This window comes from Dermacentor andersoni, chromosome 3 (assembly GCF_023375885.2).
Source record: "Dermacentor andersoni chromosome 3, qqDerAnde1_hic_scaffold, whole genome shotgun sequence".
Lineage (NCBI taxonomy): Eukaryota > Metazoa > Arthropoda > Arachnida > Ixodida > Ixodidae > Dermacentor > Dermacentor andersoni.
The window spans coordinates 13,301,880-13,590,237 of NC_092816.1; the positions used below are offsets into that span (position 1 = coordinate 13,301,880).

Sequence of the window (288,358 nt, forward strand, 5' to 3'; positions counted from 1 at the left end):
GTTTGTGGTGGTCCGTGTTCCTGTCGGATCTATCATACTGCGCAGAATAGCCCATGTTCGCTTTGTGCTAAGCGTTCCTTTGAGTGCATCACAAAACTGAAGGAAATTGGTGTCTTGCAGCTGCTGCGCGTACTCACTGGCTTCCTGCGCAAGTCTGGCTATCCTGATCCTGAGTTTTCTGTTGTGTCTCTGTCTCTTCCAACGTTTGGTCAGACTTCTCCGCGCTTCCCACAGGTGTAGTAGATGCCTGTCTACTGCCGATGTTTCGACTGTTGTCGATATTTCCCGTGTAGTGCTTCTGTGTATTCTCCTGATGAATTCCGTCCATTCTGTAGCACTATCGCACGGTGTGGCCTGCCTTTGCTTCTGTCTATAAGCTGTCCAATCGGTTATGGTGGCTTTTCCTCATTTATGGCGAACCCGCGTCGTGTTAACTGAGACACTAATAATGCAGTGATCACTGCCAAGGTCTTCGCCTAGGTTGGTCCAGGTAACACCTCTGTCATTGTTGCTGAAAGTTAGGTCCGGCGTGGTATCTTTGACTACACTGTTTCCCGTTCTGGTTGGTTCATCCGGTCGCGTCAGCAGGACCAGCTTATGCTCCTCCGCGAGGTCGGCTAGCCTTTGGCCCTTAGGAGTGCCTCGATCATAGCCCCAATCAGAGTGCGGAACGTTAAAGTCCCCTAGGATAATTGCCCGGTCGTTGCTTTTCACTTTGCGCAATGCGGCCGTCACTAGCACGTCGAACTTTGCCTTCCTATCTCTAAGTGGGCTGTAGACGTTGGCAATAACTGTTTTTGGCTTGCAGCGTCTACATGGCCAGACCGTGAGAACCTGATGTTGGACACCGCAGTTAGGGACGTAGTCCACGCTCACCGCTATGTCCGCCCGTGTCAGTGCTGCTATCTGAGGATGGTCAGGGTGCGTGTGCATCTTGTATCCTCTGAGGTTCGGTATGTTCTTGCCTGGTTCTTGTATGCATATTATATCCGGGGGAACAGGCGTCGCATCTATAAAACTCAAAAGGGCTGCGTGTTTAGTTCTAAGAGTCCTGCAGTTCCACTGCCAGACCTCGAGGTTTTCGGCTACTCTCGTGTGGCGATTAGCCATCTATAGTACTTTCGCTGTCGGTCAGCTCTCTCTCTTTAGGTCTGCGTGCAGGAGCTCCCGGGCTGGCACATTTTCGTTTGTTCGGTCCCTCTTTCGTGGCATGAGAAGAGGAGTCCTCTATCTGTCGTTTGAGCTTGTACAGCTCTGCGAAAAGAAGTTGGATTTGTCGGGATATGGTATCCAGTTTATCGTCTTTTCCGGTCACCTGTGTGTTCGCGTTCTTGGTTTCTCCTGGCTTGGCTTTGGTCGTGTGGGGCTCATTCCTTTGTTTCAAATCATCTAGCTCCCTTCGAATTTCTGCAAGGCTGTCCTTTAAAATTCTGTTCTCCTCTAAGATTTTTTGATAGGCTGGACTCTGAGTTACTGGATCGGCAGTGCGAGACACTATTCGCGCCCAGCTTACCTGTTGTGAGGCGATGGCCGCCGTCTGATGTTTAGCCTGCGGAGCCCTCTCCTGTTTGGGGGCTAGAGGCTTGACATTGCGTGCCAAGGATGTTGACCTAGATCTCTGACGACTCCGCCGCCTGGTACGCGATCTCGATCTGGATCTCGATGTTCCTTCTTGTCAGAATTTGGAGGGGCTCCCCTCTTGACGTTGAGGGAGCTTCGGAAAGTCACTGAGCTCCAATTCTTCGTCTTCTGTTGCAAACCACCGGGGTCGGTGTTGTTGAGCAGCTTTGTGCGCTCCGCTTCTCGGTCGGTCTTGTGGTCGTGTTTGCTTCAGGCGTTTCTTGCAGCTTCGGTCGCCCGTGAGGTGCTGCCCCCCGCAAGCGGCACATCGCGGTGAGCACTCGTGTCCGTCTTCGGGCTCGAGCGCCCCACAGATTCCACACACTTTTGTGTCCGGTTGCGGGCAAACGTCCGTGCGGTGGCCGACGCTGTGACAAATCTTGCAAACCTGCACCGAGTTGCGGTTTGGATGACACGCCATTTCCCCACCGCAATAGTAGACGAACCACGGTAGGACCGTGCCGAGGAATGTGATGACTGCGCTCTTCGAGTCCCCTAGCATTCTTGCCTGGATTATCTCGATGCCCTGGGTACGGACTCGGAGGTTTGCCTTGATTGTCTCTCCGGGCGTGTGCGGCGGCAGTCCATGAATGACACCTCTGACGGCGCCTTCTCCTGTGGCAGCGTACGCATTGAACGCGTGCGTCTTGCCATTGACTGTGAGAGCTGTGATCTTGCGTAGGAGATTAGCTGTCTCTTCCTCAGACGTTGAGACTATTGCGATGTTTGAGCCCTGTTTTATGCGCAGTATAAAATGCTCACCCTTTACTTTGTTGTGGCAGGCCGCGATCACTGCTTCTGCGAGCATCGGACTGGTTAGAGTTTTCAACGGGAGTCCTTGGTGCGGGCGGAGCATGATCTTAAAGTCATCCCGCGGCAGTGGTGGTAACTTGTTCCGTCGCACCTTGCGTCGGCGGATGCATATGGGGGCGAGTTCTGTTCCTTCTGCGAAGGGTCGTTCCGTTTTGCCTGCAGGCGTTCCTTCGCTTGTTGCCGTTTTTGGCGGAGCGTTAGCACCGTCTGCCATCCCTCTTCGTCGGGTTCTCTCGTAAACCGCCGCAGGTCCTCAGCGTCCGTGAGAAGCGTTGTATTAGTTTCATCTTTACGAGGAGTTAAAGCTTCGGAAAAATCCATGCCGTCTTCCTCCGTACCGGGTTTCGGTTGGGACGGCACGCCATTTGAGGCGCCCGCCGCAACAGAAGCGATTTCTTGAGACGCCATATGCGTCGGTGTCTTGTGCCAGACGCTGCACCGACGCGACGCGGCGGCCGCCGCCGCTCTGATGCATGCTAGCTCCGACGCCGCGTACCTGGTAGCTTCTTGAAATTGTGGAGCCGCCGGAAACGGGCCTAGGTCCAAGAGGATGGTGTCACTGGGTTCCAACCATGGAAGGCCCATATCGTTTATACAGCCGTATCTAAAAAATTTGGTGGATGCTTAAGCGCCCGATAGCGTTCAAAGATCCCTGACTGCTTCTCACGCTTCCCGGCAACTGCAGCCTTATGTAACCGAAATGTTTACGGCGAAGCGCTGGCGACCAACGCTATGCACGAAGGCGAGCTTTCTGGCACGGGCAGAACCCGGGGGCAATGCGCAGCACCCCCCCCCCCCCCCCAAAAAAAAAAAAAAATAAAGAAAGAAACATCTTGTTCAGGTTTCTGTTATTGTTTCGCACTTTTAATAATTAAGTCTGAGAAGATTTCACATAAAAGCCATGCGCTGTCGGTGTTTTGTTTCATGACATTTGTTTGCGGACTGTCATTCTCAAAATTCCGAGGAATAACTTTGTCAAAAATGTAAAGCAAGATATGAACAACTTTAGTAATAGAATGGTGTGGCAAAATTACCCGCATATACCGCATGTCATATAACAAGGCGTGGCATATACATATACCTAAATATATACGGAAATTTTCGCTCACAGACAACTCCGCCGACAGCGGATTTTCTGCGGCACGGGGCCCTTAACGCTGTTGCGTTAAAGCCCTCTGCTCGTCGCTAAAGAGGGAAGAGCCGCGAACAAGTTGCCCGAGAGTTAATTGGGGTTTTCCATATAAAGGAAAAGGGAGCCCAATGCGTCAACGTTCCGTCATTCTCCCTCTTTAGTTATGAGCAGAAGTGCTTAGATGAGCCTGTACAAAAGATGTGGATCATGCACATGGTTGATGTTTGTATGTGTGCGAATACGCATGCGCCTGAAGTTCACTTCGACGTACGCTTTCTGAAATTGATTGATTGAACAAATCTTTATTTAAGAGATGGCCTGTGTCCTATTGGGGAAAAGAGGGAAGGAATCTTTTTGGAATAAATCAACTGGAAGTTGGCGCCTGTCCTGTGCATGCTTCAAGGGGTACTGACATGATATCTTCCACTATTTCAACCTTAATTTAACAAAAAAATATGATTGGTCGAAAGTATCACGTCAATATCCATTTCATGTCCATGTTATATATTTCCCGCGCCATTATTAAGCTCGAATGATATACCAGCTAGCCCAGCAGCAAGTTTTAGTTAATAAATCTGTTTGTAGTTTCTTCCTTCACTGTGTAATTAATGACGAGGACGGGAACAAAGACGACGACCACGGATTACGTACACAGCACTTGTCATTCACAAGAAGAAACTATGAACAGTCACCAGCTAGCTCGATTCATTGCTCTTTTAATAAATCTGTGCTTTTTTCTAAAGGCCTAACCTTTATGCAAACCAACTATACGCGCTACCGTGTGCTGCTCAGGAAGCACCTCGCTACTGCTGCTGACAGCTCTTCATTTGTCGAGGAATTTATACTTATAGTAGGTTGAGGACTGCAAAATTTGGACCTGAACTCACTCATACACACGGAAATACCCTTACGCTTTCAAATTCGCGCACTTTTTCTATTCAAGCGTCGGCGGTTAGAGAAGGCGCTGACAAACGCGGAAAATATAACGCGCCTGGAAAAGAAAGTCACGGCGACCGTTCGGCTAATACAGAGGGTCTCCAACAACAGAAGGGGAATTAAAGAAAGAAAGTCGTACGGCTCGTCCAGGCCTTCGCGATCCGCCACGTCGCGTACGTGACGGCGTTCGTCCACTGCAACAAGGCTGAGCAAGACAAGATCGACGCGCTCATCGCTCATTAGAAAAGCGTACAGAACGACACTGGGTCTCCCCCAATACACAAGAAACGAAAGGTTACTATAAATCGGGGCACATAACACGCTGGAGGAAATCACGAAAGCACAGAAAATAGCGCAACTCGAAAGACTCTCCGTAACCAGGGCAGGCAGAGAAATCATGGAAAAGATCGGCATAAACTACCACGGAATAAACGGGCCCAAGAGGCAGATTCACCCAGACGTCCGAGCCGCAATAAACACGGAAAATATCCCGAAGAAGATGCACCTCGTCCACAATGTCGAGATAGGAAAATGCCGCACGAAAGCGATTCTCAAGAACCACGGCGCGCGGAAGGGAGTGCTCTTCGTAGACGCCGCCCGGCACCCCCGAGGGTACCTCCCTCTTCGCAATGGCAGTCGTAGGCACGAAAGGAAAGACCGTCACTGCGGGCTCCGTAAGGTCGAGATCGTCGGAAGTAGCGGAAGAAACGGCAATCGCATTGGCTGTAATCAACGGTTGGAAACAAGACAGTACAATAACCAGCGACTCCAAGACGGCCATTAGGAACTTCACAAAGGGCTGGGTCTCCACCGAGGCGGCCAAAATCCGGAACCGCAGAACAGAAGACTTCAAGAACGGCAAAATCACACCCAAACACCTCAAATGGATCCCGGCACATATGGGAGAAGTAACCACGAATGCCCCTCACAACCTCAACGAGAAGGCCCACCGAGCCGCGCGAGAACTAACCAACCCACCGCGGCTCGGACAGTGACGGCCCAACATCACGCAACCCCCGGGAAAGCGGGGAGGACTGCGGCGTAGGCGATGGAGAACACGGAGGAGGCGACGACGACGAAGTAGCGATACAAGACGACAGGGACAGACTGGTCACGTACCACGACATACTGACACACTATACGAAACAAAGAGAAGCATGCCCACAACCCCGCGAACAACTCGACAGATCTCAAGAAACAGATTGGAGAATGTCGCAAACCAGAACGTTCCGAAGCCCAGCACATTTAAACAGAGTAAATTGAAGACAATTCCCAGATGCGAGCTGCAAACTCTGCAAGCACGAACACGCAGACATGGCACACATATTATGGTAATGCACATAGATCAGATCAATATATGTAGAGGACAACGTAAAACTGGACCTTCTCGGTGAGCGATGGCTAAGCGCTCGGACGAGCTCGGAACTACACGACAAACTATGGGCAATCCAGGGGACCCGGGCAGCGGTGTAAAGGCTATGCATCACCGCACATAATGCTTGGGTGGCCTGAGCCCGGGCTGGGAACCTCGCAGGTCCTTTTCTCATTAAAGCTTTTCCGTGCGTCCGTCCGTGTCTCAAGCCATTTGCGATGCATCAAATTTGGCGCGTAAAAAGCAACAACTGAATTTGGTTTCGGTTTCGTTTTTTTTGCGCTTGAGAATTATAACATAGCATCCATAACATTGGTGTAAAATTACCTCAGTGCGTTTATTTTATATACAAAATGCGATTATGAAACTTTAAGTTAACAATTGTTTCACTTGAAATTTCACTCTCACGGTCTGTTGCATGTTCTGTGTTGTGCGCCGCTGCCATACCGCTGCTATGTAGTTGCTCCGCTGTTCAGCGTTGGCTGTCGCACTCGTGTACATGTGCATCGCTGTCGTGTTTGTTTCAAGTGTCACGTTTCGTGCTATTGTGTTCCCGTAGCACTTCGGAGATGACTGAGAATATTTTCCTCTTCGTTCCGAACATCATCGGTACGTAAAAAACCCGAAGGCTTCTAACGACGCTTGTAATCGTTGAGCGGATTTTTAGTGAGCATACCGTAAGAACATGCGATTTTAGAGTGCGTAAACCACCCGCACACAGTTCACGCTTTATCTCGCGTTTCAATAGCTGACCTACTTTCAAGACGGTAAAGCGAATTTGAGAAGAACATCTTAAAAGTAGTGAGGCTACTTGTGGTCAGAGCTCGCAGTTCACTTTTGTTTGAATGGACCTGCACGAATTAAACTGTAAAAAAACGTAAAAAATAGTAAATAATTTCGAGTTCCCTGCCACTGATATCGTTTCAAGTAGTGTTTCAAGTAGTGGGATGCTCTTGTGGGGACGGCGTCGGTATATATTTGTTGCAACGATAGTTTAATCTCATTATACCTTGAGGTCGTGACCTATGCCTGTGCAATGGAACTGCAGGGTTCTGAACGTTTAAGTAAATAGTTTTATAAAGCATGTAGAGTGCTGTCTGAACCTGTGCCCTTCATGTGCAAAAATATCCGTTTTTTAACAGAATACTTGTTGCGAACTTGTGGTTAATGATGGCGCCTTCTGCTTGATAAAAAAATATAAAAAGAAATATTGGCTTACACTGTTGCAGTAAATATAAAAAACTGCGCCACCGTGGCCTCTATGTGTGAGCGGTACTACGCCTGTCATTTGTCAGTGAGTGGACAGCGTTTAATTAGTATGATTTATTGCCTTGCAGGATATGGCCGCATCATATTGGCTCTCCTGTCATTTTACTTCATGCCAACAAACTGTCTTGTTGCATCAATTTGCTATGGAGTCAGTGCGTTTCTGGACTGCATCGATGGCCACGCAGCAAGAATGTTCAATCAAAGTAAGAAAATGTGCTGGACAACATGTCATGATGCTGATATGTGTTCTGGAAATGGCTCTGTTACATTTTCTGGTAATTTCTCCTTCTGCCTTTTCACTTATGTTCCTATCTGGTCACCACCATAGTGAGCATTAACCCCCGCAGGGGCGTCTGCGTCAGCAAGGCGCTTGGTTTGTTGTGACACCATGTACCCGAGCAAACGAGGGTTGGACCCTCCTTGCGTTTAACCGTGCATGGCTTAGCCATGTCTGGCGAAAAGGGGATCCTGGGGGTTGAGCCGATGCTGAGCGTTTAGACCTTTAAGGCCCCTTGGCAGAGGCAACACACTTCTTTGGCCTCCGCTTCACATAGATGGCAACCCCAGATTGACCCACTCGGGGGAAATCGGTAGTTGCGTTTTCCTATCCATCCTGCTTTCTAATCTTCATCTTTCTCTTACTTTCTGTCTTTTCCTGGCTTCTTTTTACTTCCAATTTTTCCAGACGGCAAGGGTTAGCCTATTGTGGGATAGCCAACCTTGGTTATAGCAGAAACGTGCAGTTGGTGTTTGCAGGTTTGTTTCTTACAAGTCCTGAGGCATCCCCTTGATGGGCTCTACGGTGGGTGGCTGGCATTACTGCCGAAATCTGAATTACACTTATGAAGATTTCTTTTCCAAAATTTCCTGATCACCCTCAGAAACGAGGGTACACCAGAGAAGTCCTTTAGTTTTTTGGCAACTAGAAACAGAACTTCCCGTGGTTTCACATGATACAGGATGATCAACCAGAAAAGATGAGGAGTATGATCCAACCATTCCTTGTGTTGAAATGTTTGACTGCAGCTCTTGGTTGAGGCTGTAAAGTAATGAAGATGGCAAGTGGTGATTTCCTCTTGGAACTCAGAGATAAAACAACTTGACAAACTCCCTAACCTATTGTCATTCGGGGACTTTCCATTGACAGTATCGCCACACTGTACCGTGAACGCCATCCATGATGTCTCCGCTGAGAACCTAATGGAACTGACTGAAGCTGAATTATTAGAAGGCTGGAGTGAACAGAATGTCATTAAAGTTAAAGGAATTAAGATGAGGCGTGAGGGCTACGAGATCAAAACCAAGCACCTAATCCTTACTTTTGGTTCGAGTATACTGCCCAGGAGTATTGAGGCAGGTTACGTCAAGATCCATGTCAGGCCATATGTTCCACATCCTCTGTGATGCTTCTAATGCCAACGATTCGACCATAGTCCACAGAACTGCTGAGGCCAACAGACATGTGCTTAATGTAGTTCCCGTGAACATTCATCCGAAACATGTGAAAACACCCTGTACTGTGTCAATCGTGATGGTGAACATGCCACATACTGCGGTCCTACCTGTCTTCGAAAAGAGAAAGAGATTGTAACAATCAAAGTGAAACTTGGCGGATGCGGCCAGCGCTGCTCCGCCATCCAAGGACAAGCCATCAACCTCCGGGCTGGTGAGATCCAAGGTCACATTGTTTGAGCTGAAGAATACCACATCCAGCCCCTACCCAGAAACATGCACCCCGAACTTCACGTCAAACGCCGCAAACTTCGAGCCAAGGAGCTACAATGCAGCTATGGACAGGCTGAAGGAGTGTACTATGTGGACGCTGCAGCCTACACCCCTAAACATCGTTTTGCTATAGCGGTCGTAGACAACCAGGGCAACACTGTTTGTTCAGCAACAGTCAAGACCACCTCGGCGGGTGACGCGGAAGAGGCCGCCATTGCACTTGCATCAGGGCTACCCGATTGCGACGTCATTATTAGTGACTTTAAGACTGCTATCCGGAACTTCAGTAACGGCTACATTAACAACCTCGCGTACTCTCTACTTGTAGCTCACCCACCAGAAAAAGACATCGCTCTCGTATGGACTCCAGCACATCAAGGACTCCATGGCGACGAAATGGCTCATGCCGCTGCTCGAGGATTCACGGACTGAGTGGCTGCAAATATGGGCCTAACTCTAGAACCCAATGACTCCCAACAACACACCAATAAAGACACACTAGTCACATTCCATGAAATTTGCACACATTACAGAAACCAACGCCTATTGTATCCACCTCTCTCTGTGTCTAGAACGCGCCAGAGAGAAATACTTTGGCGACAACTACAAACTCGCACTTTTCTTACCCCGCGCACTTTGCACTTATTCTTTCCCGCCACATACCCGACACCCAAGTGTCGCTTTTGCCCTGTCCCCATAGCAGATCTCTCCCATATCATGTGGCAATGCCCCATCAAAACTCCCCCCCGCACGCTCAAACCATTAATTAGTAGCGAGGAGCTGTGGGAGACTGCCATGCGCAGCTCCGATCCCACCCTACAGGACCGAGTCCTGAGGTGGGCTGAGGAGGTAGCGGAGGCCTACCACGACTGGTAGACGTACTTCTAGCCACATAATGTGGTGATGGACGCCTGCTGGGACTGGAGTACTTAGACCTCCCTCTCTCCCCCCCCGGCCCCTCCCCTTTCTTAAAAGGGGAATAAAGTTCATTCATTCATTCATTTTGAAGCAAACAAACCGCTCACATGAGCACAAGACCAGTGCCTCTAAAGAAGTGATGGAAACAACACCGAGGGTGACTGCGCAATCAGCGCTCAAGGAGCGGCGTGATTCTATCGGGCACTCGAAAAAAGACAAACCTCCCGTCAGGGTGCATGGAAAGGGCCCCATGAGCAAATGTTCGTTTCCTAAACACACAGCGCAAACACTACTCTTACTATGGAGACGCATATACTACAATGGAATGTAAGAGGACTCCTCTGTCACCTCAACAATATCAGAGAATTGCTCAATAAATATAATCCAAAGGTGCTGTGTGTTCAGCAAACACATCTGAAACCAACACACACAAATTTTCTCCAACAATATGCCATCTTTCGCAAAGTTTGTGATGCGGCTACCGCCTCATCTGGTGGTGTAGCGATAATCGTGGACAAGTCTGTTGCTTATAAGCATTTGCCACTAAGGACACTACTCAAGGCAGCTCGGGCAATCATGTTTAATAGATTGGTCGCTGTCTGCTTGTTATAAATTCCTCTGAATTTCAAGCTCACTAAGATGATTTTTATGGCCTCATTGACCAGCTGCCAGAGTTCTACGTGCTTGTCGGGATCTGAATGCTCACAATACTTTTTTGGGACACTCCCAGTGCAACGCTAGAGGTCGTCTCATAGAAAGCTTCATTATAAGTTCCGGTGCATGCCTCTAATAAGAAGGAGGCCACCTATTACGGCCTACAACATAATCCATACTCATCCATCGATTTAGCGCTTGGATCACCCACTCTTTTTCCCGACCTAGAACCGTACAACCGTCCTTCTAATATGGCCGAGCTGAGAGCTGTCTTGAGGGTATGCAGCAGCTCTGCACCAGGGGCTGACAGAATCATGTATGACATGGTTAAAAACCTCGACATTGACACACTGATGGCACTTCTTGCACTTTTTAACTCTACCTGGGCTGCTGGATACCTGCCATGCACATGGAAGGAAGCTGTTGTTATTCCAATTTTGAAACAAAGTTAAGATCCATCCGAAGTATCAAGTTATCGCCCGATAGCTCTCACAAGCTGCGTTTGTAAGGTTTTTGAAGAAAAATGCTAAATCGTCGCCTTCTACATTTCTTTGAATTTAACAAATTACTTGAGCCTTTCCAATGCAGTTTCAGAGAGGGTCGGTCCACAAATGATAATCTCGTGCGCATTGAGGGAAATATCCAGGATGCGTTTGTTCATAAACAGTTCTTCTTATCGATGTTTATCGATATGGGGAGGGCATACGACGCAGCGTGGGGGGCGTTACAGAATCTTGCGAGACCTGTTGGGAATAGTCATCTGAGGAAACATTCTGAACATGGTAGCAGGCTATTTGTCAAATTGCACCTTTCATGTCAAAAACTGCAATGTATTGTCGAGTCCATTTATACAAGAAACTGGTGTACCTCAGGGAGGCGTGTTTAGCTGCCCATTCTTAAGATGAAGATACTCGGTGCTTCATTTATATCTTATTGTGTCTATGTATACTCAAATAGGTTTCAAATCCTGTAACCTTGCAGTGTGCGAGAAATAAGCACAACAGGGCTTGAACAAGATCTCTAAGTGGGCAGACGAAAACAGGTTTACAGTTAACCTCCACAAAAGTTTGTGTGTTCGTTTCACAAAAATAGAGGCCTGGTTCCAGATCCAAGTGTAGAACTGTGTGGAGAAGAAATGGCTGTGCACAAAGAACACAAGTTTTTAGGCATAATACTCGATGCTTAGCTGACTTTCATAGCACACATAAAACATCTTGAGGCAAAATGCTTAAAAGCAATGAACCTACTGAAAATTTTACCACATACGACATTGGGCAGTGACAAAAAGTGTTTGATGAACCTCCACAGGAGCCTCATCTAATCATGACTGGATTATGGTGCCATGGCATATCACTTTGGCGCGCCAAGTGCATTAATAATGCTAGATCCAGCCCATCATCTGGGGCCACTGGCACCATCAGAACAAGACCTATTGAAAGTCTATATGTAGAATCAAGTGAGTGGTCACTCAGTCTGCAAACAACATACATTAGCTTCAGATACCTTCTAACTGCTTACTGCAACCGTGAACACCCTTGTTATACTACAGTTATTATGACGTATGCTACATTTTTTCATAATTGACCCTCTGTGAGACAGCCTTTCTCACTGCGTGTGAGGGAACTGAGCGAAGAAATGGATGTCCCACTTCTCGAGCATTGCCTAATGCCTCCAGCCAAGTTGTTACCGCCTTGGGAGTGGCAGGTGGTACAATGTGACATATCTTTTCTAGAAGTCTTAAAGCGCTCCCCCGAGATCAAATTACGACTGTATTTCTTGGAGCTTCAGTCGAAGTATTCCTGGTCCGAATACTGCACCAACACATCAAAGTCACATGCAGGTGTATGTTACGCAGCAGTTGGAATCATAGTCTAATGTTTTAATAATAATAATAATAATCAAAGTAAAATATTTTACATCCATAAATGTGTATCTTCACAGCTGAGACGTATGCAGTATTTTCCGCTGTTAAACACATCATCTTCACAGCTGAGACGTATGCAGTATTGTCCGCTGTTAAACACATCAAGAAAACAAAGATACAAAATGCTGTTATATTCACTGACTCACTAAGTGTTGTAAGATCCATAATGTCATTCACTAAATACAAAAATCCCATGCTTAATGATGTTTATTTGCTTCTGTGCACAGTGTATATATCTAACCAGCAAATCACAATATGCTGGGTACCTGGCCATAGAGGTATTGAGGGCAGTATGCTTGCAGCCGAAACTGCTACATCAATGGCCATTGAAGCCACCAACATCTGTGTAGCTATCCCTGCCATAGACTTGAAACCTCTCTTGCAGAAAAGGCTTAGGAGCTATTGGCAACGCTTATGGGACACTGAAACATCCAATGAGCTACACGTCACTAAACCACAGTTGGGGACTGAGGTTATAATCTGTCAACTGAGAATTGGCCACATATATGGTACACACTTGTAGTTGCTGAGTGGTGATGAGCCACCTGCCTGTAGTAAATGTGGCGAGATGCTGACAATCCTGCACATGTTGCTGGAATGTGGTGAATTAGATGCTCTCAGAAAAAAACACTCCCGTTTACTACACCATCAACAAGTTCCATCACAGCCAGCAATGTTCCTTAGCAACGACCCGCCCTTTAATGTTAAATCAACCTTAGCTTTTTTAAAGGATGCAAGTATACTGTAAGTTGGACACCCAAGTGATCCGTAGCGCAGCCTGTTATCGGACGTTTCTGCTGCAAGAATAGTCTTGAAGCATGTGCTTGCTGGTTCTTGTGCTCAAGGACCTGGGAAAGGCTTTAGTGCTATTTCCATACCTCCACATTTTTATCATTTGATCACTTTGCAATGTATATTCTATGGTCATAAAATGTCTCGCTTGTCATTGTCATCTTTCTTGCACATATATATTTTACGAAATTACACACTGACTGTTTTTAGGCCCCCTTACAGCCATGGTACTTCCTAGACTTCATATACTATTGTTAGCTCATTGTATCGTGTTTGGCGCTCTTTGGCCAGATCTAGCCCTTGTGCGATTAAAACAATATCATCAGTCAATCAATCAGCAAGTATTAATCACACGTAGTTTAATGTGTGACAGATAGATCCTCATTTAACCCTTTCAGTCAGGCGCGTAGCCATGATAGTCTCTTGGAAGGGGGGGGGGGGGGGGCTAAGGTTGCATTTCGGGGAGCTAAGGTTCCATTATTCACGGTTAAGTTTCCCATACTTGGTGCATTACTTTGAGCAAATTCTAGGTCTGCCTGAAGGCGTGTACCATTATGTACTTGTCTAGGACGTGCGTTTGAAGGATATGTGCCTTTGTCCATAGGCGACGTGCCAGGCATAAAAGAGAACAGGGCGCCAGCCGAAAAAATTTAGGGGGGGGGGGGTGGCTGCCCCCCCTCCCCTGGCTTCGCCACTGCTTTTTGTGTTTGTGTTTCTTTCTTTTTTTTTTTTCAGAGTTGACACACCCCCCATGTCATTTTCTTTATTTCTCGGATATTATAAAACAAGCACAACAGTTTTTTTTTGGGTGTGCAGAAATTTAAAAATGACACTGATAATGGCAAATGCTCTCTTGGTGTGATCCTAACCTTCCTATCTGATAAAAGGAATCTAGTGAGGCAGGAATGTGGAAACATACCTGTACGTTAGTGACGCTGAAATGATTAACGCTTGACATGTCAAGCCACCAAAATCACGTCACCTAAATGATTTATTTTAATGTAGGTACTGATGCACTCCAGAACATTAAAAGCTATGCAGTAAGGCCAGATTTGCCTCATCTTTCTTTTTGCATGCAAATGTGGGATGGCTAGTATTCACTGGTAACTTGCAGTGTGCTTGTTGTGTGGCAGTTAATCCTGATTTCCAAAAAACAATATTTGCTTAACAGTACATGCCGTACATCTTGTAATACATTCATGCACTTGTGTTCTTCAGATTGTGTTGAGCATTGTATACACTATCATGTTCAGTATGAGTTGCAATACGTATGCCATGGCCAGAGTACTCTCTGGCTTGACCTGGTGGCACTAACATGCAGCGTGCATAAAAAAATTTAAATAAAAGAAAATAAGAAATAAAACTGAAAATTGTAAAGATAATTCCAAGAGCCTGGAGTATCTCTGACATTATGTGCTTATGCTTAGGAGCAGGATATCTCTTTCTGTATATTTATTGCAGGAATTGCTACCTAAGCTGTCTCTCATTGTGTATAAAACAAAATGTATGGCACTGTGCAATGGTGCTTTCTGTGTGACCCATTCTCACAGGTACCAAGTTTGGTGCCATGCTTGACCAGCTCACAGACCGTTGCGGCACCATGTGCCTGCTTGTAATTCTGGCACAGTTCTACCCGAGCTACACCTTCTGGTTTCAACTCAGCATGGCCATTGACGTCGCCAGCCACTGGCTGCATCTGCACACGTGAGCTTTTCCAGTATACCGTCCCTGTTGCCAAGAAGTGTGTACATTGTGCTGAACTTTATGTTGAAGACATGCATAGGTGCTGTTGTTTTCTTCAAGCATTGTGTGCTTCCTCTGTAAAACTACAAACATTTTGTACTTAACTGTTCCAAGAGAAAGGTTTGGTTTTTCTCACAGAAGTATTAATTAATGAAAGAAAGTAACGAAGAAATTCAATTATACCTTCAAGTGAAATAAAAAGCAGAGATGTTGTCAGGTGTAACGGTGATTTTGGCTGAAACTGAAAGAAACCCACAAAAATATATGTTATTCATTTTCAAAGCTACAGCTTTGACACAAAGAAGAAAGGCCTGATTGTATCAAAGGGCAGTGTGGCTTAAGCTGCAAACTTATGTCTACTCATTGGTTGTTGTGACATCATACTGCACATTGTAATCGCCCATTGTAGTAATTGTTCTACCCCGCAAGGTAGCAGGCACAGTGGGACTTGTTGCTTTCTACATACCTACTGAGCACGTTTAGCGTTCGCTGAGCAGCTTATGCCAACAGAGCTGCCAGCTTTGAGCACTCTTATAGTGCGGAAATGGTGTGCAAATAGTAGTTTTTGAGGCTGAATTGAATATAAATGTTTAATTGAATGGCACTAGTAGAAAATCAAATCGAATAGGAATTGAATATGCCAAAAGTGAATAGAATCGAATAGTTTGAGAATAATGTACAGCCTTCTTCCCATTTATGTCAAACGATTTTAACATCCCGGTATTCGCAAGATTTGTAAGTTTCTGTCAATATACTGAACATTATAATGCATGCCTTATTTAAAGCACATATGGAGCATTAGGAACAATTCAGTAAGCAGCTTGTCTACAAACTTGGGGCTCTTCAGAGCATATACAGTCATGTATGTCATGTAATGTTTAGAAAGGCAGCCTTGTTAGCCAATTAGTATCTGTCTGTACTTTCCTGGCCAAATTATAAATGCCTGCTGCCTGTGGCAATGGTAGAGCAAAAAAGAAATCGCTCTTTCTTTACATTGAATGGTCGTGGCAGTTGGTACCACGATTGTAGCAATACTATGGTGCAATGAAACGTATGCATATTTAATGCCATGAGAGGTCACAGGTCTATCTATATATAGATAGATAGTAACAGACAATGCCCACTGCTGAATGTGATGTCTATATAACGTATTATTTTGAGTGATCATGCTTAGCCGGAAAAGTCTGGCTCCCAGAGCGATGCACCGTGCTATAGTACATTATGTCCACTGTGAATGGGATGAAAGTTACCTTGTTTTTGCTTCAATTTCCTCTCTTATTCTGTACAGTCGATGGCATGAAGTATTTGAGAACTAATAAAAGATATTCAGATTCGAGGACCGAATCGAATCAAACAATATGTGATTTGTTTTTCAAAATTTTTCATTAGTCGTACCCCTACTCCTCTCTTTCTGTCTGTGTCATCTTTCTGCCCCTTCTTCTCCCCCATGCTGCTGACCGATGCACATGTGTCAGCTGTGCACTAGACAGTTACAGTGAGGTCGGCCGGGCTTCCTCCTCTCTGTCAATCAATCTCTGTTTCGTGCTGTGTTGTGAAGCTTCCAGTTAGGAGGGTAGAAATGAAGGGGAAAAAAAATTACCATGATGACTATCAGCTCTCGGATTTGTTTGGCTGGCCAGCTGTAGCTCTTGCTGGGATTTATCACAGCTGACTTCATATTTCAAAATTTGAAATAAGGCATATAGTCTTGATAGTTCTTTCACTTGCCTTCATATCACAGTTTAGCTTGGTCGTCAAGTTTTAAATGGCCCTTACAAATGGCTCCCTGTTGCAGCTGTCCCAGTGCAGCTGTCAGTCTCGTGAATTCTGTCACCTTATCCTCAGCAGCACTGTGCATTGGCTGATGTGTTAACATGATCAGATGATTTGAAAGTGGTGCTACACTGAAGAGCGACCTCAGTGCAGCAAATGAGAGGCGGCAGTAACTTGCACGAAACATGAATGTTTACAGAAGAGGTAAGTTTGAGTTACTACACTAAATGCAGAGTGTGGATAAAGAGGAAAATGCAGGTACTGACAAAAACATGAACATAATACAAAAATGCACTTAAAAAGAACGTCACACAGTCTCACAATATAACTTCAGAGGAGCTAAAAAGTCAGGTGTTGGAAACACAGTGACTAGTTTTAAATTATGAAGTAGTAGGTGTACTGAAGAGGATGCTGCATGTTCGAGACATTTATAGTGTAAAGTCTAAGAAGTAAGTACAAGCTGGGATTTCATCCATGATGCTAGCATGATTTTAGTCCGTAATGTATAGCCAACAGCCGAGACAGAACAAGACAGAAGGTGACATATGTTGTTTGTGGCCAGAGCAGACAATGCTGGTGGCCCATAGATCAGTACTGTGCCAGTGGACACTGCTGTAGGACTGCAGGCCAGGTGGGTGCTTGTTCTGGTGTTCAGTGTTCTACATCATCTCTGGCAAGTGGTAATGGCAGTGCTTTTTTTTTCTTCTCATTCCTGCATCTAAAGCATCTACTATTTACAAGCTTCTTGTGATATATTCGCTCACATTTCAAACATCAAATTTTGCATGGAGGCTGCTTTGCATCTATGCTATAAAAATGGTGTTCTTTACCTGGTCCAACATTTTGTCACACTTGGCCTTTAAAGGCAGAGCCATCATGATTTTGCTGGTTGTTGGCTGAATTTGGCTGAATCATTGTGCCAGAAATTGTAGTTGACTAGTATGTCATTGATTGAGTAGTGTTGGATTTGTTTTCCTAGATGAGATGTATTCTAATAACTTTGCTTTCGAACAGTTCCACTGGCACTTGTATACTGTATTTATTGACTAGTATTTACTAAGACAGCATCCCTTGAATACGCAATCTTTGTATCAGAGACTGGTAGTTGATATGGCTATATCACTTGGATTGAATGGCCTTAATCTTTTTCAAGGTCCCTTCTGTCTGGCAAGGACAATCACAAGAACCTGGATGCTAATGACAACCCCATCATGAAACTGTACTACACCAACAAGGTGAGTTGTAAATAACATTGCTTTTTCACATTGTTTAGGACACGGAGATTATTATGCAGCCATCACTGCATGGAATGATTGATCAATCAATGAATGCAGCAACAAACATTAAACCTCAAATTTGTTTTTTAGATGGCCTTGTACTAGTGCCCATGTATAGTGTAACTTGGTATAGTTTTGTGTGCTACAGAGATGCCAAATAATTTGTTATATGTAGTCAAACCCGGTTATCACGAACACCTATCAAGCTCAAGGTTATCAAGCTCACCTTTAACAAAATTAAACTATTGTGATCTATTAGTTATACAGTTCAATCTTGATAATTCGAACTCAATGAAAATTTGTTCGAATTAAACCAAGTTCAAATTAAAGGAAGCTCATTGAAATGGGGGTCTTATGTGCAGCGCTGTGTTAAATAGCGCGTATGCATTGAGCTAGTGTGGGTGACGATTTCCGGACTTCTAGGCAAAATTTTTGCTGCTGTAAGCCACACCTCACAGCAAACTTCACATATAATTTGAAGCCCGATATTACTGATATGTTTATTTATTTTTTAATTTTTGGTACCCCAAAATACGGCACTTGCAACAAGAGACAGGAGCAGCAGCCGGTGTGCAGCTGCACTGCTGAGTCTAAGTGAGCTTGCACTGCTGATGAGAGCACGGTTGGCAGCCCAGTATGTTCAAATTAACTGTTGCAAACGCTTATGTGTTTGGATTACAGGGTGTTGAAATACTGATAATTGAAATACCACATTGAAATACCGATAATTTTGTCAGGGCCACAGCAGTCAGTTCAAGTAAACTGGAAGTTCGAATGAAGCGGGTTTGTATTAAGAAGATTCCACTGTATATGAGATTGTCATCTCCATTGGAGAAAAAAAGCAAGGAAGGAATAAATTTTTTAAAACAGAACTACGTGTGATAAAGAGTAATTTTTCCTCCAGTTTGAACAGCTTTGCAGCATCACTCAATTGGATCTCGCTTTGATGCACTTACAAAAATTTCTGTATGCATGCCTCCAAAAAGGCAGGTCGAGAAAATATAAAAAAAAGCTCCCTTGAACACTGTGTTTGTAGTATGCAAGCAAATTTATGGTAGTGGGAGTGGTTGTCTTGCCTTTAATGTATTGAATGTCCAGTTCGTTATGAGGGAGCTACATTATATAAATATTATTTGGTAAGTTTCACATGTGGGATATAGAGGATAATTTATATTATCCACATTCACAAAAGGATAAGATTCCATTCACCAAGACAGACATCAACATTGCTCTTGATTGAATCATTCATAATGTGAGTTTTAACATTCCAAAGCATCACATGAGCTATGAGACACACTGTAGTAAAGGCTGTGGAAGTCTTGGGTCAATTTTAACTCCATGACATTCTTTAACGTGCACAAAGAGCAAGGGCCTATGAGTGTTCTTGCATTCCAACCGACTCAGAATGCAGCTGCCCAGAACATTGTATTTAGCAGCAGAACACCTTAGCCACTGGGCCATTGCGGCCTGTCAACATTTGCCTTTCAGATTGTGAACAGTTGTGAACAGATGCTTCTGCAAATTACTTTTGCTGATTGCATACCTATTTCTTTCTTGCTTCATTTGAGCAAACTTGAATTGTATTTTCCTGAATGTTCAGCTGATGAAAATAATCATAATTTTATCTCTCTTCCAGCCAATCTTATTCACAATGTGTGTGGGAAACGAGGCATTCTATGGTGGCCTCTATTTGCTCCACTTCACTGAAGGTCCATTGGGTGAGCACAGTTTGGTTTAACATACTCCTCTAGTCAGTGTTTACATGATTTTGGGGCTTCTCGAAAACAGTGATGGTGCTGCTGCAGCTTTGTGAGCCAAAATAATTAAGCCTTGAAATTCAGTGAACTTATGTAAAATCTTTCAGAATGTAGCAGCCTTGCAACACCATCAGGACTTGTTGCAAGAGTGAGCATGACACAAGAGCTAGATGTTTTTCGGTTTTATTTCATCATCGTCATCATCATCATCAGCCCATTTTATGTTCACTGCAGGACGAAGGCCTCTCCCTGCAATCTACAATTACCCCTGTCCTGCACCAACTGATTCCAACTAGTGCCCGTGAATTTCCTAATTTCATCGCCCCACGTAGTCTTCTGCCGTCCTCGACTGTGCTTCCCTTCTCTTGGTACCCATTCCGTAACCCTAATGGTCCAAAGATTATCTAACCTGCGCATTACATGACCTGCCCAACTCCATTTTTTTTCTCTTAATGCCAATTAGGATATCAGCTATAGCCGTTCGCTCTCTGATCCAAACCGCTCTCTTTATGTCTCAACGTTATGCCTAGCATTCTTCATTCCATCGCTCTTTGTTTGGTCCTTAACTTGTTCTCAAGCTTCTTTGTCAGTGTCCAAGTCTCTGCCCCATATGTCAGTACCGCTAATATGCACTGATTGTACACCTTCCTTTTCAGTGATAATAGTAAGCTTCCAGTCAGGAGCTGACAATGTCTGCTGTTTATTTCATCATGAGTGCTAAATCACCGTTGTGAGTGTACAAGGCTAGCATGGAAAAAACTTTTAACATTTACATGTTATTGCGCTATGTCCTCTTTTGTCAGAAGATCATTATAGTTCACCAAGAATATAATATTTTACAGTTTTTTGTTTTCTTAAGGATTTTGCTATCTTTTGACATGTGCTTTTATGGAGCTAGTAAGTGTGAATTGGAATGATTGACTGGGTAAGTTTGTAGGATCATGAACCAGAGTTTACAACTTGATGCATCTGCTTTTCAGTTCTTGGATTGGGCCTCTTCAGAGCCATGACCCTCATCAGTGCCCCAATAGCCATCGCCAAGTCACTTGTAAGCCTTCTCCAGATGCAGATTGCTGCTGTAAACCTCGGTACCATTGATGTCACTGACCGCAGCAAACGCACAGAGTGAGCTGTTTATGCACTGGTGCCACCACTGTGAAATTAGTTCCACCAGCCACATTGCCAAAAGAAGCGCACAGATCACCTGTATGGGCTCTGTCTTGCCATGTTTCAGTTTCAACTTGATGTTCGGAATTCGTGTGACATTTTGGGAAGAGGAGGCGAACATGGGCATATTGTTCCTGTCGATGCACCTGCAATCCCCAGTACTGGTTTTGACAGGAACTCATTGTATCCATTATTTAGCTCACTGGCTGAGTCTGTTAGACTGTTGTGTATATTCAGTATTGTTAATTAGGGCTACCAGTGTAAAGCCTCCTTATTGTCAAACAATTAGTCAATGTGGGGGTTGTATCATGTAGCAAAAAAAAAAAAAAATCATAGGTCATATCTGTTACCGCTGCAAGATTAGCTGTGGTGCGCTCACTAATGTGGAGTGATGAAAATCATCAGCCTGGTAGGCAATCCCTTTAATTTTTCATGTATGAGGTCACACATCACGTATTGATATAACCATTTAAATTGAATATTGCATTTTCTTCTACCAGGTGATCATATTTAAGTTCTAATAATTCTTTTACAATTGCCCATGGCATATAGCATAATTATACTCCTTGATCTGGATTATTCAGAGGTGGACATTACTTGCATAAGAACTAAAAACATATATTCACCTAATTAAAAAAAATTATGAATGAACTTAATTACATTACAGGACATATTGTAGTTTATGAATTGTAACAGGTGACTTTGCAAGGCGTATCACTTATAATTAATTTTCTGTATGACACCAGTTTCAAGATGTTCATTGCCAAACTGTGTGATGAAATACATGGGTGTTCCACTTACTTTCGTGCTTCAATGCATGAAGTAGCGTTTTGTTAAACAAGTAAGTAGAAAAACAGTGCATTTTTACTGCTAGGTTGATGGCACCTATCTCTGAACCTATGCCATCCTCAAAATTTGTTCCAAGTAGATTTGCCTAGCAAGCTCACCGGCTACAATTAATAAATTGCAGTATGTGCCATAAGGTAATTAGTTCAGAAGTTAATTAGTGAACGTTTGCTATTTAGTTGATTATGTGTTTCAATTTCTCGTTCAAGTAATGTCGACATTGACCTCTTTGAATAATCCAGCTTATGGACTATAATTATGCTATCTGCAATGGGCAATATTTTTAAAATTCTGTAAAACTTAAAAAATGGTCACCCTGTATAACCTCTGCAGGTGCCAATTAATTATTTTCATTGAAAACATTGTTTCACCACATTTCTTACATCTTCAGATTCATGAAAAACGTACAGCTTCAGAAAACAGATAAGGAATTTTCAATTTTCCAGTGAGTTTTCTCAAGTTTACAGAATGTGGACTTAGTTGTGGACTCCGTTGCAAGAATGAGGCAAGAGAAGGCAGGAGTTTTATCATCCATCCATCCAGCTTTTTTGGTTCAGCCTCCTGTGACCATCCTGTCTTCCTACTCACACATTGAGGATGAAAGGTCACCTTTTTATTCTTCTTTTTTTTTGGTACTATTAGCGAACACCAATAGATAAGCAGCTTTAACATGTGGTGCACCACATAGAAATAAACATAAAGTGAGGACTAGTGAATACAAAAGTAAGCACAGAACACGGAGAAACAAAATGTGTGGTACCAATCCATTGACTAAATGAGAAGCTACCTTTGGTCATCACAGTGATTAAATGAAGAGCATATATTGGAAGGCTTAAATGGAATACTATTAGAAAATTTAAGACTGCAGTGAGGGCCTTTGGGGGGGGGGGGGGGAGTAGCAAAACATTGTGGCAGAACAAATATCTCCGCATTACAAATTACGGGGTGTCTAGTGCCTTTGCAAAATTACCTGAGTGACACAGAGCTTTGTTTTATGTCAAGATGGGCTGACACCGTGCCACCCTATGCTGTTAAAGATAAAAAATGACTTAAGCCAGTTTCAATAGTACCGAGTATTGTTTATTTTTATTTTATTCAAAAAGAAAACAGAAGGGAGGGGTTAGTAAAATGCATAGCAAATAATATGTGAAAAAAATGGTAAAGCCCATTGTAAATCGATTCGGACATTCTCAAATACGAACAGAAAGTAGATGCATACAGAAGCAAATATTTTCGAATATGAGCTATTTCTATCAACTGATAGCAAGCTCATTGGTAAGAGGCCCAAACTTTGTCGCAAGTGAGATTATCTCTCAACAGCTGGTATGTCAACCTCAACTGTCCTGACATGCTCTCAGCCCGCGCACAATGCCTCAGTGTTGCGTTTCACTGCTTTAAAGAGTTTATTATGATTCGAATGAGGGGCACCTGCGTCTCGGCGTCAGCCAACAATTTGTTTTTTGAGCTCAAGCTCCTTCAAAGAAGAGGCAGCACGCTTCCTTTCCCTTTCATTCCTCAGTGTGTAGGACCTTGGTGTTCTCGTCCTCCTTCGCCCCACGGACCATTTGAAGCAACCTTTTGGTCAGTTGTACAGTCAACGTCCGATTTTTCGGACGCCCTAGGGGCCGCGAGAACGTCAGAAAAATCTGGCAGTTCGAAAAAATGAATCCATGTCTTTTACTGCCCTTAAGGGCTCAAATCGTCACAGGCATATCTGGAAAAGCTCTGAAGGCCTGCCAGTACACTTATTAGGCATATCGGTGCTGTACTGCGATGGGAAATGGCAGCTGCACGCATGTATAATTAACGAATACGTACTGTGTCCCGTCATAATTGCCCCTTCCCACGCGTGTTATGCTTCACTGCAATACTTGCGCGTATGCTTCACAGTGTAACATTGCTGTAACGAGGCGAAGCTATCTTTCGGGAACTGGCATATGCAACGCACCGTGCTTTCTGAGCTTCGAAGCCAATCGTGAAGATTACAAAGGTGGAGTCAGTGCCATTGCTGACAGCGGCGAATTCTCTCAATGAGAAACACGGCACCGAACGGCAAGAAGCTTAATAGTGAACTTCGAAGCAGCTAGGCCTAGCGTTTCCGCAGTAGTGGCTACAGCTGCCAGCGAATATGTGTGCGAGAGCACCGGTTCGAGGCGGCGAGGTAATAAAAATGGTGGCGGTGGTGGCTTTAATTGATGCCGTGTCGGACCTGCGGTCATGGCAAAAAGTCCAGAAAGTCGAACGGTGAAGGGTTCTTGCGTGCGAAATTTCAGACGTTCACATAGATTGACTCTATGGGAGACGTGGTGGTGCCGCAAGACCGTCCAAATTACCGGGTGTCCGGAAGGTCGATCATTGACTGTGCACTGGCAACTCCTCCAGCCGACGACATGGCATCAAAGACAATTTGTTACGATTCCTCTTTGTTATTCGAGCCAGCATTACTGCGACTTTCGTTCCCTTTAATTAAAATTACAGCTAATTTTCCCTGATAGAAGCACAGATTCTCTGAGTTTTCCCTGAGTATTTCCAGACTATTCAAAATCCCTGAGAATTCCTGGTTTTCATGGTTGGTAGATGCCCTGAATTAAAGGGCTTTTCAACTTACACCAATAATGTACTGAATGCTTATGAAGCGATATAAGTGAGTAAAACAAGGTTACTTTGACAAAGAGTTCACGCGAGCTTGCTTTAGCATATAGTATTTGTGGAGAGCCACAGTTGCAATTGACATAGTGTAGGCAATCCAATAGAAAACTTTAGCATTGCTGTACACCTCCACCACGCAATATTTTGTGGATACATTTCAAATTATGCAAATCTACATATTAGGTAATGTGGCGAATTGGGCTTGTTGGTACATATCTGAAACGGTGGCGGCACGAAAGAAGGCACAGATGGAGATGAGACAAGGATGAGTGCTGAACATCCAACAACGTAATTGTGAATGATTCATGAATATACACGTGCTGTCCGAGCCAGGGGGAATCATCTGCACATACATAAACATGCCAGCTCTCTGTCTGAAAGCGTGATGGAGGCCACGCTGACACATCCCGTCCCAAGTCTAGAAAGCCATTCAGATTCAGGTTCACTTCCGTTATCAAGAAGAGTAAAATGCGTGTGACACAGGAAATCGCAGAATCTGAACAGATTCCTAGACTTCCAACAACAATAATGTTGTCGGAAGTTCAGCGCTCGCCCTTGTCATCTCGCTTATGTCCCTGTATATTTTTGGACTGCCACCTTTTCAACTAGGTAGAGTGATAGAATATCTCGGCTTATGCATGACATGTGATGCTCAATTCAATTTAATTCTGGGGTTTTACGTGCTTAAACCACGCTATGATTATGGGGCAAGCTGTAGCAGGGGATTCCAGATAACTTTTGCCCGTCAGGGGTGCTCGATGCACAGTACACGAGCTTTTTTGCAATTCATCAGTATGCGGCCCTCTAGGCCAAGACTGTACCCCCGACCTTGTGTGCAGCTGTGGAACGCCATAGTCGCTGAACTACCGTGCTGGGTACATCTTATGCGCTTGCCCACAGCCTACCTACGGTACGTCCAGATTTTGTAAGCATAGTCCCTTCATCTCATGGGCACTGTGTAGTGTCTAAACTGCGCCCCTCCAGCCAGCACTAAACTTGCATTTAACTTGCTGCTGGCAGGACAGGCTTTCGACAGCAGTAAATACAGGCACTGGCAGTGAACAGTGCACAGACACCAAAAGGCATAGGCAGCAACATGATGCAAAAACAACAGTAAAAGTACTGAAAGGTAGGCTTGGAGTTTCTGCAGATTCATTGTTAAAATAAGCAGTATAATATGAGGACACAACCAAAAGCAGAAAACAGACAGCAACTCGCCTCGGCAATTCAGGGGCTATTGTGTTCTGCTCTTGAGCACAAAGTTAGATTCTATTTCTAGATGCAGCTGCTGCATTTTGGTGGGAGTGAAATGCAAAAATGCTCATGGCCTTAGATATAGGGTCACATTAAAGATCCCCAGGGGCCAAATTAATCCGGAGCCGTTCACTACGGTGTGCCTCATTACCCATGGTGTACTTAAGGACATTTAAGCCCTATAATATTCAGAAAATAGCACATGCATTGTACTCTCAACTTAAAGGGACACTAAAGTGAAAAATGATTTCTTCTGCATCAGCAAATTACAGTTCTACAACACCAAAAACACCATTCTTACAATGATAAGACGTTTGGTAAGCCAGAAAAAGCGTAAGAATGAAATACTGGTGGCGGCGCCTACTTAAGTTCCTGCACCTGGGGGCTGTGACGTCTTGGATTTTGATGGCATCTTCTAGGGCCTACTAATTATATATAGCTGTACAGATTGACTACATTGTGTTCTAAAGGAACCAAATATTAAACATGGCAAGTTTCGGGAACCTTTATTCAGCCAACGCGGCCCAAATGCAAAAACATACTTTGGAATCCCTGACGTCACGCTGATGTACTGGCGCTGGGGTTTCGGCACGAAATTCAAATACTGATACTTAGACCTTCACTTCCTCATCTAATAATCAAACAATTCTTTTTAAATGACTGCCTGCAGGGTTCTCAAACAATGCTTCATTAGTCTAAGCTGATTTATTGTTTCGCTTTAGTGTCCCTTTAAGTCACACACATTAACACACATCCACACAAAATAAAATTTAATGCTAGCAAGATTGCACTATCTAAATGGGGAAACATTTTTTAAGTACTTACTGAGATTCCATGGATGAAAGAATCGCAGGAGGTGGACTAATGCATCATAAGAATAGTGTTATGAGGGAGATTACTAAGGCATTTCATCGAAAAAATTAAATGTGAGTTTCGTGGTTCTTTTGCATAAGAGTCAGCCGGTCTGGGCACTGTCACATTGCAGAAGATAGGAAGAGGACATAGTAAACATATACATACATTGATGGCATTCAAATGACTGAACATTTCTTTCTTGCAACTTTCTCATTTGGGATAGATGGACATTGACTGTGTTGTGAGTTTTGCACCTATAATGCTTATAAAGCCTATATGCATTAGGTACTGCAGGAGTCAGTCATATCTTTCTGCTCACATTCATTGTGTAGTTATATCCCAAGTCGTAGAATGAATATCCCAAGCAGTATTGATTTTTAATTTTTTTCTGACAACTTAAGACTGGGAGTTTAGAAGAACTTCTTGCTGGGCAAGTTGGTGCATGGCTATCATAGGAAGAATTGTGCTTACAAAAGGACGAATGCAGAAAAAATTAAACAAAGTAGATGGAAAAAAAAAAATTAAATTATGGGGTTTTACGTGCCAAAACCACTTTTTGATTATGAGGCATGCCGTAGTGGAGGACTCCGGAAATTTCGACCACCTGGGGTTCTTTAACGTGCACCTAAATCTAAGCACACGGGTGTTTTCGCATTTCGCCTTCGTTGAAATGCGGCCGCCGTGGCCGGGATTCGATCCCGCGACCTCGTGCTCAGCAGCCCAACACCATAGCCACTGAGCAACCACGGCGGGTCAAAGTAGACGGAAAGAGCGCAAACTATCAGCTGGTTTTATTCGTTTCGAAGCTGCATATATAGGCAGTGTTCACATGTGCCAAAACGGAAGTCAGGAGGACGGGGAGATGGCAAATGAAGCCTGCCTCAACTCAACAAAAGCTGCGAAGAAATCGTTCCCAACCTGCAACATGTAGCTTTTTCATCCACTTTAATTGCCATTAATTTATCATTTCTTTAATTCAATTAGTAAGTACAAGTAATTTCCCCTATGTAGTCCTTGACGTCTTTGTTTGTTGGCTTCTCATGATATGATTAATAAATATCGGGCCCCTCGTTTAGCCCCCTTTCTTCTCATTCAAGGTAACAGAAGTGTCACTTTCACAGTCATTGCCCTTTTCCTTGATCTAAAAAGCTTTTAAAAGCTCAAGGGCATGTTTGTTCTTGCTCCTGTCTGGGAAATGAAAGAAATGTGCAATGTACCATCTTTCGTGGTGTTTGTTGGGTTGCTCTTCAAAAGAAAGTGTGTTGGGACCGTGGACACAAAGGGATTTCTGATGAGGCCTCTAGGGGTACTCATGAAAATATTTGAACACAGCTGACTCCCCCCCCCCCCAGTCAGCTGATGTAGAAAAGCATTTGGATCTCCTCCTTGTATATTGTATTTATTTTCATCCATTTGAGATGGCAGTGCTGCGAATCAGTGTTGAAAGGCAAATATACAGTAGTGATTGTTTTGTCTCTGTTTTGTCTTGCTACATCTGAAGCTCTTTGCAGTTGTTGCCTTCCCTACTCAATTAGGCCAACGCAGTCTTTGTGGGTGAAAAGTTTTGATATGTACACAAGGCTTAACCAGACTAAATGTACCCACTGTCACAGGAGACCATGCATTACTTTGATGGGAAACTTGTCATCTACACAAGTTGCAAGGGGTTCCTGAAAAAGAAAGCTTTACATTTGGAGAAAAAAAAAATTCTCTTCAGGATAGAGCCTGGCACCATGACCCTTCCTTGGTGGTTGCTGTACCATCAGGGCTAAATAGGAGGCTTTGTGATGGTAAGGTGAGAGTGAATTAAAGGGACTGACAACCGACTTTTAAGGACCCAATTTTCTATGGTGAAATGAAATGCTTATCCTCAGAAGTGTTTATACTGCAGCAGTTGCTCCCAAAAGCACATAGATATTTTGTAAGCAGAATTTTTTGATCTGACAAATCTCTTTAAAAAGAAGGGGCCCCGACACCAGCAATGCCTATAGCTTGCCTCGCTAATTGAAGAAGCAAAACAATGGGTGGCTTTTGCAGGAGTGAGTGCAACTTTGATTATGCATCTTCATTTTCCATATTTTGACCCCTTCGTAAATAAAATGCTGCTGCAAGTCTGTGGCTGCTGCAAATCCTAGTGCCAGCCAGTGGCAGTGTTTGGATGTGGATGCCCAATCTTGGAGGCCATGGCAACCACTTTGCTACTCATAAATATTGGAAGATTTACCTGCACATTGTAAGTAACAAAAAAAGCTTATAATAGAAAAAAAATGTGTTGCATTTCAATATTTAAAAAAAGAGAAAGAAGCCATCTACACTAATAGAACATCACATGTCAGGGCACCCTATTTTTTATCATGCTTTTGCCACGTGAAGGTGCCAAAGATCATTTTTGCAATTTTTTGTGAAGAATCAAAAGTATAAATTCTCGTTTAATGAGCAAAAGTGCTTCATTCAGTCAATACCAGACACAATCTTTCAATCAGTGGGGGCTATCTTGATTCATGCTCTGAATGGTTGTCTGTCCCTTTAACTTAAGCTTGAAGAACAGGAACATTGAATAAATTAGTATGTCTGTGGACATTTGCAAGGCGGAGGAATTTTCCTTAAAGGAAAAACTAATTCACCTGAAACATTTCAGCGGGATGACATTTTAAAATTTTCTATTTCATGAAGCTTTCCCCCAGTGCATTTCAGGTGTCGTGGAGTCATTTTGAATTTTCAGCCAGGTGCCATTTCCAAATTTGCAGTTTTGTACAGCTGGCAGCGTAGCATTCAGTGCCAATACACAAATGAAGTAATTTAAACCATATTGCTTGGATTCGTGTAGGCGAAAGTGTTCCTAAATAGAAATATAATTCTTGGCTTGATTCTGGTACGCCAGAACCACCTGTATGGCAGCTGAAAATTGCAGGCTTGCTCAGGTTTATTTCGATGCATTTCACTATTTTGTGGCAGAACTGTAGTCATACTAAACTTTGCCATTCAGCCTGCGCAAGTTATTACAGGGGCAGAAGACATGTTCAAGCAGTACCTTTAATAACAGCATTACATTGTTTTATAGAGCCAAGCTTTTGAGTGTCTGCATTCAGGCAGCCTCAATTCAATATCCTGTGCCAGCAGGACAACTTTTCATCTTATACCTTCAGGTTACTATACTTACCCGTGCAGGCATTCCGAAGCATTTCATGAATTTGTTGGCTGATGCAGAAAGTTCTCCCAGATGGCAGTGCTGAGCTTAACTTAGACAAAGGTGTGGATTGAATGGCCAGATTTTTCTTTCCACAGCTGCTTTGTGGGCTATGAGGGATGCTGCAATGGGGAGCTGTAAATTAATATATTGACTGTGTGTGGTTCTTTAACTTGTTCATAAATTTAGGTTCATCTGGTTGTTTTCTTTTCCACTTCCATCAGAAAAAATCTCTTCATGTTAAGTGACAAAATGCCATAGCCACCACAAGTAACAAGTTTTGACTAAAAGAGATTCTCTTTTACTGTGGACAGCAGTTATAAGTTATGCTATGGGCTGAATGTGCTTTTGTTCATCATGCATTGGTTCACGTATGGCACAATGTAACATTTAAAGTAAGGTAATAAATTCAAGCTAGTATATCTGGTTCAAAGAAATTATCGTGTGTTTTCGAACAAGAAATTTGACCACTAAAACACTGCTATTTCGTGTAAGTTAACAGACAGACACTTGCATGAGGTGTTAACAAATGGTGGCAGCTTCTTGTTAGGCTTGTTTGGACCTGGACAGAGATCATCAATACAGTTTGAACTGTATTTAACTCGGAGGGTGCAAGACCCTGTGCTATCCTCTTCCAACTTGCTAGGCAGGTTGAAATGGTGTCCACCAGCTTAGTCATCTTTGAAACGCCAGTTGCAATAGGCTCATTAACTGAGGTGTTAACTGAAGCCCGGTGCCTGCAGTGTTGGTACACACTGCACTGCGGTGTTTTCTTCCTTCATTCCGTTACTGTTCATTGCCACGCTGTTGGTAAGATTTGCAGGTTTCCAAAGAAAATGCACAAAAAGATGCACTAGAAGTAAAGGCAAACTCGACGAAGGCCACCTTGCGTAAGACTTGCTTATTGCAGATCTTGTATGTCTTGCATGCCAGTGGATGATGCTGCGAACAGCGTGTCTGCAGCATGAGAACCAAATATTGTATCTTAATTTTATTAACCTTTCCTATGACAGTATGATTCACATGCTACCATCTTGGATGCTAATGTCTTGTGAGCCTGTACCTGCATGTAATGTTCTGTCACTCTTGACTGTGCTGTGCAAACAGTGCCGCCTGTGTTCTGTTCTCTTTGCACCCACATGCCTCTATTGGCGTGCTTACTCAATTCTTTAGAGCCACAAGAGCTTTTAGTGACCTAGAAAAGCTTAGAGGTTACAAGAATTCATTATGTCTTGGCAGGTGTTGTAAGATGTGTATTGTATAACCTTGCCATGGTTTAAGCTTTCTGTTCATGTGATGCAGAATTAGTGGTTCTGATTGTGGGGCACAGTCGACCTCGCATTACTGGCTTGTTTTGGATGTGCACCTTTTGCACAGTTAATACCTTTAAGCAGCCACCTGACCATACAGTAGACTTTAGTTTAATTTAGATTCTGGTTCGATTTTTTTATTCAATTCGATGTCACCGGAGGGCACAAGCTGGCAGAAATGCAGATCTATGGGATGTGGCTTCTGTTATCTTGATAAAAAGAAAATCTGTGAGGCACTTCACTTTTGAGAGCAAAAGTGTAATCATGACAACTGAGGGGAACACACACTTTCTCTGATGAATGTGTTTACACAAGTACTCTACAATGCATTCGTCATATACATAGTGTAGACACTATGCGTAGAGACTGCTCGTTCATTGACATTCCCTCTGAAAAGTGTTTCAAGTTGATTATTCACTGTGTTAGGAATTCGGATGCACGCACAAAGAGATCCACCTTCTTACTATTGAACAGACCATTCTAATGCTTGCAACAACAGACTCCAGTTCTCTATGAAGCTTGTGCAAAGTGACAGCTCATTGCATCGGCATTTTTGCTGCTGCTCATAGCATTCCAATATATTTACAATGCTCAGCTGTATTCCTTGCTTTTTTTTCACCATCACACGTAGTGTTCCAGTGCTTAAATCTAGTTCTTTGAAGAGCATGTGCAAGGTGGTGTGTCTCATTGCACCAACTCTATCTTCACTCTCCTGCAAAGTGGTGCCTCCTCACATAAGCACCAAGCTGCATAACATGCTTCTATCATTCTATTACTTCAATGAAATTGCCAAGGTGCAGTGGTTATAACATATGGCTCGCAACTGAAAAGTTGCAACAGTTGGAACCATGCCAGGAACAAAGGTCTTGTTATCGAATGAAGGGTTTCTTTATAAGAAAAAGGGTTTCTTCATAACAGACCAAAAGAAGGCATTATGCGTAGACCCGTTTGTTATACATTGAATGGTTATTGATATTAAAATGGCACATGTTGGATAATTTGACCTTGGATGATGTCCATGCATGCAGGTGCACAGACATTGGAAGCTTTAAAGCTGCACCAGAGTGGTTCCCGAGGGCATGTGCAGTCAGGTACAATAGTGGCGAAATAAATTAATGCCAAGCAAGAACAGGGCCTTATACAGTACTCTGATGGCAAAACGTGGAAAAATAGAAGGAGAAAGAACTGTTCATTCCCACAAGGGCAGCATGACCAAAGGCTGTGTGCTGCAGTAGGAGCTATAGATATTGTTTCACTTTCTGCGGCAGGCAGGGTGAGAGAAATGTAGTAGAAGGAGGAGGAAAAACATTAAAAAAAAAAAGAAAGGACAAGCAGGTGTCCTTCTACTTGTGCGTAGTAGTAGAATGTAGTAGAAGTTCCCTCAAGAGATGGAATGGTACAAGGGGGGAGGAATAGCAGTGGGAGAGTCTCCTGTCACCTGCAGCGGCTCATCAGATTTTGTAAACTGATGGTAAACAACCAGAATCCTAATGAGCCACAAGGATTCTGTCAGGTACCTTGAGGATATGTCTGCTGGAAGCTGTATTCAATGCCAACGTGACAGATGTACATTTAAATACATCACTGTGCAATGTGACATGCAATTTAAAAGGTATTTTAACTTGCACAGATGGCCATTGATAAGTGGATTGAGTTGGCAGACGATGTGACGAGATATTTGGATGTCATCTCGCCTTTTCTTCTAATTTAGTTCACAAAATAATTTGACTGGTTCTTGCATTTCATTCAGGGTCATAATAATGAAAGTCAACTATACTTGCTTAATGTAGTTTTTAAACTGAGTTTTGTGTGTTTGCAATGGGGACATGCACTCCTCTGCTGGCTGTTTGTTCTTTTGCTGTCATCTCAAACTTCAGGAAATATAGCAGATTGATTGCACAACTCCTTGAGCTACTGGAAATCTGCATACTTGCACCAGTAGAAGGAATACTAACCAAAGCTGTCAGCTGGTCTTTCAAGAGATTTGATAAGACATCCTTGTGTTTTGAAAACATCCCATGCACTATGAATGTGCACACCAAAGGTCATATTTATCAAACACTTGTGTTTACAATGCACCTTTAAATGTGTTAATTTTTTTTTTCACATGGTGAATCTTTTTTTTTTATTTTGGTCCTTATTGACTTAGAATGCTGTCAACTGTGTTCAATGCTGACTTTCACTGCACTATTGTATTTATTGCTGGCAAACTTAGCTCACACGTAATGGTTGTGCACATCTTTGTACGTAATCAGTTTTTGTCAAGTGCAATACTGTAGTGATGCTATCAGTGCGTTTTTTTTTTTGCTCCTCATATCATGTTTGTGTGGCTTCAAGTTTCCTAATTTTGGTCAGAGCTGCTGCTGGTGTGACTAGTGTAGTTCACATACATCTTCACTCTAGTCGAGTGCCCTATAGTAAAATGCCTGTACATTGGCTTTCTCCCTTTTCAGAACTGTTACTTGATTCTGTGCAGCTGTGTATGTTAAAAGTGAAAATCAAGATCGAATATTGGCATTGAAAGAAAAAAAAAATTAAAAACTTTATTATGCAGTTTACACATCATGGCATCTTGACTTTTGCAAGCATATGTTGTCATTGCAGCTTCACAACTGCTTTGCATGTGATGCAGAGCCTTTACATGGAAAGTTACGTGACAAAGGTACCATTTTCATTTTCTCAAGCAGACAAGTGGTGCAAGGTGCCAAAAAATGGTGTATTGTCTGGTTTGCAAGTTTATTAACAAAGCTGCCAAATGCACAGAAATTCCTTCTTTTAATATTTTAGACCTGTATTTCGGAGAACATACTGCATTAGGATGTGAGGGGATTGTGATGCTTCTATGGAAGAATGAACGGTCTAGTAACATTCCTGTAATTATCATGTTGATGCTTGTTTGTGGTGTTGTTTGTGCCCTGTATTAGACATTCAGAGTTAAATAAACAGTTTAACTATGTTGCACATATCTTTATTTCTTTTATTTCTCCTCAGAGGTAAAACTTAACAACTTTGAAGGTAGCTTAAAAAAAAACTTTCCGAGATCGGGAAGAAACGAGACACTGAAAAAGTAAAAAAAGACCACTGGATTCAGTTATATTATTTGCTTGAATATAACACGACCACAATGGTAACATGGGGGCTAATTGTTATGTTTATTTAAAAATGAAGGTATGGCACTCTATGCTGTGCACATCAGCCACAGAAGAGGACCAAAAGACTGGTGAAACAGCTGCCACCAAGGGCAAGCACTTTTCCAAGTGTACCTCGAAGGGCCCTTTAACAGCTTTGGCCATTTAAAACAAGCCTAGCGTATACGTGATACGCCAGCGATTGTGTCTGCAAAGTATTATGGCGCTGTACACCACAAGAACAGCTGAAATTGCAAACCAAATGTTGCGTGCCTTCACTTTCAAAGAAGCCTGCTCCTGGCCAGATAGCCACGGTCATATGTACAAATGCCTCTTCGCAGTGCATGTTTTGTCACTCACCATGACTAGTGATCCAAAATGTGGAAGGTGCAATGCCGCAAGAAAGGAAAAGAAGGGGAAATAGAGACAGGCGGGGTTCGATGCTGCAATATGTTTCCTGGCTCTGGTGTGAGATGAAGCAGGGAAGGAACACCGCTTGGAACACTGCTAGAGAATGCCTTTACGCTTCCTATGTTGGGTCTATAGGGTTTTTGCAAATTCAAAAGGTAACAGATTGGCAGGTACATAGAACATTAATGCAAAGTGTATTACAGAAGAACCAAGACATGATGATTTCATTTTGAGCATGGTGATCACCATTCTCTGCTGTTCCAATTGGAGGAGATCTCCTTTGTGGAGAGGGAATGCCAGAGGGGGGGCCAAGAGTGATTAGCTTTTTTGGCCTTGTTTGCAGCTGAGGCATGGGAAATGGAGGAAATCACACTATGTGCGACAGGAGTTCACCACATGGCATTGCTAGCTAGGCCGCGCTGCTCAAGAACGGGCAGAAACCAGCTCTGCTGTGCTGCTACGCCTATTCACGAATGAGGCACGTGGGGTCCACTAGGTTCCTCTAAGGTCTGCTTTGGAATCGCTTATACATCTTGTGCCTAACAGTAACAAGCATTTATACAACTTGTTTACTAAGCTTTATTACATATTTTTATACATGCAATTGCAAGAACACCTAGCCAAAAATAAAAAAAAATATAAAGGCACAGTCATGAATTGGGAGAATACACAAACTTGCACATAATGAACACTATGCCTGTGCACTCTCTTGTTACTGTTACATGCCCAATTTGCAAGCGATTAACAAGTACAACAAATGCAGTCATCTGAATTGTTTTTATCGATCTGTCGGCAGTTAAAAACCATTACTGCAGACTTCTCAGCATCAACTTACCAGAGTCTTAGCACAGCAGCAAGAAAAATGGCACCACAAGCATGATAGTTCACAAACTGGATGACATATCTGTACTAAATGTTGACCACAATCTGCTAATGCATATCGTAAAACAAAGCTGCTAACTTAAGCATGGTACTGGGAGCGAGTTGTTTCAATACTGCAATGTTGAGTATTCACAACACATTTTGGTAGGTGTCCATGTGAACAGTCCAGGGCTACTGATTAAAGAGGGGAACACAGCACCAGACACAATAGTAATTCAAAATCATGTTTGAAAAGCCAGAAACATCTTTCTTTCATGGCTCACAATTAACAAAATTTAATCTGGCATTCAGCACATTTTCATGCAATTTCGGTCCTGCTGACTCCCTTGAACTACATATGTAAGGTGGCCCTTAGCAGACTGTTTATTCACTTTAACCACAATGTTGCTATAACCAGCTCTGAAAGATTAACTTGCACAGAAAATAAACTTCTTCCTTAATACCAAAGCTCTAAGCTGTGAATCCTACACCATGTACCATTATAACCTGGCCAAGCACGTAGAAAAAAAAAATGTGCACGCATGTACGAAAAGCCCCTTCTCATACCAGTCATTTGCAGCAGGCCTTCAATAATGCACAAGAAACACAATGTGAATTCAGCTCATATAACATTACACAGCAGTTACCTACCATTCCTTGCCACCTAAGCATACCTGAGACATTTCAAGTGTCAGTCACAAATGCAAAATTTAAGCATCGGGGGCAATACACTATGTACACGAGTAGAAAGGAATACATCTACTTTATACAGCAATGCCTGCACCAGTCGATCCTAGGTGTGTTAAGAAGCATGGTACTTTCAAGACATCAGCTTTGCCTCACATGTAACAGCACATAATTCCACTAAATTCTATATCACACTCACAATTGTTGATGCACACCAAGAAGCAAAGTGACGGTTTTAACTACATTAACCTTACCTGAAGGGTACTTATTTAGTGCAACACAGATGTGAATAGTATAGACAAGGTTGGCCACAGTCACAAGCATAACATTATGTCAAAAACCAAGAGACCTTTCACAGATGGTGTACCAGCAGCCAATCCTTAGAGAAGGGAATTAATAACTGCAGTCCACAATGCAAGCCATCTTCAGTTCCAACAAAATATGCCTTTTCTACATGTTCCTTATGGCATCCAGTTTCATCACTGTCACCTCAGCCTCATATCCTTGATATAGTTACTTCTGTTTGTTTCCACATTTTCATTATTGTTACTGTTTCAACCCCCCTACAATAATGCTAAACTGGGCAATGTAGGTTCCCAAATAAATAAAACAGATATGGTTTTTATCTAGGACATTACCTGTATGCGAGCACGTGAGCAAGTCAAAACACTGCAGTGTGAAATATGTGAACGTAAATCAAGCTCAATGATGCTTTGCTAAATGTATTGATGCTCAAAGACACACAAGTGCAGATGAGCTTAAACTGTCCACACTTAAGCAGAATATGAAGCTGAACTATGTTATGAGATGAACTCTTGTGCAATGTTGCGAGTTCTGGTCATTAAAAGCTATTGCTGAGCCAACTGGTAAAATGTAAGGATGATTACAGTCAAACTGATTCAATAAACATCAGCCTAGCATAGTTTTTCTAAGAAATCTAGTGAAAAAAAGAATGGTCAGTGAAAAAAAAAAGTGCCACTCTTTTTCATAGAGAAATACAAATTTCCTGCTAAACTCATTGCAACAGCAGCAGGCTTTTTTTAGAAGAGTTCTTTTAACAGTAATTTTTAACTATAGGTTCTGTTTTACGGTGTGTGTCCAGTGAACAGGCAATTCTGGAGCCTGTGCAAAAGTGAATGTATGGAGAACTCAGAAAAACAGATTGCCAAGTCCTGCTTGACACTGTGCTGTTTGGCTTGGTAGTACACTGTTAGTGCCTGCACTGGGCATGTTCTTTCTGTGCCCAAGGGATGTGCAGAAAACTATAAGTGGGAACACTCGTGAAGCTTGGTAAGCCGAGGGCGACAACTTAGTCTGGTAGTGTTTGGATGACTTTCATGGTCTGCATAATGGTGATCAGGGATGCAGGACGGCACATTAAACAGTAATTGGGACATGCATGCAATTCACAAAAGCTGATGTTAGCATGGCAGTGTGTGTCCTTTCTTCTTTTTCACAGTGGTCTTCTTTGCACATTGACTCATTTATACAAGCACCATTGCCAGCAGACTATTTCAGAATAACGCAGCCAAGGGGCGTATGAAGTCCACCCTCGCAGTGAGAGCATACAGTGAGTGCTTCATCATCAGGTGTCAGAAGGGGATGATGGGAACACAGTGAGCACTGACCTATTTCTGGATTGGTAGTTTCATTATGATATGCACATGCCTATAAGACCGGCACTACACGAAGTTGGCAAATGTTGGTATTTGAATGACATTTGCATCGAGGACAGCAGTGGATGAGAGAGTCACTAGTTGAGATATTTTAACAGTACTATGGAGATTCTGCTGACAACTCAGGGAAGTCTGTAAATTGTGTTGCAATGCTACATTTAGCAACTCTTCGGTAGGTTGTACACTCACTTCCGAGAAGCTAAACGCTATTTGCGCCATCACGGCCTCTCAATTACCATAGCTGCATTACTTCTGCACCATGCATCATTACATCTGTGCCTGGTGCCTAAAAAAACCTAACTGCTCTTGTCTTTCCATAGTATTCACATTTATAGGGCACTAATAATAAAGGAAGCACACATCATTCAAATATCATTGTTTTGATGGATGACAAGCCTCTGCAAACCATGTACCTTGGAGGAAGCAAAGCAACACTAACACTATTTCCTTGAAATTGGCTGCTTACATAGATAAACTGTGCTGCGAAGCTTACAAACAGACTCGTATTATTTTTTTTTGCAAAGAAAGCATTAACAATAAAATAATGCCAAAGTCCTACTAACACGGGTTTCCCTCAAAATCATGTTGCCTTGTCCCACTCCATTATATAGAATTGGAAGCCGCGAGCTGGTAGTATGAACGAAAGCCTTGGATTGCAACCTGAATTGTCAGTACAATTGTTGATAATAAAATGTCACTTTCTGCTACTAATCAACAAGGCAACTAAATGCTATGACATGATAAGGAAAGTGCCAGTACTAATGACAACCTCTGCCACTGCAAGCTGCCATTATGAAGGCTGGCAGGTTACAAGTCTGTTTTTGTACATCACGTCTCGCTCGTTCATAGAATTGCACACAATCTCCCAGCAGCTAATTTACAGCATCGCAGGGCAAACTCTGCTAGCATCAATGCACAGATGGATCTCTTGCTGCAAGTAAATTCAAAGGCATTGTTTTAAAATTTTACCAGTCATTGCACAGCACAAGCTAACAAGCAGTGTAAAACACCAGTGATGTTGCTGGGGGCGTCACAACTCCCGTTCAGCTTGTAATTGATAACCCTTTTGTGCATTTGCCCCACCATCTTTTCAAAACCAGGCAGAGTGAGTGCAGGCAGATAAGGAAGGTATGATTGCGGCTGCTCACTGCTATGAATGATTTAAACAGCTACAGCCATTTTACAGACATCTGTGCCCACGGACACTTTCAGTATGCAGTGCACTTTTAATTTCATTTGAGTTCTACAGCTGAATCACAGTAGGTGCACAGGGCTGAAGGAAATGCATCTGCAGTTTTCATGCAAAATGGCCACACTGGCTTCGATATCTCAGCCCAACTACTACATCCCTCCGCATTTAGGGTAAAAAGGAGAGGACACAGTTTTTGGAAGTTTCCAAGACGTTGCACACCAGGCAAAGCGGGATCCGTATGCCCCTGCAACTGAAGTGTGATGCTGATGGACAAACCAGGGGGCAGGGAACTGACACTAAGGAAAGCCAGGTGGCCAACTCTGAGATTGGCAGAACACACACTTCAGGCATTGCTGAGGGCTTGATTACTTCTATGAACAGGAACTGGCCTTGGTGGGCAACTCTACCGCAGGCTGGTGACATATGTGTAGATGTCCTCGGGGGGCACCTTGCAGACGCAAAAGGTGAATGGGGAAGCATCATGGCCTTCGCGCAGGCTGCGTTGCCGCAGCTGCCGCCACTCCTCTAGCACCCGAGTGTAGCGCAGCACTTGGTTGGTCTTGTTCATCTCCATAGAAACCCTCAGCAGGCCCCGGTAGTCATACTCCAGACCACTGTATGCCTCTCCGAACAGTTTTGTTCCTGCCAGCCACAGAAAACATGAAGTGAAATTCAGATTCTAAGAAAGTGCACTTTTTCCTGGTGGCATGGGCTGTTCAACAGAACTTTTGTGTAAACCTGCCACAATGGCATGGCACTTACAGCAGAATGCTGCTTATAGCAAGAGCAGGCACATAACAAAGGTGGTGAAATGCACGACTGCCAACTTTTAAGTTTTTATTGTAAAATGCTAGTTTTTTTAAACATGTTTACAAGTATCATATCGACAACAATTTTTTATTTTCTATTTGTGTACAGTTAACTGCAAATTAAGAAATACAAATACGACTAGCAGCCAAATTTTTATAGCCCAACATTTTGGAGCCACTCGATTCTATGGATCTGCCTGCAGCAGTGTCACCCTTTCACAGAAGCAGCCACTGAAGCCAACGATGCTGTTACGTGAATATTTCATGAATAAAGTGTATTAATATTTCTGAGAGTGCCTGTTCCTGCGTCCCTCCAGAACAAGCCTGCAATTTGAACAGTCAACATCCTGAGTAATAAAACAATTCTTAGTATTTTTCACCAATTTTACTATTTTTGGGCTTCGACAGTAGCATACATTTCATAATTTAGGGTTGGCAGGTCAGGAATGCAAAAATGCATGTGTGGCCAGTTTTAAGCGCACCACAAGGCTCACTACTAATGGGTGTAAATAACCTGGAGTCACTGGAGTGCACCTCTGAAATTTCAGACGCTCTCTGCATATACTGGACCTGCTGCTGCATGCACTCATCTCCCTTCTACCACACCTCCTACACCACTGCTTAGTAAAGTTGGATGAAGGACCCACAAGACACTCAGCCAGTGCTCTGGCCTTGCCTAGTTTCACACATTTATACTCGAGGGGCTACGCTATACATCTCACAACCGACATCTTCATGATCAACTGGCGATGCACACCAGGCGTCACAACAAATATATGTTTTCTCACCCAGACTACGATGCACCTTTTGAACATAGAGCCCAACAAGTCCGCTAAAAAAATGTCAGATTTACTGTGCATTCAGGACAACAGTCACACTTGCTGCCTCAGGCACAGGGTAAACATGTAAAATAAAGGAAGTCACAGGACTGCTAGAGTCCAGAAAGGAGAAAGAACTGACTTTCTCATTTTCAGCACCAAAATTGAACCCTGAGAAATTTATTGACTCGAAGAGCAACAAGCCACTGCTGCCTCACCCTACAGCAAGAAAACTAATCTTTAAGTCTGCTGCACATGCCTGTTTATGGCACATTTGATTACATAGTTCCTACTGCACTTCAACTTAGATTGTAGTGATGCAGAGCCTACTCATAATTGGAGCCGGAGGAAGCCTGCCCAAGCCGAACGTCCCGTCATTTGCCAGAACTATCGGAGGTCACAAGCAGAAACATGTCGGCGTTACTTTTATCATAAACGAACATGATGGACAGAAAACTTAGCGCGTGAATGCATAGCTCCCATCATGGCTCATACTGCATAAACAGTGGAAGCTGCAGCAGCCATGTACAGTAAAAGCTCGTTAACTTGCAACTCATTTTTGAAATTTCAGATAATTCGAAGTAGCCACCGCGGTCCATCCAACTATTGAAAGCAATATGTAACGCATCCCGCTAATTCACACTGAAATCCGCACCACCACCGATAATTCGAACTCCGCGCCATCATGGGTGGGGAGAATGCTAGTCCGTGGGAGCACATTGTTGGCGCTGGCGTCGCTGCGCCAGCCACGCAGCCTTGCTCTTTCCATCTGCGGCCCTTCGTTTAGGCCCGACTGGAGAGAGAGACGAGAGAGACGTGTCTGCGCCTGGCCAGGCATGGCCAACGCCTCTGTTGCAGGTTGATTCTCTCCCTCTCTCAAGATCTTCAAGATAAAAACGCAGATGCTGCGCTGCGTGTTTTTATTATTAATTTAAAAAATTTTTTTTCCTTTCTTTCATGTTACATCATGCAGGCTATGCTCTTTCTCTACGAGGTGTTCTGCCGAGAAGCGACAGCAGGTAATGTTTAAAACATAGCGGCCGTGACGTGTATCGGCACTTGCAGTACCAAAAAGCATACCCTTTGACATTCGTGGCTCTTACTCTAAGGAAAGCATCGCTGGGATGCATGTTTGGACGGTGCAGCTATGAAAGTACAATGGAGACCAACGTCGCAGCAGGTTGTGGTGCATTTAGCGAGTGCATTTTAGAGCGCAGCTCTTGTTCCTGCAGCGAGCGTTGGTGGCGCAAAAGTGCGTTGAATAGTCCGACGTTCTTGGCGCTCGGCATTTGCGGCCAGTCGTGCTACGCTGCTTACGCTGCGCCAGCGGAAATTCCATCCCCTCTAGGCTGCAACGCATGCACTGTCGGCTGCTCTCTTCAGAGCATTCGCAGAGTGATCCCCAACCTGCGTGCCGCTTTGAACGGCTGTCTTCGACCGTCGGCGAAGTGGCGCGGGCCATAGAGTTTCCTACAATATACTGGAGGGAACTCTGGCGCTGCAGTCATTGGCCCACCATGGGAATGATAGGAAGTTCATGGATTTGTTTGATCTTCGTGTTTGTGGGTTCAAGTGTTCTTGTGGCTTTGTTTATCACGCTTTTTGTGCCTTTATTGTCGTAAATTTCAGAGCAAACTATACTCTTCGAAGTGCAAAAGACGCTGCGAACATGCACAATTGCCATTAATTGAAATGATTGAGCTTGTCTAGGTAGGCAAATCGAAACGCACCAAGTGTCTCAAGGCACTGGCATGCCGGCAATAAATTCATAGGGGTGTTTCACATCGCTCATCAATGCATGCCTCCATAGCGTAATGGTTTCAATATCAGGCTTCTGTGCTAGAGGTCCTGCATTCGAATCCTGCTGCAGGACAATTTTAATAATGTTTAATTACTTATTACGCAGTACATTGTTGAATATGATGAATTTACAAAGTTAAAAGGCCGTTTGAAGCCAGATGGACTAAGTTTAGGCAAATCCATGTACTTCCCATAATTCCCATGCTGGTACAACCGCTCTCATTGCTGCTCCTGTAGACACTAGCGCAAGAGTGCCCTCTAGTAATTATTGCACGAAACTCTATGGTGCGGGCACCTTTTTTCTCCACGCTATGCATTGTGGGTGGGTGCAGTCAGCGCAACGAACGTGCGGATGAAGCAAGAGCCATCTTGACGTTGGGCACGTCAGACCACGTTGACTGTGTCTGGTTGCGTTGGCTGCGCCAGTGCTTCGAACTATAGACGTTGTTCTCGCCAACGTGGCATAGCATGTGTGCACGCGCGCTCGCACTTCGTCGGACTACATACGCGCCTTAACCGAGCGACTTTTTTCCCTGCGACTTTTTTCCCTGCGACTTTTTTCCCTCCGATTTTTATTAGTTCGAATTAACGAGCTTTTACTGTAACCAAGCTTTTCAACTCGGGTGGCTCTGAAGTGGAGCATGGCACCATGAATGAACCAAACGAATGTGTCTCTAGTGCCGAATTTAGGTAAAGCACACCACGAGAGCACTCAAAGGCGACAACTCGAATGTGCCGTTTGGTACCAATGTAGCAAATCTCCTCGTACTTGCAATTTATAAGCAATAAGGCTTGATGACCTCTGGCAAACTCACCAATGGCAATAGAACGGAGGTAGAGGTGTTCAGCCTGCTCGTAGAGCTTCATGTCATAATTGTAGAGTGAAGCTAGGTGACCGACTGACAAGGCCACCTCGTAATCCTCAGGCCCAAGTAGTCTCTCCTTGATGTCAATGGCCTTCAGATGCATTTCTTCCGCCTCCTGAACAGCATTGAGATATTCCACCTTATATTTACTTGTCAGAACAACTAGACCAACAAGAAACAATACATGAATGTAAGCTTTGGTGTATGGGGCAACAGAAAGTTGTATATTACTATACTGTCGAACCTCGACATAACAGTGTCATACTGCTGAAGTAAATCCGGGTGGATGGCATCTAGTTAACTAAACATTTATCGACAATTCTGCGAGAAACTTAACCAATAGCTGTGGGATGAAGAGCACTAGCATGCATGGCAGAGATCGCAGTGAAAGCAAGCCTAGACCGCACTTGCTGCTGGCCGCTGCCATCACGTGGTATCACACATGCGTGTGCACCATCGTCATAAGCCACCAACAATAGGCTGTCATTTTGTTTGTTTACAATGGCACAGTGAGGTCACGGTCAAGATTACCGTAACATTGTTCACAATGACGACACTGTCTAGAGACACTGAGACAATGCAGGTTTCTTTTGTCACCACTGAGGCACTTATAAGCTCGTTTCTGATGGGTGTTCCGACTGGCCACTGGTGTATTTAGGAACATATCTGTGAGTGCAAGCAAGAACAGGGCACAACCAGCGTGGTTTCTGTACCTTCAGGACAGATGGCAAAGCAAGGCTTTCCATACTCACCGGCAGCATTTGCACACACAACAGTGGGTGCAAATGATGAATTCACTGTCAAGCAATGTTTTCTTTTTCATTTAGTCCTTGGTACAGACACTCCAGCTATGTATAAAGTTTTTTTGCTATACTGCAGAGAGAAATACACTGTGTTCAAGGAATTAAGACTGGAAAACGAAAAAGTTTGTTTTATCATTGACTTGGCTAAACTGGAGTTCCTTACATTGAGGGTCGACTCTAGCAATAAGCTGGGAAAAAAGCTAAGCTGTTCGGCTTAATCCACACTACACACGAGCCAAGACATGGCCAATAACATACATAGCCACTATATGGTGGAACTGCAGCATGGATGACATTTGTAAACAAATGCAAGACCTTCATTTTTGCATCATGATCAGTATAATAAAGTCTACTGCATGTCAAAGGCTTCTCCCAAAACTCTCTTATTTTTCCTGTCCCATACGAACCATGCCCAAACCGTACCAGCTAATTTACAATCTGCTATAGTTCTCTGCAATCTTAAGTACATTTCCCTTTGCTTGTCATCAACTCTGTTTTACGCAAACGAACAAGTGGTTATCAGCACTCCATTTAATCAGCTGGATGTCATAAAGTGATGTGTTTAAAGTGAAGCTTATCTCTCCTACAACCTTGGGTTTCACATCTTTCCATGCTGTCTCACCAAGTAGGGCACATCAAACTGGCTTATATGTATTGTAGCAGGAAATTAACCTACAAAATAGTGCCAGTGAACACACGTTCTGCATATTAATGTTAAATCACAACATCAAACCTGTACCTATAATGTAGGTATATGGCTATCTGATGCAGAAACTTTGGATGGAATAGTGCATCAGCACCACTGAAGTATGGGCCTATTCTTGGCCAATCCTCCAGAGTGGTGTGTAAAAAAAATTGCCACTGAATATTGTTTGAATATAATACTAAGTATTTTATAATTTCTATACAAAGTAATAGAAAGGTTGCATGGAGTACACTGGGAGGGTAAACAGGTAGAAAAAAAGCTTATTTTATTTACATTATTTGATAGTTGTAATGTCACTCACAACATGTCTTGCCAACCGGGCAGTTTGTAAATGAGCAACAACTAATGCAATCATATATAGTGCACCATGACAATGACAGTAATGAAACAAAAGAACAGCACGCCATCAGATTCATGTCGAGTGTCGTTTTCATTGAAACTGCCTGCAGATCAGTTTAAAGGGACACAAACATGTTGAAATTGAGCAAATAAGAAAATTGATCTGCTTAAGTCAAAAATTTCACTGACGATTACGATACTCCCTAATGAAAAATTTCAGTGCAGCTCTATACGTGTTTTCATTTGACGATACGTATATTGAGGCGTCGCACCGATGAGCTATGTGCGGCGCTACGTATAGACCGGCCACACAGTTGCTGCTTCCCGGCAACTGCAGCTTATGCAACTGTAATCTTTAATGGGAAGTGCTTGCAGCGAACGCTTTGTGGGGAGTGCGAGCTTCCTGGTTCCTTTTTATGTCTTTCTCCTGCACAGCCGATGCCGTAGATGCCACAGATGCGTGCGGACGTGAGCGCCATCTGGTGGTGCTTCAAGGTAGCTTTCTACATTTTTCTCCTCATGCTTCCACTGCACCATCTTACTCCTCTTTCCTCATCTCGCTATCTTCACTCTCGCCATCTTTCATACATGGCTGTGCTCCACATTTGCTGTTTCATCCTTCGCTGTGCCTGTTTGCTCACTTACGCCAAGGTACGATGCCAAGGCACGCCGACACTCAACACAGGAATGGGCACCTAAGAGCTGCACTGTAAAAGACTAATTTGTTGGCCGTGTAAAGGTGAGGCATCCTGACTGAATTACTAGAAATTACAGAAGTTAACTCCTCCATGAATTCGCTTAAAAACTGGCACCTCTAAGCAGCAACTGCAGCTCTTCTGCCAGCAGGTCACTTGGAACGTTCACAACTTACATACCTAGCTCTTCTTCTCTGTAGACTCTGATAAGTGTTTTTATACAGCTTAACCTTGTTATACTGAAGTCGAATCCGACAAGAAAATATCTTTATTATATCCAATACTGCATTTGTTATATGCATATATTAGTTGGATACTAATAGTGGCAAAAAACGTTTCAGATTTACTTTGTTAGTATACCCAATAATTTGCTATATCCATGTCATTATATCGAGGTTTGATTGTACTCGTAGTTTACATTCGAGTAGAAATAAATACTGTACTTGAAAATTTCACATTCTCAAATACAGCCGAATCTCGATAATTTGAACTCAAAGAAGACCGAAAATTAGTTCGACTTAAAAAAAGGACTTCTTTTCGAAGTGTTGGTACACTGCAGCATGATACGCAAACAGTGCGAGTAGTGAAATATTGCGGCGCGCAAGCACACAGCGAGCAAGAACCACGAAACTGCCCACGCTGGCCAATGCTCCCTTCTGAATAATGGCAGAAAATGAAACTTCAAGGAGCAGGCTGAGCTTGCGCCAGGCTGGTGCGGAGGCGCGCGCGCATGGAAACCGTTGAAGATGAGGGTGTTAAGAGGGGAGCGTAGTTGCAAGGAAGGGTGGGAGGGAAACGGATTTGCTTTCTCGCCAGCTTGCTGGATGGCGCTAATTACCTGTGCCACCGAAGCAGCCGAGTTGCCGAGGCCAGGACTGGGCCTCCACTGCTGCTTTCCTCTGCGTGCTCGCACCCTTCCAATCAAGCCAACCAAAACAAATGTGAGTGAAAGCTGATGCGAGTACGAACAGAGCGATCAAACGGGTCCGCATGATACCAGTTTCCCGTGCGTGCGTCACTGTAGGGGCAACTCTTATTGGTCTGCTCCGCTCGCGGCTTGCTTGCCGCCGTGGCGAGCCACAAAAAATCGGCCCAGAACTGATCCCTCCTGCAGCGCATGTTTTGCCGCTAGTGTGGCTGGGGCATTATAGGCATAATGGTCATTCTGTGTCGCGATGCAGAAACAGCAACCTTGCCATTTGAGAGAAGATTAAGTTTCCGCCACAGTTTCCTATTTTTTTTTTTTTCACGCGTGGCGTTGAGCGATTTCTCCTAAGCCTTTTCTCTATGACGGGCTCAGAGCAATGCTGGTCGGAGGTGCCGCCGCGCGATTTGGTGCACTGCAGAGAGCACTGTCAGAGCGCTGTATGTTCGAATTTTGCAAATGCTTGTGCATTCGAATTACCGGACGTTTTTGCCCATTGGAATACACATAACTATTACGGGACCACGGCGTCAGTTCGAATAAACCGGTTGTTCAAATTAAGCATGTTCGAATTAACAAGATACGACTGTAGTAATGCACCTGAATTGAAAAGCAAGGACTGTTCAATTCGCATTCAGTTTTCAATATTTATACATCTCTACAAACTGTCAAATTCTAAGCTGCCTTAAACAATAATATACATGCAATGCAATGGAAGAAAAAGCTATTGAATTATGTCTCAAAGAACTTGAGATGAAACGAAACATTTTTGAAACTCGCAATGCACATATTGTGCTTCTCCAAGACTATCACTCCCCAAACAATGCACATGGCTGTGCTTTATATAAGCCAAAGGGGAAGCTTTTAAATGTGGTGCTTATCTCACAGTGCTTATGCATCACGAAGTCGATGTTTGTAGTGGGTCATGACAACACAACAAATGGGCATATTTATACATGCCTTGAAGCGTCGCATGGACTGGTAGAGACGACCAAGGTTCCCATAGTGCTTGGCTGTCTGAACATTCATCTCCCCAAAGGCCTGGCATGAGAGGCGCAGTGCCGACACGTGTAGATCCAACGCTTCCTGCAGCAGCCGCATCTCTTGTTCCTTGTCGGTGTTGTCAATGGCTATCTCCTCCAGGATCAGTGCTGCATGCAAGACATTTCCTTCTGAAAAACACTAAGCATTGTGTGCTTCTGGCTAGACTGCGCATTGCAAGAACTACAGTGCTGCAGGATCAAAAATGACGAACTATGCTAAACAGATGTGAAAAAGATGCCGTTTCTTTTTAAAGATAATATGACAGTGTAACAGAAGTTGGGTTTTACTGTACACATTTACCTTTTCTAACTTACTACACTATCAGCAACAAAAAACAAGATGATATGCATTCACCTTTCACTCTTTTTGAAGAAGCCAGGAGTAAGTGGTCTTCAGGAAGCAGGCGGGTCATGATCTGCATGGCTTTTTCAGCATGGTCTCTGCAGGAAGCAGATGGTGTGACATTGCTTAAAAAGTGAGCAAAGATGCAAAAGCACAAATAAGCAATGCAGGAGCTAAGTATACAAGAACAGCCACCACTGAATACCTTGCATTCTGAAACCTTCCAGATCGGTATTCAAGAACATAGGATGAGTAAGCAAGGTCTTCATGAGCAAGGGCAACATGGAGGTTGTTGCCACCATGGACACTTTGCCGTATGTCCAAGACTTTCTGCAATGTGCACATAAAACATATCGCCAAAATTAGGTGGAACCCCACATGCCAGACAACTGAGCTTTGAAGAACCCTTTACGGGCTCTACAAGAACCCCATGTGCTCTTAGCCACTTTTTCTTCACCGTTTGAGCATTATGAATTCTCATACTGCGAGGTCATATGGGTGAACCTGGTAATTTCTTTTGATACAAAGTACATTTTTGTGTCAGGCACTCCTGGCTAACACCCATGCAAAACGTGAGCATAGGAACCAGTTGCAAGTATAGCAGTGAACTACTTTCCTTTAAGGTTGCTAAGTCTGGAAACGCCAGCCATGTACTAGTGCTTGGTTGATCTCATAACGGTTACCCATAAGCAAATCTGGTACGGCAAGTGTCATGGCATTGACACATGCAACACACCATAAAAATGCGTCGAAGCAGCAAAAGATGCTAATATGTTCACTTTACTCACCCTATAGACTCGTACAGATTGACTCACAGAGTCTGTGTTCAGCAGGTAGAAGCCATAGTCAAGAAGGGTGTCTGCTGTTTTTGGGTGTTCCCGACCAAAATGCTCCCTGTGGAAAAAAAAAGAAACAAATGCAGTTGTTACAACCACTTGCAGCTAACAGAGCAGACCAGTAAACATAGTTTGAGCAGACAGTGGTAACAGCAAGAAGCAGATCAGAACTATTCTGAGAAACAATGAATTGAATTGAATGCTGGGTTTTACCTGCCAAAACCACAACTTGATTATAAGGCATGCCATAGTGGGGAACTGCGGATTAATTCTGACCACCAGGGGATCTTTAACATGGCCCCAATGCATGGGACACGGGCGTTTTTGCATTTCGCCCCCATCGAAATGCGGCCACTGCGGCTGGGATTTGATCCCATGACCTCGTGTTTAGCAGTGCAACACCATAGCTGCTAAGCCGCTGCGGTGGGTAGAGGGAAATAACAAAGCCATATCACATGACAATGAATGTTCTTGCTTATCAAGTAGACAGGCCATCCACTATTTTGGGCATGTTACAGTAGAATATCTAACAAAAATACAGCGGAATTTCGATAAACAGAAATTGCTTAAACGGAACTGCCTCTTAAACAGAACACCATCCTCGGGGTTGGTTGGTTTTGTGTTCATGCAATTTTATTCAGCTTTGCCTCACAGTAAATGGAGCTCCTGATAAATGGAACCAGTTTCCCTGGTCCCTAGACATTCCATTTAAAGAGAGTCTACTGTATTAATGTAAAAGAAACAATATTCAAAACAAGTTCCCAACAAATCACATCTGGTGCCACTTTGCCTTGTGTGAGCGATACTAAACAGCGACAGTCTGCACTTTCCTGTTTGTACATCTCAGTGTTTGTCTCATGTCTATCCTTAAGTGGTTCACAAAGGTACAAATTGGTAATAGCTCTGTTGTTTCTACTGTTGAAGGCACAGACAATTCACAAATGAAAGCTGCCTCTGTTGTTTCTACTGGCAAAGCACAGATAAGGAGTCTTGGTTTTGTTGCCACCAGTAGTCACTGTGGCACATATACATGTTACTGCTAGATGTGCACTAGAGCACTACATTTCACTACATTGTCATAAAGTTTGACTGCAAGGACTGCAGGTGACTAACAGCATGCTACATGCTACAGTAGAATCTCTAATACAATCCTGTTTCATACAATTTCCTGGGGCCAATGTTCGCAATCGAGAATGCAAAAAATACTTCTTTTTTGCCGGTTAATACATTCCCGGAAAACGAGATCTTTTTTTGGCACCGATGTTCAGTATATGTATCGCCAAACTGAGATCGTATGCACCTCCTGGCCACTAGATTGCATGTAAACAAGAAAAGGTGTGAGGCACAAGCAACCGAGAGCATCAGGCACCCATAACAACAGTTTCCCCACAGTACACGCCAGGCAAAACGCCACCACATTCTCAGTTTTCTGTTCCAGTACCAGTAAATCTCCTTGCGGGTTGTCGTACATCACCACCTACCCTGTTGCGATAAGCATCTTCACCCATCTGTTTCACAGCATGTGTAGAACAAGAAGCGCACTGCCATTCCCTGCTGCAAGTGGCATGAAATGAGTGCCATGTCTTGCTCTGGCGGCATCGTACTCTGGCGTTGCCCACCAGCTCGATTTGGTTTCGGTTTCCCATCACTGTCTTAAAATGACAATGTGCATCTTCGGTCACTTGGGCTTCATGAGCTTGACGCGCTTCAGCGACTCGTGCCACAATTCTCGCAGAGTAGGCACGTCAAAACTTCCAACCAAACGGTTAGAAGCTTTGCGGTTGGAATAATGCGGGACTTGGTCCGCTCGGGCACCACCAGATCAGCATGCATCGACATCTCGTGCCGCAACGATTTGCTCAACACTTCTCATTACGCAGATATCAACAACAGTTGAGTCTGCCAAATTTTTAGTTACCTTGGATCATATGTTTTCCAGGTTCCACAAGGTTCTACATGATCCAATCAGCCTGGGAGAGTTCAGTAGACTTTCTGTGTTATGTGCAAAAATAATATGGGTCCTTGAATGGACAATTTCATACTGGACACCCTGTGCTTGCTATCCAGAAGTTGGCATGAGAGCAGCAGTGCTGGTGCTGACACCTTGCAAAGTTGTCTTTAAGCATAGTATGGCCAAAAGTATTGCCAACATTTTCAGTGAGTTGTGTGATGCATAATGATGGGAAAAGCGCCACTAAAGCAGAGACTTAGCAAGAACACAGGACATTGTTTGTTTTAGTAGGGCTTTTTCCATCATGAACGCTTACCGACACACCCAACTGACAGCTATTCTAAATTCATATTACAATTTGGGAACAAATGTACTTGCCAGGCCATGTGAAGTGCCTGCTTAATCAGGAGCTCCGCCTGCTTGAATTCCCTTTTTACAACACATGCCTGAAAAAAGGAAAAGAAAAAAAAAGGAAGGAATTAGGTGCACTCATAAGACATGCTCCACTGAGCAGTGTAAGTGGTGAAGTGTCACTCACTTTTGAAGCTTGCCGGAGGACATCAATAATTGACTGAAAGATGGGACACAACAGTCAGTCACAATATACTTCCACAGTGACCAACACAAAAGCATACGTGCAATGTTTCGCCACAACAGGAGCTTGGTGAAACAAATAATTGCTCCACTCATCCTACAGAAACATCAAAGGCTCTGCATGTCAGGACACTTCCCCAAAGACATTGCTTTGCAAACAAGCTTCTACAATATATACAAAACATCACTGCATCAAACTAGACTGACGAAATATACATGTTAACAAGTAAAACAAACTATTTCAACACTATAGGCCCGTTTATAGTCCGATGTTATCGGCGCGCGGGCGAGCGTCGTTCACGGTCAGTCACGCTACGTCGGTTGCGCTGCGCCAGCCGAGATGCCATCCCCTCTATACTTCAACGCGCGCGCCGTCGGCTGCTATCTTCGGAGCATGCGCAGAGCGTTCGCCAAGTCGTGCGCCGTCCGCAAAAGCCGTCTGCTGAGTTGTGTTGGCACCTTTTTCTTCGCACGCAATGCATTGTGGGTCGACGCGGGTGGCGGCGCCGGCGCGCAAATGGAGCAGGAGCCAAATTTGCGCCGAGCTCATCGGGGCACGCTGGCAGCTGCCGGTTACGTCGGCGCTGCAGTGCGTCGGACTATAGAAGGAGTTGTTTTCGCCAACGTAACGTAGCGTGCGCGAGCGCGCGCGCGCGCGTTACGTCGGACTATAAACGGCCCTTATCAGAATAAAGCATGCATTTATCAGTGAATAGTACTATATTAAAAATATAAGTACACCTAAGCCTTACACCTTAATGAGTTGTGAACGTGAAAGCATTAATGTTCAATTGAATGCTGCTGAGCCGTCCTTCGAGTTTTGCACTGCGAGTAACGTTTTTGAGTTTTGCTATTAAATTGGTGCGGGTTAATTTTTTTGTACAGTTTCTACGTTAGCATGTTGGCTGTAGACTGGAATAGTTTGGGTGATATTGCTGAGAAGTCAAGGACGTCGCATGTCACCAACGTCCTGTGCGACAAGAGACTATGCAAGCAGCAGCAGCCACCAACAAGGCATCGTGTGGTGTTGCGGTGCCATATCTGCTCCGTCGAGGCACACTGGTGACGTAGCATTGCGGCGATGCCCTTTCCCCTCGGGCAACGCCTGGCGTGCTAACACAGCAGCAGGTGTTCTGTTTCGCCCACTCTGCTACAATAAGGCCCGAGCCAGTGTCACGAGCGCACCTCGCGTACTCAAGGCATGTTGTCGAAGCCAATGGGAATTCAGGCACCATTTCTCTGCTACAGACACTGCCGGCTTTTTCACTTAATGGGCCATTTGACACAAAAAAGAAAAAGGAAAGAAGACTGATGGTGTTCTTCAATTTATAAATGCTGTGCTAACACTTAAGAACTGACACACAGCTTGCCACTTACCTTAGGGTGTGCATTGGAATTTAGGTGCATTAGAGCCTGCATTGCCCATTCATATGCCTGCGCATAAAAGACAGAACCAAACATTATGTGAAACAGAGAAGTCCTCAGTCTTTTCACAGTTTCCATCACAAGAAAAACAAGGCAAACACTGTGCCCTGCTAGTGTGTTGAAAGACAAAAGACATCGTGCCTCTTTATACTGGCTACGGCTGGAGTAGAGTGATGAGAACTCAGAGTAGAGGCCCGCCAGGTTGAGCGAGTGGCCCACGTTGGTGAGCTTGACAATGTACTGCTTGGTCTCCTCCAAGGTATCCATGGCCTCTGTGAACTTGCAGTATGACTGCTGCACGTGCAGTAGCCTGTAAACATAGTGTGACCGCAAAAGAACAGTTGGCAAAACAGGTGCAACTGCTGGACTGAATGCTGAAAACACGACCTACTAGGTGCCTCATCAGTCCCACCAAACAAAATAAAGAGGACAATGTTGAGCTTCAGTCCTATACATAGACATCTCCAATACTTCTAAAGGAGTGTAATTGTTCTCTCATTGAAAGTGGAAAAATGATTATATAATTGGGGGACTTAATGATAACTCATAGTTCTAAAAGATAAATGTACCACTGTTACCAAGGGCACAGCATCAGTAGATCACAAAATGAGCAACATGAGAGGACCGAATGGCACCAGCACTTCAGAAATATGGAGTATAGAAATGTGGAATTGATGTATATCCACTAGGGCAACAATTTATCAAGAGTAGCCAACCACTAATAAAAGCAAATTACACTGTTTTTGATTACAAAAAACAAAAACAAAAAGAGGCTTGGTCACTTTTTACTGAGCCTAATTGTCTTCAATGGCAAAAGGTCATCTCTTAGCACGGAACAAATTCTTAGAGGATGACAAGCAGAGATACATGATGTCAAACGATGCATGTAGCTACTTTGAAGAACTGCATCCGACTTTTTTCTTTTTCTGACATTATGAAAAAGTGAAAGTATTGCCAAAAGTGACCAGTAGGGAACACAGCATCCGAACAGGTAGTACCAAGACCCACCTTAGGCAACATTCCAGCGCAGACACCCAGTGCTTGTAGTCATCTATCTTACGACACAATGAAAGACAGCTAAGCAGAACCTTCTCACTCTCACGGAACCAGCCAGCATCACTGAGGAAATTTCCTGCACACACAAAGCCAGAGCATCCTCAGAGCAAGCAGCCATTAATGTGCTGACAAATTAACGACAAAAAAACTAGAGATATGCCCGTGCAGTGTGCCCAATATATTTGAAAGCCTATTTGGCACAGACCTGTGTGGAAAGAGCTCGGCATCAGAGTTCAGCTTTCCATGCACTTAGACACAGGATATAACTATTCTTGATTAAATGCTCATTGCATATCACTCGCAGTGTGCTAGTAGCAGTTGCTTGTCACAAAGCCACACAATCAAATATTTCCACCTCACTGTCAACACTGATAAAATCAACAACAAAAAAGGCACTGCCATGAAAAATTTTACAAATAGCTTTTAAAGGGAAATGCGCATCTCAACAAAGGCAATGACATCTGTGCCATTTAGGTAAAAGTCCCAAAAGCCATTTCCGCCCTTTGCTTTCTTTTTTGGCTGCGCATGCATTTTGTGTGCATAAGTGTGTGCCAGAAAGGAATCAGGGGAACCAAGGAGTAAAATGTTTTGTGCTGACCATATGAAGCTAAGAAGCCAATAAAGTGTTGGCTTTATGTGATCATAGCCATGAAACACATGTGCACATGCACAAAAAAAGGCAAAAAGGAGGAAGAGAGGACAGAAAAAATTGCTGCTGACACTTAATTGACACAGCCATGAAACTTACTGGTCTGTGCATGGTGATGTTTTTCACACATTAGAAATTAAGGTAGGTGTACATTCACTTGCTGCTACAGTTACTGACTGGTAGCTGTAGCCTACTTTTGTCAGTCAAACTCCTGAAATGTCAGTAGACCAATAAGAAAAAAATAATGAATGCTTTCAAGACAATGTTTGAAGAACACATGGTACTTCAGAAGTTGACCTGCAGTTCAATAGTCTTTGTCCTAGCCGATATTTCAATAATGTGGATTTTGATTAATGGTAATCTACAACACCCAATTTTTGGGCTCTGAAAGTTTGATTAGCGGGACGTGCCCAGTATTCAGTCCATACCAATACTTGTGCTCACGCTCATAGAGTTATCGTTAACAAAGTACCATATGCACAAGGTATTCCAGACTACATTCGTGATATATTCACTTCAAACTTTTTGCATTGTTTCTTTTACTGCTGTTTTCTAAGACTTGAATAAAACCGTACCTAGCCTCAATTACTGACTAAATTCGACTCTGATAGTGACTGCATGCTTTAATCAGATAATGAATGTTGATTTTGGGCAGTGGTTTTGCAATATAGCAGCTTTTAGCGAGTTTTTAGCATTGTGTAGCTGTTTGTTAGTATTGCTATTAGTGACGCCTTTAACACATAGCAGCATAGCAGGTTTATAGTGAAAAAATTTACCGCCCTTCCACTACTGTGAAGAGGGGTGCAAGCGAAGCTCGGGATCCGCGCCTCTTCATTGTCGTCACGCCTTGGCTTTGCGCTCCCTCACAGTGAAGTCGGCATGTCGACGACAAGCCCTTTCTCGAGTGAGTTCCCAACGGCGTTCATAAAACACTGCATGTTCTTCAGCCAAACGCACAATGTGTGGCCCGCTCCCGCTGCCGTTTCTTCAACGCAGCTTGCTCTTCGACAAAACGAACCAAACGCAGCCTCTTCATCTGACTGCCGGGTCTTAACTGGTGGGAAACGGCAGGCGCGAGGCGAGCGAACATGCGGTCGCGCCCTTTCCCTTCTCCGAAAGGAAGGGACGCCTGTGATCGGCTCACGCCTTGCGCTGTGTCTACTTCCTCATGCATATGAAGAAATAGATGAATGATGAACCGACAGTGGCTGAATCGGTTAGAATGGTGGTCTCGCAACCCAGAGGTCAGTGGTTCAATTCCACAGCCCGACAAGCAATCTTTATTTTCGCACAGCTTGAGCTTTTTGATACAGCAACATCAACACCAACCCCAACACGAGAAGGCAATACAAGCTCTGCATGAAAACTAGAATGCTACATTGAGGGCTACGTGGCAGCAGAAGCTCATAGCATGTCACTCTCGGGTTGCCCTGGACCCGTGGGAGCAAGGAAATTCATTACTAGGAGTGGTGCCTAGTGACATTGTGCATCGAAAGTTTAGCTGCTGACTCTGCCACTTGATGCTATTCCGCGATGGCCATAATTGTCCTTTAAGGGCTCTCACTCATCGTGGCCTCCACCTGTTTAAGAAACTCAACTACCTGAATGGCGTTTGACCACTGGCAACGATTTTCTCTTTGTCACAAATGATAATTGGCAATAAGTCTCACCGCGAAAAGAAAGGATTTAGTGACATTGAAAATATAGCAGTTTCCAAATTACTCTGGTTGGCATATAAGACAACTAGGATAGCATATGGCTTCATCTCCTGTGTCAGACTGGAAGCTGATACACTGGAATGAACGTGCTAGATAGGTGACAGAAGCATTGGTGCAAAAGAAGTTAAGTCCCTAGGCAGACAGAGTGAGAATGTTAGTGCATATGGCAATTCAAACCTGTGTCCTCAAATACCTTGGGCACCTGATAGATGAACCCACTGCAACAAGTCTATAGCGGAGCTTATTAACCATACAAGTATATGTGTGCAGTTATTAGGTGGTTGGGGCAGCAGAAGAAAATTCTTGAGGTGGCAGCTGGCCAATTCAACCTTCAGTAAGCCAGGCACCAAGTCAGTGCATATAGGACACACAATGTGCCCCAATACACAGTTCACCTTTAAAGGCCTACGAAATATTTAGGGAAGGAATACACTAGGAACCGCTTTTGAAAAAATGTACCGCATTTGTCTATAGATAGCGTAAGCATCCGTCTATCTGTTCCGGAAGACAACAGCCTGATATTCCAATCACAGGCTTGCTTTCTAGCCTGGCATGGCAACAACAGTTTGCAAAAGAATAGAAAGTTGGGCAAGTTTGTTATTCACAATTTAGTTGTCGCCTTTTCACTTATGCCCTATTTTCTTTACCTCTCTTTTATTGTAACACTCTTCTCACCCTATCTTTGCTCTTAGCCTGTATCTCTCCCATGACTGTGGGATAGTTCAGGGGCGCTATTTTGCAGCGGTGCTTTTTCAGGTGCAAATGCCTCATACTATAGCACATCGTCAGCGATTGGAGCGACTCTCCGCCGTATTATCAACGAGATCAGATGGCCGTGAGCTGTGGATGACGAGACTGGCTTAGAATCGAGCAAAAGGCATCATTATAAAATAGCAGCCTAGGTGTCCACTGGAAAGTGAGACAGCTGCAATGCCAGCAGGCCTTTAATTCCTACTTCGTTTTGTCATTAAAGGGACCCTGAAATGATTTTGACGATTTTCTACAAATGTACTGAGTCGTTAGAGTAGGTCCTTCTGATCATTAATTGACACATCTAAGTGCTCCGCGTAAAGCGTGTAATTTATTATAAGGTTTTAAAGATGCACATCGCTGCCGATCGCAGCACACTGCTCGGCGGTATTTTAAGCCGCCCCTACCCATATGACGGAAATCACCCATATGACGTCAATGGGGTGACCTATCCAATTGGCTGACCAGGGCAAGTGATCAATAATTTTTCCAACTTTATGGTAAATAAATGACGTTCGTAATAGTTGGAATGTTAGTTAATTTGCTTTTATAAGAAGAAAGTAACATAAAGAGAATGCACAAGAACAATTTTTCAGTACACTTAAGCACTTCCGGCACACAGCAAGTGTCGTCTGCTTGTGTTACAACGTGCTCAGTCTTTGACGAGAGCTCCGCCGTCAGTGTCGGTCTGTCTTCTTGCGACCGTTATGATTTGTTTGTTGCGTTGTGGACTGCAAACGTAGTGACTGGCAATATGTCCAGTTGCGACATCGCGTCCCTCTGCAAGTCAGTAGACGAGCGGACTGGCTGCAGCGCATCGGACTGCAGCTATCCGATCGGCGCCAGGATTTGTGCAATTGCAGCCGTCACTTTATACCGGAAGATTACTAACGCAATAGCATTTCGCGAGTCCGGTATTAGGGTAAACGCAAGCGCAAGGGCACAGGGCCTGGCCGTGTCCCCTTGCGTGTCGTTTCAGGGGATGAACAGAAGTGCAAATGTGAATGGTCTGCACAGTGCAGCCATCTGGTGGCATAGAGCTCAACCACACACAGTAGCAGTAACAAAATGTATTCTTCTTTGCTGCTGGTGTAAATTTTTCGCAGGAGTGTAATCATTAACACATTGTTTTTGTAAATGTTTAAAATGTCTTACACTTGGTTAGAGCAATATTAGCTCCTTCTTTGGCTCGTTAAGTTCTGCGCCAACGGGTGGATGGACCGTGAAGACCGATCAGGCAGCTCACATACGTCTACGCTAAAGTTCTTTTATCAGCTTGAGTTTATGCCTCCACCGTTCCGTCGAAACGTTCAGCTAGTGTGTGATTACCCGAATACCAGACACGTTCGGCGCTACGACAGAATGCTCGCAATGCGCGCTGCTTTGATAGCTCTTGCTTGGAGTCGATGGCCAAGCGGCTAGTGGAAAGGTTTCGCGCGGGTGGGGGCGGGCTTCAAAACAACCGGAAGTGGACGATGTGACGTCGCATCGTGACGCAGAACCAGTGAAGATGGAGCTTACCCCTGATTGCTCGGCGAACAAGTTGAGGAGGAAAAGCATGACTAGGGAGGAGGGTAACTTGTAATCGCTTGTAGCTCCATTAATACGTAACGCTTCACTTAAATTGTGGTGCGAATGTTCTACTTAAGCTGTACCCTACGCATCTACAAAATTTGTTCGAACCATTTCAGGGGCCCTTTAATACAATAAACTACTACTATTCTTGGAACTGCACAGGTGTACATTTATTTAGGCAAAGTAGTCACTGTGGTGTAATTTGTTAATACGAAAAGTAAGATTCTGGTCCAACACACCATACAGCAACACTAATTCTTAGGTGTTTGTTTTCCTGCTGTCTAAGATGAAGGAAGAGCTGCGACATCGACTCCCAAATACCAGGTTCATGTAACTCATATGCTCAACCCTTGTACAACAGAAATGAAACTCACCAATAGATATTCCTACAGATATGAGGTACTCAAATGAGTAGTGGTGTGGCGAAGCATTCGGTGATGCAGATGCACACCGTCGGTGATAAGACTCGGCTAACAAATGTGCTGTCTGGGTGCCATGGTCCATGACTGCTTGGAAGCAGTGGTGCAGGAGGTGCCTGAAAGTTAATAAACGCTGAGGAAACCAACTTTCACTTTATTTGTAAAAGAAAGGAGATAGTGCTATATAGAAAGTCTCTAGTATAAAGTATTTGCATGAATTTCAATTTGCAGAATAAAAAGGTGTATGCTAGATTTGAAGTTCATAATGGATGAGAAATTGCGTACAAACAAATAATTGCACAAAGCCGTAATGTTGCTGATAGACCCTAGGTCACAAATGTCTGTCATTTGCACAGTTCAGAGTAGAATATAGCAAAACAAAAACAAATTTGTTTGACCTTGAACACATTTCTTCGTTTATTGAAAAACAGTTCCTTACATGCATGACTGTAATTGGTGCAAAAATATGTGTGTTCATCGGAAACACGTGATGTTTCCAGATTAATTTTGTTAAGAAAATACTTCTTAAACACCATACACCTGAATGCCTGATGGTGTGGGTTCCTAACAGCTGGTGAGCAGCTATGTGCAACAGTCATGATTTGACAAACCAGCAGGACCTTGTCAGGATGGCAAACGTGCGTTTGTGGCCATGAGGTAACTAGAGCTATAGCCTTACTTAAAGGCACGTGAGAGTTAAACAAGATTCTCGGGTTTGTTCCTAATTCTGTGGTAGCCAGAGGCAAATTTCATGAAAATAGGTGCAGTGTTTTATAAGAGAACTTGAGCCAGCTTAAAAGCTTATTTCTCTCACAAAACGAAAGTAACCACTTGAAAACAAAATGATGTGCCAGAGACTGCACAGTGCCAGTACCAATTGTGCATTTCAGACCAAAATGTGCTTTGACGTAGGTCTATTAAGCTTAGCGGAAAATACTTAAACTTTGAAAATTAATAAAGTTGAAGTGAATTATATCAAAATATCATGAAATATACTAGAATTGTTTGATTACTTAGAATGCTGACTGTTAATTAAAAAAATTTGCTGGCTTTGTCCTGTAGTGATGCTGTGAAGAGGAATGATTTGTGGTACAGGCAAACAGGAATATTTATAATATTCATGAAATAGGTGGTTGAAATTTGGGTTGTTATTATACATTGGTTCTATGGAGAACAGGTGGTGGTGCAGGCAAGTTCAAATAATCAAGCAGGCCAGGAAAATCAGGCTCCTCAAATTCAGTCGGTGATTGTACTTGTAGTCTGTCATAAACTGGATACAAATAAATAATTAAATTGTTGGTGTCATTCTGACAATTGTAATCAAGCTACAAAAATCAGGCACTTACAATGAAACCATAAAAGTTGGCAGGCATAGAAATTATCTCTAAACCCAGCAGGACAGACACCAAGAACATGTGGCTGGATAGATATGCCAAGATGGTCAGATTATTTAAATGTGTAGGAGGGCAAGGCTTTATGATAAGCACACACCAGCCAGTTCACAATGAAATCCCGATAAAGACAACACATTTGTGCATGCTGAGCCAAAAGTTGGAGCACAGAGGGCAATGATTAAACAAAGGTGGCAAAGGATAGTAAATCATACTATTTTCAGAGAATCCGCGGAGATACAAAGGGAGGGGGAATGCTGATTGCATGAGCCACAAACAAAAAGAAATATCGATCAACCCCACAATTCACGTACGCAGTCACAATTCGCGTGCTACAAAGAAACGGCCGTCATAAAGGTGCACATGTGGGTCAAAAAGAAGAAAAAAAATCACAGATGTATTGCAAGTTGGGCGAGTCAGTTTATATTTAAAACCGCGCGAAAGGACTGTGCGATCAGAAAGACAACGCAGCAGTGTCTTGTGGAGTCTTTATGTTTATACAGTTCTCTAGCGCGGTTTTAAATATGCTGGAAAAAACCATAAATAGCGAAAATACGCACCTCTTGTCTTTCACTTTTGTAATCTTTGCGAAGATATCCAAATCGTAAAATTCGAAGCCAAGAAAACATAGTTTGTTCTGCTTGTACAGCTGCAAAACAAACAAGCAAAACACATCTACGTTATCCACGGTGTAGCAATAAGGTCGCCTCAATGCTGCCCACCGAGACTTATTACCGCCGTAACCAATTTGAGTGTGAAGAAATGCTCGATTGTCCATTTAACCAGTTATTTACGAATGAGCAATGCCCAACATCAGTTGATGTGCAACACTGCGTTCCTGATGCACCGCCGACAAGGTGAGGAGTTGTATAGAACACCGTACACGCTAATCCCTTCTAAAATTTTTTTCAAGTGCGAAACGTATCAAGATATAACGACAGAATAACACCTTGACGTGGATTATCCAGCCCACATTTTAGCAGACGGGTCATACAGTCATGAAAGAACATTAGTTTAGCGTGTGGTTTCGTGGCTTGAGAAGGTGCACACTTCGCCGGGCCTCACCTGATATAATATGTCGAAGGCGATGCTTTCCGGAAGATATCGCAAGTCCTTCTGAAAGATCGGGTAGTTATTGACCAGCGTAGTAACAGCCGAGTTGTACAGGGAATCTGGGATCCACTCTAAGCGGGAAGCCATGTTACTCCTAAATTGACATGAGAACGAATCGCAACTGCTCGCGAGGCAGCCTAGTGTCTGATAGGGGAAAAAAAATTGCCTGAGAAACAAGTTATTTGTTATCAAGGAACATCCAGATAAAAAACTATGGTTATATATTAGAGCGCTGAAATTAATTCGACAAGTAAAGCGATGCTGCACAAATTGACCTAGGACAATGCCAGGCATTGCCTAGGAGAAAAGTTCTGCTGTGGTACTTGTAAATTAGTTGCGCTTATCTCTTCTAATGCGTTGCAACATAAACCTGTTCGAAACTAATTTTTTTTTATATGCAGCGTTCTGTACACAGAACTACAAAGCATGGCAGAAAATTTTAGATTTGTCCTTATTGTGTTCATTACGATACAGCGGAGTTAGTTTCGGTATCGAACTGTGTATGTTTGTGTCGCCGAGTTCGTGTTTGTATGTGTAACGGCAGCCTTTCGAAGCCTTGGGGCCTTTGTGACAGGGAACTTGCTTCACTGTAACTTGACTGGCTCGCTGCACGATGGACAACGCAATCGGAGAAGTAAGTCTCCCTGTGCATATCTACAATCGCTAACGCGCCTGTAGATTCCAGCGCGCACTTTCGCGCGCTGCTGTCTGCGTTGTCGCGAGCGCCGAGTTCCTCTTTTCGAATGCGCGTGCAGCGCGAAACAGATGCCCAAACGCACGTGCGTGCATTCTTTGTTATGACATCGACGGCACTAAAGCTGTTTTGCGCGGCACAACAGAGCGTGCGTAGTGTATGCATTTAGCACTGAACAATTAGTGGGATGTCATCATTCGCATGAAAGTGCGCGCTTTTTACTGTTACTAGCTTTTACGCGACCGATTGCATCACATGCCGGCAATTCGCCTGTGTTGCGTAGGCTTAGCCCCGCTCTGGGCTTTAACACTGCGGTTTTAAACTCTGCCGGTGTCTGCAAGCTCTTGCATCTGGGGCTACGGAAAATGCATTAAAATAAACAAAATAAAGCAGGGACAGTGCACGACATCATGTTTTTCCATTTCTACTTGTAGTTGCGAGGTATAACGTACTTTTTATGTCCTGTATCGCATTGTGCTACGCAGCTTGAGTGTCAAGACGGCGATTCTGCATGGTGGTTGTGCGTGCTCTTGTTGTTGTTGCCTCAAAACAACAACGCTTCTTGGGAGCACCTACGAGGGATGCCTTTTGTTTTCTTTCTTTTTCACCATGTGCATGTTCTCGCTAAGAGCGACGAAGAATCGCTCGTTGCAGCTTTCGCAAATCAAATGTAGTGCTGCCTTGGTTTACGATCGCTTCGGTTCGTGAAAAGCTTCGCATACAATAATTTGTGAGCACAATTAGCATTCACAAAATTTTGGTTCGGCTCATGAATCCCGCCTCGGTTCACGATCGACCTTCGTATCGGGCTCGCGGAGGTAGCTCGAGGAACAGTCAGATGAGGTCATATTATGTTAAATAAAAAATAATTCTCATAGTAATTTTACATCGAAACTGGTTTTTAAGCTTAAAATACAAGTTGTGTATTTGATGCACCAGTTCCAGAAGAAAGGTTCAATAGTACTACAATGTTCAGGGGGGAAAAAAAGAAAAGACGTAGCCAGAATGTGTCATGAAACGAAAGGATCATATGTGGTTAAAATGAAGTGACGGGGTTTTACATGCCAAAATCCCGACCTGATTATGAGGCACGCCGTAGTAGGGGACTCCAGAAAGTTGGACCATCTGGGGTTCTTAAAAGTGCACTTAAACCTAAGTACATGGGTATTTTCGCATTTCGCCCCCATCGAAATGCGGCCGCCGTGGCCGGGATTCGATCCCGTGACACATGTGGTTAAGAAGAGCTTACATGTAAGCGGGGAAGTCTTGTTTCTTTTCTTTTTTTTCTGAGGAACCACTGCACCGAAATTGATGAAGTTTGCTACGTTTAAAAGAAAAAGTTAAAGTCTAGTGACTGTAGGGAGGAGATTTGTTATATAGGTTATCGATTTTTTTATTAAAGATATTCTTGAAAATTGCAGTTCAAGAATGAAACTCAAGTTCACAACTGTATAACTCGCCAACAAAATAATATATCAATTCTTCAAGCAGCATCTAACCATAGGACCTAGACAATGCATTTAATGTGGACAAAGATGTACACGGATTTTAATTATAGTACTAATATGTGAGTTGGACTTTTGCAAAATCCTTGTAAACATTGTAATAAATCTACTTCAGGTGCTCAAACTGATGCAGTTTGCTGAATTTAATGATTTTCGACAGTTGTAAAGAATTCTAGGCCCTAAATAAAAATTTTTGCTTCCTACAGTCAGTGGAATTCAACATTCTCTATTTTCCATTCAAATCAGTTCAGGTGTTCTCATAAAAGCATTTCCAAGTTTTACGTGTATTTGAATAGCCGGCATCTGAGCGGCTCGAGCTAAAGCTTTCTTTAAGGGAGATTGTCCATTGGGTAGCAGCATGGGTGTGGACGTCGATCATACAGTTTGTTAAAGGCCATTAGGGGGAAGGGATCTCAGGACTTGAACTGTATGGTGAGCAACAGAAAGATCTCGTCGTGGCATTTTCTTATGTGGAAGAGAATGGCAGGGATGAGGCTAGCAGTGGTGCCATCAAGTCTGTTCCAGAAAAACAGAATGACTTCTTTGAGAGGCACCACCCCAACATAACTGTAACCAACAAGTTGCAGCTTGGGGGACAATGCAGTTTCTGATTTCTTGAGAGTTGTGCAGTGCAAGAAACCGACGAGCCACATTGAACAGATTTTTCTTTGCCAAAACTGAGTCTGCAGTTAAGAAACAAAGCACAGAGGAGGAAACTCCTGAAGGAGAACCCCACAATGTTTTTATTGGAAGTGGCTTCAGCCGCCTGCCACTCATCCACCAGATGTTTTGTATGTTTTCTCTGTTCATACAGGCACCTCACTGTACATTAAAGAACTGAGCAGTAAATTTGTTTTCATAAATTTGTGTTAAATAAACTATGTTTCAATCACTAGAGTCTGGATGATTTAATTAAATTTACATTGTTTCCTTTGGAGGAAGAAAAATTTGATTTTGCTAACGAACCACTAACTGGAGTTACGGAGCAGATCGAGCTCGTGAACCGAGGCGCCATTGTGTATATAAAAAAATAATAATAAATAACTTCCAGCTTTCTTAAATCGTTGATCGAAGCCCTAGGAAATTCCTGTTTGTTATATCTGTAATCTTTGAGCTCTACATTGGCACGCTTGCTGGCTAAAAAATATTTTTGTTTATTTTATCTTACAGGTATTAAATATTACATCATTGAAAAGTGGAATAACAACAGTGGAGTAAATATGCATAAGGCAGGTAACAAGTGTTCTACTAACTAGTGTTACATACAGGATGTGTGCGAAGGGAAGGAAAGTGCAGTTGAGGATGGCAGAAAATTAGGTGGTTTGATGAGGAGGAATTTGATGGAGGAACTTGAACTTCATGATACATTGCTTGTGTTGGCGCATTTCAGGCTGTCGTTAAGGTGTACCAACTTGCCCAGCGACAAGCTCCATTGAACTTGAAGCTGCTCTTGTTGCTTATAGGTTCTGTCATCATTTGGCCCTGATGGAATAACAGGCGGAAAGAAATAATAGTTCATAAAAACATAACTAAGTTCATTGCCACTTTTTAGATAAGTACAGCATTCACAATACTTAAAAAATATGCCATGACCTCAAAGGTCATGGCATATTTTTATTTGTTGTCTGTCATTTCATAAATGACAGACAACGTTTCTTTAGATCTTTCTTTGAATGTTTCTTTGAAAATTATCTTTGGAGCAGGCAGCTACTTCTTCTGCCACTCCCTGCATGCGGGTACCTCCTCTGCGTACTATGCATATCTGAATTTTCACAGGGATCTTCCTAGCTTGGCATGGCATCACCATTTCTCTAGAAGTGGTGGAATAAATAGATGTGGGAAGAGTAATTTTTTCGGTGGTGGCGCCCATATAGGTCGACATGTGGGGGATGAAGCAGCAGTCTGTGCTTCTCGTTCGCTGCGCAAGTAGCTGTTTTTCTTCTTTTTCACTGTGGGCATGCGTGCTTGTAGTTTGGCATTGTGCTCCATCGGTCAGAAATCATTCCAGACCTAGAACCAAGACATCGCCCTTCTGGTCAAATGCCTTGAGAGGAAAAGGGGATGAGATGATATAGTTGAAAGCCCACCATACCTGGTGTTCAAGTGGTTTGCATCTGTGTGGCCCAGGCGGCGCATAAGATGCCTCACGGCATTGAGAACGAGAGCTGCCTACAGACCTGTTTCACACAAAATTTCAATAGCACTATCCTCTCTGGCTGCAGTACTAGAGGTCTGTTGTTGGAGGAGGCTTTGCAACATTAACTGACACCGAAGTAAGCATGAATCCTCACAGTGTATTTTTGCACACACACAAAAAAAGTGAGGAACTAACGTCGCTTTTGGGGAATGACAAAACCTCCTCCTTGCACATGCTGAAACAAGGACCCGCCGTGGTTGCTCAGTGGCGAAAGTGGTTTTGGCACGTTAAACCCCATAATTTCAATGGTGAAACAAGGATAATTGAAGCTCCAGTGCCAATTTTGGGAACCGCACAAACCCATTTCTCACAGATACACTCTGCAAATGACACTCATCGCTAGCGGCATGCGTCACGTGAAGAGGATGCATGTGAAACGAAGCCACGTCTGCACTTGGTGGTTCTGCTCAGTTGCTGCAGCTGCCATCATGCATTTGCTCACTTGCATGTTAAACAGGCGTAGGAGCAGCAATTAAACTTCAAGTTTGGCATTAGCTTTTGTGTATAAACATGATCTGAAGCAGGCATACCCTAGTTTTGATATAACTGCACATACAAGGGCCGTTCCAAAAGTAAGTTTCATCATTTATTTTCACATGGAAACCTTATGGCCAAAAAAAAAATAATACACTATGGCATCATGAACCATACACGTTGCACTATTTTTCCTCTATTTTTCCTCGTAGTCACCAACGACATTGATTTGTCGTGGCATGCGATCAGTTTGAAGAAACTACTCTGGTAAAACTCGGTGCACTGCAATACAAGGCCTCAGACATGACTTCTTCACCATACACAATTCGTAGGCATTCATGGATGACAGATAGTATGTCCCAAGTGCCCATTCATACCGAATAACAGCATGCGCTTCCATTGGCGACCACATTGTCAGCACATGTCAGTCTGCCACCATGATTTACACTCGAATAACTTCCAGCATGCCGTTCTGCTGCTACTCTTTTTTTCTTTGACGCTCAGTGCATGCGTAATTTTTTCTCCACTAACACTCCTTCTGTCATTGAACCTGCAACGGGCGTAGATTCTTATGGCGATTGTTTGTTTCACTTGGTGTACCATGTTCTTTTTAAAAAAAAACAAATGACGAAACTTACGTTGGGAATGTCCCTCATATATCAGGGTGTCTACCAACTGGGAAAACCGGGAATTTTCAGGGATTTAAAATAGTCTGGAAATACTCAGAGAAAACTGAGGGAATTTGTGTTTCTATCAGGAAAATTAGCTGCAATTTTATTGAAAGGGAATGCAAGTCGCACTAATGCTGGCTCGAGTAACAGAGAGGAATCGCAACGAATCGTCTTTGATGCCCTGTCGTCGGCTGGAGGAGTTGCCAGTGTACAGTCAACAACTGATTTCCCGGATGCCCAATTTTACAGACATGCCCGATAATTCACACGGCTTCGCAACACCACCACATACCCCATAGTCAATATATAAGAACGTCTGAAATGTCGGGCTCAAGAACCCTTTGCCGTCTGACTTTTCGGACTTTTTGCCGGGATCGCAGGTCCGAAATGTCATTAATCAAAGCCAGCACCGCCGCCATTTTGATTATCTCGCCGCTGACAGCCATAGCCACGACCACGGCAACGCTAGGCATAGCTGCTTCGACGTTCGGGGCTGTATTTTTCATTGAAAGAATTCGCCGCTGTCAGCAATGACATCGACTCCACCTTTGTAATCCTTGCGAGTAGCTTCGGAGCTCTGAATGCACATCGCGTTGCATGACACCAGTTTCCGAAAGTCAGCTTCGCCTCGATACGGCAATATTACGCGGTGAAGCATATGCAAAGTATTGCGATGAAGCTTAACAAGCGGAGGAAGGGGCAATTGTCACAGGACACAGTATGTATTCCTTAATTATGCGCGCATGCACGCACCATCTCCTGTCATAGTATGAGCACTGATATACCTAATAAGTGTACTGGCAGGCCTTCAGAGCTTTTTCGGACGTGCCTGTGGTGATTAGAGCCCCTAAGAGCTCTAAAAGACTTGCATTCATTTTTTTTAGTCGATGAAGACTAAGTGATCTTAGCAAGCGTAGCTTCTTGCCTTGGTGCAATAGTTTTGTCATAGTGGAGGCTTATACCCCTGTCACACTGGGAGTTTTAATGTCATTCGAACCGAATGGCATTAGCATCGAATGACATTATTTGGTTGCTACACAGCAATATTTAATGCCATTAGCACCGAATGACTTTTGCAATCGAATGAGTTCGAAAAACTTATTCGGCTTCACACTCGGAGCGAATGTGTACTCTCAACCCCAGAAACAAAGCAAAACAGGACAGAGCGTTTGCAAATTGAAAGCCGTACTCATAAAGAAATAATAACTTTTTGCAAGTTTTAATTGACTTGTTATTTTAAAGAGACAAAATGTGTGCAACAGGCTGTCGAAAAATGTTGTTACTCTCCAGCTCAGCAGCGTCTGGTCGCCGCCCATGCCGCCGCCACTCTGCTCGTCGGCCATAGAACATCTAATCATTTCCTCTGATTATTATGCCTTGCTCGTAATGCAAAGTACGCAGCAACAAATCACTTCACCTGCTGCAACTTAGCGTCGTCGTCCAGCGTCGCCATGTCAGCCATTTTGTTTGTTTTCAATTTATCGGCTACTCATGTGGCTAAGCCTTGTTTTGGCTTATAGTGGCCACATAGTCTGAAATTGAACTTTTTTTTTACACGCATTACTAAAATAATTTTTTTTTTCAGTGAAGCGACGCCCCAAAACTATTTTTAAATATATGGATTGCTTATGCAAGCACTTGATACCTATCTTGTTTCATTTTAGTCGCCACGTTTTTTTAGGGATGATCGCCATTGATATCGCCACCAAATGACATTAATTTTTCTAGTGTAGCACCTCCGCGGGCGAATGACATTCGTTGCGCCGAATGCCATTCGATTCGAATGACATTAAAGCTTCCAGTGTGACAGGGGTTTTAGTTGTGCTTCTTGTAGGAGAAGTCGTCCGAGGTGATGACAGACAGCGCGCCATCACTTGTGTAAAGCACGCCTCTTCGCACTGCGTCCCACAGGGATATAATATAGTGTAAGGCTTGCCACGTGGACACGGAGATGCCCGGTTTCTGTTTTTACATCAGCAAGCCAGTGGACTCCCATGACGACTACTCTGTCATGGAGGGCAAGGGACTGAAGAGGAAATACCGCAAGACAACCAAAGACGTGAGGGAGCAGGGCCCCAATGGACCACCTGCTCCGACTTACAGGATTGCTTTTGTGCCTCTGGACATCTCTAAGAATTTAAATTCTGTACACAGACAGATTCTTAACACCTACCTTGGTAATGTGGCTCCCAAAGGAATTATTGAAATGCGTTTCAACACCAATAAAAACGTAGTCACAGTGGAAGTAGTGACGCAGGTCGTCTTAGAAAAATTGAAAACCATGCGCCTACTAGGACACATAGAAGTCCGGTCGTTCATTGTGCGCAGTGGTTAGACTAGGGCACATGTTATTTCCGATGTCATGATTGACATCAGCGACGAAGAGCTAGAAAGGCTTCTGTCTTTAATAGTGAAGGTCATCGATTTTCACTGCTTCGGTCGCTAGATGAGCATCAAGCTTCTTTTCAAGGGAGACACGCTACCTGATCATGTCAAGGCGGGCTACGTGAGACACCCGGTGCATCCTTATGTGCCCCGACCACTGCAATGCCACAAGTGCCTAAAGCTAGGCCATGTCAGCGCTGTCCGCACAGGCCAGATGGCATGCCTCTGCTGTGCCGGCAGCCATGACGTATCTTCATGCACAGTAAAAGAAATGTAGTGCTCGAATTGTCACGGACCCCACAAAGCCAAATCCAAGGATTGTCCTAAACAGAAAAAGGAGACAGAAATACTGAGCCAAATGAGCAAGACAAGTACGTTCCACAAGGAGGCAGCAGCGTCAGGGCAGCACCGGAGGAGACGAACGTCTCCTCCGGTCATCATTTGGTCATCATCCGGTTATCATCGTCAGTGTGGACAAGCTGTAGGGCCAAACAAGAGCTAACTGGCTACAATTCCACAGGCCCAGCAGAAGGTAGTTGAATTGGCATCAGTAGATCTCTTCAAGCCAGTGCTTCAAAGAAGCCGCGCAAACCTGAAATCGAATGTATGGCCACGCTTGCCGACACACACACGGTACTTAGTCTGTCAGTGCGAGCAAGGACTGTGCACTCGGATATCATCATTGGACTCTGTCATCAAAACTATGCTGCGACAAATAATCGACACCCTGCAGCTGCTACTGTCTGGTTTAAAAATGCCAGTGGCACTAACAGCGACAAAAATTATGAAAGCTATAGACAATCTCCTAGCTACACTGCAGTAATTTCCACCTCTGCCCGCGAAGATGACTGTGCCGTGCTGTGAAGCATACATGTACGCGTTTCAGAGAAACTATGTTGTGCTGGCCTCATCATATTCACCATACCGCCACCCTCCTTCCTCTTCACATCCTATCTCTGTTATTCCCCCAAACCCCTTCCCCAGTGTGGAGTAGCAGGCTAGAGGCACTTCACTCAGGCTGACCTCTCCACCTTTCTGCCATTAAATATTCTCTCTTGCATTCATGTTTTCGGACTGCCTGATTTTTTGGACGTTTTCGTGGCTCCTAAGGAGTCCGAAAAACCGGGACGTTGACTGTACAACTGACTAAGAGGATGCTTCAAGTGGCCCGTGGGGCGAACGGGCGGCAGAAGGAGAACGAGAACAAAGGACTGACACATTGAGGAATGAATGGAAAAGGGAGCATGCCACCACTTCTTTGAAGGAGCTTGAGCTCAAAAAACATTGTTGGCTGATGAGGAGATGCAGGTGTCCCTCTTTCAAACCAAAATAAACTCTTTAATGTAGTGAAACGCAACACTTAGGCGTTGCGCGCAGGCTGAGAATATATCGGGACACTTTAGGTTGACTTTCCAGCTGCTGACAGAGAATCTCACTTGTGACAAAGTTCAGGCCTCATACCAGTGAGCTTGCTGTGAGTTGATAGAAATAGTTTATACTCGAAAAGATTTGCTTATGTATCCACCTCCTTATTAATCGTATTTCAAAGTGTTCGACTCTATTTGCAATTTTTCGAAGATATTTTATTTGCTGTGCATTTTACTAACCCCTCTCGTCCGTTTTCTCTTTGAATAAAATATACACTACTCCTTACTATTCAAACTGGATTAAGTAGTTTATATTTAAATTTTTTTAGCATGCTTATTAGTATTTGGAAAGATTGGATGTGCTTTGTAGACAATCACAAGGAAGAAGACGGGACAGGTGCAAACTAACAACTGAGGTTTGTTCAAGGGAAACACTTAAATATCAGTTCATGCCAGCGCAGGCACATCAGGGTATCAGCAGCAGATAAGAGGAGAAAAAAAAACACAAAATCAGAAAAAACCCAATGGCGTGGCTCAGCTAATCATATTTTCTAGGAAACGTGCCTCCCCATTGTAAAGCATGACCGATGTGTCACTGATGCATGCTTGTCCCTCCTTTTTTATATAATATGCCTCTATAAGTTCCCGTGCTTTTTCGTTACTGCACTTGCGCAGGATCTTAACCTGGTTGAGCAGAGGCCTGCATTTATGATCTAGGCAATGCATGGGTAAATGACGTTGCTCCCGGTTTTTAATAGACCTTTCGTGTTCACGGATTCGCATGTAGGTTTTGCCACATGTCGGGGGAATCTGATAAATACTGCCAACTTGGCAATCTGCATGGGGGTTCTTGTGTTTCGTGCCACAGCCACCTTGCTTCTTTCTGGCGTGAGGTCTCCCAGTGCGGGTGCAAAGGTGACTCAGCTTGCAGGTAGCCGAGAAAATGAGTGGGACACCATGCTTGGTTGCTATCTTTTTCAGATTGTGTGCAGTTCTATGAACATAAGGGATTACGACTGGCTTGGAAGCTTTGTTGGCTACATGAGTGTTTACTTTTTGAGGCGCTTTTAGCCTCTTTTCAAGCGTTTTAACAACTGCCAGCACAACCACATCAGGTCCCGTCTTCGTCCTTGTGATTGTCTATAAAGCGCATCCAATCTTTCCAAATACAATGAACCAACTTGCCCAACAACACATCATGCTTATTAGTGAGTGACAGCATCGGGCGTTATGGTGGCCAGCCTGCTTTGACATTAAAGTTCTGTGTCGCTCGGGGAATTTCATGAAGGCACTCGGGAATAACCTGGAAAACCCTGGGAATTTGGAAATGTCAACTTGGTAGACACCCTGATATGTGGATGCTTGCAGACTTAAGTAACATGTAAGTGGGTGCAATGAGCTGGGCTCCCAGCAACATTAATTTCTGCACTTATTTACAGAACTTTCAAGAAAAGTTTGAGGGATCCACTAGCTTTCTGCTGCTGTTGCATCACCTACTGAGTAGTTACCTGCCCCTTCTCTTGTTATACCTTCAGCGTGAAACCACCTCACATCTTCATAGGGTGCCTATCCATTGCGACTTTTGCCAAATTTAGCAGTCTCCCTTAATTTTGTTTTTGTGCCCTTCGATTGGGGTGGGGGGGGGGGGTGCCTGCACTCTAATCACCATGTTTATTTGGTTGTTTGGTGCTTGCGCATGTTATTTTTGCACCATGACAAGAAAAGCTGTACCTTCAATCACTTTTATCAGCTGCTGGAGATATGTGTGAATACTTATCTTGCACATGTGGGTGTTGTGTGTTCAAATATACTTCCAGCTTGCATGTGCTCCCAGTAAATGTGTTTCCTTAATACAACACATCTGCTGGCTGCACTCTTGTGTGTGGAACATATCATACCACCTTATGTATGATAAGCCATGCAATTGTGCAGGTTTTAGCACGTAAAACCTCAGAATTCAATGTTAATTAGCACTAGTGCAGCTAGATCATGACACTCTGTTGTCTTCTAGGATTTGTTCATCATCATCATCATCAGCCTATTTCTATGTCCACTGCAGAACGAAGGACTCTCCCTGCGATCTCCAATTACCCCTGTCCTCTCCCAACTGATTCCAACTTGTGCTTGCAAATTTCCAAATTTCATCACCCCACCTTGTTTCCTGCCGTCCTTGACTGCACTTCCCTTCTCTTGGCATTCATTCTGTAACTATAATGTCCACTGGTTATCTATCCTGTGCATTATATGGCCTGCACAGCTTGCATTTTTTTCACTTAATGTCATTTAGAATATTGGCTGTCCCTGTTTGCTCTCTGATCCACACTGCTCTCTTCCTGTCTCTTATTGTTGTGCCTAACATTTTCTATCGCTCTTTGCCCAGTCCTGAACTTGTTCTCAAGCTTCTTTGTCAACCTCCAAGTTTCTGCCCCATATGTTAGCACCGGTAGAATGCCGTGATTGTACACCTTTCTTTTCAATGGTAGTGGTAATCTTCCAGTCAGGGTCTGGCAATGCCTGTCGTATGTACTCCAACCCATTTTTATTCTTCTGTAAATTTTCTTCTCATGATCAGGGTCCTGTGTAAGTAATTTACCTAGATGAACATACTCCTTTACAGACTGTAGAGGTACTGGCGATTCTGAACTCTTGTTCCCTTGTCAGGCTATTGAACATTATCTTTGTCTTCCACATATTAATCTTCAACCCCACTGTTACGCTTTTCCTGTTAAGGTCCTCAATAATTTGTTGTAATTCGTCCTCACTTTTGCTGAACAGGACAATTTCATCTGCAAACTGAAGGTTGCTGAGATATTCGCCATTGATCCTCACTCCTAAGCCTTCCCAGTTTAATAGCCTGAATACTTGCAAGAATGCAGTGAATAGCATTCGAGAGATTGTGTCTCCTTGCCTGACCCCTTTCTGCTTTTCTTGTGGAGAATCATGATAGCTGTGGAATCTTTGTAGATATTTCCCAAGGTATCCATGTATGACTGCTGGTATTTCTACTGAATCAAATTCCTTTCCATAATCTACGAAAGCCATATAGAGAGGTTGATTGTACTCTGCAGATTTCTTGACTACCTGGTTGATGACATACATTTTGGCTTGTCCTATGCCAATTCTTCTCACTTATTTCATGCTGCGTCTATTTTTTACTGCTTCCTCGGTCTTTCTCACATTATAATTTCGAATATCCCTTACTTTTTTCTTGTTGATCAGTTTTGACAGTTTCGCAAATTCTGTCTGATCACTTGAGTTCGATGCTTTTATGCTTTGTCATTTCTATATTAGGTCCTTTGTTACTTGGGAGAGCTTACCTACTGGTTGCCTTGGTGCCTTACCTCCCACTTCAATTGCTGCTCCTGAAATTAGCCTAGCTACGGTTTCATTTATTACCTCTATGTCATCATACCTCTACCTCTGTTCTAAAGCTGCATAATTGCTTGCAAGAACCAGCCTGAACTCGTCTGCTTTTACCCTTGCTGCATCTAGGGTGGCATGTTCTTTTCTTTACCAAATTTTGCTTTCTCTCTTCAAATTAAGGTGAATCCTGAACCTCACTAACATATGATCACTGCACTTTATCCTGCCTAACACTTCTACATACGGCACTATGCTGGGATCGGCAGAAAGTATGAAATCAATTTCATTTCTTATTTCACCATGAGGGCTTTTCCAGGTCCACTTTCTGTGCTGCGCTTCCGGAAGAAGGTGTTCATTATTCGCAGCTTATTCTATTCCGCGAGTTCTACCAATGCCTCTTCTCTAGCGTTTCTAGGATCGATGCCGTAGTTGCCAATTACTTGTTCACCAGCCTGCTTTTCCCCCGCTTTTGCATTGCAGTCACCCGTGACTACAATATACCAAGTTTGCACTTTTCTCATCGCTAATTCAACACCTTCATAAAACTTCTATTCATCATCGTGACTGGAGGTTCAAGCATAGGCTTGTACTGCCCTTATTCTATACCTCCTATTCAGCTTTATTACAATACTGCTACCTTCTCATTAATGCTGTAGAATTCATCAATGTTGCTTGCTATTTCCTTGTGGATTAGGAGTCCTCCCCCATATTGTCTCTTACCTGGAAGTCTGTAGCAGAGGATGTGGCCATTAGTCAACACTGTATAAACCTCACCAGTTCTTCTAGCCTCACTAAGGCCAATAATATCCCACGCAATGTCTGGTAATTCCTCAAAAAGTCCTGCTAAGCTAGCTTCACTCAAGAGGGCTTTTATATTGAGCGATGCCAGGTTCAGTTTCCAGTGGCAGCCTGTCCGGATCCACAGATTCTTAGCACCCTCTGCCGTGTCACAGGTCTGACCACTGCCTTGGTCAGGTGCTCCGCAGCTGCTGGGGAATGAGGGCCATGGGTTAATTGTAGGGGTCATGCGGGAGGTAGTGGCCAAACACTGCACCAGGGAGGCCAAGTCATGTTGTGGCGAGGGGGTGTCTTTGTTTAAGCTTAGTGGGCCTTCCTAATTTGGTTGTACCTGGACTAGTATAGCCCCACTGGCTCTTGGCTTTTTATTTATTTTTCCTTTCTGACATCAGGCACCACTCCAAGCCTGAAAATGTTGTCTACTGTAGGAGGGTTCAAGCTCACGACCTGCAGATTTAGAGGCCCAGCATTCTACCTCTGCTCCATGCCACCGCCTGACTCACAGCTACAAATGGAACACTTCTAATGGATCTGTAGGCATTGTAAACAAGAAATGGAGAAAGCACAGAGTTTTGTTAAAACTACAACATAAGAAATTTTAAGTGTTTCAAATACTGTGCTACTGTGTGTTCTTGCTCTTTGCTTGTTAAATTTTACCAGTTGGGAACAACGTGCAGGATACATGATTGTTGTCATGCTTACAGGGAATAGGTGAGCTCGAGTGCACGCCACCAATGGCGGCATTAAGCCCAAGCTCTGTTGCTACCCTGGTTCAAGAATTGAAAGGCACCCTTGGAAATTCGTGGCCAGCATTTAACACCGGGTAAGCTTTAGCATAACATAATCACATATAAACATGAGGTACTGCATGCTTCCAATGTGGGGGTGCTTACAGTGAGACTGAGGGAAGACAGTCAACTTTAGTGTTAAATACCCAGTAGCTGTACTTAAGTGTTTATTAACCCTAACATTCAGCACGCATACCTGCTGTTGGAATAAATATATAATTTTCTTCCGACAGTGCAATTCAGATAATACTTTTGTTTAAGCATGCATTACTGTGACAGTGGACATCAGTAGATGTATCGTAGTCACTGGTTAATTATTTCAGTTTCACTATATGGTTGGAACACTTGTGAATGCTTTTGAGTGAGCGGATTATGATGGTCTGGCTCTGGTTCCAAATGACAGGGGCATATTCTGGCATTGACCAAGCCCCAAGTTATAGAATGTGTCATGCAAGTTTGAAGAAAGTGAATGCAGAGCTGAAGTTGTGAAATAAGCAGCCAAACATGCAGTTGGGCATTTTTAGTTTTGTAGCTAACGTACACATGCCACAGGAGATTACTTCTAATTTGTACACTTGGGTGCTGTAGCACTTTACTCATTATAGAATATGTCAGTACCATTACTTGAGAAATATACTCTGATAGCTTTACATTTTTTCTGTATTGAGCTATCTATATTACTTTAGCACCATTCAGAGACGGCCTATGGTCAAGGTCATGCTGGAGGTTGGTGGGCGGAATCAGCGAAATCAGTTATTTTGTGGCAGAGTATGAAGTCATATGCTGTCTGTTGGTGAGAAAGGGATTCACTTAGGCAAGCCATATTAAAAATGTGGTAGAAAGATTTTGACTTGAAAGAATGATTCTTGGTCATTGTTAAGTTTATTACCATGAAAAAATTAATTGATAGAGACGTAATCATAGGCTTTTGCAAGATTTGAGAATATGGAACCAGTTTCAATCTGCAAATCAGCATTTGTAAAGAGTTCAAATGTCAAAAGCTGCATTTTTTTACGATGGTTTTTCTAGAAACCATGCTGACGTTTAAAAACGAATCATTCTACAGGAACTCTGCGAAATGTAATACATGCTTCCAAGATTTTGCTGGGAAGGCTTGTTAATGAGATAAGTGGTAGTTGGTGGGTGACAGAGTCAGCTTGTTTGTGGAATGGAAATACCTTGCCCAGTTTCCATTTCTTGCGAAAAGGGAAGCAGTTCGATGACTGAAAAAAATAGACAAAATAACAGCAGAGTACATTTTGTCACCTCTGAATTCAGACAAGCTGCTGCCCAGGAGATGTAGAAATTAAGTTTGGCTTTCACTGAACATAGTCTGGTTGTTATGTGGTCAGGTGATGCTAACAAATGGCAGCAATTATAGAGGAATTAGCAGTAAAGGAGAAATATGCACAACATTTAAATGTTACAACTTTAATGAAAATAGCATTTAGAGTTTAAAAATGAGTAGCGAATGGAGTTTAAAGAAAATGTACCCGTCATGCTTTAAAGCCACAATCAAGTGGGAATGCCAAAAAATTTCCTGTGCACTTAATGTGTCACTGAGACTATATGTGTTTGATGCCCTTGTACAGTTCTGGTGACGCTGGCCGTCTTGAGGTTGACCACTACCAGATCACTCCTCTTGACATTGATGATATGGACATAATGGTAAGTGCCTTTGGTTCACATTGCCAACAGTTTATTAGGTTGTCTGTTTGGGTCAAGACATCACTTTCACGGACCAAAGATTTGCAGTACTACAATGGACATAAACGAAGAATAGAGTAATGATGAGGCTGACACTTGCATTCTAGCCAAGTTGTCATAAAACTGAGCATATGCACCATCGCCAGTGTGTGATAAATCAGAAGCGATGCATTATCCTTTTATTTTGCACATATTGCAGGCCCTAGCCAGGCCCAGGTAGGAGCAAGGAAGTAAACAAAAAATACCAGGGTGTCTACCAACCGGGAATTCTCAGGGAATTTGAATTGTCTGGATGTACTCAGGGAAAACTCAGTGAAATTGTGCTTCTATCAGGGAAAATTAGCTGGAACTTTATTGAAAGGGAATGAAAGTCGTGTTAATGCTGGCTCCAGTAACAGGAATCGCAACGAATCGTCATTGACGCCGCGTCATCGGCACGAGGTATTAGAGAGTTTTAGCAGTGCCGTATTACGGTACGGTAAGTGCTGTATACTGTACGGTATTACCGTTTCGTACTAACATACGGCGATGACCGAAGATGTTTTAGCTGCGTGTGCCGCTCGATGCATACGGTAATGTGATAATGATGACAGCGGCTAACATTGGGGCTTTGCAAAATACAATAACTACGGTATGTGCTGAGCGCGAAATATTAATTTTGGCGAATATCAGAAAGCTTTAGCTTGTCCATACACGAATTATTCGTTACAGAAGTGCCCGGCTAGGGCAAACCTAGACGCCACTCACATAAAGCCCCTTAATTACACTCACAAGGCCGGTAGCGACATCTTGTGACACTGTCTTGCAACATGTGAAACCTTCTTTTGTTACATAGGTAGGTGTTCTTATCTAATCAATAGATAAAAAAGGGTTTGTTTGCTGTAAATTGTGACACCGCTGCCGACACTTTACAACAGCAAATAAGTAGAATATAGTTAGTCACTACAATAAAAACTCTGCGTCCCCTCTAAGTAAACTCCGCATCACTAGATAGTGCCACCTACCTGAAGTGTTCTTTTGTTTTATGCCACTTTTTATTATCTGTTTTGTTTTCGGATGATTTTCTCTTCTTTTAATATTTCTTTCTCATAAACCAGAGTACATTAATCGCCTGTTAAGAAGCGTACGTACGGCCACAGGTTCAGTTAAGCCAAAATTTACCTTCCGGTTAGATGGGCTGTCATATTTGCTGCCACTTCGTCTCGCCGTAGAAGGTGAATTGAAGTGAACGCTTGCCTTGGTTCTATCATGGTGAAAAAATGCACACGAGACGTGGCCATGCACAACGTGGACTCTGCGGCCGACACCAGTTTCTCACTGTTTTGGCTAGCTGCGACTCGGCTCGCAAAAGTGTGCGAGCCGAGCCTTACCGACTCCTTACCGTCCAGTATACCGTACGGAAAGTCTTTCCGTACGGTTAAGTGCGCGCATGCGCAGTCCTCGACCGGTACGGTATTGCCGCACTTACCGTATGGTAACTTGGCACTGCCAAAACTCTCTATTGCCACAGTAGTTAACGGCCGATTTTCCATTGCCCGATTTTTCGGACATGCCCGATAATTCGCACGGCTTTGTGGCACCACCACGTGCTCCATATAGTCAATGTAGATTCCCCTGACTGCAGGTCTGAAATGGCATTAATCAAAGCCACCACCGCCGCCATTTTGATTATCTCGCCACCTCAAACCAGCACTCTCGCACGCAGATCCGCTGGCAGCCGTAGCCACCACCGCGGCAACGTTAGGCTTAGCTGCTTCTACGTTCGCTATTAAGCTTCTTGCCATGTGGTACCGTGTTTTTCATTGAAATAATTCGCCGCTATCAGCACTGGCACTGACTCCGCCTTTGTAATCCTCGCGATTGGCTTCGAAGCTCGCAGAGCGCAGCGCGTTGCGTAATGCCAGTTTTCAAAAGTTAGCTTCGCCTTATTACAGCAGTGTTACGCGGTGAAGCATAACAAGCGTGGGAAGGGGCAATTGTCACGGGACACAGTATGTATTCTATAAAGGGACACTAAAGTGAAAAATGATTTCTTCTGCATCAGTAAATTACTGTTCTACAACACCGAAAACACCATTCTTACAACGATATAAGACGTTTGGTAAGCTAGAAAAAGCGCAAGAACGAAATATGGGTGGCAACGCCTACTTAAGTTCCCGCACCTGGGGGCTGTGACGTCTTGGATTTTGATGGCATCTTCTAGGGCCTACTAATTATATATAGCGGTACAGATTGACTACATTGTGTTCTAAAGGAACCAAATATTAAACATGGCAAGTTTCGGGAACCTTTGTTCAGCCAACGCGGCCCAAATGCGAAAACATACTTTGGAATCCCTGACGTCACACTGACGTACAGGCGCTGGGTTTTCAGCGCGAAATTCAAATACTGATACTTGAACCTTCATTTTCTCATCTAATAATCAAACTATTTTTTTGAAATGACTCCCTGCAGGGTTCTCAAGCAATGCTTCATTAGTCTAAACTGATTTATTGTTTTGCTTTAGTGTCACTTTAATTAAACACGCGTGCACCCCTGTCTCCTGTCACAGTATGAGCACTGATATGCCTAATAAGTGTACTGGCAGGCCTGAAGAGCTTTTTCGGACGTGCCTGTGGCAATTTTAGCCCTTAAGGGCAGTGAAAGAGATGCATTCATTTTTTTCGGACTGCCCGAGTTTTCTGATGTTCTTGCGGCCCCTAGGGAGTCTGAAAAATAGGATGTTGACTGTACAACTGACCAAGGGGATGCTTCAAATGATCCATGGTGTGAATGCGTGGCAGATGGAGGATGAGAACAGAAAGGACCGGCGCACTGAGGAATTAACGGGAAAGGAAGCGTGCCGCCGCCTCTTTGAAGAAGCTTGAGCTCAAAAAACAAAGTGTTGGCTGACTCCAAGATGCAGGTGTCCCTCATCCATACCAAAATAAACTCTTCTCTTTAAAGCAGTGAACCCAACACTGAGATGTTGTGTACGGGCTGAGAGTATGTCAGGACAGTTGAGGTTGACTTCCCAGCTGCTGAGAATCTTGGTTGTGACAACGTTCAGGCCTCATACCGATGAGCTTGCTATCAGTTGATAGAAATAGCTCATATTCAAAAATATTTACTTATTTATGCATCTCCTTTTCATTTGTATTTGAATATATCCGACTCAATTTAGAATGGGTTTTACCATTTTTTTCACTGTGCATTTTGCTAACACCTCCCTTCTGTTTTTTTTTTTTGATAATATAGGTATTACTCCTTACTATTCAAACTGGATTAAGTCATTTTTTTGTTTCAACATGCTTACGAGAGAGTGACAACATCGGGCAACATGGTGTCAGCCTGTCTTGACATAAAACAATGTTCTGGCTCATTCAGGGAATTTTGCAAAGGTGCTCAGGGAAAACCTGGAAAACTCAGGGAATTTGGAAATGTCAACTTGGTAGATGCACTGAATACACTCAGTTGCATGTTAAGCATATAATTAGCAGTGTATATGTAATATAATCTCTATAATATAGCAGTATAGCAACACAAAACTGGTTTTAATAGACCTCTCCTTGGGTACGTCACACAGCGCCAGCGAGTATGACGTCACTGGTGCACTTGCAGTAGCTCTGGTTGGCAAAACAATGCCGCCGCCAGCTCTCGGCAGGGTGCAGTTGCACAGTTGCACCCTTGCAGTTGCACCCTCTCCCCACCGCTGGGTGTTAAAGCTCCTTCCTTTCCTACATCATGGTCGCCGATTCTCCTTTTCTTTAAGGTGAATCTCCATTTAGCATTTAGTAGTTGGTGAATAGTGCACATGACGCCGGCAAACTTGCTCATCACTTGTTCCCGCAGTGCTGCTTTGGTCCATGCGAAGCGCTTTGTGATACGGTGGAGAATGAAATCACCGTTCGGATTTTCGTTTGGTCATGTTTGCTCCATCACCATTCACTGACCATGCGAAGGCTGTTCCATCTGCGCTGTCATGCTCTGTCATGTGGAAGCCAGCTGCGAAGTGGTCCAATTCATGTTACATGTCACGTGACTGATTCGTCTGCGATCATATCTGTTCTGTGAATCCAGCTTTATCAGCATCGCTGAAGAGGTGGGGAACAGAGCCGCTGGCCAAAGATACGATGTGGACAAGTTGTGCATCCGCGAATGGAGACTGCTTTTGCAATGTAAGCGTTGTTGTATGCAGTTATTTCCACAGGTTACATGTGCAGACTTCTTGTTTCCCCGGTTGTTGTAATTGGGGGTGCGGGTTATACTAAAAAATGCGGAACTTTTAAGCATTAGTGTCACTTGTGTTTGACCATTTCACTGTGACCCATGCAGAGTGGATGCCTCGTGAGGTCCAGCAGGTACAGAGCTACCATAAAAACCGGACTATAGGTCGGACCGGAATATAGGTCGATCCCCCAACTAACGAATTCTAAAAATGAAAAAAATCTTTTTCAATGGCAAAAGTACCGAAAGACACCCTTACCTTGAAACAAATGCGACTCATGCACAACAGCGACAGTATTTATTTAAATGCTGCTCGCATGTGCGCCTGGCCAATTCTTTAACAGTATTACGCGACTATCGACCCGCGTTCTTGTCAGCACCTTATTAACGGCACTGAGCGGCAAAACAAACGAGATAAGCGCACATGTACACGTGCGCTTACTTTCGCTATTTCGCCGCTCCGTGCCGTGATGATAAGGTGCTGACAAACACGCGGTTTGATGGTCGTGCGATACAGTTAAAAATTGGCCGGCTGTACAGTACACAGAAGGGCACGAAGTGCGCAAGCGATACTCCGAATCAAAGCAATGCGTTTGATTAGAGTGGTCCGAACTAGAGTCGTATGACGAGTGCTTCTCGCTGCCCAGTCCAGAGGCACGTGCGATCTCTACCGCTTTCGAACGGATGCATTCGGCTGTCACAGGCAGCGATCTTACACACAGCTCCCGGACGAACTCCGCAACCTTGTCTTCCAGTTTTGCGGTCCGCTGTGGTCTGCCCACGAAATTACGTTTTCTGTTGGTTTGCTGCTTCTGTCTCCGTCAGTACCGAATGCTCTTTTCAGATACTCCAAATTCGCGCTGTGCCACAAGGTTGCCGTGGGCTTCCGCGCACTCAATCGCCTTTTTCTTGAAGGCGACGGTGACTTGTCGTCGGCTTCCGCTCATTTTGAAACAAAATGTGAAGAAGCAGCCTTTAACCAATATAACTTTATGACAATGTAAACGCAAATTGGTGGTGCCACAATGTCGCCACGATGCGCTGCTGCTGATGGCGATGGCAAAGGCGCTTCTTTACTTCATCCGTCCATTGTTGCAAGACTTCCGTAGTTTTTCCGCCAATGTCCGGTATATAAGACGAGGGTCGACTTTTCGCAACAGCTTTTTAAAAAAAAGTTCGACCTATATTCCGGTTTTTACGGTATTTATTTTCAGGTGACCATGATAGAACTCATATATAAATTTCAAACTGGATTGAACTCTATGATGAGCTAGTGATTGAAGCTCAGCATTCATAATTAAAGGGACACTAAAGGCAAATATTAAGTTAGGTCAAAGTCAAAGATTAAAACTCGACTAATGTCGAAGGTGTCAATATTATAGACAACAGAGCTTTAGTAAGTGAGAAATGAGATAAATGTAGGGCACGATCTGAGTCTCTACCAGGCAGTGTATTGGAAAGGAACAAAAGAGAAAAGGGGGGAAAAAAAAAAAGAAATGATATTTTTGTGTATCATATCATAACACACACACACATACTCTCTAACGCACCCTTGATTGTAACACGCACCCGTTTTCTGGCACCGAATAAAAGAGAAGAAAAAAATAAGCGCCTTCATTGTAACGCGCACCCGTTTGCCGTGACCTAAAAAAAGAAAAGTCCTTTACAGTACCGCGCATCTCATTTTTTCATACAGTAATACAACTTTCTCTCATTTAGAAAAACAAAGATTTACTCCCAGTGCACTAACGTTGCGATAAATAAAGTCGTAGTTTTCTCCAAAAGCCGAAACATTGATTGCAATAGCAAATTAGTAGACAGCTGCAGTCGCCGGCTGATTTTTCAGACTCCAAAAATTAGAACACGCTCGATTATTTGGACTGCATTGCGACATCGCCATTCTCCCCATAGACCATAATGTATAACGACTCCCGAAAGTTCGGACACCTTGCAACCTCTCATTTGATTTTTCGGACACTCCTTGAGCCAGCTCGATCGATGGCACTTGCCCCCACCGACTCTGACCGGTGCATGGTTCGACTTGCTGAACACCATTTTTGTTTTGTAGAGAGCCTCCTCACTGCCCCATGAGGTGGCGCTACTGCAAATTCCCACTCATCATCATCCTTTCTGCCTGGTTCGGTAGAGTGGCTACGAGTGGCTACAGCAGTTCCGGTCTCAGCGTAGTAAGCCATGTCAAGGCAATCCAGCAGCTGATTTGTTTCTTTCTTCATGCACGATGCTGCGAGTAGGCCACGTTTTTAGTTTGTGTGACTGGTGTCGGCATGATGGCGCGGTAGTGTTTGCTTTGTGTGCTGGGTCGAGGTTGCAGTGATCGGACGCGGCATACGGAAACATTGCATCAAGTGTCTAATTGCACCGACAGTGCCTGCACAGACTGTGCTGGGGAATGCCGGCTAGCAGGTACTGTGGAGACCCAGGATCTGTCGCCTTCTGATGTGCTCCCTACTGACGCTGAAAATGTTCTTCGAGACCTGTGCAGTGGTGGAATTGCGATTCTGGACACTGTCTCGTTTGGCAGTTTCACAGATGCTGACAGTGCTGTACTGACATACGCAGAACTCAACGACGATTAGATAATTGTCAGTTTTTGCTGGCCCACCGTACGATAACTCCAAGTCGGAAGATGACGCACCATGTGCGTCGCTGCCTTCGCGTGCGGAGCTTGTACAAGCAGTGACTGTGCTTTCAGCCTTTAGTGACCACACGACCCTCTCCGAGATTCAGGCTGATCTGCAACGGTGCATTCACGTTTTCTTAAGCCCACTGCCGAGCCCGAATATAAATGCGTGGAAATGAAGGATTTCATTCTTTTCTTTTTCTGAATCTGTTTTTTCGGACACCTCTTTATTCAGACGTTACCGCGGTTCCCGCGAGGTCCGAATAAACGGTCGGCAACTGTATACGAAGTCAAGATAGTAGTTTTATCAGCCATATAAGCTCTTAAACATTTGCTTACTAATTAAATTAACAAGCATGGTGTCACGCATGCACAAGCAAACATGACTCTCAAAACGCTGGAGCAAGGAAGTGCAGTAGCCAGAGCGAGCAAATTTACCTTTGTCTGGCCTCTCGCTTCAACGTAAACTAAGCGACTAGAACAAAGTGCAATGCGCCTAGATGCATAGACTTTGTCTCCATTGTAGATCGTGTTCAAGATAGGGGCGCATGGCCGCGCCATATGCAGCAGCCGCCGGAGTAGAACACCTCTCCTGTTTACGCCAGTCCTGCACGCAAGTTTCAGGAACTCTGAATGCCCATGATGCGACCCGATTTCTGTCCGTCTCCGCACACGTGATCACTTTTCTTTTAATTGCAGCTTCGTGATGAAATCAGCATGTCTTCGCAGTCAGCACTTCCATGCTGATAGAACAAATGCAGAAAACGGGAAGACTGGGAAGACGGGACAGTGCACTAACCTAAGCACACATACTACAACACATGGAGGAAGCTACGGCAGCTAGTCTCGAAGTGCATATGAGGCAGCCGTGTTGAAATGCCGATGGCAATATGGTAACGCAGATTTAGGGTCGTACTCGATTATAATGCACATGGAATTTTTGGACCCGTTTTATCGGAACAGCAGTGTCACATTTCAGTGAGTACACTCGAGGACGTGTTGCTTCTGAGATCATGCTCAGTGCCTTGACTCAAGGCAATGAGCATGATCTCAAAATTCATAATTCGCTTATTGAGAAAACTACATACTATGTTTTTATCATTACCTTGCTTCGAAAATTTTTGCATGCGAACCAAAATGTTATGGATCATTACAAATCTCTCTCTCTCTTTTTTTTTTTTCATTCCGAAGCAGAACTGGAACAGAATGTTTTTAGTGGAATAAAACTACAACCAGAACGAAAAAACATTTCGTTCCGACACCCTGCTACCGGGACATTCTAGTACCTCCTCGATATGTTTGTGTCACTAGTAATAAACCACTGATATTTTTTTTAAATGCTGTATTTATTTGAATATAGGTCAACTTCTTCCTTTTCTTTTCTTCGAAAATGGTACCCGAAAATTGAGCGATCGACCTGTATTCGTGACTAAAGAATCTCTATCTGTATTCATGAACAAACGTAGTAAAAATACGGAGCTAGTGGAGTTCCCTTATCGCACCTGCGGTAAAGCCAGTCTGAAAATTATCCATACTAGCTTTAAGAAATGGTGCAAATCCCTTGCACTCGATGAAATCAAGGCTGATATCATTTATAGTGCTAAGGGCACCTGCGAGGCATTCTATGACAGTGCAGCTTGTGGCACTGGCTAGCCAGATTTTGTAGCATAGCTTGCGATAAATAATGGTGTGTCGTGTTTAAAGTTCTTTTTCTAAAAAGATACGAGTCGACCTATATTTGAATTATTTTTGTATCTAGGTCAGTCCAGCTTGTAGGGGTCTTCCTAAATTCGAGTAAATATGGCAATTGCATTGCATGTAAAACAAACAAAAATGGTACCTGTCCATTTCTATTCGATCTTTAGAAAAAGGTATTCATTGATGTCACCCCTAACAATGATGCGACAGGTGGTCAAATGTTTTAGTTATTGCTCAGTCTCGTGCTGCCCACACTCTCATATTTTAGTGGTTTCGGTATCACGTGCTGCTGTGCTTGTTTTCCTGACTCACAATGTTCATTCTAAATAGTCAATCAAGCACAGGCACACAATATTCAAGCGACGTGACAGACAGCCTTTGTCACGACATCTTGAAAAAATGTAGCGACAATCTTTTTTGTTGTCTGATTACTTAAAATCGTACGACCATAAAGAAAATATCAAATGTGCCGCGAGGTCACCGATTTCACTGAAGAGTATTAAATCTAGTTTTGATATGCAATCATTGCCAGTAAAAACGCATTTCATGCTGCCAGCAGTAAATGCTGTGGCGCCATCTGATAGCTAGAAACCAAAGCGTTTTCATGACTCCAGTGCCTCTGCAATTGTGCGCATGCAATCTCGGATACTTTGTACTCTATGATATGAGATGAAGCTAAGGCTCATTTTACTATTTATTTCTTGCTGTCACGTGGGGTGGCAAGGAGCAAGAGCAAATTCAGATGAAAGCAGGCACACTAGTTACTGTCATATTGTTATGCAATCACGTGGTAACGGGGCTGCCGCGTCGACTTCCGGGGGACAAGCAAAATTTCTGCAAGCAGCAGAAAATGCCACATCTGTGTGATGGCTTGGGATACTTTGATTCACTTGATTTCTGACCATGCTGTCGCGTTTTACATAATAAACTGCAGCGCCGGTTGTCGCGCACCCTTTTCCTCACTAACAGCTGAAAAGGGTGGTGATGGCAAATGCAACGCTACACCTCCTTGCTTGTGGCGTGTCATATGAATTGGGCCGGAGGAATGTAGACCCTTCTGACGTTACTGTATTTTTTAAGCTAAGCGTTTTCTTGGCACGAAACATGCACTGCAGAATTTCTGGAATGATAACTTAACAGTCCACGTTAACATAATATTTGCCTTTAGTATCTCTTTAACTGGTTGCGCTGTCCACTTTGAGTATTTCTGAAAGTATTTGTCAGTTAAATACTTTCGATACAGGCTACAAATTTTACCAGTATGTTCCAAGGTGGTTCTTACTTGTATAAACTTTCTATTTAATAGTCTGTGTTTCTGAGGCAGAGTTACTCTATATCTACTGCATATTCCATTTAATTTCGCAATTACACTTTGCACAGTATGAAAAGTGACTCGTGTCGCGAATCTCCTCAGTCAAGCATTTTTCCATCAGTTTTTTGGAAGTGAAGTTGAGAAAGCTTGCCCATTGTTCATCGCTGTCTTTTGTATTGTCTTTCCTACTAGCATAGTGTAAAGGGGCATTCACATCAGGGAGCCACCAGCAATGTTATCCCTGATGATTTGCTTCTGATGAACCCCTTCAGATCCCTCTGTGACCAGTGAGGTTGTACGTTGCCACACAGCAGATGTGCCTGTGAAGGTTGGGCATTCATACCTTCTCTATTTTACCCGCCGCGGTTGCTCAGTGGCTATGGTGTTAGGCTGCTGAGCACGAGGTCGCGGGATCGAATCCCGGCCACGGCGGCCGCATTTCGATGGGGGCGAAATGCGAAAACACCCGTGTACTTAGATTTAGGTGCACGTTAAAGAACCCCAGGTGGTCGAAATTTCCGGAGTCCTCCACTACGGCGTGCCTCATAATCAGAAAGTGATTTTGGCACGTAAAACCCCATAACTTTAACCTTCTCTATTTTCAGACACCTTATCACTTTTTAAAAACAGCCCTTATCATTATGAGGAATTTGAGGCCATGTCAAGGGGTAAAGGTGCAATGTTTTCGCGTGTTCAGCATTCTGAAAGCGCACAGTCCTCCCCTTAAATATTATCACAGTGCACTATTACTGAAAACGCTGTGACAGTTTAGCTGTGCAACTAATTTCGTACATTTTCTCTGTGGCTATGCTCAATATTTCCATTTTGAAAACATCTAGCTGCACTGTGGCTTTATTCCACAATGCACCAAGCACTCCATTGTTGCGTTTATATGCCATCTCTTAAGAGAAGAAAGGATGAAGATGTTGAAGTTGCAGAGAGGGGATATTTAAATTTTAACTGATTTGTGTATGCTTGTGATTGCCTGTGCCCTTAGCCATGCAAAGCAAGTAGCGATGATGCATTTATGAGCGAAATTAACTATGGGAAAGTGACAAGCGTTTTTGCACAATGCTGATGCATCTTCAGAAAAGCTCCATGAAATTTGCATTACCAGAATCTGCATGCTGATAATGTGTCTTTGGTTGTAGGATACATCGCATAAAGTCGTCCCTTTCAATCAGCTGGAGCAGTATTCAGGACTGATGGACAATGTGGAGCTGGTAGAACAGCCACAGCAGCAAGCAGAGCCACCAAAGTATACTATACCATCAGAAGCATCAAGCTGCGGACAACTGCCTGCAACGTAGGCACTTCAATTTTATCGGCTTTCTTTAACTGTAATGGCTGGGTAGATTGTCATAAAATGTTGGTCACCTCTAGAAGTGACTCTTATGGATCTACTGCACTCGCATAACTATACTGTTGCAGCAGTATATAGCTGCATAGTGCTTTCGTAACTGTGAATTGTGTAAGACCAAACCAGAGATTATATGTAATATTTGCATTGAGTTTCATTGTAGCTCGTGTTGTAGCAGTAACAGGGGTATCACTCCAAGCTAAGTACCACAAGAGCAAGAACTGTGCTTGCTTGGTATGGTATGGTATGGTATGGTATGGTATGGTATGGTATGGTATGGTTATAAATTTGTGGATTTTAGTGTGTTGGGACTAGATGATGTAAAACTTATGAGAAATGGAGCTTGTGGGACTAGCCTCATTTGCACAAACCTCACATGTAGGCCATCGGGTCTGGGGAAGTTGTTTGGGATTTTCCCTTCCTGCACGTATATCAACCTGATTGTACCGAGTCATTCAGCAATGCCGTTGCATGATATCACATGGGATATCAGGTTTTATAGCATTTCTTGATGTTTGCCATCATTGTCATTGGGTGACCCAAGCTTCATGCTTGCAGCATTAAGTTAGTATCGGGTCTGGTGGTGTGGTTATTGAGTAGGAAAGAATACTGATGTTCAGTTACGAATGGTAGGGGGGTGGTAAAGTCATTTTATGAGCGAATATGGTACTGAGGTGATGTGTTTTTGTCTGAATACAAGGTTGGTTAAGTGGACCAAAGTTAATTTTATTCCTATTCAAATTTGTTTTAAGGAAGGGATTCTGTTGCCTTGTTGCAGGAGTGTCTTCGAGGGCCATTATGGATTTGATGTGACTTGTTCATCACAAACCAAATCCACTAAAAGCGTCAGTTGGACGGTGAGAACCCCTTTTTTGAGCTCTGTTAAACTTTTTGATGTCTTGTGTAGGCTATGCTTTAATTGCACACTCTATTCTTTTTAGTATAATATTATGACAGTTAATAAAACCTTTGAAAGTCCTGATCCTAAAAAATTATGGTGTTTTACATGTCAAAACTACTTCCTAATTATGAGGCACGCCGTAGTGGAGGGCTCCAGAAATTTCGACCACTTGGGGATCTTCAACGTGCACCTAAATCTAAGTAGACGGGTGTTTTCACATTTCGCCTCCATCGAAATGCGGCCGCCATGGCCGGGATTCAATCCCGCGACCTCGTACTCAGCAGCCCAACACCATAGCCACTGAGGAACCACGGCGGGTACCTGATACTTGATTCAACCTGGACAGTTCGGTTAAGAGCTTTCATGACACTGCCTTAGTAGATTAAAGTTGCAGTTAGATGCTTGCATCTGAATGTGCATGGGCATGTGTGACGCACATGGGACCTTTGGTGACGTGAAATAATTGTTATGATCACATGCTAGTTTCAGCGAAATGAACTTTTGTGTGCTTCGTGTGCCAATGTGCTTTCTGTCAGTGTTCACTGTTGTAAACGTCGATACTTGCTGGTGAAAATGAAAAGAAAATGGCAATAACTTTAAAGTAATCTGAATGCAGCTGAATCGCATCAAATTGAATAGCACACCATAACACCGCACTTTTGGTTGTCATTACCGTATTTACTCGCATAATGATAGCACTTTTTTGTCAGAAAAGATTGACGCAACTTCAGGGGTGCGATCATTACCCGGGTTAAATTTCCCGCGAAAAAAAATATTTGCTGCGGGATGCGGGTGCGGGACACCAAAACAAAAATGGCGGCCGGCTGAGCAAGCCGAAAGCGCCGAACGCGATTTTTCTTTTTCTTCTCGTGAGTACATTACATGCATTCAAACAGTTTTTTCCGTATCAGTAATGAATAATATCGCTAATATCGGTAAGTTTGCGGCAATAACGTAGCCATGTCCACTTTGAGGGGGCAGAAACAGATGGGCGCGCTTAGCTGCCAGTGACATAGAAACACATGGTGGGCATGCTGCGGAAACTACGGCATCTGTCTTCACTACTATCCTAATACCGCACGTTTGCGCTAAGCGTGGGTGAATATCTTAGCTGTGTTACAAGTGTTGGCGTATGAATAAGGTACACTTTTAACGTATCAGTGTAAACGTGGCTACTATCGTTGCCGCTTGCGATTTGTTGCTTGCCGACGAGTGCAGATGAGAAGAATTGAAAGGCGCCTTTTTTGTTGTTGACCACAACCATTATAAAGCCTACACATAATAAAGGAAAGTATGGTTGTACCTCTTTTTGTCATGGAAGTGCGGAAAGGGATGAAAGTAATGAAATGAGGCATCTACTTAAGAGTGTTTGGTGCGTGCAGGCCACCTGGTTCGTCTTGAATAGTCGTTCGCGTAGCATTCAACAGATGGTAAGCGCAATCATTATTAGCTAGACTTGGCACAGGACATATCGCTGCGGCAAGTTCGGGGTGCGGTCATTACGCGGGAAATAAAAAAAATCGAATTTTGACGACAAAATTCAGGGGTGTGATCATTACGCGAGTGCGATCATTATGTGAGTAAATACGGTATATGTTCACATTTGAAGTGCACTGTCTCAAACGCAATGGATTTGTCCCACCACTTTATCCATTGTTCAAAACTGTTCAGCAACCCTTGCAAACTGATGACCCCCAGTACTTTCGTTGTTTTCTTCATCTCCTCCAAATCAGGAAAATGTATTCTTTGAAGCTCTCATTTGTCTTGGAAATAAGACAAGGGGCTAGGTATGGGAAATGGAGCGTGTGATGTAAGGTAGGGTTGTCATCCTGTTTTAGTCTGGAAGTGCACCATGCACAACCCAGTGTAGGCGGGAATGTTGCTGTGGTGCACAAGGCATTCATCGCAGTCGGGATGTTTTTTTAAACTGCATCAAGGAACCAACATTCTGTGTAAAAATACATGGTGACTCACCTTGTCGTACAAATTTGAAATGAACAAGCTCTTCAGTAAAAGAGGACAGAACTTAATACAGACATTCTGACATCTGCCATTGCAAAATGGATACACAGGGAGAAAGAGGCTCAAAAGAAATCAATGCAGTGAGCAGGCAAAATTATATATAAGATTGTTGCTTGGCCAACAGATGGGGATGGTATTGCAGTATGAGTGCCACTATATTAGCTACTTTCCTGCCTGGTAAAAAAATCCTTGTTACTTTTCAGTCAGCCGTTGTATGTGGGATCAGTGGCAGTGCTGTTGAGGATTCTAATTAGAAAAATTGGTCATTTGCTTCACTGACTTGAAATGTTTCGTTCACCTCAAACCTAACAAAAAGAAATACCTTTAAAGAAAGTGTATCCTAATAAAAAATTTTTCAAACTGATATTGATCTATTGTCTCAAATGACTCCCTAATTCTCTATATGCTTGTCATTTCGTTTACAGTATGATGAGGGTCGCCGGAAACTCTTTGCGAACATGGGTGTGGTATGCCCGTTTCGCATCTCTGTCACCAGGACTCCACCTTCAGGCACAGTGGTGCGGGTGATGGCAGTCTACTCGCAGCCAAATGATGCCATGAATGTGGTGAAGCGCTGCCTTGTACACATGGCTGAAACTGACAAAGATAACCACGGTGAGGTGACTTGTTATTCTGGCTATCGAGGCTAGTAGGTCATTATGCAGTCCAGAATAGAGAAGCAGCACTGATAGTGACAGCACTTCATGTACAGCGCTTCATGTGTGAAAGCTTTTGTACCCTACCCCCATTGCATAGATACATCAGGATGTGAAACCTCGTTAAACCGTAGTTGGCTGTATCTCAGAAAAAGTATGTACTAAACAGTAATAGTGCTTAACCGAAATAGCATGAGATCGCCCACTTACCTGTCAGAAACAGAACTCAGAGAGAGTGCGATGAAAGGGCAAGAACATGCACTATTTATTCACTTCGTGCGCCAAAGTCTTATTTTTGTTTCATGCCGTGGCGACTTAGCAGCGATGACAGCGGCCTCAAACGCAAAGCAGCGAGCCAGCTTTTCAGCCAGCTCCCTCTTTTCGGCAAACACTTGCATGGCAGATTCCTTGTTTTGCATTGCATATTCTCCATGCACGGGCGCAGTAGCGCTGTAGAAGTCTCAAGGCGCCTTTTTCATTGCGGGGTGCTATTCTTGTTGTGACGGTAGCATTCATGAGGCTGACATAATGCATAGCTTCTGCCACTGTCGGGCCTGAATCGCCCGTGCCGTCGCTTTCCGTGTCGTCCTCATCGCTGTCGTTAGGCGACACTTCGGCAACAACAGAGGCAACGATGGCATAAAGTCGAAGCTCGTAGGCGACATCTGACTGTCGCAGCAGCGCTGCCAAGCAACTTCATCGCATTACAAATGCCACACACCGTAGTCAACGGTAGATCCCTATCACGTGCCAGCGCCAACTTCTTCGGGCCACATTCGATAGTAGAACGATGACCAATTTTTCTTCTATGCTAAGCACCTGGTGTTTTTATCCGAGCTTTAGCATAACATGGGTCCTAGCTTGCATGATGCCACAACCATGGCCACAACGCTCTTTGGCATGGCGCTGAAATGATATTGATGTGGCTTCACGCGGAAACACATAGGGCACTTGGAGGCCATCGTCCCAATTTCTGAGGCTTGTTCTGCCAGGCCGCCCAATGGGGACGGCACACTGCCATGATTGCACAATGAAAAGTGGAAGCACTACGTGCTAACTGATACGTACGCAATAAGCTGGTGCAGTTCATATGGATACAAAACGCATTATGTTCAATGGCTGCTGAGTCGGAGATTTGACTTTGTTACTTTTAAAACGAAAGTGTTGTTAAGCGGGTACGGTTTAACGAGGTTTTACTGTATATCATTAAAATTCCAAAAGGACACTAAAGAAAGGACACCATACTTTTGAAAGTTTAATCTAGGAGGCTAAGTTAGCTATTAGTCTGCTTGTGTCATTTGTGCATTTTGAGGGTCATTAAACTGCAGTTAAACATTTCTTGTGCTATTTTGACAGCATTGGGCTGCTCAGCCTGTGCCTAGAAGTGACTGTGAAGTATGCAGTGCATGCCTGCATGTCTTATTTCTGCCCTATCCTGCCCATTGGATAGCAGTTTTGATAAGTGGGGATGATAGAATGCAAGTGTCTTGGGTCTAAATCAAATACAGTCGCCAATTTTTTGGACAATGAGGGGGCTATATGTTTGAATATAATCACTCAGTTAAAAAAGGATACGAATGATAAAATGATTCAGTTGTGTTTTGTGATATCATTATTACAGAAAATTCGTTTGCAGATTTGCTCAGTTTTGTGCTTCAGTGAAAGAATACGATACAGTAAAACTATTAACTTGAAGCCATTATAATAGGAAAAAATTGTGAGACACCTGAAGTTTCAAGGCAAGCGAAATCAGGAAAATGAATCAGGTGGGGAATAGCCTAGATAAAAAGCTAGAAATGTGTATCTTGAAAAAATCTGTTGCCCTCTGGCTGTGCACAGACCACATGGATTCTTTTCAAAATGGGGCCATTAATATTCTCCATCAAGCACTTTAGCGTGACTCGGCACTGGACACGTCGGCAACTATGGGAAGTTATGTTACTGCTACTGTGCAAAGACGGTGTGCGAGGCACGGAGTCAGGTCAACGATTGATCCTAACACAAGGTTTGAGCCCCGTCGTTGGAGTAGTTCATAATCGGTCCCGGGCATGAAAAAAGGTGACGCTGCGAAATGAGTTCTGGACAACTTCACTTAGCTGAAATTGAACTGAGAAAAAGTGCAACTTTCACGCCTTTAGCAGACGCCCGTGAGTGATGTGCTGTTTACACCTCACTGTTGCGCGAGCACGAAGCGAGCATCCTTATCAAGCAGCAATCTCACTAAAGCTATGCTTCTGGCACACATGCCCGCATGGTCTGATCATTCCTGTTCAATAGCAGCAATCTGTAATTTGCCCTTTAGGTGCACAGATTTCTTGCCTGGGCAAATGGAGTTCAGTCAGGGAAGGAGGTAACACACAAACACCATGGCCTTGAATAAGCACATTTTATTGTATTGCACATGTAATTAGCTGTTTGACTTTTTATTGTTAGAATGGTGCTCTTACTGTCAAAGACATTGTTTCTTTGCAGACCAAAATGCACCACCTGCACATCTTATCAGGTGTGTGAACCCAAGCACACAATACCATGAGGATAAGACAACTGGCCGTCACAGCATCACGGTCTTGTATGAGAGACCTGAAGGTGTGTGTTAAGTCACTTCTAAAAGTATCATTAGTTGCCAAATGCTGCGATCATGCTGCAGGTCTTATTTACAGGAGCCGAGGGGCTGCAAGAGGCTTACTTGCAGCTACCTAAAGCATTCTGCCTGTTCTATTCTTTCTCTGAAGTTATTCTCGTTTCCCTCATACTGTCAACACAGTCAAAATAAAAATGAAGTAAAATATGGGTGCAAAGTGCCCTTTAATTGCATATTGTCGAAGTTATTAGATTGTACTGACAAGATCTGTTCTGTACATATCCAAGACCGATCTTGCAGTGCTGCTTTATGTGGCCCACTTCGCAACTATGCACAGTGTTTTCCTTGCATTCTTCATGGGTCTCCCCATGTCGTCTTTCTTGACAGTGCTGTTGTGATGTTTGTGTGCCCAGCTGAAATGGCCTACACGGTCTACCATCTACGCTTCATGTGCCTGAGTTCGTGCAATACAGGCATGAACCGGCGTGCTGTCAAGCTTGTCTGGACCCTTGAGCAAAAGTGAGTCAATATTGGCGATGCATGGGGCAGGGTTGTGATGTTTAGGTTAGCTGCCAGTCACTCTTGTCCTTAAAGAGAATGAAAAATCAAATTGTTATAACTCAACATCATCTGCAGTGGCAGCCTATCTTATGTACAGTGCAGAACGAAGACCTCCCCCTGCAATCTCCAATTACCCTTGTCCTGCGCCAACCGATTCTAACTTGCACCCGCGAATTTGTTAATTTCATCGCCCCACGTAGTCTTGTACCGTCCTCGACTGCATTTCCCTTCTCTTGGCACCCATTCTGTAACCCTAATCGTCCACCAGTTATCTAACACGCACATTAAATGACCTGCCCAGCTCCCATTTTTTTCTCTTAATGTCAACTAGAATATTGGCTGTACCCATTTGCTCTCTGATCCAAACCGCTCTCTTTCTCTTAACATTATGCATAGCATTCTTCGTTCCATCGCTCTTTACGCGCTCCTTGACTTGTTCTCAAGCTTGTGTGTCGGTCTCCGAGTTTCTGCCCCATATGTCAGCATCGGTAATACAGTCAAACCCGGCTATATCGAACTCGCAAAAAAACTCCTATCAGTTCGATATAGAGCATAATTCGATATAAGCCTGCTAAATAATTGGATGTCATAAAAGCACATACCATTTATAAAATCACTTGATTGACGAAACTAGCTTAGTTTCGCATAAATTAGTCTTGCATTTTCTTCTGCTTGGGCAATTTCGCTGCCTGCGACGCACGCACTTCCCCACATTGTTTAAGGAGTCGGAGGAGCTGAGGCTGCAACCTTCCGCATTCGCGCAGAAGCACCGGACTAATGTGAGTGCACCAATAACTTCGGAAGATGTGGGCAAAGGACCGTAGTTGCTTTCCTCAACATGCCTACTTTCATTTGTGCTCGGTATGATGTCGGCGATGTAGTCTTCGTTTCCGGGCTCTACCGTGGTCACACTCATCTCTGCACTCACAAACTCGTCCACCGTTGATTCGAATGTCCCGGAAATTTTGACAGCTCGCTCCAAACTTCGGCAACACCGGCAACGGCTTCGTCGCATTCATCAGAATTTACAGTCATCATCGAGCACGCGGAAACCGGCACGTATGAAGAACGCCTCGTACACGGCCGTGCGTACGCGTCGGGCGCCATGGGCACCGGGTTGCGAGTCTGGCCACTTTAGCCCTAATCGTGCCGAGAGTGCTCCTCGGAATCTTGCACGCGGCGGGGACATCGCGTTCGACGCGATTTATGATTTCTATCTTCACGACAAAAGGCGAATTCTGCCACTTCATCATGGCAACACTGCGGGAGAAGGCCCACAAGGCGCAAACACGATAAACCAGAGAAGCAGGCAGACAACTCGCACTTTCGCCATCTTGCACGAAGAGTGCACAAGAGCCTCTGATTGGCTGTCTGAGCAAGCGCTGTAGGCGGGCCAGGATCATTTTTTGCTGGGGAGTGTCGGTAGATAGTGATCTAAAGAAAGGAAGGACACTTTGATTCTGCAGCCCGTGAGGGAGCACGGCGAAGCGTTGTCAGGGGAGAGGGAGTGGGAAGTGAAAGATGATAGAGAAAGAGGGAGGATAATAGACTTCACTATGCGTGACACGGGGAGTGTCGACGGCTCGCCCGAACAGCCCGAGGCAGCGCGGTCGCAGTAGGGAGAGCGGTTGGATGGAGCCGCGCCGCCGGGTTTCCCCGCTACCGCGAGGGAAAGCCAACTTCCGGGGCACTTTTCCGCCGCTTGACGTTCGATATATCAGGAGTCACTGCAATATTTGTTCGATGTAAGTGTAATTTTTGCTATATATACTCATTGTAACTATACCGTGACCAGAAATTGTTCGATATATAGAATAATTCGATGTAAACGGGTTCAATATAGTCGGGTTCGACTGTATGCACTAATTGTACACCTTCCTTTTCAATGATAATGGTAAGCTTTCAGTCAGAAGCTGACAATGGTTGCCGTATGCGCTCCAACCCATTCTTATTCTTCTGTGAATTTCCTTCTCATGGTCAGGGTTCCCTGTGATTAATTGACCTAGGTAAACATATTCCTTCACTGACTCTAGAGGCTGACTGGCAATCCTGAACTCTTGTTCCCTTTCCTGACTATTCATGATTAGTGGTGCTTGACACCAGCAAAAGATGCAGCGGACGAGTGAGGCTGTACTAATCCCGGTACAAACAAATTAGGAAGGCCCACTAAGCTTTAACAAAGACACCCTCACCAGAACAGGAATTGGCCTCCCTGGTGCAGTATTCGGCCACTACCTCCCTCATGATTCCTACAATTACTGGCAGGTTTCAAGAAGGGATACTCTACAATGGATCACATTCACGTCATCAATCAGGTAAACGAGAAATCCGCAGAGTACAATCAGCCTCTCTATATGGCTTTCATAAATTACGAAAAGGCATTTGATTCAGTAGAGATACCAGCAGTCATAGAGGCACTACGTAATCAAGGAGTACAGGCCGCTTACATAAATATCTTGGAAAATATCAACAGTGATTCCACAGCTACCTTAATTCTCCACAGGAAAAGCAGGAAGATACCTTTAAAGAAAGGAGTCAGACAAGGAGACACAATCTCTCCAATGCTATTCACTGCGTGCTTGGAAGAAATATTCAAGCTATTAAACTAGGAAGGCTTAGGAGTAAGGATCGACGGCGAATATCTCGGCAACCTTTGGTTTGCAGATGACATTGTTCTTTTCAGCAACACTGGAAACGAGCTACAACAAATGATTGTGGACTTTAACAGAGAGAGTGTAAGAGTGTTATAAACTAGGGGTGTGTGAATGCTGAATAGTAGATTTCAAATCCACTATCAAATTGAATCAAGAAAGAAAAGCTGAATATTGAATCGAATATTATAAAATCTTTCACATAATTTAATGCTTCTAAATTTTGGGCAAAAATATACTGTGCTGCGCATGCTCAGAACTCTCATATCATTAGATAGCAAGAATCTGGCGAGTTATCAGTAACATAGTTCCATAGAAATTGTGGGGAGCACACGCGCCCATCTTCCCCCGCGTCGTCATGTCGAGAGCCGGCATAAACACGGGAGAGGCGCACTACGCCCACTCCTGATTCTCCCTCGCTCTCGCGATGCGCGCACCCTTTCTCCCCGACTCGCGGGCAGGTAGCTGACGACCGAGGAGGACATTCCCCTCGCCCAGGTAAAAATGTACAGAACAGTGTGACTGGGGGAGACCCGCTCTCTTGGGACGCCGGACACCTGCACCGCCTGGACGAAGCCACCTGCCGCGACCCGTGAGTGACTTCGTTCGCCTGACCCACCCAGGCAACGAGGCAAGCCTAGTTATTACTTTTACTGAGAGGACGTTCCTCTGCGAGTGTTTGTTATTGCTGGTAGCAATAAACGTTGTTGCAGTTGACGCTGCTGGTTGCCTTATTTGTTCGAACCCGACGTAGCTGCGATTCCCGCGCTACGAGTTGGGAGTACCACGAAGCGACTGCATGTGGCTAGTTCTGGAGCTCGCCTTCAGCCCTAGCCGCACGCAGAGTGGAACCCCCACAATATCAAGACATACAGTACGGCCTAGTGTTATAAAGGGAACACCAAACTAGTATGCCAACGCTCATTATAGCGCTTCTACTATATGAATGTCTGGAAAATATTTTTTTATCAATAGAATTTTTGTTCATTGAATCAGGCGCTTTCTTTTTTTACTCTGAAACTGATGAATTAGTGACGAGTTGTACTGAATACCTATAAGGTCCTCAGTTTAATAGTGTAACTGGGTTTTGCGGCAATATTTTATTTATTGCATAGAAAGTTTTGCTTTCCAGTTTAGTTTCCTTTTCCAAAATGCAGAAGGGCTATTCCAGCTTATTATGGCAGGTGGGTTATCTTAAGGCCAGTCTTTTTAACAGAAAAAGGACCTCGCATCATGTGACTCACGTTGCTGATGCCTACTGTAAAGAGCAGGCAACGTCTGCTCCATTTCATGGTGAGGTACGGTGTGATTTGCCACCTGTCAAATAGTCTACAATTTGCAGCGTCACGGCAAGTTCGCGCAACGCTTCCCCTTTTTTTGCGCCACTTCCTTCAACAGCCATTGCAGCGTTCACGTGTGGTGTGTTTGTGATACTTGCATCGGGCTTACGTTGGGGAGCACTCGCAGTGACAAAGTCTGCTAGCATGTCAACCAGGGCAGCGTGTCCGCAGCGTATTTGGCTGTCCTTTTGTGGCGAAAATGAAGTGAAGCACTCGCTTGGGAGGCATCGAGCAGGAGGGGCTCTGTGGCGCACGCGACATGTGGCACTGCATGGGTCTCTACACCGAATATATTGAATATTTGAGAAATTGAATAGTAGATATTCAATATGCAAATTGAAATATCTGAAATTCACTATTAGATTTGTGTTATTTGATATTCTCACACCCCTAGTCATAACCAATCATTGCTATAACTGGACTGCCGTAAAAAAAATCTGCCGAACATACCTTTGCAACTCCAAAGCCAAATTTGCCACTTGCACTTAAGACTGGACACAGAAATTAGGCTGTGAAAAATAAAATGTTTATTTATACCTCTAGACATGTGTCAAGCCTTAGGCATACTGAAGCAGCCTGTAATCTGCACTCGGGTTCACAACCATGGTGTGCATCGCGTCCAGCTGCTGCACAAACACTAGCGGAAATCTTTTAGCGTACGAGAAATCAACGATCGACGACAGCACACTTTGCGTGAACATCAGGGGTCAAAGATGGGACATTGTCAATCTCGTCATCACTGCCACCTCTGTCATTGCCGCCATTGCGCACGCCGTCGTCTGTTGTGACAGCGATCGCCTTGTCGGAAATCTCTTCGCACAACGAGGCAGCACTATATGCGCTCAGAAACTGCTTCATCGAAGCACCACCTGTTTCATTTGTCAGTAGCGACGTGCTCCCAGAGCTCGATAAACGGCAGCGGATCGCATCGTGTTGGTTTCACTATCATGGGGGTTCTCGCCCTGGCACACAAAGCCTGCCTTTCTGAAACAGTTGTTTATCATGGAAAAGGCTCCCTAACTCTTCTTCTGTTGATCGGCATGGCCACTAGTTCCAGCCTTCATGATTGTGGCGCACCCAGTTTTCAGAATAATCGACAGTGCGAGCTCTCTTTGAGTCTTGAAAATTTGCAGCTTTGTCTCAAGCAACATGGCTTGGTGCTTTGTAGGCGACATCTTCGACAAACTGCGCTGTCCACCCTGTCCACTGCTTTGTGTCGGCATAAACAAACGATGGAATTAAAAGCAGGAGACTACGGAGAGAAAAAAAAAAAAAAATCTTGTAACCACACAGAATGGTAGCACTTGCCTGGCAACAGAGAGTTGAAAAATTGGCTCATTCTTTAAACATACATACAGTGTCGTAAATATGCGGCGTCAACCATTTGGGACTTGTTCACAGCACCATATGTTCACGTCTTTGACCCTCAAAGGGGCTAAGTGATTATTGGGAAGCCGCAAGTAAATAATTTCTGGGGGTATTAGGCCAGTTTCAGAGGTTTCTGAAACGGCTTCACAGTTGCATGCTCGACGAAGCAGAAAAAAAAAAGGCATTTACTAAGCAATTCATGGTGTTGTTCACAAATTGGGTCTTTGGATTGTGCTTCTCATTGTTATTGACATGGTACTTACTTTTGCTGTTGTTTTACTGAGGAACTTTTTGCAATGCATAAGAGTGAGAGAGCACGTGTGGACTACCAGGCATATACTCAAGTTAATAAATTGCATGGATTGTTCAAAATGTATGCATTGGAGGAATAAAAGAGCAAGTACATTGTTCTTCAAGTTGTGCATACAAAGCGAGGAACCACGGCTTGCCGAGCACAGCATTGTCTGTGGTTAGCATGCATGTTAACCACGCACATTGCTGCTAACCACGCAGGTCACTTTTCATATTGATTATTCTAATGTAGAGTATATTGCAAGTTACTCTATTCCAATCTTTTATTTATGCTGAGTAGTGCCCACATGGTCTATTAAATGCTAGCGCTGAGGCAAAAATGAAGAAAACACATGTACACGACTGTATAGATAATTTCCAACAGGAAATATATTAATGTCTGCATGATGCATGTGATAGCTTGAATAATGCTAGAAAAATTTTTTGTGACCAACACAGTGTGTGAAAAAGAACTCTACTGACAAATTCGAAAATTCAAAGGTTCTTGTGTATCCAAACAAAAATGTGCGCATGGTGTCGACTGCTCTGTTAGTACATCTGTATCACTGCATGCATGCTACCACACAATTGAGGCTATGGTGTGGCAGTTTTAAAGTAAAGCACATTTGAAGCACATCTAGACAAGCACAGGCGAAAAACTTGCTGAAAAGCCCCAACTAAAATTTTGTATGATGAATAGATGACTGCACTGCAAATCAAGATCCAAGAGCGAATTTGGTAGGTGGTTTCTAGTTGCACACTCAATTTTTCTTCGCAAATGGCACAGGAAACAGTAATGCAGAATCAACAAGAGGTAGCAGTGCCACAGAAAAAGTGACATCGCATACTGTAAAGCCATTTTGCAGCAAAATATGTAAATGCAGCACCTCACACCGCTAATGGATGATACAAAATGATGGATGGATGCATGGTATGAGCGCCCCCTTTGAAATGGGGCTATGGGTTGTACCACCATGCTCGTTTTGTATTTATATATTGTTACATGAAGGACTAGTCCTTAAGACGAGCAACTATTTACAGGTTATATTTACAACAGTGGTTGCAGTGCTGACCGGTTAGATTCACAGCGCGAGCCTAGTTCGTTCCTCATCTTTTCTCGAGTGATGGCGCCCACGCGCCTCGTTCAAACAATCAAATACCACACGCGTGTAGCATAATCCCCCAGCGGTAGAAGCGACATCCCAGAGTGTCCAAATGTCATCACTGAGAGGGTGGTACTGCTTCAGTCGTGTAACGTGCATGATATCACTGGACTGGGAAGCAGATGGGGCATCAGGGGCGATCTCGTAGGTGACGGGAGTCACGGCACGAAGCACTTGGTATGGGCCTGTGTAACGACCCAGTATTTTTTCGGACAGGCCGACCTGACGCGACGGAGACCATAGAAGCACCAAAGAACCAGGCGGGAACTGCATGTCTCGGTGTCGCCGGTCGTACAAACGCCTTTGACTCTCTTGGGATTTCAGAAGGCGGTCACGGGCAATTTCCCTTGCGTGGGCACCACGGGCGATGGCGTCAAGTGCATATTCACTGGTTGGTTCCACGTGAACAGGGAAGGTTGTGTCGAGGGGCAGTGCTGGTTCTCGGGTGAACAGAAGGAAAAATGGGGAATAACCGGCTGTGTCGTTGCACGAGGAATTATTAGGGGCAAGCTCCACCACTGGAAAAGCAGATGCCACCGTCGGCGTGACGTGGCTTGAGGGATCACGTGGACATAGCAGCCGTGTCGGCTGCTTCGGAAGCACCGAAGCGAGCTGAAAACGAGTTTAAAGTCAGCCCTGACCTGCAGAAGACAGCTGCCATCCCGAAGTTCCAGCAGCCCATCCACAAGAAGGCAGTGCGTAGATTCCTTGGCATGTGTGCCTATTACAGGCGCTTTGTCAAGGACTTTTCACGCATTGCTGAGCCGCTGACACATCTACCGTAAATACTGGAATATAGGTCGAACTTCTTTTCAAAAAACCATTGCAAAAAGTCGACCCTCATCTTATATACCGGACATTTGCGGAAAAACTACGGAAATCTTGCAACAATGGACGGATAAAGTAAACAGCCGCCATCAGCAGCGGCGTGGCGTGGCGGCATTGTGGCTCCGTCACTTTGCGTTTCACAAAGTTATATTGGTTAAAGGCTGCTTTTTACATTTTGTTTAAAAATGAGCGGAAGCCGACGGCAATTCACCGTCGCCTTCAAGAAAAAGGCAGTTGAGTACGCGGAAGCCCACGGCAACCTGGCGGCACAGTGCGAATTTGGAATATCCGAAAAGAGCATTCGGTACTGGCGGAGACAGAAGCGGCTTTTAGTTGCTTACAGCAACCAAAAGAAAACGGCATTTCGTGGGTGGACTGCAGCGTATCCAGAACTGGAAAACGAGGTTGCGAAGTTTGTCCGGGAGCTGCGTGTAAGATGGCTGCCTGTGACTGCCGAACCCATCTGTTTGAAAGCGGTAGAGATCGCGCGCGCCTCTGGACTGACGAGGGCGCAATTCAAGGGCACGCCATCTTGGGTGCGACGATTCATGAAGAGGAAGGGCTTTGCACTACGGCGCCGTACTTCTGTGTGCCAGAAACTGCCCGAAGACTTCGAAGACAAGCTCATCGAGTTTCAGCGATATGTAATTTCTCTTCGGCAGCAACGCGAACTACATGATGGGACAGATTGGAAACGCTGACGAAACGCCAGTGTGGTTTGATATGCCCTCAAGCCGGACTGTTTCCGAGAAAGGAGCCAAGCAAATCGAGCTTCTAACAACGGGCAACGGGCACTCACGGTTCACTGTGATGCTCGCGTGCACAGCTGATGGGAAGAAGCTGCCCCCTTTCATCATTTTTAAAAGGAAAACATTGCCGAAAGAGGAACTCCCACGTGACGTCATCGTCCGGGTTAATAAAAAGGGTTTCATGAACGAATCGTTGATGCTGGAATGGGTCCGACTCGTCTGGAAGCGGCGACTTGGTGCTCTCTTTGAACGAGTGAGCATGCTCGTTCTTGACTCATTTCGAGGCCACCTCACAGCCAACGTAAAGCGGGTCCTGTGCGATGGCAAGACGGACCTCGTGGTTATCCCTGGTGGACTGACATCTGTGCTGCAGCTACTAGACGTGCTAAATAAGCCGTTTAGAGATAGAGTGCAGAGTGTCAGTGATGGCGTTGCGATAAGACTGCACCGATCCCATAACGACTGACATCGGTTCAGACCTCTGTAGGTGCGGACAGGTCAATGTGAGCCAAGACCGGTGGATTGGTGAGAATCGTGATAAGGCCTGAAAATGCGGCAGCCTGAGGGGAACCCCACGTAAAAGGCACATCTTTCTTCAGAAGTTCAGTGAGTGGTCGAGCGATTGCTGCGAAATCTTTCACGAACCGTCGGAAATAAGAACAGAGCCCCACAAAACTCCAGATGTCTTTGACAGACTGAAGTACAGGAAAAGCCGTTACTGCTCGAACCTTCTCCGGGTTTGGTTGTACTCCGGAAGCATCGACGAGATGGCCTAGCACTGTAATCTGTCGGTGCCTGAAGTGGCACTTGGATGAGTTTAATTGGAGCCCAGCCTTGCGGAAGACGTGAAGGATAGCTGCAACGCGCTCAAGGTGCATCTGAAATTTAGGAGAAAACACAAGGATGTCGTCGAGGTAACAAAGGCAAGTTGACCATTTGAAACCTTGAAGCAGAGAGTCGATCAATTGTTCGAACGTGGTGGGGGCATTGCATAAAACGAACGGCATGACCTTGAATTGGTAGAGGCCATTTAGAGTGACGAAAGCAGTCATTTCTTGGTCTTGCTTATCAACGGAAATCTGCCAATAATCAGATCGAAGGTCGATGGATGAAAAGTATTTGGCACCGTGAAGACAGTCAAGAGCGTCGTCGATTTGTGGTAAAGAGTAAGCATCCTATTTAGTCATTCGGTTTAGGTGGCAGTAATCAACGCAAAAACGCCACGTGCCATCTTTCTTTTTGACGAGCACGACCGGCGACGCCCAAGGACTTGACGAGGGCTCAACAAAGCCTCAGGCGAGCATCTTGTTTACTTCCTGCTGAATAACTTGCCGCTCTGCTGTGGACACGTGATACGGTTGGCGGTGAATGGGAACAGCATCACCAGTGTTTATCCAATGCTTAACATGGGACGTCTGACCAAGTGGTCGATTGTCAGTGTCAAATATACTGTGGTAGGAAAGCAAAAGGCGATATAGGGCGGCTGCTTGGTCAGGTGCGAGGTCCGCACTGACCATGGGACGTAATGGGTCGTCGAGGTTCAAGGCATCCTGCGGGTAATCAGGAGGATCTGGAGATGCTTCGGCTGCAAAAGCAATGACGAGGTCATCTGTCACTGACCGGAGCTCTATGTCTTCAGGTAACACTTGCTTCGTCAAGCCAAAATTGATAACAGGGAGACACATCCGATTAGCGGCAAGGGTTACAACGGAGTGTAGCACAGAAATGTCGCACCAGGAGGGCATCACGAATAGGTGCGACAACATAGTTGCCATCAGGCACGGTTGCCGTTAAGGCCAATTCGATGAAGGTTAGGGCTTTTGGAGGTAAGCGAACAAACGCTGTAGCGCAGTGGATGTTCGGTTGTTTGGGGCGAACGTCTGAAAGAAGAGGAAGTGTACAGGGTGGAACAGTCGATGAGGGCGGAATGCGTCGTCAGAAAGTCGAGCCCAAAGATTAGGTCATGAGGGCAATTGGTCAGCACGGTGTACTGGACTGGAACTTGGCGGCTAGCAATTCCTATGTGAGCAGTGCACATACCCCTGACGGCAACAGTGGCGCCATTGGTGACGCGTATGGCTTGAGTGATGGCAGGTGTAAGAACCTTTTTAAGGCGATGACATAGGTTAGCACTCATTGTGGATACTTCGGCTCCAGTATCAATTAATGCCGTCAATGGAACACCATCTACGTCTACTCCAATTAGGTTTGTGTTGGTGAGGAGCGTCAACAGAGGATTTGGACAAGACGAACGTGATGCAGCAATACCTCCAAGAGCTGCATGGCCTAGTTTTCCGTCCGTCAGTTTGGCGAGGAAAAGCAGCGTGGTTGGGGTGACGGGGAGTGACGGCGTTGAGGCAATGGCGACCGCACGGAGGGGTGGCTGTCAGGTGCAGTAGGGTACAGACGGTGAGGTGAATAATGGCGAGCGTCATCGCATGGGCGAGGAGCAGGGAATGAGCTCCAGTACGGTGGCATCCAGATGTTGCGGCAGTGGTGGGATACGTGACCAACACCGCGCGGTGGCAGCGGAAGCAGATCGGTTTGTCGTCCGGAATTCGCCATTCAGCAGGATTGCGTGGTCTGGGAGCGAAATACTGGTCATTACAGGTTGTGGACATGGGAATGGGTGCCGTATCAGGTCAGGCGACGGAGCATGCGGTCGGGATGCCAACGTTTCCAATGTCTTGCCGCACAACTGCTTCAATAAAGGAAATAGTGGGGGCCGCTTGGTCAAAGGTACTGTCAGGGGGTCATGGATGAAGGCGGGCCAGACTCGCCGCTTCAATCTCACGGCTAACGATACGCGCGATGTTCTCTTGAAATGGTGGCGGTAAGAGCGGAGCAAGAGGACGTGGCAGGGGTCTTTGGGAGCCGGGAAAACTGTGGGACGACCAGCGGCTTTTGGCTACTTCGAAGCGGCGGCATTCTTTGACGATGGCGTCGATGGTAGAAACGTCATTATATACGAGCAAATTGAAGGTGTCGTCTGCAATGCCTTTTAGGATATGGCCCACCTTGTCAACCTCGGTCATGTGCTCGTCGACTTTCCGGCAAAGCGCGAGCACTTCCTGTATGTAGGAGACATACGATTCGGTCGACGACTGGACACGGGTGGCAAGCTCTTTTCGTACAGCCTGTTGGCGACCGGACGGGTTGCCAAAGGTCGTGAAGCCGCTCTTTGAAAATGTCCCAGCTGGAGAGCTTGATCTCATGGGTGTGAAACCAGACATGTGGTGTCCCGTCCAGATAAAAGAACATATTGGCAAGCATGATGGTAGGGTCCCAGTGGTGGCTTTGGCTAACACACTCATACATGCTGAGCCAGTTGTCGACGTCAATGTCATTTTGGGAGGACAATGTCCCAGGATCACGAAGACTAGGAACCGTAATGTACGTTGTGGCTGGTGCCGCAGGTGTAGGTGGCGACGGGGTGGTTCCACCGGAAGCCATGGCTGAGAAGACGACGGTGCGGCCGCTTCGGAGCTCCATAGCCAGGTCGGAGAACGTTCCACCTCCACCGTAATGTTACGCGAAGGACGAGTCAGTAAGACGAGCAACTATTTACAGGTTATATTTACAACAGCGGTCGCAGCGCAAGCCCAGTTCGTTCTTCCTCCTCTTTTCTCGAGTGATGGCGCCTGCGCACCTCGTTCAAACAATCAAATACCACTTGCATGTAGCAATATATATATGAGCAGATCAAAAAAGTTTGTGGTCTCCATAATTTTCTGCCCCCAAATTTCCAATTGCCTTTTAATAATGTGTGTTGCAGACATGTTTAGTTTTTCCCTCCTATCCCTAAACCCAAGGGCTTCAAGGACCCATCACTGCTTCACTCTGGCGAAAAAAGGAAATGCAAACAGAGTCGTCGTTCGCTTGCTCTGTAGTCAAACAGTACCATTGAGACACCTGTGTATTCTTCCACTGTGATTGTGGGCGACATAGATGCGAAGCAGCTGGTGCTATCTTGTGGCATGCTGGACCAACTCTCGATGCTCTTCGTGGCTTTCGGAATTGGCGTGCAAGAAGGACATGCTATGTAGTAATGGCGGCAGATACGTACTCGCACGGGCAAACATTTTGCTCTGTCTTGGCCTCATTCGTTGAGATGAAACTTAGCAATGCTAATGTCAAGCTGTCTGCACTAAAAGCGGTGTCCTGAAGGCAAAATTTTTATTGTTGTATTCGATATGTGGTCATAACCTCTCGTTACAGTTGAACCTCGCAATAACGAAATCGGCGGGGAAGCGAAAAACTTCGCTTTCGCAAGAATTTCGTCGTTGCGAAAAGAGACAGCACAGATAGGCAACGCATCGCAGAACAAAACTTTACTGTCATGATTCCGTTAGCCTACCTTGGCAAGCTTTGCTCGAGGATATAGAACTGCATTGCCAACAGTACAAGGTGCGCCACGTGCGTCAACCAGCGGTGGCAGTACTGCCATGGCGTAGTATTCTCGGTCAATTTCTTTCGGAGATGCGATCCCTTTTGCGAGATTTTGCATAACTCGGCAACGGACGCAGAGCATCAGCGCATGCAGCAGCATTTCTCTACCGCACGCTGTTGCCCGCAGGCGCCGACACGTCCGGTGCCGAGTGCGAAAGTGATTGTATCTTGTGTACGCGAAGGCAAACGAATGAAATAATGGCCCTTTCGCGCAAATCTACGTCCGGCGCCGAATACGTACACGATGCTTGTCGGGTGGCACCAAACCAGTGTGCTTGAAGTAAGGAATACGTATACCCGGACGATCGCTCAATCATGGCCCGATGCGTGACACTCCATATGCCGCGACCGCCTTCTCAAGCGCCATAAACAATACCACGGTAGGTGGGATGTGGATTTCTTTTTTTTTGCTGTATTTTTCTCACCGAGGCGCACATTACGCAGTGCACTGCCGCGGTCGGGGATTGTTGACTGAAACGCCCATCCAGTTTGCGTTCAGTTTCACCTCACGCGATTGGCCTAGGCCTCGCCAAGTCATCAGCAGCAGGGAATGTAAACTGAACGCGCGTTTCTAACAAGGATCTATGATCTCGCCTAGTAGGCGTGCAAACACTGTCGTCACATGTCGGTAGCAACGTGCGTGCCGCTCATGGTGCCGCTTCAAACAAACGATCAACAAACAAGATGGCGGCCATGACGTGTTTCCCGCACACTGATTGCTTCTGGCTCCCACACGAGTGTAATGTGGTGGCATTTTACACAATTTTAGTGCAATACAATCACATTTTAGTACATTTTGGAGCCTGCTAGCCTTACGCAATATGCTGAGTTACGTTCCAACAAATTTCGTTGATGCGGGATTGCAGTACGGCGATATTTCTTTGCCGAGAGGTACGAAATGCATTGAATCCAATGGGCGTTCGCAGGGGATATGAAAATGTTTCATTGCCGCGAGAATTTCATTGTGGTATTTCGTTATCACGGATTCCGACTGTATATATGTGGTATTGCTATAAGTGGACTGCATTGTATAATGCAGTCTAGCAACATGGAAGCGTGATGAATTTTTGGGCGCAAGTTATGCATGTCTGTGTTGGTGGTGTGAAGCTTTAGGCGCTGCCTTTCATGTTGGAGTGGCTTACAGCCATGTCAGTAAAAGCAAGCATGTGAACAAGCATGTAGTAGAGCTCCCTCATAAATCAGTTCCATGTTGTCTGCATGCTGGTTGAATGCACCATTCAATACAGTGCATGCTGCAGCCAAGTGGCATGAATCGGTGACTACTTTCAAATGTGGGCTGGGTGACAACCATTAACAGCCTTTTTTGCAGAGGAAACAAATGATATGTTGCTATAGCTTATTGTAGTTAATTGCCCACTGTTTAAAAGGCTGGGACACAGCAAAAGGAAACACAGACATTCCTTTTGTCATGCCCCTTTTTGATGTTCATAACATGCATTCTTACTGACTTGCCCAAATGCACTTTTTGGTCATTGTAAATGAGTATAATATCAAATTTATTCAAAATGTGTTCCCCTGTAGACCGTTGTTGTGATGGCAGTTGAAAATTAACTTGCTATATGATGGTTTGTTAAGTTTTACATTCTTGGTGTCTGCAGTTCGCTGCTTTAGGTAGAAGAAAACGCATTAACAAAAGATCCAAGCCGACATTCCAACACTAAAGTGTGAGGCTGAGAAAAAAAGAAATGCTTGAATGTTTTTGAAACTGATTTAGTAATAGTTTTAGGTACAATCATTTTTATTTTCCCAGGTATTCTTTTACTGGGCTGCTTGATTTTTTGGGCAGGTGCAGTAATATGATTAAACGCGTGTTGGGGCCTCCGTTAAGCAGGATGAGAAAGGATGATGGGTGCACGTCACTGCGCTTGTTTCAGTTGGATCTCAAGCTTCCGTGGCTCTTTCCGTGCCTCATATCAAACCTTAGCCTTTCTCTCAGGTTTGTCGAAAAAGCAGTCCATGGTAGTGAGAAATTTTGTTTGAAAAATTGTAGCACGGCTTTTGAAGTTGCAATTTGTGGTAGCTTTTCTCTATTCAAGTACATAGGGCTTTGTCTGGACCAGCAGCAGTTCAATTTATCTGTCAAGTCGAATTAAGAGATTTCAGATTGTCGGGATTTCACTGTATTGACGCTTCAAATATATGAGGTTCTAGGGTAAAAAATTAGCAAAAAAGTTGAATACTTTTTTATATCAAGAATATTGTTACAGAACTTGTTGCTGGGCGAGTTGGTTGAGATCTAATGAATACGTTATTGCGCCAAAAGGAAATAAAGACTTAGGAGGGAGAGTAAGAAACAACAGGTAGAGCGCTGAACATCAACTGGTCTTATTCTTACAGCAGAGCAGGGAGAATCACCAAATGCGCATGCATACATCAGTGTTGTCTAGACTAATTACTGGAAGTTTTTAACCGCTGCATCTCGTCAGACAGAAAAACAGTCGTATCACTAATACAACTCGTGCCTCTCTCTTTTATGTGATATGCCTCCAAATGTTTTCTCGCTAACATATCATCACTCCCTCCAAGTATCTTAACCTCATGCAGTAGTGGCTGGCATCTGCCTCCCAAGGAAACGGGGCAGCACAAGATTGGAAAAAGTGTGTTTAAAGAAGTCGTTAAAGTATGTGTGTTGACCTCTTCTGGCAGCCCAAGCTGCTATAAACAAGTTTAGTCAGATTCCTGAAGCAGGAATGCCTGTGGGAATTTTACAGATTTTAATGTTCACAGGTTGGTAGGTATGTAAATGCTACCTGGTACTGCCTGTTATCTATTCCACATTCCCACCAGGTACATATTCCCGAGCTTCCACTGTAATCTTCTCCACTCCTGTTGCAGTGGCAGCATCATTGGCAGGCAGGTAATCGACCTCAAGGTGTGTGCCTGTCCTGGAAGGGATCGCAAGAATGAGGAAAAGATGGCTGCCAGAGAGATGAACAACAGCCTCTTGGGACTGGTGACGGGAGGTGCAGCACCCCATCCTGTAGCCAATCACCCTTCCCACCAACCTGTCAACACTGCGCTGAGCCAGACACGACCTCAGAAGAGAGGTGAGTGATGCTCCGGCTGTCACTACATTGTAGCAGATGTTCCAAAAGTGCATGCCCAATGAAATCTGTGTCAATACCTTGGCACAGTACAGTCATCACAGCTGCTGCACTATCAAAGACCTAATCCATTATTATACAGCAGAACCTCCATGGTACAATCCCGTTTCGAACCATTTCCTGGCACCAACATTTACGATCGAAAACACTAAAAATGATCTAATGCAGTTATGTTTATTTTTTACCATTTGATACATTCCCGGAGAACATTATCTTTCCTCACCAGAGCTCAGTACATTGCCAAACTGCGTTAATAGGATGCATTTTTTGGGCTCTAGATCCACTGTAAGCAAGAAGAGGCACAAGGCATGTGCATTTGACAACACTAGCCGCCCATTGCAGTATCTTCCCACAGTACTCACCCACCCGTGTCACGTGGAAACGCTGGCACTCGCTCAATTTCCTATTTCGGTACCAGCAAATCTCCTCGTGGGTCATGGCACGTCACATTCATCTCCAACTACTATCACCTGAAACATACCCTATTGTGGTAGTATTTTCATCCATATGTTCTACAGCGGGTGTGGCGTACTGCCATTGGAAGTGTATCTTGCACACTTTTAATAAGCAGTAACCCAAATTCGCCACCATTCCACCTTTCCCTGCTACAGGCAGTGCGAAGTGAGCACCGTGTTTCACTCTCGCGGCATCGTATGCCAGCGTACACCACCAGTTCGACTAGGTTTTGGTTTCCTGTCCCCGTGATTTTCGCGTTCACGATGACGAATGTTGGCGCCGGGAAAGCCTACAAAACGGGATTGTATCAGTGAGCTTCTGCTGTATTCACACGACCGCTTATCAGAAAAGGGAAAGTAACAGTGCAGCATTAATGTGCCTTGCGCATTTACTCGCTCTATTTCTGGCAACAGGGTTAATGTCTGTGGCCACTGTCATCACTGGAGGCATTGCGGGAGCCCCAGCAAAGATCAGGAAGACAGAGCCAGAGTCCGAGGGGGAGTACACACTAACGGTGAGTGACCAGCAGCTGTGCAAGTACATTTGAGCCCGTTTATAATGAACTCGAGTGTTATGCTGCAACCGTTCGTTAGATCCCAATGTACTTAATAAGTGGACTGCTCAGAAAGATAAAAAGGAAAACGCCAGTCACCAGCTGAAGGCACGATGAAAATTTCGAAAAATAAAGTCAGTTATAGCAGCTTTCCTAATAACTGATAACGGTGGTCTTAAATTTATCACATGGAGAAACGCTTAACACTATAGCTCTTGACAAAGACAAGCCACAAAGCTGGAACCAAGCTGGAACCCAATCTAATCCATGACGGCTAGGGGAAATTCATTTTTCCTCCGCCATTCTCAGGTGTTTTCTTTATCACATATGGAAACATTAGCAAAAAATATGAGGTAGAAGTGGAGAAAATAGCACTTCTTTAGTGTGCTCTCGACAAGAATTGGGTAGAAAATTGGGGCTTCAGGACATGCCATCACACTGCAGATGATGTGGCTTTTGTTCAACGCAATGGATGCAATCCTGGTAAGATCTTAAAGCCTTTACGACCTTGATATGGTCGTAAAGAGGAGCGATAAGGGAAGAGACTTAAGGTGGCCACAGCACCATATTTCACCATGCAAAAGTAAAAGTAACAGCTGCAAGTGAAAAAGGGGTAAAAATGGGGTAAAAAACTAGTATGTTCATTGCTGCGGCCACCATCGTGGATTTCCAATTTTATCCATATCTAGGCATCACTGCAATCACGCAGAAGATGCAATCATTCGAAGAACAGTCTCTGCACTTCCTGAAAAGGTGGAAGTTTGCAGCACAGCGTGGTGTACGTTATCGTGGCACATTTTCTTGCTATGTTGAGTGTGTTCTGCATTGTAAGAAAATTGCTCTGAAATCTACTACAGACATAACATTTACAAAATGTCCGACTTATTTTGTTCCAAAAAGCTACTGCATCATATGCAGTAAAAAAAACTAGAAAGTGAGCATAAAAGAAGTTTAAAACATGCAGTAACGTGAAGTGCACTTTTGTATTTCTTGCACTCTGAATGCCTCTTGGACTTTTGAACTTGGCCCTCGAAAACTAAGCATAACATCGGAGGTTTCCGCTTCAGAGTTTTCGATGCTGTGTGCTAAAAAAAAATGAGCCCACTCTGAAGCCTGTATGTTTTCTTGTTTTTGTTTTTTCCTCCCAAGTCTTGCATTCTGGTTGCAATGGCTACAACGACAGACTCTGGCGAGCAGGAAGCTTTCCATTGTTTTACAAAGAACTTCTGCTGAAAGTGTAGACAACTATGTCCATCTGGTGTGTGACACCCACAACAAATAGAAAATAGCCTGCGATGTGCTGGCACCTACCGTATTTACTTGCATAATGATCGCACCCCTGAATTTTGTCGTCAAAATTAAATTTTTGTTCTTTCCCATGTAATGATCGCACCCCGAACTTTGCCACAGCGATATGTCGTGTGCCAAGTCTAGCTATTGATGATCGCGCTTACCATCTTTCAAATGCTGTCGAATGCTACGTGAACGACTCTTCAAGACATACCAAGCGGTCTGCACGCACCAAACATTCTTAAGCAGATGCCCCATTTCATTCCTTTCATCGCTTTCCGCACTTCCATGAAAAAAAAAAAGCTACAACCAAACTTGCCTTGACTTTATTATTTGTAGACTTTATAATGGTTGTAGTCAACAACAAAAAAAGGTGCCTTTCGATTTTTCTCTTCTGCGCTCGTGGGCACGCAACAAATCGCAAGCGGCAACGACAGTAGCTACGTTTACACTGATACGTTAGAAGTGTACACTGTTCATACTCTGACGCCTGTAACACAGCTAAGATATTCGCCCACCCTAAGCGGAAACGTTCCGTATTAGGATAGTGAAGAGAAATGCCGCAGTTTCCGCAGCATGCCCGCCATGTGTTTCTATGTCACTGGCAGCTAAGTGCGCCCATCTCTGTTTCTGTCCCCTCAAAGTGGACATGGCTGTTATTGTCGCAAACTTGCCAATAGTATTCATTACTGATATGGAATAAACTGTTTCAATGCACGTAATGTGCTCATGAGAAGAAGAAAAACAAAATCGCGTTTGGCTTGCTCTGCTGGTTGCCATATTGGTTTTGGTGTCCCGCACTGGTACAGCGGCAGCCGCCTGTTTGTTGACCTGTTGTCATCCCACAGCAAATGCGGGATGAAAAATAACTTTTTTTTCTCTTTTTGTGGAAAATTTAACCCGGATAATGATTGCACCCCTGAATTTTTTTTTTTTTTTTTTTTACAATAAAGTGTGATCATTATGAAAGTAAATATGGTATCAAAAATAGCCAGAAACAGTCATTTATTTAGCGGCTGGTGGATCGCTGGCTGTGGAAGCAAATGGGTTAGGTTAGCAAGAACCACCGAGGATAGGTGCTTGGTTCCTCGAGGTGACGTTAGTAACAATATTGTACACGTAAGTTACAATACCTTATTATTTTATTTTTACATAGCACTACGCGATTGCCTTTACTTGTAGCTGTTTAGTCTGACAAAGCATCCACCTTCCACCCTCTTGTTTCTTTGTATGCAGTGCTCCAACAAGAAGATCTACAAAATTCTCAAATTTCTTCGTGACTCAACTATGCTGTACAGCACAATGAACCCAACCGCCTTGAGGTGAGTACTAGCATTGATGCTTTAATTTTTAGAAACATTTGTTGGTCTATATTTGGCTGAGCCGGTCATTTGCAAGCTATCATAGTTGTGCACACATGTTCTGTAAGACTTGCAGATTAGTCAAATGTACTAATTGCTGCTATAGCACTGATCTCGCCAGCAGTAATTTAAAGTGGTAGGTTACTGCTCCAAAATTCCCATAGCATTACAGTTACTGAAGATAGGCTTTCTGAGAATATGATGGAAAAATAGGATTGCACTGGCACCATTATTGCGGAAATACGGAACCAGCTTCTGACTGTACTATGACTCGTTCATACATTGTTCTTGAGCATGAAAGAAAAGGAAGCTGACCTGAAGCTACCCTTTTCTCTTTGCTTCTTTCACCCCATCCCCTTCTTAAATGAATATTTTGGTACATACTAAGACATCTTGGGTACTAGGCACGAACACACACAGAAACAAGAAAGGAGACGGGACAGAGCACCTCCCGTCTCCTTTCTTGTTTCTGCGTGTGTTCGCGCCTAGTACCCAAGATGAATTGTGGCCAACTCGCCCAACAATATGTCCTTTTAATACTAAGACATAATAATAAAAAAGCGTGTGGCATTTAATACTGAAAACACTTCAGCTACTTTGTGAAGTTGTTGCTACTGGTGCTAGCTGATCATACATACACCACTCTGCTGTTGATGCAATTTGTTGTGAGTGTGTGGCGCCTTGTCTGTGTTGTCCTCTTGACTCATCACGGGTGGTAGTCTGGCAAAGCATGACCTCTGATATCTTTGGCACTGCTTAGGACTGTTGCACTGTGCTGGCATGGGGACTATGTATAATTTCACTCGCCTTTCTCAGAAAATCTGGTCTTGTAATTTTGCAAGTGCCATAGTTGCCCCCTGTGCAGAATTGACATTAAAAAATCATCAAGACCATAAACTTATCAATTTACCCAAATTTCGTGTTTGCCTTTAATGCCCTTTTAACAGTGGTATTTCCTATGAAGTGGCGCTTACTCTGTGGCGGCACACAGGCATAGACAACAAGGTGTAATTCAGACGAGACATGCAATCAACGCAATCTCGACCCTTTGGAGTATGGTGGTGCCATGTGGATCGGGCACTTGCAAATACCGTATTTACTCGCATAATGATCGCACTTTTTTGTAAAAAAATTGACGCAAATTCAGGGGTGCGATCATTACGCGGGTTAAATTTCCCGCGAAAAGGAAACAATTTTTTTTCATCCCGCGTTTGCTGCGGGATGCGGGTGCGGGACATCAAAACAAAAATGTGCGCCGGCGGAGCAACCCAAATGCGCCGAATGCGTATTTTTTTTTTCTCGTGAGTACATTATGTGCATTGAAACAGTTTCTTCCGTATCAGTGATGAATAATATCATTAATATCGGCAAGTTTGCGACAATACCATAGCCATGTCCACTTTGAGGGGACAGAAACAGATGGGTGCGTTTAGCTGCCAGTGACATAGAAATCCAGGGCCGGCGTGCTGTGGAAACTGCGGCATCTGTCTTCAGTACTATCCTAATACGGCACGTTTCCACTAAGGGTGGGCAAATATCTTAGCTGTGTTAGAAGCGTCGGCGTATGAATATGGTACACTTTTAACGTATCAGTGTAAACGTGGCTACTTTCATTGCCGCTCGCGATTTGTTGCGTGCCCACGAGTGCAGATGAAAAGAATCGAAAGGCGCCTTTTTTGTTTTTGTTGACAGCAACCATTATAAAGCCTAACCATAATAAAGGCAAGTTTGGTTGTACCTATATTTGTCGTGAAAGTGTGGAAAGTGATGAAAGTAATAAAATGAGGCATCTACTTAAGAATGTTTGGTGCATGCAGACCGCTTGGCTTGTCTTGAAGAGTCGTTCGCATAGCATTCGACAGATGGTAAGCGCGATCATTATTAGCTAGACTTGGCACACGACATATCGCTGCGGCAAGTTTGGGGTGCGATCATTACACAGGAAATAAAAGAAATCAAATTTGGACGGCAAAATTCAGGGGTGCAATCATTACGCGAGTGCGATCATTAGTGCGAGTAAATACGGTACATCGTTTCATGCACTGTAAATTTTACATAAAAATTTTATAATTAGCTACTCGATTGTTCTGAAAAATATATGGAATAAACTCTACACCTATGTACGCGCTACATATAAATGCTTGCTTTTACATAATGTTTTGAGTATTTTTAAGGTTACAACAATGAGTCTTAGCAACGTAGCTGCACCTTTGCATTTGCCACTTTTATCGTCCAGCTTTTCTTCTAGATTTAGTATACTAACTCTATGCCTGTCGCCATCTTAAAAAACTACTCAATAGGAAAATGCCAACATGCGTCTCGGGTCGCTCAGGACCCACCAGCTCCTCTTCACCAGCCATCTGCATCGTCGCACACAAAATGGTGAATGATCTTTATTGCCCTCCACTTCCGGGCTCGCAGCCAACCAGGGTTGCCAGCCAAGAGCGGTGGATGCAGCTATGTCCAACTATATGCATACATCTTCCCTCCTTTTAACAGCAGTAAAAACTCATGATTGGCCAAGTCGCAGTCACACACCCCGCACACCTTTCACAGAAGAGATGTCACAAGGACCACTTATTCAGACATTGGTCTTCCCCGTTCACTGAACTACATCGCTGAGCACAGCAGCGTCAGTGTCAGGCAAGCTGCTGGAAGTTTCGTCGTAGGACAGCCTTGCTGGTGGCCTTGGCTGCCTGGCTGATCTACGTTCTACCACATCGGGTGACGGTGACTGCGCAGCGGGAGCTTGTTGTTGAGGCTGTGAAACTGTAGGTGATCCATCCGATGAGCAGTAGGATCTGGATTTCCTTTCTGGGTTTTTGAAACAATCCATTGTTTCACCACAATTGTCAGTAAATACGGGTTTGTGCTGTTCCTCGGTTGACAGCAGATGCTGCCTGTTCCTACGGAGCTTGGTTCCGTCTTCCGTGACCACAGTGTGCGACCGTGGTGCTACCTGCTGCTGTACTTCTGCCTTAATTTTCCATCCACGCTTATCACGAACTCATACGACGTCCCCTTTCTTCAAGACAGGGAGCAGACATCTTCGCTTTGATTGGTTTCGCTTCCATACTCCATACGTCTTGAGGACCATCCACTGCAAAGTCCGGTAACCGTGTTCTCATGCAGCGGCCCATGAGAAGCTCACTCAGGCACCTTCCATCTTCAAGAGGAGTGACTCTGTAGTTTAGCAGGCCCAACCAGAAGCATTCCTTTCCACTCAATGTCTTTTGTAGTAACCGCTTAGCAATTTGTACACCTTTCTCAGCCAAGCCATTTGACCGGGGAAGTCGCGGACTGGATGTTGTGTGATGGAATTCAAAGGCATTTTGCAAATTTTCCGAATTCATAGCAAGCGAATTGCAGACCATTGTCTATGACAACCTCCAATGGAATGCCATGTCTGCTAAACATGCTGCCCAACACATCAACAATTTCTGGGCATTAGTGCTTCGCTGACGCTTAACTTCTAGGAAGTTTGAGAATGCGTCATACACCACAAGGTAGTGCTGCCTGTTAAATTGGAAGAGGTCTATTCCCACACGATCCCACGGTCATGCTGATACTTCGCGGGGCAAAAGGGGTTCGCACGTCTGACGATGTATGAAGTTTTTGCAGACGCTGCATGACCTGATCAAAGCTTCTATATCACTGGCCATACCAGGCCAGAAGACCAGTGCCCTTGCTGTAGCTTTGCAGATGTAGTCTGCAAAGCTGATACTGATACACTGATACACCATTAGGCGTAAGAAAAATTTTGCAGCCTTGGTGGCATTTCTCCAATTTCTTTGGCAGGGATGGCAATGAGCGACTTATGGTTAGTCTCTGCAACAAACCGACGACCATATGTGAAATTTTTCACACCCGAACACAATTCCCAGTTCTTTCTTTTCAATTTGTGAGTAGTGTCCCTCAGCTTCTGACAGTGCTCTGGAAGCGTGCGCTACCGGGCGCCAGCCGTCATTATGCTTTTTAAGTAAAACTTCCCCCAGACTGTGCAATGATGCATCGGTTGACAACCTTGTATCTCTTGATTCGTCAAAAATGGCCAGGAGTGGTGCTTTAGTCAGAATTGCCTCGAGTTCTTGCTATTCTTGTTCAAAAGGATTTGACCACTCAGAGATACTGTCACTCTTGATCAGTGAGTGCAGTGATGCAGTTCTAGCTGACAAGTTTGGGATGTACTTGCCAAAATAATTTATCAAGCCTAGAAACCTGAGGACAGCTGTTTTGTCTTCTGGCGGGGGAAAATCTCTCGCCGCCGCCACAGGCTTGTCACATGGCCTTATCCCACTTTTACCAATAACGTCGCCCAGGAATACAATTTCTGAGAGCCCAAACTGACACTTTTCGAGATTCAATGCAACATTCCACGCTTCAGTCGAGCTAAGTCGGTACGCAGTCGCTGATCATGCTCTTGTCTCGTTCATCCCCAAACTCGGATGTCATTCATATATACTTTTGTTCCCACTAGGTCTTCGCACATCTCGCTCATGGTTTTCTGAAACACCTCAGGCGCAGAACTAATTCCGAAGGGTAGCCGCAAGTACTGGTACTGACCGAATGGCGTTGTGACCGTACTTATCTTTGACGTGGCCTCATGCAACAGAATTTGTTGGAACCCAGAATTTGCATTGAGTTTCAAAAAGTAAGATGCACCAGCTAGTTTCGCTTGGATTTCCTCGCATTTAGGCAGTTAGAAATGTTCATGTTTCAAGTTAGCGTTGTGTCGCGGTGCAATGACAAGACCACTCACTCAACCTTGAACACGTCACATAATCCCCACTGCAACTAGGCGGTCCAGTTCCTTTCATAATGCGTCTCTCAAGAACTGCTCAAACGGTTCACCTTCCTCCTGAACGCGTATGCGGAAAACATAGTGTTCGTAGGTTTCGTCCTTCTTTGGCATACAGTAATCTTCAAACCTTTTGAAGATTGCATCATACGTAGCTTTTGACGTGTCTTCAAATGTGTTATACACATCCTGAGCCTCCTCACCAGCAACATGGAGAAGCAGGGATCTTCTGAGCGTCTGTGTGTCCATCAGCACTTTCTGTCGCCTTGACGAACAACTCGGAATCATTGTCGAAACAGCCTCCAGGGTCAGGGGAGGTATTCTGTAAGAGTCCACCTAGTGGACATGTCCATTTCTTCAGCTGCTGAAGTGCTGATTGGTTGTGGTGCCTGGTTGATGCGGATGCGCAGCCTAGTCCAGCCAGTCACAACTGTTCTCTGTGACGTTGCCTCATAGTACAAGCTCTGTGGGTGGCTTCAAAAACTCCATTCCACGGGCTGGTACTGTGGCCCATCTGCCAAAAAAAAATTACCAAACCACTTCTGACACCATGTATCAACGCACACAAGATGGCGAATTATCTTTATTGCCCTCCAGATCCTAGCTCGCAGCCAATCTAGCCAGTGCAGTTATGTCCAGCTATATACATAGGATACAGCGCATCACTGTTTCATGCAGCAACAATTCATGCCAAGTGGTCACTCAAAACTTCCCATCAAAATGCCCTTCTCGAAGAAGCTGTTGACCCAGGCTGAATTTGAAGAGTGCAAATGTAAGCTTGGCGAAGCCGCAGAAACAGTGGAAGTCTCGGGTCATATGGGCCCCACCAGCTTGGCACTCGTCGATGTCTCATGCTGCAGATTTGTGCTGCATAAATATCAACTGCCATTGAGTCTATCAAGCTTTTTGTGACTTCGGATTGTATGTTTTCCCAGTTAGTATGTACATTCTTTCTCGTTTTTTTTTTTTTTTTCACAACCACGTATGTATGAGGTTCTACTGTAAAATCTGGAGTGCATTAAATTTGAGTAAACATTGCTTTCTACTGTGAATCCATAAAAAATATGTGTGCTTTAGAGTTATGTAAACAATACCATATTAAGCAAGTGTGTTTTTTTTTCTCCCGGAAGAAACAATGCTGGAAAAAATCGCCAGGCAGCATGTATGTTGCCACAAAAAATTGTATCAGTCGTTTTGAAATGCCCTTTACAACATAATGAAATGTACTTGGCCATAAAGGAAATATTTTAAAAAATTCTTAATTGATCTCAGTTAATTAACTTCTTAAGTGCAATATAAAAGATATTATAAGGAGTGCCACATGACTGCAAACCATATGTTGTTGGTATCATTTAGTTGCGACTAACCACTTTTTTAGATCATTGGTTCAAGTTACGTGAAACACCCTGCATAAGTGTAAAATGTTCTGAAGTTCAATGAAGCCATTATTTCACATGCAGGCATACCCGGAACCACAATAACACATTCTAGTCATTTTGAACATGTTCAAATGTATGCTAGTGTAACTTTAGCCACTGCCATTAATTAGCTTGGTGACACCATGCTCTAATGTCATAGCACTAGATGTGCGTTCTGCATATCTATACATAAACTTTCATTCCACGAGCATGACCTTCAAGGCCTGATAAAGAATTCTTGAAGTGAAGAGTCTGATGCAAGCAATAGTATATACCTTTTTGTTTTTAACAAAAAAGTAAAATGGAGACACTGGAGCTTAAAAGAGCACTAGTTACTGCAGGACTAGGCAAGCCACTTGAGGGGAAAAAGACCCCAGGTTTGCTTTTAACAAGTGAAGTCAACGTTTCTGGATTTAGATAAACATGCCAACTACACTAAAGCTAGTTCTAGAAGAAACTCTTAAAACTAGCACTTTTCTAAAGTGCCAGATATTTTTGCCCAGCTTTATGACTATATATATATATATATATATATATATATATATATATATATATATATATATATATATATATATATATGCATGGTCTATTCTTTACAACCTGTAATATCTAGAAAAAAGCCTGTTGTGACAAAGGGTTTGAGATCATGCAAGTTATCAAGTACAATTGCCTTGACAGATTACATTGCAAGAAATGGGAGCACCCGAACATACTAGCTGCAAGGATTGAAATAAGTTTAGGGGCATGGTTAACATTTAACTAAAAGAAACAAAAACATATATATATATATATATATATATAGTCATATCATAAGGAGCCAACACTGACACTTTACAACTTACCCCAGGTGGGAACCGAACCCACAGGTTCCCACCTGCGGCAAGTTGTTTTTTCATCCACTTTAATTTCCATTAATTTATCGTTTCTTTATTTAATTTATTAAGCACAAGTAATTTCCCCCATATTGTCCTTGGTGTCAGAGTTTGTTGGCTTCTTATGATATGACTAATAAAAATCAGGCCCCGCTGCTAAGCCCCTTTCTTCTCGTTCACACACACACACACACACACACACACACACACACACACACACACACACACACACACACACACACACAGAGAGAGAGAGAGAGAGAGAGAGAGAGAGAGAGAGAGAGAGATTGGGCACGTTGAGCCCATCCTTGTTGATATCAGTACAAGCAGGCAGGACAGACACAACTTTGTCTTGGGATTTAATAAAGCTATAATACCCGTGTCACATGGGCACAGAAAATGACATTATCTTGCTAATGCCTTAAATTCTAATGCCATTTGCGGGATGCCACACGGAGAAGCCTAATGCCATTTGCCTTAGTGTCACTTGTTATCTAATACATTCACCAGAACTCATTTGGCTGACAAATGCACACCCTCGACTCCGTAGCTTGTGCAGTGCAGTATAATTGAAGTACTTAAAACAGCCTCTATTTCATCAAAAATAATTTATATAAAGCTTTCAACGACAAAATTCCCGCATGGAGTTGTACTTGAACTTCCTCATGCTAGTTGGAACAGCTTCGACAGCCCATGCGCCATTTGGATTTTAGGCTTCAGATTTGATTTGGAATGGACGAAGTTGTTATGGTCGATTGCAACGTTAAAACAAGGCAAGAAACTCAAGCTAATGGCACCATAGCAGGCTTGCTATTGTTTCACTATTCATGACGGCACAAGTTAAACTTGTAAATGAATATTTATTTTTTATTTAGTACCTTAAAATTGCTCACTTCAGAAGATTCTGTCATTGACAGCACCACATTAAATTTGAACATGTGGCAGCTGTGCCGTAAAAAATGTAATTAGGGAACTTAAGACAGTTATAAACCAGTGTCATTTCTTCCGCTCGTGGGGCACAGGTATTACACTGGCTATCTGTTTTTCAACCAAGCAGCAGCTAATAGCAACAGATAGTTAATAGGTATTTTTTTCTGCACATCAACTGTGCTTTGAACTGGCAGGACTGGTGCCATGTTATGCTTTTATGCCCGTCATTGTGTGTGTGGGTCTTGCTTGTTCTTGATGTCTGTTGTGTGCTGCTTACGTTCATGGGCACAGGCTCTCTCTTGTGCACTCCTGTGTTTATTTGCTTATGTAGTGTCAGCTCCAGGGCCCCAGGACACAAAAAGATGAAAGCAGAGAAATATGAAGTATAACAATAAGACAAAATAAATTAGATGCATTTCTGGTTACACAATGTTAAGTAATACCTAACAAAAAGTATCAGTGGTAGCGAAAATGTTTCTGTGAAGTATGTTCTTGGACAAGGACCATGGAGTGAGGAGAGAGCGTCACATAATTTGGAAGCCTACTCATGGAAAAAGTTAAGGAAAGGCTTATGGAAAACTGGCCCTGACAATCTCATAAGCAAGCAGTAATTTGTAGCTGCCAAGCATGCAGAGAGCAGAGTTGAGAACATATGGTGAATGCCGATTGGGATCATAGCGTCATTAAGAGCCTCCGTAAACCGAACAGTTCCTCGAAAGGTCTGACAATTATCTCTTGCCTATGTCCCAAGAGTCAACGTGCTAGTGGGCCTCAAAGGAAAGGAGGTGGGGTGTTAAGAGTAGCTGTCCTTGCCGATGGTAGCTGCCTGATGTCATGTCATCTCCTAGTACACACAGTATTTCCTTCCTCTATGGCAGAGGCTCCCGCAGCTGGCCACATTGTTCATTCAAGAGCTGGGCCCTGGTATGAAGCACAAATACATCGTCAACATGAATTTTAGCAAGCAGAACAGGTTCTTCATTTTTTACTTCAACGAAAAAGAAAACACTGAAACACTAGAGATTGCTGCAAATTTCTGCATTATAAAAAGAAAATTTTGAGAATTTCCAAGACGCTTTTGCAATCTAATTGACACTGCTGGCATAATCTTAAGTAGCAACACATGGCACGTCTTAGAGAAACTAGAATGCACCTTTTGCTCTTACTCATTCAGTACAACCTGTGACATTGTCGCGATGCAAGGTTGGACTCGCATTTAGCGGTCATCTAGTACACAGCAAAGCTACGTTGAATTATAATACGGCGCATAAAAGGTATGCACTTCTTTTAAGGACTCTACCTTGACATTGGTAGCCTTGGACCATTTGGTGAGAAAACGAAACTTCCACCTGATATTTATGTATACTACCAAAATTGACTCGGCACAATGTTTCACAAAGCTGTCATAATATCTAGAAAGAAAGACAAACTAAGAAAAAAATATTGGAAACAGAAATGAGGAACATGCCACAGGCCACAATATTTTAATATGCCAACTGTCACACTATTAAAAAAATTGTGTTCCTGAAGTCCGACAAGTCAATATGTCAAAGTCATTGCACCTCTGGCATGCATACAAATCAGTAAAAATTGCTTATGTATGCTCAGTGCAGGTTCTCAAATAAAACTTTTTGAAAGCAGTCCTTGCATGCATCTCCTTCCTTGTGCTTATCTATTTAGTTATTCAGTTTCTTATTTCATCATGTAGCAACAAGTCCAAGCTATTTTTCCCGCAGTGGAATCCAATGTTTACTTGAGGAGTATTGGCTATACGTCAACCAAGTTGTATTATTTATTATGGTATAATTGTTTTAAATCTATTTGACTCAGTGCAATTGCACACAAGGCATGTCAAGATGCAGAAGTCTTTTTACACTCAAAAAGGTTGTACAAGGTTTTGTTATTTATCTACACTTTTGTAATGTGTTTTGAATTGCTCTGTTCTTCATGCCTTGCATGCTGCTGTGCACTGTCTATCGCTGCATGTATTTGTCACAATGCATGTGCTGCTTAAAATAAAGCTTTGACACTTGCTACATGCACTGCTGTTATGCTTATGCTTGCATGCTGACATGCATTGTAAAGCATTAATTGTAGCAATGAATTGAACTGGCAAATTGAGGGCACAGCAATTTGTGAGGGTGCTCAGTTTTGTCATTGACTGTGACTTGTATGTGCACACAAAGCTGAATGGTTGTCTTATGTTGTCTTTATATATGCTACGTAGGGACACTTCATGATATTATGCTGGAGAAAGAGCCACCAGAATAAATGTAAAAACTTAGTATAAACTGCATCTTGGTTACATTGTCCCTAATGAAAGGAAAAAGAGTATCTTTTTTGCTACATTCTACAAGGGGTGTACAAGGCATTGCCTCCAAGTGTCCTGCTTAGGGAACATTTAGTTCTGCTAGATGTTTTTAGAGGAGTATGGACACAAAACATTCATATTTTTCTTTATCTCTCCTTTCTCTCTCTCTTTCCCCCTCATGGCTATCCAGTAATTATGATATGCAGTCTCAATTACTCTAGAGTTCTAGGCGTAATTACATTGCCTTTTAATTGCCTTTTGTAAATGTGCACCAACTGCGGTGCTGCTTCGTACATGGGGCAAGAGGCCGGTACATTGCAGAAACTAGAGACGGTGCTCACATGGTAGTGCACAGCACTGGCGCATGCACGCGCACCTTGACTATGCTGCCTAAAGCATAGACTATATATCGCTTGACAGGATAGTAGGGTAGAAGTGAAAGGGGACCTCTAGAGTTTTCAAAGAAATGCAGAATGGAGATGTAAGGAAGGAAGGGCTGACTTATGTTGTGTACAACGCTGTCTTTGTGTGCTCTTCAACCACCTTACCGGGCTGACTGGTGTGCTCAAGAGGTTTATGATACCATACGTGACCACTACCATCACAGCTTCCATTATGTATGGAACCTCCAGCTTCATGTTTGGAGCTGTACTGCGCTTGGCACAGACTTTGAATTTTACCTATTAGGAGGCAGTGCAAAAATTTTTGTTGCACTTCTTGAGGAATTTAGGCTTCATACTGTAATTACAGAGCTCAATCAGAACCTAAAAAAGATTTTCGTTTGACCTCGTGAAACCTATAGGCTTCAGCAAACGTTAGAAAATAAGTTGTGCTCACTCATAAAATCGGAATTTACAGCATTTTTTTTTTACTTTGAAATTATTGTTATATGCCATGCTTGACACAAGATGCTTTTGTGCCAGAAAACTTGTTTTAAGAAAGTCTTCACATGGCAAAGAGTGAATAAAAGGCATCATGAAAGTATTTTTTAAAGGGATACTGATATCATAATTCTGACTATTCGTGTTAAATGAAAGTCCTAGAACTCTAAACCATAGAAAGAAATAGTGACAGGCCTCAGAGTGCCGTTAATAATTTAATATAACAGTTTTATACAGCCAGTCTCGCTTTCGTTTCCCAGGAGAATATTGTATCGGTAACGTCACGAGACAGCATGCGGGAGCAGGACATTGTAACATTTTGACACTTGCTCTGTCTCGCTCAGTCGCCGCTATGCTGCTACATCAGCTCTCACAATGAGCAGCAGCATACGTGTCACACTGATCTCGGGGCTGTGCGGATGTTGGGAGAGATGGAGTCTGGAGACGCAGGCAAGCTTAGCAAACAGACTTTACTAAGAGCAAACCCAAAATAAAACACTCAAAATGGAACTCAAAACTCAACTGACAAAGATAAAACTCCACACTTGCTTAGCCAAAACACTGTCCTTATCTACGCCTACGTGCGTCCTTAGCACGTTTTGCGCGAAAGTCCGGCAACCCTGGTCTATGGCTGCACGCTAACAAAAAACACCCATACAAGGTTCCGTTGGGCGCATGTCACTCCAAGTCCGATGTGCGTCGGCTCTTGGTCACCGTCAGTCCTCCCGCCGACTCCGCAAGTTTTGCTTCCTTGTTATCGGCCGGCGAGTTCCTTCGTCTCGGATGCCGGCGTCCCGATTTACATCGGTGACTTTTCACTCAGGCCTGCCTGGCTAAGCCCAACACCGGGCTCCGCCGCTACCTCTCCGTGTGCCGACGAGAAGCCCCGGTGACTATCGTCCGTGCTGGTCTGCCAAAGAAGGGGGATCCAATTCCTGGAGTGCCCGGCAGTGCCATGGGAGGCTGCAGCAGGTCCAGGGAGCCTTGCTCGAACGTCGCCGAGGTCGACGGCTACACCCTGGGTCGCCAGCGTCACAAGCCTGTCCAAACCTCCATGGGTCCCGTCGCCAGTACGAAGCTGGTGCTCCAACCTTTTTGGCCCAGAGTCACGTCGATAATGCCACCTTGGCGCCACTTCTCCTCCGATCACACCTCGGGTCACGTGCCTTGAGGGCTCATGCTGTTCGGACCGGTTGGCGCACATTGTCATCTTCTTTTCTTTTTGTGCCCCTGCCTCTTACATATGACACTCGCGCCATCTCTCGTACTGTGCTTCAACCAGACCGACTGCCGCGGGCATCAGGCCACGCGGCAAAGCCGTATTACAGGAGATGGGAGCTATGCGGGAAAACAACATATCAGAGGACGCGTGAGAGTTGCGCATCCCCACAGTTTATCGCACATGTTCTTCGTTGTAATCCTAGCGACTAGCGTTCAGTGGAGGTTTTGAGTTGTGTGGAGCAACGCGACGCACGATGTCCCTAAAGCGGACAGTTGTGTCGCTTGGCGATAAGCTGAATATTATCGAGGAAGCGGAAAAGTGGCATGGAGCCACAAAAGCCAGCATTGCCCAGGACCTTAAGATACCCGAATCTTCGCTTAAGACGATCCTGGCAGACAGAGCAGTGATATTGCTGTATGCAAACAAGTTCGGGCTCAAGCGGAAAGCGGCAAAGGAAGGGCAGCATGAGAAGTTAGAAAACGTTCTCGTCAAGTGACTGCATCGAGCGCGGAGCTCTGCGATCAACGTTGACGGCGCCATTCTAAAGGAAAAAGCGGACCTTGTGGCATTGCGTCTGGGCATCAATGGCTTTCAGGCATCGAACGGGTGGCTGTAGCGCTTTAAAAAATGAAACAGGATTGTGTACAGCCGCTCCTGCGAAGAAAGCATTTCCGAGGACGTTTCAACGGCGAACGAGTGGATGGAGTCGCTGCCGGAGATGGTTGCTGCATACAAGCCCTGCGACATTTTCAACGCCGATGAGAGCAGTATTTTTTACCGTTTGCTGCCCGAGCAAACCCTTGCGTTTAAGGGCGACAGCTGTCATGGTGGCAAGCGTAGTAAAGAGCGTGTGACAGAACTATTCTATGCTAACAAGGACAGTTCCGAGAGGCTGCCCGTGCTCGTTGTTGGAAAGTTTGCAAAGCCACAGTGCTTTAAGAGCTTGAAGACGCTGCTTTGCAGCTACAACTTCAACAAAAAGGCGGGGATGACGTCTTCGCTCTTCAGCAATTTTTTGCAGCAGCTGGATAACAAAATGGGTGCTAAGTTGAGGAAAATATTGCTTTTCGTGGACAATGCACCGTGCCACCCACCTGATACATTCAGCCTGAGGAACATAAAGGTTGCTTTTTTCCGCCCAGCTGCACAACCCGGCTGCAGCCGCTGGATGCCGGCATCATTAAGTGCGTCAAGCAAGGGTACCGGAAGCGGTTGGTGCAGCGTCGGCTGCCGGCTATGGCGCGCAGCGAGTCGGAAAAAAAGATCACTGAGCTCGACGCCATGCGTTTTATTGCCAGTTCGTGAAACGCAGTGTCGTGAAGCACAATCACTAACTCGTTCAAGCACTGTGGCTTTAAGCGAGAGACTGCCTCCTCTGCTGGGGACGCAACAACCTCGAGGCCGCTCGAGGCCGATGCAGGCTTCGCCGAGTACGTGGACGCCGACGACAGCGTTGCGATCTGTGGCGAGGTGTTGCTGGATGACGCCATCGATGAGGCTGTGCCTACCATGTTCACCGAGGTGCTACGGCACATAGACGGCATCTGGAGCTTCATCTGTTCACGCGATGCCGCAGAGGACCTCTTTTTGGACGTTGCCCAACTCGAGCGAAAGCTCTTGGTTCACGGATCAAACAAGGCCCAAAAGAAACTTAACCGCTTTTTTTAAAGTTCGTGCCGGCTGGCGGGAATCGTGGCAGTGGGCAGTGGAGTGCCGTAAAGGTTCGCTTGAATATAGCATGATCGGTACCTGTGCTGCAGCATAATTCTTACCGCATTTACTTTTTTGGTAATTTTGGTTTCCAAGCCCTGCAAAGTATGCTAGTAGTTTACATTGAAGTTTCTCATAAATCTGTCGCGCGAAATAAGTAGTATTTTAATAGGCATAATTTATGTTCGGATTTTACTACGCTTTTTCGCGGTCCCGAGAAAGTCGTATAATTGGGGTTCCACTGTATCTTCCTAGAACATTTTCAGTATTTAGTTGCAGAGAAATTTGCTACGGAAGCAGCTGGTTTAGTTCTTCCATAATTTGAAGTGGCCGCAGCAAGCATTCTTATATACGGCTGCGCTGGAGATCACTGAAGTCATGCTCTGCTGAGTGCTACTGCATAATCTGAGCCAAGGACCCACACAGGAGCGCCGCACTCCAATAGGAAAAGGCATTGACAGAGGAATGAGATGAGGTAGCACCAGCAAGCTCTGTCTTATGTTGCAGAATCCAACAAACTTAGCTGAACTATATCTTCAAAAGTTTTTTTTTTTCTTTTATGATGAAAGGCAATGTTATAAACTTTTTTTATATTACTGGTTTACTAGAATTTTCTCATATAAAGATCGATATGCTATGTAATGGAAGCTGGTACCATATTTTCCCAGTGTAAGTGCCAGTTTCATTGTCTTTGCCATTTTTTGCTTGCAAAGGCATTGCTTTCTGCAAGAGTGAGACTTCGCATACATTTGAGCTCTGATCTATCACTTAAAGCTTGACTTGATTCGTGAGCTTAAAATCACTTTCAAAAGACCACAGAACAGTAAAAAAAGATAGTTGCAGATTCCTACAAAGTGGACATGCCTTGAGTATTGACCAACATTGCATGACATCTAGAAGCAAAGTTTATAGTCTGTGACGACCTGAGATTGCAATAAGCAATTTATACGCATGTCAGCACACTCATTTCTGACATCGTCATGGAGGCAAATGTCTTTCAATATTGGCGCCTTTCGAGAACTATGTTTTGGAGCGCCAAGGTACAAAGGGTCGGTTCAGTGCATATTAGGGTGCAGAGGTTATGCTGAATTCCTGTCATTTTCTGAGTATATTTATGTTCATTTGTACACAAGCATCAATAAATTGTTGCTGAAAAATGCAGTAACATCTCTTAAGGAACTACAGAATAAAGGTGCTTGATCAGGGAAAACGTAACGTCCGATATTACTTGTGGCACAACTCTTGCACAAAACCTAATATGACAGAAAGTCAACACACTATTTAATACTCTAAATAAAGCCCACTAAGTCTGCCTGGTGGCTACATTAAATGTTAAACACTGTTTTGGTGCTGTTGTAGCTGTGAATCACACTAAATTATGCTTGTACTTTCAATCTGGCACTTGCATCAAATGTACAATGTTAACAGCCTCTATTGAGCACTTGCAGCCCTTTTTCAGTTTCCGCGCAGCCATTTATGTCAAAGTAACTGCATAGGGTATAGAAAGTCACAACAGCACCCATGAACATACATGTGCAGTGACTACTTAGGCTTTCATTTCGTCGACCTCCTCTTCACTTTCAACGTCATCAGCCATGTTGAGGTCAGCAGAAATATCTGAGACAGCCAGCACTCCTGATGTCCCACTGACATAATTGCAGGATGAGTATTGTAACAAATGACCTGGGATCCTATTTGTGGCATAGCATGCTTGATGTACGTGCAGCCGGCGGGGGCCGCCTCATTAGCGGTTCATGTTTCAGTTTTTGGATCTAACAAATGGGGAGCTAATGCATATGACCTTGTGGGAACTAAATGGGACTGGCATTTCAAAGTACAAGAGCCAGGAAAATGCGGCAAAGCAGAGGCTGTCAGTGAGGTTCTACTGTATACCCTCTTTATTTCTGCTACAATGTTTTCGAGAATTACTTGGGCTTCACCGAAACACCTGGTATGCCCTGTGTGTGAGAGAAGGTAGATGTTATGTCATGTTGTGCAGTACTTCAGATAAGCAGCTTGTGCAGCCCTAGTTGATCTTATCAGGGAAGCTAATGTTGCTTAAGTTTCTTTTTCTGCTTGTATACTTGAGCCTTTGTAGTGCAAGGGTGCTTCATGAAGCAATAAAACGAGGGACACCGACCAAAAGAAGTGCTAAAAATGAATAGATCATTGAGACGTTTTGGCTTCGCTACGGAAGCCTTGTTCACAATGGGTTGAAGGAAAGTTCATGGAAGCGTATGTATTATTCTTCAGCACGTGACTCAAGTAGCGCGTGTGCGACGGGGAGAGGGTTCCCTCTCTTCGATCGAGTGAGTGAGATGTTTTGCATATCTCCAGTGATTCCAAATACAGCCATGATTTCAGGTTTCTTTTTTGGCCGATAATTCTTGAGCTTTCCTAGTCAATCTTGTGGTCCATTGCATCTGTGTGCTAGCTCCAGGACGAAAGCCTCGGCAGGGTCGACACTGTGCACTGAAAGGTTGTACACCGTAGTTCTGCCCTGCGACCGGTATGCCCTGCTACCGGTATACCCTGCTACCGGTATACCCTGCTACCGGTGTACCCTGCTGAGGCTCCTTCCTGGAGCAAGGTCTGAATTTCAATGTTGCACCTGCCCCTGACGTCAGAACGGTTGTGTGTGCGGTGGAGTGCGTGGTTAACCAAGTTTATCCATCCCGCCATGACGAGGCTCGCACCCGCGCTATTAGTGTCCTTCCTGGGCAGCACCGGCGGAAGTTCGTTTCCCCTCTTTCTGCTGAGGAATGGAAGGCTGTCAAGCGACTTCAGGCGAACACTGGAATTGTGATTCTTCCCGTTGACAAGGGGAATGCAGCGGTACTAATTGACACGGCTGTCTACAAAATCAAGATAATGACCCTGCCTAATGACCAGGACACTTACGTCTGGCTCACTCTGGACCCGACCTTGAAGGTACAGAGGGACTTACAGGCTCTCCTGGCATACGTATTCCGCTTCGTAGCTTCCAAGCACAAGTCTCTGTATTATAAGCTTCTCTGTCATAGCAGTGCTGCACCTGCACTTTGTTTTGCTGAAAGTTCACAAGCCTAATGTCCCCCTGCATCCAATCGTTGACTGCACCTGTTCCCCTCTCTACAAATTGTCCATATACCTGCACCAGCTTCTGTCTCCACTCATCAGGAAGGGCTCCACGCATCTGTGCAACTCTTGCAAATTTATTGAAAAAGTTTGTGACGTGTCTTTAGACGACGACGTGATAGTTTCTTTCGACATGGTGTCGCTGTTTACCTCAATTTCGACTGACATGGCTGTGGAAGCATGCACTTCTGCTCTAGAATCTGACAGGACTTTGCCAGACAGGTCGCCCATTGACGTTCCAGACTTCAAGAGGCTCCTCTGCTTTCACCTTGGAAGCACGTACTTCTGCTTCGACAAGATCTTCTAAAGGCAAGTCCACGGTACAGCAATGGGTGCCTCTGTATCTGTTACTGCTGCCAGTCTTACGATGGAATGACTGAAAAGTTGTGCTCTTGCGTCCTGCAGTCCTAGGCCAAAAGTTTTTCTGCGTTATGTGGACAACTGTTTTTTTGCGTGACTTGGCGCAGCCCTTTGGCTTTGTTCCCTGCTCACCTGAACAGTCAAGAAAGGGCCATCCAATTCACAGTTGAAACGGAGGTCGACGGCAGACTCCCATTTTTGGACGTGCTTGCCAACAGACGAGATGGGTCGCTTTTGTTTAGCGTATACCATAACTACACTCACACTGGCCGCTACCTAAACTTTCAATCCGTTCATCCTGACGCTCACAAAAGGTTGGTTACTGCCTCCCTGTTCAACCGTGCGAACCACATTTGCACCACAGCAGAAGGTCATTTCACTGACTTGGACCACGTGCAAGGCAATCTTTCGGCAAGCAGCTATCCCACGTCTCTTTTGAGTGCTGTGGAACGCCACCTGGTCAATTTCGTCTGACCAGCTAATCCTCGGCCAAGAAAGCGTACTGCCATACCCTACGTTCCTGGGATAAGCGAAACCGTGTTTCATGTTCTGTGTAGTTATGACTGAGGTGGCACACAGGCCTGTGTGTATGCTGAGGCGCACACTCGTGGGCGGTAAGCACAGGCTTCCGAGGGAATCGTTTTCTGGCGTAGTCTACAACATACCCTGCGCAGATCGCAATTACGCATACATCGGTGAATCGGGCAACGTTAGACAGACTGAGGCAGCATCAGAATGATGTTGAAATGAAACGAACAGTTTCGAATGCCCTTGCCGAGCACACGAATGCAACGGGCCACAAGATTGATTGTGAAAGCTCGGGAATTATCAGCCAGAAAGAAACCTGAAATTGCGGTTGTATCTGGAATTGCTGGAGATGCAGAAAAGGTGTCGCATGCTCAATCGAAGTGAGGAAACCCTCCCCCGTCGTACACGCGCTGCTTACGTCACGTGCTGAAGAATACATAAGCTTCCAAGAACTTTCCTTCAACCCATTGTGAACAAGGCTTCCGTAGTGAAGCCGAAACATCTTAAGATTTATTCATTTTTAGCACTTCTTTTGTTGGTCACTCGGTGACCGTCGTTTTATTGCTTCATGTTTCATCCCGACCAGACTGGCTTCCGTCTAACCCTCGACTTCAAGGGGGCTTCATGTTAAACAGCATACAAAATTGCTGGTAGGACCTAATTGATAGATATCACCTTCTTACCTGGCCTTCCTTGTTCTGCCCCTTCTGTTTTTCAGGCGCATTCTCCGTGATGTGTACGGTGATAAGCACATGTCAATAAAATTGGAGCCGAAGGAGAGTATCAGCTCAGGCGAATCCCAGGAGTGATTTGGTTGCCCTCGCCGCTCGCTGCTTCCTTTACCTTGCCTCCTGGCAGTTTTTTTCTTTAACTTCTTTCCTTTATTAACCAAAGCTTCATATTGCGACATTCTTTGCCATGTTCATTGTCTCCTCCCTCCCTTGTTCCTTTTTTTTTTTTTTGGGTGTGTGCTTTGTTAGTCACTGCAGCAAGTGCATGCAATGTTGCTTTAGTTTTTCGATGTTACTGACTGGTTAACTGCCTCTTTGAGACGATTCACCTGTGTAGCTGCTGTTCATGCTTGGTCACAAATTGTCATGCCTCTGACCTTGGAAATTTTCACCATTGTACCTCCCCACACACACAGCTTTTGTTTCCCCATTTATTTCATGCATTCCTTATTTTCACCAAATGGGTTTGTTGTTGTCGTTGTTGTTAGTGTAAAAGATGCTGGGCTGTTGCCAGGTTGACGTGCCATGTGTGGGACATGAAGAGACTGCAGTTCTATTGCTTTTTTTTCCCTTTTATTTGTTTTCTGTGCACTGGTTGAAAAAAATGCCCATGAGAAAAGACTAGGGACTTGCAATGTACATCTGGCCATAGGGCACTCAGTATGCAATGGCACTGTGAGCATGACATTTTTTAGTCTTTGCAAAAAGGTTTATTAAAGCATGGATGGCTTTATGCAGAAACAGCCTGATCTCTTTAATATGTATACAGTATTTGCGGATGTTTCTACATATTTGTATGGCCTTTTTAGCAAAAAATTTCGCAAAGCATAGCTTTATAGTCTTTAGCTGTGGGTCTTTCGAACTCCTCCCGTTTTTTAACCCTTTCAGGGTCGATTTTCTTTTGCCATATGCGACAGCCCAGGGTCGATTTTTTTTTATTGCAGTTTCCAATTCTTCTGAAGGGCCTATTTCGAAAAAAATTTACCGTAATTTTTCTAGGGTATCGTAAAGTGAGAAAAAATATTTTGCGTTGGTATATATGTACTGTTTATTCATGAATAACAACAATAAGAAAAGGAAATAAATTAATGAGAATTAAAAATTTGATGCATTGTTATACATGTAGTTCAAGGCTTAAAAAATGCGCACACAAGAATATTTCGCAAGTGTCAAATGTTCCTGCTCTTACACTAATATTTACGTCCATAGCGTAATCTAACTGCGTAGATGAGCGCACTCAAGAAGACTGTGTGGTTGTATGCCTGTCAAAAAAGCAATACGTGTGACAAACTTCTGCTAATCTTCATCTTATCGCCAACCAGAGACAATTAACTTTCGTTTAACTTTCGTTTAATTAACTTTTTAAGTCTCAATTAAAAAAAAATAATAAGAAAAGAAAAGGAAAAGCATGCACGGCAGCTTCCTTCCTATGCGTACCCCTATGAGCACTAAACGAGTGAGAAACAGGCAGTCACCCTTTGAGCGATTAGTAACGAGATAGCCATCAGTTTTGCAAACGCAAGAAGCCAAAACCGCCTGCGGAACAAAACCCAAACCGCCACCTGCCCGCACACGCGCCAATGCGCGAGTGGTAGTATATAGATGCGCCGGAGCAAACTAGCTCTAAAACAAACCATGCAACGAAAACCGAGAGGCATAGTGGCAGCACATGCCAGGAAAGAAAAGTTTGGAAATTAGCGTGCTTTTTAAACATACAGATTCTGCCGTATATTTATGTCATTGACTCTGAAAGGGTTAAAAAGCCAGGTGTTAAAGAATGTGCAATTTATTCTAGGTTTTGTGACTGACTGTGCTGTATGCTTTTCTTATGCCTCACAGGTACAGACAAATGCTAAAAACAATAAAAAGTGATTTCGAGGCATTGACTGTGTGTGAAGCTGGGGTGCTTATCTCCCATGTTTTATTTGCTTTACTTTTGCTTCTAATGATGTATGCTCAATCCTTGAAGTGAACACTATTGACTCCAGTGCTTGAGCATTTATGACCTTCAGGTACATCGTCATAGGGAGCCTGACGTGTAAGGACTGATCAACTTCATTTGCATTTAGATCAGAAGTTCATTGAAGAATTTTGGAAATTTTTATTGCTGAGATTTCCTCAGGTATTTGAGGAAAATTAGTTGGTTTTGCTCACCTTTTGTCATTTGCCAACATTATTATAACGTTTTACTATATGGGCATAGTTAAACAGAAGCAAATCAAGTGAGTGGACACGCATAGTTTATATTATCAACACGTTATCTCGGTTGTGTACCTGTTTGCAAGAATCGACTGTTATTCTTAGTTGTTACCGCCGTAGTGCCTTATGAGTTCAAGAGGAATCAAAACAAAGATTCACTGTTTGTTCTGATGCACTGTTGCTTTCCTGCTGGTGAAAATTCTGTAATTAGCTAAGTTACAAATCTTCCTGTTTTCAATACCATTAGTGTCTCCATGAACCTGAAAAGCTGTTTTAGAGAAGACTACAATGAATAGAATTATGGAATGAACCTGGAAAGCATTGCTATTCATTGCATTAATATAAAGGAATGGCTGATGAAGTGGCAGTTGGTTTTTTTTTTTATTAAAATGTTGATAAAACGGTTTGGTATTGTAGTGACATGAGCTGACAAGAATTTGTGATGGGAAGTAGACTTTGCTAACATTGTCTGAGCCATAGTTGAGCTTTCACCTTGTTGGTATCAAATCTGTAAGGGGCTTATATAAACAGAATGCAGCACAAGCGTTAACTTCAAAAGATGAAACAAAATCATGTTCTTAATCTGGGGCCGTATTTTCTAACAGTCTATCTATTGGCTCAGCTCGCCATCACAAGGATCAGCTGCTCAGCGTTCTTCAGCGTTCAAGCCAATGACAAAGGTCAAAAGGAATGCAAATTGAAATGGATGACTAAAAAATGCAGCCCTTTTACTTGCGGCCCCCTCTCCGTCTTTCTTTTATTTTTAATAATTACTTTCTTTAAGGTAAAATAGACTATTTCAGAAATAACTTTGCTGCAAAGAAGTATTGCGTGCATTCAGCAGAAGCGGAGTTATGGCAATCAAAGGTCGCGTACGATCCCCTTCGTGGTGCTCCAGCCTGTTCTTCAATGCCTTCTTCAAAGAGAAAGGCGACTTCGCACTCCGCTTGCGAGCTCCATGTGCCACACATGACTGCAAAGTTTATCTGAAATCTTCACAAATGAGTGCGCTATCTGTGGACTGCATTTTTTCGCCAAGGCCAAGGGGAGTTTTAGGACCCCTTTAACAGTGAAAGATAAGAATAGCCATTTGGGCGAGTTGGCTGTGTTTGTCTTTCTTTCTCTAACCCACCATTATTTTTCTTTCTGCACTTCAGTGCTTCTCGCTGCAAAAATAATGCCATTAACAGTGAAAATAAATAAAGCTTTGTAATCTGCATTTCGAGGGAATGGAAAGAATATCCAAAATATTTGAATGGCCGTGTTATTGAATTGACAAAGTGCACATTAAGAAATATTGATATAGATAATAATTCTGTCACACGTGCATACAGTTCTTTCTTTAACTCATTCAGTTGATGCAGTGCGTAAAAGTTGTTGGGAGAATCCAAGCAAAACTTGGGACAGTTGCGGCTGCACAATGCATGCAGTGTCATTCTCTTGTGGCTGCTTTGATCATGAAAAAGTTGGTTGGTGGCTATGATGTCCGTCACGACATAACCAGTGTATTGAACAGTAGTGTGTGATGCATGCAATGCAGAAGAGATTGAACACCTTGTGCTGAATGTAGGTCAAATAACTGGTGCGATTGGATTTATCTCTTTAGGGGAAACCACTTTCAGTGGATGTTGATTGACTTAGCTATCAGCTTGTATGTCAATTCAATAAAGCATTGTGCCAGATGCCACATCACCCAAGAGTGAAAGTAATGCTAAAATTGGCCAGTCAAGAATATTGCCCCTGATTGGCCACACCTGTTGTTTTCTGCAGGCAGTGCATGCTTGTGGGGTTTTTGTATCTCACAGGAGTACCAACCACTGCATCCAAGAACCCGACATGCTTAGTGTGAAAAGAAAGTGTGAAATGCTAGTTGATGTTTCTGAGATTGTTTAATTACTAGCATGCAGCTAGGTATGGTGAATTAGCAAGTGTTTGTTACCCCTAAAGTAACGCAAATGTTTGTTACAGTCATGGGGGAGGTTCACATTTTATTTTCTGACATTGACAAGAGCTTACTCATTTATTTTGACAGCTAGTCAGGTCAAACATTTTACACTTAAAGGGACACTAGTGAGAAACAATCAATCAGTTTAGATAAAAGTATTCTTGAAGAGCTCTGGTTTTGTTAATTTCGTAATACTAATAGGTTGATTATTAGGTGAGAAAATCATGGTAAAAATTTCATTTTTGTATTTTGCGCCCGTGCCCCAGGACCAGTGCATCAGTGTGATGTCACGGATGATAAAGTGTTTTCTCGCATTTCGGCTCTTGTGGGTCAGCAAGATTTTTTGAAACTTGCCAAGTTTGGTTTTTGACTCCTTTAGAATATGATGTAGTTCGTATTTAGCGATCACATATTAACTAGGCCCAAGCAGACAGACACTGTCAAAATTTATGATGTTGCAAAAGCTGTTTTCAAGGTGGCGATGGATATCAAGGTGGCATTCATTCCTATTCCAAGTTGCACATCATGCTCACAAAAGAAAAGAAATGCATTGCATTATGTGTTTGTTTTCAATATTTTGCTATGGATCAGTCTTCTGCTCTGTAGCACACGCTATGTATGATCCAGTTGCAAAAGCAAGCCTTCGGTTCTATTGCATTCATGCACAGGATATTTGCTATGCTTGTTGGGGCCTGTGCAGAAATGGCGAAGTGTGTACATTGTATCATTATGCCACTGTGCCTTTCTTATTTCCTCTCTATCCAAACTACGCACCCAGAGCGAAATTGTTTTTTAAGCATTGTGCAAGGGTGTAATTAGAGTTAATAGTTGTTGCTCAAGGAATTACCTTGGCAAATATATACATGTTTTGGGTGTGTAATGTGGCATCGTCAGTTCTAGCTGCCTTTAAATGTGCATATTCAGGGGTGAGACTGCTGCACCAGTTGTGCCATTTTGATAAAAATGCAATTTCTTGCGCCATACTGTGCCAAACACAGAAAATTGACCAAAATTGCACCATGCTGCAACAGAACGGCTTCGGTGTGTGTGCTCCAGCAGTGGCCAGGAACAGCGAGTCAATTCGTTCTTCGAAAATAGTGCAGCCATTCACATTCTGCACACTGTGCGATAGCGCCTCCCGCACAGTTTCTTGTAATTTTTGGCGCTTATAACACTGGACTTTTCGGCGCTTCCGGGAAATCATTGGCACGTACGCGGCACTCCTGGCTGTCTTCGCTGCTGTAGGAATGGCCAGGGCGGCTGTATTTAGAGTGTATTAGAGCACGGTTGAGCAAGCCGAGCAGTGTGGGGCTCCCTAGCTGAGGCACAAAACGAAAAGTAGGCTGAGGGCACTGTGAGCGAACTAAGTATTGGGGAGGTGCACACTGCAGTGGGTTCAACGTGTTGGCATCTCTATCCCCAGGGCCTGTATAACGTAAAACTATTCCAATCTGTTTTTATGCTATGGGTGAGGCCTGAGCCATTTTGACCTATCACAGAGGGATAATGGTGGATTTGGAATAAAAACAGATTGGAATACTTTTACACTATACCAGAAAGTTAAGCATTAGGGGCTTTGGAATCGTCCTGGTCTATTACTTAAGAATGGCTTTCATAAAAGTTGTAGTTTCGCCCTAAACGCAATGCATCGATTGCAATAGCATATTAGCAGACAGTTATATGAAGTAAGGATAGTAGTTTTAGCTGTCATACAAACTTGTGATCATTCGGTTACTAACTAAATTAACAAGCATGTTGTTGTGCGCACAAGCAAATGTGAACACATCTCACTTCATCACCACGTGCACTCGCTGTCTAAACGCTGTAGTCGGGAACCACGACAGCAGCAGTAGGCGAATTGACTTTGGTGCTGCCTCTTGCTTCAACACGAACTAAGCAGCAAAAACTCGGCGCACACGAAGAGCTATCAGCACTCGACCCACTCTGACCCCATCGCAGATCGCTGTCAAGATAGGGCCCATACAGCCAGGCCATACTCGGTAGCCGTCAGAGTAAAATGCCTCCCTCCTTCCCTCCCCCACTGCCTTGCACGCGACGAAAGACAGTGCTTTCTGCCCACTTTCCTCCCTTGTGCACGCAAGATTGAGCCGCCATTGTTGGCCCACCCTCACACGCTTTTACTCACATATGCGGCATATAGTGCACGGCAATGATGTTATCACCCTTGGACTTTATACGGAACATCTTGGCGACGGCGACGACATGGGCATAAATGTGTCTGGAGTGTCCATATAATTCCTATCGCAATAATAAACCACAGTATCTCATAACTTTGACTTCTCCATATGGTCTGTTGGTGAAGCACTTTTCCAGGCACTTCACCCACACTGTCGAGACATTAAAGAAAAATGTATTTGTCTTGGGCTATTAGAAATTTCAGACTCAACTGTTGCAGTGCATTTTTTTGTGATTGCTAACACTAATTAAAAATGTACAGGTGCTGTTACCTAAATTTGCGTACACTAGACTGTGTCAGTATCAGCATAATCTGCTTGAAAATTCAGCTTAGGACATTGCTTAAGAAATTCAGCTTAAGAAAGTTGCAGTACATCTCTCTTGTTGGTTTATTCTGTTTCGTCGTCGTTTGAAAGTGTGCTGCCATATTCTGTGTTGCCTTATTCCACCAAAATTCAGATTGGCCTGCTCCAAACTGCTTCAAAAGGAAATTTAGTCTGCTCCAAGCTGCTCCAAAAGGCAATTTTTTCTGCTGCGAAGTGCTTCAAAAAGCAATTTTATTTCCTGCAAGAATTGCTCCAAAATGACTTTGGGCAGTCCCACCCCTGATGTTGCTTAGTGCCTTACTCAGAAGTGTTTATGTTAGAATGACACTTTTCACTGCCTTGCCTCTTACAGGCAATGGTTCTCTTGAACCTGTGATCTCTTGTTCTATTTTTGTATCCTGTGTTGTTTGTGACCAGAAATAAATGCTTTTTGGTTTTTCTCTAAGGGGTTATTTTATGCAATTTTACTCTGCTGTCGCACATTTATGCTTCCAAAAGCAGGAAAGAGGTGATGAAACCTCGAATTCGATATTATCTTCATCAAAGGTATATTTCTGCTAAAATTCATAATGGCATGTCCAAACACCTTATATAGAAACAAAATTCATGTGAATAGAAAAAAACATATAAATGTGCTAACCACTGTTTTTTAATGAAGGATAACAAAATAATGGAAGTGACCTGCTTACAGTGCTACAAAACTGTAATGCTGCCTTTTGTCAGCTTGTGAGCATACTTTCAGAACATGTGGGCCAACTAGGCTTAGTATAATCTGTCTATAGCATTTGTATGTTTAGACGGTGAACGTTAAATGGGGCAGATGGAAACATTAAATAATGCCACTTAGTACTGAATTTTTCTGCGTTTCTTACTTGACAAATGTAGGCAAGGAGAAAGAGACTGTCAACTGTAGCTGTTGCAATTTTGTGGCATGCTTGTAAAAGATTTTCGGAATCAGCAGGAAGATGTACTTTAGCAAACAAAATGTAGCTACAGTTATACCGCACTTGACAAGTGAGCTCTGGTTTCTCCATGGTGTCAAGTAATGCTTAAGACAATTGTGGCCGTCAGAAAGTTTTGAGCAAAAGTGTAAGATGAACTAAAGTGGCATTTGATGCAATGTGGTTGAATGTCTCCTTTTTTTTGTTGCGGAGCCTTGCATGCATGGCTGATACTCGCTAGGATTAGCACCCAGCTTCCCACTTTCTCGGGCGAATTTTGCTTATGCGATGCAGGATCTACTTATGCAGATCTTTTGCAAGGCATTGTTGCAAAACTTCCTTCTAAGAATTTCACGATTTCTTTTGGGTAAATTTGCAGACATACGTTGGTGAAAAGCATTCAGGATAAAAATGTAAAAAAAATTTTTCAAAGCTATTGCACAATTTCTGGAGCTGCTATTCGCACAAAACAGTCAGACAGCATTGCTGAGATTGGCAAATAGCATGAGAAATGGTGTAGATATATTTTTTAGGCCGAAAGAGGCCACCAGTTCTTTCTCTCTCCCACTCTCTCTCTTTTTCTTTCAAAGCTTATGGAAGATCCCAATACATTCCTGGGGTGAGAGTAATGCGTTCCACAGCTTTAACACACATATTGCAGGTGGGAAGTATGCTTCCCACTGTCCGTGAAAGGGTTAAGAGCGACAAAGCAATAATTATCTTTCTTTTAGTTCTTTATTTCAAAAAAAATTATTACTAGATTTTCTTCTGCCGCAGCATAGCAGGTTTCACTGGAATGCCCAATAATATCTCTAGTACCATTGCTAAAATTGTAATATGACCGTGCTCATCATCAGCCTTTATTGGAAGGTTACACTGTGTTCTCTCTCTGATCAGTCTAAGCATTATCTGTCAAAGGAAGCAGCCATCTTTGCTCCTTGAGATACTTGCTACAGTGGTACACGTTGCTCTGAACTGTAAACAATGCAGGGGCAGTGAAGGCAGTGGAGACAGCTGTTCACCACCCGTGTCATCTGCTCAGACTATCATCAATAAGCTGGATGCTACAGCACATCCTGGCTGGTACGTAGAGAACCTTGCATGAATTTCCATAGTTAGAACAAAGGTGTGTTGGCATAAAGTTCAAGAAGGGAAAAGCTGGGATCTCACTTTCCCCTTTATATACAGTCTTTGCTGCTAACCACATACAGAAATTCCCGATAGAGCGGTTGAGCAAAAATAGCGTTTTATTTTAATATGCCTTTAAAACTTTTTGTGGGGCCAAATCATTTGACTGCACTCTTATCGGCACGTGATGACTCTTTGCCTGTCTTGCAAAGATTTCACCCATACCCAGCATTGCAGAAGAAATAGAAAATATGCTTTGGTGTTTAAATCTTCTTATATGCAAAATATGTTCTTTTCTTAATTTTGCTTAATCCAGGCTTCTGATAATAATAAAGGAAAAAATGCTTCCTATTCCTAAGGAGTTTACTGTATTCTTACCTGTGACAGCACTTTTCACACCTTGATAATGACAATGGGTGTAGCTGCACCTTCCAGTGTTAAGTAGGCCTCTTTGCTCTTGTCCACTTCGGTTACCTTTCTAGCAGTTCCACGTCTCCTACCAGTGCAGCGGCCCAGCTTGCTGGCATGAAAGTGGAAGACAGCACTGACATTACATCAGGACCTGGTGCTCTTCAGTGGTGAGCAGAGTAGATTTTAAACCACTACCTAGGAGTGAGAACTACAATCTTAAGTAAAAGTGAATAGTGGTGTGCCTGTTGATTAAATAGGGTCCAGGTACTGGGGCCAGTTGTGATACACCGCAACACTACTCACAACACAGTTGCTGCACCCCTGTTTGAGCAACCATGGTCCGTGGTCCAATTGAAGAAAAAATGAACGACAGCACATTTTCTCATCTTATTGCATTTATTATTTAATGTTTACTGCATTTGCCACTAATGATGTATTTACGAATTCTGCTGTTGGTTCTCGGGCAGTGGGTGTCCCATCGCTATTCAGATTTTGTTAATTTGAATCTGGCCGTGGAAAACAAAACCACTCTGTACGAGATTGTCACAGGAGCTGTCACACCCCAAAGATTTCAGAAACAAAGTTTAATTTCTGCTAGCTGGTAGAAAGGTTGTTTCATTGCCACACCTTCTGGCACCCTTGCGTTATTCTTGGCGTTGTTAACCAAGCACTGCACCAGCATAAAATGCAGTACTAAGTGAGGGTTAGGATTCACCTCAGTTCGAAGACATAAAGAGCATAATTGGTCAAGAAGGAACGGGCCAACGTAGATGCAGTAGAGGTGAAAGCAGACAAATTCAGGCTGGTACTTGCAAATAAATATGCAGGCTTAGAAGAGAGAGATGTAGATGACATAAAGGTAATGAATGAAACCGTAAATAGGCTGGGCTTCAGAGGCAGCAATTGAAGTGGGAGGTAAGGTACCAAGGCAACCAGTAGGCAAGCTCTCCCAAGTAACAAAGGACCTAATAAAGAAAGGACAAAGAATGCAAGTGTCCAACTCAAGAGATAAGATGGAATTCACAGAACTGTCAAAACTGATCAACAAGGCGAAAATAAGTAATATTCGAAACTATAATGGGAGAAAGACAAGAAGCCGTAAAAAATGAACTCAGCCTGAAATCAGTCAGAAGGAAACTTGGCGTAGGACAAACCAAAATGTATGCACTGAAAGATAAGCAGGGTAATATCATCAGCAATCTCAAAGGTATAGTAAAAGAAGCGGAAGAATTCTATACTGACCTGTACAGTACCGAGAAAACTCAGGATAACTCCATTCGAAACAGTAATGAACAGGATACAGAAACTCCTCCTAAAACTAGCGATGAGGCCATTTATCTAACGTTCTTAGTAAGCTAGTCATACAGCAGTTCATTCTTGGAAAGCTTGTTTGCAACCAGGCTCTGGTTGAGGAGCTATTCGTACCGTCTCCTTAATGAAAATTAGTGATCTTGTGTTTAAAACTGATCTTTTGTCCCTAATAGTCGGCTGTCTTTTTTTGCATGAGTCAGTACAGGTGTGGTACCTAATTACATTGACATAAACATTCCTTTTGTAAATATATGCCTCCGCATTTCTCTATTTGATATTCTATTTGATATTTGATGCTTGCTACTCGTATTCGATCCTTGTACGAAAAAACTGGTAATTGCCTACCTCTAATTATAGGTGATGCCATAGTGGAGGGCCGCGTATTGATTTTGACCACTTGGGGTTCTTTAATGTGCACTTAAAGGGCATTGCACACAAGTGTCTTTCCATTCCAATCCCATTGGAATGCAACTGTTTCGGCTGGGAATTGAACCCAAAACTTTATGTGCACAGCAGCAGGATGCCATAGCCACTGCAGCAGATCAAAGTATGTGTGACCACTAAGACTTCTTGGTGGGCAGTCCTACCATTGGCACTGCATAGTTACGTGGTTGTTGAGCACATTGATGGGATAGTTAGAAGAAGCTTTGTGACATTGGCGAGTCCCTGTCACTGCAGTGAAGCTTTATTATTGATGTTTTCTTGTGCAAAGTGAGTGCGCCTTCATAGGTGATGGAGGATATAGCTTTCAAAGTTTTGGAACTTAACCCTTTGAGGGTCGATGACGTAAATATATGCCGCCGCAGACAAGTAGTAGTGTTAGTAGTAAGCTCGGACCCCTCGAATCAATGTTAATAGCTTTCAAACCGAAATTTATAGGCATAACAGAGACTTGGCTAACCAAAGACGTCAAAGACTTCGAAATTACTCCCCCAAACTACGTCATTATTCGCAAAGATCGGCCAACACGAGGCGGTGGCGTTGCTATTTTGATAAAAAAGGAAATTCCGCACGTTAAGTTGCCTGACGTTGAGGGTGTTGAAGCTGTATTTTGCAAACTTTGCTTTGCCACTACCACCTTCATTGTTGGATGCATTTACCGTAGTCCTTCTACTGATTTGAATGTGTTGCAATCATTGCACGTGTATATGCAGCAGCATGTGAAGGGCACCAAGCTCATATTACTAGGCGACTTTAATCTCCCTGATATCAACTGGCACACACTGCATCACCGTTCACCTTGCGCAGATATTCTTTTCGACATTATGCTCTCTTTTAACCTAACCCAGATAAGAACTGAACCTACGCGTGTACAAGGATCCAGTTCTAACATTTTAGACCTAGTATTTTTAAGCAATCATTTCCCCACCCATAACGCTAAATTCGAAGACTCAACGGGCTTGTCGGATCACAAACTAGTATTGTGTGAGGTGCCGTATCAAGATTCGCTACCCTCTTCACAACCAACAAAAACGTACAAAGACTACAACAGAGCTGATGATACAAGCATCATTGATACACTGTCATTTCAACTATCGTCATTCAAACAACTCGCACATGATGGAAACACAGACATAGAAATTTTATGGCACGAATTTAAGTCCGTTGTGTCATATTGCATCAGTAACTACGTCCCCTTGAAAACTAAGAAAACTCATAAACATAATCCCTGGATAACTCGAACCGTTATTCATGCAAAAAGGAAAGTTCGCCGAATCAGAATAAATAAAAAATCCCATCTCTCACAACGAACTGCTCAACAATTAACTTACGCCGTGGACGATTTGAAAACAAAAATTAAGAAGGCCAAATCACACTACTTTACAAACACACTTCCTAACTTTATAAAGAATGCTCCCGAAAAATTCTGGCGTTATTTAAACCCTAAAAAACGAGACGAAAGAATGACATCTCCTGCGGATAACAAAAACGCTGCGACTTCTTTGAATAATTATTTCTGCTCTATTTTTACATCTGATAACGGAGAACTACCAGGAATAACCTCCGGCACTAGTGTGAAGATGGAACCATTAACTATAACAGAAACAGGAGTACTAAATCTTTTACTAAATCTCGACACAAAAAAAGGACCAGGGCCAGATAACATCCCTAACATATTCCTTCATCGATATGCCGAGTGGATGGCAAAATTCCTAATCCTCCTTTTTAACAAATCATTATCCACTTGCACCCTTCCTACGGAATGGAAAACTGCCAAAATAACACCAATACACAAATCAGGAAATAAATCTGATCCTTCAAACTACAGACCCATATCATTAACCAGTACAGTATGCAAGTTATTAGAACATATTATTTTAAAACACGTAAATGTTTATCTAGAAGTAAATGATATCTTAACCCCTTGTCAGCGTGGCTTTCGTAAAGGCCTTTCTACTATTACGCAATTAATTGAATTAACACATGACATATCCAAGAGCATTGATAACCAGAAACAAATAGACCTCATATTTTTAGACTTCTCGAAGGCATTTGACCACGTGTCACACACTAAACTTCTTGCAAAGTTAGAACTAACTTTGGGAAGCAGCCCTATCCTTGATTGGATCAAAAACTATCTTAGTAATCGCACACAATTTGTTGAAATTAACAACGAGAGGTCCGCGACAACTAACGTTACATCAGGAGTACCCCAAGGAAGTGTCTTAGCCCCAGTATTATTCTTAATCTTTATTAATGACTTACCCGCATGTGCTTCACAGAATATCAAACTTTTTGCAGATGACTGCGTTCTTTTCCAGGAAATTAACTGCCTCCATGACCATAGAACTTTAAATAACGCCATAACAGCAGTTTCCCAGTGGTGCAAGGACTGGCAGATGGATATCAATCTAAAAAAGTCCGTTCTATTATCTATAACCAGAAAAAAACATACATCAGCCTTCCAGTACACCCTTAACAACATTCCTCTTGCATCTGTTCATGAGCATAAGTACCTTGGTGTGACACTAACATCTGACTTCAGGTGGGATTCTCACGTTAACAATATCACATCAACCGCAATAAGACAGCTATTCTTCATTAACCGACGCCTTAAACTAGCACCACCTGAAACAAAGTTACTCGCATATAAAACACTCATAAGACCAGTTCTAGAGTACGCCAACACCGTTTGGTTCCCGTTTACTAACAAACTGATTAAAAAACTTGAAGGGGTACAGCGAAAAGCGCTGAGATACATATATAATAAACACTCCATCACAGACTCACCAACATCATTACTGAAACGGGCAGAACTTCCAACGATGCATAACAGAGCCAAGCTTGCTAGACTAAAAATCATGTATCAGTTAATACACAATCAACTTAAACTCCCTATTATGAAATACATATCAACGTCATCGAATAGAATAACTCGTCGTAAACACACACACAAATTAAGCGAATTTCCATTCCGCACTGATATTTTCAAATACTCTTTTTTTCCAAGGGCGACACGCGAATGGAATAATCTTAGCACAAGTATCACTGACAGCTCATCCTTAGATACGTTTGGTACCCTGATTGCGGATCAACTATACGCATTGCAGCAATAATTCTTCACATTATTTACGTAGTTCCTTGTTGCCTTGTTATTTTAACGGTGTTTGTGCTTGACTATAATTACGGCAAAGATGCATTACATTTCTTTTCTTGTTGGCATTATTGTAACCTTGATAGTTGCGTGACTGTTATTACCTCAATACTGACCTTGTAACTGGTTTCTGTAACTGCAATTATCTTTGTCATAACCTCTCCGTTCTATTTATTCTCTTGTATAATCACGTAATCAAATTGTTATATGCCCAAGTGTTTTATTGTATAAGATTTAGTAAGTAACACCTTATACCATGTTCCTATGTATAACATACAGCCCTTCCTGTTACAATCCCTGACGGGATTCACAGTATCAATAAATGAAATGAATGAAATGAAATGAAAAATGGTCGATGCCGTATATTTACGGCGCCGTCTGTACATTTAAAAAGTGCGCCAGTTTCCTAACTTTCTCTTTTCTGTCATGAGCTGCCACTATGTGGGAATACAGGAAATTTTTTGCACACCTCTCTCTCTCGGTTTTCGTTGCATGGTTTGCTTTAGAGCTAGTTTGCGCCTGCGTGTCTATATACTACCGCTTGCGCATTGGCATGTGCACAGGCGGGTGGCGGTTTGGGTTTATTGCGTGAGCGGTTTGGGCTTCTTGCGCTTGCAAAATGGATGGCTATCTCGCTCAAAGGGTGACCGCTTGTTTCTCGCTTGTTTAGTGCTCACCGGGGCGCGCATAGGACGGATGCCGCCGTGCATGCATTTCTGTTGCTTTTTTTTTTTTTTTTTTTTTTTTTTTTGACACTCGCGAAAACTAATTGCTTCTGGTTGACGATAAGGTGAAGATTAGCAGAAGTTTGTCACACGTTTTGCTTTCTTGACGGGCACACAACCAGACAGTTTTCTTGAGTGCGCGCACCTAAGATGTTCGATTACGCTATGGATGTACATAATAGTGTAAGAGCAGGAACATTTGACTCTTGCGAAATATTCTCATCTGCGCATTTTCAAAGCCTTTAACTATGTGTATAACAATGCATCAAATTTTTAATTCTTATAAGTTTATTTACCTTTTTATTGTTGTTATTCATGAATGAAGAGTACATATATACCAACGCAAAATATTTTTTTCTCACTTTACGGTCACTCTAGAAAAATTATGGTAAATTTTTTTGAAATACGTCCTTAAGAAGTATTGGAATCTGCAATAAAAAACATCGACCCTCAAAGGGTTAACTGTCAGGACATCATAAATCAAACAAAACATGTGGTGTAACTGGAGGAGCTGAGAGACAAATTTACGATAGTCATGCTTGGAAAACATTTGGTAGTTAAAAATTTAAAGCTTCTCCTGTAGGAAAAATAAAAGAGAAGAAAAATGAAAACATTTCTGCAGCAATTAATTTGTCCTTCTGCCACTGTGATTTTGTCGTTGTCAAAGAGGTTTCACAGCAGTGCTGTCTTTTCTCCTTCCCACAGCTGGCTTGAGAGCTTTGGCCTGCACACCTGCTTTCCCATTCTTCTGGAGAAGGGAATCCGTGACATGAATGGGTTGAAACTCATGAACTTCAAGGTGTGATTACTGCAGTATTACTCATGAATAGAGGATATGCGAAATTCCTTGAGAGCACTTTTGCACACATCACATTGGACCACAAGATCATACGATTCTTACAGGCAAAACAAATCACCAGTGCAAGATCAAGCATCATCATTTCTGCCACCCACCCTCTCTTTTTCATTTTTTCAGTCTCTGCGATAAGCATGTGGTTGGCCATGTTGTGTAGGGCATCTTGAATTTATGTGGTAGTCTACTTATAGAATCTTGCATATTCTCTATAGATTATTTTATTTCCTGTGCGTGGGTACTACCATCTTGTGCTGTGATACGATTTCTCAGTTTTGTGCGCAGTAGTTTCCAGCTAACACAGTCGTGAAACACCGAATGTGTTTGGATAATAATTTTCATGCATATGAATTGACTGTAGTACTATGCACTGGTTGTTAGTTGGGAAACACCCACGTTAACAGCCCAGGATGGCAGCACTCCCATCACGTTTGTAGATACTCTATGAGGCTTGGCTTTTGGCAGAATAACTTTCCAATGGCCTCATTAATGTGTTAGCATTAGGAGTGTCAAAGAGGAAAAAAATTCACTGCCTCTTACGATACTTCCTAATGCAAAATTTGAGCACAGCTCTGTACGTGTTTCGATTTCGCAATTTATTGGCTGGCGCAGACAATCTGTTATGTGCGGCACATTGCAAACGGAGCGAAGCATTGCAAAACAAATTACACTCAAGCACAGTGGCAATTGTCGAAAATCTGATCCGTGGGTCAAGCACATTGGCTTTTATACATGACTTGTCAAAGGTTCCAGTGTTAATCACTGGTGCCCATGTGGCTTTTAGAAAGTACTGCACAATTCGCGTTGCGCATGCAATCAGATTACAAAAAAAGCTTTAGTGACAACAGCCAACGGATAGAACTATCGTTAACATTCGAGAAACTTCTGATACATGCAGGTGCGTCATGCGTTGAGGGATAGCATTTAACATTTGGTAGCCGATGAAAAGCAGTGACCGAAGAAAGATAAAGCAGTGAACAGCCGCCACGCTGTACTCTGGCGCCACTCACAGCGATCATCGCAGAATATATTGTGTGTGGCACCAGGCGGCACTGTGCTTTTGTCTTTCATCCTTCCCCGTTATGCTAGTTTGCTCGGTTGCGCCACCGATGCTCGCCGCAGAGATGGGCCATTAAGAGTTGCGCTCTAAAAAGTGTATGTATGTGAAGTGGGGAAAGCTGATCTCGTATAGGTAGGGAGGGGATGAGAGAGCTTAGAACAGTGTGTGTGTGTGTGTGTGTGTGTGTGTGTGTGTGTGTGTGTGTGTGTGTGTGTGTGTGTGTGTTGTTAGAATCGCACCGCTGGCACGAGTTGTTGCAAACTCAGCGCTGACGCCCGTTATTACAAATGGGTCGCAAGCCCCAAGGGTAGCGTTGGCCTGGCGGCCTGGGGCACAACTGGAAGCATCCGAAGGTCCCGGCAAAGCATAAGTCGACTGGTAACAGAACAACTTGTTTATTCTAACATCGCAAAAGAGCGGCCGGTCAGGTCGACCGAAGTGGAGAGACGGGAGAGCACGTAACTCAACGGAAGAAATCTGAGCCTCTCTCCCGGCGTCCGGGGGCAGCTGCTTTTATAGTCTCGGAGTCGAGGGCAAGAGGGAACGTCTCGTCAGATGCGCACGTGACTGGGCACGGACACGCTGAGAGACAGGTTGAGACGAGTGTAGTGACGCATCCGCCAGTGGGGCGCCGATCAGACCTCCTCGCTTCACACTTGGGGAGCTCCTCTCCCCGGCTGCCGCGCTTTGACAAGCGTGGGCACACACACACACGCACACACGAAGACACGTGGCACTGAAACACGCCTGGACGCGCTTGGCGGGGAGACTGCGGGAGCTCCGAACGGGCCAAAATGTCCGCCGCTTTGAACGAAGCTCCGGCGTCCGTTGCATCCGCGCCGGCTATACCGCGCGTTGTAGGCGAAACGTAACAGACCGCCCCGCCGGGGGAAGGAGATCCCGATGGTCAGGGGACTGCATCCGCTGTCCGGAGGGATGTCGCTCGATGATGCTCATAACCGAAGTCGGGCGTCCTTCGGCGTTTCTTGAGCGCAGCGCACAGAGAAGGCCTCGTTCTCTCGTTCAGGTTCACCCAGGACACTGCAAAGTGACTTCGGGAGAGTTGACATTTTTGTTCTCGTTCCCGGCAAGCGTTAGAACTACGCCGAAACTCAACCGCTCAGTCAGCAAGCACGGCACAACCCTCACTAAGCCCTGCCAGGCTCTTTCCCCTTTTATACTACTGCCTAGTTCCTTACAGTAGTTTAGCAGCACTCAGAACACGTCCACAAATTGGAAAATTGCACTAGAAAGCACATCATCACTTTGAAACACTACACAAAAGCAATATGTTAAAAATCCTGCCTCAGGAAGAAAAACATCAGTAACAAACAATTTTGAGGCTGATTCCCACGTTAGGGGCTTCGACTTAAGCCATCGGCGTTACCGTTGAGACTCCCCTTTTTGTAACGCACCTCAAAGGAATATTGTTGCAAAGCGAGGCTCCAGCGCAGGAGGCGGCCATTTGTGGAAGAGATGGTCTGCAGCCATTGGAGAGGGCAGTGATCCGTCTCGAAGCATGCGAAGCGGAGATCGCAGCGAGCGACCGTACACTAGCGCAGCTGGCGAAAACCCCGTAGCCGCATGCGGCGCGGTCCGTAATGCAAACATCACCCCAGGCAGACACAGCTCGCAGTCAGTTTGATGTTCAAAACACAATGCTCTCAACACGCGCTTCATGACGGAGTGGAGCTTCTCAACGGAATTCGACTGGGGGTGGTGCACTGAGCTGTGTAACAGCTTTACCCCGCACCTTTCGAGAAAGGCTGTCGTCAAAGCGCTAGTAAACACTGTGCCCTGATCTGATTGGATTTCCGCAGGAAAACCAACTCGCGCAAATATGGACAGTAGTGCATTGACTATCTCAACTGAGCTTAGTTCTTTAAGCGGCACTGCTTCAGGGAACTTTGTCGCTGGGCAGATCACAGTCAAATTGTGTCTGTACCCCGTGGTTGTTACCGGCAGAGGTCCCACTGTATCAATAACGAGCCGTCTAAAAGGCTCCGTAATGATAGGTACCAACTTCAACGGCGCCCTCGATTTGTCCTTTGGTTTGCCCACCCGCTGACAGGTGTCGCATGTCTTCACAAAGTGGTCTGCGTCCCGAAAACACCCTGGCCAATAGTACTCTTGCAAGAGACGGTCCTTAGTTTTCTTAACTCCTAGGTGTCCGGACCACGAACCCCCATGCGAAAAGCGCAACAGATCCTGACGGTAGCACTGAGGTACGATCAGCTGATCGAACTCAACTCCTCTGCGGTCTAGATACTTTCGGTACAGGACCCCACCTCTTTCCACAAAGCGAGCATTTTTCTTGGCGATACCTTCCTTGACAATGCAGCGTATGTTTTCTAGGCTGCCATCCTTCTTTTGCTCGGCTATCAAAGCCGCCCGGCTGACTTTTAGCAACCTGTTAAGTCCATCTGACGTAGGCGCGATGAGCAAATCTGGAGACAGCTCTTCTAACTTTCCCGTGTCGGAAATTTCCTCTCCAGTATCTGGTGCCTTTAACGCTACAGGCTCAATTTTATCCCGTTCGGGCGTGCTCTGAATATTAGCTTGCTGCGCCTCTGACCCTTTCTCATCGTACGACAACGTCGGCCCCGCAACTACCGCCTTTGCAGCGAGCTCCCGAACCTTCGATCTGGTTAAGGCCTGAACGCTAGCCTCACCAAACAAAAGCCCCTTCTCGCGCAGGAGGTGATCGGACCTGTTCGAAAATAGGTACGGGTACTGGGGGGGCAGCATAGATGACACTGCGGCCTCCGTCTCAAGTGCTCCGAAAGGTCCTTCAATAAGCACTTTTGCTACGGGCAGACACACGCTATGAGCTTCCACGGCTTGCTTGATCCATGCGCACTCGCCCGTGAACATATCGGGTTCTACGTAGGAGGGGTGAACTACATCCATCGTAGCTGCGGAATCGCGAAGCACTCGGCACTCTTTCCCGTTCACGAGGAGGTCTCGCATGTAAGGCTCGAGAAGCTTCATGTTCTCGTCAGTGCTGCATAATGACAAAAACACGACTTTTGTTTTTGTTTCTGGACACTGCGCCGAAAAGTGACCCGGCTTCTGACACGTATAACACACGCGCACTTGCCTCGTCTCGAACCGCTTTCTGCGTTCGGCTTCGGCTGCCGCCGTCTCCTTACGTTCGGTCGGACACTGCGCCGAACAGTGACCCGGCTTCTGGCACGTATAACACACGCGCGCTTGCCTCGTCTCGAACCGCTTTCTCATGGGTGTGAACTTCGGCCTCTCAAACTTAGAGCCAAATTCACCCTTTTGACCGTCCTTAGCTCCGCGAGCCCGACGCGTCACAAACTCCTCGGCTAGCTCAGCGGCTCTAGCCACCGTACTAACGTCTGGCCTATCCAAGACCCAGTACCGCACGTTCTCAGGTAACCGACTATAAAACTGTTCCAGCCCGAAACACTGCAGAACTTTCTCGTGGTCACCAAACGCTTTCTCTTCTTTGAGCCACTCCTGCATGTTTGACATTAGCCTGTAGGCAAACTCGGTATATGACTCACTTCTGCCTTTCTCATTTTCCCGAAACTTCCGACGGAACGCCTCCGCTGACAGCCTGTACTTTTTTAGCAGACTCGATTTCAATTTGTCGAAATCCTCTGCCTCCTCTCTATTCAAGCGAGCGACTACGTCGGCCGCCTCGCCGGGTAACAAAGTGAGCAAGCGCTGTGGCCACGTTTCCCGAGAGAACCCCTGCTTCTCGCACGTTCGCTCAAAGTTAACCAGGAACAAACCAATGTCCTCTCCAAGCTTAAACGGCCGCATCAGGTCAGTCATTTTAAACAATACTCGTTCTCCTGCACCGTGTGCCTGACTTCCATTACGAGCGCGTTCCATCTCTACCTCGAGACGCTTCATTTCCAAAGCGTGTTGACGGTCGCGCTCTTCCTTTTCTTTCTCTTTTTGTTCTTTTCGTTCGCGCTCATCTTTCTCTTTCTGTTCTTTAAGTTCGCGCTCCTGTTTCTCTTTTTGCTCTTGAAGTTCGTGCTCCTGTCTTTTTGCCGTCTCCCTCTCCTCAATGGTCTCAAGGCATTCCGACAGCTCGTCATCCTCAGCCTCTAACTCAAGAATAGCCCTTAGCAGTTCTGGTTTTCTGAGTTTGTCTGAGACATCCAGACCCAACTCTCTTGCAAGCTCCAGCAATTTCGGTTTGCGCAACGACTTCAAATCCATGGCTGCTATGAATGCTGCTTTCTCTACTGCCTTCTATTGTCTTGCCGCAAACTAACCCGGCAGCAACGACAACCACAATTACCAGCTCTGTTTCTGACACTAACAAAAGCCTGGCAAAACTCAGAAGAAGAAAGTCCCGCACTCACCAAACCTCGCAGCCAAGACCTCAGCGCAGTCGTTCCGCTGCAGGCAACCAGTCATCACACAGGGCTTGTTGCACTGCTCCCGGATGGTCGTTGTGCTGCTCAGCATACAGTCAACTGCATATCTTCGCTGCTGGCCTCCGTTGTCGCGATCTCACCGCTGGCAACCAGCTGTTAGAATCGCACCGCTGGCACGAGTTGTTGCAAACTCAGCGCTGACGCCCGTTATTACAAATGGGTCGCAAGCCCCAAGGGTAGCGTTGGCCTGGCGGCCTGGGGCACAACTGGAAGCATCCGAAGGTCCCGGCAAAGCATGAGTCGACTGGTAACAGAACAACTTGTTTATTCTAACATCGCAAAAGAGCGGCCGGTCAGGTCGACCGAAGTGGAGAGACGGGAGAGCACGTAACTCAACGGAAGAAATCTGAGCCTCTCTCCCGGCGTCCGGGGGCAGCTGCTTTTATAGTCTCGGAGTCGAGGGCAAGAGGGAACGTCTCGTCAGATGCGCACGTGACTGGGCACGGACACGCTGAGAGACAGGTTGAGACGAGTGTAGTGACGCATCCGCCAGTGGGGCGCCGATCAGACCTCCTCGCTTCACACTTGGGGAGCTCCTCTCCCCGGCTGCCGCGCTTTGACAAGCGTGGGCACACACACACGCGCACACACGAAGACACGTGGCACTGAAACACGCCTGGACGCGCTTGGCGGGGAGACTGCGGGAGCTCCAAACGGGCCAAAATGTCCGCCGCTTTGAACGAAGCTCCGGCGTCCGTTGCATCCGCGCCGGCTATACCGCGCGTTGTAGGCGAAACGTAACAGTGTGTGTGTGTGTGTGTGTGTGTGTGTGTGTGTGTGTAAATTATTGATCTGGGACTTCAAAGAGGTGTTAGTGATAATGCATTTCCATCACATTTACCACTAAATTGCCACTGTATTTGTTTGTAAGGAGTCATTTTATTCTTTTAGTATTTCTCAGCATTCGTCACACTGATTGGTTTACTTGACTATAGTGGTGGCGCAGCAGAATTTACTTTGTTAATGGAATTAAACATTTTTCGTAATTAGAGTTATTGAGCATTATTTTTCCGTTAAAAGTGAAAATTAAGTTGCTGCTTTTATGGGCCATCTTGCTTGAGAACGATGCACATTATTCAGTTGAGAGCACCCCCCCCCCCCCCTCCTCCCCTATAAAAATAAAGGGATTTCGGATATTTGCGCTATTTACATGGTAGATGCAAAATGCGGGTTGTTAATCAGTTGTCAAGCTCCACTTCATTTTTATCACTGCCTAGCCTGGTACACTGAAATAAAATGGTCTTTTATGTCTGGCCTAAGCAGTGTAATGCGACCATTTGCCTAGCGTACTGTAGTATATAACAGTGAAGATGGCAGTTGGCAAAAAATAAAAATAAACATCCCACAAACCATCACATTAAGCTGCTTTGGAGAGAACTGAATGCACAAGAAGTTATTTATGCCATGTCATGTTAACTGTTGCTTATATTGTCCATAATTCTTTCAAGACACTCAAGCGACTGCGGCTCAGGGAGCAGCAGGAAACAGCCCTGATCAATGCCATACGTGGCCTCAACTATGACGATGACGATGAGGAGCTGTTTCCAAGTCAGGTGAGCCCATCAACTGGCTTGGCTGTGGCGCAGTGCTTGCTTGGACCACTTTTGTGGCTGTGCATGCAATTAACAAACGAGGATATACCCCAAAGTACAGAGAGAGAAAGCTTTTCCTCTTATAGATTGGTCTGCATTGCATCTATGACAATATACAGTCAAACCTCAGAATGACCTCGTATCAGTTGCTAAAATACCTTTCTTATAAGCATACATGCAGATATTGGCGGGAAAGAAAAAAATCGTGATCGTCTATGCAAAAGAAATGCAAGTGAGGGGCCTCAGACAGGGCAGCAGAAAAGTACCATATTTACTCGCATAATGATTGCACCTCTTGTAAAAAAAATTGATGCAAATTCAGGGGTGCGATCATTATGCGGGCTAAATTTCCCACGAAAAGAAACATTTCCTTTTTTCATCCCGCATTGGCCGCGGGATGACAAGGAGGCGGCTGCCACTCTCAGTGCGGGACACCAAAACAAAAATGGCGGCCGGCGGAGCAAGCCGAATGCGCCGAACGCGATTATTTTTCTTCTCGTGAGTACATTACGTGCATTGAAAGAGTTTCTTCCGTATCAGTAATGAATAATATCGTTAATATCAGCAAGTTTGCGACAATAACGTAGCCATGTCCACTTTGAGGGGACAGAAACGGAGAGGGCGCGCTTAGCTTCCAGTGACATAGAAACACATGCTGGGCATGCTTCGGAAACTGAGGCATTTGTTTTCACTGCTATCCTAATACGACACATTTCCGCTAAGGCTGGGCGAATATCTTAGCTGCATTACAAGTGTCGGCATAGGAAGCAGGTACACTTTTAACGTATCAGTGTAAACATGGCCACTATCGTTGCCGTTCGCAATTTGTTGCGTGCCCACGAGTGCAGACGAGAAGAATCGAAAGGCACCCTTTATGTTGTTGTTGACCAAAACCATTATGCAAAACGAGCGCAGTTTTCATGATTTGAGTTCTGTTTCACTGGAACTGCGTAAGATATTCAGCAACTGTGGACCCATCAAAAACACAAAATGGCAGTCCGAAAAAAGGAGGAGAACAGATAACCATCAAAGAGGGCAGTGGGGCTCCAACTTGCAAGGTTGCAGTTCCCTAGGAGATGGTAAAACTTAAAAAAAGGCGGAAAGCTTTGCCTTGAGGTGTGATGTCACATCAGTGCAGCACGCACTGCCATAAAGCCACACGTCAAGACGAAAGTTGCAGATAATTTGCACCCTGACTTTACTGTTACATTTTGCTAATTTCTTGTGCAGGTTATACGTGCAAAAATACAGTACATATGTATACTGTGAATACGCAACTCTGCAATCGGTGTTATCGCGCATGGTTTTCACATTGGCTTGACTGTAGCCTAGCTGCTGGCCAAAATGCACACACCCTGTATGTGTCATTTCAAGTTGCTACAGTAAAAGCACGTTAATTCAGATTTTACGGGACCGAAAAAAAAAATGGCCGAATTTACCGAATGTCGAATTATCGAGGGTATCAAGAAAGCACTAAACAAATGTGTGTAAAATGAATAAACAAACAAGTTTGCTCAATGAATCAGCAATTCCCATCATCTCGTAACTGATTAGCTCTCGCAGCGGCGAAGGCCTCGCAACTTCCTTTACAACGCGGCCGCAGCGCACGTCTTCATCAGAGATAAGCTTTTCACTCTCAGAGATACACACATCCCGATTATTTTTTCTCCATTGTCACCAGGTTGCCATCCATCGCGATGTCGACGGTGCTCTTCATCCGATCGACAGCTTTGCACTGAGTAAAAACGAAATTACTGTTTGCCGCAACCACTGCGGACGAAACCGCGGCCGCTATCAACGTGATCATGGATGGCGACTACACAGTTATGAAGGCACGTGACCGACGTGCGTTCCCAGTCCACGCGAAACTACTGCCGCGACCGCTGCGAATGAAACCGTTGTCGCTATCGACAGGATCGTAGACGGCGACCTTGCACTTTGAAGGCACACGGCCGACGCGTGTGCCCAGTCAAAGCGAAACTACTGCCGCAACCACTGCGAACGAGACCGTGGCCGCTATCGACTAAATCATTGTCGACTACGCAGTTATGAAGGCACGCAGCTAACGCACGTTCCAGTCAACGCGTAATTACTGCCCCAACCACTGCGGCCGAGACCGCAGGCGCTATCGACGCGATCATTGTTGACTACGCAGTTATAAAGGCATGCAGCCGACGCACGTTCCCAGTCAAAGCGTAACTACTGCCACAGCCGCTGCGGACGAGACCGTAACCACTATCGACGCGATCATTGGTGACTATGCAGTCATGAAGGCATTGCAGCCGACGCGCGTTCCCAGTCAACATGTAACTGCTGTCGCAACCGCTGCGAACGAGACCGTAGCCGCTATCGACACTATCATTGGCGACTACGCAGTTATGAAGGCACGCAGCCGACGCGCGTTCCCACTCAAGGCGAAACTACTGCCGCAGTCGCTGCGGACGAGATCGCAGCCGCTGTCAACGCCATCATGGACGGCGACTACGCAGTTATGAAGTCGCGCAGCTGAGACACGCGCTGAGTCAAAATGAAACTACCGTTTGTTACAACTGCGGGCGAAACCACGGCCAACACGAGTAACGAGTCAAAGCGAAACTACTGCCGCAGCCACTGCGACCGAGACAGCGGCTGCTGTCGAAGCGATCATGGACAGCGGCAATGTTCTTCCTTCATCTCACTCGTCAGACCTTTTGGCACCATTTCACGCAGACATTGCTCATTTGAAGATCTTCTGTTAAAATGCTCTGAACGATTGTTTTAGGTATTCCACACTCCTCTGCCATCATCTGAACACTTAATGTCCGGTTCTTGTGCAAAACTTGATGCACTTTTTTCACCGAGTCGTCTGTTTGGAATGTTGACGGGCATCCTGAGCGGTCGTCGTCGTTGACGGACTCGCGACCTTCCCGGAACCTCTTGTGTCACATAAAATCTTGGCTTTGTTTTATCACATTATCACCGTATGCTTTCCGAAGTGTTTTGAGCATCTCCACCCCATTTTTACCCAGTTTCACATAAAACTTGTTTGCGTAATACTGCTCCAAAAACTGGTTCTTTCTTTTTTTTTTTCTTGGCAAGGGTGCAGTAGATACCTCTGCGCAGAGCGTGACCTGCCTCAACAACTGCCCTCAGGCAAATGAGACCGGTCTCACTTCGAAGCTTAGATCCCCCACTAACTTCTCCGCCGGAAGCCCCGCCCCGCCAAGCAGCACTACAAAAATTATTCTGGGAAGTTTTGGGACAGACCCTGTATATGTATATATTCAGGCATATGAAGGCAAAAATTTCCTGTGCTGTATAGAAGGTGCTTGCTTTTTAACCCCACATCTTTTATAAAAAGGCTATAAGTGCAGTGAAGAAGGGGTTTTTGCTGGCAAGTACAGGGTCCTAAATATTTGGCTGCGCGTGTTCAAAAAAAGATTTTGCACTCACTGCTGCACTTTTATAGCTCAAATAATGCAGAACGATCACATTTTGGCATCGACTTCGTTTAGTATACCACTTGGCACGATTAGTCGCCCGCTTTTGAAGACAGAAATGAGAAACTCTTTTCGTCTATGGGAAAAGTGGCGTCTGAAAAGCCGGCCCTGGCACAGTCTTGTTTTGCCACTTGCCGTCATCTGCAGAAAGCAGCATTCCAGGAAGCGCTGCCGTGTGTTGCCCGCTCCTGGAACAGCGACTGCCCTCCCTGGAATGCTGCTTTCTGCAAATGACGACAGGTGGTGACACAAGTTTATGCTTACGCCGTCGAGGCAGAAGTTCGCATTCTCCTAAGCATAGGCAAATTTCCACTTTTTTCCTAGAAACCAGGTAATCTGTGCCAAGTGTTATACTAAACGAAGTCGACGCCAAAATGCGACCGTTCTGCAAAATTTGAGCAAGAACAGTGCAGCAGTGAGCGCAAAATCTTTTTTGAACACCCGCAGCCAAATATTCAAGACCCCGTATTAGCGGCAAGTAAGGTGGACATACTTTGCCGCTAATAATGGGAGCTTCAGAAGATGAATTCACCAAAATTAATTAGTAGACTTTTTACAGCAAAGCTGTTGACTAGTTCCCCCAGGATCGTGTCCATGTGCACACACAAAATGATCATCAGTGTTGGCTCCAGTGTCATCATCTTCTACAGCTGGCTCGTTGGGGCCCCTTGGCGCTACTGCATGAACGCGCTCATGCCACTGCTCCTGTGTTCGCCGGTGTCATTAATTAATTAAATAATAATTAATAATTAATTAATTATGACACATGAGGACGTAACCTACTTTACAGCAAAGCTGTTAAGGGCTAGTTCCCCCAGGATCGTGTCCATGTGTAGACACAAAACTTCCCACAGGGGGCAGATCCCAAAGATAGTGCAAATGCCGGGCCAATCCACGGCAGAGGCGCAGTTCACCATTAAGGGACTTACATACGCAGCTTCGCTAGTCATCCTTCTTCACAGAGTGGAAGGGCACGGAGTTTTTTTTCTTAGGGCCTCAGAGACAGTTGTGGCATAAGAAGTGTTGTGGCTATTCCTCCAAAATATTTGGTAATACACTGTGTGGCAATGCAATTTATTTTAACTTTTTACCTTTAAGTATCACCATTATGATATGGAGAAAGAAATCTAAAAAATGGAATATTACACAGTATGGGTCAAAGTCCACATTCTTTTTCACCACATTTATGTAGGCTACGGCTTTTCATTTTTATCAGCCTGTTGACATGAAACTCTTTTAAGTTTGAGGCAGATATGTTTGCCCTAGGCAGCACTAAAAATCCACGAAATTCTCCCAAGTTTAGGCATGCTACTAAAGTAGTGGTACGTTAAATCTTTTTAAAAAGAGGCCAACTTTGATCTTCCTAAAAAATTCCCAAATTAAGTGTGTTGACCTTAACTAATGTAATCTGGAAAATTTTTTTTTTCTTTTTTTTTTTTAAATTTCGAAGCGAGAGACGTGATCAAATAAGTGGTACTGCTGCTAAGACATGGGGCTGTGTGTGCTCATTGTTGCAGGTTGCTTCCTTCTATGACACGACAATGCTCTAGTATGGTTCGAAAAATGCAGATTGACAAAACAGAAAATTTTTGGATGAGAACACTCATCGTGCCTTTAGACAGCATTTACAAAATATATGCATGGGCACATCGACAGAACAATGGGCATTGCCACCTGGTTTGGAATGGTTGTTGTGATAGTGGGTCTTTAAGCACATATCCTGCATGCAGTTCATAAGAAACACAATGGAGACGATGCGAGAACAATTTCCTTAGCCGAATGCAGGGTCGTAACTCGGAACATTGTACATATACCTCAGTTAGCCAACAGCACATTGGGCTGCACATTGCAAATGGTAACTAGGAAAAAATAGTCTATGCACTGTTATCACAGCTGTTGTTGCAGCTGAAGTTCAGTTCCCCGGAAACACTCTGTTCAAATTGATGAGCTTCCGTCTAACAGACTTATCAACTGCGAAACCAACAAACGGACTAAAGAGGTGCTTGGTACGCCAAAGCACTGTGCCAAGAACACATGAATTGCACAGTTCATGTTGCATGGCCATGGCTGACTAGGTGCACACTTCGGAAAGGAAGGGGTGGGAGTACAGTCCATGCACACATAATTTTCTAAATATTTTTTTCTTATATCTTTAGACTGAAATACAGTGGGCAGGTCATGTGCAATGATGTTTTCACCTTTGTCTCTTTGAGACACTTACAAAAATGCATTATGATTGTGTACGTACAATAATGTCATCATTTATTTATTCAGGAACTGCCTGCAGCCCAGTCGCAAGGAACGCTGTCGCAGGAAAGCACAGCCGATTTGAGCCAGCAGAGCTGCACGTCAACCAGCAGTGCTAGGCAATACCGCGTCACTCGCATTCGCCTTATTCAGCCCATTCCAGACCACGACTACTCTTAGGCCCTCACCTTTTGTTACTGTTAACATATTACTCTGATGCCACTGTGTAGCCAGGTTTCACAAAGCTGGTAGGGACATTTTGCACGATTATGTTTGCCAAAACTATTCATCTTAAAACTTTTCGGGCGCAAACAAACGGACGAAAAATAAGAGCAACACAAGGACGAGCGCTTCCTCCACACAAGGAAGCGCTCGTCCTTGTGTTGCTCCTATTCTTCGTCCCTGTTTGTTTGCACCCAAAAAGTTTTAAGGTGAATCTGCTCAAACTAGGCCGACTCGCAGTTATGCCAAAACTATGTTAGCAGTGCTTCTGTTCTGAACTGTACTTGGTAAAGAAGAGGCAGTTAAATCTTGTCACTTAGGAAATCATAAGGTTAGGGCATAAGTAGAATGTGGTGCCACTAAATAAGCATTATGCTCACTTCATTTGGGTACCTGCACTGACTATCACTTTCGCCTGCCCCTACTCCTTCCGCACGGGGAGCCATTCAGAGCTAGCTCTGCTTAATCTCCCTTCCTTTCTATGCATCCTTTCTCTCTCTGCACCCATCAGCTATGTTTTGGCATGAGAGTAATATGATCATAGTAGTGTACTTAATGCTGCATAAACTTTCTACTGTTGCTAGCCAAGTTGCTAGAAACCTAGTGCTTGTAAAGAAACAGCAATGTTAGTCATTCCTGCTGGCCGGGAGTTGTTTTTTATCGTCTTTTCACTACTGGTGAAATGTCTGTTGCTTGTACATGAGACGTGATCTTGTTATTGTTTGTCTCATGAGTTGTGTTAACATTAATTTTGACAAGTAGAGTTTGTTGGAGGAAAAGTAGTGAGCAACGAGTCTGTGTTCATATTTTTTGACCAGAGTTTTTGGAATGTTTCTGATATTTAACTTTTTAGGTGTCAGTCTGTGAAATGCCCTGTAGCTGGATTTGTAGCTGCCTTGTAGCATTTGGAAAGCATGTGGTGAGATATACAATTTTCGAACTTGAATTGAATGGTATATTGTTACTTTAGACCATTTGGAATGTTTTTGAGATTATTTTTGGTGCCTTGTTTATTGGTCTGTGAAAGTCTGCAAATTGCAGACATGCTTGCTTTCTGCACAGAGACAAGCTGCATTTATTTAAGACATTGGGACTCGGGGCTTTATTTTTTCTTTCATTTTATTCATAGCATCTGGATTTCTATGCAAGGGACAAATTGGTATTTTACTAAATGCTAACTGAACTTTGTGGTAGCCTTGCATCAAAAGATGAACCTATTTTAACACAGTGGCTGAAGTGGAAGCATAAATAAGGTTGCAGAGTGAACCTAGTAAGTTTTCCGCAATGAATAGGTCTCTGAACAGTAGCAGAGTGCTGCTTTATCAGTGTAGTTAACCATTCAGAGGCAAGTTGCCTGTGGCACTGTGTTAATGTAAAGAAAGTTTTGCTTGAAGGATTATGTTGTTTGTCTTCTTCACACCTGCACATGGTACAAAAATATTTTGTTTTTTTATCTCTCCCTGTGTGTTAAATAAACCATTCGTCAGTTAGTAGTATTCATTATCTTGTCGAAATGTACCAGCATACATTCATTCTCTGGGACACTCCTTTCATTTAAGATTTTTCAAAATCTGTACCCGATTTAATCCACAAGAGAAATGTTTGGACAGCTTGGAATGCATGCATTTATAGCCTCGATTTTAGTACAAGCACTGTGTACGTTGCTCGCGCTGTTTGTACAAGGTGTAATGAGCACCGAAAATGCTTACATGTCCTCTGAAGCTGTGACCAAAGGTTTGCGACGTCCTCCTAGTTACAGTCCTAAAAGATATCCAGCGAAACAGAGATTTGCTGAGCCGCACCAGGCGTAATGCACATCAGTTGTAAACACAGAGGGAACGGAGGCAGCTGAGGCAAACAATGGACGCGTCACAACATGATCAACCGTGGCAGCGCCCACGAGATCATCAAGAAAAAGGGTCAGTAAAAATGCACCGATGGTTACGATACTCCCTAACACAAAATTTGAGCACAGCACTATACGTGTTTTCATTTCACTATATGTTGGCTGGTGCGGACAATCTGTCTCGTGCGGCATGTTGCAAACAGAGCGAAGCGTTGCAAGAAGCTTCTGTACATGATTCGTCGAATGTACCAGTGTTAATCGCTGGTGCCCGCGTGGCTTCCAGAAAGTAGTCACGCATGCAATCAGATGAATAGATAAGACCAAAATTTTTTAATCTGGCGGCAGCACACGCCACTAAGCCGTGTCTAGCAATATGTTTTACTTAGCAGAGGGTGAAAGTTCACCCTTGCCTTGATTTTAGCCACTAATGAGATGACCGCTGTTTGGTTGTTTCTACGTGTTAAAGTCTATTTGCCTCCACTTAACCTAAATCCCAATGCTTTGAAAGAATCGGCCCCACTGCTTTGATCTGTGTGGCGAAGCCTTTTACAGAACAATATCAGGTGTTCAGCCATTCCCCCCTCTCCACATGCACTGCATAACGTGTCCATACCTTGGTACTTTACAATTACATTAGATTACAAATACTGTGGCGCTGTCTCATGTGGCACCATTTTTCTCCTCACCTATTCACCATACTCTCCTCCATTTTCCTCCTTGTGCTCTCTTCACTATCATTGTCTTTCATGACCCGATGCGCTCCGCGTTCGCTCTTTCAACCTTTAGCAGTGCTCGATCGCTCCGTCATATCCAGCTTTTCTGGACAAGTACCTACTAGAGCCCCAAGCGGCCGCGGCATGAATCTAGCGCGTTTTCAATGTAATGAGCAGGTTCTTCGCGCATAATTGAAAGTGCAGGTCGATTATTGAAAATTTCAGGTGACGGACGTGTTCTAGAAGAGAATCCACAAAAGACAAATGCAGTGATCATGCTGTGGAAAGCAAGCATTTTGTTCCGAGAGCAGTTAAAAACATTCAGCAATAGTAGCCCATGAAAACGATGAAAATTTGTCCTGGATTTTTGAGAAGACAACGGTAGCTGTAATAAAACTACGGCTGCTATTGTAATAGCTGTGACAGCGTATGTAGCAAGGTAAACTTGTTTTGGTGGCCTGCCATTTGAGCTGCATATTCAAATGCCCTGCTATTCCACTTGATGAGCGTTTCGAGCTTTCAGCGCGGAAAGCAATGCAGGAAAAAGCCATCCGTACGGGTGTCGAAATCCCACCCCTGCACAGAGTATACTTTCTTTAGAGGCCGACAAATGCTTTAGGTGTGGAGTGCTGGTCCCATCATCGGGCGGCAAGCCCATTGGCCAGTGCGATTGCACGAAAACAACTAAAGCACGAACAGCTGTCTGGCGGTTGTAACTTACTACTTCTGGCTGAACAGGTTAAGAAACAATGAAACTACCCTCATCTCTAAATTCACTCAAACGTCAACAAGCAAACGCACAACGTGTTCAAGGGGCGTATTGTAACAGGTGAACTTTACGAGCGCGCCTTTCTGCACACTTCAAGAGCTGCATTGCATTGAAAGTGATAGCAGAGTCAGTGCCTCCTCATACAATGGGCGCTGAAAAAATGTATTTAATGATAGTAATAAAATAGACCTGTCTTTTCTTTACTCGTCACGCATACATAAAATTGACCAGGAATTTTATTTTCACTGAATGACTCTAAATGTGGGTCACTTTAATTTTTAAAAACGCTTTTTTCTTTCCCAATGTTTGTTCCCTCCAAACATAGTCGCACGTCAATCGCTGCTCCCATAATCACCCTTGCTGATGTCTGTGATAATTTGTTCTGAACCGCTTTTTGCCAGAAGCTTCGCGACATATTAGGATCGGCCTTGTATGTAGTCCGGAGACGGCTTTCGATTGATGCCTATCTCGACTCTACACAGGGCCTAACACTGTTCCCAAAAGTGATTTTCGAAACACAGTTGTGCTAATTCATGTGGTATCTTGATAGACCCAAGCGTATCACTGCAGAAACTTCAGGAGCTGGGGCCAAGCTGTTTAATTGCACGCACCTATCGTCCCGCGTCATGCTGGCAGCAATTCAATGCCGTGCTCAGTGATATTTTTTTAAGCCACATAGCACTTAGTTCCACATTCTCCTACTGGATGGCAATAACACAAAGCTCTAGATTTGGTTTCGGGTTTTGGTTTTTCAGTGGTTCTCTTCAAATATATATTCTGTTTTTTCCTTCTGAAAAGGTAGCAATGTGTTGCTTATTTGTTAAAGGGCCCCTGAAACGGTTCGGACAAATTTTGTAGACGCGTAGGGTACAGCTTAAGTAGAACATTCGCACCACAATTTAAGTGAGGCGTTACGTATTAATGGAGCTACACGCGATTAGAAGTTACCCTCCTCCCCAGCCATCCTTTTCCTCCTCAACTCGTTCGCCGAGCGAGTGGGGCTAAGCTCCGCCTTCACTGGTACTGCGTCACGATGCGACGTCACATCGTCAACTTCCGGTTATTTTGAAGCCCGCCCCCGCCCGCGCGAAACCTCTGCGCTAGCCCCTTGGCTGTCGACCCCAAGCGAGAGCTATCGAAGCAGCGTGCGTTGCGAGCATTCTGTCGTAGCGCCGAACGTGTCTGGTATTCCGTTAGCCACAGGCAAGCTGGTCATATCGGCAAATGACTGGAGGCATAAACTCAAGCTGATGAAGGAACTTTGGCGCAGACGTACGTGAGCGGCCTGGTCGGTCTGCACGGTCCAGACACTTGTTGGCGCAGCGCTTAACCAGCCAAACAAAGCGCTAATATTGCTCTAGCCAAGTGTAAAACATTTTAAACATATATAAGAACAACGTGTTGATGATTACACTCCTGCGAAAAATACGCACGAGCAGCAAAAAAGAATACGCTTCGTTGCTGCTACTGTGTATGGTTGAGCTCTATGCCACCAGGTGGCTGCACCATGCAGACCATTCACCTTTGCCCTTCTGCTCATCCCGTTACGACACAGTCAAGCGGCCAGACCCTGTCCCCTTGCGCTTACGTTTGCCTTAATACGGGACTCGCGAAACGCTAGTGCGTTAGTAATCTTCCGGTGTAAAGTGACGGCTACAAACGTGCAAATCCTGACGCCGATCGGATAGCGGCAGTCCGATGCGCAGCAGCCAGTTCGCTCGTACGCTGCCCTGCAGAGGGACACGATGTCACAGCTTGACATATTGCCAGTCGCTACGTTTGCAGTCCACAAGGCAACAAAGTCGAATCATAGTGCTCGCGAAAAGACTGAGACCAACTCTGACCGCGGAGCTCTCGTCAAAATGGAGTACGTTGTAACACAAGCAGACGACACTTGCTGTGTGCCGGAAGTGCTTAAGTGTACTGAAAAATTGTTCTTGTGCATTCTCTTTCTGCTACTTTCTCTTTATAAAAACAAATTAACTAACATTCCAACTATTACGAAGATAATTTGTTTACCATAAAGTTGGAAAAATTATCGATCACGCGCCTTGGTCAGCCAATCGGATAGCTCGCCCCACTGACGTCATATGGGTTATTTCGGTCATATGGGTAGGGGCGGCTTAAAATTCCGCCGAGTAGTGCGCTGCGATCGGCAGCGATGTGCATTTTTAAAACCTTATAATAAATTACACGCTTTACGCAGAGCACTTAGATGTGTCAGTTAATGATCAGAAGGACCTACTCTAACGACTCAGTACGCTTGTAGAAAATCGTCAAAAGCGTTTCAGGGTCCCTTTAAGTCATCACTTTTATAATCAGATTTTATTCCTTGGTCACCATAACAACAAGCATATGCATCTCATTGTGCTACGTTAAAAAAAAAAAATCCTGTGTCTTGTAGCACAAGCATACTCTGGAATATTGAAGATTGCACCTTCACCATTCTGTGGAACTTCACGACAATGCACATGCGTAACTGAATGGGCAAAATTTTAGAAATGTTTATTTCAATATATCGGCCGAGTTTCAACAAGCTTCAACTAGCTGTGCTAAGAGGGTAGTCTCTTGTAACAACATATGCATTTATGGCACTTAGTTGAAACATTGGTGGTGCGTTAAAGCAGTGTTTTGGACAGAGATGGGTGGTTATGTCACACGACAGGAGCAAATGGTTTTGCACCCTTTCGGTGGATGGCACATTGATGAAGCGCCAAATTTAATCCGTAAAGCAATTTATTACAGCTGGAGTTTGAACGGTAATTGCAGAGCGAGTGTCATTCAGTCTGTTTGCATGTGCATATTTTTCTGAGACAGCAGAAAGTGAGAGATAGCTCGCACGTACGCCTTGAGCGTATTTGAATCTGTGTGCGTTCATATTTTGTGCATTTCATGCGTGGACGTGTAAATGTGCATGTGGGCAAAGATGTGTCGTATCTCTGTGCTTGTATGTGTGAGCGAGCGAGCGAGCACTTCCCTGCTTACACCTACTCTCTGGGACGAATGGGGTATAGAGTTCATTTAAACCCATATTTAAATTTACAAGACAAGAATGAATGACACTGAATTTATTGCATTATCTCTTTCTGAAAGCAAAATCAACGCAAAAAATGAAGCACCTGAGCCATCAATATTGACTCCCCAGATTTCTTCACAATGGCACCATCATCATCGGCACGGCTTCGTGAGCAGCTACTTAGCTGTTCACCTTCGTTATCTTCCTGGCCTCGTTGCCAGCGAGGCCAGGTCTTGATGCCAGCGACGCGCTAAATCTGCACCATCGCTGCATCATTTATTGCTTTTGCAACCAAGCAAACTTTCGGCGGCACACGTTCAGTATTGACATTAAAACTCTAAACTGCTTGCCTTCAAAAAAACAACGTGAATAAAAATGGAAAGCGGACTGGCCGCAAGGAACATAATCACGGAGCTATACTCTTGGTGGCAATATCTCAAAAGGCTATGTGCGATCAGGTTGATTTTACAGACATGATTTTTTATGCATCAGTTGCGCTTTAAGAGAGTGTTTGGTTGTAAAATGTTTGTTCGGATGGCTCTTACAAAAAGCATGCGTAATCAAAACTTCGCTCGGCTAGATAATCTCGAGGACAGGCTCCAAACTACCCAAGATCAATTATTGAAAAGTTAGCGTAGCTTCGTTAATTACGCACACAACTTCTCAACTTACTCCTTATCTAAAGGTTACCAGTCTGATTAATCGAATGATAAAATGATGTCACCAATATTTGTATTGGTTTAATACCTTTATTTGGTGCAGTTAAAAGCAGCCGGCATATTGATGGTGCAATAGGCTTCTTATAAAGCAAGTGTGAAAGCTTGGACGGGTTTTCTTGGCGCAAATCAAGTTCGTGAACTTAAACGCATGTGCCCAACCGTGCACTTCTGTCTTTACAATTAATTCTACATTGTACAAGAAGCACCTCAGCGCTACTGTATATCACGCAAGATGTGTGAGAACATTGTGCACGCTCCTGATTAGATTTGCGAGTGTTGGTGGCATCAGGCTTCATTTTCTGGTGTCATTAGAAATAAAAGCAGCAGCCTGGGGGAAAGCATTGGATACATTTCCATACTTTGTAACATATGGAGCAGCACGGGCATGTGCATTAGAATGAAAAGTACTGAAGTATTATGGTGAGGGTTCTGCTGCATATATTTTGGATGCCTAATGTTAAGACTTAAACAAGAAAATACTGGGATTTCGTGACAATTGTAATGCTGACATACATACAGTCAGGTGAAATATGAGCTCCGACACAATGCCCATGGTGGAACTGGCCCCTGGACTACAGTGCTACATTGGCACACGAAATGCTGGTTTGATAAATATCAGAAATCGGAAAGTGCTCAGCTCTTGAATTTTTGGTATGTCGGCACCGCTGCGCAGTCTTGGGCGCCCTTTTTACCACGAGTACTATGTTTCAGCTAATCTTTAAAGCACCTCTACACTTTGTTGTTCTTTTTTTTAGGCGAGTTTTCTTTAGCATCTAACCACTTCCAAAGCTATCGCTTGGCTCAGGGCGCCCCTGCATGTATTTCCAATATCCTGAATGTTGTTACCGATTCAATAGCGAAAAAGCGTTATCTAATCAGATTGCGTGCATGAAGCGAATACTGGCGTACATTCTTGATCACATTCGAGCGCCCGAGTTTGGCTGCAATGTACGAGCATTCCAATCTGATGAACCGATGCCTTGACTGGTAGATCAGATTCAGAGGAAGCACTACTTTGCGCAGCCATCGTTGTGCTTTGAGTGTTATCTTTTTTCCAGCATAAGCTCGCCTTATATTGAGTTAGATTCATGACTCACTCTTTTGGAGCTGCCCGTTTCTTCACATCACTAGGACGTGACAGCATAGACGTGCTATATTTTCATTGAATAAATAGTGGAAAATGGATTAGGACATTTTTTTCGTTTGCACGGTTGCACATTTAATGCAATAATTTATTATTCATAACATACTTCTTAGGAGGTTGTGAAAGACAACAACCTTATATTAACAAGAGGTCTTAAGAATAAAGAAAATTTTTAATTCTTATTAGTCAGGTTTCACCTCGTGGTAGGGAAGGAAATTTCAGTGAAAATGTCCTTAAGATAAATAAAAGCCTATCACTTTATTTTTTTTATTTCTTTTAATGCGAGGGTAAATGCCTCGGGGCATACAGGGGTATGAGATGGGTGTGAATAAGGATGACTAAATGATTAAAAAAAGATTTGCGGATCCAATGAAGTCCAAGAGGGATCGATAATGTGGTCACTGCATCCACGCAGTGTAATCGCTATCACTTGAAAAGGTTTCATCTCAGTTCCCACTCTGCAAGCTGATCCCGACTTGAAGGTGGTTCATATCGTGGGCCCTAGACGTATGATATATCCAACTGTCAAAAAAGCGTTATTCTAAATGTTTCATTTTGGGAAGGCGTGTTACCCTTCTGCCCTTCACTCCGGTTCACAATCATGCATAAGACGAAAGTGCTGCATAAAGAGCATCGTTAGCACGAAGTCGTGGGATCGAATCCTGGCCGTGGCAGCCGCGTTTTGATTGGGGCAAAAGGCGAAAACACCCGTATACTTAGATTTAGATGCACGTTAAAGAACCCCAGGTGATCCAAATTTCCGTAGTCCGCCACTGCGGCGTGCCTAATAATCCGATTGTGGTTTGGCACGTGCAGCCCCATGATTCTGCCGACACTTCTGCCGCGATGCAACATGCCATGTGAGGCAATGACAAGGCTCAACCTTCTCATAGGTTGTAAACAATGGCGCACAACAATGCCTCAAGCAAACACACCTCCCTGTATGTCCTGTGTAGTACGCAGACAAACAGCAGTGATACATGCAAGGTAGCATTTTCCATCAGCTCACTACTCGCATATTGGACCAAACGCTAAAGAAATGAAACATTCACAGTCATTGCTAAATTGCTAAATCATTGCTAAATGCTGTCAATCAAACCAAACAGCACAGAGAGCTTCGCTTACATCAATTCCCACAGTGCATGGGGTCTGCGTAATTTTCTAGACTGTGAAGTTATATGCTTAAGGATTACATTCTTTAATGAAATAGTTAGTTTCAAAGTGGGAAAACTTGGCTGGCATGTATGCGGTAAATTTGATTTAAACTGCTTCAGACAAATGGCCATTGCGTGATTGCCGACTTAATTCCGTGGAAATGTAGTCATCAAAATGGGCTACATTTGATAGTGAATTGAGGAAGTTGATGAAAAGCAAGAATGCCGAAGCTTGCAGATGACCTCAGGAAAATAAAATGGCTTTTTGAGCAGCATGGTCAGGGGCCCATGCTACGGTTTCAACCTCTATCAAAAATTCCCCAAAATATGAACAGAGGCTGACAAAACAGCAGGCATCTTGGGAAAGGTGAAATCGACAGAAATCTCGGGACAGCACTAACTTAAATATAAAGATAACTTAAAGATAAAAAAAACCATAATGCACTTTAGCAAGGTGGCCAAATTTAAAGCAAATAAATTAAAGAGTTGAGCTGTAACCCGATGGTATTAATTAAACAAGGCGAGAATGTCGGCAAGTGTTGAGTGCTAGGTCCAGTAGGTCCTATGGCCCACGCCAGCGCCCAGCAATTATCTAGTTATTACACATATAAGCGAGATGCTTAGCCCTCAGCCTTACAGGGTGAGGCATGAGTCTCAAATTTAGGATGCGGACTCCATCATTAAAACTTTTTTCTAGGCGAGTTGGTGCATACTTGACATAAAAATTGTTACAGCGCAAACACATGCAACCACAAAGTATCAAGCACGGGACACAAGTGCTGACTGTCAACAAAATTTTATTGACGGAAGATGGATACCTTATATAAGGGGAAAGGCAGAAGTGAAGGGGGAAGGGAGTGATACAATCGGGGAAAATGACATTGCGCATCGATGAACGAACGTGCCAGCACTCAACGGAATCAGGCGCAGAAAAAACAAGAAAACGAGAAAAAACTAGAAAAACACTAGAAAAAGGCGAGGGATACTAACATACAATCAAATCAGTAAGCAGTCGCTTCCAAAAAATGAAGCTCTGCAGCAAAGAGTGATACAGAAGGGGTGCTTATGCACTTGCTGCCATATTTGGGTATGTGGAACGCTTCCAAACTGACGCGCGTCTTCGCGTCGGCACTCTTGCCAAGAATCTTCGTCTCTCCCAATCGAGCCTCGCATCCTGTGCATTCAGTTACGTGCACGACCAAATGTGCGTACTTGTCCTTCAAGTTACTTAAATTTCGGGCATGCTCCCCCAAGCGTTCATTAATGCAGCGGCCGGTTTGTCCGACATAAGCCTTTCCACACTTCAAGGGAATGGCGTAGACCACTCCTGTGGAACTCTTGATGAACGGCTTCTCATGTTTAAGCTGACATGGTATTGTGAGCAGCTTCAGCCATAGCATGCTAATGGACGACGGCAAAGAAACAGTTTGCACAATTATGTCATATGTTTTGCCCCAAAGTGCAAAACCAACTTGTTCATGCGTCCATTTTAGTCCCTAAGTACATCTCTTCTTTATGTGCAGCTGCTGCGGTAGCCCATTTCATTCATTCATTCATTCATTTATTGTACCCTCAGGGCCGAAGCATTACAGAGGGGAGTGGCAAAAAAAAAAACATTTCTGTGAAGAGATACTTATACATGGAGTTATATAATGTACCAATGCAAATACAAATACTCTAATTAACAAATCAAGTCAATACAAATCACCAAACTACAAAACAATGTAAAATGAGTAGATGATACAGGCAAGCACAAGCAAACAAGAGAAAAAATGAGAAATAACATGAGGTAAAGAACTAATTAGTTACTGTTAAAGCATTTTTGAAATGTTGATGGTCTGTAATTTCTGCAGTAGTGGTAGGTAGGTGGTTCCACTCTTCACAAGTCCTGGGAAAAAATGTATACTGAAAAGTAGAAGTCCTGCAAAAAGGAACGGCTACTTTATGTCGGTGGTCAATGCGTGGTGATACGTACTGGGGAGGAAAGATGAAATCATCGTGTAGAGAACGATGCTGAAATATGCGGTGAAAAAGACACAAGCGATAAAACTTACGGCGAGATGCTAGTGATGGTAGTTCAAGGCTCGATTTCATGTTAGTCACACTTGCGGTTCGAGCATAATTAGACATAATAAAACGTGCAGAGTTATTTTGAACCATTTCGAGTGAGTAGATTAGATTGTCATGGAAAGGGTCCCAAACAGAGGCGGCGTATTCCACCTTCGAACGAATCAGTGTTTTATAAAGTAAAAGTTTAAGAGCCTGGGGAGCGCGTGAGAAATTCCGGCGAAGATATGCAAGTGTTTTGTTGGCGCTGGCGATTATGGATTCAATGTGATCATTCCAGGTTAGTTTTGAGGATATAGTGACGCCAAGATATCTATATGACGATATAGATATTTTGGCTAAGAAAGCTAAACTGCTGGGGAAATAATAGGGGGTACTTAAACACCGATAGGTGAAAATCAAAAGGCGACCACGATGGCATCTCTCGTAAATGCTACGCGACGTTGAGAAAGCTTTAGTTTGGGCATCCAATCCAAATACATGGAAATTGAGAAATCTTTTTTTTTTTTGGCAACCACGGCACCGAGTTTGATGAGGTTTGTTGCATATGAAAGAACAATTTAAAATATAGTTACTGTTGGTCGCAAATTTTTGATTTAGATCATCATTCCTTTATAAAAATTTGCAAAAATTGCATATTTTCAGAAAACGAAACTATCTAATTCGGCAATCAAGAAGGACACCGCAATTTCATCAATTGCACCTAAAGGTACATCTAAAGTAGACAAAATTCATATACCGTATTTTCGCGATTCAAAGCACCCCCCGATTCTAAGCACCCCCCCTTTATTTTCGCGAAAAAAAAATTGGGAAAAATGTTTGCATGCGAATCTACGCACCCCCCTATTTGTTAGGAAGCGCGCGTAGCCAAGGCCGACAAGCGCGCTTGCTCACTCTGTCATCGAGACGGAGCCGTCGCAGTCCACGGCGCGAGTACGCCGTACAGCCGGACTGTACGGCAGTACGGCGAAAGCTGCAGGAAGCGTACCCATCAACCATCGCAAAGTGGATCTCGGACGCTAGGAAGCGGGTCCAAGTGGACGTTGTGGTCAAATCATTTAAGAACTGCTCGATCACAAACCACTTCGACGGAACGGAAGACGACCTGCTATGGGATACCGAGAGCGGCGATTCAAGCGCTGCAACGAACTCAAGTGGAAGTGATAGTAACTGAGCATCTGACACAAGCGGGGGGTTCACTGTCTGCACTGATTTTTCTTTTGAATGTTTGCAAACTAAAATGTTATTTCTCGCACCCGTCTCGCCGTGATGTCGCAGCGAATAGAGGGAGGGGGGTGGGTCATCCTAGATTTTTTGAATCTAAGCACCCCCCCTCACTTTGGGCATCGCGATCGTGAAAAAAAAGGGGTGCTTAGAATCGAGTAAATACGGTATTATACCTGACTCAAAAATACCACTAATTTGTGTGTAGAACATTTGCGAGACCCTTGTGAACAATGCAATAAATTCACGTAAGATATAAATCAGCATATCAAATTTGTCTGCTTCGGATGCTCTCATGGATGCAATTTACAGAACTGTGATGTATATTCTAGCTGCGAATTTGTAACCTTTGTGCTTCTATTTTTATCAAGCTTACCAATTTTTGAAAATTCCTTTTAGGACATCCAGAACTAATCCGAAATTCCACTTCCAGCATTCACTAGAATTTAACATTCTTTTTCAAATGCAACAAATTTCATTAAAATCAGCGCAGTTATTATCTCGGAAAAGCGTTTCTGAATTTTATGTATACGTATTTGAATAGGCGACATCGGAGTTGGGCGCGAGCTAAAGTTGCAGCGAAGTGCTTCTGATGATTATCCCAACCTGTTGACTCCACAGCATTAAAAAAAACTGAAAAAAGGAAATGAAAGGAAAATAAGGTGGCTACCTCTCGGGAAGTCAAATCAATATCAAATCAAATTTATTTCCATACATGATGTAGATGGCACAGACAAAAGGCCATAATCAATTTGGCTTAACAAGGATCTGTGCCCCTCTCATAATTTATGTACAAAATAAAGGAAAACAAGAATTAGCAACAGCAATCGGACATTTTAGGTAGCATTATATAATGGCAAGAGAAGAATGTAAACGTACGCAATGAAAAAAACATTCGTTATTCAAGTAGTGAATATAAGGACAATCATAATTGTTTCACAGAAAAAAAAAAACTCGAACCACCAATCGGACATTGTTAAGTAGCATTTCAACATGACAAGACAGGAATCTGTACGCAGTGAATAATTGTAATCAAAGCAATGTAATACAATTCGCATTCATCATTGTTGCAGAAACATAAGGAACGAAGTGAGTAATATCAGAAACCAAGTGAGTTTAACAAGGATAGTAAGGAAAGTAGTTGTGTTCCATAATTTGTGCATGTCTGGGCTATGAACCAGGTCGCATTATGACAAGTATTGTATATTTTTATGCTTTTGGATAAGTTGGATAGGTGTTCAATAAAGTGACTGCCTCGCTTTTTTTATGTAAGGTACCGTTGCAAGAGTAATTCATTAAATAGTAAGTTTACAGGACAAACTTGAAGTTTCTTAAAAAGAGGTTCAGTGTGTTCGTCATAGGCTGAGCTGCTAATAGCACGCAGAGCCTTTTTTTGTAGTAGAGAAAGCTTAGTAATGTTTGACCCTGTACTGTTGCCCCAGACAAGGTGACGGTATTTTAGGTGTGAAAAAAAGACAGAGTTATAGACGAACAGCTTGACGGAAGTGGGCAGAGAAAAACGTACCTTTGCAAGGGCACCCACGACGCCTGCCAGTTTAACGCTGAGCATGTCGAAATGTTTATTCCAGGTTAAATGTTAGTCAAAAACGGCGCCAAGGCATCTAACCGAGGAGGCTATATCCACATGCAAGTTTCCTATAAATATACGATCAGTAATATTAGCCCTGGAATATTTAGGTTGAAATAGAATGGCTTTGATTTTGTTTGCACTAATGCGTGTTGAGTTTACTCGACACCATCTGTTAAGCTTATTTAATGCTGAGTTTGTGCAAGTCACAAGTTTACGACAGCTGGCAGACCTGAATAATAATGTGGTATCATCGGCATAGATTATATATTTGGCCGCTGAAGTAATGTTTGTTGTGCCATTAATATAAATATTAAATAACAGCGGCCCAGGAATTCTCCCCTGAGGCACTCCACTTGTTGCCGATTTAAAATTCGATGTATGGTTTCCTATTACAACCAGTTGACATCGGTATTCCAGATAGCTCTTTATTATACTTAAAAATATGCCTCTGAAGCCATAGGTTTCGAGCTTTCCCATTAATGTTTCATGGTTAATCCGATCGAAAACCTTGGAGAAGTTTATGAATACTCCTAGTGTTAATAACTTCTGTGCATATGCGTTAAGTGTAAATTCTTTCTGGGTTAAAAGTGCCATTTCTGTTGAGCGTCCTGTCGGGAAGCCAAATTGGTCGTCGGTAAGGATGTGGTGTTTTTCACAGAACGAAACCATTCTAACATTAATTAATCTTCAACGCATTTAGAAAAGATTGGCAAGATCAATATTGGCCTGTAATTGGATAATAGGTTCTTATCACCACCTTTAAAAAGAACAGTTACTTTCGCTACTTTCAATGCTTTCGAAAATGTACCATTTGAAAATGCGTGGTTAAATACATGCTCTAATACCGGAGTGATAATATCTAGGACACAATTAATCGGGCGAATTCGCAAGTCATCAACATCGGTGCTTCTGATGTTTCGAGAAGTTATGAATGCGTCACATATCTCCTGAGCACTGGTAGGTATTAGAAATGCACCGACAGAATTATTAGGTGTCAGATCGTCTAGGCTAGCAGGATGATGGGGGCTGTTTATAAGTAAAGTAATCATTAAGCAAATTGGTTAATAAAGAATCGGACCATTTAGAATTATTCCTTGACGCTGCTCTACAGTCCAGTTTACTCTCCCTAGTACGTCATTTAGCCTTAGCCAGACAAGATTGTTATGTTTCATTATATATAGTTTATCTTTTTGTTTTATTTGAGATAGAAGGCTCGTTGTGATCCAAGGTTTTCGTATTCTTGTGTAGCGCATTCTTTTTTATTCGAAAAATGTCTGATGTAACTGGCTTTAAATAGGTGTAAAAAGGAGTTATAGGCTAATTCAGTATCAACCGTGTTGTACATTTCTGACCAGTCAGTGTTCAGTATATTAGTTTTGAATTGTTCTAGTGAGATCGGATTGATATCTTGAAATGAGACTTGCTCTTCTTTATTGGATGAGCGATGTGGTTTATGTAGGTCAGTGATAAGAAATATTGGGAGGTGATCACTTATGTGTACGCCAATTACGCCCGAAAATGAACTGGAGATGGGGTAGTTTGTAACGAAGAGGTCGAGTAACGTCTCAGGGTTGATTTGGACACGAGTGGGCTCATTAACAGTGTTAGTGCAAGCATTAGAGTGTAATATCATTAGGAAGTCGTGGTGTGTCGGTGATGTGTGTAGTAAGTTGACGTTCATACCACCTATAACCAGCTTTGATCCAGTTTCATTTGCCGAGCTTATAAACTTATCCAGAAACGCAAGGAAGGCCGTTATATTACTATTTGGAAGACGATATAAAACAGAAAAAACATTGTCACCGTTTGATGCCATTAGGATTTCAAAAACAGTCAATTCAGTGTAGTCAGGAACGATATTCAGTTTCAACGAATTCTTGGCCATGAGTAAAACATCACCCTCTTTTTTTTACTACTCTGTTTTAGTAATGTGTGGTGTAATCAGCAACTTTAATTACTTTGTAGTCATGTTGGTACCAGGTCCCATAAATCGTAACATCACATGTGAAGCTAAAGTGTGAAAATAAAGCATGCAAGTCATCTTTGTTCCGTGCAGACTGCGTTTAGATGAAAGAAAGTTAAGCTGCACTTCATTGTTTTGTCTAACTTGCACACATCAATCGTAGTTCGAAAATTTCCAGCCATATCTGCCAATATCAACTTGGATGCGCGCAACGAAACCGCAAGGAAGTTTATTCTTCTACGCCGAGAGACGACGAGGCGCACCGACGCATAGCGCCCATGCATTGACATAGTTGACCCCAAGGGCGCCGCTATGTTGCTACGCCTGAAACGTGCTGGTGCAGACGACGAGATGCGATTTGGACCAACGTTTATTCGGATGACAAGTACGATCAACATGTTCCAAAGCATCCCTACGAGACATTCATTTGAGGGATCGCCAGCCGTTTGTGCGCAGGCGCGAGTAAGAACGGGCGCGAGAGAGAAAATCTGGGGACTTTTTCTCCTTGAATAGATGACTCTGCCTAGGCACTACAGAGGAGGTTTCTTGTAAGCGTTTGTCCCTATGCGTGCCAAGTATCTATAAACGTTGGGCATGCCGGCATTGCGGAGTGGGGTCGAGTTTGTTTACGTTCGGACACTCGCTGCCGGCGCGGTAAAATAGGTGAAGCAGCGGGCACTGACGCCCGATTTGGCAACCGCTGTGTCGGACAGACTGTCTCGCACCTGCCGCACTCGTGCTAAGTCAGTCGTGGCGGATCGTAGCTTTCTCGCGCCTGACAGTAATGTACCTTGTAAATAACATCACAGATCTTAGTTTCTGTGGGAGCACTAGTGACCATAGTAGAGCCCGGGCCGCATGTATTGAAAATCTAGAAGGCACAGTGCCTTAGCAAGCACGGTTGAACGCAGGTGGCTGAAAGGCTGCTGGTGACGACGATTGACTCAGCACCAGCGCACGCAGGCGTGAGAAAGTCTGTTCGACGTACCTTCAGAGGCAAAGTTCTGACTGGTGTTGCAGAACTCGCGGGGCATAGTAGCGCTGAACTTAGCGTCACAAGTTGGCTGCTGGACGTAATTATATTCAATCATGTTTTTCTAATTGTAACAACATGTCATTATTTCGCATTATTGGCGGCGCCTCCAGGACACCAAAGCGGCAACAGGGACACCAATTGAAGCTAAAACCTAGACTGCTTCATGGGTTGGGGCTCGCCGAGACCTGCGCGTGCCATGGGTGTATAACATCGGCTGTGCCAATTTTTTATGCGAAGTCCCCATGGTGCGCTTCGGCCTTTGCCACCCTGCTTCTAGCTTTGATCACCCCGCTACCCCTTGGGTGCCCTGGAGATCCTGTGCCGCCTGCTTTATTATAACCTCGGGTGCTCTCCTGAAACCTCCGTTTGCCGGTTTCATGTGCCGTCCTGGAGCAGTGCTCGTAAAAACTCCAATCTATCATACCGACGAAAAAAGTGACCCGCGATCAACACGTTCCCGAGCATCCCTACGATACGTTCATTTGAGGGATCGCCAACTGTTTGTACGCAGGCGCGAGTAAGAGTGGGCGCGAGAGAGAAAATCTGGGGGCTTTTGCTCCTTGAATGTATGACTCTGCCTAGGTACTACGGAGGAGGTTTCTTAGCGCGTGTTGTAGGCGTTTGTCCCCTAGACATGCTGGCATTGTGGAGTACGGCCGCTCAGCCACCGGGTGCCCGCACGGTGAGGCAGTGGGCACAGACACCCCATTTGGTGATCGCTGTGTCTGAATGGGCAAGGTTCTTACTGGTGTTGTATAAGTCGGGGGTCGCTTTTTTACGGTAGATTGCATTTTTTACGAGCACTGCTCCAGGAGGGCACATGTAACCGGCAAACGGAGGCCTCAGGAGAGCACCTGAGGTTATAATAAAGCAGGCGGTGCAGGATCTCCGGGCACCCAAGGGGTAGCGGGGGGATCAAAGCTGGAAGCAAGGCGGCCCGCGGGTTGGGGCCGCAGAGGCCAAAGCGTGCCAGGGGGTGTTCGCATAAAGAATTGGCTGTCCACGATAGCGGACAGCTGATCTAATGACACATTGTTACAATTAGTAAAAAACACGATTGAATAAATATACTTGCGTCCAACCGCCAACTTGTGACGCTAAGTTCAGCACTACCGCGCCCCGCAACTTCTGCAACACCAGTCAGAACTTTGCCTCTGAAGGTACGTCGGACAGACTTTCTCGCACCTTCGGCGCTAGTCATCGTCACCAGCGGCCTTTCAGCCACTTGAGTTCAACCCCGGTTGCTAAGGCACATTCTAGATTTTCAATATATGAGGCCCGGGCTCTACTACAGTCGCTAGTGCTCCCACATAAGCATCTGTGATGTCATATACAAGGTACATTGCCGTAAAGCGCGAGAATGCTCTGATCCACCATGACTGCCATTTTCTTTTTCCTCATCAATAAATGTTTATTCCTCCTCCTCCTGACATAGCACAAGCGCCGCAGGTGCTAGACAGTCTCTGTCCGACACTGCGGTTGCCAAATCTGGGGTCAGTGCCCGCTGCTTCACCTATTTTACTGCGACGGCAGCCAGCGTCCGGGCAGTTCGAGCGCAAACAAACTCGACCCCACTCCACAATGTGCCTCTGACGCACGCCGCTGGAAACATTTTGGAAGGGTGTCGGGGATTTCGCCGGTTGATTTGTGTACCTGCGTCCATGTTGAGTGTGCGTCGTTTTTGCGTGTCGTGTATCGGGATGAATTATTAATGGTTTCTCCGGGGCAGCATGTCGTTCACCCATCGAGTATAGTGGGTGAACAGGCCTGAGTGCGCTGTTGTGGTAACAGCGCGGCCGATAAAGACATGCCGAGTTCCATCTGCCAACGCGGCTGCCTTGAGTTCGTTGTCGCTGATGTCAGCGATTGCACATCGCTTTTTGTATTCCTTTTACACATTCACTAAACATTTAGCATATTCAAGAAGCCTTCGAACGCAGCCTTCCATGTGGGATTTGCCAAAGCGGTGCATTTGTTTACCTCTACAGCTTCATATCGCTGTTAGCTTCAATTATAGTAGAAACGGCGTATCGCTGATGTGAAATAATCTCAAAACGTAGCAAAACATGCAGACGAGTCAGCATGAGCGGCCGAGTCCCTTAAAAAACTGTAACTGTGATCCAGACACATATATTATGGGCTGTTACTACTGATTCTCGCTTTTGTTTAACTTCATCATACTTATAGTCTGAGCGTGCCATAAAGTATTATTAGAGACGACTGTGCTCGGTATAAGTCCCCACTTATAGGCTGTGTAGTTCTCTCACGAAAACGCGGATGCCATCGATGACACCGTTGGCAACTGAGCGAGCATATGCTGCTGTACCGAATGCACTGTCTCTTCTTTCCTGTTTGACCCAGAGGTAAACAGTGCTTCTTTGGAATTAAGAAATGTCAGCATAACAACACACACAGATCCACCATCTACGGGAATGCGAACCTCAGCGTTTGGGAACGGTAATCGAAGTACAATATGTTGGTACAGCTGTGTCGCCGCTTGCTACTTATTGTGCGAAGTGAAGAGTAATTATCAAATCGCTATAGGGTCACAACTGAACTATGAGAGGGGTTTCCTTCGTCCTGATCGGTTGTTTTTTTTAAGTTCAGGTCCATCAGTAGCAAGTGCACGAACACGACGGGGTCAGGCCTAACCCAAACTTCACTAAACAGAATCAACGTTGAGTCAAACTTCACGTGCACAGCTTGAGAGGACTGAAGCTCATGAATTTCAACTTCAAAGGCATGTCGACGCATTTTGAGTGCGAATAATTATATTTGCCAGTCAATGAGCTGCAGCTATCGCGTTGTCAATTCAACGGCTGATCACATAGAGTTCGGTCAAGCTATCACGGTCGGCATGCTGATTTTTTCGGTGCCGTTGACACGAAAGCCCGTCGCGCTATATGACAACTCGCACTCGTCGGTTGCATCGTTGTCGGCCTATTACGATCAAATGGTCTCGGTGACACAGTGCGGAATAGTCGGCCAATCGTCGGCGTCGGTGCCTTGGCAGTCTTGCATCGACCCAGGGTTACCACGCCTTAAAAGAGTACTTGAAGTCGGGCATGCGCTGCCACCACCAGCAACAGTAGGCCGACGCTGCAAGAAGACTGCGTCAGCAACGTGTTTTTGAAGTGTCGCCCAAGTGTAGCGCAGGGGTTTATCGATAAATTTGACAGCCGTCAATGTAAGGCGGTAACTACATGGTTCATGGTGCAGTCCGGACCAAGCCATAGAATAAAGAACCAATGACCAAGCCCTGGATGACTCTGCCTAGGCACTACGGAGCCGTTGTCAGATGGGAAGAGGACTTGGCACCTTTGAAGGTGCCGTGTCCATGAGCTTACATGTATTAATCAACCCAGCATCATTCGATAAATTGACCCCGGCTCTTCCCCTCAACCCGGGTTGACTGGGCGGGGGGCTTTGGTTCGGGCCAATGGTCCTTCTCAGACAAGGGGACTGTTGTGGTGCAGCGCCACTGAGTTACTACACTCAGCACACAAACAGCTATGTTGGTCTTGCAGGACACAAGCCTGACTGACCCTCGGACTGCCTTGACACAAAAGAGGCCAAGGCATACAACCATGGAGAGCACCAAAGCCGTCCGCGGAGCAGCGCAACCACACGAGGGTGTGCCACCACCGGTTCCAGCTCTGGGTACCACTGAGCAAAACAAAACCCCGTAGATAGACTGGCACACACGGCTGTGTCGAGCGACCTTAGGAGCATGCATCATAACTTAATGGATAGCTTTCCACCTGACTCATCAAAAATCACGGCAGGACGAGCCCACACTTCGAGAAACTTCTCGCCCAAGCGGTGCCGCTCCCGGGTGAGATGGAACCAGACCTCCTTCAGTGCTTTCGCAAGCACTTCATGAAGGCCCGGCACCCGACCCCCGAAAACTGCATCGCCGCGTGCCAACCAAACTTGGTATGAGCACTCGCTGAGAAGAAGCACGAACTGGTTGACCGCCTGATTAGGCAAAGGGTGCAAAAATTGAACTGTCTGACAAGGAACGCCTGGGAGATTAAAAAGAGTAGCAATCTTTTGGAGAAGAGCTGCAGGAAGCAAGCATTGCGTAAAGGTATGAACCGAGTCCTCACGAGTGCCACAGAAGGGGCACACTCCACGAGCCGGGACGGCTGTGAAGGGCCTGTAGCTTAACGGCAGGCACCCTCGCGCCAGGCGGTACATGAACGTAGCTCGCCTAGCGTCGAGGAAACTGGCCGTAACGAGCTTCCAGTTTGGCCTGTGAATGGACAGGTCATACATTTGGCAATGCGGGGGAGACCTGGGGTGAGGATATCTACTAATTCTTGGAGTGGAGTTGAAACTACATCGATGTCAGGGCGAACCGTGCGGAGGCTGACCAAAGAGTTGGCAGCCGCCGCATAAATGGTGGACGGGGAACCTGAGCAAAGCACACAGTGGGAAAATGTGCTCTGCGAAAACAAGCGGAGTCGGGTGCTAAGAAAAAAGGAAGTAAAGCTTCTAGTCAGGAGCATATCCGAGTTAAGAGCGACCTGGGTCCATCTGACGTGTAGTGCAGTAGCCACGATGCCCAGGTCGGGAATTCCGAGTCCTCCCTTATCCCTGGGCACCTTGAGCACCCGCTTAGTTACACAACCATTTGTCCCCTTCCAGAGGAAGCGAAAGAGGACCCTCTCCAAGATAAACTTGGTTCGGGTTGGAACAGGAGACACACGCCACATACGTCAGGAAAGAAAACAGAAGTGAGCGCAGAATTGTCGCTCGAGCAGTCAGTGGACATGACAATGCGCTAAATTCTTGAATTCTGGTTTCAAGCTTCTCCTTAGCCTGTTGCCAGTTTTCAGGAGATAGACCGTCTGGTTCGAACTGGAAACCTAGAATGCGCCGCCGCGTTTTTACGGGGAGACCATGAACGGGCTGCCGACTGGAAGGAGTGGAGTTCAAGTACATGGCTGCACTTTTCGACCTATTCACCCTTGCATTGCTCGCCTCGCAGTAACTGTCCATGACCTCCAAGATGCTGCAAGCTGGTACCTCGTCCGGGACGATAATGGACAACTCATCTGCATAGGCAGAGTGCAAACGGAGGGCAACCTGGTGGGAGGGTGGGAGGAGGAACCTGCCAATTCTGTTGTCACAGGACACCCTCTGCAAAAGCGGTTCAAAAGCGAGTACGTAGAGGGCGGGTGAGAGAGGGTCCCCCTGCCATACACCGCGTCCCACAATGAACGCCTCCGAGACGCGGTCCTGTATGAGAACAGCAGAAGTCGGTCGAGAATACAAAGCTTGGACCATCTGCCGAAAACCCACACCAAAACCAGCCTCTTCCAGGACACGGAAAAGGTACCTATGGCTAATGATGTCGAAAGCCTTCTGATCGAAGGAGCAAAGAATACCTGGAAGTTTCCTGGTATTTGCGTACAGGAGGAGGTCCCCCACTGCTAAACCATGAAGCTGAGAAGAGCGCCTCTGGACACTACATGCCTGGTATGGACCCAAAACAGTGCTGAGTACTGGCGGGAGTCGCCTGCACAGGCATTGTGCTATGAGCTTATAATCGCAGTTCAGAAGCGTGATTGGATGCCATGCTCTCAGATCAGAGCTCCTCAACTTGTCCTTACAAAGGAGAGTGTTTAGCCCCTCACGTTGAGACGCTGACAAAGTCCCTTCACTGAGTAGCCTGTTCACCAGTGATGTGAACAGCTTCCCGAACAGTGTCCAAAATTTAACATAAAATTCGACTCCTGGATCCTCCTGGACTGCGATTACGCTTCATAGACTTCAAAGCCGAAAATAGCTCGTCCTCGTCTATGGCTGAGTAGGAGGTTTCTTACTGGTTTCTTAGCGCGTGTTCTAGGCGGTTGTCCCTAGCGTGCCGGCGGAATCCGCTTTTTTTCACGGCGCGACGGGGCATGCGCCCTGCCCTAGCGGATTAGTCGCCAAACGTTTTGGAAGGGACGCGCGCGCGGCCAGAAGAAAGTACCCCGGGGGAAAAAAAAAAATAGCGCTTGGACGCGCGCTGTTGCAAGGCCGCCGTTCCTGCGACCCGGTCGACGGAGTGGAAAGGGGGGGGGTAAGCGTTATAGTGCCCTGGTCGTTCGAACGCTTAGGGCCCGAAAGCGTTAGGTTCACCCAAATAGACGCTAAATAATGGTTTGGCTTGGCTTCGTATATTATTTTTAAATAGGTGGCGCTAAAGCGATGAACGCGACGAGAGCCTTGAATCGGTGCTTCCGTTCTACCCGTGCGGTATAGTGCGGTCTTCGCTTGTGTCCGTGGCTGTGGAGAAGTGATTTTAGCTGTTTGATGTCGTTAAATGTGAGAGCTTGTGGCGAAGTCATTGAGTATGGCCGTAGTTGTTCTGCTCATGTAGTGTTTTGCGGACTTCACCTGTGCCTGTGACTGATCGTGTTGCCCAATAGCTTTGTGGAAAGCGACGTGGTTTGTGTGGATGTCATCGCAGCGTTTGCCAGCTCCTGGGTGCCCCTGTGCCAGTTGTTGATGGCGTTGCGCAGTAGCTTTGTGGAAGTTGATGTACCTTGTGTGGATTTCGTTGGCGCTTATGACTGCCTTAATTATAGGTGGTCACGCTGCCTTTTGAAGCGCGTCCGAGCGCGAGAAACTTCACCGAATTTTTTGTAAACAACGTGGACGTCTCGAAATGTTAGCTAGAAATCAACCAGCAGCAACCAAGTCTGTATTTTGTGGTTTTTCGAGCTTATGCTCATGCGAGCAGCAGAAGGACAAAAGATCCGTTACATAATGTCAGTTCCATAAAGTCAGCTTTGCCGCAATACAGTCATGTTATGCGGTGAAGCATACGTAATGTATTGCGGTAAAGTGTATGAAAAAGTAGGCAGGGACCACTGCGTTACTGGGGCGATTTTCTTGTATTATGATCAGGGCCGTGCGCAAACAAGGAAGAATCACAGTCGAAGCGCATGGCACAAACCTTGCCAATGCTTCAATTGGAAAAAAAAATAGAAAACGAATTGGAGTGGGTGATGCCAAAAACAAAGCCTTGACTTTTGTATTATCAAAGCAGTTCCGAGAATAGTCAATCATATTCCAAGCTCCTGCATTATTTATGATTGTTTAAAGTATATGCATATATTGTGCACCAGCCTTAGCACCAATTCTAATGTACTTTAATGATGTAAGTTTAATAACACGTGGCAAATATATAATTTGTGCTGTATGGTGTTGTGCTGCATGTTTATAAGCTGCTGCTTTCATGTGGTAATGTGTACATTGGCTGGAAGAGTTGATGCATCCTCCTTATAGAACTCATTGAAAGGTGAACCACCTGTCAAGCCATCATTGTTCTTGCGGTTGTACACCAGATTTCACAAACATGGGGATAGTTATATAGAAAGAGTAGCTGAGGCTTAACATATCCACATGCATGCACAGGAGTGCGGGAGTCGACCATCTATCTCTCTAACTAAGGGTACGTTCGATTCGCCTGCACCACTTGAACCAGTTCACGAGGTGCTGCACCCTGCCATTCGTTTCAGCGGTGCAGCAATGGCGGCCACAGAACCACGACGTTCGTTTCAAAAGGTGCAGGCAAGGTGCAGGGCTGGTTCATGATTTTGCTGCACCCGCTCCACTGTCGGTGCCAACTTGGTGCAGGCATACAGGTGCGACGCAGCAGACGACGCAGCACACGGGCGCGAGCACCGTAAAACGCCCGCTTACACACGTGTGATGTGTCTACGCAACTGTAGTGCGTATTGACGTCCCAGAAACCGATCATACCTGCAGTTCAGGACCTCTCAAACTTACGCACTCCGTGCGCATTAGTCTGGCATAGCATAACATCTACACCGCGTCTGCACCTTTGCATTCGTTTCGAGTGTTTCACTGGGCCTGCACCTCCGGAATCGAGCTTCACAGTTTTTGAACTTCTCGTGAACCGCCGTGAACTGGTTCACAGTGGTGCAGGCGAATCGAACAGACCCTAAGGTTGAATGTGCATACTTGAGTAACATGTAACACTTCTCGGGTGTCAGGTTTCTTTTATTGTTAGCCTAGCTTGTGTTTTTTCTCCCATTTGTAGGTTTTAGTGTGTGTTGCTGTGTATGTATATAATTGCTTCCAGAGTGGCTTTCTTGTTGCTAATAAATTTAGAGAAGGCAGCGTTCTTCATTTTGTGCATCAGACAGCAAGTGAGCATGTTTCAAAGGATGTAGGATTTTGTTGCCATAAGCAACAAAAAGGCATAAGCATATAGACTGCTTGCTAGAGGTACTCTTTATAGCATTAAGGATATTATCATGCTGATAACTCTGTGCACAATAACTAGAAAGATCACATCATGTCTGACATGTCTTCTTGCCACCATGAAATCTTGTCAGATGCATAACACGGGACATACACCACAGATCTTCGTCAGCCATTCTCATTTGTGGTCTCGACCTCCTACCACTGAGCAGACTGGTCCAAGAGACAAAACATGCAACTTTTATCTGATTAAATGTAGTGCATGTTGCACAAAATTAGATGTCAGGTGTTATTGTTGACACAGATACATATCTGTGAGCCTCATAAACTAATGTCAAAAGAAAGAGAGTAATACCCATGAAATGCTCTCTTGGTAGGATGGCAGGACCATTCTCTTGCAGAGTTAAATAACAACCATGCAGCAGTATCATGATATCAAGCTGAACAATAATTCACTCCAAGAATAGGTTTCTTCATGCAACATTGCACTGATAGTCTTGAAATACAATACCCATTGCTAACAGAAGGCCTTCCAAATTATGCATGACAGGAGGGCATATTTTAGGAAGCAAGAATGAAAACGGAGCCAGTTAACTATGAAAGTTGTGAATGCAACTCTGCAGAAGTTAGAAAAATGAACCAAATGGAATAGTTTAAAAGTAAGTGGTTTAGAGACAAAAGGCCGTTTTATTCCGTGCCAGAAAAGCAAGCATAGGTTGAAATGCTTTCCACATACTTACCTTCAAGGTGCATGTACAGGGTCTGTCCTGAGAGTAGTGTCAGTAAGGCGATTAAAAATCATTTATTGAATTTGTTGTTACAAAAAGATTAAAAATCTTCAAAATACTCTCCTTTTGCATCAATACATCGGCTCCAGCGAGACTTGCAGCTCTCAAATGCGTTGCGGTAGTCCTCCTCCAGAATGGCCTTTAATGCTGTGGTGCTAGCTGCTTTGATCACGTCCGCTGTCCCAAAATGATTGCCTTTCAGGGGTGTTTTGAGGCATGGAAACAGAAAAAAGTCGGGGGGGGGGAGCCAAGCCCGGGCTGTACAGGGGCTGGGGGATCGTTGGCACCCCTGCTTTAACCAGGTAGTCGGTGACGATGAAGGCACTGTGGGCCAGCACATTATCAGTTCAGTTTCAGTTTCAGTTTTATTCGTCATTCCAAAACAATAAGTAAACAACAAATAGTATGCAGACGAGGGTCCCAAAGTCAATGACTGCAACGGGACCCTCAGTTCTAAAAAGAAAAAAAGAAAGATGTATACAAAACGTAGGTTAACGCAGCAAATATAAAAGAGTACAAGGAAAACAAATGAATGCGCGTAATGCAATACATTAGTAAGAGACAACAAACGAAAAAGTACATATATCAAAAAGCATAATTATACAGAGAACATATTATAGGACATGAAACTATTTACAATAAGAAATAAAGCATCTTAACTCATGTTTGAATATATTCAAAGATGACGTTAGTTTAAGTGAATGGGGTAGGTCATTCCATATTTTTAAAGCTGAAAACGAGGATGCCATTTTCCCATAGTTAGTGTTACATTTAGGTAATAAGAAGTTGTAATTATGCGCAAACCTAGTGTGGTTGGTATTAGTGAGTAATTTGTAGGCCACAAATTCGTAAGGAAGCTGTTTGTTAAGTAACTTAAAAAAGAAAACGCTTAGATGATACTTAAACAAGCCAGATACAGGTAGTATAAAGTTTGCCTGGAGTAGCGGGAGAGCAGTTGAGTTAAAGGAACTGTTGGTGATAATGCGAATAGCCTGGTTCTGTATGTGTTGAATAGACGAGAGGTGGCAGTTATACGTATTTCCCCAGGAAGCAATACCATAGGTGATATGACTGTGAATGAACGCAAAGTATAAAGATAATAATGCGTGTTCTGAAAAAAATGCACGTGATTTTATGAGAGCTCTTATGCCGAAAGCTGTTTTCTGTTTAATAAACGCAATATGATTAGTAAATTTCAAGTGAGGATCTAATTTTATGCCAAGGAACAAAACACAGTCCGCTGCAGAAATAAGGTGACTGTCGAGAGTTACTCGGGGGAAAAACGGCACGATCTTCTGCTTTGTTTTAAATAACATGAACTGAGTTTTGAGAGGGTTTAAAATTAAATGATTTAAACGACACCATTCAACAACTTTTGCTAGTTCATTGTTCAGCTTAAATCGTGGTGCAACTTCCAGTTGTGTGCAATGTCCGGCCGGATGTGTTGAACCCTGCGTTTCAGTCTTTCGAGGACATCCACATAAAATTTGGAGTTCACAGTGGTTCCAGGTTCTTCAAACTCATGATGAACCAGTCCGTGGATGTAAAAAAAGAATGATGAGCATGATCTTGATCTTTGATTTGCTCATCCTGGCTTTCTTCTGGGGAGGGGACGAGTCTGTGTGCCACTCAGATGATTGCCTTTTGGTCTCCAGGTCATATTCAAATACCCAAGTCTCGTCTTCTGTAATGACGTCCAAAAATTTTCGCTCACGTTTGCACATGTTGAGATTTTCTTGGCACGTTTCAACACGGCGTGACTTTTCGTTTTCAGTTAGCACTTCTGGAACCATTTTTGTGCACGCCTTCTGCATGCCAATATCGTTTGTAACAATTTCATGAACTTGAGTTTTCGGAACGTTTGACATGTCGGCCATTAAACGAACACTTAATCGTTGGTCTGAGTTCAACAATTCCCTCGCTCGTGTCACATTGTCAGTCGTAGTGGTCGTGGATGGCCATCCAGCGCAGTCCTTGTCGTCGCCCTCTTCCTGGCCTTCCAAAAGGCCTTGTGCCACCGAAACACTTGTCGATCTGACAGGGCATGTTCTTTATAAGCAGTCTTGAGCATAGCAACAGTTTCCGCAGCGGTATTGCCAAGTTTCACACAAAACTTCATCGCAAATCTTTGTTCTAATGAGCGCTGCATTTTCACTTGCACAAGAATAAAAAACAGCTCTCACGGACAGGCCCGTCCAACACTCTCCGATGTTCGGAGCACAGTGAGTGACGGACCGCTGTGTGATGTGTGGTGTGCGACATAGTGCCTAGATGGATTCTGTCACTACTAGTTTCAACCAGTTAGACCGCTCTGACATACAGTCACATCACAATAAATTTACTGACATTACTTTCAGGACAGACCCTGTATGTGGTGATAGACAATCTTTTTAGATATAAATGTTGGGAACCTGGATGGAGGTGAGGGACATGTACAGTAAAAACAAGATGTATAAGGTCAAAAATTAATTCTTTTAGTCAGAAATTGGTCAGGTGAGCTCCCAGTCAGGTGAGCTCCCAGTCAGGTGAGCTCCTGACTGGGAGCTTACCATTATCATTGAAAAGGAAAGTATACAATCAGTGCATTTTACGGGTGCTGACATATGGCGCAGAGATTTGGAGACTGACAAAGAAGCTTGAGAACAAGTTAAGGACCATGCAAAGAGTGATGGAACGAAGAATGCTAAGTATAACTTTAAGAGACAGAAAGAGAGCAGTTTGGACAAGAGAGCAAATGGGTATAGATGATATTCTAATAGACATTAAGAGAAAAAAATGGCACTGGGCAGGTCATGTAATGCGCAGATTAGATAACAGTTGGACCATTAGGGTGACAGAATGGGTACCAAGAGAATGGAAGTGCAGTAGAGGATGGCAGAAGTCTAGATGGTGCGCCAAAATTAGGAAATTTGCGGGTGCTAGTTGGAATCGGTTGGCGCAGGACAGAGGTAATTAGAGATCGAAGGGAGAGGCTTTCGTCCTGCAGTGGACATAAATATGATGATGATGATGATGATGACAGTAATCCTGTTTTGGATATGCATTAAATGTTGCACATCCGTCTCGCAATATTTGTAAATGTAATTTTGTATAAAAGAACTGGAGCACACCTGCTACAAAGATGGACTGATACATTTCTCATGCAACTTCCCCAATGTAGTTTCACAGGCTAAGTAACGCTGCTGTGCTTTGAAAACGTGTGCTTTAATTTATGTTGAAACATGTTTAGGATAATATATGTGCATACAAGCTGTAAAAAGTTTTGATAATTGCACAGTTTACATGCTTCATTTTTATTTGATACTCTAATATCCCAACTGTGTTTGTTAATCTGTTCACGTGGCAGGCAATGCATTCAGGGTTGTATATTCAGTTCATTTTAAAAACGTCTCTTCAGGCGTGTGGGCACCGGCATGTGTGCTATTTCTAACATGCTTTATCAGTGCCTCAATCAGATTCCTGTATGTCATATGATGATCTCTATGTGGGTTTAAAAGACTGATACATCATGCTATTTGGTCTTGTAGGCAGCACAGTGAGATTTATCTGCTGCCTGCCAGTCTGGTAAAGAGTTCTATGGCTCAGGTAGGAATATATATCACTCTTAGAAGGACCCATACAACCTATACATATTCCTAAGAGACTTGTAGAAATTTCTATCAGTTTTTTTTGCTAGGGTACTGATATTAGGTTTTAAACTAGTGATGGCACTCCGAAGAGACATTAGTGGAGACACATTGCCCCACTGGGCACGTGCAGCAGCTAAGCCCAGTGGGAGGGGGGGAATATGGACTGGGCGCCGGCTTGCGAGAGCAAGGATGACGTGGCATTGCGGCGGCGCCCTCTCCCCTCACGCAACACCTGGCGCACTAGAGTGATGGCAGATGTACCCTTTCACCCGCTCTGCTCCGTAGAGGCACGCTCGCAATGTGGTCACTACCAATAGGATTTGAGGTTCCATTTCGCTGAGACGACAGACGCGGGCTTTTTTACTCAGTGGGCCATTTGTTTAGTCTGTTTGAACAGAAACGGACCTGCCAGAGTTTGGTTGTTTCACGACAAAACACACAGTCATCAACAGAAAGTTTAGTTTTCTATGTTAAGTTCCTTGCGAGATGTAAAATGAGAAAAATCAAGGGCCTAAACACTCGGCATTGTGGCATGCCAGAAGTGACAAAAGACAGATTTGTGAATTGGAGTTGTTAACATACAAATTGTGTTTAGTCATGAAGAAAGCATTCAGTGAATTTTAGTAATTGCATGTGGATCAATATTAAGTTAGCTTATTCAGGAGAGGGAGGCAGTGGCACAAAGTAGCAGAATTTAAAACGCTAGAAGCATCCATTCAACGCAAGAACTAAGTTCAATGGAGGAGATCAAGTTAGTGAACATGAAAATATAGTTATGTTTTTCATGCGAGACAAGGTCTTATGGCAACCATGTTGACATTTGTTATAGAAGTTTTGTGACACAATTTAGGATTATTATGGAGATTGAAATAAATGATGTTAGGGAGGCTTGGCGATTGGGGCCAGCAATTGTTCCGCCCAAGTGTCTCTCATAATATTACTGCGGCAGATCACCACGTGCATTCTGTTCTAGAAGCTGAAAAGGTAATGCTAATCTGTGTAATGCATCTGTCGAATGCCGACAACAGTATGATGCTGATGCGGTGACAGCGATGGCACGATCGACGATGGGATGACAATTCTAGAGTCATCACGATTGAGGCATAACGACTTTGGGATGATGAGTGCATGCATGGCAATGACTGCGTATCTACTACACAGCGTGAAGGCGGCAGCATCCAACGGCGTGATATTACAACTAATTTGAAATGACAATGCAATGATGACGACAGATTGAAGACTGTGAATGGTGAACAATGATGCGTCCACTTGGCAACTAAAGAAAAACATATCAGGACAGCTAAGCATGTCTTATCTGAGTTGTGATTGCGAAAGCATTAATGCCCAATTGAACGCCACTGAGCAGTCCTTCGAGTTTTACGCTGCAAGTGATGCACCCTAGAGCTACATTGGGCCCGAGATAGCAAGCAGCAGCAGCCTGCGGTGCCAACACTGCATGCCACCGACGTGCTGCACGACCAGAGACCAGGAAACAGCAGTGGCCACCAAGGCCGGCAGGCACGCGCAGCAGCTAAGCCCAGTGGAGGGGGGAGATACGGACCGGGCGGCGGCTTGCGAGAGCAAGGATGACGTGGCATCGCGGCGATGCCCTCTCCCTTCACGCAACACCTGGTGCACTATAGCGACAGCAGGTGTACCCTTTCACCCGCTCTGTTTCGTCGAGGCGCGCTCGTGACGTGGTCGCAGCCAATGGGATTTGAGGCGCTGTTTCGCTGAGACTACAGACGCCGGCTTTTTTGCTCAATGGGCCATTTGACGCTTTCGCATAAATAATCGCTACAGAATAATGACGACGTGGTTATGTTGAGCTCGCGTTCACGCTTCATCTGCACGGACCGCCCTACCTGTGTACTTTTGGTACTGGGGCCACTTCTGTACCATGCAATACACTCAGCCATGGAGCACCCGCAATGATGATGCGATAGGCAAAAAACGCTGTGCTTTAAACACGCACCCATAGAGTGCCCCAATATTGCAACCAGCCGATCCGTGAATAGTGAAGCGTCCGCATGGCCGCGTTTGCCACGTGGCCGTGCTATGCGAGTGTGTGGCTGATATATTAATTGAGTAATCGAAAGACTGGTTCCGAATGCATTTACTAACCAATTCGAGTCCACGGCACTTTTATGTGCTGCTTTGAATGACTGCGTGTGGTACCGCGGTTCCCACAGGTGCCCAATGCATGCGGCGCATACTTTAGCAGTAGCGCTCGGCGTGTTTCAACTAAAGCAATTTCATTTCAATTCTGCTCGCCACTCATGGCGGCTGTAGCTGCTTATAGTTATACAGTACTTTGGTTATAAAGCACAGTAAGTCTAGTTAATAAATGTTATTGGGATGTGAGGTTTTATTATGTTAAATCGAGAACTTCGTCAAATTGAAACCACTTGATTAGATCACGCAACATGCCATAAAATTGTTGCAAGGGCCAAGAATGTCGTTTTTGCCTACGTTCACACTTATTGTAGCAGTTTAGCATGTACTCTGCCTTAACGGAAGAAACGATTAAACATTCTTAAAAGCTATATGTCAGTGATACTAAAATCCCCAGAACTCAATTAGACCTACTATACCCACATTTTTCTTTTTAATTATGACAAATCAGGCAAGATATTAGTTGATTCTAGGTTTTCAGTGCTCATGAATGTGACAGTGAAAGTATTGAATGTCATGTAGTGTAATGCAACGAAAACAAGGACGCAAGAAAAAGGAAAACACAGACATAATTAGGCGCTTGTGTCTGTGTTTCATTTCTTCTTGTGTTCTTGTTTTTGCTGCGCTACACTACATGCTGTTCCATGATGATCAATGAACAAGCCCACATGCCGCCCCCGTGTAGAGAACAGGAAATTTCGTTATACACTTAAACTTTGATATAACAAAGTAGGTAAAATCGGCAATTCGCTTCGTTATATAGAAATTTCCTTGTATTGAAATTCGATCTGTTATGCAAATGAGTACAGTCGCCGATCGATTTTTGTTGCATGGAAAGGGGCCATGCAATTTTCCGAATTATTGGGCAATAAAAAAAGCAAGTTTGAATGAGAAAACATTTTATTTTGACGAATATAGGAGTCAGCGATGAATGATACGGTTTCATGCCACGTTGATATCTTTACATCAGCGGTACGAATTGAGTGACGCCATGCTTTCGCGTGCACTCCGCCCCCAAAGCGTCGCCCGGTCGCACTGCGACGACGCTATCATGAAAACCGCCGGCAGCTGGGAGCGAATGCTTCGTCTGCTTCTCGTTCCAACGGGTCATCAAAACTCGAGATTGCGCAACCTTCAATACTAAACGTGCGGGAAAACAGCTTACATGGTGCCACGCCGTCTTGACATACCCGCTCTTTCCACACGCAGCAGATTACCTCTAGAGCAGGGTGCGCGGCTGCGTATGCACTCAGCCGCGCTTACAGCCACTCGCAGTCATGGCTGAGACGCGCGCCAACTTACCCCCCCCCCCCCCTACTCCGCCCTCTCGCGCGCGCTTGATTGCGTTACCGCGAGCTCGCTTTCCTTCCCCACTTTGCCATTGCTCGCGTGGGAAGGCCGCACTTATGAAGCCACCATCTTTCTTGTCTCACCCTCGCACACTTTCACTCGCACCTAAAGCACAAGTGCGCGATAGGATCTGATCGCACTTGGACTTAATTTATACGGAACATGATGCGGCTCCAAGCTGTTGTTCTTGTCGCGCTGCACGCAGTTTGAGAGGTGCGTTTGCAAGGAGCCGCTTGTAATTCAGTCATTTGACTATCTGCGTCCACGGAAGATACTTGATTGTCTCAATTGGCACTCCTCTGCGGCAGAAGCGAAATTTGGTTATATTGAAATTGCACACAAACACACTTCTTTATATTGAGGCTCTAAATGCATGGTGTTCTATGGAGAAGAGGTTATGAAAAGTTAAATTCTTCGTTATATCGAGAATTTCGTTATCCTGAGGTTTAACTGTATAGAGATTTGCATTTATATACCTTGTTGTGCAGCTCCTTGGGTCATGGTTTCTATGGCTATGACTCATATGACTCTGTATCTGTTGCGTAGGAAACCTCTCTCACCCCGTTTCCCTACGGTTCTCCTTTTGGAGGAGGCCCCCTTTTGATGCTATCCTTGATCCACTCTTGGCCCACATCATTTCATAATCGAGACATCTAAGGCCACAGTTCCTTATGCTATGCAGCTCTGACATCATGCGTACCATACCGAATTGTACATGAGCCTGAGCCCATGCATAACCATTCTTCTGATCAAATGTTAATTTTTAGACTGACGTCCTTTTCTCTTGCATGACAGTTATCTCTGCTGTATTGTTGCTGCTCTCTCATGTACGTATACCAATAAATTATCTTAGTCAATTTCTTCTTGAACATTGAGTCCAATCTTTGCCAACTTAAGTGTGTGTTGAATGTTAATTTTTAAGACCTGTCTTCACAATCTGCCTCCACCTCATCCATTTTAGCATCCTCAATTCAGTCACTTCTCCATCCTGACTTCTAGGTGACATTATTAAACTTGTTTAGGTTCCATACAGTATTGCTGGTCATGTATTGTCTTATAAGTTTATTAGACAGTGAAAATCTTCAACTTGACTGGAACCTGTGTAACATAAATATCATAATGCATCTTTTCAGTTTTTTTAAACTATGCCAATTCTGCTGATTATGTGGGCTGTCCAAATTTTTCATGTTGGTGTTTTCAGTTATCATTGAACCGATTGGTATCCGTCTTCTCTATGGTTTACCCTCAAGGCTTCCCTTTCATCTACTCTGAGAAATTGGCATGCGGCTACCAGATGTGGGCAGCTTGCCTCACAACACATGCACATGCTCAGCTACTTTCGCCAACCTTTGTGCTAGATGTCAATCAGCATGAGCGAAGCAGTGAGAATGGGGAATTATGAAATTAAGGCAGAGGTTCGAGCATTAAGGGAAGTCATACTTATGATGTGAGTACATGTGAAGAAAAGTATTCAGAAATGTTGGGAATTTGCAGTTTCCTGTTTATTGGTCTATTAAACTCTCACTAGCTATTTCAGTTATTTCATCATGTGTTGCAATTTTTAGTTGCAATATGTTTTTCTTAAGTGCTGCCACACTTACTACTAGAAGTTTGAGAACCTATATTTCTTATTCACTTGGTTCATTCATACCTACAAGCAGCAGTCTTTTCACTTTACATCAGCTATTGAATGCAATGCCCAGATATGTTCTCAGTCTACTTCAGTGGGAGTCACTAACATAGTGAATGATCATGAAGCATGGGTGTTCTTAGAAAGTGCCTTCACGTGATGCAACTGTAAGTTAAGGTAGGGGATGCTTTGGAAAGCATGTTATGTGGCTTACATGATAATTATTTTATGACAGAAAGCACACAAATATTCGTGTTTATTTCTGGTGTTCTTCTTTAATTACCTTCTTGATTCAGTGCATATATATAAAGCAAGAGATCCTGGCTTGTTCTTTCTTTACATTAGCAAATTACATTAACCATATAATAGCACACTTTACATAATTGAGCACACTAAAAGTCACTTGGTGAGCAAAACATGTACTTGTCTTTTTGAATATCCCAGCTTAATGTTTTAGGCTGTGCAGTTTGGACGTGATTCTTCAGAAGCACTACATCTGCTTCAAGTATATGAGGTATAATTACTTTTGCTTAAAAATAATCCTAATCTTCCTTGATAGCTGTCCTCTTTTTTTTTTTTTTTTACTAGACAATATAAGCATGGTGCTTAATTCCAAGATAAATATGCCTGCTGTAACTGTATGCATCAGTGTTTGACTATTCGTTACCTACTATTCCTATTAGAAAAATGTATTTGCCAACCTCCAATTATTTGCATTGAAGTAGTGAAGAGTTTGATGGCAGCCTGTCTGGTTTGGTCAAAAGAGGCACGGTAAGTAGTTTAAGATTAGATGCCAACCATAAAAAGGAAAAATAAGAACTGGTTCAACTGGAGCTTTGTTTACAATCTTTGTGAACAAAGCTTTCAAGTGGGAGCCGAAACATCTATCCTGTATGCCCCTCTTCATTTGCTTATTATTATTATTTGAATTCATCTAGCCCTAAAGAGGTGGCAATTTATTTCGAATACTACTCTTTGCATTTTGTTTCCATTGCTGAGTTGTTGTTCTTTAAAGTAACTTCATGCACCACACAAGTACAACTCAAACATTTTCATTCTTTCAAGGACGTCACAGCTAGTGGAAGGTATTCTGCACTAACATAATTATTTTGAGATTTCCAGTAAATATGTAGTCCTCATAAAAAGTATCTAAATAATTTTGGCCTAAGCGGTTATACATTAACCATGTAGGCTTCATCAACTTCTGATATCACTTGGTCTTGGCAAACTTGTGAGCTGACAAGTTTGAGCATGCAGTCACTTCCCTCCATATTTTTTCGATGAAGGCTTGCCCTTTGGTGCTACTCTGGATCCACCCCCGTTTCCTGTGATTACCACTACGGGCTTCAAGGCACACACCCTCAGGAAAACTTTTCATGCACAAACCTGGTTATTTCACACTTTTACTAAGACAGACATAGAAAGCAAGGATGGCATAGCAGGCATGTTGGTTACAGAAGTACTTTATTAAATAGCTTTGTAAGTATTCACTTAGTGGACATGTCCATATCCTCTTCTGCTGAAGTGCAAAGTAGCTGGGGGAGCATGTCTCCTTCTCATGCATACGCCAGCCCAGCCAATCAGAACTTCAGGAGCGGATTGAATGGACATTTCCACTAGGTGGACACAGAATACATCCCCTGTTCTCTGTCCTATCTTTCCACCCTTCTCCATGTATTTTACTCAGTAAACTACTGGTTCAGCATGTTGGTCACCTTAATCAATCTTCCAGTAGCTCAGCACTTAAAAGGTATACAATACAAATAAGGCACTGTAAACCCAAGCAGTTAGGCTGGCAATTGGTGCTGTTATGCACCATACAGGCTGAAGCAATGGCTTCACCGTAGCTTTCTAAGTTAACTTTACTGAACTTTGAATTTAGAGAAAACAGAATATAAAAACAGACTAGCATTTTTTTTATGTGCTTCACCACTCTACTTTTTTGTGTTACTAAAATAAGTATATTGAACCTAAATGAAGTAAGAAGACAAGGAAATTGTGTCACTAATTTCATTTCACTGTCTTTTTAAAAGTATAGCAAGATTTTTTAATTGCATTACGAGTTGTTACTTATGTTTCGATCTTAATGTTCATTTCTCATGCTCCAAATAGGGCTACAACTGTTCTCTCATCCACAGCTATCAAGGCCTTATGGCAACTTTGGAAGCTCTTTGAACTGAGTAAATGCTATGCATTGCATAATTTCTTAATACATTTCCATGGCTGCCTTTAACCTCTATAGTTCCTCATTAAAGCCAGCATCTCTCTTGTGGCCACCTTTAAAGACCTTGTAGTAATGTATGCCTAACAAGAAAGATGGGTGCTTTGTAGTGCTAGTATGCTCTAAGTAAATCGTTTTATGCAAAAATTGCTGACATAATTGTCTGACAAATACTGCATCATGCTTGCTATTTTGCCTTCTGTTTCAATTTCACTGCATCTATACATTTTACCAGTGCATGAGTAGGGTTCAAGGCTGTTCTTTAAAATGCTCATGAGCACTTATCATGATCAGTTCCCCATATAAGTGGTTTTGCTGAAGAGAATACAGGAATATGAGCAAAATTGACATGGAACCAACATATAGATAACGTCTGCATAATTGCCTATCAAAAGTTATATTTTCTTAGAAAAAAAAACTGGAACGTGCATCGCGTAATGTAAAACTTATTGCATACACCGCCTTCATTAGGATGATACTAGAATATTCAGCGTTGTTTGGAGCCCCCATCAAGTGACGCTTAAGAGGAAGTTGGAAAGAGTCTGGCGGCGCGTTTTATTTGTTCGACATACCGAAGGAAGGAATCGGTCACGCTTATGTTACAGCGTTGCAACTTCGATCTTCTTGAGGTACGTAGGAAAAAATATAGGCTGAAGGTGCTTTATCAAATAATGCAGGATCAACTTAAGATTGATAAGCTCAAATATCTACATGCTCCAGGCAAAAGATACCCGCAAACTAACCACGACTACGTCATAAAGCCGGACCATACCAACAGTGATACATATCCATACTCATTTTTCCTGGATGCGATAGAAATGTGGAACCAATTGCCAAACGCTATTGTTAGCCTAAAAGATGTCACCGACTTTGAAAATGCTGCTGAGGCATATTTATGGGAGTTTTCGATTTAGTTTTGAAGTGCCACGTGATATGTGCGACTTGATATTCATTGTACGTATTTTGATAAATGTCAGAAGTGTGCTGAACAGCATTCAAGTGAACATATTATTAACTGTGAATTGACAAGTGTTAAGCAACTTTACGTACATTGACATTGTCCATATTTGATTTATGTAATTGTATTGTCCTCTCTGTTATGACCCTCTATGAGAGTTGACAGTATTAATAAATAAATAAATAGACGAGGAATGTGGGTAAGAACACTTTATTTTCAGCACACATGTTTTTTTAATGAACTGCTGTTATACTGCTAAAATCTGCACATTTAATAAAAGTACACTGCTCTGCTTCATCACTCCATGCTAACTGCAAGTATCCTGTACCAGGAAGTCAAACCAAGACGTGGGATGTTCAGCCTGTGAAAATAAAAACGAGTTTGAAACATTAACGTGCAAAAACTAAAGCACACTCAAGAAAATAAACACAGCACAGGAACATATCCAATGAATCAGAATTACCTTTGAGAGCAAACATATAGTTTCTATGGCACAGTGAAGAAACCTTATTCCTCCGGCTTTTTTTGTGCGCGAGAAAATATGAAAGTGCATGCGTTCTCCCCATATTGTGTATCTGTCACCTTTTCACACACAACAAAGATGTTGTCTCAATATGCCCAACTGTCTTTGCATATCCATTTCTCTGCTCTCATACCATGATACCTACAGTTAAAGGCTGTAGCAATGCTTAGCTTGAATGAACCAACACAAGCTACATGCACTGTGCTGTTGAACATGGCATTGTAAGTTAGATTCATGCACAGCACATTCATGTGCCATAAACATTTGATTGTGATTGTAGGCGAGATAAATAAAAAGAAGGTATGTAAATAAGAATATTCCCTAATAAGCTGTGCAGAAGTGCTCTCCCGTTTGGACAGAAGCCGAGCACAGCTACAGTGAACAAGAAGCCAACTTATACAGCATTTAAAATCTAGGTTCTAAATGTGCTACAGATTTTTCTGAATTCATGGTCGAAAATCTAGGTGTTAAAGGTGACAAACATTTAAACAGGTCTCTATTCGGACTGGTAATGCTATGTGTCCCCTAGTTTGATAAAATATGCCATATCACTGGTCTCCCAAGCTACGGCTGCTGTCCAGTTGCAAGTGCAAATCACTCAATTATGTCTAGGGCACGTCTGAGCAAAAGGCAGCCAAGATTACTGTGCCATTGAGATCTATTTCCTGACATCTGATTTCTTCTCAGAAAGCTACCTCTCAAAAAAAACCTTCACAACAACATAACCCAAACTTTTCTTGAGTAAAGCCATCACACTGGTCCTTGAACACTAATTACACAGTGGCTCTTTGTGATGTAATGTTATGTACGTCAGCACCTAACGAAGTACAGGAAAATTTAATAATGGCAGCGTGACAGGTACACAAAAATGTAAAGGGATAAAACATCACACAGGCTGCCATCAGTGTTCATATCTCCATTTCAATGTGGATGAAGTAGGTAAAGGCAAGGCGCAGAAAAGACCAGGACTTAGGAAGAAGAACACAAACGACAATAGTGTTCTTCTTCCTAAGTCCTGGTCTTCTGCGCCTTGCCTTTACCTACTTCAAGCATGAACCAACTAGCCCAAGCAAGAGTTTTACACAATGTGGATGTTTTTAGCAGTGAATACATGTTCTCATTAAAGTGAGTCATATTATTACAAAAGCGAAGGGCAAGGGTCTTTACATTCTAAACTGACAAATGTGCTTTATTACGATTCACCGCAATACAGGAGGTGTTTTGCAGTGAACCATCACATAAGGTTTTGGCAAACTACGGCGGGCGTGTCCTGCAGCGGGGCCTCTTGTGTATTGCGGTAAAGCATATTATTGTGACAAGAGCTAACCTGGCACGTATGGCTTTAGCCAACAAAAGTTCTCAAGACATTATGCATCCTGCCATGAGAGTAGAACATTAGGTTAGTCGCTGACAGAAACCATACATTCCAGATTCACGTACATCTTTCCCAATATCGACATGCTTCACCGCAACACACAAATATGTTGCGGTGATAACGGTGGTCGAACAGGCTGGTGCAAATGTTTCGACAGGGGAGCGTGCCTTCATCAGGGCAACTGCTTTCCTTGGCAGTTTTCATACACGTGAGTCCCCCCAACTCCCAACAGGGGAGATTTACCTGGACCTTTGCCAAGAGACGTACCGACAAGCGTTTGGTAGTGGCTGGTAGAGATGCAGGAGTCTAAAAAGCGTTGCGAAATTCGGTTCCGTAAGGTTAGCTTCACCGCAATACAAATATGTTAAGCGGTTAGACATACAAAATATGTTGCGGTGAATCATAGCAAGGGTACCTAGCCTTTGATGCAAAGCAACTTCCCAAGAGGCACGGTAATCCCGTGGCTAGTTATGCAGTTCCCCGCATGCGAGTGAGTTCCCTGCGTTCGGCGATTTCCCAGTGACATACAAAATTACATTGATTGACTGTGTTGTAAATGGGCGACGGCACTATATGCTGATGCAAAAGCGTCGTTTCGCTTTCGAAAACTGCGCTCGGCTAAAGAGAACAACCTTGACTCGCACATGACCAAAGCAGTTGAACAGGAAACTACGAAATTACGTAGCTATTATGGAAGAAATCAACAGCTCAGAAAAAAATGGCCGTGTAAACATTAACTGGCTTACGAGGTCGACAAACCAACGGTTCAAAGCATCACAGCCACGTCCGAAATAGCGCTGAAGGCCGGCCAGTACACTTAGGCGCCTCGGCGCGCGTAATGTAACAGGAGACGGCAGGTGCACGCGTACATCATTAAGGAACACATATTATTTATGTCGGTGAAAGCGGTCACTCTTCAGTTCTGACATGCTTCAGCGCGTAACACTAGTATACTGCGGCGAAGCCGACTTCAGGACGCCGACTTCTTCAACTCATCTAGCGAGGCAGGTCCGTTTATCACGCTTGGCGACGTTTGACATTTTCTGCCTTAATTTCGTTTGTTCTTTTTAATTTTCTTATCACAGTGACCCTGTATCACGCAGTAGCAGAGCTAGTGCCGCGTCTTAACTGCGTTAGGAAAGGCATGCGTGTATGCATGCAGCAGGCACGGCAGCATTGGCTCTTGTTTGGAAACTTCAAGAGACGCTCTTCCGCCCAGCGATGTCATTTGTATTATTAAAAGAATGCAGGTGATGATTAAATGAGCCGCAGCAAAGCTGTAAAAGAGCAGTAGTAATGCTGTTCTAAGATCCTCTCGCTCGAGCGAGATGGTCTTAAAAGAAAGCGCGATGTAACGCGATCTGACGGAACAGCTCGTCATGCCAGTGTTTTCTTACGTCCTCGTTCTTTCGCGCATCCTCCCCTGAACCAGGCTACTGAATGGTTCTGTGCACGCACTGACGATCCTGACGGAGGCAATACCACTCACATGAGCAGCTCCATATAAGATGCCACGGCCCATTCCACATGCCAGCTGCAATTTGACGCGGCCAGGAGGCAAAATATGCGCACAAGGTGCCTAATGGTAACGCATCAAACTGCTCACAGCCACAATCCTTTATTACACGCATATAGCGTGGAAAGATGAATTACTCACGCTCTAAGTGGGCACGGAATACGGACCGTTTCGCAGCGCAGCCGGCTCCGTAAGACGGCCCCCATGAAAATGAGCGGATGTGACATCATGGGTTATAGCGGACGTGACGTCATGGGTGAACGTAGACATTTCGGGCACCTTTCGTCTGCTGTGCCCCGGGCACAGCAGACACGGCCCTGTTGCAAACGCTCGTGCCATGTACCGCGTTGAAACTCTACTGGTAGCTCGACGTCGGTGCGGTGCTGAAAACGTACGTAAGACTGCAAGTACACTTTGAAACAGAAAAGGGCCACATATTCAAGGAGCAAAAGTCCCTACATTTTCTCTCTCGCGCCTGCGCACAAACGGTTGGCGATCCCTCATATGAACGTCTCGTGTGATTTTAGGACGCGGATCTCTACGTTGCATGCATGGTCGCATGCATAGAGTTTCTCAGCATATTACAGCGAAAAACTCCATGGTTGCATGGGGCATTAATATAACGATTTTGGTAGTTTATGAATGCGTCTTTAGGAGGAGAGATTTCGAGTCGTGAGTCTATATATTAAGGCAACGGTGAAAATGTCATGTGCGAAACTGCGGTGCAGCATAGCTGCTTTTATTTTGAGCTAAAACAAAATGAAAACAAGCGTGCCACAAGTGCCTTTCGGTGGTTTTAAAAACTTCCCAATTGAAATGTGCAAATTCGCTTGGCTATTGTTGAGCATTTGAGTGCCCAGCTCTCGACGCCTGGCACTTGTCTCGACGTTCCGCGCCTGTCTCCGCGAACGCTTGAGGCTCTTCGAGACGCTGTCGTCGACGTTCTCCGTGAGTCATTGACGTCTGCACACGCAGGTTCTCTTGCACCTGAAAGAAGGCGTCTCTCTCAAAGGGCAGCCGCGTGCTTTCACGCGCCCTTGATTTGATGCGACAACACCGCTGATCATCACTTTCCGTTGCAGTGATAACCAGAGTCGCGTAGGTTCGCTTACCTGTTGCGCTATGCTACCGCTACCATCGCCTAGTAAATCCGTAACAGTGACCTCTGTGTACCCGCTTCGTATACATCGTGTGTATTGTACCGATGAAATCGCATCACCTGTTGCTAAATTCGTACCGAGATTATCTTTACGCTCGCGCTGGGATGGGAGTTTCACTACGTTACACGGCCGAACCAAGCACATGTAGGTCCTCGCTCATTGCGACACGTCGTAATGCCGTTGTTTGGGAACCTTTGAAACTGCCTGCGCAGCTAGGTACGCTAGTCGACCGTGATCCATTCGTTACTGACAGCTTTGACCTTATGCACTGGTACCTCTGGAAGGCATGTCACCGAATAGAGGTCACGCTGGCACGCACGTTTTCGTGTTCATGGCAGCGAAAAAAAAAAAAAAAAGTTGCGAGATGACGTCGAGAACAGCATCTGTCACATTAGTCATAACGATAGGCCCTTCAAGTTTCTGTTCGCATGCCTGTTGTGAAAAATTCAGTGCGCCAACTTATAACTGACGTGACGGCACTGCTGGTATTGTTTAGTTGTTGTCTGTTATCCTGCTGTATTGTATATTACAGTTGACTTTTAAGAACTCCCGCAATAGGTGACAGGATAACCGATGACAGTGCTGTGTTGGCGGTCACAACAGTGCTGTAAGTTTTTGTGGAGCTTGAAATTCACGCATGAGTATAAGGTGACGTCGGTAAATGTATAGCCTTGTTTCTGTCATCAAAAGGATGCGCTGAGACATCATAAAATGCGTAAAGATACATGGTATGACGTTCATTTGACATTTTGTTGCATTTTGCCATGTTGTCATTGGGAGCCTTGCACATTTTTCGTACCATGTAGTATTACCTAGCTCAGCAGCAAACACTCTTGAAATCTAGAACGATGGCAGCCATTTGTTCAAACATCAGTGGGCCAGTGTATAGCAGCTTACAGTTTTTGCAGTACACAGGCAACAAAAAAGCTCAATTTGTTTGACATCTTAGTATACATCGTGCAATATTCAGTCGAACTGATGATCATCATCAGTGCACAATATGTTCTGAGGATGTGAGCGAATTCGGTTTTCCCACTGATCCTGTGGACCAAAATATACCTCAGACCTGAGTTTTGTAAACTTAGTTGCCTTATATGCATTCTGACATCTAATTTATTTACTGCTTGCAAATATGGTATTCACATACATTTTTAGATTATTATTATTATTATTATTATTATTATTATTATTATTATTATTATCTACGGTACTGCCAATCTCAGTGAGACCAAAGCAGGTGGGCATTGTATTCGATAGTTTTACAAAAAGAAACAAACAGGTCATGCTACAGTGTGCAATAAAAGAAAAAGAAACAAAAGAGAAAAAGCTCCCTTAACTGCTGCAGAAATCACCAATGACGATGTGAAATGCAATACTTTTGGTTGGTATAACAATATTGCTCAGTAACAAATATAGTATTACCAGAATTTATATAAAAATTGTGAATAAATGACCCATGTAAGATTAGAAAAGTTATACAGCTAACAGATAACAGCACAGAAGTGACCAGGTTGGGGCTCATCAGTTTGGGGCTTGAAATGCAGAAATTCCATGTGCAGAAATAAGTATTACAGGTAAGATATGTGAGTGTGTTAAGTGGCGTCTTCTGTTTTTGGTGTCTCTAGTGGGTTAATGAACGATGAAAGTGACGGAGAGGAAACTATGTATGAGTGAAGGAGATTCCATTCTTTGATCGCACACGGGAAAAGTGAAAACTTAAATGTGTCATTGCGAACACTGTACTGGTTTAGTGTAAATGGGTGCCTCTTTTGCGATAGACGTGATGTAGACAAAATAACATACTTAAATCAATCTATCTTATAACTGCCGTGCATTAGTTAGATGAATTTCAAGCGGGCTCATCCAGCCTTAACAGATTGTGTTTTAAGACCTGCATCAGCTAAGAGGTTTACAGGGGAGTCATAGGGCCTGTATTTGTTAAAGATGAAGCTCACAGCTTTTCTTTGCACCTTTAACTGTAGAGCAAGGGCTTATGAGCCTTATGTGAACTTGGCTAAAATAATGTGAAAGAAATATTATATAATAGTTTATAGTATTGCAAAGACTTGCAGTGGCAGTATCAATACATACCTATTATAAACTGTCACTCATATAGTCTAGCTTGATCTTTTGGAAATCTAATTTGTCTTTAGTAGCTGCTCCACTTTTTGCATGTTTTATATGGCTGGCGTACAGCTATAATATTATGATTGTTCAAGCGCATTCACATTTTGTTCTCTTAATGGTGATTGTCTGTATAGCATATATTTTGCTCCTTAATCAGCCTTTTTTGCCGCTGCAAATGGTATATACATGAACCATATGATGTGAGGGGCACGATGGCCTTATGCTTAGAGCTAACCTACCATAGGATGACAGGCACACTTGGTCTAGTGAAAAAACAAATGCTTGCAGTTGAGGAAGGTGAAAAGGCATGTTGCCATGGCAGCCTGTTTTTTGCAATTCGCATGTATAGACAGTTGGAATCATTGTTTATCTGATATGGCCATATTTCCCTGGTGCAGTATTGTAGAGGTGTGAATAACATTGCTGATGCCTTGTCCTGACTGCCCGAGCATGGCATATCGCTGGCATTCATTTTTTTTTTAAATATTAATTGTACCCCGCTTGGCAACACCAAACCTGAGTGCATTCAGAATGAAAAAAGAGGTGCACACCTCTGCCACTACTTTGAAAGCAAAGCATGTCCTATGAGAAAGGTAGAGAAACACTGCAGGTTAGTAAATCTTCAGGCATCTCAGTCCAGAGGTTTGCCAGCCACTCTCATAATTTCCACTTCGATGTAAGTAGCCAGGTACTGTTGATCCTCAGTGAAGGAGGTAGCCAGAGTCAGGTGGTTGGCAGAGTGTAGTGCGCTGAACGTTCTTACTATTTAAAGGGAAGTGCAGTCATTTTGTCGGTGAGATCATTTACCTGTGCCCATATTAAATGGTTTCTGACTGGTGTTAATGAAGAATTATTAATTTGCAGAAAGTACTTGGTTTTGGCTGTCAAAAAGGCTGCTAGTAAATAGATGGTAATGATGGAATTATACTTTGTCTGCAGATGTTGAAGCTTCAAAAATCTGATAAGTCTCATCGATTTTATGTCAGACCTTCCCTGAGAAATTCTTTTATAAATATATAATTTAGGTATATTGAACTCCAGTGGGTATATTTGCTTTATGGGTGCATTCTACACAAATTTAAATTAAATTAAATTATGGGGTTTTATGTACCAAAACTACGATCTGATTATGAGGCACATTGTAGTGGGGGCCCCAGAAATTTGGACCACCTGGAGTTCTTTAATGTGCGCCTAAATCTAAGTACACAGGTGTTTTTACATTTTGCCCCCATCGAAATGCGGCTGCCACTGCCGGGATTCGATCCCGCGACCTCATGCTCAGCAGCCCAACACCATAGCCACTAAGCAACTACGGCAGGTCATCCTACACAAGTTGAAGAGCATGATTGCAAGCTGTCATCATGGTACAACTATCTTGAGTATAGGAAAGACTGCACGAAGTGCAAGAACCAAAGCTGTAATATTATAGCGATGCCTTCCACTCAAATCTATGCCAACTCTTATCATCCACCGTCCACCGCCAGCTGATCCCACATAACATGGGGAGAGCGTCGCTTGGCCAATCACGAAGTGCAAAAAGAAATAGCATCGGAAAAGGCACTGCTAAAATGTCGGGGTCCAGCTTGTATTGCAATACAGGAAGGATCAATTGATAGTTCTGAAACAGCAGCATTGGCATTTGAAGAGACATATGACTGGCTGCATTGAAGCATCTTTGCAGGACACAAATTACCCGCAAGTACACAAATGCAGAAGGAGGTCTCTAAGTTACGGGATTTGGAGTATAGGACTATAGAATAGAGAATACCATGGTGGTGAACAGGGCTAAACTTCGGAAAATTATTTATACAATATGTTGATGTAAGTGGGGAATAAACATACATGACAATGGTAAACATGGAAAAGCAGTTAGCATGAATGATGTACATAGTCAAGAGTTTAATAAACATGAACGCAACCTTTTTAAAAATATTTTGTCTCCTTCTTCATATCTGAATTCGAAGAATTCCAAAATGATATGGATCAAAAATTTGCAGTAGACTTGCTCTAATAAACCATGCATGCATTTCACATGCATCACATGCATTTCATGTACTTGGAGAATAGCGAATTCCATTGTAGGGCCATGGTAGTGGGTGGGGCCCCGAGCCATTTTGACGTATCGCAAATGGCTAACAATGGCCGATTTGGAATAAAAACAGAATGGAATATTTTTATATTATCCCGGCCCAGCTCTCCCTTCATTTTCGTTTTTTTTTTTTTAAAGCTGAGCTACTGCTGCACTTTGTGTACTTGACAACTCCCTTACTTCCACTTCTTTCATTCTTAGCTTTGCACTGTTCCCCACCCTTCCTTTTTCCTTCCCCTTGCAGTGCTCAGGTGTCTATCTTGAGCCAGGTTAAAGGGACACTAAAGGCAAATACTAAGTCGACGTGGACTGTTTAAATACCAGTCCAGAAACCTCGCGACGCATGTTTCGTGCCAAGAAAATACTTATTTTACAAGAAAATCGCATCTGAAGGGTCCGAATACCTTTATCGCAATTCAAATCTTCCACCACCCGACCGAGGGAGTGGAGTACTGACGTTGCATATGCCATCACCACTTTGCTGCCGTCGGTGAGTAAAACGGCGTCCAACAGACGGTGGTACCAAGCCAAGTAAGTGGTGTATTCGCCGCTGAAGCTGCTGTTTGGTCAAGTGGCGTAGACTGTTCGGCCATCCCGCTACATCACATGGAAGTTTCGTTCTCTGCTGCTGGCAGTTTGTGAGAGTTTCATGAGCCAGCAAAACCAGCACAGCACTACGCGATAACTATAGAAACGCGAAAGCGTGGGCAGTGCAGAGTCAAGCGAAAACGAAACGTTTCGACCACCTGCGTCGTTGTCAGGGTTATTTCAATGAGTTATTTTTTCTAAAACTGAAATAGAACTGGACAAGTAGCATTTTATTTCGTCTTATAATACAATACAAGGATGTTTTGTGCAACGAGTGGTTTAGTACTAGTGACAGAATTTAACTGAAGAGTGCTTTCATCATTGGGCAAGTACTTGAATGCCCCAGGGGAGTCTCTAATCATGTCCTCCATTTACCTCGATTTCTCGATTATTAAGGCTCTGTTCGCGATAATATTGACGCATTAGAGATTCTGGAGGACTAATCTATCACTTTAGCTTGGCTTAATATTTGCCTTTAGTGACCCTTGAATATCTATGGCTGGGGAATCCCTCAGCAAGCACTCCCTCATTTTCCGTTTATGTGGGTGCTGATTTGTTGTTTGTTTATTTAATGTTGGCATTTGCACGCAGTGATTGCCTGTGATATCCGTCTTGTCTTACAGCATCCAAGGGTGGATAACAAGGGAAATCCACTCCCAAGCAATGTGCCAGGATGCACGAACTGCTGGCACAAGTTTTGGAGAACCGAGACCTGTCACGGGCAGGTGACCTGTTCTCGGTGGAGGACCAAAAGATTGTGGGCGACTTGTCGGAGGTCCTGACCAAAATCCGTGACATTGCCAGTGGCTCAGACTTCCTCCACAGTGACAACATCCAAAGTGTGGTTGAGATCTGCATCACCAGGGTCACATCAGCCATCCGGTAAGATAGACTTGCATGTTGTCAGCACTAAGGGCTGGGCTTCAGAGGATGGGCATGGCTCGAGCTCAAAGATGAACACAAACCAAAAGCAGTAAGGGTGTGCAAATATTGAAAATTGCAAATACGAATTGAACATATTTGGTATGAAAATTCACAATTCCAAGTTTTTGAGCATTTATTTCTATGTGAATGTAAGGGATAACAACACTTATTGTAGGCTCGAGGGAGGAAGTTTGATGGAAGTCAGGAATGTTGCAAACAATTCTGCTCCAGGAGATGCTTGGTTTTTGCTCAGAAGCACCAGTTCCTGAGCAAACACACAGGGCAGATGGTTCTTGCTAAATTATTTCATCATTCAGTAAGAATACCTTGCATCTAGATAGCCTATTAAATTAATTATCTGTTTTTATTTAGGCAAATAAATTTGCATAATAATATGGCCAGTCTCTCCAAGCTTGCCTCTTTTTAAAAGAATGTGCGGTGTATCACACCACTTTCCAAAAGTACAGCGCTTTTTGTGCATCTCATGGAGAGAAGTTCTGTAACCTGTTTACTGTCAACGTCCATGTGTACAAGATAACTAAAAGCAGCTGTTGCTGATTGGCAAGCTCCTCAGTTGACCAGATGTCCAGTTGTGAATTGTGTACATGGAGGTATCGAATAATGTAACTAAATGCTTTTTTTTTTACTCTTCTAGACTGAATGGACTACTACTAAATGGATTCTACTAAGAGTTTATGTTTCACTTTTTGTAGAAATGACGCAAGTATTCAGTATTCTGAACTTTTTTCTTGAATATTCGTATTTGATTCAATGAAAAAATTTTGCTATTTGAGCACCCTTACAGAGCAGTGCATTTTGCAATCAGGTGGAATAGGAGGCTGTGTTGTTCTGCTTAACTCTTCAAGATAAGAGACTACCATGTTCTGGTACAGTCAAACCTTGATGTAGTTCACACGGATATAACAGATTATCAGTTATAAAAAAGTAAATAGTAAGTATCTCTTGCCGATTTGAAAGGGTAATGAATATATGCATATTTATAGGGACGGTATTTTATGTCAGATGCTTTATTAGCAACTTCATTATGACAAGATGTGACTGTACTATTTGCTTGAGCATGCAATATTCTTTAAGATAATTAAAGCTATGGTTTAGATTGTTTAAGAAGGCTGACCAATATCTAGTGACTTGGTCAAATTCATGAGTTACCGAAGTATTGGTTATTGTAGTTTGACCTAGCTTCAGCACTCTAGCATGGTTCACTACTTTCTTCTTTCGTGCAGGGACACTGGGACCATAGAGCAACATGCACATGCTCTTGTAGCACTGTTGGAGTCCTGCCTAAACCATGATCTGCGTCCGTCATCAAAAGATGAGGATCCGCCACACGCTAAGATCGCTTCAGACATTGTCAGCTGCATCTTTCTGGTATGTACACGTAGGTAGCTGTTGGCCAACAAATAGCAGGTGCAAACGCCGACAACTTATTTTGTGCTCAAATTTTCAGGGGAGGTGCTGAACGCTAGCAGATGCTTTTACATGTTTGTTTTACTCCTGTATTTTCTTCTTTTAATAGTTTTTGCACTTGCACCTAAAGTAATCACCAGTGCATATGTTCACCTTCACATGTTCAATTTGTCAGATATGTAAAAGCGTTCTTTGTTATTCCATGTGTTGCGTGTGTATGTGGCAGAGTATTGGTAGCTCTTGTGCAGCTGATAGATGTTCATGTCATTCAGGAGAGTTGTGACCAACGATTCTTTAAGCAGGCGAGAAATGTTCCTTTAGCATGTGTGACTGATGCCTTTTCCATCTTTTAATAGCTGACTTGAGGTGTATGAATAATTAGCTGCCTCTGTACTGATTGTGCAGAATCATAACAAGAAGTCTGTAATGAAGCTGGCACTTCCTGTGGCGATCAAGTTCCTGCACCGAGGCAACAAAGAACTGAGTCACAACCTTTCCCGCTATCTTTCCCTGGCTGCTGTCAACAACGCTGAGCTGCTGTCCCCGCACGTGCAGCCCATTGTGGACAGCGTTATCAGTGGTACGTGCCCAGTGTTGTTTCCTGTGCAAGCAAATCTGTCACTACCCTTGAGCAAGTTCATCTTTTGCCAGTACAGTTGACTACTGTTAATAAGACCCCGGTGGAGCATGCAGAACAGGTTCAGATACAATGATTGAATTGCCAACATATTATTACGATATCATCGAGCGATGCTCAAGAGACGAGCCGCCGCGAGAACGACGAAGAAGTTGGTCGGTGCCCTTGGCACGAGCGAGTGTCAGCCTGGCTGCCTGGCTCCAGTGTAAATAGCGTGTAAATAGCATCTTTCGTCTGTGTCTTTCCACACGTAACAATATATAAGCAGAGCATCATTAGTTATGATGCCAATTCTGGTGCTGCCGTTGTGTGCTTCACACTTTAGCTGACATCGTTTTTTCTGCATAACGAATTATTACTTCATTCACAGGTTTATCTTTAGTGTTACCAAGCCTGACAGCAGCGCTTGTTGAAGGTGCACACCTTGCCTTTAGGAATTATGGGAACTGCCAGAGTGGAAGTGCGACATCGATGAATTAACCCTTTCCAGACGGAAAATGAGCTGAGCTTCTCATGCATGCCCTTGCGAAAAAAGATTAACAATGAGTCCAACTCGTCCAGCACTGTTTTACTTCTAATGCAGCCCTCAAGACTGCTTGAGCTTGTCCTCTACTCTATGGTTGTTGCAATCCGCATCAGCTGGTGTAACTTGCCTGTTGAAGTCTGAAGTTGTGAACAGACTTCTTTTGTTTGCTATTGTGTTGCCGGCTATCTATCTCAAAAGGACGTCCTCCATGGGATGAGTGAATGCTTCAACTAGTGTTTAAAAGAAAAGAAAGTTGTGGGGTTCTCACTTGTGCTCTTCGGACAAAGGAATGACAACACAGTAGTGCAAACAATCACAAGGGTATTTATTGCACCTTTCATAGATAGATGCCTGCTAGCCGAGTTGCTATCCACAAAACATGCTGATGGGCGTGCGACAAATCGCGGACGACTCACCGCGACTGCATAGCGAGTGAATATGTTCGCCCCATGCTAGACATCAACGCCTGGTCGTTCGCATGCACGGTCACGCAAACGGTGGCGCGTTTGAGCGATCGTGTTGTCCATTCTGGGGTAGGCCTCGCGAGACGGTCTCGCAGAAGCATGAATCGGCGCACGCGCAGAACGTCCGCACTGCTTGCCGATCCCGAGCCAAAGAGCCTTCACCTCTTTGCGCCCAAGTAACCTCGCTGTTAGGTGGCGTTAGTAGTGCAGCACTTGCGCCATCTCTCATACTGCGCTTCAACCAGACCGACTGCCGCTAGCACCAAGCTACGCGGCGAAGCCGGATTACAGGAGACGGGCGCTATACGGGAAAACAACATATCAGGGGACACGTGAAGAGTTGCGCATCTCCACAAAGTGCAGTGATTCAGAGAGCTAGATTCTGTAAGTGAGAGCAGTATTGTAATACAGTGTATTATGTTGACACATGTAAAGAAAAAAAGCCAGTATGTGCAATGAAATTAACTTGTGTGCAGTGAAACCCACCTTTGTTACAGTGTTTAAAAAATTGTTTTAATAACCTTAGCCTTTCTGATACAAACTTTTGCCTTGGTCTTGCTTTATACATCAAAAGAATCATTTGCATGGAAAAAGAAATTTGTCTTTCTTGCAAGTTTTCTTTCCCCATTCTTTCACCATTCTTAAAGGGTTAAATAAGTAAAAGTTAGTTTTCTGTTGACTCCAGTAATTCCAGAAATGCCACTGTTTTGTACCTCTGTGAATGTTGTTTGCCAATGCGACAGACTGTGGCACCTTATTCAGGTATCAAAAACTGCCTGAAGAGCTTGGATTGAAGCTAGGCAGCAGCGCTGATTTGGTCGGAAGAGCATCCTGTCCATGTTTCTGGGCACATTACCTACCTCTCATCCCTACCACAGTTCAACCTCTAAATGTACAGTCAAGTGCAAAAATCTAAAGACTGCAGCATCAACAACAACAACGAAAAGCAAAGTTTTTTTTTATACAGCTGTGCAACATGTAATTGTCTCAGTACATTACATTGGTTAAACAAGTGCATGTAGGCTATGCTTATATGCACTGCACGATTTCAGCCTGCGTGTTTAGACTGTGAAGAAAAAAAATTATTTTGTGGCATCTGCATTCTCCAGACATTTGCTTGTGACTGTATATACTTCTCCAGACATATACTGTATATAGCTGAGCGGTGCAGCTCTTTTGTTGTGCTACTGACTTGGACTCTTGGTTGCAGTGAGAAAGGGCCATAATGTCTGTCATGCCAACCTGTGATGCAGGCAACTACGCCCTTGCCCGAGTGCTGCCCTCCATTTACGTAGTGAAGAAGGAGCCTATCCATGACCACCTGATGGCGCTCATTTCACTGCTGCCCCTGTGCGAGAGCTCTGACAAGCTCAACTTGCTTGCTCTCTTTGAGCTGGTGGCCAAGCACAAGCCCTCTGTGAGTTTCTATGCTGCAGTGTATGATGCAGCAGCATTATGTTTACTTCTTCTAGGAGAAAGACATATCAGCTGTGTGGCATGAACTAGGTACATAACTTTTTGGCATAGCAAAAGAATGTAAGGCTTCTTTCAAATTACAAAGCTTGAACAGAATGCCAAGGGCTTGTGTAACTAAAGAACCTCGCCAGTGTAATGTGTTCCTTTGCATAGCGTCATAGCCTAGGCCATAATGTCATGCATCGTGTCATAGCCAGATCAGCTGCTCATGAGAGCATTTATAAGGCTGTGCTGTAATATATGCATTAAGTGTTACTCGCCTTAGGATTTACTCATTGAATGATTTGAACAGCAGTGAATACGTACGTATACACCATGAGTGCTTTCTTAATTGTACACTACTTTCTGCTCTATAGTAATGACAGCTTAAGCATGTCTCTGAACTTTCACAGTGCTGTACAATTTTAGTCATTCATGTAGTAGGTGGATGTTCATTCTCCTCCTTCCTTTGGTCGGTGCCACTGAGTCAGCGTCACTTTGCACTGTAAAACGCAATGTTCATAGAGCAGACAGTTCCTTTAGCATGTGAACTTACAGGTTACGTTCCACACTTTATTAAAGGGCCCCTCACCACTGAGGTCTTTACCATGGGTTGGCAGGGAGAGAGCAAGTCATCCTGTCTTGTTTATGAAATTACTGTATAATTACTCTATGCCTTGTCTCCCAAAACCTTTATTCGTAAGTTTTACATGTTGCCATTGTTGTTTGTATTATTAATTCCAATCATCATGCACAGGAGGTCCCATTTCAGTTTCTAACTATGGGACCTCCTTCTGTATGTACATATGCTGTAATTATCCCCATTTTTGTCATGAATAAAACTGATTCTGATGACTGTGGTCATGCTTCCAAGCAGGTTAATGCAGCAGCAGCCATTCCTTAGTTAGTGTTTCGTTTTCTTGTAGTTATAGCTAGTCAATTTGTTTATAAGCACAGCAACAGATCATGGGGAAGAAAAATAAATTGTGGGAAAAGCACCACAGTTGTCTGCTTTTTTACTGCGTTAATATTTGCTCACAGTTGCTTTAGTAAGATATGAGCTGTGGGGAGGCATCATGGAAAATACCCTCATTTCCACTGCTTTTATATTAATGGGTGGTGATGGTGGCATATTTTTGTGTAAAGCGGCCATAAAAATATACCAGACCAAGGAGTTGGTGCAATTCAGTGATGGACGCAGGTCTTGGAAAATCAATGATGACTTGCACCTTTGTTGAAAGTGGTAGTATGCTAGTAGAGTCCATGTAGTGGCAAGGAAGTCGAGATCTGGCTTGCCAAATTCACTCTTTACCACGTTAATGATGCCGTGCTTAGAGAAGCGCCTTAACAGCGAGGGAAGGTGCTGCAAATGCTCTTGGAGAGATGAGCTTACCACCAACAGGTCATCCACGTAGGCAAAGGCAAATGGAAGGACACACGGGGCGTAGTTGATAAAGTGCTGAAATGACTGCAGCATTGCTTAGGCCGAAGGGCATCGGAAGAAACTCTAGATACTGAAGGTTGTTGTAATGGCTGTTTTGGGAATGTTTTCTTCTGCCACTAATTAAACTATGCGTTGTAAGGTGGGCTTCAGTAAAGGCAAGCTGCATGCAACTGTACTGGAAACATAGGCCAGGTTGTATTTTGGTTAAAGGTCATGTGTTGGTTTGACATGCTTTTGGAAGCTACAGAGTTGCAAGAATGCTGTTGACAAAAATTTAATACGCTACCGACGTGCATTACAATATAAACATGCACATGGCAGTCTTGTCTGCAATTTTTTAAGCAGGTGTGGCGTTCGTGCACTTGTGTACTGTGTAAAACGAAGTTCTACCGCTTGATATGCATTGTACAGTTAAACCTCAATATAACAAAATTCTCGATATAATGAAGTAGCTTGCTTTTCATGATTTGTTCTCCATAGAACACCATGTATTTAGAACCTCAATATAACGAAGTGTGTTTATGTACAATTTCAATATAACGAAATTTCACTGCCGCCACAAAGGCATGCCGAGACGAATTGTAACTTCCACAGATGCAGATGGTCAAATGATTGAATTACAAACGGCCGTTTGCAAACGCGCCTCTCAAATCTCGCGCGCATGACAAGAGCAACTGCTGAAGTGGAGCTGCAGGAGGGGGAGTGCATGCGAAAATGTGGCTGGCTTCACTCAATTCGTGCCGCCGACCTGAAGATATCGTTGACATGGCATGAAACTGTATCATTTGTCGCCGACTCTCAAATTCATAAAAATGAACCATTTCCTCATTCAACTTTGCTTTTTTTGATTGCCCGATAATTCGGAAAATTATGCAGCCCCTTTTTTTTGTAAGAAAAATCGATCGGCAACTGTACTTATTTGCATAGAAAGGTCGAATTTCAATACTACGAAATTTCAGTTTAACAAAGCAAATTGCCAATTTTACCAACTTCATTATATAGAGGTCTAACTGTAGTTCTATATTCTGCCAGACCAACAAATAGTCGGTGTATCCTGTTTTATGCAGCTTCTGGAGAGCAATGTGCCCCAGCTGAGCAGTTGCTTAGGCAGTCCAACCACGATGGGCTCTGTGCTGAAGATCTTCCAAGAGCTGGCAGCGGCCAAGCCCCAGCTGTTTGCCGAGTACTTGCCCAAGATGAAGGCGGTGGCCCTCGCTCAACCAGTCCATCTCACCTTGGTGGCGCACATCATGGCTACTGTGGGACGGCTGAGTGCGGTTAGTGTTCTACAGCATCACGCTATACCAGTCATCTTTTTTTTACTCATTGTGTTCTATGTACCATGGTTACATAGGCAGCTGGGAGCCCTGAGCTGGGGTTAGATTTCTTTTAATGTTTGTGCAATAACACAGCTTAATGTTATATAGAACACTACATTAACAAATTTATAAGTACGAAACATATTAGTGTACATAATTCACAATGTAAGTAAAGGCTCCTTGATCATATTTAAAAAGGAAAGGCACTTGAGTTCTGGCCTTCCAGTCATTGAGCTTACTGTTATAGCTGCCAGGAATAAGAAAATGAGTAAAACAAACAGCAGACAACGAGAAGATATTGTGCGAGAAAAACATTTTCCTGCTAGGTTGTGTAATGAGGGCGTGCCTGACTGACCTCCTTCAGTGCATTATATCTGCAGGTTGGAATGACGCCTTGCACCGGCAAAAGATGCCGAGAGCGAGTGGGGCTATACTAATCCAGGTACAACCAACTTAGGAAGGCCCACTAAGCTTCAACAAAGACACTCCCTCACCAGAACAGGAATTGGCCTTCCTGGTGCAGTATTTAGCACCCCCTCCCTCATGATTCCTACAATTAACCCATGGCCCTCAGTCCCCAGCAGCTGCGGAGCACCTGACCAAGGCAACGGTCAGACTTGTAACACAGCAGAGGGTGCTAAGAATCTCTGGACCTGGACAGGTCGCCAATGGAAACTGACCCTGGCAACCTTTAACAGCCGAACTCTGTCAAGTGAGGCTAGCTTTGCAGGACTCTTTAAGGAACTATCAGATATTGTTTGGGATATTATTGGCCTTAGCGAGATTAGAAGAACTGGTGAGGCTTATGCAGTGCTGACTGTGGTGATTAGGACTGTTCGGCACTTTCGCTAGTGCGCAGTGATGCGGAAGAAAGACAGAGAGTCATTTATGTGCGTTTATAAAACTCAAAGCAACCTTTAAAATATGAATATATACAGAGAGTTGATGACAGCGTAACTGCAGTCAGTGTGTCCACGGGCTGAAACAGTCCCGGGTTGCGAGGCTCACAGTTCGGTCGTCACGGCACCATGCGGTCACCCGTGCTGGAGCTGGCCGCGACGACCACATGCTCGGGCCCCGTTCAGCACGTTTCTCGGACTCGGCACGCTCAGGAGCCACAGCGGCAGCAGCCAGGGGACTCTTTATTCCCCGCGTCCTCGATGTCCGGCTCGGACGCCGCTCACTACCGACGTGCTACGGTCGCACGTCCAGCACAACCTCAGTGCCCAGCTCGTACGCCGCTCGCAATCCACGTACAGCGGTCACACGTGAGGGCCTCGTCTAGCACAGCAGCATCTGTGCCAGACTGAAACGCTGCTCGGCACAGCTCAGGTGCGACAGCTCAGGGACCGGCGGCCCTCGGGTCCGCCAGCGTCTCGAGCACTGGCAGCAGGGGCCCTGGGACGTCCACGCTCGGCTCCGCGGTCCTCCGCACCTTGCCACGGACGGCTCGCCTGGCAGGAACCCTCGCCTCGTTCCGCCCAGGAGCTCGGAGCTGCTGCCCGCCTGGTTCGAACCCTGCGAGCCCGCCCTCGTGCCGCCGTGCTCGTGCACCCGTTGTCTTCCTCGTCGTTCACGGCGCTTGGTGGCCGCTCCGATCTTCTAGGGGCGACTCGCGGCACTTACATATGACACTGACTAATGGCCATGTCCTCTGCTATAGAGGTCTCCCAGATAAGAAGCAATGCGAGGTAGGATTCCTAATCCATAAGGACATAGCGGGCAACATTGACAAATTCTGCAGCATTAATGAGAGGGTAGCAGTAGTGGTAATCAAACATAATAAGAGGCATAGATTAAAGGTAGTACAAGCCTACGCTCCAACATCCAGTCACGACGATGACGTAGTAGATCAGTTTTATGAAGATGTTGAATTAGCGACGAGAAAAGTGCAAACTCGGTATACTGTAGTAATGGGCGACTTCAATGCAAAAATGGGGAAAAAGCAGGCTGGTGAACAAGCAATTGGAAACTACAGCGTCGATTCTAGGAACGCTAGAGGAGAGATGCTGGTAGAATTCGCAGAAGGGAATAAGCTGAGAATAATGAACACTTTTTTTCAGAAAGCGTAGCAACAGAAAGTGGATGGACCTGGAGAAGCCCTAATGGTGAAACAAGAAATGAAATTGATTTATTTCATACTTTCTGCCGATGCCGGCATAGTGCAGGATGTAGAAGTGATCGATAGGGAAAGTGCAGTGATCATAGGTTAGTGAGGGCTAGGGTTCACCTCAATTTGAAGAAAGAAAGAGTAAAATTGGCCAAGAAGAAACAGGTCAACCTAGAGGCAGTAAGGGTAAAAGCAGACAAATTCAGGCTGGTGCTTGCACAATTGCACATTACCTAATCTTACTAGGTGTTAGTCTAGTTAGCTAACCCATGTATTAATTAGCAGGAAGGAGTTGTGATAGCGCAGCACGTCATGCTGCATGTGTACTGGGTGGGCTAACTGCCATGATCCATGTGACGTCACATAGCGATATATATATGTACACCGGCACTGAATAAACTGATTCCATTCCCGGTTTGGCTGCTTGATGACGTTATAACACTTGCAAACAAATATGCAGCCTTAGAACAGAGAGATGAAGATGACATGGAGGTAATAAATGAAACCGTAGCTAGGCTGGCTTCAGAGGCAGCAATTGAAGTGAGAGGCTAGGCATCAAGGCAACCAGTAGGCAAGCTCTCCCAGGTAACAAAGGACCTAATAAAGAAACAATACAGAATGAAAGTGTCGAACTCAAGAGATCAGATAGAATTTGCGGAACTGTCAAAACTGATCACCAATGTAGAATAAGTGATATTCGAAATTGTAACATGAGAAAGACCGAAGAAGCCGTGAGAAATGGACGCTTCCTGAAATCAGTGAGAAGGAAACTTGGCATAGGACAAACCAAGATGTATGCACTGAAAGATAAGCAGGGTAATATCATCGGCAATCTTGAAGGTATAGTAAAAGCAGTGGAAGAAGCCTATACTGACTTGCACAGTACCCAGAGCACGCAACATACCTCCATTCAAAGTAATAATGAACAGGCTACAGAGGCTTCTTCTGTAACTAGCAATGAGGTTAGAAAGGCCTTGCAAGACATGAAGCGGGGGAAAGCAGCGGGAGAAGATGGAATAACGGTCAATTTAATCAAAGATGGAGGAGACATAACGCTTCGAAAACTGCCGGCTCTCTGTACGAAGTGTCTATCGACTGCAAGTGTCCCAGAAAACTGGAAGTATGCAAACATTCACAAAATCCACAAAAAGGGGGACGTTAAAGAATTGAAAAATTATAGGCGCATTAGTTTACTCCCTGTATTATATAAAATATTCACCAAGATAATCTCCAATACAATAAGGGCAACACTGGACCTTAGTCAACCAAGGGAACAGGCAGGTTTCAGGAAGGGATACTCTATAATGGATCACATCCATGTCACTAATCAGGTAATCGAGAAATCCACAGAGTACAATCAGCCTCTCTATAGTAAAACCTCGTTATAACGAAGTTCAAGGGAGGTCGTAATTACTTAGTTATAACCATTAGTTCGTTATAGTCACTAACCATTTCAATCGACAATTAGCAAGCAAGAGAGGATGTACTCAGCACCAAATCTCACAGCAGCCCGCCACAAAAAAAAAGAACAGCCGTCGCATGGAAAAAAACAAGCGAAAAAAAAATGACGGCAAGGAATTGCTACTTTGCTCACGCCAAACAGCTCATCACTGATCGATCAACGGCACACCAGCTGGCAGCTCACTTCACAGAAAAAAATGTCCTTGATAGATTTTGGCACATCTTCTTCAGGCGAATGATGGCTTTTTCAGCTGCAGCCGCTATTTTGAGTCCATCCTCATCGTCATCATGAGCGCCAAAGAAGGGGCACAGCAGGTCTGCCGCATCCAGCGCTTGTGCATGCGTCGGTACATCGGGTTCGCCAATATTAGGGTCTGGGCGGTCGTCGACACATTCGTCACTGTCGTCATTAGGCAGCCCCTTCACTGCTCGCACAATTTCTGCCTCCATTAGCTCCTCCGTGGTCACCGCATCAGCGTCGGCACTGACGTAAGTGCAGAAGGTGTCGCAGTCGGGCACAACGCCGGTGTCAAGATGAGCGTCCCACGACACTAGGGCTTGGTTGGCCGTGGCATCCTCATTGGCGCCAGCACCGAGATCTTCACTGTAACCGCCGCTGCTGACGCCTAATGAGGCATGCCGAAAGCAATTGGCGATCGTGCTTGCCGGTACAGCCATCCAAGCAGCCTGTAGCATCTCGATCGCCATGTACAAGTCGATCGTGGACTGCTCGTGATCATGCTCATATTGAGCAGAATCTGGTCAATCACACACTTGTGGTAGTCCGACTTAAAGTTCATGGTAACTCCTTGGTCGAGGGGTTGCACAACTGCAGTGTAGTTTGGCGACAAGAAGAATAGCTAGATGCTTTTGAGCACAGCGGTAGTGTGGTGTGCCGTGCAGTTGTCGAGTTTGAGGCATATCTTCCAGTTCAGCATGCCCAGCCGCTCGTCCCACTCCCGCAGCCATTGTGCAAAAATTTCTCTCGTCATCCAAGCCTTACAGTTTGTGGGGAGCACACGCGCCCATCTTCCCCCGCGTCGTCGCGGTTCCGTTGGGAGCCGGCATAGACATTAGAGAGGCGCACTACCCCCTCTCCTGCTTCTTCCTCGCTCTCGTGATGCGCGCACACCCTTCCTCCCCGACTCGCGGGAAGGTAGCTGACGGGTGAGGAGGACATTCCCCTCGCCAAAGTAAAAAGTTGCAAAACAGCGCCACCAGGGGAGACCCCCTCTCTCAGACGCGAGACCCCTAACCTGCCGGACTGGAGTACCTGTCGCAACCCGTGAGTGACCTCGTTTGCCTGACTATCCCGGGCAACAAGGCCAGCCTATTATTACTTATTACAAAGAGGACGCCCCTCTGCCAGTGTTCTTTACTGCTGGTAGCAATAAACGTTGTTACAGTTGACGCTGCTGGTTGCCTTATTCGTTCGAACCCGACGTAGCCGCGATTCCCGCGTTACTGGTTGGGGAGTACCACAGAGTGACTGTGTGGGGCTAGATCCGGAGCTTGCCTCTGGCCCTAGCCACACGCATAGTGGAACCCCCACAAGTTGGACACATGACTCACTTGGAGTTTTCGTTTGCCTTTGAAGCATCGTGGTGATGCACTTTTGCCAATTCACCTTTTCCAACCCATCCATGTCGGCACAAAGCAACACAGTTACACGGACCTTGCTCTGCTTACCACCCTGGCAGCATTCACTTTTGAGGGCCAAGGTTTTTTGCGGCAGCATCTCGTAGAACAGGGCTGTCTCATCCGCATTGAACAAACCCTTGGCACTGTAATTTTCTAACAGCTGTCCAACGTTTGTCTCCACCCACGCCACTGCAGCTTCGCGGTCCACAGGCTGCACTTCCCTGCTTATAGCCCTGCCGACGATGTTGTGGCGCTCCTTAAAACGCTGCAGCCAGCCAACACTCACCAAAAAATCGTTGTGCCCCATGAAGCACGCGAAGTCCCTTGCTTTGTGCTGCAACAGTGCCCCACTCACATGAGTGCCGCTTGCTCTTGCGTGCAAAATCCACTTGAAAACCGCCTTCTCTACAGCTTCGAAAGCGGGGCCTCGCAGCTTCTTTCTGTCGCCTTTTACACCATGTGCGACAGCACTGGTGACAGCTTCTTTACTGCTCAAAATCGTCGACAGCGTGCTTAACGCTATGCCTAAATCTTCAGCCAATTTTTTCTTCTTCACGCCCAACTTGATGGCTTTCAGCATAGCCACTTTCTGCTCGATTGATATCGTTTTGCGCTTCCGTTTTCTGTCGTCCATCTCCTTTCTGGCGGCGGGAACTCGCACGAACGAACCAATAGAAACACTGATATTGTTGATGCCCACGGAAGCAATGACAAGCAACAACAAAACCACAGTCGGCGGCGCCCCACGTACGCAACGGAGGAGTGGGCGGGTCGTCCAGTTTCATGGGAAAGGGGATGCTGGGAGACACACGAGACACGCGAACGTCGCACATTATAAGACATTGACCTGACGGGTACCAAAATGGTCAGTAAATGCTCGTTGAAAAAAAAGAAGTTGCCAACGATTATGTTACTTCCTAATGCCAAATTTGAGTGCAGCTCTTCAGCTGCTTTGGCTTTCTATATACTGAGGCAAATAATTCAAGCAAGACATGTATGTACAGTTACAACTTTTTATCCTTCACTTCTTCAAGAAACACTCCACTCCCAGTTCTTGATTGTCATTGTTTATGGTCGGAGAAATAGATGGATATATTCTAGACTTGCTGCACCAATGCCTGGTTTAGCGAAGCGCACCTCTGGATTCTGGCGGCAACGGCGCTGGGCCTCTCTCGGGCAGCTCGTTTAGCAGCAGCGGTAGACGAAGGTCTTCCACCGATTGCCTCGCTCATGGCTCAGAAAGAACTGACTGAGAATAAGCTACTTATACAGGCAGACGGATTATATTATAATATAAACCATCTGTGAGCCTCGGACGATCCATCTGGTGCGGAACATTTTGCACCAACCATCGCAAACGGAGCGTAGCTTGGCGCAGCTGCCTTGCTTATCGGAAGGGTGCGGAAGGCAGTGCGTAGGCGCATAGGAACGTTGTGCGGTGAAGAGATGGCAGTGACTGACTGATGCCGCTGACGCTGCTAGCAAGTCAACTCTAGGTGGCTTTGCGTTTCGGCTTGAGAAGTGTACATTGTGATCCGCTTATACCGAGCCGGCGCTTCGGCAACCGGAGGATGCCGCGCGCTCTCGCGCAGTCACAGACATGGAGGAGAGGTGGGGGGCAAGGGGTACCTGCAGTGGTGAACGGCGGCGGCTGTAGGTTTCGGCTTGGGGAGCATATTATCGAGGTCAGCCGCCACCGAGCCGGCACTCCGATTGGTGCCACACATGGGTGGCACTGGACGAGGAGCGAAGAGAGCAAGGCTCGTGCCGTGCGCGAGAGTTGGCGCCAGGAGTGCGCACAGCTAGAGCAGCACGCTAGCCCCGGCTACAGAGCTGGTTATGGCAAGGCACGACGGCGCCGCGAAACACAGGAATAGGCGCCAAAGAGCTGCGCTCTAAAAACAGGTTCGTTATGCCCATTGCGAGGAAATTTTAGCTTCGTTAAAAAGAGATTTTCAATACATGAGCATCTTTTGGAATTTCAAGGGGAATCACGATTGCTTCATTATATCCATTAGTTCGTTATATCCTGTTTCATCATATAGAGGTTTTACTGTATATGGCTTTCATAGATTACGAAAAGGCATTTGATTCAGTATAGATACCAGCCTTCATAGAGGCATTATGTAATCAAGGAGTACTGACCACTTACATAAATATCTTGAAAGATATCTACAGAGATTCCACAGCTACCTTAATTCTCTACAAGAAAAGTAGGAATATACCTATAAAGAAAGGGGTCAGACAAGAAGACACAATCTCTCCAATGCTATGCACTGCGTGTTTGGAAGAACAAAGCCACTCTTAGCACAAAGTGAAGCCTGGTAAGCCAAAAATGACACAAAAACAAAAGATTAGGGGCCTTGAAGTTCCTAGAATAGCTCGCCGTGCCATCACTGAGTTTGATGTCTGCACAGGCCTAGTTAATTTTTTGTCAGTGAAGATGGACATTGTATTTTAAAGAAGTCAAATACTGAACTGGACAAGTTTCAGGAACTTTTACTGCACCACAACAGTTCAGATGCAAAAAAAAAAAAAAAAGAAAACGTTATAACCTATTGACTTGTAATGTCCTCATTAAAAAAGAAAATCTATCGATATCACAACTGACACACCAGAAAGAGGGTTCTGAGGCAAAATGAAAAAAAAGAAAGGAAGGTTTTACCTCGATTTTCTCTCGTAATTATCATCCTATTAACACAAATGACCGAAAGCTAGTTTTGAAAAAATACTTTATCAGTCTAAATTAGTTCAGTGTCTCTCTTTAGTGTCCCTTTGACATTTCCGTTAGTACAGTTTTTTTTTTTTGGTTCCGAGTGCTCAGTTGCACTTTTAAAACATAAACATAGTGTCTCCTCCGTATCTAGGGACCGGTAGCTGATAATAGGCGAGATGAGAAAACATTTATGAGCATTTTATGCTCATAAATGAGCACTTTATGAGAGCCTTTTCACCAGTGATGTACTAGAAGATTCCACCTTTCACATATTTTTCACACTGTAGGAGCGTGCCCAGGAGTGCTTGGAGTTTCTGGTTAGCCAGCTGTCCAAAGGAGACCACAACACCCAGCTGGCACTGCTACGGGAAGCCAAGCACCTAGGAGATGCCTTCCCTGCATTGCTTGCCCCATGCTTGCCACAGGTACTGGTCGAGCTGTCTTATAGAGCCACCTAAGGGCAACAGTTGTAAACATAGCCATAGCACAATTACACCATGAAGTGGATTGTGCAGTAATTTCAATGACAAGTCATAGCTGCCTCTAGAGGCCAACTGCACTGCTCTTTCACTTCGGCTCACTTGGTTATAGATGAGCAGTATACAGTCGAACCTTGATGTAATGAAGTTGTAATTCGCTAATTCGAGGTTTTAAAGTTTCAGCAGCACAACTTCACAAATTTGCAGAACATTCCTGCCAGATAGTATCTCGTCAGTAAGCACTTATAAACAAATTGCAAGGTTGGGCCATAATAGCGTGGTTATGAGCCCTAGAGCTTGCGGTGCAGCTATCGCTGAGAGCAATGCATCGACATGGCTCACAGCATTGAAAATTTGCGTGTGTTGCATCGTGCAGCACCGTGAATCTTGGACACCATGGCTGACCGCATTTAGTACCCTCAGCAGGCGGCCATAAATTGAAAACAAAAGTGTAAACAGATATGTATACTTGTCCCGAGAGAAAAAAAGAAGAAAGAAAAAGTCACAGTTACACCAGAAAGGCGCTCTGGAGCATTGATGACGATAGCAAAGAGACAAGTACACAAATTAAGGTTTTTAGTTTTATTGGTGTCATGTGCGCTCAGGCAAACATTAACAGATCTTACTTGATGACCATGAACTCACAGTCACAATGCGAGTGAGCGCTTTGCATTATGTCTTGGAAACTTGAGATTGCGCGACCACCAACACTAGACGCGTGGTAACAACATAATACTCAAGAAGGTGGCAACCATTTAGGCTCCACCTCTGCACTTGCCGCCGAGAGATTATCTCTGAGATACGGCCAGAGAGAAGATAGACATGCATTACCCTCCACCACTTGGTGTGTGCTTGATCACGTTATTGCGTGTTCACTCGCTCCCAAACACTTTTGCACAAAAGGAATCATCATCTCTCGTGTTTCTGCTAGTGAACTCTACGAGCTGCTGCGTGCTTGCAGCCTTCGCAGGTTGTTTACCAACGCAGCAAATGGCGCAGCGCTCTTTCCTGCATACCGCATCCCAGCAGGCGAGCTTTGAAGGTGGTTTTGCCGCTCATACTTTCATGCAGAAAGACACTTAAAATCGCCTTTGCCTCGGCCAACATTTCTATCGCTTTTATTGCTAGATTTACTAACCATACAGGATCCAAGTACATGCTTGAAATGGCCGTAAATTTCGAGATTACTTCGTTAAATAGTGAAAGAAAAGCACGGTTTTCAGTTCAACTAAGATAGGAAAATTGAAATAGTTCATTATGTTGCGAATTTCGTTAAATCAAGATTTATTATATTGTTACCTAGGAGACGCAGACGAAAAGCTATACACAAGTATATTTACAAGGAAATACGCCACACTTAGCCAAGCTGCAACAGCCCGTGCTAACCTCTAAGCATCGTCGTCGTATTCACACTGCTCGCCTCTTCGTGATCGCAAATACTGTTCCGTAGCACTACCCCCAATGGCAAAAGCGCCGTCCCGGAGCGACTAAAGGCCGGACTCTGAAGCAGTGTATTAGGCCTAGAACCTACTGACATGTATGACATCACTAGATGCCAGAGTAGAGGATGAGGTTGAACTCACAGGAGCAGTTTCGTACGTCACAAGTGTCACCTGGTGCAGCACGCGGTAGGGCCCTGTGTATCGCGAAAGGAGCTTTTCTGAAAGTCCGACGTGATGAGAGGGTGACCACAGGAGCACGAGCGCACCAGGCGAAAACTGTACGTCTTGATGGCGGGCGTTGTACTGACGCTGCTGAGTGGTTCGCGAGGCCGTCAGTCGAGCATGGGCAAGCTGGCTGCATGGTCGGCGAGGGCGATGGCGTCGCGCGCATATTCGGTTGTTGAGATCGCAGCATGAGGAAGTGCCGTGTCAAGGGTGGTCGGTTCGCGACCGTACAGTAGATAAAAGGGAGAAAATTCGGCGGTGTCGTGCCGGAAAGAATTGTACGCAAATGTGACGTAAGGAAGGGCAACGTCCCAGTCGTGGTGGTCCTCGAAGACGTACTTGGACAGCATATCGGTAAGAGTACGGTTTAACCGCTCTGTCAGGCCATTGGTTTGAGGATGGTATGAGGTAGTCAGCTTGTGTTGAGGGGAGCAGGAACGCACAATGTCGGCGATAACTTTCGAGAGGAAGTTACGACCACGGTCAGTAAGCAGCTGTCGCGGAGCGCCATGAAGTAAGATAATGTCACGCAAGAGAAAGTCCGCGACATCAGTGGCGCAACTGGTAGGGAGAGCCCTCGTGATAGCGTATTGGGTGGCGTAATCAGTTGCGACGGCTACCCATTTGTTCCCAGAGGATGACGTGGGAAAGGGACCGAGGAGGTCTAATCCAACACGAAAGAACGGTTCCACAGGGACGGTGATCGGCTGGAGATGACCGGCACATAGCACCTGACGTGCTTTCCGACGCTCGAAGGGATCACAGGCAGCAACATAGCGTCGGACGGAGCGAGCGAGACCAGGCCAATAGAAGCGGCGGCGGACGCAGTCGTACATGCGGGTTACCCCAAGATGTCCTGCAGTGGGTGCGTCATGCATCTCAAAGAGCAGAGTCTGTCGTAGATGTTTTGGCATGACAAGAAGAAGATCAGAGCCGTCAGGGAGGAAGTTCCTTCGGTACAAAATGCCGCCCTGGAGGACATATAGGCGAACGGATGCGTTGGTAGGTGTAGAGCGCAGACACTCTATGAGTGCTCACAGCGACAGGTCTCGGTACTGCTCATCGGCGATGTTGGCGAAGGCAGAGACAGAGAAAATGCCGTTGGCGGTACTACTGTTGGCAGCGTCAGGCTCGTCAACCGGGTAGCGAGACAGGCAGTCAGCGTCCTTGTGTAGTCGGCCAGGTTTTTAGATGACAGAATACAAATATTCTTGGAGGCGTAAGGCCCAGCGACCAAGTCTTCCTGTAGGATCTTTCAGTGAGCATAACCAGCAAAAGGCGTGATGGTCTGTGACAACGGAAAAGGGTCAGCCATATAAGTATGGGCGGAATTTTGCAACCGCCCAAACTGGGGCCAGACACTCACGCTCAGTGATGGAATAGTTGCGCTCCGTCGGTGAGAGGAGCCTGCTGGCATAAGCGATAACACGGTCGTGGCCGCACTGGCGTTGTGCCAGTACTGCGCCAATTCCGTGACCACTGGCATCAGTACGAACTTCGATAGGCACAGAAGGATCGAAATGGGCCAGAATGGGAGGCATTGTGAGAAGGTCAATTAGATGTGAGAATGCGGAGGCCTCGTTATCGCTTTTTTTCAAAAGCTCGGTTAGTGGTCGTGCTATGGTGGCGAAATTTTGCATGAAACGGCAGAAGTACGAACAAAGGCCGATGAAGCTGCGCACATCCTTGACACACTTCGGAACAGGGAAGTGCGCAACAGCATGGATCTTGCCTGGGTCCGGTTGCACTCCGTTCGCGTCAACGAGATGTCCAAGGACGGTAATCTGGCGACGGCCGAATTGACACTTCGATGCGTTGAGTTGCAGACCGGCTCGACGAAAAACGTCCAGGACTGCTGAGAGGCGCTCGAGGTGCATAGCAAACGTTGGGGAGAATATGATAACGTCATCCAAGTAGCACAGGCACGTGGACCATTTGAAACCGTGAAGAAGGGAGTCCATCATGCGTTCAAAAGTGGCAGGGGCGTTACATAGACCGAACGGCGTCACTTTGAATTAATAAAGACCGTCGGGTGTTACAAAAGCAGTCTTCTCACGGTCAAGATCGTCCACCGCAATCTGCCAGTAGCCGGAGCGAAGGTCAATAGAGGAGAAATAGCGAGCACCGTGGAGGCAGTCAAGGGCGTCATCAGTCCGAGGTAGGGGATACACGTCCTTTTTGGTAACCCTGTTAAGGTGCCGATAGTCCACGCAAAAGCGCCATGAGCCATCCTTCTTTTTGACCAGTACAACAGGTGACGCCCATGGACTATATGATGGTTCAATAATGTTCTTGGCAAGCATTTTGCGAACTTCTGCGTGAATAACTTGACGCTCAGCTGGTGACACTCGATACAGGCGGCGATGAATAGGAGGGGCATCGTCGGTATTAATGCGATGTTTAACAGCTGTAGCTTGGGCCAATGGACGATCGTTAAAGTAAAAATATCATGGTAGGAAAACAGAACGCGGTAGAGCTCACGAGCCTGCTTGGACGGCATGTCGGGCGCAATCATTTTCTGTAAGTCGGCGATGATACAAGTTGCCGACTGCGATGGTAGAGGAAGATCAACTGAATTGTTGTCTACTGCAGTAGATGCTACTGAGTGATCCTCGAATGAGCAATGCTTGGCCAGAGACATCCCACGTGGCAGCACTTGTGTCGTCAAGCCAAAATTGACCACTGGCAGGCCACGCAATTCGCCGTAATAGATAAAACTGTATGAGGTACTGTGATCCCGTGTGTAAGGAGGACGTCTTGTATAGGAGCCGCAATGTAGTAACCGTCGGGGACTGGTTTGGATGACACTAAGTCAACATAAGTCAGTGCCAAAGATGGCAAGCGAGCGAAGTTGACGGAACTGAGGCGACTGGGGTGTGGTTCAGCGGAAGCCAGAACAGGCAGGTCAAGGCGGAGAGTACTGGCAGAACAATCGATGAGAGCAAAATGTGCGGAGAGGAAGTCTAAGCTGAGGATGATGTCGTGGGGACAGTGGGCGATGACTGTGAATAGCACGATAGTGGAGCGATCGGCGAAGGAAATGCGGGCGGCACACATACCAATTACGGGGGCTGTTCCGCCATCGGCGACACGGACAACGGGCGTCATGGCGGGCGTGATTATTTTCTTCAGCCGGTTATGAAGGTCAGCGCTCATTACTGAGAAATGCGCCCCAGGGTCTATAAGAGCAGACACAGAAACACCGTTGACTTGCACGTCAAGAACGTTCAGATGAGTGGGCAACGTCAGTAGAGGATTTGGCGGTGTAGGGAGCAATGCACCGTCACCTGGAGGCGCTGCATCGTCTAGTTTTCTGGCTGGGAGCAGCGTCCGAAGGGAGTCGGCGAATAGAAGCAACGGGGCTGGTGAGAGTGAGATTGTCATTGTTGGGGCGAAGGCGAACGAGTATAGGGGCGGTTCGGCGCAGGAGAATCGGTGGCGGCATTATCGGAGCGTGCTGCATAGGGACGAGAAGGGCCACCTGGGGGACAAGAGTAGGCAGTATAAGTAGACCGGGTCGGGGAACTCCAGCGACTGCGACAGTGCCGAGAAATGTGCCCGATTCGATGGCAGTGAAAACAAATGGGCTTGTCGTCAGCAGTGCGCCATTCAGATGGGTTTAGAAAACGTGGCAGGTAAGAAGACGCGGGACGGGGCGGAATCAAAGAAGCCGGGTGGGTATCAGGGCGATGGGTCGAGCAGATGGTGTGAAGACCCATGGTTTCGAACTCCTGGTGGAGAACTGCCTGGATCAGGAAAACCGTGACTGCAGGTGCGTTGGTGGGGCTGGAGTCGAAGGCAGCCAGATAGGCGGCCTCGATCTCACGCCAGACGATCCTGGTAACATCGCCAGTGTTGTTGGGACGAGGAGCGTCGGCACAGGAAGATGTCGCTGGGGTGTTGGGCAGACGACGGGCAAACTGCTGGTCGATACGTCTGCTTTTAGCGAGTTCCAGGCGGCGGCACTCTTTTATAACTGCATCCACCGTCGCCACATTGTTGAAAACGAGCAAGTTTAAGGCGTCACCGGCAATGCCTTTGAGGATGTGGGAAACCTTGCCTGACTCAGTCATGTGTGCGTCAACTTTGTGGCACAGAGCCACGACGTCCTGAATGTACGTGACATAGGGCTCTGTTGATGTCTGCACACGGCCAGAAAGCGCCTTCTGCGTGGCAAGTTGGTGACCGTAGGAGTTGCCGAACAAGTCTCGGAGCTTTTGCTTAAGCGAATCCTAACTGGTGAGCTCACCTTCGTGCGTCCGAAACCAAACTCGAGGTTTGCCACTGAGGTAAAAGACTCTCAGCTGGTGTTAAGCTATATTGTTACGCGTGAAGGAGACCGTTTATAACCCTTAGGGATGAAGGGGGACCGTTTACTTAAGGGGGGACGCGGGTTTTACATCGCGAAAAATGGCCAAAAATTCGATTTTTTGAAAATAACATTTTCAGTTTCTATAACCCTTTTTCTATCTGATACCCAAATATCATGACTGTAAACCACTTAGAAGTGCTCAAAAAAAAAATAGTTTTATCATCCAAGGTGGCGAAAAACTCGCGGAAATCAAGAAAGAACAGCGTTTTTCACACCGCAATATCTCCGGAACGGCGCGACCGAGCGCCGCCATCTTGGTCTCGTTGGAAAGCGCATTTCTCCGTCTTCAAATGTGCCGCTTCAGCGATCTCCTCCATACAGAAACAATCGCACAAAAAACAAATGGTTGAGGGTCGTGTTGGAGTCTGCGATTGGCCGCGCCTGCCACGTGACTCCAGCGCGGTTCGCCATTGGTCCGGCGCTGGCGTCGTCTGCTCGGCTCCTTGCACCTCGCGAGTTTGACGTCTCCACTCGCCGTGATCTCGATGTGTCAAAATGGGCGCTACGCGGACATCGCAGTAGCGTGGCCGATCCCTACGCTTGTGGATGTTTCAGACTCTCGGCTAAGCATTCCGAGCATCGGCGACGCGGACTTCGCGACCAAGATTCGCGCACGGAATCCTCGGACATGCGGCTAAGCCTTTCAGCAGTCGGTGTTTCGAATTCGTCACACATTCGTATCGCGCACGAAATCCTCAGAAATGCGGCTTAACATATTGCGCATAGGGAGTCTCCGACTCGGCGATCATGCACATCGCGCGCGGACTTCTCAGACCGTCACCTAATCATTTTGTGCATCGGCACCTCCGACTGCGCGAATAAGCACATCGAATGTCGACTCCTCGAGCCCGCGGCTAGGAATTTGGCGCGTCGGCACATAGGACTGCGCGAATGAGCGCGTCGAGTGTCGACTCCTCGAGCCCGCGACTAGGCATTTCGCGCGTCGGCACCTCGGACTGCGCGAATAAGCGCATCGAGGGTCGACTTCTCGAGCCCGCGACTAGGCATTTCGCGCGTCGGCACCTTGAAATGTGCGACTAAGCACATCGCGCGTCGGCTCCTTGTATCTGCGGCCATGCATTTCGCACATCGGCACTTCGGACTCGCAAAGAAGCACATTGCGCGTTCACTCTATTATCATACTGTCACGATAGCTCGTAACAATATCTATCATACCACCTCTTCATAAAGAGAACCTCATCATGAGCTCTGTTCATTAGGCCCCTTGGGCTGGCACACATCTGGCTGCAGAAGTGATCGAGGCATCATACAAAAGTAAAATTCTGGAAAGCACCTAGCAGCTGCATATCTATCACTGGCTCTCTGATCGTAAGTTCCACAGCCACTGTCAGGTGAACATGACTTGGAAGGCTACTTACACTCAGAGCCTTCATTCAGTAACATGGTCAATTCTACCAAATGAAAAATGCCTCACTGATTGTAATGGAGACTGCTATTAATCAGGCAGCCTGCATGTACAACACTGGAACTATATTCATGCCCACACAGAGTTCTACACTTCGGTTTGAAACCCAGGCACCATGCTCTTTGTAGAGCATGGTGCCCAATAAAGTTTCTTGTGCTAGTTCAGTGGCCAGTGTGCTATTATTTTGAGAGTGTGCAGTCACACATTTAGTATGGCCATTCTTACAAAACATAGAGCTTCAAAATGGTGCCATTTGTATTGCTGTAGATTCACTTCAGCAAAAGCTACATTTGTTTGAAACTTCAAATGCGTTTATTTCAGTTCGATGTTTTTGCACACTGTACTTCGCCTTACGGGTGTTTTTTCTGGGTTGTTTTTGGCCAAAAATGGCAAGGGTGGTATAATTTTATTCGTGTTGAAATTATCTGGGGGGTGATGCTATTTTTATTACTCTTGCGCCGTCATGAAAATTACATTCAGGTATAGTAATCGCTGCTAATTAGAAAAAAATGTTAATAAATGCAAGATTTTTTTCTTGTCTGCAAAATGTTTCCAAATGAATAAAAATAGCATCACCCCCTACAGTAGGTCTTTAGCAATGGTGTCATGCATTTAGTTTTTGGTTTAGCAAGACGGAATCATCAAAAAGCCCCGTAACGAGCTTGAAATTAATTTGACTTCAGACCTCAATATTTTTTGAACTGCTACAGCTATCAAAAATCTAATTACAGATCTGAAATCAGCATGGAAAATTACCCCAGGCAGTGGAGTTTATTAAAGATTCACCCAAAAATAAGAAAAACATTTTTAAGACCCACTTCCCCCCTTAAGTCGCGAAGGTGAGCGTAAGAGTGGTCAGCTGGTTGATCAACTGAGCGTCGTTCTCTTCTTCCTTCCCCACTCGGGTCCGCAAGCACGTTCACCGGTCTTCGTTCTCTTCATGCGTAACATTCCTCTCGTCGCAGACGAAGCCCGCCGGGCGAGTCAATCCATTTGTCGTGATGTGAACAATTTCAAGCGGGCGACATGGACCACTTGTGTCTTGGCAGCTCTTCTACCACTCGCGGTGAGGCGAGCTATGTTATACGTGACTTCCGTGAGTCTGTTAGTAATAACATACGGTCCATCGTAGGCGGCCAAAAGCTTTTGGCATAATCTGCATTTCCGTACTGGAGTCCACAGCCAGACTAAATCACCAGTGCGATAGGTTACCGGACGGTGGCGAATGTCGTAGCGTGCTTTTGATCTGTCCTGCGATGCCAAAGTGCGCAAACGAGCAATACGACGAGCTTCTTCGGCAAGGCAGAGAGTCTCGGCGACAGTGGGATTTTCATGACTACAGAAAGGGAAAACAGTGTCGATTGTGTACTGGGGTGGCCGTGCGTACAGCAGGAAGAAAGGGCTATAGCCGGTAGTCACGTGCTTGGCAGTGTTGAACGCGTACGTGATAAAAGGCAGTACGTCATCCCAGTTCTTGTGGTCGGATGAAACATACATAGATAGCATGTTTACAATTGTTCGGTTAGTACGCTCCGTAAGCCCATTCGTTTGTGGATGGTATGGTGTCGAGTGACGCAAGTGGGAATCACACAAACGAAGCAGCTCCTCTATGATGTCCGCTGTGAATTGTCGTCCACAGTCGCTGATGATCACGCAGGGCGGACCATGTCGCAGGATCACATATTGCAGCAGGAATGTTGAAACGTCAGTGGCAGTTGCTGAGGGCACGGCCACCGTCTCGCAGTAGCGTGTGAGCTAGTCGACGCAAACAACTATCCAACGGTTTCCCATGGCTGATTTTGGAAATGGGCCTACGAAGTCAATGCCCACTTGTTGGAAAGGCGTGCTTGGAGGCGGGATCGGCTGCAGGAGACCTGCTGGAGCAGTAGATGGCCGTTTGTGGCGCTGACACTGCAGGCAGCTGGCCACATACGTCTCAACAGAATGTCGCATTCCAGGCCAATAAAAGCGTTCCTGAATCCGGTAGAGCGTCCTCGCCGAACCTAGATGGCCAGACGTAGGGTCGTCGTGCATAGCACTCAGAATCGCTGTGCGAAGGCTCTCCGGTACCACTAGGAGAAAACGTGCGCCAGTGCTGGAAAAGTTCTTCTTATAGAGGAGTCCATCACATACACAGAAATGGTTTGCTGTCGTCGAGGCGGTCGTAGCGGTGAAGAGCGGTGTTAATTTATTGTCTTTTCGCTGTTCGGTTTTGAAGCAGTCGAAGTCTGGAAAACGTGGCGACACAGAAGCCACGAGATGATCGAAGTCATCGGCGTCACAGTCCGTAGTGCTCAGTGACATACGCAAAAGGCAGTCCGCATCAGCGTGTCGTCGACCGCTCTTATAAGAGACGGTGAAGCTGTATTCTTGCAGTCGGAGCGCCCAGCGCGGAAGGCGGCCACAAGGGTCACGAAGATTGACAAGCTAACACAATGAGTGGTGGTCGGTGACCACTGTAAAGGGGCGTCCATACAGGTAAGAACGAAACCGCTGAACCGCAAATATTACCGCGAGGCATTCTTGTTCCATGACAGTGTAATTCTGCTCGGGCCTACTTAATGAGCGGCTTGCATATGCGATCACGTGTTCGCGGTCACCGTAGCGTTGAACTAGGACGGCACCAATACCTATGCCACTGGCATAAGTGGCATACCTATGCCACTGGCTGAAGGACTGAAGTGCTGAAGAACCGGTCGTGACGTCAGCAGAAACTTCAACTGACGAAAAAAAGAGTCGCACTCCGGAGTCCACTCAAAGGGGGTGTCCTTTCGTAGCAGGCATGTCAGCGGATACGCAACGTCGGCGAATTTAGGAATAAATCGGCGGAAATAGGAACAAAGCCCCAGAAAACTACGGAGCTCCTTGACAGAGCGCGGCGCACTGAACGCTTCAACGGCTGCTGTTTTCTGGGGATCAGGGCGGATGCCATCCTTGTCGACGAGGTGCCCAAGCATAAGGGTTTGGCGGTCTCCGAAGTGGCATTTCTTAGAGTTTAAAACTAGACCAGCGTTTCTGATGCAGTTCAGGACAATATCCAGACACGAGTTGTGTTCGCTGAAGGTGCGGCCAAAGATGACGACGTCGTCGAGGTAGCACATGCAGATGTTCCACTTCAAGCCGCGCAATACAGTGTCTATAAATCTCTCGAAATTTGCCGGAGCGTTGCACAAACCAAATGGCATCACATTAAATTCGAAGAGCCCGTCAGGGGTTACAAAGGCAGTCTTCTCCTTGTCGTCAGGATGCATTGGAATTTGCCAATAGCCGGATTGTAAATCTACTGAGGAAAACTAAGAGGTGGAATGAAGGCAGTCTATTGCGTCATCAATACGTGGGAGTGGGTACATGTCCTTTTTTGTTACAGCATTCAAACGGCGATAGTCGACGCAAGATCTCCAAGATCCATCTTTTTTTTTAACAAGAATCACTGGAGCTGCCCACGGACTTGCTGACTCTTGTACGACTCCCTTTTTCATCATTTCGTGCACTTGTTCGTTGATAATCTGGCGCTCTGATGGTGAAACACGATATGGCTTTTGTCTAATCGGATTTGCCGAACCCGTGTTGATGGTATGGCGCGTTCGAGACGCAGGGATTGCAGGTATTTTGTCCTTCTGCGCAAAGTCGAATACCGAAACGTGCTTCGAAAGCACACCCACTAACGTTCGGCGTTCACTCGTGCTGAGTGATTTATTTACCATCGACAAAAGGGCCGTTTCCGAACTGTGGCCATCAGGTTCTTCCTGCACATCTGTAAGTTCAGCCACTGATAAGGACGCGTGTTCCCTGGCGAAGGCTAATTTCATGCCGTCTGATAGTATAACGGGCTCCTTAGAACAGTTTACGGTCCATAAGCCAGTGCGTCCGCCTTTGATTGACACAACACAATGTGGCACCAACACGTTCTTCTTCATACAGTTAAAGTGCATCGGTTCTACGGTAGCTTCGAAGCTGTCTGAATTGGCGCCGCAGCAGATAACGGGAACGCAAACGGTAGATGATGCAGGTATGACCGTATCACCACAAACACACAGTGTAGTTTCGCGATCTACAGGGTTCTCCAGGAGTCCTGATGGAATCCTACCACTTAAGAATACTTTTCCTGTGCGGCAGTCGACAGTAGCACCACACTCCCGCAAGAAGTCCATGCCGAGAATAACATCATGGGTTCGACCGAGGAATAATTACAAACTCTGTCGTAATAACATGGCCTCCCAGAAACACGTCAGCACTACACACCCCAATAGGTCGCAGCGGCTCGCCATTCACTCCACAGAACTTTGAATCTTCGTCCCATTTAAACAAAACCTTTCGCCCTAACACGTGTTTAAAAGAGACACTCATGACTGAAATTGTTGCGCCTGTGTCCACCAGAGCCATCACAGGGACATTATCTACAAGCACGCGCACTTTGTTTTTCAGCATCAACACAGGAGGTATTTCTGTCAGTAGCACGTCTCCAGCGACCTCACCTCCATCGGCCGCGCTAGCTAGTTTTCCGGTGACGAAGGGGACGCGGTGCGACGCAGCGGTGAGGGAGAACGGGGAGCATGACGTTGTGGTGGGGGTGTCAAACTTCTGTCAGATGCTGGGGAGCGATTCCGGGAGCTGCTCGGCCAATACTCGTCGCCAGATGATACGTGTGCTGGCCACGGGGCACCGTGTGGCCGTTCGGAGGGCCGAGAAAACTCTGACGGCTGGCCATACCACGTGGTCATACGCTGGTTGCAAAACCGCGATATATGACTCGGGACACCGCAGGAATAACACACCGGGAGAGGTCGAAACCTTGGTCGTTCGTCGATGAAGCGGATATTATCATTTTTCCGCGTGTAGTTGGTTGGTTCGTGGCGTGTGTCACGACGATACATCGGGCGTCGAGAAGGCGTGCGCTGAGCGCGTTGGTCATAGCGCGGAGTCGGCGGGCGTGTTGTCATCCTCGACTGTGGGGCTGTGCTGTACTCTACGGCCGCTACAGTAACCATCGGTTGCCAAAGAGCAGAATGTGGCGCCGTCATAGCCTCACGTGACGTGTACACGCCATGGTGGTCAACAGTTGAATGCAGCAACTCTTCACGGCGGATAAGTTCCTCGCAGACAATCTGTCGGATGGTCGAAGGAAGGTCGAGGCAAGGACTCGTGTCCACACTGGCAACCGTCGTAACGTTTGCCAACCGACCAAACTTTGGCACAATCCGACGCATCTTGAGCGTTTCAAAAGTTCTGCAGTGCTGAATGACGTCGGACACAGAACTGAGGCTCTCTTTTCCAATTAGAAAATTGTACACATCCTCAGCCACTCCTTTCAGCAAATGTCCAACTTTATCTTCTTCCGACATGCGAGCATTGACCACCTTGCACAGCTTTAACACTTCTTTGATATATGTTGTGCATGTCTCACCTGGTAGCTGCGCCCGTTGCGACGGTGTCTGCTCCGCACGCTTCTTTTTGGCGACTGAGTCCTCAAAACACGCCTTTAACTCGTCAACAAAATGCTCCCACGTCGTAAGCGCGTCCTCGTGGTTCTCATACCACACGAGGGCGGTATCGGTCAGGGAGAACACATTGGTGAGCTGAGCGGTTGCATCCCACCCGTTGGATTTGCTCACTCGTTTGTAGTGGACGAGCCACTCGTCGGCATCCCCGCTTTGCCTCCGAAGGTGGGTGGAACTCGGTAGTATGGCAGTGGACTGCTAGGCGCTGCCCTCGGAGTGGCTCCTTCTTCTGGCATGTCGAAGACGGTCACGGCTGATGGCGGGAGGCCGGCAAGTCGACGGCTTCGACGAAGCTGCGGCAGTGATGGTTCCGTTGTTGTGAGCGGTACCCAGCACCTCCACCACTTTGTTATGCGTGAAGGAGACCGTTTATAACCCTTCGGGATGAAGGGGGACCATTTACTTAAGTCAAGAAGGTGAGCGCAAGAGCGGTCAGCTGGTTGATCAACTGAGCGTCGTTCTCTTCTTCCTTTCCCACTCGGGTCCGCAAGCACGTTCACCGGTCTTCGTTCTCTTCATGCGTAACAATATAGTAGGGTCCGAACGGTTATTGCAGCTGACATGTTCATACAGGCTGATCCAGTCCTCGACGTCTTCCCCATCTTTGCCCGAGAATACGCCAGGATCACGGGGAGTGGAGAGAGTGATGTAGGTCGTTGAAGTGGTAGCAGGTGTCGTCGCCGGGAGCCATGAAGGAAGGCTCGACGTACCGTCCACTGCGAAGCTCCGTGATGAGGTACAGGGAACGTCCACCTCCACCAGATATGTTACGTAGGAAGACGCAGACGAAAAGCTATACACAAGTATATTTACAAGGAAATACGCTGCACTTGGCCAAGAGGTAACAGCCCGCGCTAGCCTCTAATCGTCGTCGTCGTCTTCACATTGCTCGCCTCTTCGTGATCGCAAATACTGTTCTGTAGCAATATCGAGGCTTGACTGTGTTATTGGTATGCATTATTGTTCGCCTGCCTGCACTGACAAATTCATTGATCCTTTTAATGAGTCCATTAATTCAATATATGGTGCATTTCCGAATGTAGTTGTCATCCTGTTTAGGCACTACAGTGAAAACTCGTTAAACCGTAGTTGGCTGGAGCTCAGAAAAGGTACATAATAAATGGTAGTACTGCTTAACCGAAATAGCGTGAGATCGCCCACTTACCTGACAAAAACGGAGTTCAGAGAAAGTGCAATGAAAGGGCAAAAAACGTACACTATTTATTTATTCAATTCGGGCGACAAAAGTCTGTGATCTTTGTTTGATGCTGTGGTGGTCTAAAAGCGACAACAGCCGCCTCAAACTCACTTAAGCTGCGAGCCAGCTTTTCCACCAGCCCCCTCTTCTTGGCAAACACCCGCATGAGGCTGACATAACGTGCAGCTTCTGCCACTGTCGGGCCTGGATTGCCCATGCTGTCGCTGTGGGCGTCTTTCTCATCGCTGTCGTTACGCGACACTTCGGCAAGAGAGGCAACTATAGCTTCGTCGGACATATCCGGAGAAGTCTGAACTTCGCTGTCGATGTCCCTGAAGTCGATGAAGGAAATGCCTTGTGTAACACCGTGCTCTCCAGCTCTTCAGCTAGCAGTGTTTCGCAAGCTTGGTCGACGGCGTCAGAAAACTGGTCGACGGCGTCAGAAGACTGGTCGACGGCGTCGCTAGCATCCTCTGCGTCACCCGCACACACCGTGAAGCCAGCGCACTTGAAGCAGTTCTGCACAGTCGCCGATTCAACATGGCGGCACGAATACAGTGCAGTCCACTTATAACAATACCACATATAACGATATATCGGTTATAACGATGGGTCGACATGAGAGTGTCATTTTATGCATTAGGTCTATGGGGAAAAAACCATTTATAATGATAGGTTATTCACTGCATATCGGATACAGTCGAACCCGACTGTATCGAACCCATTTACATTGAATTATTCTATATATAGAACAATTTCTGGGCACGGTATAGTTACAATGAGTATATATAGCAAAAATGACGTTTACATCGAACAAAAATAGCAGCGACTTCCGATATATTGAACGTCGAGCGGCGGTAAAGTGCCCCCAGAAGTTGGCTTTCCCTCGCGGTTGCAGGGAAACCCGACGGTGCGGCTCCATCCAACCGCTCTCCCTACCGTGACCGCGCTGCTGCGGACGAGCCGTCGACACCCCCCTGCAAAAAATGATCCTGGCCGGCCCGCATCTCTTGCTCAGACGGCCAATCAGGGGCTCTTGTGCCCTCGTCGTGCAAAATGGCGGAAGTGCGAGTTGTCTCGGTGCTTTTCTGTTCCATTGTGTGTGTGCCTTGCGGGCCTTCTCCCGCAGTGTTGCCGTGATGAAGCGGCAGAATTTGCCTTTTGTCGTGAAGCTCGAAATCATAAATCGGGTCGAACGCGGTGAGAAGTCGAATGTGTCCCCGCAGCGTGAATGATTCCGAGGAACACTCTCAGGACGATCTTGCCACTCTCTCGCCCCGGTGCCCATGGCGCCCGACGCGTACGCACGCCCATGTACGAGTGGTTCATCTGTAATTGCTTCAGCCGTGCCGGCTTCTGCGTGCTCGGTGATGACTGTAAATTCTGATGAATGCGACGCAGCCGTTGCCGAAACTTGCAGTGTTGCCGAAACTTGGCGCGAGCTGTCAGAATTTCCGGAAGCTATTGACGAATCAACAGTGGACGAGTTGGTGAGTGCAAATGATGGTGCTGCGACCACGGGAGAGCCCGAAAACGAAGACTACATTGCCGACGTCGTACCGAGCACAAGTGAAAGTGGGCATAATGAGGAAAGCAATGACGGTCCTTTGCCTACATCCTCCGAAGTGATTGGTGCGCTAGCACTAGTCCGGTGCTTCTGCGCGAATGCGGAAGGTTGCGGCCTCAGCTGCTCCCGACTCCTTAGATAATGTGGAGAAATGCGTGCGTCGCAGGCAGCGAAATTGCCCGAGCAGAAAGAAATGCAGGACTATTTCATGCGAAACTAAGCTAGTTTCTTCAATAAAGTGATTTTATAAATGGTATGTGCTTTTATGACATCCAATTATTCAGCAGGCTTATATCGAATTATGCTCTATATCGAACTGATAGGTATTTTTTTGCGAGTTCGATATAGCCGGGTTCGACTGTATACCGATCAAAATTTTGCCGTCCGGATGGCTTTTTCCCTGCAAAATAATCGTAACATTTGCGTTGCTTAGTTCCCTGAAACGAACGATGTTGAGATGAGGCGATGTTAACCTCTGTAAGTTCGTATATGCTGCCATTACCAAGCTGCGCGTCCCAACGTTATTAGGCGCGTCCCGCCCCGCCTGCGCACCGGAGAGTACCTGAGTAGGCGCAGCGCGCCACAAGATGGCGCTAGCTGCTTCATGCGCGTAGTGTTCCTGTATATGCTCCCCTGCGGGAGCATATACAGGAACACTACATGCGCGTCTGCCACAGTCGCTCCGAAAGAGAGAGAAAGAAAAAAAAAACGACAAGCAAAGCGGCGCGGTGGCGCCCGTCCCGCACTCAGTCTCTCTCTCTCATGATAGCAGGCTGACGCCACTGAAGCGGCGTGCAACCAACGGTACAACCCAGTTCGAAGATGGCGCCGACAAAGCGCAAAGCTGTGTGGCTTGACACGAAGATGGATATTTTGCAGGACTCTCGACGCGGCTTCAAGGTGAGCGCCCTCGTGAAGAAGTATGAGCTTGCCCAGTCGACGATATCAACCATCTTGAAAACCGGGAGCACCGCGATTGTGAAGGCAGGAGCTATCAGCGGCCATGCCGATCAGCGGAAAAGGGTTAGAGACCCTTTGTACGCCGATGTTGAAGAGGCCGTTTACCAGTGGTTCATCACAACCCACGCGCATAATGTGCGTATTAGTGGGCCAGTACTTGCCACCAAAGCGAAAAACTTCGCTTTTCTTCTGGGACACCCAAATTTTGAGCCTGGGGGAGGCTGGATTCAGCGCTTTAAAGAGCGGCACGGAATCGTTTACGAAAACGTGGTAGGGGAAGCGGCGTCTTTGGACACAGAGGCAAAGCAGCAGTGGCTGCAGACAAAGCTGCCCGACGTGCTGGAGCGCTACGCGGAGAAGGACATATATAATTGCGACGAAACTGCTCTGTTTTTTAAAATGTTGCCATCGAAGACTCACGCTCTTAAAGGAGATCGATGCCCCGGCGGGAAGCACTCGAAACTTAGGGTGACCGTGTTGCTGTGCGGGAGCATGGACGGGAGCCATTGTCTCAAGCCTTTCATGATTGGGCGATCAAAGAAGCCAACGTGCTTTAAGAATCAGCACATCCCGGTCTGCTATCGCAGCAATAAGAAGGCGTGGATGACCCGCGACCTGTTCGAAGAATGGCTGCTCGAGTTCGACAGTATAATTGAAGGCCAAGGAAGAAAAGTTGTGTTGCTACTTGATAACTGTAGCGCACACAGCATTAACCCGAAGCTAACATCTGTCGAGTGATCGCCAACTTTAAAGTCCTGTATCGGCGGCGCATGCTGGAGTGGCTAATTTTAGCCATTGACCGCGCAGCTTCTGGCACGTCGGGTCATGCAGACGGGCCCCCTGACCTGAAGATCAGCCTTTTGAAAGCTGTGCGCTTCGTTTATGGTGCATGGTATGAAGTAAAGCAGTCAACCATATTCAACTGCTTCAAAAAGGCGGGCTTTGTGCGTCAGGACGAACTTCCCCAACCCACTGAGACCAACACGGTGGAAGCCGCTGACATAACCGAGCTCTGGGAGCTTGTTCCTACTGGTGACACAGGTGGTGCGTCGATGAAGGAGTTTTTGACTGCAGACAGTGCTGCCTCCTTTTGTGATGAGGTCACCGACGAGGCGATCGCCGAAGATGTGCTGTCTCGACAGACGGCAAAGTTGTGCGACGATGCCGATGGCAGCAGCGACAGTGACAACAAGATTGACAGTGGCTCCTTGACCCCGACCACGATGTCCATGCAAAGTGCACTGTCGTCGATCGACTCCTTGATTTTATGCATGCTAAAGGATTGCCGCCAGTGTTAGCGCAGCAGCTGGAATCCATGCACACTGCGGTTGTGAAGCTGAAGCTGTCGCAAAAGCAAGTGCAGATTTCGGACTATTTCGGTGCGCCTAACCCTTGACACTGTCATTGGCACTAGAAATAAAGTTTGTTTTTCACAGCCTGCTTTCTACATCATCTATTCTTTAGAGCAAGTAGCGAATTCTAGTTCGGAGCTGCAAAGGTATGTTCCGCATTTTTTTTTTTTTTTAATAACTGCAGTCGAGATATAACGATCATCGGTTATAACGATCATATTTTTCATCTCTCTCGATATCGTTATAAGTGGACTGCACCGTATTCGAGCAGGAGAATTGTGCCCAGCAGGTCAATTGAAAAAACCTTGCCACACTCAAAGGCCAGAAGAATTCTGCCCTGCAGATTCTTTTTGTAGAGCTGTTTCACAGCCCGAATGACACCGTGGTCCAGGGGTTGTGCAATTGCTGTGGTGTTAGGAGGCAGAAACACCAATTTTACAGCTGCACGGTTATCAAGCGCGACATGCACCGAGGCATTATCCAAGATAACAACAACTTTTCTGTTTTTCGCCGCGAAACGGCGGTCAATGAGGCGCATGTACTCTTCAAGAAGTTTCGAAGTCATCTACGCTTTCGTATTGCTGCGGTAGACAACTCCGGACGGCAGTTGGGCGCCTTTAAAACATCTCGGCTTGGCCGACTTCCCAATCCCGAAAAGTAGTTATTCAGTTGCCGACATGTTCACACCGAACGCAACCGAAATCCTGTCCTTGGCATGCTTGCCGCCGGTGCACGTCTCGCCTTTAAACGTAAGCATCCTGTTTGGCAGCAGCTTGAAGAATAGGGCCGACTCATCTATGTTGAAGATATCGTCGGGCGCGTAGTCGGTCAGGATGTGCCTCAGCTGACCATTTTGCCATTGTTCTGCCCCATCCACGTCGCCAGCGGCACCTTCTCCTGAAACGATTCTTGTGTTTACGCCGTGCCTTGCCTTAAACCTCGCCAGCCAGCCATTGCTGCATACGAAGTCATCGTGGTTCATCTGCGAAGCAAAAACCAGGGCCTTCTCCACAAGTAGGGGTGGAGAAGGCTAACGGGCAACTTTTTCGACCGCGCCGCTTTTAACCAGTTCACCAGTGTCTCCTCCACATCAGGAAAAGTCGAACCTTGTATACTACATCTTTTCACGGTCGCAGCAGCACTGCCGAACAACTTTTCCTTTGCATTCCAGATGCCACACACGGTAGTTAAAGGTAAATCCCTTTCGCGTGCCAGCACCGACTTCTTCATGCCACGTTCGATGGCACGAACGACGTCAATTTTTTCTTGAATGCTAAGCATGCGGTGTTTTTGTCCGAGCTTCGGCATGACGAGAGTTCTAGCTTGCACGACATCGCAGTGCTCTCTCGTAGGAAATAAAGAACGCTCTCTGGCATGGCGCCGAAGTGATGTTGATGTTGTGTGGGAGATATGGGTGTTCTCCTCCGTACTCTTGGGGACAAAGGAACGACAACACAGTAGTGCAAACAGTCACAAGGGCATTTATTGCACCTTTCATAGATAAATGCCTGCTAGCCGAGTTTCTATCCGCTAAACATGCCGATGGGCGCACGACAAATCTAAAAGTCCGACTTGCTGCGACCGCATTGCGAGCGAATATGTTCGCCCCATGCTGGATCCCAACGCCTGGTCGTTCGCGTGTACGATCACGCCAACGGTGTCCAAGGCGGCCACGCGAGACGGTCTCGCAGAAGCATGGTCGGCGCACGCGCGGGCGGCACGTCCGTCCCGCTCGCTTCCCGAACCCAAAGAGACCAAGCGCCTTCCCTTTCGGCGCCCAAGTAACCCCGCAGCAGCGCGACACTGCCACTCCGACCAACCACTCAACCACTCCGACCGCTGCGGGTGAAGCCGCCCTGCAGGAGACGAGCTATGCGGGAAAACTAGATCTCAGGGGAGGCGTGAGAGTCACGCATCCCCACATCCCCCCAACCTTAAATCAGTACATATTCCGGCGAAACATTTCACACAGTCTAACATCAACACGTGCTTCGCGAACAAGGTGGTACATGCAACAGTGGCCGCGCCGAGGAAATGTCCACACGCTGTCCATAACATGCGAGCCGACTGTCCTTGGGTACACCGCTGGCGTCCGCCGGTCACAGCAGCAGCTTTGCAGACTCGACGGCACGATTCCAGGCCAGGACCCCGGAAACGACGACGCAGTAGTCGGTACGAGCAAGCGTCGCTCGCGCCGACGCGCCCTGCTGGGAAGAGCCGCCGTAGCTGTCGGTGACCGCCGGTTCCTTTGTCCGCCGCCGAGGGTTGTGAGCTGGATGCAGGAGGCCGCCGAAGTAACTGGCCACAGCATCACCATCGCCCGGGGTGACTCGATCGTAGTCCGGGGCAGCAGCGCAGACGATGTGCAGGTGACAGCAAGCCAGGGGTGACTCCAATCACGCTGCGTACACTCAAAACACTCGGCAAACACTAAAGTAGTGCAAGGGAGAGGAATTCTGCATGCGCATCGCCCACGTGGTACGATGTTCAACTCGGCTAGCAACAGATCGGGCAGCTACTCAGATGCTAAGTTCACGTGAACGAAGCTCGCTTTCTTGAGTCGAACGAGTAAATTCAATTCGTGCGAGGCTAAATAGAATGAGGGAAGCAAATTGCAACGCCTCAACGCCACGGTCCACCAGGTTGTGTCCCTCCACGTGCGACAGGCAGCTTCGTAAAGCCTTAGGCCTAAATCGTCGCTACCCTGACAACAACCGGCATCCAAAAACAACACCCAAAATGGGCGCAAAACAGGCAGCCGCGAGGAGACGTTAGCTCTGTGAGGTGGTCCTACTCCGCTCGGTGCACACAGCATCCGAGTTGACGGCGCCCACTGTCCCAGACGGTGTCGGAGCGCTCGGTGCCAGGCCGCAATACCAGTCAGCCCGTCGTGGCACCCGTGGCCCACGGCCACCCGGCTCCCAGAGCCGCGACTTCATCCGAGTCAAAGAGATAGAAGAAGCTATTTACATAAGAAATTCGGACCACCCACGAGGCTTCCGTACTCACTCGCTTCAGGCTTGCCACTGCTCCGTGGGTGCTCAGCCTCGCTCTCCCAGGATGCAGACCACGTGGCTCTCGTACTGACGAATGTCATTAAAAAAAACACTTGCGAAAAGGCTTAGCATGTTGATAAGTTCAAACACACTACCGTTCAAACACACTACCAGCCACCGTCGCCTCGCTCCAGAAAGCACGCCGCCGACGCTAGCGATCAAAATCCACGCTAGGCCTACGCTTCGGTTCAAACAAAGGTCTTTTACGAAGCAACACTTAAAATTATCGTCCGATGCCCCAAGAGGCCCCACGTTGGGCAGCCAGATGTGGGAGATACGGGGTGTTCTCCTCCGTACTCTTGGGGACAAAGGAACGACAACACAGTAGTGCAAACAGTCACAAGGGCATTTATTGCACCTTTCATAGATAAATGCCTGCTAGCCGAGTTGCTATCCGCAAAACATGCCGATGGGCGCGCGACAAATCTAGAAGTCCGACTTACCGCGACCGCATTGCGAGGGAATATGTTCGCCCCATGCTGGATCCCAACGCCTGGTCGTTCGCGTGCACGGTCACGCCAACGGTGTCCAAGGCGGCCACGCGAGACGGTCTCGCAGAAGCATGGTCGGCGCACGCGCGGGCGGCACGTCCGTCCCGCTCGCTTCCCGAACCCAAAGAGACCAAGCGCCTTCCCTTTCGGCGCCCAAGTAACCCCGCAGCAGCGCGACACTCGCGCCATCTCCCGCACTGCGCCTCAACCACTCCGACCGCCGCGGGCGAAGCCGCCCTGCAGGAGACGAGCTATGCGGGAAAACTAGATCTCAGGGGAGGCGTGAGAGTCACGCATCCCCACAGTTGATGTGGCTTCTCAGATGGATAGATGGATGAATGCTTCACCCTTCCAAGCGCCCTCTGCGTTTGCGCTTGGAGGCCGTTCTGATCTCTGAGGCTTGTTGTTCTGCTGGGCCGCCTGACGGGGACGACGTACCGCCGTGATCGCACGACGAAACGTGAAAACTACTTTTTAACCGATACGTACGCAACAAGCTGGTACGGTTTATGCGGATACAAAATGCATACTGTTCAATGACCGCGGAGTCGAGGATGTCACTTTACTACTTTTTGGAACTACTGTTTAAGCGAGCGGGTACAGCTTAACGAGGTTTTTACAGTATAACTTCCCCTCTGTTGATTGTTTTTAGGTCGTCTATCGACAGCACAAATGGCCAATCACAATGCCTGTGTTTTTTGCACCTAATTCGCCTCCTCAACTAAACATACACAGATTATTCTCGAGCCCCTGTGTGGTGGGCACATTCCTGACCTTATCTTTTCAAACTATCCTAATCATGTGGTAAAAAAATTTTACATGCCAAAACCATGATCTGATTATGACGCATGCTGTGGTGGGGGACTCCAGATTAAATTTGGCCACCTGGGGTTCTTTAACGTGCTCCTAGTACACAGTACACAGCCGTTTTCGCATTTCGTCCCCATCGGCATGCGGCCGCTGTGGCCGGGATTCGAGTCGGCGATCTCATGCTTAGCAGTGCAATGCCATAGCTGCTAAGCCACCATGGCGGGCAAACCTTGGGGTAAGTAAAGTCTTGGAGAAAGTAAGCGACCATAATGCCTTGCATCGTATATTCTCGTTACCTTGTCCTGAAAGAACAGAGATAAACAAACAAATACTAAACTATACATGGGCCAACAAAGGTAGAATAACTAATTTGATGGCTATTTCCACAACAGGCTTTGAAAATAGCTTTTGTAATCGCACGACTAAAGAAAATTGGACTATGTTTTATGATAAGCTTAAAATAATAGAAGCTTCCTGCATGCCTAAGGTGACAGTCTCTTCAAGAATTAATGTCCTATGCTTTACCCGTAATGTCAAAGAGCATCTTAATAAAACGAATAGAGCTTATAGAAACGCCTCTAAAACTAATTCCCTAGAACACTGGGAGATGTACTAACAGGCCTATAAGATAGCCAAGACTACTGTTAGCTAAACTAAAGACAAGTATTTCAACTGCACACTTCCCGCCTTCTTAAGGACTTCGTACCTAGGTGTGTTTATTAGCCCAGGTTTAAGTTGGTATACTCATGTTGAATACATCATTGGTAAATCACTGAAGAAAGACGCTCTCCTTAAATGGTGCTTATAGCTTGCAAATAGTGAAACCAGACTGCAAGCATATGTCTCTTTAATCAGGCCATCTCCGAAGTATGCATCGATCATCGTCGTGAGGATGCTCACGACGATAACTTTACCCACATGCTTGAATCGGTACAAAACAAGGCGGCAAGGTTCAGTTACTCGCAATATCACAGTGTGTCTACCCTGAAAGAAATGTTTAAAATACCATCGCTTGCCATGCACGAAAACAAACCTGCTTATCATTCCTTCATACATTGTATCACAGCAAATCACCCTTTGCTGTGACTCACATTCAACAGGCACATTATTATTCCTAGCAAACTGATCACAATCAGATATTAAAGCCTAGCTTTGCTCAAACAAGTAAGATCCAAAACTCCCATCTTGTGCTGTCAATTAATGAATGGAATTAATTACCAGCAAATGGTGGCGCACTAACAGGATCATTGTCTTTCCAAAAGGCGTTGCTAACCTATTTGAAAAGTGGCAATGATATCTGGGAAAATATAAGTGCCTGGCCAATCATTCGTTTTCGTCTTTTTTGTTACAAAGAAAACGGTTATTCTTTGAACCATTTTTTGCTTTTTCTTATTTTCTTAGTTACATGTTTATACAACTTGTTAACTGTGTTATGCATTGTATGATTACTCAAGTGATTACTCTTTTTCTTTTTTTGTACATTTATATGCTTGTATAAATTGTTAGGTGTACATACCGTATTTATTCGAATCTAGGCCGATAGTTTTTTTTTTTTTTCAAATAATCATATTCCAAATCTAAGCCGACCCGGCTTAGATTTGAGGATTTTAAAAAACGCGCCAGTTTTTCATTGAAACTGCTAAACATGGTGCATAGCTAGCGCCATCTAGAAAAGTCAGTATCGCAGCCGCTACTAGCCGTGCCAGTAGCCAACCGTACACAAGTGAGGTCACCATTTTGACTTGTGTCATGTTGGCTGTATCGGTGTGTGGCGTGGTGTTATCGCAATGGCACCAAGCAGGAGATGCCACTACAGTGCCGCTTTCAAGCGAAAAGTTGTGATAGCCGCAGAGGCATCGTCGAACCTTCAAGCCAGGCGGGTCTTCGGCATCGACGAAAAAAATGTCCGTCGTTGGAGGGGACAACGACAGCAGCTTTTTGTGTGCGCCGCAACAAGGATGGCATTTAGCGGACCAAAGAAAGGCCGTCACCACGAAGTGGAGACAGTTTTGGCCGACTTTGTTCGGACGCAGAGAGCAGCTGCCCTTCCAGTGACAACAGATGTGCACCAAGCGAAAGCTAGGGAAATTGCGAGGGAGCGAGGCCTAACGCCAAAGGATTTCAAAGCCAGCCGGGGCTGGCTTCAGAAATTCGTGAGGCGCTTCGGCTTCAGCCTCCGACGTCGCACTTCAATCACCCAGAAGCTGCCAAGGGATTTCGAAGAAAAGCTGATAGCTTTTCAGCGCTCGTGCTGCGAAAGAGAGAAGCGGCAGGCTACAACCTTGGGCAAATCGGCACACCGACCAGACGGCTGTGTGTTTTGATATGCCAGTGGCATGCACTGTGAATGAAAAGGGTGCCAAGGAGGTGAAGGTGCGCTCTGCAGGCTACGAGAAGCAGCGCGCAACTGTGATGCTGTGCTGCAGAGCTAATCGACATAAACTCCCTCCTTAGATGATATTTAAAAGGAAGACACTGCCTGCTCGAGAAACTTTCCCAAGAAATGTCATTGTGCGGGTAAATGAGAACGGGTGGATGACGGGTGCAATGGTGGAAGAGTGGGTTAAGATTGTGTGGCAATGGCGTCCAGGAGCCCTTTTGACAAAGAACTCGCTCCTTGTCGTCAACTCTTGCCGTGGGCCCTTGACCGACAACGTGAAGGCTGCGCTCGCCCAAGCGAACACTGACCTCGCTGTCATACCTGGCGGCATGATGGGCCAGTTGCAGCCACTTGATGTCTGCATCAACAAACCTTTCAAGGATCATCTGCGGAAATATTACACGGACTGGTTGACTGACGAAGACCACATGCTAACGGCAACGGGCCGCAACAAACGTGCATCGCTATCGCAGCTGGCGGGCTGGGTAGCTGCAGCGTGGGATGACATCCCAGGTACTTTGATCATGCACGCCTTTATAAAGTGCAGCATATCTAATGCGCTTGATGGTACCGAAGATAGTGCACTGTTTGAAGGTGACAGTGACAAGGAACACAGCGACGATGACGTTGAATGAGGTTTGCACATTCAGATTCAATAAATGCTGTTTGCATTTTGTGAATGCTGTCCTCGCTTTTTTTGTTCGGCCTACATTCGAGGTAATATATATATTTTTTGTTGGCTTCGTACTTTAGGGGGTCGGCTTAGAATCGGGGTTGGCCTAGATTCGAGTAAATACGATACTTGCTTATGCATTCCGTGACTTATTACTGATCAAATTATTGTTATTTGATGTTGCACCCCCCCTCCTCCTTATGAATGCCCTGCAGGGCCATTAGGGGATGCAAATAAATAAATAAATAAAGTAGATATTTTTGCTAGATCTACCAGCCAAACAGGCTTCAAATACATGCTTGAAATAGCCCAAAACTTTAACTCAACACGAGAGGCAATATAGAGAAAACAATAGATATAATATTGCTGACATCTCCACAACGTCTTGTCAGTGCATACCAACAGGCACCAACAGGCAGAAAATGAAACTCGCTGCTGAACAGCTGACGATGGTCCTGGCTCAATTTGGCGGTCTCCATTAACGAAACCAAAGTCTTGTGATCAGATATCATCCTCCATCTCGCTGCTGCTGTTGGTAGTGTCTAAGCAATCATTTGAGGATGCAGCAGAATCATGAGATCGGTGTCATTTGCACAGAGCTCAGCTACCAGAATTCCTGTCATCTTTGCAATCACTGGGTGCACATCTCTGCACATGTTAAAAATTGCTGCACATGTTAAAATGGGTTGCAGTGCTCGTAGGTGGCCTGTGACCTATGTTGAATGGCCGTGGTAAAAAAAGAGAAAGACACTTTATTGAAAAAAATGTAAGGAAAATACGGGACAGTGCACTATTGGCATCAGAACTTTATCGAGCATAGAATCTGTAAAAAAAATTTCATTGACCAAGTATTTTGGTACATAACCTGGAAATGAGATTTCTAGCCTTAAGTAGTATGTGCAGCCAATTTAGTGTTTCATTTACTTGGAGGCTGCATGCCTGAAATTAGCAGAAAATGAGCTTTTTCTTGAACTTATGTGCCATGAACTCTTTGACACCTTGTAAGAAAAATGACAAACGCACCTTTGTCTGTCGGGGAATGATACGATTCCCCACTTCTCATTTCAGCTTGTATATTAAACTTACCTGGACAAGCGCGTTGTCTCCTGTACACTCATCTGATTACACCAGTGGTTGGCAATGCAAACCAGTCCAGTCATCTTGTGCTTAAAGGCAAGGTATACTGGTAAAAGAATGACCCTCCCATTATCCCCTTCAGGCACTGTCTGCAATTATGTACACCCACATAACCCTTTAGAATTGCAAGTACAGGCAAAAATAATGGTGTCTGAACTATGTTACATTACATTAATCTTAGGGCACTTCTGATTAGACCTGTGACGCAAGATTAGTTCGCTAGAAAAAAAAAAAAAGGCATTTAAATACTATGGACATCTGGATGGCTGCTGGCGGAGCCAGTTTGTTGCGGTGTGATTAGTTCCGTTCTGTCGTTTTGCCAGTAATGATTTACAGCAAACCGATATGGCTGGACATTTTATAAGCATATTGCGAGTCTATTTTGTTCTTGTAGGATAATTAATATGCAGCACATTAGTGGATACAGTGCAAGTACTGAAAAATGTTTGAAAATTCAATCTATTCTGGTCGTCTGGTTTTAATGATAGTAAGAGTGCAAGTAAAAACTGCCATAATTGGCTCCGGGAGGGCTTTTATTTATTTCTTACATAGCTGGCTTTGGGGACCATATAACACAGTACATACAGTTATTCTTTCATTTTTAGAAAGAGAACCAGCACAGTGGGAAAGCACAGGACACATAAGGAGACACGCATGCACTGCTGACTTCCATGTACATTTTTTTGTACTGTCAATGTTTACTTCTCTCTTATCTATTGTTTGTTTACTTCAGTGGCACTTATATATTGCAATCCCTGCAATACATCCAGATGGTTTTGTAAGTCAGCACCGCATGTGTTACCTTACTGTGTCTTAAACGAGAAGACAGGGGCTCGATTTTTATTAGTCATATCATAAGAAACCAACAAACACTGACACTGAGGACAACATAGGAGAAATTACTTGTGCTTTATAAATGAAATAAAGAAATGATAAATTAATGAAAATGAAAGTGGATGAAAAAACAACTTGCCGCAGGTGGGGGACGATCCTACAACCTTCGCATTTTGCACGGATGCTCTACCAATTGAGCTACCGCGGCGCTGTTTCCCCATCCACTTTCTTGGGTATTTATGTTTCCTAGTAGAACCCTGGGAGTGTTAGCCAGTGCCACCACTCGTAGACCTTGGCGGCGGATGTGGAACATCCTTTCTGCCGCAGGCGTCACGAGAACGCAATCTTTTTGGCTGAAGGTAACCGGTCAATAAACCCACACATGCTACATGAAGGCATCAAAGTTGCTGGATTCGAGACCCTCGTTATGTAGTAAACTAGAAGTAACTGGGTTAACCGAGGGGCCCGATTTTTATTAGTCGTATCATAAGAAACCAACAAACACTGACACCGAGAACAACATAGGGAAAATTACTTGTGCTTTATAAATGAATTAAAGAAATTATAAATGAATGGAAATGAAAGTGGATGAAAAAACAACTTGCCGCAGGTGAGGAACAATCCCACAACATTCGCATTTCGCGTTTCGTGAAATGCGAAGGTTGTGGGGTTACTGTGTCTAGTGCCTTACTGTGTCTTGTGTTCTTGAGCTGTCTTGTTCAGCTTTCAAAGATGCCTTACCAAACAGTTTAAATTGCAACTCCAAAATCCAAAAAAATTTTGGAAAGTAAATAACCCTAAACACTCTTCTCAATCCACTATACCAATCGTTAATAACGGCGTGCTACTCTCACCATCTGAAGCTGCGACTGAATTAAACTTGTTTTTCAGCTCTGTATTCACAAACGAAAACCTAATATACCACCTGATCTTACGTTTCTTTCAATTAACTCATCTATGAATGACCTTATAGTTACACTGGAGGGAATAGAATCGGCCATCAATCGACTTTCGAATAACTCAGCGCCAGGTCCAGATGGCATCTGCACAAAGATGCTTAAAATGATTAAGCCTATAATATCTCTCCCGTGTTAGCCATCCTTTTCCAGCAATCAATAGATACAGGAATTGTACCGGATGACTGGAAGATCGGTCGTATCACTCCCATTTACAAATCAGGTGACCGATCATCAACCTATAGAGCTGTATCCTTGACTAGTATTCCAGGTAAATTACTTGAGCATATCATATCTTTTGCAGTTATGAAATATTTATCCGAACATTACTTTTTTTTCTAATAATCAGCATGGATTTCAGCAAGGACGCTCTTGTGAAACCCAACTATTTGAACTTATAACTGATCTTCATCAAACTGTTCATGATGCCATAAAAATCGATGCCATAATTATTGACTTCAAGAAAGCATTCGATAATGTTCCCCATTCTCGCTTAATGATGAAACTTAGCCGGCTTAACATACATGGTAAAATTTTTAATTGTATCTCAAGTTTTTTGACCAATCGCTACCAATTTGTGTCCATAAGTGATCAGTTTTCCCGCTTTAGCACAAGTTAAATCTGGTGTTCCTCAGGGCTCTGCACTTGTACCAATTTTATTATTAATTTACATTAATGACATCAGTAACAACCTGACCTCAACAGTTCGGTTGTTTGCAGATGACTGCGTTCTTTACGGACAAATTATCACCTCTGAAGATACTGATATTTTACAGGCCTACCTAAACAAAATTTCACTTTGGTGCGAGCAATGGCAAATGGAAATAAATGTTTCTAAAACACAAACAATGACATTTACCAGAGCCAGTAACATTCACTTAAGTTCATATTTTAAGGACAACATGTGCATAGAGAATGTGTCTACGTTAAAATATTTGGGCGTCCATTTAACTTCAAGCCTTATATGGAATGATCATATTGATGAAATAATTTTGAAAGCAAATAAAACACTTGGATTCATTAGGCGAAATTTGTATTTAGCAAATCGGTCAACTAAACTATTAGCTCACGCAACTCTAGTTCGTTCATAGATTGAATACACTTCCATAATATGGAATCCAAATCAGACATACCTAATAAACAAGCTTGACTCTTTACAAAATAAAGCAGCATGTTTCATCACTAAAACCTACTCTTTGACATCCAGCATCACGGCTATCAAATAGGCCGTGGAGGGTTACCGCGCAAACAAATCCCTTACAATACTAACGGATTTTAAGGAAGCATGCCGTAACTACATCATTGGCAGAATTGGCCAAAAGGCGCTCCAAATCTTCCTCCGCGCTGGCCAACACAAAAGACGAGTTAGACACAACATTTTCCTGATACCGGGACACATTGAAATTGAGGGCAACCAGAGGGCCGATAAGACTGCTCGCGAGCATATGAACCCTGAAGACTTCATGACAGTGATCCCGACGTACTCCGAAATACTAAGTTATCATAGAGGAATGACGGTCAAATGCTCCTCGCCCCATAACATGCTTAATCAACAAGAGGCAGTTTGCTGGTGGAAGCTGCAAACAGGAACCTTCCCAAATCTACACATACTAAGCAAAATGTTCTCAAAGCAATACACGGACATATGCCCATGGTGTGGTGCAAAACCCACCCTTTATCATATCACGTGGGAATGCAGCAAAAACAAATCATTCCACAATATAGAAAATCCGAGTGCAGAGCAGTGGGAGAGTGTGCTCTCCAGTGGCAACCCATGCCTCCAACGGGGGCTGGTACACCATGCCCGACAAGCAGCCACGCTCAGTGGTGCCCTGAAATAGGGGCGCCAACCCTGTAAGACGGGAGTCACCATCGACAAGAAGATGGAAGCACTCGGTCTGACCGCTGAATGGCTCTGTAAATTAGAGCAATAAAGTGTATCCTATCCTATCCTATCCTACCCTCTCTAGAAAAATGACAACTGTTAGCACTGCTTTCCCATTTCATCAGATTGTATCATACCCCGTCATCCTTTACAGCATCCCATATCAAACCCCCGCAAAGAATTTTCCCCCGCCTTGACCATCCCTTCAAAGCGCGTCCCACGTTTGCACATACGAATCTCCTTCGACAATCACCGCTCTTTCTTGCTATTTATCACTGGAACAGGCTGCCAAAAGATATTGCTTCTATACATGATCATGACTCATTTGTAAGCAATTTGAAGCGCAGTTTTACGCTTGTCGAGTAAAAACAGAATTTTGTGCCTTTGATGTAGTGTAAGTGCATTTACATGCTTTATACCGTGTTTTTTTTTTTCCCATAGTGTATGCATTTCTTCCTTGCTATCTTTTTTTTTTTTAATTTCCTTGTTGTATTCGATGATCTATACTACGGTGTTCTATATTGCCTTTCCCCCCAAATTGTGTTTGAAATATTTTGTTGTTAACCCCCTCCCCCCCTGTGTAGTGGCCATAAGGGCCTTTAGGGTATCTGAATAAAAAAAACTCTCCTGAAGTTTGTTGTTGCAAAAAAGAGCAATCCAGCAAAAGCCAGATAATGTTTACAAAGTGAGTGTCAAAAGGCTAATGTCTCTTTTCTCTTCCTTTCAGATCTGCAGTCAACTACCGGAGCCAGTGGCCTCATCCACAATTCGCTTTTACTTGCACCAGTTGAAGGCAGATGCTGCTACAGCAGCCCACAGGTTCTCTTCTACTTTGCTTTTTTTTTTTTATAATCTTCACTATACTGTGCTTTACTGTACGAAATGTGTTGTCATGGGATAAGTTAGACAAGCTAAGAGACAAGATAAAAGCTCCACATCCATAGAATTTACTGGAGAATATCACATCCATTCGTGCAGACTCCAGCCACTTGAAGGGACACAACAGAAACACAAAATCATTTGAGCCCTCATTTGAAACCTGCCATGCTTTCTCATGGCAGGCTTCGCTTTCTACGCTTTATTTTAGTGGGCTACTACAGCTATAATAAAAGCAAATGTTGAAGATCCATTACAATATCGGATTTAGCATAGCGAATATTTGCTCACTCGCAGTTCAAAACATACTTCTTGGTAGGTGAGCAATCCAGAGCAATACTCTTGGTCAATAACATTTGGGGATATGATCGCTTTCCCGTGACTGTCGGCGTCTGCAAGCAGCAGTGTTTTTGGCACAGTGGAAAGATAGCAAGTTTAGCACTGTGCGTGAAGCGCTATTGCCCATAGATGCTGATGCTTCTAGTGCCGATTCACGCAAAAGCTCACATATGTAATTGTATTGCCGTGATGTATCGCTGTATTACTGTGATATGAGCATATCTTCAGGATCGTATTGTAATATTTATTGGCCCTGACATGGCTGGCACATCGCTGTTATTGCTGGATCAACCACAAGGCACTGAGTGGCTGATCTCAGTGTAGTGACGTCAGTGCCTGCGACTATAAGAGTAGCACCACTGGCCGCTTTCATCAGTGGGCAAGGTGACAGCTACACCGAAACCATGCTAAGCGAGTTCTGCTCTTTGTGCAGGTATGCCACTTTCATAATGCTTACTGCATTTGATACGACCCTTTTTTGTTCCTGCTGCCTTGCCCACAATGCTGCAGCTCGTTTTTTGCATACATTTCAACAGAGCTACAGAGCTTGTGCATCGTGTCAGGAGCATTTTGTTGAGTGGTAAATGTTGAGACGAACCCGGGGCCTCCTAAAAAGAACCCTCAAGCCAGCACGGGGCAAAGCACATGGTCCGGGTCCACCCCTACCCTTGATAGGTTGCCAGCAGCGGTTGCTGGCCCTCACAATTTAGAACACTTCCAGCGCAATGTTGGTGATATGTTTGCTCAGCTCCTAGCTGGCCAGGACCGAATTGCGCAAGATATTGCTGACCTTAAGACGTCCATTGACTCCCGCTTCAAGGGTTTTGAAAGCCGTCTGGCTACTCTCAAATCTTCAATCCCGTTCTCTGGCTCTGCGTCTGATGAGGTGTAAAATAAAATTCAGGCATTAACAGCTAGAGTGAACAAGCTTGTTATGCAAAATGGTGAATTAGAAGCTTGTCTCAGTCAAAACAACTTCAAGTCTGTTTCTTCGAACGACAGAATAGTTGGTAAGGATTCATTATGCAAAAAGGTGAGGCGTGCAGACAGGACACAAGAGAAGAGAAGTGGACAACACAAACGCCGACTATCAACTGAAGGGAGCACTGAGGCGAAAAAAAGAAAAAAGACACAAAACTCATCTGCACAAGCTCTGGAATGGTATCGCCACGTGGTGATACTGGTGAATGGGGATCATGTGGTGATACCATTCCAGAGCTTGCGCAGATGAGTTTTGTGTCTTTCTTTTTTCGCCTCAGTGCTCCCTTCAGTTGATAGTTGGCGTTCGTGCTGTCCGCTTCTTTTCTCTTGTGTCTTGTCTGCACGCCTCACCTTTTCTGTTTCTTCACTTCTTGAAGACTTAGACAAACGCATAACCGCAACGGATAATGCCCCTGCGCTCACTGACCTGTGCGCCAAACTACAGGCAGAGGTGGCTTCACTTTTGACAACTGGGACACGGCTACTTTCCAAGAATGAAGAACTATAAAACAGATCTCGTCGAAACAATACAATTCTACATGGTTTTGATGAACCGACTGGTGAAACTCATGAAACATTATTTGCTAATGTTTCACGGCTGTTTTCGGAGACACTGATGATGCAATGTCCGTCAATTGTGTTGTGTCGCAGGCTTGGTTGGCCTCAAGAAGGCCACTAGCGCCCGGCCATAATGAAGATCCCAAGTTTCCAGGATAAGCTTCAGATCTTCAAAAATGCCTCTAAACTAAAAAATTCCATTTGGCGCTTCACCGATGACCTGTCTTCAAATGTGAGATCTGTTCGCAAAAAGCTCTGGGAGGCCTCCGGTTCATTTTGCGACAAAGGTTCTGTTGTAAAATGGCACTATGATCATGCCTTTATTGATAAGGTTCGCTATCACTGGGATCATGTGTCGAATTCGATGGTGGAATCTTCCAGTCATTTTTATAACGCCTCATCTGCGCCTTCAGTTGAGCGTGCGATGCCAGCAGCTGTACTGTCTCACCGTCATTATTTATTTATTTATTTATTTATTTATTTATTTATTTATTTGTTTTTTTATTTATTTCATAATACTGTGAGCCTTTCTTTGGCTCTGACAGGAGTGGAATGAACAATAGGTAGAACAACAAGTTTAGTGTTCCGGAACACGAATGAAAAGACACACAGCCTACATAAATAATCGAATCAAAAGTGTGCAGAGCTCTAGAATCATTCAATACATGACTCATAATCAAGAAAGCTATGGCTACAAACAGGTTTACAAAAAGAAGTGCTCTTCAAAGAAGTATTCAACATTCACAACAAAAGCATCAAGTGACACATCATTCATAATATGGTGGTTATTATATAATATAACGGCATAATATATGGTTATTAATATAAAACAACGGCAGTGTGGTGGTTTGCCAGTCATGTCAGATGGCGTGCTTGGCACAGTGCCAGGAGGATGCTGCTGCCTGTAGACACCAACAAGCCAGTTGCTAGTCCCATGAAATGTTGAAAATGCTATTTTATCTTTGAAAATACCACTGAAATATGACCGAAAATACCACCCTTGCTGGGTGGCCTGCAATGCTGACACACAAAGACAGACTTATTTGCACTTTTCTGACATAGGCGCAATCTCAGATTTGTTTTACTCTGTATTAGTATGTACTTTTATAATGCATACAGGTCATAAGGAAGTAATTTTAGTTGCAGCTGCGTCTTCGTTATGACAAGGCTTGACTGTACTAACAAATAGTTGCCAAGATCTAGAAACACACATAATTGCCAAGAATTATTCCTGCTTGGAGCATGCTTTAGCAGTAGTTTCTCCATGAGTGCATATATTTTTCTTAATAAAGACGGCTTATAGTTTGCTGTCATCACATCCAGTGCCCCTTTTGTGGGTTGGTGCAGTTACCACTTCGTGTTCTAGTTAGCCAATTTGAACCATAACCAGTTTGCCCTTTTCATGGTTCAGTTGAATGTAGTGAAACCAGACTTTCCACTTTCTATTCCTGGCAAGCTCCCTGTAAACAGTTCATGGGCAAAGAGAGCTCTCCTTTCAACAACTGTACACACACAGAGGTCTATCTGTTATACTGCAGCGATCGGATTTTCTTTTTTTCTAAGCAGAGGCAAGGTTGGATAAATGTATAAGAAAATTTGTTGAAGCAGGAAAAAAATCAAACATAATAAACGAAGGTAAGTAGAAGGGGCAAGTGATTGCAAGGAACGAAGGAACTAGAAAATGTCTAGACATGCCCATGCCATTGGAAAAATGCCTGTCAAAGCCATATCAGACCCACTTTCACGTTTTCTGGAGGTTTTGCACACATGTAAAGGACATAAGTTCGCATGAGCAGCTGCAGTATCATCATAGATGACAGTGAGAGCTGTGGGGATTACTTGAGTAGTCTGTCCAAGTGGCTTAAAGTGTGAATCTATTTAATAGATACTGATTTACCAGTTCGTGAACCACGGTATTGATGAAGCACCACACTTAAAGCTGGCATGTTCACACACACATGAAAAAGGACATACACAGATGCTGGTAACTGTGCCTGTGTATGTCCTTTCCCATGTGTGCGATAATGTGTCAGCTTTAAGTGCGCCGCTTCATCAATTAAAGTGCGAGTCGTAGAATTCGACTTGTGCTGCTCAACTGAACTATACTACAGATGGCTCATAAGGAAATAAGAGTAACAATGCAAATGTAATTAACAAGCTTTTGCATTTTTCAGCTGGATTTTACTGAAAGAAGTCACCTTCGTAATTTTGTTGCATATTCTTTTCAAATAAAAAAAATTTAAAAAATCTTTACTGAAATGACCAGTGTATATGCCCCCACTCTTCTCAGAGCACAGGTGGTTAACCGGACAGGAGGTGTCACGATCGTCAAAGTTGGTGGCAGCAGACATGATCTTTCATCCAACCGGGGCGCCACCATGCCGGCTGTGGCGGCAGGGCGTACACCAGTGGGCGGTGCTGCTAGTCAGGCTTCGAGGGCAGCTGGCACGTTGGGTATCTCATCGCAGGAGGCCAGTGCTCGTTCCCTGGGCCACCTAGGTTCGGGCCAGCTTGCCCATCGGAGCATGACCCGGTTGCCCTCGGCAAATCACATGCACCACGGTAGGCGCCCTTTCTTGCTGGTTTTCCTATTTCCTTGCAGCATGTATTTGATAATCAGTGATCTGGCTGGCCAAAGGTTTTCACAGGCACCATTTATGGGTTCCACTGAAACTCACACCATTCGTACTCCTCCGCTTTCTGCTGCCACCCCTATTTAACTTAGTGATAGGCCCATTATTTCTTATAGCAATCTCTTTAATGGACTCTTTCCTGGCTCAGAATGATGTAGGCCATCTCTTCCACCCCATTTTTTATTTAGTTCCGAGTCAGCGCTTGTCCTGTGGCCTTTGTCATTGATTGCTCTCTGTTTGCGCTGCTACAGAATGCAGGGATAGCAAATCACTAAACCCTTCATCCTATTGCCACTTATATTCCTGTGAGCTGGCATTGATTTGTTAGTCCAGGTATCTGCAAAAACTAAGCACCACGATGACACAAAAACAGCTTTAAATTTGGTTTGTTGTGCAAAACATAGCCACATGCCTCTTCCATGTGAAATATAGCCACAAACCCCATGGTGCAAAGTGCTGCCGAAATACTGCTGTTCATCGAAATTGTACTGCGCAACTGGACATCTTTCTGTTTCACTCACGGCACCCAGTTAGGTGGGATAATCTTTTCCATGTTCTATAGTAAGGGATGACATGGTTGAATCCCACAGAAAGAAATGCTTCAATGTACCACATCAGTTCATGTGCACATTTTTGTTTTCCACTATTTTGAGTGGGGCACTGCTTTCTGGCAGGTTCGTTCTCAACTTGAGGCCACATGACTTGCTTATTCTGCATGCAGTTATATGTATGCTTCTTATTCACAACAAGAAAACTCAAGCGGTCCCTAAACGTCAATACCATAGAACCCCGCTAATACAATTCCATGAAACCGAGTGAAAGAAATGTAATACCTAGGAAATATATTATGTGAACATGCACTTAAGATCACTCGAACATGCTGTTAAATATTAAAACGAACACACTATGCACAACTCAGCCTCTAAAGGATTTATAGTTGGCAACAGCTAAAAGGCCAATTGCACTGAAATTATAGACTCGTAAGAAAGCCCTGTTTCATATAATTTAGACATACAGTAGCCTCCATGGAAAATTTTACACTTGAAATGAGAGTGGGCGCTTAACAATACGCTCGCAAAAATTTGTTTTTCATACCGAAACTGAAAAAAAATGTTGCCATTACCAGTCACCGGAAGTGACATACTATGCAAACTATAGAGAACCACTGCCCAGGCCGTCTGCTTTCCTTGCTTGTACAGTCAAACCCGGCTATATCGAACTCGCAAAAAAACGCCTATCAGTTCGATATAGAGCATAATTCGATATAAGCCTGCTAAATAATTGGATGTCATAAAAGCACATGTCATTTATAAAATCACTTTATTAACGAAACTAGCTTAGTTTGGCATAAATTAGTCCTGCATTTTCTTCTGCCTGGGCAATTTCGCTGCCTGCGACGCACGCACTTCCCCACATTGTCTAAGGAGTCGGAGCAGCTGAGGCCGCAACCTTCCGCATTCGCGCAGAAGCACCGGACTAATGTGAGTGCACCAATAACTTCGGAAGATGTGGGCAAAGGACCGTAGTTGCTTTCCTCGACATGCCCCTACTTTCATTTGTGCTCAGTACGATGTCGGCGATGTAGTCTTCGTTTCCGGGCTCTACCGTGGTCACACTCATCTCTGCACTCACAAACTCGTCCACCGTTGATTCGAATGTCCCGGAAATTTTGACAGCTCGCTCCAAACTTCGGCAACACCGGCAACGGCTTCGTCGCATTCATCAGAATTTACAGTCCTCACCGAGCATGCGGAAACCGGCACGTATGAAGAACCCCTCGTACACGGCCGTGCGTAAGCGTCGAGCGCCATGGGCACCGGGTTGCGAGTCTGGCCACTTTAGCACTAATCGTGCCGAGAGTGCTCCTCGGAATCTTGCATGCTGCGGGGACATCCAACTTCTCATCGTGTTCGACGCGATTTATGATTTGGAGCTTCACGACGAAAGGCGAATTCTGCCGCTTCATCACGGCAACACTGCGGGAGAAGGCCCACAAGGCGCACACACGATAAACCAGAGAAGCAGCCAGAGAACTCGCGCTTTCGCCATCTTGCACGAAGAGAGCACAAGAGCCTCTGGTTGGCTGTCTGAGCAAGCGCTGTAGGCGGGCCAGGATCATTTTTTGCTGGGGAGTGTCGCTAGATAGTGATCTAAAGAAAGGAAGGACGCTTGATTCTGCGTAGTCAGGGGAGAGGGGGTGGCAGGTGAAAGATGATAGAGAAAGAGGGAGGATGTGGCCTAATAGACTCCACTATGCGCGACAGGGGGAGTGTCGACGGCTCGCCCGAACAGCCCGAGGCAGCGCGGTCACGGTAGGGAGAGCGGTTGGATGGAGCCGCGCCGCCGGGTTTCCCCGCTACCGCGAGGGAAAGCCAACTTCTGGGGGCACTTTTCCGCCGCTTGACGTTCGATATATCGGGAGTCACTGCAATATTTGTTCGATGTAAGCGTAATTTTTGCTATATATACTCGTTGTAACTATACCGTGACCAGAAATTGTTCGATATATAGAATAATTCGATGTAAACGGGTTCGATATAGTCGGGTTCGACTGTATACCATTTCCATGTATCAAGCAAACTGGTCCCGCATGTCTGCTAGCCACAGAGTTAGCATACTTTGCTTGCTGCTTCATGCGCTGTTCCAACACTGTTGTGCACCCGCAATTTTCTTTTAATGTGAAGTATTCTCCAAGTCCGGCAACTTTTGTCTGTCTGGTTGTCTCCGTGCAACAGCAGAGCCTCGATGTATTCTGCCTCTGCTCGAAGAAGAGTGCATTGGGGCGGCCATGCTAAGGGCGCGGATATAGTCTGACTTGACGCCGACGCAATCCACGCATGGTGCAGTTACTTTACATTGCTGAAAATTAGATGATCTGCAGTCTAGTGTGGCTGGTGTGGGAATAGAACATGTCCTATCGCACGCCGGAGCCACCGGAACATGATGCATCGCGTGCTAGCTTGACTGACCTGCAGCATGCTGGCCTATATACAATTCAGGTTCACTGAAGCAAGTGTGTTACGTTTGCGCCCTCAACAAACAAAGAAGCGCTCACTCACCGCGCACTTGTGCACTTGCACTACGGCAACTATTGGTCGCCGTGCTATTGTGGGTCACGTTTAAGTGCAGGGTAAAATTTTAGCAATCTTATTGTCCCCGGCATGACATATCTGACTTCACCGGCTGCTGCCTAGCATGCTGGAAACATCAGGCTCGTCGACCGATCAGATCGCTACCACTATCTGTAGTAAACAGTGATAAGTTGATAAGTAGTAGTAGTAGTAGTAGTAGTAGTGATAAGTAAGTGATAAGTAGACAGCCGGGCTAGAGGGGCTCTGTACTAAGTGCGCGTAAACTTTCTATTCTATGGGGAAAAGCCGAACTGCAGCCATGATAAAGCTTCACCCATTTCGTTCTGGCAGCATTACATACCTGCATGGCTTACCGCCGCGTCTACACCATGGCCACCACATCGCATTCTCCTTCGTGACAAATGCAGCATGCGGTTCCTGCTCGTTCCTGGCACTGTGTCAGAAAGGCTTTCTTTCGTCTACTTCGATGTGTCCAACGTAAAGACGCGCGAAATGTCTTGAAGATGGTGTACTACTGGTAGATCGTTTGAGAATATCGACCTTGAATTCAAGTTACCTTTCACTTTAGTGCACCATTGTAGCTTACAGAGTTAAACCTGTATATAACGAATTTCAATATAACGAAATTCTCGATATAACAAAGTATTTAGCTTTTCATAACCTTTTGTCCATAAAACACCATGTAATTAGAACATCAATATAACGAAGTGTGTTTGTATGTGATTTCAATATAACGAACTTTCGCTTCCGCAGCAAAGGAATGCCAAGACAATAGATGGAAACTTCCACGAATGCAGGTGGTCAAATGATATAATTACAAGCAGCTGCTTTCAAACGCACCTCTCAAATCACGTGCGGCACGACAATAGTGACCGCGTAAGCGAAGCCGCATTGTGTTCCGTATAAACTCAAATTGCGATAAGATCTTATCATGCCCCCGCACTTAGTGCTTTAGGTGCGAGTGAAAGTGTGCTAGGGTGAGAAAGAAAGATGATGGCTTCAAGCATGAGTGTTGCCTCCCCACGCGAGCAAAGAGAAAGAGGGGAAGGGAGTGAGCTCGCAGTAATGCGATCAAGCGCGCGCAAGGGGGGTGGTAAGTTGGCGCGCGTCACGATTTCTGGCGTTCGTCTCAGCCGTGACTGCACATGCCTGTAAGCGAAGCTGAGCGCATATGCAGCAGTGCACTCACTTTAGCGGTAATTGGCCGCGTGTGCTGAGAGTGGGCGAGCTGAGGACGGCATGGCCTCATGTAAGCTGTCTTCCCGCGCATTTAGTATTGAAGGTTGTGTAATCATGAGTTTTGGTGGACCATTAGAGTGAAAAGCAGACGAAGCATTTGTTTGCCACTGCTGGCGCTTTTCATGATCGCGTCATCCCAGTGCAGGCCATGCTATCAGCCGCGGGGGCAGAATGCATGCGAAAGCGAGGCTGGCTGCGCTTAATTTGTACCGCCTATGTGAAGATTTCGTCAGCGTGGAATGAAACCGTATCATTTGTCGCCGACTCCTAAATTCATCAAAATGAATTGTTTTCTCGTTTAAATTTGCTTTTTTAAATTTGCCCAATAATTAGGAAAGTTCTGCGGCCCTTTTCTGTGTACGAAAAATAGATCGGCAACTTGCATAAAAGGTCAAATTTCAGTACAACGAAATTATGATATTTGATATGAAGCAAATTGCCAATTTTACCTACTTCGTTATATCGAGGTTTAACTGTAGTATATATAGTCACGCCGAGAAACCGTTTGCCAAGCAGCGCTTCATGGGTAAGTGAGTCTGCTGTTGAAATGTGGCTTGTGCTGCTTCGTCAACTGGAATTTACATGCTTTGTGCGCGTTGGCTGGTCCATGTCGCACTTGCCTGCTGCACCGCAGTGCACGCTTGTGCTCTGAAAGCTGAGACAGGAACAATGTGTTCGGCTTCTCTCTACTCAGCGTTGTGTACTTGCACAGCCATCGCTCATGTTCGAGTATGTATTCGAGCACCCGATGGCCATGCAATGCATCGGCATTTTCGCAACAGAAAGAACACATGCTGAGAGAAACGTCCGTCAACTTGCACATGATGAGCGAGCAATGCGCCGGCCTGCCTAGGAGCAACCGAGAGATCAGTAGTTGCGTACGGTTCTTCACTATTTGCCATATCCGCATCACTACCACTTTGCTTCCAGGTGCACACTTCGTCTGCGCAGGTGCTATTTAATAGCTGCTAATAACAAAATTAGCCAATTACCAGCCCTGCAGCTTTGCCAACATTACTTTGAGAATATATGTTAGGCACTTATAGTAAATTTAGCCCAAGTGAAATTTCATTGCACTTGGTCTTTAATGATGAATTGACCGGGTCAGAAAAAAGTCGAGTATTCTCAGTCAAAAGTAAAGTCAGAAGTATTGGATCTAGCAGAGAATGACTCTTATTCCACAAGTGGCTGTAAGAGGTGTATTCTCGGATAATTGATTTCAGGAACACCTTCGTTTTCTCAAGTTTTTGAGTGACTAGTGCCAGACACAGCGGCATCTACGAGCGATGGCATTCATAGCCCACTGCCAAGCATGGTATCTTATCACACTGCCAGGATCGCTTTCACATGTCGGTGCATCCAGTGCTGCAAAACTAAAAGTGGTACAGTAGACTTCCGTTAATTTGATATTTTGGTTAATTTGATCATGACCGAAGGTCCTGGCCAGCACTTGTGCATTTCTGTGGGCCCGTGCTTTCATTATTTAGATCCTAAAATTGGCCTTTGCCAAATAATTCGAACTTGACTAGTTAGCCCATTCGTGCGCAACCACTATAGTACCCCAGTAGCGACCCTTTAGTGGGAGCGTCTGGCGACAAGTGAATGCATTAACACACGTCATCTCTTGTCAAAAACACCGATTTTCAACCTACCTTAGGAAGATTTGCAAGCAATAACTATAGCTCACAATGTCTGATTAGGGTAGTTACCCGATTCTAATGTGTGCTTTTCTTTTTCTTAAAAAAAAAAAAAAATTTGGGCCGAAAATTGCCTGCACAATGCAATCGGATACGAAACCAAAATCGCCTTTGTGCTGTTTGTATGCTTTACCGCATAACGATGATCGAGGCAAAGCTGACCTGAAACTGTGCGGCAAAACTGACTTGAGAAAATCTGCCGACATTGTCCAACACCTATTAGGCTGTTGCCCATTTTCTTGTGCAAAAATGGGGTACACATTAGATGTCAATGTTTTTGAGGAGCTTTAATGTCATTTCGACATTAGTTTTATAATTTATGCACTCAGAATGTGGGCACGCATTTGATTCGGGGATGTGCGTATGATCACCGGTGTGTCTTAGCGTTTTTCCTGTTTTTTTTTTAAGTGGATCCATCGGATAATTCAGTCGATTTCATCGGTACCGCCAGGGTCGAATTAACGGCAGTCTACTGTATCTTCAAAAGTGATCAACCGAGAATACGGCTCAAGTTTGTCAACAAGTTGCTGCACATGTGTATGCTTGCCTTTGACCTGCTCAGTCCGTATTTTGACCATTGTCATGCTGTCACTACAGATAGGTGCAAGTACAGTCAAAGCATGCACCAAATCTTCATCACTTGGCAGCATAACAAAAGTCAGCTGAGCTGCGATAGCTGAATCACACCCCTGTGAGCAATGAATCAGCGAGCATCTAGCGTTGACCCTTTAAGAGATTAGAAACCAGATAGACATCAGTTTTTGCAAGCACAAGAAATGAAAACAGCCCACAAGGTGAAACCAAAACTAACCATTGTGATTCCATGCATGCACGGGTGCTTGAGTGGTTGCTGAAGTGCCACTGTAAATAAGCCGTGTCGTTAAATCCAAGAGTTAGTGGAGCCAAAAAAAAAAAAATGTCTTGTATCCACACAGGGTGGCAGCACTTGCTGGGGCAGCAGGGTTTAATATTTTGAGAATTTTTCAAACATACAGATGGTGTTGTATGTATACGGCATTGACCATTTGTGACTTCTTCGCAGCACCATAAATTTGTCTTTCAGCCTGAAGGGGTTAATATTGCTCTCGTCAGTGCATATGTCAAGGGTGGTGTTGACGCCCTTTGAAACTGCTTGGAGAAATTCCCATGAACATGTGTATTTAACACGTAAATACACGTAACACGTAAAGCAGGTGGTTCTTCAACAATAAAACCAGTTGTTAGAAAGCGCTCGTCCTTGTGTTTCTTCTATTCTTCGTCCCTGTTTGTTGCGCACAATAAGTTTTAAGGTAAATTAACAAACACTAGACGTGCTTAACTTGCACGACAGCCAGCAAATGCAGCCGACATGCAGCCTTTCAACATGTAGTGTCTTGACTTTGCTTGCCCTGCAGCTTGGGTGTGGCTGACAACTACTGGATCGACTGGGCTTTGCTAGTTTCGATTTCAAGGATGTGTTGGCGACGTGGGTGATGTCCGCAGTGCGTTACGGACTGCCGACATGGCGACAGTCTGTAACACACAGATGTCTGTGAGCTCTTTGCTGGGACCGGACTTTAGTGGCCTTATACCCGCAATATGTATGAACGTATCAGCAGAGTTCTACTTGATATGTTTTGTTTTCTTTCAAATCAGGTGATTGCTTGTTTTATTTTAGACCAGAAGTGGTGGGTGAGCTGTGGCTTAGGGGGGTTTGGCGAGCAACAGGATATGCACTGTTTTCACTTTTTTGAAGCCATGCTGCAAGCAATACATTAGCAGCCATTGCTTGTTAAGCTCTTTACTGTGGTGGCAGTTTATTATTTGTACGTAACATTGGTAATGAAGTTTTGCTAATTTTTGCAGCAGCTCCTCATGCACAGAGCAACAGCCGGCTGAGCTCTCCATGTGGCCTGCACATGAGCATGTCGAAGCTGAGCTCCAACTCACCCGTCAACCGGAGCCTCTCTGCACTCAACAGTCGGCACAACCTAAGCTCAGTCCCAGCGCCAGCAGCGCACACAAGTCGTGTGTCCAGCTGTGGTGTCACTGTCACAACCACCTCGGCCCACAAGAGCATGAGGTGGGGCCCACTTGCAGACGGAGAGAGAAATGCTGTTCTGGTTGAACATTTTTTCACAATGTAAAATCTGCAGCAAGAACAGAGAACTCTTGCAAAACTAAAGAAATGAAGGAAATTCTCAACTTTCCACGTGTACACTTTATGGACATTTTAAAATTTGTTGCTGGTTTACAATTGCCTTATGCACTGTGCCATCGCATGGCAAGAACCAAGGTCTATGCTGTACATTTTCTTTATAATCAGTAAAGAAGGTGAGGGTCTTGCAAAATATGGGCGCAGTGCTCTTACATTCTTTTGCTTCCTTTCTATCACCTTGTTGCTGGTTTAGCACTATCTTGTAGGGGCATGCGAACAATAATTTTTGAGACTGGATCAAATACGAATTGAATAGTGCTAGATGTGAAGCAAAATGGATCAAATTAAAATACTTTACAAACAGTTATTGAATAATGAACACCTGTTTTCACTGTTACTATAAAACAATATTCATGTATTACTGTATTTACCCGCATAATTAACACACTTTTTTCCCGAAAAATATGCACAAAGTTGGGTGCAGAAGTCGTGGGGCACCTCTTTCGTTGCGTAGTGCGTTTCTCGTCGCGACGATTGTATTCGTGAGGCTGATGAATACAATGGCACAGCTTCTGCCACTGTCAGGCCTGGATCACCCGTGCTGTCGCTTTCCGTGTCGTCATCACTGTCGCTAGTCGACACTTTGGCAACAATAGAGTCAACAATGACGAAAAGTCAAACCTCGTAGCCGACATCATTTTGCGGTTCCAGCAGCGCTGCTGAGCAACTTCCTCGCATTCGAAATGCCACACACCGTAGTCAACAGTAGATCCCTGTTGCGCACCAGCGCCGACTTCTTCATGTCACGTTCGATAGCACGAACGATGTCTAATCTTCCATGCCGAGCACCCGGCATCTTTCTTTATCCTAGCTTCGGCACGACATGAGTCATCGTTTGCACGACGCCACAACGCTCTCCAGCACGGCGCCGAAATTATGTTGATGTTGATGTGGCTTCACACGCAAACGCACAGGGCGCTTGCAGGCCGTTGTTCTGATCTCGGACGCTTGTTGTTCTGCTGGGCTGCCCGATGGAGATGACACACCACCGTGTTTACGCGATGAAAAGTGGAAACACTGCGTGTTAACAGATACGTACGCAAAACACATTATGTTCAATGGCCGCTGAGTCAACGATTTGACTTTACTACTTTTAAAACGAAACTACTGTTTTAAGCGGGTGCGGTTTAATGAGGTTTTACTGTAGTTTTATTGTCAGTATAAACTTACAAACATTCTCTTCAATGCAAACTGAGCAGCGTGAATGCAGCATGCACAAAGGTATGAACCGCCATCGACTCAGCCCCCCCAACACAGACCGCTTTGAAGATAGGGCGTGCCACAGCCGCGCAATGTGCCATTGCTGCCGGAAAAAAACGCCGCACCCCCCTCCCTCCCTTCCTGTTTCCTAACCACCTTCCTCCCTTGTACGTGGGAGATTGAGCCGTGATCGTCATCGCCCCTCAGGCGCAGCTTTGCAATACGCAGTTGCTGCCAGAGTACAACGCACAAACTTTAAACAATCAGAGGCCGGTCTGGCGAAGCTTGCAATGCATATCGCCCTCCTATTGGCTCAGTGCGCCAACACGCTGGGAGGCTTCTTTCGATTGGCTGTTGCCGTGGTAACTAGTGCCCTGACGCTGTCAGTGCATCGCTCGTCTGCTAGGCCTGCCAGTGGGTCTGCTTCAAAAACTGTTGATACGTTGTTTCGTGGGCTTGTATTCAATTGGCTGTAAAATACAGTAAAGCCTCGTTAATTTGAACTCTGTTAATTCTAAATACCGGATAGTTTAAGGTCTTCTGCGGTCCCATATTTTCCAATGTAAATTTGACCGGATAATTCGAACCGGCGGCCTAGGCCAACCCCGTTAATTCGAACATTTGGGGTGCTATGTGGCAATTCCCGATCCACATTTCACTGGAAACCCGACAAAACGACGGCCATTCAGAGCCCCGAGGTGACGCCACATAGCAATCACGATTATTTATAGACGAAGCGCCCGACCCTTAGTACTGCTAGCGCAATAACCAATCCATGGTACGCCCTGCGCACCGCCGAAACGCACACCTGCAGAGGAGAAGACGTGCTACTGCAGCGCAGCGGGCATACCAGTTTTTGTCACGTGCCCTCGTCCCCCAATCCGCACGCTCCTAGCAGTTGCAGCGGTTGCAGCGTCAGCGCGTGTTCATTGCCGCTGCCACTGGCTGCCGTTCGCCCATTCTTTCTCTGCGCCTGCGGTGATGTGTGTGCGCGCAACGCCGGTCTGCGTCATTTCTTTATGTGCGGTGTTTAGGGGTGTTGCAGCTGGCGTGGTGTTCTTTTTTTTTTTTTTCGAACTGTGCAGAAGTGCCAGTGAGCAAAAATGCCAAAGTATAAGACTTTAACGCTGCAGCAAAAGTTCTGCTTGATCCAAGAAGTGGGTAAGAACACGTGTTCAAAGACCGAGTTGACTGAAAGGCACAGCGTGCCCCTCTCGACGTTGTCCACAATATTGAAGGACAAGTCGAAAGTTCTGGAGGCCTACAGCAAGACATATTCTTCAAAGCGGTTGCGAGTATGGACTCTCACGTACCAAGGTGTGGAATCAGCTTTGCTTCGCTAGCTGCAGAAAGCAAATGCAGCCCACCTTCCAGTCACTGGAACAATACTGCGGGAGAAAGCCAACGACTTGGCTCTATAACTCTGGCACGAAGAGTTACAGTGTAGCAATGGATGGTTCAGCCGTTTTAAAGAGCACAATAATTTGACCTTCGTAGGCGTCTGTGGCGAGAGCGGCAGCGCAAACGAGAGCGTCATCGACAACTGGAAGAAGCACACGTTGGCTCCGTTGCTTAGCGAGTACGGTGCAGACGATGTGCACAAGCTTGATGAGGCAGCCCTTTTTTACAAGGTGCTGCCCACGAAAACGTTCGCAGTGACGGACACCGCGGTCAAGGGTCGAAAGCAGGGCAAGGAAAGAATTACCATTCTGTTCGGCGCAAACATGTGCGGTAAACACAAGCTGCCACTACTCGTAGTTGGAAAGAGTGGGAAGCCTCGCTGCTTTAAATGTGTGCGGCTGCCTCCAAGGGATGAGCTTATCTACTGGCACAACAAGAAAGCCTGGGTCACAGGCGCAATATTTTAAGATTATGTTCAGCAGCTTGACCGCAAGTTCGTGGCCACAGACAGGAATGTACTATTCGTTGTTGATAATTGCCCGGCGCATAGTGACATCCCACACCTGAAAGCTATCAGGATGGTATTTCTTCCTCCAAACACCACGTCGATCTTGCAGCCAATGGACCAAGGCGTCATTCACCACACGAGGAAGATTTACCGCCACCACCTGCTCAAGCGCATGCTCCTTTGCTACGACAACAGCAAGGAGCACTCCATCGACCTCCTCGGGGCCATATGTCTTATTGTGTATGCATAGAAGCAAGTGGAACCCACTTTGATCATGCGGTGTTTTCGACACGCTGGCTTCTCGAAGGAAAGCACCATCGATGCTGATGCTGACTATTCGTGTGCAATTGATGAAGAAGGAGCCGAGTATTGCGACCGCATCAATGCACTCTCCGCAGAGGATAGTGAATCCGGTGCAGTCAGCTTTGCCGAGTATCTGAACTTTGAAAAAGATCAACAAATGTGCTACTCAGACTTGTAGAGTGAAGCTACCACTGATGTGACCATGTGCGATGACAGCAATGACGACGATGCTAACAAGCCCTCCCGAGAACCCGCTCTCGGAGAAGTTATTGGATCGCTGGACGTTATCCGCAGTTTTGTTGAGTGCCACGGTGGAAATTCTCAAATGCTGCACGTAGTTCGCCAACTAAGCATGACCCTTGGAGCCTCAAACTACGGGACGTGGCAAACCAGCATCTCTGATTACTTTAAGTAATCCAAAGATCGCCGAATAAAGGTAGTGCATTCCTGCAGCGAAATTTGTTGCCTGGGTTGCATTTTTTTTTGTGTGTTTGGTCAATCCGAAGATTTTTTGGGGTCCCGATGACTTCAAATTTACAAGGTTTTACTGTATCTATTAATGGTCAGATAATATATGTGCTTGCTATCCTTCATTTCTTACTCTTTATGCTAGCTAGCTATGCCTTACAAATAATTTTTTTGCTGCCATTTATTTTCCATTGTGGGCTTAAACAATGGAAGTTAAATGTCAATAATAAGGATATATAATATCCTTTATTTCACTCATGAAGTGAGGGAATGCATGAAAAATACTCTTCACAACCTTGTTCTTTAGTTCCTCTTCTGAATCTACTGAGGTCTCAGGTATACCACGAATAATTAAATTAGAGTGTCTACTATAGTATTCAAGGTCTGTTAGCTTTCTAGTATGAAAAGACATCACATATTCAAACGATTTTGATGTGGCTTGCAACTTATCAGCATTTTCATGCTTCACTAAGCACTCAGGCGCTGTATTTTCCAGAGTACACTTGCAGCCTTGTATCTGTTCTTTCAGTTCAGAAAATTGAGTTTTTATTTCTAGTACAGTCAAACTCACTTATAACGATACCGGTTTTAACAATATATTGGTTATAACAATGAAAAGGTGCTGCACCGTCAACTTTTGTATGTTTTCTACGGGGAAATTACCCGCTCAATGTCCCCATGCCACATTATCGGTTATAACGATGAAGTCTGGCTGTTGGGTGTCCATGCCGTAAAGTAATGCAATGCGAAATCCTTGAAAAGAAAAAACAAAAAGTGGGATGCGAGCCGCTGCACATTCGTCCACCACCCCAACTGCCGCCGTGCGCCTCTCCATGAGAGATGCATGCCAGCCTCGCGCGCATCTTTGCTGTCACCCTTTCACCCTTCCGGACACAAATGGGCTGCGCCCATAGCTCTCGGCTGTGCCACCTTCCGAAACACGAATGGGCTGTCCCAACTGTGCTGACAATACTGCTGGCGCTGTGGGCGCTGCTCCCAGATTGTGCGCTGTGGGTGGGCCCTCATTCTGCACAATTGTGCTAATTGGTTAAGTCGCTCGTGCTTGTCTCTGTTCGTTGCGTCGAAGTCCTTCCTGGCCGCGTGTTCCTCAGCCTCGTATGATGGAACTTGGCTGATCCGCCTCTTGAAAGGGGAGCGCAATGAGATGATGACAGAAGGCAGGAAACACACAGGACAGTGCTACCTTCTGTCATCGTCTTATTGCGCTACCCCTTCAAGATGTTCAACCAGTATCAACTCGCCCAAATGTCGATCCTTCTACTGATCCGCCTGCTGATCATCGGCAATGCACAACGTTGCTGGGGAAAAGAAAGCGCGCTGCTATAGATTTAGAAAGTGCTTCTAACCTATGAGGCGATCGTCGCGAACGTGCTTGCATCGGATGGCGACAGTGATGGCCACAATTGCAGTGCTGATGCAGTAGGGCAGGCTGCCTTAACATTGTCCCTGCGTGAGGTCCCATAGAGGTCCCTGATAGGCTTGTTTTTGCGAGGGACCTTCCACTTCACTACGTGGAGCACCTGGATGCCTTGGAGAAGGGTGTTGGCAAGCTTCACATAAAGCAAGCACGGCTGACGGACATGCAGTTTTCTTGTACAAGCCATTGGGAAGTACGTGGTGAGATGCTTGTGGCGTTCTCGTCCCAGCGTTTCTTCTGGATTTCTCAAGCTGAGATGCTGCCGCTGCAACTTTTCCACATTGTTAAAAGGCGCTTTTTGGGGCCACCAAGGCGTTGCCTCGACGGAGCTCGTATGTCGCTTGCTGCCCATTATCCCTGTTTGCAGTTATAGCAATGCCTTTTTTGAACGCAAGCAGTCGCAGCTTGTTAACATGCGATCGCAGTGCTCAGGAAGCAGAGTTAAACAGTTAAACGAGTCAACACAATCAGAAGCCGGATGGAGGAAAGTCGTGGGGAGAACTGGCCTCCCCGCCATTATAGTTTTCTCGGAGCAGCTATACCATCCCCCATTTTGATTTTTTTTTCATGCAACCCGGTTATAACAATTATCGATTATAAGAACAGAATTTTTGTGGCACTTGAATATTGTTATAAGTAGGTTTGACTGTAGTTCCTTGGGAATTTCAGTCTGACCTTCAAATAGTTGCTCGTACTGTTCTTTCTGGGTAGGTCCTGGGTTTTCCGCAACATCGCCGCAAATTAGCAGTTTTGAAACGACAAAACAGTCATGCACTATTACAAAACAACACTGTGGGCACAGCAGAACCACTATGTGAAGTTTTGCACTGATCGTTGCGGCATGAGATGCCGACGTGCGTCGAGCTGGTGGTGCTCCGGCGGTCCGAAATGCGTTTTGTTGTTTTTCTATTGCGTGGTGGTTTAAGAGGGGGACGGGAAACCAAAACGACATTGAGCTAGTGACCGACACCGGATGCCACCGAAGCGATACGAAAGTGATGCCCACATCGCGCCACCTGCAGCAAGGAATGGCGGCAAATTTGGATTATCGCCCACTAAAAGCATGCAGTACGCTACCAATGGCACTACGCACCACACACTGTGAAGTGAGTAGGTGAAGATGCTTATTTCAATAGGTTTGGCAGCGATAGCTGTGAATGCAGCATGAGACGAACCGGGTGGATATTTGCTGGCACTTGAATGAGAAACTGTGTGCGCTGTCGTTTTCATGCGAGATGGGCCATTATATACTGTTCTCTATTGCACGCACCTCGGGCCTTTTCTTGTTCACATCGAATCCAGCGGCCGGACAACGTATACGATTGCGGTCTGCAGCAGGGAACAGTGGTTCATTTCGGTTATTACCTATTAAAATTGCTATTCTTCTGATGGCACCACGCACTGGGAAACAGATAGGCAAAGATGCTTATTGCAATACGATTGGCGGTGATAGCTGTGAATGCCACATGCAACCATTCCGGAAAAGATTTGGTACCGAAATGACAAACTGTCTGCGTGCCAGCGTTTTCACATGAGACAGGTAGGTGAGTTCCCAATTGCAAGCTTTGGCGCTGGAAAAACGTACGCAACAGGAGCGTATCAGCGAGGTTCTACTTTATTTTCTTCTCAGCTCTCTGTTTGCAGCTTAAGATGACCTTGTTCCCTACTTGACTTACATGAAAATCTGTCTGATATATGCACATTACAAAAACTTCATTGGCACAAAAGAAAGCCCTGAAGAGCCTGCAGTTGCAAGAATAGCATCATACACATTACGCCAGGGTCATGCCACATAAGTGAAGAGAGAAAAAAAAATGACATGGACCTTCTCACTTTAGCCATATTTCTAAGTCATTTATTTGCAAAGCAGTGATAGTGTTAGCAGCATGGCAGCAACATAATGACGACAATGGCACTGTGATAATGGTAACGCGATGGGATTGACATCCAAGACAGTGCTTCACTGTCTTGGATGGAATGGTGCCATAAATTTGTTTTGTTGCTTACTTTCATTGTACTTCATTTTTTTCTTTTTTCATGTTGTGTTTTGTGATCTTGCCTACTGCAGATCATGTAAACAGGATCGTCTACATAGTCCCCAGAAGGCAATCTCAATAAGACTTGTGATAAAGCAGGATCTTTCATTAGCCTTGTTCAGTAGACAGTAAACCCTCATAAACTCAGACTCTGATATCTTGAAATATTGTTAAGTCAAAATTATTCCCTGGCTTGGGGTCAACTCACATGTATCTTTCACCACTTTTCTTGAAATGCCTTTGTGCCGCACTACGGATATCTCAAAAGCTCGATTGCGAAAATGTCAGGAAAGAAGTCACCAAAAGGTGCCCATACTTCGTGTGCAGCCGTAATATTGCCAAACAGTGACAGGATCACAAGTTTGTAGCCAATTCCTCTTGATTCTATGTGACTCTTATCATCCGCTCTTCATGGCCGGCTGTGATTTCATTGATAATGCCGGCAGAGCATTGCTCTAACCCGTGACAAAGTGCGATAAGCGTGAGAATGTACACAACCTCTACAACATGCATGCTTATATGTGCGCGGAGCGTCAATTTGCTTATTCATATTCGCGGTGCTCTGCGCTTCTATATTTGTGGATCGGTGCGCTACATTAGCCGAGATGAGGCATTTCTGATGCCATTTCTTAACAAGGAGTTTCCAGTGCTTTTTTCGATGCCATTTCTTATCGCACTTTGTCAGTGGTCTGTCAGTGGTCCTAGTGAAGCTCCGCCTGCATTGTCAATGGGATAAGCCAGTTGAGAGCAGTGGACATGAGAGTAGCATATAATCGAGTGGAAGGCGTGGCTACAAAATCGCAGTCCTGGGGCGGTATTCCCAGCCGATTGCTTTTTTGGTGTATGTGTACCGGCGTTTGGTTGGCTGTGTGAGGATTGCTGTTTCCCGTTAGCATGTCAAGTGCTGAGTCGCACTGTACCTCACAAAAGTGATTTACCGAAAATACTGCTCCTGGAATATTGAGCTTTTGCGAAAAACTTGGTGGCTACTGGTGCCTATTTCAAAAAGCTTTGTGGGGTCAATGTGTGGCCAGGGGCTTGTATTTTCGCTTATCTCGAAACTCGGCTTGTCTAGAAATTTTTCGCGGTTTTTACAACTTTGAGTTAATGGGGTTTTACTGTGCATGTGCTTTTGTTCCTGGTTCATAATACAGGGTTTGCATGTCTTTTTATACTGAGTGGCTCATGTATAATAGAACCTCATCCATATGTTTTGGAAAAAGACGGGAAAAAAGAAAACGAAGGGGCAGTGCAATATGACGCAGACAGAAGGCAGGAACACAGGCGGAGGCGGAGCTATTCACTGCTTGACTCTTACTAAAAGTGTAGCGGGAGCCCGGCACGGTTCCAGGTAATGTGGGTCCCGAGGCAAGACGGCTTTAATGCACCGTGAAGCCCTGGCAGCAATCCCCCCATCCGCCTTTGTGAAGGCAGTTGCAGACCGGGAAGGCAATACCACAGAGAGAAGTAAGCCCTCGGACAATTGGGGCCCAAGGAGCGACCCTGTGCGCCGGGTGTGACACAATCGCACGGGCGCCTACCATTGGTCGAAAATGACGTGACTTCGAGACACTGAAAGGGTTAAAAGCCAGAGACCGGGAGCAGCAAGGGACATTCCTTCATTCATCTCTTTCGAGCTTCTTGCCACGGGCCGCAGCGTCTGAGTTGCTGCCAGCCCATAAGGACTCTCACTGTAAATAATGTAAATAAACCTCCAGTTTTCATCCGGACGTCCTCCTCAACCTCGGCCAACTCCCGCACCCAACGGCAAAGTCCAAATATCTGGGGGACAGCAATTGGGATTGTCCTCCAGATCCAACATTGCCTATTAAATGTATCCTGTATGCTTCCACCAGCACTACACCACACACTGGGAAACAGATGGGTGAATATGCTTATCGCAATAGGGTTGGCAACAATAGTTATGAGTGTGACAGCTCGCAAGGAAGTTGGTTGGTACTTGAGGAGGGAACCGAGTTTGTGCTGGCTTCTTAAGTGTCAAGAGCTGGCGAGTAATGCCAGGAAACTGCTGTGGCATGCGCATACTTCCCTCAGTTGCTTTCACTTTCTTCTTGTTCACATGGGATCTAGTGGCTGGAAAATGTATAATACAATCACAGTTTGGGAGTGTACTGAATGTTGGTGTTGAAAGGTTGTGTTTTCCAGGAACGTATTAACTGGTGAAAAAGAAGTGTGACTGTATTGTGTCATTTTTTTTCTTCTCGATTATGAACGTTGGTGCCAGCAAATGGTACAAAATGGTATCGTATCAGCAAGTTTCTAGTGTATTATCTCTTGACAATTTCTTACTTTGCTTGTGTGCTCCTTCTTCATGCAGCATTCCAACACTGATAGAAGAAGCACAACCATTGCCAGTGATAGGTCGTCACCCTGTCCTGACTGTGTCAATAACCAGCAATGTGGCAAGGCGGGGGCCAGCAGATCTGGGAGCTGGGGCACTTGAGGGAGGCTCCTCTCCGAAGGGGGCAGTGCCCAGTCCTTCCCCACCTCCGCTGGGACCCACCCCATCGTGCTCTTCTTCGTCTGCCACACCGCCCCCCTACGCAGAAGGAGGAACGTCATCTTCCTCACGCCTCGGTGCACCACACAGCGGCTCACTGAGCTCGGGCTGCAACCAGCAGCATTTGAAGGGCAGCGGCGGAGGCACAAGCTCGGCTACTGAGGATGAAACTATGCCAGTGGTGCCACGCAAGGTAGCGCAATCCAATGCACAGGTGAGTACAAGAAACCTTTAGTGGGAACCTCTCTGCGCACAGCATGCATACTGTGCTTACTTTGAACTAAAACATTTTTTTTTGATCTAAAGGTTATTTATTTATAATGAGAAAGATTAGGTAGCATATTTATACAAATCACTGTCGCATTTTCATATGGTTGAAATGCAAAAATGCCCGTGTACCACACATTAAAGGCCAACTGCAACGAAATTTCACTTGAGCTAAATTGACTATAAATGCCAAGCATATACTCTCATAGTAATCTTGATAAAGCCGTAAGGCTGGTAATTGCCGAATTTTGTTATTAGCAGCTATTAAGTAGCGCCTATGCAGGCGGTGCATGCACTGAGCGGCAAAGCAGTAGCAATCCGGATATGGCAAATATCGAAGAACCGTATGCAAGTGTTGATCTCTTAGTTGCGCCACATTGCGTCTAGGCAGCCAGGCGCATTGCTTGCTCATGATTTGCGAGTTGATGGGCATCTCTCTCGGCGTGTGTTCTCCCTATTGTGCTCGTAATTTGAGCTGTTGCAAGAATGCCGGTGCATTGCGTGGCCATCAGGTGCTCGAATACATACTCGAACGCAGGCAGTGACAGTGCAGTACACAATGCTGAGTAGAGAAAGGACGAACACGTCTTTCCTCTCCCAGCTTTCAGAGCGAATTTAAAGCACGAACCGCGGCGCAGCAGGCAAGTGCGACATGAACCAGCCAAACCGCACAAAGCATGTAAACTGCAATTGATGAAGCTGCATAAGCTACATTTCAATAGCACAGTCGCTTACCCATCAAGATCTGCTTGGCAAATGCTTTCTTGTGTTGACTGTAAGTACTATATGCCTAATTTAACACAGCAAGCTGGCTGAGTTGGTGACTGAACGTGATCCGATTCTTTGTGTATTTAATCACTTGTTTGAAAAAATATACCAGTTGTTAGTCTGCGCTTTTATCGTCCATTTCCTTTTGTCCTTTGGCTCGGCAGTGCTTCCCACACCTAGAGATATGTACTATATGCCGCAATGGCGGACGAAAACCAAAGGTGATGTTCAAAGGTAAGTTGTAATCGAGGGCGATATTACCGAGCAATCATTTTCGGTAGTGCATCACCTTATTTTGTGCATCTCTACATCATACGCAATGAAATAAACAGACGAAATACTTTCAGACACAGTGCTAGAAACGAGCAGGAGCCACATGCTGCATTTGTCGCAAAGGAGAGAGCGACATGGCAGCCATGGTGTAGATACAGCTGCAAGCCATGCAGGAATGCAATGCCACCAGAGTGAAATAGGTGAAGCTTTATCCAGGCCACAGTACTGCCTGTCTGTCCACGAGTTTATTCACACTTGGTGCCAAGCCCCTCTAGCCGGGCCATGCCAAACCTCAGCTACTTATCCTTTACTACAGAAGGCGGTAGTTTTCTGACCGGTCGACGAGTTCGGAGCTTCCAGCGTGCCAGGCAGTGGCCGGGGAAGTCTGATATGCCGTGCTGGAGACGCCAAGTTCGCAAAATTTTTACCCTGCACTTTAAACGTGACCCGCAGTAGCACGGTGATCAATTGGTGCCGAAGCACTAGCAGACAAATGCGCAGCGAGCATGCACTTCTTTGTATGTCGAAGGTGCAAACGCAACACGCTCGCTTCTCTGAACCCGAACAGCATGCTGCTGGTAAGCCAAGCTAGTGTGTAATAAGACATCTTCTATTCCCGCGCCAGCCACTCTAGACTGTAGAGCCACAGAGCACCTATATAAACTTGTAGAGCATCCAGTTTTTACTGATTTAGCATAACTGCGCCCCACATGGATCACACCTGCATTAAGCTATACTATACAGTCGCCGACCGATTTTCCGGACTCCAAAAATTCGGACATGCCCGATTATTCGGTCAGCTTCGCGGCACCGCCGTTCTCCCCATAGACCATAATGTATAACAACTGCCGAAAGTTCGGACACCTTGCAGCCTCTCGTCTGATTTTTCGGACGCTCCTTGAGTCAACTCGATCGAGGGCATCATGCACCGACCCTGACCGGCGCATAGTTCGACTTGCTGAACGCCATTTTTGTTTTGAACGGAGCCTCCTTGCTGCCCCACGAAGCGGCGCTACTGGAAATCCCCGCTCATCATCATCGTTTCTGCTTGGTTCGATAGAATGGCCGTACAGCAGTTCCGGTTTCAGCTTAGTAAGCCATGTCAAGACAATCCAGCAGCTGATTTGTTTCTTTCGCGCACGACGATGCGAGCAGGCCGCGTTTTTCGTTTGTGCGACTGGTGTCGGCACGATAGTGTTTGCTTTGTGTGCTGTGTCGAGGTTTCGGTGTTCCAACGCGGCGTACGGAAACATCGCGTCAAGTGTCTAATGGCGCCGACAGTGCGGGTGCCGGGGGGCCTAAGATTTGTCGCCTTCCGATGTGCTCCCTACTGACGCGGAAAAAGTTCTGCCGAGACCTGCGCAGTGGTTGCATTGCGATTCCGGACACCGTCTCATTTGAGAGTTTCACAGGTGCTGACACTGCTGTACTGACATGCGCAGAACTCGACGACGGCGAGATCATTCGTCAGGTTTCTGCTGCACCCATTCTCTATGCTGCACCGCCGGACGATGACTCCGAGTCGGAAGATGACGCACCATGTGCTACGCTGCTGTCGCATGCGGAATGTGCACAAGCAGTGACTGTGCTTTCAGCCGCCTATAGTGACCGTTCGACCCTCTCCGAGATTCAGGTTTATCTGATTGCGCGTAAACGGAACAGCGTGCAACGGCGCACTCACGATTTCTTCAAGCCTACTGCAGAGCCCGAATAAGTGCGTGGAAATAAAGGATTTCATTTTTTTTTCTTAATCTGCTTTTTCGGACACCTGTTTATTCGGACATTTCCGCAGTCCCCGTGAGGTCCGAATAAACGGTCGGCGACTGTACCACACCTTTAGCTTGGCCACACCAATGCGCTCTTCTTCGAGTGGAGGCAGAACACATCGAGGCCCTGCTATTGAACATAGACAACCAGATAGAGAAAACCAGCTGGACTCTTGAATACTTCGCATTAAAGAACATCGCGGGCGTGCAACAGCATTGTCACAGCGCACGAAGCAGTTAACAAGATATACTAACTCTGTGACTAGCAGACATATGGGACCTGTTTACTGATACACCGCAACAAGTAATACAAGGAATACAAGTAAAGAAAGCCATAGCCTCCTCTCAAGGTGGACTTGGAAAGCAGACAGCACAGGTGCTGGTTCTCCCCATTCTTCACTGTACGTCACTTCTGCCGAGTGATAATGGCGGCATTTTTTTCAGCTTCAGTATGAAAGACATCAATTTTTTCAAGGTCTTTGTGACACATTGACCTGTATTTCAAGCGTAAAATTTTGCGCAGAGGCTGCTGCATGCTTAAAGTATATGAAACTGGGCTTTTTACGCAGTCGAAAATTTTGTTGCAGTTGGCCTTGAAGTGCACTTCAAAGAACCCCAGGTGGTGAGAATTAATCTAGAGTTGCCTGCTACGGTGTGCCTCATAATCGTGTCGTGTTGTTGGTATGTAATACCACAGCATTTTTTCCTAATGAAATATGAACATTTTCGTTAAAAAATAATAAAATGGGTCTGAAAATGGCAAGTGCATTACATTCGGGTACAAAAAGGAAACCCGCCATGGTTGCTCAGTGGCTATGGTGTTGGGCTGCTGAGCACGAGGTCGCAGGATCGAATCCCAGCGACGGCGGCCGCATTTCGTTGGGGGCGAAATGCGAAAACACCCGTGTACTTAGATCCCCAGCTGGTCGAAATTTCCGGAGTCCTCCACTACGGTGTGCCTCATAATCAGAAAGTGGTTTTGGCACGTAAAACCCCATAATTTTTCCTTTTTTACAAAAAGGAAAGCCTACCATCAGAGCCATCACACACAGCGTCGTCATTATCACAAGATGATGGCAGAGCATGTTTTATTGAAGTTATATGTGGGTTCATTTTGTGCTCGACCACGATTAATTTAGCGAGATTTTGCGTGCCTCAGCACTGGATGCGTCGGTGTATTAAGGCCACCAGTGTTTCTGAAGCCATGCCAAGCTCGCTATCTGCGCAGAGTGCCAGGAATGCTATTGGCCACATATTTCGGCAAATCTGATGCAGAGTCAGGTAAAATCTTGTGAAAGTGTCAGTAGTAATACTGCCGTATGTGGATATTACCTGTGGGCAATGAACAGCAAATGGTTACAGCAACGTGCCACTTTCATTATGAAAGCTCATCTAAAAAAAAATATTTCTCTTCTGTGAAGGTAAATTCTCCAAGTCTAGTTTTTTTCTGACTGCGATTGCAGGAACATGCTATATTATTCTTTTATAAATCGTGTGCATTTTACCTTCAGGTGCACATTTATTTTGTTACTACAATTAAGCCCATGAAAATTGGGTGCACATTAGATTCGGGCGCATGGTAGAATTGTGTAAGTACGGTGTCTTTCGGCTGTGAGTTAGTTCTGTTTTCATGTACCTTTGTATCGTGCCTCGTCACTGTGCGTGCTGTATACAAAAGATCATGAAATACTGACTTGCCTAAGCCTCCACTCTAGCACATTAGTGAGGACATCTGTAAAGCTCCTTACAAGCATCTGATGACAGATGTCTTCCCTAGGCAAGTGGTTCATTGCCATGAATACAAAAGAGAATCCTTGTGCATTAGTCTAAGAGAGGGGAGAGTGGCTGGAATGGAAGTGTCACAGTATGTTGTCAGTGAAAGCAAAGCAGGTGGGATGTCGCTGGGGCTACAATCACTTGTGGGCAGTAGATGTTAGACTGAAGGTTGAGAACAAGGCCATTCTTCATGGTGTAGGAGCGAAATGCTCACTATCCACTCAGCGGGCCCAGATTCAGTCTTTATGTGACCAAAACTGTTCGTTTTGTTTTCTACACCTTGTGATAGGTTTTATATCAATTAGCTCTTATTTAGGGACTGTGAGTACTGTTAACTACAGTACTCAGTGCACACATTCACTTCAGTGCGGCCATATTTGGCAGCAAATCGGTACATGTGTGCAAAACAAGGCATACACACAGTAATGAAAAAACATGCTACACTTGGGTTTTAACAAGATGCACTGGAGTAGAGGCAGCTTTAAGCAATTTTAGCAGGCCAGAGGAAAGTAAAGCAACCCTAAAGCTAGGGTAATATTAGGGGTGTGGGAATACCGAATAGTAGATTTCGAATCAAATATTCAATTGACTCAAGTAAAAAAAGTTGAATATCAAATAAAATATCGGAAAGTTTTTTACAAATTTGAATGCTTACAAATTTTGGGCAAGAAAGCACAGTGCTGCACATGCCCAGTAGTCTCCTATCATTGCATAACATGAAGGTGGCAAGCTATCAGTAACTTAGGTACACGAAAATCAAGATGTATGGTACATATTAAAAGGAACTTTGAATTAGTGTCAGCACTGATTACAGCTCAATTCTAGTGTATGAAGTCCTAGAAAATAATTTTTTGTAAATAGATTATCTGTTGAATAGAATCAAGTGCTTTTTCCTCTATGAAGTTAATGAATTATTGGCATTTGTAATACCACTGAGGTTCTCAGTTTAATAGCAGACCTGTATTTTATGGCAATCTTTTGTTGCATAGAGAGTCTTGTGTTCCAGTTTTTCTCCAAAATACAGGTAAGCTTTCTATGCATAGCTGTCCTTAGCGCTGTGTGGGGCAACCGCTGTCAGCACCAACAGTAAAAAGCAGGCACTGTTTCATTGTCAGGTTCAGCATGATTTGCGACATCTGACATGAAGGTTGTTGACGCCCGACGAAGCAGCGCTGATTAGGCCTAATGGCCCAGGCAGTGTGGCTGTGATGAAAATTTGCTGCTGTATGATGTGGTAGCGGGCCGCAAACTGTCATGGAATATTTGCCGTGAAATATTTGTACTGGTGGCTCATCAGTGATTGGTCCCAAGATCACACATACGGGCTAGATTGATGGCTGTCAAAGCGGTGTTAAGTTCATCGCCGCGTATCCACTACAATCTGTGCACTTTCACGCTTTACAAAATATGTGCTGCTTTTGTTGCCAATACTTCTGTTCATGTCGTGTTATTGCTTTCATCGCTCGTCGACCTGGGTGAACCTCATACTAATAAGAGGCGGTGCTGGCCCATACGGCGGCATGCAATCGCCGCATCGCGTTGATGTAGGGGAGTGCATGTAGTAATGCAGAAGTGCTCGCAGAGACAAAGTGCGCGACTGTGTCAGCTGGGGTGGCCCTTACACGGCACGCTTGGCACTCCTTTTGTGGGGAAAACAACGAAGTGAGGTGCTCGCTTGTGCAGATAGAGCAAGAGGGCCTCCGTGGCGCATGCCGCACTGCACAGGTCTACACACTATATATACCGAATTGAAAAATCGAGTAGTAGATTTTATTCATGCTATGACTTCCCTCCTCATCACTGCTGGCTTCCCAATCAGTTCCTTCTCCTGTGTTGAGCAAGACCAGCTTCAGTCACTCTCGCTGTTTTCTGTCAGGAAAGTTGGCAGAGAGAAGGCAGCAGGTGCATTCAAGATGGCTGCACTCAAGAGCCGGAGATAAGGTGTGCTCATGGAGGCACTGCAGCACGTTCCACATGCCCGCTTTTTAGTATGTTCAACCGTGTACTTAATTAGAAGAACAGAAGAAGTTTGCATGTAGGCAGTAATCATCGAAGTGAATTTCTGCAGAACATCCAGCTATATATTGGGTTAATGCAGCACATGGCCCGCTGTCACAAAAGTCGCGTTATTTCTTCAATTCTCCGCCCCCGCATCCTATGTATACACGCCTATTAAGCATCGCTTCTTAAAGAATGGGCCGCAAGCCTACGTGCCGCACAGTTTCGCAAACGGTGGAGAACGTGATCTTGGGTGCATCCAGAGCACGTTGAGCTACGCGTGTTCGTGACTGCTGTAATGTGTGAGATTAATTTGTTCATCGGAGAAGGTGACCGCTGGTAGGGTTGAAACCTTGGTGGCTACACACCCGGGCTACGTGAGGCTGGGCGCATCCGTGGCTGTTGTTTTGTGTGTTATTAGATTGCTTGCCAGTGAAGGTGACCGCAAGCAGAGTCTAAACCACGGTGGAAGCAAGCCCGGCCTACGTGAAGCCGTCTTCGTCCGCAGCTATTGTTTTATGTGTTGTTAAATTGACTGCCGGTGAAGGTGACCGCCAGTGGAGCCCGAACTACGGCGAGGACCAGTGTGCGCGTGTGTGATCCATGTCTAGACGACAAGAGGTGAACGCTGGCGCCTCGAGAGGTTTATAAGAACGCGCCGATCCTACACTTCACCAGTCTGCTCCGGGGACGATAAACGAACGCCGAGCAACTCCCGGGCGAATAAGCTGCCGACATCACGCCCCGACACCGAACACCGCCAGCCGCCGTGGAAGCCAGCCGCCGACGTCGAGGCGCCAACTTCGAGGGTCACTTACGGGCCGCATCGGTTGGGACGGACTGCCGGCGCGCCCGGTTGACTGTATGTCGCTTTTGATTCTGTGGACTGTGGACTCTAAATATTTGCCTTCTCGATTACTGTTTAGGAATCTAGTTGGAACTGATGTTCATTGTTCATGTTGCGATTG

The 288,358-nt window shown here is 44.9% G+C and overlaps 4 protein-coding genes, 1 long non-coding RNA gene and 1 pseudogene across 9 annotated transcripts in view; 4 read left to right on the top strand and 2 right to left on the bottom strand.

The window, feature by feature from the left end:
* The first annotated feature begins 6,342 nt into the window (after positions 1 to 6,342).
* On the top strand, positions 6,343 to 33,934 carry Pis (phosphatidylinositol synthase). The gene is made up of 6 exons (XM_050169378.2): positions 6,343 to 6,482; positions 7,211 to 7,345; positions 14,706 to 14,859; positions 17,825 to 17,906; positions 19,585 to 19,666; positions 20,686 to 33,934. The coding sequence occupies exons 1-6, from the start codon at positions 6,443 to 6,445 to the stop codon at positions 20,832 to 20,834; spliced, it is 642 nt and encodes a 213-aa protein (XP_050025335.1). The 5' UTR covers positions 6,343 to 6,442; the 3' UTR covers positions 20,835 to 33,934.
* Positions 33,935 to 35,067: 1,133 nt separating this feature from the next.
* Pat1 (Protein interacting with APP tail-1) lies at positions 35,068 to 61,826 on the bottom strand. The gene is made up of 14 exons (XM_072287070.1): positions 61,505 to 61,826; positions 61,000 to 61,088; positions 59,004 to 59,164; positions 53,890 to 54,013; positions 53,023 to 53,191; positions 52,834 to 52,890; positions 51,401 to 51,433; positions 51,241 to 51,308; positions 48,864 to 48,969; positions 48,281 to 48,405; positions 48,088 to 48,173; positions 47,650 to 47,840; positions 43,171 to 43,336; positions 35,068 to 39,570 (listed from the first exon to the last, which is right to left on the bottom strand). The coding sequence occupies exons 1-14, from the start codon at positions 61,637 to 61,639 to the stop codon at positions 39,332 to 39,334; spliced, it is 1,749 nt and encodes a 582-aa protein (XP_072143171.1). The 5' UTR covers positions 61,640 to 61,826; the 3' UTR covers positions 35,068 to 39,331.
* A 218-nt stretch (positions 61,827 to 62,044) lies between these two features.
* Positions 62,045 to 164,095, top strand: LOC126520913 (cellular tumor antigen p53-like). Of its 3 annotated transcripts, XM_055065613.2 has the most exons (17): positions 62,046 to 62,186; positions 64,922 to 64,984; positions 75,711 to 75,829; positions 77,387 to 77,462; positions 88,510 to 88,664; positions 89,497 to 89,575; positions 92,067 to 92,256; positions 94,770 to 94,883; positions 95,292 to 95,397; positions 111,135 to 111,346; positions 112,273 to 112,373; positions 114,939 to 115,024; positions 142,539 to 142,631; positions 143,159 to 143,254; positions 149,424 to 149,517; positions 156,504 to 156,608; positions 162,401 to 164,095. In XM_055065613.2, the coding sequence occupies exons 3-17, from the start codon at positions 75,741 to 75,743 to the stop codon at positions 162,551 to 162,553; spliced, it is 1,749 nt and encodes a 582-aa protein (XP_054921588.1). In that variant the 5' UTR covers positions 62,046 to 62,186; positions 64,922 to 64,984; positions 75,711 to 75,740; the 3' UTR covers positions 162,554 to 164,095. The 3 variants fall into 3 exon arrangements, with proteins under 3 accessions (XP_050025697.2, XP_054921588.1, XP_050025696.2); XM_050169740.3 differs by lacking the exon at positions 64,922 to 64,984 and having other exon boundaries at positions 62,045 to 62,186; positions 143,162 to 143,254; XM_050169739.3 differs by lacking the exon at positions 64,922 to 64,984.
* Positions 164,096 to 201,005: 36,910 nt separating this feature from the next.
* On the bottom strand, positions 201,006 to 204,436 carry LOC126520916 (uncharacterized). The gene is made up of 2 exons (XR_007597138.3): positions 204,367 to 204,436; positions 201,006 to 201,172 (listed from the first exon to the last, which is right to left on the bottom strand). It is a non-coding gene; the product is annotated as an uncharacterized lncRNA (long non-coding RNA).
* Positions 204,437 to 204,545: 109 nt separating this feature from the next.
* melt (ventricular zone expressed PH domain-containing protein melted) overlaps positions 204,546 to 288,358 on the top strand; it is a 143,696-nt gene continuing 59,883 nt past the window's right edge. For 2 of the 3 annotated variants that reach the window (XM_050169736.3, XM_055065611.2), the window contains exons 1-11: positions 204,546 to 205,173; positions 210,813 to 211,071; positions 212,358 to 212,502; positions 212,947 to 213,121; positions 215,422 to 215,585; positions 218,135 to 218,344; positions 226,602 to 226,739; positions 257,783 to 257,874; positions 262,100 to 262,371; positions 270,316 to 270,532; positions 280,360 to 280,756. In XM_050169736.3, coding sequence (XP_050025693.1) covers positions 210,863 to 211,071; positions 212,358 to 212,502; positions 212,947 to 213,121; positions 215,422 to 215,585; positions 218,135 to 218,344; positions 226,602 to 226,739; positions 257,783 to 257,874; positions 262,100 to 262,371; positions 270,316 to 270,532; positions 280,360 to 280,756 — 2,019 coding nt within the window. In that variant the 5' untranslated portion in view covers positions 204,546 to 205,173; positions 210,813 to 210,862. The remainder of the gene's footprint in view (positions 205,174 to 210,812; positions 211,072 to 212,357; positions 212,503 to 212,946; positions 213,122 to 215,421; positions 215,586 to 218,134; positions 218,345 to 226,601; positions 226,740 to 257,782; positions 257,875 to 262,099; positions 262,372 to 270,315; positions 270,533 to 280,359; positions 280,757 to 288,358) is intronic. The other variant, XM_055065612.2, reaches the window with a different exon arrangement.
* LOC126520915 (tigger transposable element-derived protein 6-like) lies at positions 242,637 to 245,529 on the top strand (annotated as a pseudogene).

Coding starts and splice junctions, on each gene's coding strand:
- Pat1 (XM_072287070.1), bottom strand. CDS start 61,639: ATGGCTTCCCGCTTAGAGTGGATCCCAGATTCCCTGTACAACTCGGCT. Junction 52,891..53,022: donor GCCGTAGCCAGTATAAAGAG/GCACGATGTCTT, acceptor TTTTATGCGCAG/GCATATGAATGGGCAATGCA. Junction 43,337..47,649: donor AGTCCATGCGACGCTTCAAG/GCATGTATAAAT, acceptor AATGCTGTTCAG/GAGGCGGAAGAAATGCATCT.
- Pis (XM_050169378.2), top strand. CDS start 6,443: ATGACTGAGAATATTTTCCTCTTCGTTCCGAACATCATCG. Junction 7,346..14,705: donor AGCAAGAATGTTCAATCAAA/GTAAGAAAATGT, acceptor CCATTCTCACAG/GTACCAAGTTTGGTGCCATG. Junction 14,860..17,824: donor CACTGGCTGCATCTGCACAC/GTGAGCTTTTCC, acceptor ATCTTTTTCAAG/GTCCCTTCTGTCTGGCAAGG.
- LOC126520913 (XM_050169739.3), top strand. CDS start 62,166: ATGGACAACGCAATCGGAGAA. Junction 89,576..92,066: donor CTAAAAGCGTCAGTTGGACG/GTGAGAACCCCT, acceptor TTTCGTTTACAG/TATGATGAGGGTCGCCGGAA. Junction 143,255..149,423: donor GGACCTGGTGCTCTTCAGTG/GTGAGCAGAGTA, acceptor TCCTTCCCACAG/CTGGCTTGAGAGCTTTGGCC.